This window comes from Neolamprologus brichardi, chromosome 23 (assembly GCF_056152115.1).
Source record: "Neolamprologus brichardi isolate AB-2024 chromosome 23, ASM5615211v1, whole genome shotgun sequence".
NCBI classification, from domain to species: domain Eukaryota; kingdom Metazoa; phylum Chordata; class Actinopteri; order Cichliformes; family Cichlidae; genus Neolamprologus; species Neolamprologus brichardi.
In genome coordinates this window covers 23976517-24264874 of record NC_142125.1, presented here as the reverse complement: position 1 = coordinate 24264874, position 288358 = coordinate 23976517, and the positions used below count along the sequence as shown (strand labels likewise).

The window sequence follows — 288358 nt, the reverse complement described above, 5'->3', positions numbered from 1 at the left end:
TATAGACCCAAAGTTACCTTCTTCTGCACGTGGTCCCAAACAGTTGTATTGTGGCTGAGGTACTGTGACTGAACCACAACAGCCACGTATATGCAGGGCTCGAGACTATCCAGCTGTACCTGCACTGTATCCTTGTATATGTAAGCATTAGGGATTGGTGTATAAGGCCCTTCTTTAAAATCACTACGAACACAAACCACTTCAGCAGTGTGACAGCTCTCTCTCTTCACAGTTACTGATACCTTCATCTCCAGTGTGATGAAAGACTTGGTCTCCATGTTGCTGAGCTTGAGTTCCACCACAGGGCTTATGGTAGAGCAGTGGTCATTATTTAGTTCCAGAGGAGGGTCTAGTAAGGCTTTCAAGGAGATCTGCTGGTGGTCTCCATGGCTAACGTGTCCCTCTGGAATGTGCACGCTTATGTGGGTGTCTGGAAGCTGAACAACTCCTCCATTACAGTCCAACCTGCACACTATGTTGGTCTCCACCGGCTGTGTCTGCCCCCATCCTGGACTGTGACCCAGAGAGTCAAGGTCATGGCAAGACCTGGCTAGCTTTCTGTGGTTTAGCCATGCAGTCCTGAAGTCCTCCCTGCTCTGAAACTGCTCCGGTGATGGAGCCTTAAGGCCCGTGAAGAATCCAGAAGAAGGTAAGGTTGCATTTGATTGTGCTTGTAGCACGGACAGTTCAGACAGACTGTGGGAACGCTTACTCCTGAAAAATGGATTATCCCTGTGGAGGTTAGGTGTAATCTCTTGGATGGGGCTGATGGGGTTAGTACTGTTAAAATTATAGCTGTGAAACCCATTGTTCACGATTGTACTAGTACTAAAGCTGGAGCATGTCGATGGTGATGCCAGAGCATCAAAGAAATTGAGATCTGCTGAGTGTCTCACATCTGCCTCTTTGCAGTTTTGATCTAAGGGACAGATAAAGGGGTTTGCAGAAAAGTGGCTGTTGTTGTAAATTGGAGAGGGCCTTAGGCTCACTGCTGTCCACTCTCCGAGACCTCCAGATTCCTTTAGTCCATCCTCATACCCCTCCCCAGCACTGTCAATCATCCCACTGTCGCTCAGCGAAGAGTTCCTGAAGCTGACCGGCTGGACATATGCGGCTGGGATGTATCCCATTTCTGTGTTGTTGTGGGCATACCACCATTCTCCCCCTGACGTGTCCAGCACATACAGACGATCACCTTTGGAGAATTTGAGAGTGGTAAAGCTGCTTGGGCAATAATCCTTTATGGCAACAACTTCCTGTGCAGCTCCATAGGAGGCTGAAGTGTCCAGCCTTAAGGCACTCGGAGAAGGCACTGAAAAGGAAAAGAGATTACAATGTAGTTGTCCTGATTGCAAAGAGTTTTGTAACTGGTTTGGCCCTACTTTAGGTAAGTGCACTTAATCACTGTGCTGTAGTTAACAGTGCTTGTCTCATAATCAGAGACAGATATAATGAACCAGTTGAGCTAATTAGGTAGTCGTACTTTGGATCTCCCTGAGAGACTTGTATCCAAATGGGTCAGTGGTTTAGTAAAAACAAATCATAAGATAGCCACAGTACCAGCAGAACAACCAAAAGCTTGTCTCTAATAATCTGAATCCAACTATATTTTCTCAGGTGTGTATGATCAGATGAAGCGCATAATTTACTGCAGAATTTACTATATTTAGGTCACCTCATTAGCGTATATGGAGCATGTAAACAAAGCTGTAATGAGATGAAACCAGTGAAGTGAAAGAACTCGGAAATGAATAAGCCTATTTTTAGCTGAATAATTTAACTGCAAAAAGATGAAAAGCATAAAAATGAAAACAAATTATTTAAATTACAGATTTCAAGTGAAATTTAATGAAACTGCTTTTAAACAAATCACGGGTTTGGACCTCAAAGGGCAACAAACGCGTTGCAACTGCACAAAAGTGGCGTGACTGCAGTTGAACACTGACCTTTGACATCACTGAGACTGGCCCCAGACACCCCTTCACTGAGGTCGATGAGCGTCCCCTCAGACTTACATCGAGGCAGGATGTGGTTGTTGTTAGTCACTCTGATGATTCGATGGGCAGCCATGGCCGGTACTTAAAAAAAAATGTTGGCTCATCGGCAGCTTTTCAACTGAATGGGAAACAAACATAAAGGATTTAGGGACTGGATGGGAGCACCCAGCCAATTATAAATATTCAAGAACACTCACTTAGGCATTCAAGCAAATCTGGTGCAACTTCCAGAAGCAATGCTAATTTTCTACATCAGTAGCATAGTCAAAGGTCAAAGCTGCAGGAGCAGAAAATAAGGCTGGCAAAGAAATGAGCCCCAGCATGAACAGGGAGCGTTTTTCTGAATCAATGCAAAGAGCAAGTGTGTTGAAGTCGGAGAGAAACAGATGTGATTCATGAGAACAATTGAAAAGCAATAAAGAAATAAATCCAAAACAGATTTAAGTTCTGAGTCACAGTGGCAGTGAGGAAGGTCAAGAACATATTGTAAAGAACAAGGGAAGCTCACTTTTATTGCTTTGCAGGAATAACAGAGTGTAGAAAACTCTTTGCATACTCTGTCTTTGGATTTGTGTTCTTTTTGTAGTTTGACTCGCTTTTTAGAAATATCTACTGTTTCATGTTGCAAAGTATTGAGGATTGCCACCTCTATCGCTTCCAAATCCTCAAAACTTTACAACATGAAACAGTAGATATTTCTAAAAAGCGAGTCAAACTACAAAAAGAACACAAATCCAAAGACAAAGAGTATTTAGATATCCTTTATGTGATAGCTGATTGCTCAAAACCATGGATGTAAACACCTTTTCCAACCCAGATTTAAATCTAGACCCTTTACAAGACACAAACAGATGGCGCAACATTTTGAATAAACACTGCAAACTTATTGTCCCCTTAGCAACTAACTCAACAGGCTCACTGACTAGCTTGGAGATATGTTTCCCCTGCCCATCTTTATTAAATGAAATGAGACACAATCCTCAAAAGCTAAGAAGGAAACAACAAGGTTTCAGAGTTGGAGCTGTTCCAGCGATCATCATGCGGAATGGGAGGTGTTTGGACAATAACATGGATGAGCTCAGTGAGCTGGTAAAAGAGGAAACTTAGTGTGGACTGACTGAAGTGCTTCATGAAGCGTTGTAGTGTTGTAACATATTCATTTAACAGAGAGTTAAATACATTTAAAGAAATAAGGAGTCTCTTAAAAATAACACACACACACACACACACACACACACACACACACACACACACACAAAAAGAACAAGTAATCTAAAAAATTGAAATGGTGTAATGCACATTTATACAATTGAAATGACTATAGAGAATACTAATACCAAGTGTGCATGTGTATAATTTGATCTGGAGTCCTTTAGACGTAGGATTTAAGGAAAAAGTAAATCGATCTGTTACTGTATATTAGGAGTTTTTCTGACCAGTCATACAGCCACAACCAAAAGAATGTGATCACCGATACTTCACAGATATAAGTGGCAATATTAGCTTCCTTCGAGCTTTCTCTCAGAGATACGGTGAGGAGCTCAACCGTTTGAGAGGGCTCAGAGTAGAGTCCTTACTCCAATACACTAAAAAGTGTATTGGAGTCGGTTTGAGTATCTGACTAAATGAATCCTGAGTGCTTCCTGAGTTGAGGTGAGCCCTTGGCCAGCTTGGGATTGCCTCAATTTCCCTTCAGAAGAACTAAGGGAGGCCAGGGAGAGGAAAGGCTGGGCCTCTTTGCTTAGACAGCTACCCACGTGACCTGGACATCGTTAAGTGGTAGAATACGGATGGAAGAGTTTCACAACTAGCTAGTACTCAGCGTCCAAGAAACCGTAGTCATCACACTAGCCAGAAACTACAGCTTATGTTGTGTGCGTGGGCTAAAGGTAGTGGTTGAGTTTTTCTACACCAAACTAATGCAGCTTCAGGTCCATATTCACATTGTAATCTAACATTACAAAACCTCTGATTAAATCGATGCGACCCCCTCCCCCGCGACCTTTAAATGCATAAGCGGTACAGAATGGATGGATGGATGATAATAAAACAAAATTGTAAACTGAAGGGTCTGTTATGTACTGGTGGCATCATTTAGTACTGTGAATGTCTAAAATATACCTGCATTCAATCCTGTTCTGAGACAAAACCACAGAAATGCAGAAAAACTACAAAGACTGATTTAATTATCAAATATTTGGACAGTTCTGTTCACATACTTCAGGACATGTAGCATTTTTGAACATACACATACAGAAATGTAAAAAATTGCGTGCCAATCTCAGAGGCTGTTTGCACTCAGTCCACTGATTACAGTGCTTATTTTATATCTCAGACCATATCAAGCAAGTTACCAATTTCCTTGTCAGAAATGAGCTGTGATTAAATTTGAAAAACACACACAGGCAACAGAGGACTATAATCTGATTAGAGAGGCGGCAAGAAATTGTTTTGCAGCAAAAACGTCCCACGAGACTTTATTATTCCGGCAGGACGTGGCGAGCGGCGACAGTGGGGACATTTGCATTTGCACACTAATGATGCCATTTTAATCTGATTAAAGCAACACAGACTGCAGGAGGCGCCATGAAAATGCCTTTCACTGATTGTCATTATTAGAGCTGTAATGTGTGCAGGTGGATTCCCATGCAGCTCATTTTCATAAAATAATGCTTTGCAGCTTTCACGCACAACTAAAGACAACACAGCAAATTAGCTGCAGTATTATTAGTAGCTACTGACATGCATTATTGAGAGTACACCAGCTTTTTGCTTCCTCTGAGCAGCTGCTCAACCAAAAAGACTTTTGGAAGAGGTTCCTGAGAGGGCTCAATACTAGTTTTGGAGGACAAAAATTGTTGGTTTAAAACATAAAACTTCTTCTAAAAACTGTCTTCCCTCTTATCACGCAGCATCAAAGCTTGCAAACTAAAAAAAACAAAAGCAAAGCATCAAAAACTGAGCTTCATCTGGGTTGGAGGTTAATCCTCAGTGTAAAATTGTGATATTCAGAACTTCAGTGTATCTGTGCACACTGAATACTTTTGTCTAAGGTCCCTACTCCTTTTGAAATGATTGTATTTTCAACTATGTGAAAATCTCAGCTCTCTTTGAACATGTCTGGCATTGACGATTGTTACATGCCATTATTGTATAACCTTCCACTGAGGAAGTATTCAGATGAAGCTGAGGTGAATTTGATGGACTCATCAGGGGCTTGTTCGACTAAATCAACCTACAGCCATTGTTCACCTGTCAGAAACATGGCTGTGTGTCAGTTTGTCGCTGAACACCGCTGACTAAGCAGTAATTTGATAGCAGGAAGCATCAGAATTAAGAGAATGAGTCAGAATTCAGAATATTATTCTAAGCAAAGAGGGGTGTTTTCAGCGTCAGATTATGACTAGTTTCTAAATCAGGGACTGTGAGGCGCTCTAAAGCACAAGGGGGGAACCAGCCATTACCAACTACACCCTATGATGTGCTTTGAGCCAAATACAGCTGTGCCAGAGTGTCCTGCCTCAACCAATGTTGATATAACACTGCAAAAAAAAGGCAAGGAATTAACCAGTTTCTAGTATTTTAAAAATCCTTTCAAGGGGAAGTCCAGCTAAACCCAGACTGTTTGCAGTTACAGCATGGTAGGACTTATTAAAGTGTGACACATCAATGGCGCTGATTGACAGTGAGGAGTAATGAACACTTCTGTGGAGTAAACCAAGACTAACCACCAGTGCACAAGTCCCACCACCTAAAGCAAGGAGAAAAACTGGTAGCAGATGGCGATGCATCCTCTGTCTCGTGACATCAGCAGCTCTCAGACCATGGAGGAAGTTGCCAAACAAGCTGAAAAGGCACTTGCAAAGTAAAAATCCCCGTGTGGAAAAACGTATTTTAAAGAGAGCTAGATCCCACTCCAGAGGCAGATATGCCATTTGTGAACAGTGTGAAAGTGTTGGATAAGGTGATGGAGGCAAGGTAAATGCTAGTAGACTGGCGACAAGGCGTCTTGCTGGATCCAGATCTGGCAAAAGGGCAGTCAAAGATGCCTTCGTAAGACAACAGAAGATCCAGGCTCAAAAGCAGAGGTGACAGAGGTTTTACAGGTGCGGCTCCTAATGTTTTGAACAACCTACCTTTCTCACATAGGATCTGCCCAGACTCTCAATCCTTTTCAAACATCTTTTTTCATTTTTTCTCTCTTGCTTTCAGTTTTAGTTGAGCAAAATACCCTGGCTTTTATTATAAAAAAACAGTCTTGCATTTAGTTTGTTTTAATTGTTGATTTAGTGACTGAATGTAGAGTGTATACTTCAAAACACTTATGAAGCACTTTGGTCAACTGAGGCTGCCAAAATAAACATGCGGAGGTATCCGCTGTGGCAACCCCTTATGGCAAGGGAGCAGCCGACAGTAGCATACTACAGCTCATTGCGACTTGGTTTTGAGTTTTCCATTAGGTGATAGTACCTGGTACCAGGTCCTTTTTTAGTGAGTTATGACATAGACTCCTTCACAAAAATCAAACCCACCAATTTTGAAACCTGGTAACAAGGGAAATGGCTACACAAAAGCCAACATCGTGGTCTCAGTCTGACGAAAAACCAAACACCTAGCAGGAGGTTTACTATCACCTCGACAGCCTCCATTTATTACATATAAATGACGTCATTAGACTTTTGGTGTTGTTATAACAATCCTGTGCATATTTAGATGGCACACAATTGTAATGGAAAACGACTGAAACCAAGTCGAGTTGAGCCGAACTGAATAGGTTCCAGTGAAAAAGAGGCTCTAGTATTCTCCCTAAAGCCTGATCTGATCTGAGGCTATTTTGTGCAGATATGAATACAAGCAAGTCTTGAAATTGTGAAAATGGGCCTTAGACACAAAAAAGTTTTAAAAACTCTGCACTAAGACAGAAAAGCAAAACTATAACAAGAAGAAGACTGCCTAATAATCTCAGAGGATAAAAAAGCATCTCTAGCTTGATTCTCAGGAGAGAAAACAAATCTAAACTCTTGGGGTGGGCTAAGACACGCCAGCATTTCACTGGGAATAAGGGACAAAAATCCAATTGAATACTAGAGTACAGTATAAACTGATGAAACCAAGTCAGTGATTAGTGACAGTAAGAAGGATAAATGTAAGGAGAGGAACAAGCGAACAAAAGATATTGCTGTGTAGGGTTGGGGGATTTCAATAGTCTGATGGTCCTATTGTATTCTTTGAGGCTGCCAATACCCACCATGGTTTCTGAAGGTGGTGATGGAGGGAGGGGGTGCATATTGTCTCCTATCTATCTGGGCAGTAGCATAATGAGCAGCAGGGCTTCTTGCATCCTCGCCACTGTGAAGGTTGAAATGTTCTCTGGTTATTCTTTTTGTGCTCAGCTCTACTACAGTGGCTCAAACACTAAGTACTCTACCTTAATGAGCAATCATTTTATCTCTATTAAACCTGAAAAAAGCCCCCAAAACTTCCTCTAGTCTTTTGGTTCATGCATGTGTTTATTATCCTTGAGTTTTTCAGCTGCTCCGTTGCAAACCTGCTGATATTTTCACATCTGCATCTCTGGAGATTAAACAAAACTGCAGCGGAGGTGGACTCTCAGATGTGGGGTGTGCAGGGAAGAGAAAGTGGGGGAATTGCTTAATGGCTGCAAATGTTCACCTGGGAGCTCCCGCTGAAAGCCGGTCAAACTCCTTTGAGGTGACATTTAATTTTCCTGAGCGTGCAGCTCATCGATAAACCCCTCCTTCCTGTTCAAAAATGAGCACTCAGCGAGCCGGCTCGGCTGCTATCAATAACAAGCCGGCAGACAAAAATACCGTGTCCTCTCTTTGATATAATACCACGACAATCAGTGCTAAATGCAGCGGGAGGTGAGGATGGCTCTGACAGATACAGGTGAGGGAGGGGGAGTTCACTGCAGGAGGTTCAGCTCTGAGAAAAATGGAGTGCTGAAAGCTCAAACTTTTGTCAGGGAAGAAAAACCCCCATCTAGGATCTGATGAGGAAAATGACACAAGTCATTAAAAGGACAAGAGAGAAACAAGCTTGTTTGATCGCCTCTGAGAACCGAGGAGATACAGAAATAATAACTCCAACTACAGAGAGCAAAATGATCTCTCCCACTTGTGTTCTACTTCATGTTTGCAGATAAATTTCCAATTCAGAGGGAGTAAAAATGCCAAAACAGCATCTTTTAGAGGCTTTGCAGTGAGCTGCCGGCGCGCTTCTTGGCCAGCCTTTGCATTGCATTCACTTGCGAGTTGTCAAAATGTTTACGAGTTATCCACACATTTCAGTCAGGCTGATGGAGCGCAGGAGCCGCAAGCACATCGGGGAGTCGAAAGTTTAATTAGCCGAGAGTGGGCCGGTCCTAATCCCTGTGGATGAATGTAACTGTAATGACTATTTCCAGCAGCCATATGCTCATGGAGACTTTATCATTTTTCCATCATGGCTGTTTCTGATGGGAAGCACACATCTGCTGGCAGGAAGACAAAGCCTTAAACTTAACCTACAATATCTATTGTAGGCAGCAATGTCAGATCAAAGCAGGAGTAAAAGTCTCCTAAATCAAGATCAAGCACCCCAAAGTAAGCTCCTCACTTCCTCTTGTGCTGTAATTCTCGGAGATCAGTTTAGTAAGATGAAATAAAAACACCTTTATAGGCTTGTTAGCTAAATCTTCAAACAGTAAACATGAGATAAAACCTCCACATTCCATTAATGTGAAAAATAAACACTTCTTTCGGCAAAAGAGTGAAGCTGGAGCCATCAAAAAGCCAGTCTGATTTGACTTTAAGCTCCACTAAATGTCAGCTCTTTCATCTGTTCTGCAGGAAACTGAGAACAGGCTCTTGGGTTTAATTCAGTGCCAACCTCGAGACGCAAACACATTAGGTCGAGTTGAGTCAAGTGGCGACCAGGCCTGCCCGAGGCGATGCAGCTTTGCCCCCAGCATGCACCAGGGGACGTGTGTTTACACCTGCGATGTGGTTGAAATGAAGCAGCAGGAGAAATGAAGCAAGAACTCCGGGGCAAAGATGTCCTTGGAAGTTTGCATGCTGCCAAATGAAATTAAAAATGAATGAGGATAACGGTCACCACTAATTAGTGGTTTCACCTTCTCTTTCAGTTGGTTTGATTGGACAGGAGTTTAATGATTGGTCTCTGTGGGCCACCGTAGATGTTTCTAGGAGCCTGAAAGGACAGGGAATTAAACCGCCCCCAAAAATGCTGATCGTAAAGACTGTATAAAGTGAAGCCAATGTGGAAGTGAATCACACTTGCAAGACATCCATTTATTTCCTGTTTTTACTGATTCTGATTCTATTACTGGGAATAATTAAGATACTCTGGATGCTGAGTTGTTGATCCACCAGTGTAGGTGGAAATGTCCCTGTCAGTCCATTTACAGTAATGCCTCCATCCTGTATATATATATATATGCAACTAATTGTATTTTTAAACTGTTTACTTTTTATGGTATGTGTGTGATTTTTCTACCTACCTACCTATATGCAAACCTATCTGTATGTTCATCTGTCTACCTAACTGCCTAGTTACCTGTTTATCACTCTTTCTGCATACCTACCTGCCTATCCATCTGACTATCTACCCACCTATCGGTCTATCAGCCTGTCTGTCAAACCGTCTTCTTACCTACCTGTCCATCTACCTGAGTCACTTCTAACCACCTGTTTAAGAGTAGGATTATCTTGTAATTTAACCACATTTTAAATAATCAAATTTTTCCAAACATGACAATGCTAAATCTACCCCTAACCCTAGATGGATCAAGGGGCATCCACACAGGAAAAGAAGCCAATGATCTTCAGCAACCTTAAGCAAAGTGGGCGGATCCTAATGTAAGCTTTTCTGAACTTCAAGGCGAGTGATTGAACTACCAATGAGACCGAAGGCTACTGTTGATGTTATATCACGGTGTGCTGAATACATTAAAGGGATCTTTTATTTATCTAAATTAATCTTCTCTTAGCTTAAAATGAGCCAGCACAACATCAATGATCAAATTAAAGGCTCAACTCTTTATTGAAAAATCTCCAAATAATATGATGACGAGGCAAATAAAGGAGTATTATGGGCAACCATAATACTGGGACTTTTTCTATTTTGTAGAATACATTTAAAACGTCTTTTCTGTTTAAGTCTGCACACAGAGAAGCACCACGTTCCGCCGACCTGCTCATTTCTGCCCTGCAGAAATAAAGTAATAAATAAAAAAGCCTTCCTCTTGGCATGTGGTCAAGTACATTAATCTGCAGAAACGCTCTGCCCTCAAATGCTGCCGTTCATCACCGGATAAATTCATCCGTAAAATATTACAATCGCCACTCTCTCGCCCCCTCGGGATGAATTTCCAGGTAAACGAGGCCCGCTAAGTGCTCAGTTTTAGTGTCACTTCCTCCTCCGCGCTAAAGGAGGTTCTTCAGCAAACGGCTGTTTAAGAAGAAGTGGCACTTTGCACATGTCAACCGGTCAGCTTCAGGGCAGCAAATCGCTTAAATTTGTGTTTTGATTGCTATAACTCACTTCCGATGTCTCGATTTCCAGCAGGAAAACAGCCAAGCGGTGCTTTACAAAACCAAGTTGAGTGATGGGGGGAAAGTTATTATTCAGGGAAAATGCAAAAGGAGCTACTGGTGACATTAGCAGCATTTATAATTCCATGAAAGGAGTTAAGCCCATTTTAAAATAATAATAGAGGATGTGCTAATGTGACAGAGCTCCATTTTTAAAAGGAAGGAGATAATGAGAATATAATTGGTTGCTTTTGGACTTTTTTCCTCACCAACCCAGAGAGCTTCAGGTGTAAAAACGTGATTATCTAACTTCAAGGCAGCAACCTGTTCCACGAGGTCATGATGACCAATTTGCAGACTATAAAAACTAAGTATGCCGTGTTTTATGGTGTGGGAAGCATGAACGTGACGTCAGTTTGATGGTGATTGGTTCGTGTGGCAAGGTGTGTTAACTGAGATTCAGTGGAGGAGACTGGGAAGAGGAGGAAAATGAGAGGGAGGAAAAGACAGGAAATAATGAAGGAAAGGAAAAGGACAGAGGAGGAGGATACAAAGGGGGAGTGAAGGTTTATAAGACAGAGGTGAATAAAAGGACAAAAGAGGACAGGGAGGAGAAGAGAAAGAGGACTTGAGGGAGTAAAGAGATGGATGAAGAGTAGGCAGTCAAAATCAAGTGGGAGAAGAGAGCGGGGGAAAATGGATGCAGCAGGGCTGGGAAGGAACAGGAGGGGGAGAATACCAGAGGGAAAAGAAAGGGGGAAAAGGGAGAATGCAGCAAGAGAAGAGTCAGGAAAAAAGTGCAAAAGGAGGAAGATGTGTCAAGAGGATGCTGAGGCAAAAGGAGAGGAGGAGGAGGACAAGCAGATGAAGATGAATAGGTGAAAACAGGACAAAAGGTCTGTGTTTAACATGGAAAACACTCCTGTTAAACCTTGAAGCTGAGAGGGAGAGGATTTTGAGCTTATCAGATGACCTTACTTGCAGGGCTAAAGAGGCGCTGGAGAGGGCCGTGCACGCGCATAACAGCGTGTGCACGCGTGACAATAAGCTCTAATTGCCAAATTGCCATTTCCAGTCACTTTTTACTATGCTGCTGCTGAACTTCTCCTTTTGAACCACCGCTTTAAAGATAGTATATAAAATAATAACACAAAAAGGTCACGAAGGAAAACATGAAAATGTTGGGGGAAATAAAATAACAATATACACTACACACCATTAAAACAACCTATCAGACAAAATGCTATTAAATATTAGTAAAACACTATAGAAAGTCATTATGGGGGATAAGTGTAAGTAAAAAAGTCAGTGTGAAGCAGCGCAACTGAATAAATATATATAACGTGTATAATCATGTGAGTAAAGCCGAATTTGTCTCCATGCACAGTTCTGCTGAGGTAACCACTAACCTGAGAGGTTAAGTACTTTGAAACAGAGTCAGAGGCTGTAATTCTAAAATTGGTTGTAACGTGAACTGACCTCCCGGCTGGCTGGAATTCCCGTGCGCTCAGAGAACGGTCCGAGTGAAGGTGAAGAGTGTAGCTGATGGAGAGCCGCGCGACGCTTCTTCTTCTGCTTTTCCCCGTTTTTTCCAGCGACATTTGCCTTAAACAAACAATTTTTTTGTTTTTAAAAACGGGAAATTAGTGAGAAGAAAAAGTAAGAGCTTGTTTCTAGTCCGAGAAGTTTTTAACGATGACAGACGAGCTCAACTCCCTTGAACCGTCCGTCTCTGCTCTGCTCTGCCGGAGGACTGGAGACAGACGCTGGAGAGGAGTAGTGACGTCAGGACGAGGGGCGGGGCCATAACACATGCACATACATGCGCACATTGGATGGTTACACTAAAGTAATCTATTACTTTACCGAAGCAGTCTTAGAAAAATTGTTTTCGTCTGATTTGTCACATATTCAAACAGAAATGTAAAATTCACAACTAAAATGAAATTAAAAATGGAATAAAAAATACAAGGTAAAAGTTTGAAACAAAAATTAAGAAACTGAATTAAAAAAATAGATTATGAAAATAACAACTGTCAAACAATAGTAGAAGAAATAGAATAAAGTAATCAAAGTATCAATAATAGTTAAAAATAAGAAAGTAAAATAATAAAATATAAAGTAAAAACTTAAATATAATCATGAAATGAATCAGAATTATTAAATATAAATATATAAATAAATGTGGCATGCCACTTGCCTAACCCTTACCATGTCCATGATACATGTGACATAAAAGGAAGCCAAGTTTCATCTATTTAGTTCCAACACATGTTTCAATTTTCAGTAAACAGAATGAACCTGTTGTTATTTCCATAAATAGAGAATAAAATGTCAATAAACACAATAAAACTGTCCCAGGAGTCAGCAATGATCAGCACTGACTGGGCCTGTCTATAAATAAAGCTGAAGGGTTAATGACTTGTAGAGCAGAATGGTCCTCTGCTAATGATTCATAGATGGTTTGGTGACTGAATATTGTCAGCGAGCTAAAGTCCCTCTGTGGCTGCTGGGGTCTGGGTGACATTGCTAACAACATTCAGAAAAGTCAGAAAAAAATTAACTGTGCTTTAGTTAGTTCAGAATAAATGCTATATAGTGATATAGCATTTGTTCTGTCTCCCAAACCTCAGTAATGTGAATCTAGTAGAGTTGAGATACTATCAGCTAGTCAGTCAGCAGGCACATTAACCAGTCATAAATTAAACTATTCCAAGGCCCACTGACTGACTACTTTTAAGACTAAGTCCACCATCACACACAAAAGATCAAATCAAGCACCTTTACCAGTCTGAATATAAAGTGGACTGAGGAAAAAAACACAAAGAGATCTGACTTTGATCAAAAAGCTGAGCAAACTGGACTCTCAAAGCTCTTTATGAACAGAGGAGATGAGTGGAAGAGATAAACGCCCACATGCTGCAGTGAGGTATCCTGTTGCCTCTCTGCTCCCCCTGCAGTCATGCCTGAGGGAGCTTTTAAAGGCAGCACCCAAAGTCTCCAACAAGCCCGCTAATTAGATCAACAGCTGGAGAAGTAGAAAGGGAGGAAATTAAAATGCAATGCCCCAATTAATCTCATAAAAAAACCCATCAGATTTGTATCCACTGCCTTCAGTTTATCACTCAAAGCTCGAAGCGTCATATTTGTACCTTTGCACGCCATGCTAATTGTGGGAATCCATTTCACATGTGAACACGAAGGTAGAATGAATCATTGCGTTTTATTCATGAGTTCTTTATCTTATTCAGTTCTCGCATTCACGTCTTATTTCACAGTTTGGTCACATCCCCCAAAAAAAGAAAAAGAAACAACCGGCAGGACTTTAGAAAGCATCGCTCTGTGCATGATGAATGCTGCAGCAGCTTCAGAAACATGAAAGCGCTGTGATTTATCTGACCAAACATCGCATGCTTTCTCACTCTGCTCTGTCAGGGGCCGACGGGGGTGCGATGGATATCTGTAAGGCGAGCTATGAAGTGACTGGAGATCAATGCAAGGCTGATATCCATAAAGCAGGCTGAAGTCACCTTGGACCCTCACATTTCAAAAAGCATTTCTAAAAAACATTTTCAGTGTCTCAGACTGTGAATAACTGCCGTTAAATCATACAGGCTGAAGTTTTAATTTTTTTTTCACATGACAAAACACATGATGCACTACAGGAAACTGAATCTGAACTGTTTTTTGAACAATTCACATTTATCTTTGTTTGTGTGTGTGTGTTTTCTTTTTTATTTACATGTATGCTCCAAAAGATTTAGAAAGTGAGAAATTTGCATTGGAAGATGACCTTGAATTTAGAGTTGTGTTTCTGTTGTGTTTCTGTTTATGTACTAGTTTTGACATTGACCAGACAAACTTTCTCCATCTAAGAGTGCATCACCTTGGGAAACACTTTAAATGGCGGCACAGATCTATCTATTTCAAAGCAAACACACTTCAGCTATTTATATGGAATAAATCAGATCAACTCTGATCTTATTTTGGTTGGTTGTTTCTTTTGGGTCCTAACATACATAGAAGTTGAACTACACAGAGTTTTGTACAATAAGAGATGTTGGATTGGATTCCTAAAATTTTCGCTGTGACTTGGACAAACTCCTTGGCCAATCATAGCTTTTGGTGTTTCATTTAATTGAACAATGTCATCAAGGAAGCACCAAGGACCATCCATCCACCAGGCCATGTGGTGGTAATGGAGCTTGTTCCAGCAAGAGGGGAGAGGGTACCCCCTGCAGACAGTCTCTGTTGCAGGGCTAAAACAAAGAGAGAGAAAGACAGCAACCATTCAGACCTATGGCCGTTTTACCAACATGCACGTGCTGTAATTCATTGCTGTAAAAATCACATTGTGTTGGTTGTATATTCTTTGCAAGTTCTTTTAACAGCAATTTATTCTGGGAGACCACATCAGCTTATATGATAATTAGATCAAATGTACTATAGTGTAAATGTCAAATTTACCATTGCATTGTAGGATTTCAGCTAATTAGAACTTTAAAAGTGTTTTGTGCAATTGGCAGTCATCTCTTAGATATGATGAAGTATTTTTCTTCACAAAATAAACTATGCAAATTACTGGTTATATAGAGGAAAATTGCACTATTACTGTAAAAGCACTGTAAAAAAAAAAACCCAGCATCATGAGATTTTTACAGTATTTTCCTGGGGAAAAATTACAGTAGAAAAACTTAAAAATTAAAAAAAAAAATGATAGTAATTTGCTTCACTTAAGTAGAAGTCTCTACCAATAAAACACTGTAATCTGGGTTTGAATACTGACTGGGACCTTTCTGTGTGGCATTCTGTGTTCTCCCTGTGTCTATGTGGGTTCTCTCCGGGTACTGCTTCCTGCTATCATCCAAACCATTCATGTTAGGTCAAATGGTGATTTTAAATTGGTTGTAGAGCTTAATGATTTTCTTTCTCTCTGTTTTAGCCCTGTGATAGACTTTTGACCTGCCAAAGGTAGATGTCGCCTCTCACCCTGTGAAAACTGGGAGATGCTCTGGGGAACTCCAGGCGTCAAGGGCCAGTTTCCTGCAGGTTATAGATATAACCATGGGTCAACACACTTGAATCAAATGATTAGTTCATTACCAGGCCTCTGGAGAACCTCAAGACATGTTGAGGAGGTAATTTAGCCATTTAAATCAGCTGTGTTGGTTCAAGGACACATCTAAAACCTGCAGGGACACCGCCCCTCGAGGCCTGGAGTTCCCCACCCTTGCACTAGAGGATCCGTGACCCTGAACTCTATAAGAATAGATGGATGGATGGATGGATGGGTGGATGGATAATCTACCTTTGCAATCATTGTAGTCATGACTAGAAGCAAATTTTTCCAGCAGGGATGTTAAATATAGATAAAGGTAAAACACCTCAGCAAAAATAAAAAGCAAAACAAAAAACAACAGGCAATCATGAGGTCTGCTGATGTCTATCCTTTAATTTGTATAAATATATTGCAGCAGGGTAAATATTTCTCTTGAAGATTGTTTTCTATCTTGGGAGGCAGTAAAAGCACCTCGAGTTTTTTTGCAGAGGTTGCTGATTGCAGTGCAAGATATTATTTAATGGAATTTTAAAAGCGCAGTTTGTTTTGCACATTTCAAGAACATTAAAGGCAAAAATTAAACACTGAGGGGTTTTTTTCCCCACACAGGAGACGACCCCTGAGAAATCTGGCCCTGAACGCTGGGAGTTGCATGAAGAGGTAAATGTTTTCTGGACACGACACGCTCACAGCAGCCGTTGCTGCCCTGTAGTTCAGCACTTATTAGAGACCGAGGCTGGATTGGACGCGTCTATTCATGTGGGTTGAATGGGAACTGTGGGACGTGAAAAGGAGGCTTCTATTCATGGCTTTATCGAGGAGCTTCACTATCAGCATGGCTCACTTTGCATCAGAATAACTGAGCGTTTGCTTGTCAGACAGGTTGGTTATGGGAAGGAACACCAGGAATTTGGTTTTTTCACATGCCACATGCAAAAACAGGAATGCCTGGAAAAAAATGTAGTAAGCAGGAGCTTAAAGTAGAAAAAGAAAAGGCAGCAGAGCTTCTCTTAAGATTAGTTGTGTTCCCAAATAGTCAGAGCTCTTGTAATTCTGTATGTATAAATATACAAAAATATATATATTTTTTAAATTACTGAAAAATTTTAAAATGTAAAATGGACTGGTTCTTATATAGCTGGTTCTTTCCTACTCTGAGCACTCAAAGCACTTTATACATTCACGCCAGCACTTTTTTTTTCTACATGCTTCCTATCTAACATTCAAATTTATTCATACTCTGATGGATGCATCAGAGAGCATTGAAAAAATACTACAAAATTAGAATCATAGGAAAATATACCTAGCTAATTTTATGAATGAATGAGCATATATAAAGTCATGAAACTGAATGGATTGTGGAAAACCCCTGGACACAGGCTTACTTTTCCCATAGCATGACAAATAACAATCACTGAAGTAGTGATTAAATCAAACTACAGAAGCTCGTGGAAAAGAGTACATGCAAGATGTTGTTCCACGACTTTAGCTCTCTTTATTGGACATCCAGCTAAAATACTTTTTTGCATTTCCTTTACACAATTACATAATTGCTAAGTTCAACATCTATGAACTGCATCGGACTTGGTGGTCGGGGTCGATGGAGGGCTCACAGAACCAAGCTCCTGCTTGTGTTTTAGGCAGCAAGCACTGCTTTGGTTATTGTAACGGAGTCTTGTGGTTTGGTTAAATGTAAATGGAGTGTCTGGACTCACTTTGTGTCGACAGTTTGTGTGACTCAACAGTTCCCGGTGCGCGAATAAACTACATAATAAACATAAAACCACAAAACAGTCTGCGGTGGATGTTTATTAGTTATTCAGGTAGTTGTTATAAAAATGTTTTCATCTTTGTGCTTTTGCACTGCAGGTCATTTTGGTACAAAACTAATGAATTTGTGACTTTCCATCATGGACCTCTTTACGTCCCCCTTTCTCTTTCACTGTTCTCAGGAGGTCATGTGTTTGAGCCTTTTCTATGACATCTTCTCATCGGTTCCTTGTGTCTATGAGGACCAGTCCATTCGCTGACCTATCATCAGCTGGTAAATCATCAGCTGGTAAATCATCAGCCTCGAGTTCAATAAGGATGTCTTGGAAGAATCTGAACATGATTTAATGAGATAGAGAAACTAATGTATTTGGTGATTAGACTCTGATGACCCTTTTTGGCTGAATGGAACCGGAGGTGATAGGATTTAGGACAGGAACCCCCCCCCTCCAGAATCTAGACACTGGTGGTGGTAAAGATGTAGCTCTGACTGAGGTGTCTGTGAGGTGGAGATGGGGAGGAGGTGGGTTGCACAAAGGAGAGTCTGAAAGGGAGAGAGACCACAGATTCAAATGATGCAAAGTGGAGGCTGATTTGTCCAAAGAAGGCGGGCAAGAAGATAGTTGGACTAGAGTAATGAAGACAGTATTGAGATTGACAGCGTGAGGAAAAGGTAGCGAGGAAGAGAACAGAAAAACAGGCAGATGACTGATTACTGGTTTTCTTTTTTGAACTTGCACATTAGCTACATTTTAGCTAGGTTATAGCTCTTGGCCGGAGTCACGTCTTTGTGTTCCTCACTTCCTCTCTTAGCTCTCCACTGAGTGTTGGCTGGGTTTCCTCAGATTGTGCAGATCTCTGTGCTCCCTATACTCAGATCTCTGAATGGAAAAGACTCAACATCTCTTGGAGGAGATCTTGGTTGATAGATTGGTCTGCAAAATTCATAGTTTTTATATGAAATATTCAATTCCAACTAATTTCCCTTCATGATAAAGTTAACTATTACCATTTGAAAAAATAAGGTCTGGAGGTCAGTTAAGCTTCCTTGTTTAGTTTGTAGAAGTTGTTTAATTATTCCTGAGAGAAGGCGATAGTAGACACACGGTACAATAAAGACAAAGTAAACTCTATTATCTATGCAAACAGATGCCTTGTAAATGCACTGGAATTCTTTACAGCTGTATAAAACATTTTGCAGAGACATCAAGATAATTCATCTTCAGGCTGTCTTCGTTCTATTACGTTCCTTCCTTTCTTCTTTTTCACAACCCATTTCTGTGTCTCTTGCTTCCAGCTGTCCGTTTACGATGACTCCACACTTGAGGCTGCACAACCTGTTCACAGGAAATTACTTATTCATCATTTCCTCCGTCGAAGCTGTGGAAAGGCCAAGGATTAAAGGCCTGTATCTTCAGGCAAACACACAAATACACACCTGAAATGTGGATGTAGCTTCTTCTGTCCTTAGGCAGCATTTTTCAGGATTTACTAATAATTCCTCGGTAGTAAATTTGCATTTAAGCAAACCATAAAGCATTTCAACAATCCCTTTGAGGTTTGGACACTACCCAGATTTGGACCCCTCCCCCCCGCCCCCCCACAAATATCTATTGTTTTTCAGTTTTTTTAAGCGCTCCTGCTTTTGATTACAAACTGAAAGCTCCATCTGCAATTTTAAATACAGACAAAACCCACTCTGTCAACATGATGAAATGATGCCACGTTGAAAGGGAAGCCTTTGAATCTTTAAATCCACAAATCCCTGGTTAGTAAATGATTACCATTTCTCTCCCTAGATCCTCTGCATCAACCACGTTTCACATTTTGTGTTGCTGTTATGCAGAGGAACTTACAAAGAGAGCGAGCAGGAAGGGATTTGGATTTTCGCTCAAGGACACTCAGTCAAGATGGAACATGAGCAACAGAGGGTAATGATGTTTTTCCCACATAAATGGATGCATACTCCTTTGGCAGCAGCTTCAAGAGATGCAGATTCATCTCGGAAAATGAAAATGAGGGATGGTTGTTATTGAATGTGTCAGATCATTTGCAGCTTGCTCAGTTCAAGCTAAAGCTCACCATTCATTTTGAAGCATCCCCTGTAAATAGATAGAATAACCTTGTAAATGCCCATTTATAAGAGAGAGCTATGTTTAAGTATTTGTTTGACAGATTTATCAATGTTCCTGCAGTCGAGTGAAGATTCAGATTAATTACTGTTTGTCTCATTTAAAGGTTAAGAGGCTGTAAGAAAGGCTTACTAAAGTTGTTTGGGCTCAAGAAACATCTTTCTTTGTATCAGCTGACCGACAAAATAACACTAGCAGATTTCTGTAAAACCGAAGAAAACGTGTCAATTTTGATATTTTAAAGTTTGAATAGGTCTGAATAGAGTCTGTGTGTGAGTGTCCTGAGTGATGAGGCTTACTCAGACTGTGGCTCAGACTGGTGAGGTGCTATTTATGCTTTATAAACAACCTTTTCAATGTTTCAAGGATAAAAACTGTTCCTGTCTTTCATTTTAATCAGTTCATTAGGTGCTGCTGATTGTTTGGACGCTAAATCAACCTTTACGTGTCCTATCACTTTAGCTCAGAAAGGCCATGACTTTATAAGTACATGCACTTAGACTAGACTAGCGTATTTCCTACTTTCTTTTTCCTTTGCCAGTGCTACATGTTCCTAACAAGTTCCAATAAATGCATTTATTTTTATAATCTAATCTTAAAGACACATGGGACTGAATCTCATCACAGAGAGTAAGGACTGCATGGATATAACTGATTCCATTAATAGAAAAATACTTTCATATTGACTACTTGTGTTATATGCTTACTCTATAATTACATGAAATATAAGTATATTATAACTGTTCCTCAGTTTCCGATCTCAAACAAACGCTGCGGCATCACTGAGAGTTAAAAACTCTCTAACTTCTTTCATCTTTAGTAAACTGATCAGTGTGGCTGCACTACCAGGTGTAACAGTAAAGTTTAACTTCCAGGCTTTAATGAAAAACAGGATTTATGAAGTTTAACAGCATTAGAAGTTAGCTTGGGGAGTTAGCTTGCAAGTTTCCATCTAAAGATGAAACACCATGTTCTAACTGAGGAATTCTGAAAAATTAAAACATACAGCTCTGCTATCACTTCAGACATAAATGAAGACAGAAAACTAAACAGCAGCAACATTTATGGGGTTACTGAAGTTGGGCTAGCTAGCATAAAATGATGTGCTACCTGGTGGTTAGCTACAGAGCTATGGTTAGGATAATAGAAACACATTAGCATAGTAAAGTTGGAGGATGAATACTAACTTTTTCCACCTGCAATAAAAGTTAACGTGAGGGTTCCAATGGTCAGGGACACATGCAATTGCGTGGCAGAAAACAAACATAACTTCAGTGAGGAGAACACCTGAGATAACCCATCCCCAATATGAGGTTAGTCATTAATATACTGTATATATAGTGTATATGTAGTAAAATATACTATTTTTAGGGGCTTGTTCAAATCAAAGCATTAAACATGTTAAAAAGGCAACATCGTTAATGAACACAGTGTAATTTGGAACCAGATGCATGGTTTATATGTCATCACTTAACAAGTGGATAGTCAATGAACCTCATTTTATAACTGCTAACATTTTATATTTATTTGTATGAATTAAACTTGGCTGATTCAAGAGTTCATTCCAAGTGTTGAATATGCATTTTATAGTTTTTCACTGGAACTCTCACATGTTGGTGCAAAATGAGGGACAGTCCGGAGAAGAAACCTAAAGTTGATGATGACAGAATTATCTCCATGATTGAGAACTTTACATCTAAGCAAGCCACTCTGGACGAGAAAAGAGTATCATTGCCAAGGTCTACAAGAGATGGCTTCATGAATAGAAATATAGAGGGTTAATAGCAACTGAAGGCAGCTGTGGTAAAGGAATGGATGAGGATCTAAAGGGAGGAAGAAGAATGTGGTGATATTCATGGGTTCTCGACTTCAGGCAATCAAGGACTTAATCCAAGTATTAAACAGTTACCCAACTATTCAGATCAAAATAAAAACCCAGCAAATATTTCTGCTTTTAGCTTCCAAAGATGAAATACATGTTTAACTTAATACAGACATAAAACTCTCTTTACCAGCAGCCGCCAAATGAAGTTTCAAATTGATTTGTGAGTCTTTATGTGAAGATTCTGGGCTGAAAAATGTCAAAGGGAAAATGACTGCAGCTTTAAAGATTGCATTTCTTTTTAAAAGGTAATATTTGTCTTCAACTGTGTGCTCCTCTGTGGTCTGAGGTGCTTACCTCAGTGCAAAAGCAGACACTTTACAGCTGGGGGCTAAATCTCATGTGGGGCTTCACTCTGCGATCAATCAATAGAGAGCTTGGCCAGAGAGTCCACCTCGGTAATGTAAATCAGCACTATAGAGCTGGACCCGCTCACATCTCCTCTCTGTGGGGCCTCCTTTGTAAACTCATTATCTCCGAAACCTCAGCGGTGTCCACTTGAGTTCAACACCAATTACCCACAACCCTCTCTGTCCACAGGCTTCCCATGGCAACCAAAGCTTTCCAACTGGATCACTTGAGAGTTTAAGAGGCCGGGAAGAAGTAAAGATAAAAGAGTTAATGCGGGAGTGATGAGCTCCTAATTGTAATCCATAATTTATGTTCATAGCCACACAGTTCTTTACTCCATTAGTGTAAGGTGGGCATTAAACTGAGTCAGCCAAGCTTATGAGCTCTGTAGCAGCTAATTTTAGATCAGTTCAGCCGTTCAAACTGCACAGAAAGTAAATGTGATTTGAATGCTTTAATACCTGATAGTTTACAGCTAAATGTGAGACAGGAACGTACGTCAGTGACCTCTGTTGGTTTCAGCACCTGCGACATTTTAATTCTGTTGATATTGTGCAGGTATAAATCACAGCTGGCATTAAAATCCTGTTTATACGCGTCTGCAGCAGATGTTTGAACTTGTTTCTGTAAATATCACTGACTACGTTAAAATGCCACGGATGTATTAAGGACAAGAGGCCCCGTGGATGTTGATTTACATGTTGGCACCTGATTCGAACGCTGCTCAACATATGCCGAGAAAGTTTTCCAAACTTGTACCATGAGCTACCCTGACAAAGTCCCAGAAGTTGATAAAGGTCATGAAATTTAATGTTCACATGAAATAGTGCTTCCACCTTGGAAGAGAGACAAAAGTTTTCAAGCCACTCGGGATCAAATCGTATGCTAGAGCAGGTTTGGACGGTTCACAGTTTAAAATGACCCTTTTAAAAAAATCTTATACTGGGCCTTTACCCTCAGTCATAAGTAGGGATGGGTACCAGTATCCGGTGCCATGATGGCACCGGTTCTGGCATAAACGGTAGTAACCAGACCGAAAAGCAGCGCACATTTCGGTGCTTTATTTTCCTGAGATGTGATACACTTTGAATTCTAGCCAATCATTTTACGTTTCCGAGGATAGTAGGCGGGTCCAGGTACGTACGTTCTTTTAGAGCAGAGCTACAGATTAAAAATGTCCAAGGCAAGCGGTCAAAAGTCTGGCTGTACTCCACAGCAAAATATGCAAACTCAGCAGCCTGCAACAAGTGCTTTAAGTTGATACTGTGATACTGTCAAGGGAGGTAACACCTCAAATCTGATGAAACACCTGGCGACGCATAGCATTTTTTTTAAAAGCCGAGAAATGCGCCATATTTGATAGCTTGCTGCGAGACCTCACACCGAGCACATCTACTGTGGGTGTGGTGCCTGTTATCCGACCCGGAGTTAGCAACATCCCCCAAAAACCCAAAGAGTAGAGTCCTGGCCCCTAGCCCTGCCAGTGTAGCAGAAATGATGATGGATGATGATGGCAGCAGCAGCGTTCTTCTCTGCGTGAGTAGCTTAATGTTGTTCGTGTATAATTTACGTTGAGTAGGCTAACCACGTTATTACATTAATGTATGTAAGGTGAACTAGCAAACATCATCATAGCTACATGCAGCTGTCTTCTTGTTTGATGGCAGATACTCCCTTCACCCTGGCCAAAAAGGCTAAAATGACCAAAGAAAAAGTGGAAAACAGTTAAACATGAGAGGTTTTTGGACAAAGTTTGTGTTTTTTCCATTGTTTAAGCACTGCTTCCAGCTAAGAGTGATACCATATATGCCCTATAGCTGCAGAAAAGGCTAACATTTACAAAAAAAACAGCTGAACATGAGAGGTTTTTGGACCAATTTTGTTTTCTCCATTCTTTAAGCACCGGTTTGAGCACTGTTTAAGCACCGGCACCGTTTCAAAAGTACCTGTTTGGCACCGGTATCGGATAAAACCTAAACGATACCCATCCCTAGTCATAAGTCATCTACTGTCTATTTAAAATCATTGTAGCTCATCCCCCTACAAACCCACAGAAGTCAACTTTCTTCTGATTGGTTGCATCTCTAAAGGTTGGAACACTAAGCCTGTGAAGGTTCTCAGTCATCCAGGTCATCGTAGTCAAAGGAGCTTGCAAAGAAAAGCGTCTGGACTTCTTTAAGAAGTCCAGACGCTTTTCTTTGCAAGCTCCGTTGGAACACTAAGTGGGTGGGGCTTCTGTGCTCAGAGCCAGAGCTTCTGTGCCTGAGATCATCATGTAATCAACATCTGCTCTCACACTACAATGTTAGTTCAGTCAGGCTGTGAAGTCCAGCTCAAGACAGTCGTGGTAGATCATCTTATCTGAAAGCTCCACTGACACCCTTCTACACATCCAATGTGCAGGTCTAATTTAAGACTGGTTATTTAGGCTGCTTTAGTCTCCCCATGATTGCTGCTGCCTCTGCAAGCCACTTTGCAATGAAATGAATGTTGACTGTAGTGGTCCAGACTAAAATTAATTCATTTGTAGTTGAGGAAATTTTGCAACAAGAACAATATCACGGAACAATGAAAACAGTATTTAAAATCATTTAAAGTAAAAAGAACAAAACCAAAACACTAAAATATGGTACAATTGTTTTTCTCAATGGTATGAAGCAGTGTCTACAAGCATCTCCCTGTTACCCCAGAAGTGCTAAATTGCCTGTCAAACCATCCCTTTTCAGATTTATGAACTTAAACAGTGGAAAGAGATGCTGTTATGAAAGAGGCAGAGGGTCAAAACAGAGAGAAGAAGATTCATGGATTACCCGGATTAGTACGAACATGGTTTAAATCCCAGTGACAGTCCGACTTGAAAGCTGTCAGTTGGTGACTCAGCAGTGGGAGTTTGATGCAGTAGAAGAGCTGACTTTAACAATGTGACTGCAGGAAGGGCACAAACTAATCACAAAAGAAGCCAAGAAGGAGCTAAAAAAAACACTCAAAAGTTCCTGAACCACATTAAAACTGTGAGTTAAATGAACTCTTACGACTTCTGCAAACTTTATTAATTAACTGGATTAATTTGAACAAATTGTTTAGATGGTCTCAGTTAAAAAAAAAAAAAAGCTGCTTACTTATGTTGGTGATACCAAAATTTAATACATATTTATCAGTGGTACTGGCACTTTGGTTTTAATCAGTATTTTGCTAAGTTCTTCTCTTCAAGTTCTATTGTAATTCATGCCATCATCAAAACATCTCATTTAGTCTTGGTAACCAAAGTATTCTGAAAGTTTGAGTTTTCATTGAACAACACGATGGTGTTGCCAAAGCCAACTTCAGTGTTCTTGTGACACGAAAAAAAACATTGTCCAATCTGCTCCAACCTCTATTTGATAACCGTCCTGGTCTGAAGACACAATTGTTTAGCAAGTGATCGGTAAGAGTTTGCAAAAACCTGGTGCTTTCTATAGAAATTACGGTCAACTATGACCCACTCTGCTAGTGACCGAATCACTTGCAAGGATGTTTTTGGTGCAGCACTATATGTTTCTTTGTAACCAGTTTCAAATATCCACAGCAAGCAACTTTCTACAACTACTTTTACAACCAGCACCTGAAAACACATTTGTCACCAACCAGATTCTAGACCTGTGTGAACTCCTCACATACTGGAGCAGCTGGAATTACTCTAAGTGCAGGATCTTCTCAACATATTTCCATTTGTTGGGAATTTTACGTTAAGATTGTGCCTTAAAGCTAGCTGGACAAGCTGAAATTTAAACTCTTAACCTGCAATTACAACTGGCTATCTAAAACCTTTAAAAGATAGTGGCTGTTATGCATTGGGACACCCCAGGTGGGACTCGAACCCACAATCCCTGGCTTAGAAGGCCAGTGCCTTATCCATTAGGCCACTGGGGCTGCATTTGAGGAGCTCTGTAGGCAAAATGATCTGTTTTCACCGGCCATGTCCATTCCTTTATGACCACAGTGTACCAATATCTGATGGCATTATCTGATGGCCGCTTGCAGCAGGATAACTCACCATTTGGTGGAACAGATGGATGTGCAGCGTACAAATCTGCAACATTTGTGTGATGTGTCACATCAGCATGGACCAAAATCTCTAAGGAATGTTTCCAACACTAGTTGAATCTGTGTCATAAAGAATTAAAGCAGATCTGATGGAAAGAGGGGGTCCAACCTGGTACTACCAAGGTGCACCTAATTAAACATCTGTAAGTGTTGATATAAAGTTATGTTACAGTTACCTTTTTATGAGTCTGGATCCTAATGGATGATTCTGGAATATTTAAAAGTTATTCACTGTTGTTATTTCTCTGAAGAAAACTAAAAGATCTACAGAAACAAATAATCATGATGTCATGTTTTTTTTTCTAATTAACCAATATTATCAAATTAATCCTTTTAAAACTCCCAGTAATGAGCGCACAGGTTGCCACAAATTTGGACATTAAATAATTTCATTTACTAACTTCTTGTTAACATCTCCTGATTGAATCACTTCTTTTTGCAATCATGAGCAACTAAAACATAATTAGAAAAAGAGACATTTGCTCTAAGGGATCCTTACTTATTTTTTAATAGTAGAAAGTCTTAAACATCCAGCTGTGTATGTTCCTGAGCAACATTATTCTTTTTTATATTTATTACTCTGAAAATAACCAACAGGTTTCCCTTTGAATCCAGCCCAGAAAAAGATGGAAAGCAGGGGCAGCAGAGGCCGACAGGCTGCTTGTTTGTTTACAGTACTTACATCGACATCTCTGCATTAATGTGCCAATGATTTACTGGTGTTAAAATGCCGCGCGGTGCACCTTCACCCTCGCTCAGTCACTTTTATCACCATTAATCTCACTCCTCCCGGCTGCACTTGGCTAAATGTTTTCTGGCCTTCATTTGCCCGAGCTCCTCCCCCATCAATCACAATTATCAGCCATGATTGATGAAGCCGTCAAGGAAGCGAGACGTAGCGCTTTACAAGGTCGATGACTTTGAGCATAACTGTCAGAACTTGGCTTTAATTTCATCAGAAGTTTGTGTTTGTGTGTTAAAGCATGAGTTTGGACTGGTGTAAATCTCATTTAATTGGCTAAGCTGGTGAACCACAGAAAACGACGGGAAGGCCAAGTGAGAATTAAAGCTCAATATAAAGGTTAAATGGCTGTTTCACCTCTGGGCCAAACGCCGCATACTCGGGCAGAGCGAGCAGCACGACATGATTTATGAGTCTGAATGCAGGAGTTATAGCTAATGAACTGATAGCACTCACACTGTCAAGGTTGCTGGTTTGAATCCCATTGCGTAGAACAAAGTGGGATAGCAGTGTGTTTGAAGAGGAAGGATCTCCTCACAGAGAACGTTTCTCAACTGTGTTTATCTCATATTTTATCCAAAGGCCCATCAAAGAGATTTAAAATCACGTTCATCAACATTGCTGTGGTTTGAATGTGATCATCTGCACTCATTCTTGGCAATTTAGCAATTCAATCCAGGCACAACCCTTCCCTTTTATCTTGGCTTGGCACCAACAGTAGGAGTACATTGGTTTGAGACCCTCCCACCTATGGCTGTGTTACCATTTCAGGCCAGCACGGATTCAAACTTGCCATGCACTGTAGGTGCACATCTAACGTGGTGTGTTTTTGTTGAAAATTACCTCTCAAAGACGCACCATGAACAAAATGAAGTCAAAATCAAGCGATGATGAGCTTATCCTGATGTTTCTAAACAAAAAAAAAAGAAGAAACTGAGATTCTGGTTCATCCAATTCTCAGTAGAAACCAGTAGCGGGGAAAATTTGATGGGTTGATCCCGGTGTTGAAGCTTTATCGTGATTGATTTTCAGGATGTCAGTGGGGCAGTTTGACGTGTGTTGGCAGAGTTGGAATCACATCTGAGGAGGCAGAGAAATAATTTCAGAGATGCATCTAGCTGTGTTTCTGAGGTAATGTAGTAATTTTACTATTTCCATATCATTGTATATTTAAGATAGTGCGCATTTTGTGGTACAAATGCTTTGATCTGATTGGTCAGATCTGTTTATTTGGATCTAAAAAAATAATCAAGCTTGGTAATCACATGGGCATTTCCTTTGAAAAAATGAGCAAAAAAATAAATTTAATCAAATCCTGTAAATATGGGCTTCAGTTATCCAGCTTATTATGCTATGCAGACCAAACGGCACCAAGCAAATTGCGTGTTTCTCCTCACATCCGGTGTGCGTGGCGGGCGATGACTGGACACAAGCACTCGTCTGATATAGTTGCGGTCAAATCAGATTTGGTATTTGTAAGAGTGTTGGTCAGAAAGTAGCATTGCAGGTAACATTCAAATAGAGGGACTTTTAAGGTAGAATAAAGGACGAACCAATTTTGCGCTGCAGCGCTCTGCCTGTCACTCACGATCTTCATGTGTACTATTTGCACATGCTCTCATCTAGTATGTGTAACAGCTCAGGCTGGTGCTGGCAGTGCAGTGGTGTAGAAGGTGTTTTCTTTGCCTGCTTTTGGGGCCTTAACACCAACTGAGCATCATTTAAACACCATAGTCTACCTGAGTGTTTTTGCTGACCATGTTCATCCCTTTATGACCACAGTGTACCATCTTCTGGTAACACACCATGTCGCAAAGCTCAGAGTTCACTGTACTCAAACGGCCTCCCCAGTCACGAGCTCTAAATCCAAACCTTTAGGATTTGGTGAAATTAAGGGAGATTTGAAGGCTAAAAGGAACCCAAGCAGGTATTAGCAATGACATGTACAGTGAGTGTATATATGAACAATTTCCATTCCAACCAGAACAGAAAGCAGGCTAAAGGTCCTAGGAGAGAGTGGCTCCATTGGCCACTGGATCATGGTCTCAGCCTGCTTCTGACCATCTTTGAAATCACCCCAGGTGGGAATCGAACCCACAATCCCTGACTCAGAAGGCCAGTGCCCTATCCATTAGGCCACTGGGGCTGCACTTAAACTCTGCAGGTTACAGTCAACAGTCAATAAGTCTGATTATGATTGGTTTCTTGAACATGACACTGACTTCACTGTACTCAAATGGCCTCCTCAGTCACTAGAACTTAATCCAACACAGCACATTTGGGATTTGGTGGAACAGGAGATTCACATCATAGATGTTCAGCAGACAAATCTGCAACAAGTGTGTGATGCTGTCATGTCAACAGGGACAATACCTGTTGATTCTGTGCCAAGAAGGGTTAAAGGAGTCTTGAAGGGAAAGGAGGTCCAAATGGACACTAGCAAAGTAACTGGGTAAGGTACATGTCCACATACCCCGTTTTCTGCAGTCGTAGCCCCCAGGTTACTTGAACCACTGGGTCTAAGCCTCAGTAAAAAGCACAAAGAAATCAATACAGGAGCTAATTTCCTTATTTCTAATTTCCTTGTTCCATTGGAGCAAAGTTTAATGTTCCACTTTGAGTCAAAACACCTAAATTAATTGTGCCATATTGCTAACAACTTTCCAGCCTTATTAAAAAAGCCCCTTCTTGAATGTCTTAGCTTCACTGAGCTGAGAGAAGCACGTTTATAGGGTCGATTCCTTCTGTGCACTCACACCATCTGCGGATTTCAGCAAGTTGGATTAATTAGTTTTTATGCTAGTGTGGGTAATTGAGGACTCGTTTCACATCAAAACAGATAAAAATGTACGATAAAGAGGATCATTTGAGTTAAAGTATGTCTTTAATGGTTATTTGTGACCATTTATGTGAATTCACATTGGCACACATCGGCTTTCTGCACCTCATTTAAACAGAAATCTCGAACACTTGGATAAAACATTCAAATGGTGTTTGTCATTGTTGTGACAGGTTTAAGTCATGTTATATTTTCTCACCTGTACACTGTTACCTGCAGATCTCCTCAATGTAACAAACCTGAAGACTTTAAATACAAACTCACTGCAAACAGCCAAAAACGCTGTCAGATTCACTGATTTGAAGCTGAAATTAAAATTTGATTAGCAGCCTGCAGCAGCAACTGTTTTCCCCAGATTGACCCTGTGGCCTTTCAGCGACAGGAAGTGCTCTCCATCCCTCGCTGCGCCGATGTGAACGCTCGAACAGCTGCCGCAGTGAGGACTTGAGACAAACACGAGAGCTCATTATGATAATAGGAAAAGGCCGGGGAGATTTTCAGCAAGATTAAAAACAACTTGATTAACCCGCCTGTCAGTCACACAGCATCTGCTGTAAGCTACTCTGAGCGAAACTCGAGTCAAAGTATCTGCGGATAAAAACACGATGAACAAAACTCCTCCTGGATATGATGAGAGGTGTTTAACATTAACAGCTTTAAAACGCTGCACTGTTCCAAAAAATAGTTATGTCAAAGTATCTTACTGTATATTTTACAGTTTTGTACTGTCTTTCTAGAATACCATAAAACATTTACATAAGTAGACTGTGATTTTACATGTCAAAGGTAAAATAACATAACATCACTGTAAATATATTTTTTTGTACATATGCATATTTAGATTGTAAAAATACATTCAGAAATGTATCATAATTTCACAAATATTTGTCTGTTATGTGAGAGAATGATCTGTTAAATCCAAATGTAATACTATGGAAAAATATATGAAATGATCGAAAATTAATGAGAATAATCAATATTTAAAGGAGTATTTGAATTATGATTGTGCTGAAAATTTCATGTCATCCAGGTCTGATTCAATAATTCAAAGGTAACAAGTGAAAATATAATTAATAGGAATAAAAACTAAAAAAAACATATAAAACATTGCACGGCCATGCTGTGCTAATTATATATTTTAAAAAATAAATGTAGAAGTAGGAATTGCAATTAATATAAATCTCAAAGTATTCATAACATTCCTGAACAGAAACAGGCCTCTGCACCTGGGGTGAGGGTGCGGCCATGAAAACAATGTGACATGCCATTGGATGTTGGGACACATAATAACATGACGCTAAGCATCGGCCAATGAATGTGAACTAACAACCACAAGGTTGCGGGTATGGCTGCACTGTAGGAAAAAATGCTAATATAAAAGTATTTCACTGTGCATTTTACAGTTTTGTTCTGTTCTTCTAGAATATCATTAAAGTTACGTAAATAGACTGTGATAGACATTTCAAATGTAAATTGAAATGTTAAATCACTGTAATGCAATAAAACATAATTTTCATGATTATTAAATGTATCTGTCTGTACATATGCATATTTAAATACATTCACAAATGTATCATGATTTCACAAATATCTGTCCGTTATTTGAAAGATTGAACTGTTGAATTCAAATGTAATGCTTTGGATTTGATTTGATTTGATTTGATATACCTTTATTAGTCCCACAAGGGGAAATTTCATAAGGCTGCGACCTATTGCACGCAATGGCAGCGCCATCTTACCCTCCGACCATACATACATTACACAAAATGTCACATGGGGAAGACAGGTCAGAGAGGTATAACAATGGAAAAATGCACCACATGAGGAAAGATAAGGAGAAAAAATAACTCCCCCCAGACTGAGCTCCAACAGGGAGGTCAGTTTGAGAACAGAAAAAAACACCTCTGCACACAGCACATGAAAAAACTCTTAATACACCAAAGAAACACATGACAAGCAACAGGGGTGGATAAAGGGTGAGAGACAGCCGAATTAGACAGTACATCCGGGCCTGCAGCCTGTGCGCTGGTCTCCTTGATCCACCGTCAGCATCGGAAGGGAATAAGCGTCGAAGGTGTTTGGAAAGGGAGGGGGGATGAGTGTGTGGAAAAGTATATAACATGATTCCTATGTGTTGCATCACATAAGTATTATTATCATTGCTGTTTAGGGCGATCGTGGCTCAAGAGTTGGCAGTTCGCCTTGTGATCAGAAGGTTGCGGTTCGAGCCCCGGCTCGGACACTCTTGGTATTGTGTCCATGGTCAAGACTCTTTGCCTACTGGTGATGGCCAGAGGGGCCGATGGTGCGATATGGCAGCCTCGCCTCTGTCAGTCTGTCCCAGGGCGTGCAATCCATTATTATTTAAGTTAACTGTATATTTCTGTACATTTACGTATTATGATTCATATTACCACATTCATTGACCTTGTTTATAGGTAATTTCATTGTTTGATCACGTTAAAATGTTCCTAATTTGATGTCTAAAAGCACTTGGAAAAGGCAGAATCCCATGTAAAATTAGCGCAACAAACTCTATTTTCATTACTGAAAATAGCTGTATTTTCATGAAAAAGTTCTTTTCTGTTATTTTACGGTAGTATTTTGGCGCCCAAACTACAGGAATATTACAGTTTTTTTAGGATTTGTTTTTTTCCCCCTCTTTATAGATAATTTCATTGTTTAATCACATTAACATGTTCCTAATTTAATGTTTAAAATCACTTGAAAAGGCAAGATCTCATGTAAAATTAGCGCAACAAACTGTATTGTCATTACTGGAAATAACCATATTTTTATGAGGAAGTTATTTTCTGTTATTTTATGGTAGTATTTTGGCGCCCCAGCTGCCGTAATATTACAGTTTTTTTTAAGATGTTTTTTTTAACAGTGTGGCTGTTCTTCTACATGCTGACTTAACAGACACTAAAAGTCACTCTACAATCTATCACAAATACATCTTTTTTTTAGATCCATTAAGACTCTTTATTCTACTTCTACTATTACATGTTTGTTGGTATGACTTACCACCACAAAACATAGATATAGAAGAAGTGTGAAAAGAAGCACTTCTCTGCATCCTCAAACAGTAGCTTGCAAAGTACAAAAATCTCCTAACATATGTTTGTGCTTAATTGCAATGGACACTTCTGTATCCCTTATATGAAGACTGTCAGCAAACATGCATGTTGCACAGGTGTAGTTGGTCATACTTCATGTTTATAATGTTTGTGGGCCCTTAAGAATGCTATGACTGCTATTCATTGTCAGGCCCAGTGGCACTGGCATCTGCAACACATGTGCTGGAACCTGAACATGTGGAGGAACTTCTGCCTACAGCAGATCGTAGGGTCAAAGTGCAGTAAAGATGCGGAAAGCTTTTGGTGGAGGCAGTATGATGGTGTTTGCCACATCTACCTCACTGGAAAACCAATGCTTGCCATCACTGGAGACAATCTCAGTGCAGACAGAATAGAATAGAATAGAATAGAATAGAATATCTCTTTATTGTCATTGCACATATACAAGTAAATGCTGTGTGCTCCACCCGACTACTGTCCAAAAAATATAAATAACCACACGGATTAAAGGTACACAGTAAAACAAAGCAGCACAGTGGCTTGAGTTTTGGGCAAAAGACTTCATCGAATATCGAGATGAGATTCTGCAACCAGTAGCAATTCCATATTTCCATAGTCGTATCTGAAATGGTCTCAGTGGGACGGATGGCTGTCAAGAAGCCATTATTAACAAACATCCTTTGTAAAGAAGTTAGGGGATAACAGGCAGTGGACCAAACCACTCGGTGCATTTTCTTTCGTTTCTTTTCCTTCTTTTTTCTTGTTCTTTTAGCACAAAATTGTTTCTGTACCTATGAATATATTATTTAGCTGTATATAGCTATATTTACACTGGCAACACAGTTTTTACTACAGGGGATCAGGACGACGTCATTTCTGTCCGTTGTTGCATGGACATGAAAATAAAGCTGAGGGAGGTCCCTGTGGTCACTCAGCCAGCATTCACTGTTTCCAGCTTCTCCAGAGGGTGAAATTGTTGCTTTCTCTCTATTCAGTCAAAATGTGCTCAGCTGCTGGAAGCATGAAGAGATTCATTGAACTTCAAACTTATTCCAGACAAAGTTTTGGCTTTGACCTCAAACTGCTTAAAATGTCTTTCCTTCAAAGGTTGCAATATACAGTTTCTTAAGCCTCCTATTTTTCAAACCAGCCACGTAAGAGCACCCGCAAACCTTCCAAAAACAGGATTACTTCTTTGCATTGTGTCAGTCATTGTATTGACTTATAAGTCTCAGCTCGATGAAGTGCAGCTCCTCGGTAATCCCCTCTGACGGCCGCAGAGAACCCGGGGCAGCGACGTATGCGCCGCTCTCAGAGTTTCGAGCTCTGCTGTTGTGACCCGACGGCAGCTTAGCGCTCACCATATGTTGTTGTGGTTGTCAGGAGCTGTTTTTGTGTGTGCGCAGAAGAGGGAAGATTAGCTGCGTGTGGCCGTTGTCACTCCGCAGATATCTGCACTGAGAGGGCAACGAAAAGGAAACAGACAATGCAGGTTTATATTCATTAGAATGACAGCGGAGATTCCACCTCAGACTGATTAAACTCCGATCTCATTAAGCTGTTTGTGTTTTATGTCTTTTAAGGAAGTTCCCTGTGGCTTCTTATTTGCTTTATCTACCAACACAGTTCAAATTACCCCTCAGCTCCCAACTATTCAGGTTCTTGAAGACTTTTCACTCACCCGGTTACAAAACCTGACTGGGAGCCCTGGGCTAGAGTTTAAATACATGAGACTTCCCATCAGCTTCTCATCAACTATCTTAAAGAAACTAAAAGAAATTCAGTTGACTGACTACCATCACTTGACATGTTCCATTTTTCCTAAAAATTCAGCAAAACTGAAAGTTAAAGTTCATCCAATTCTCTCTTTTAGTTCTTCCAAACTTAACCCAGAATTGAAAGGTCATGCTTTTGATCCAGTTTATTACATCCTGCTAATGATATACTGTGATAAAAAAAAAAAAATAGAAATTGTTAAACAGAAAAATTTTGGACTGTTTGACCTCCAAATTTGAAAAGGGAAAACCAATGTGTTTATAATGCAGGATTTATGGACTATCTCACATAAATTTGAGCTAGTCCATATCTATTCACTATTTATATCTATCTCACACACACACACACACACACACACACACACACACACACACACACACACACACACACGCATAAAACATATTAAGATATTAAGGATTGTAACATAACATAAAACTGTTGTCAGAACCATACTGAATTTCACCAGAGAAACACACACACACACACACACACACACGAAGAGAGAGAGAGTATGCATTGTATGCAAACAGCTACCAAACAGCCATCATAATTCGTCATACAATGAGAACAGGACTAATTAATATTGTGCTGAACACAGTCCAAAAGATTCAGTAAGCTACATCAGTGTCTACTGTTTACTATCATAGCCAAACATAGACAAACGTAAACAGAAGTTTTCACTATCTCTACCATTGACGGTAGAAAAGATTTTGCAACCAGTAGCAATCCCATATTTCCATAATCTGGGATCGAGCTCTCTGACACACGACCAACCCAGGATTCAAATCATGAATACATAATGAGCTTGGATTTACATTATAAATGAAATGTGCTCTATTTGGGAGCAGCCGCACCCCCCACCCCTTTCGACGGGTTGTGTGTGAGACTTTAAATCATCAAACTGTAAATTGTAAATTTAAAATTTTTATTGATCCCTTTACCCCCGAGTCCTAAAGTTATATTTTCTTACTCTTCTTATATTTATTGTTTGTTTATTTGCACTGCTGTAACTGGAGGCTCGTGGTGCTGGTGACAGTAAATGGATTGTTACTCAAGTACTCATAGTGCTTTTTTTCACTTTGACGTGCACTCATCCTCCACTCACACATTCATATTTACTATCCTGCACACACTCACGCTCCAAAAGATGCATCTTTGGCAATTATGGGTTCAGTACTTGTCCAATGACTCTTCAGCCCACCTTACTGCAAGGTTAGTAGATGACGAACTCTACCTCCAGATTCACAGCTTATGTTTATGCCCTAGATTTCATTTCCAACATCGTGGATACATCCTTTTGAATAAAGTTAACTCTAGGTACATCAAAGCTGCAAAACCATCTGAAACCCTGTGCCGTAACCTGATGTGAACCCCCTCAGAAATGTAACTACCCATCACACTGAGGCAGCCCATTGCCACTACTCCTTCTGCCACCATTTATTTCACTGAGTGGATGAAAGTGGATCAACTGAAGAGTGAAACCCCACCAAATGTGTGTTATTGTGGAGAAATTGCAGATTATTGCATGGACACCATGCACAAGCATAATTGTTGGACTCTTGCATAGGGTACATCGTAGGCTCTACATAGATTCAAGGCAAAAGAGTGAATTAAGCTCTAAGCGCCGAACAACTTGAGCATCTAAATCTAATGTGGAGCAGAGAAAGGGAACCAATCAGTATACACCTATAGCATGTAAACATGACACCTACACTCTGAGGCAGTATCCAACATACAGTGTTGGGGAGTAATGGAGTATTTAAAATACAAAATATGAGTAACTGTATTCCGTTACAGTTACCGTTTAAAAAGGTGGTATTCAGAATACAGTTACTTTGTTAAAATAAATGGATTACACGGCGGTCTTTTCCTGTTTCATATGTTAGGCTATGGTCTCTCTATTTTGGGTATCCACGCCAGAGGAAACCCAAACAAAACATGCATTAAGAGGCTCAAATGTCTGTGTCTCAATCTCATGGCCCATGTCACCCCTACTTGCGGCCTGCATAATGACGTGAAGAAATATTTAAAAAAATTATTGTTCAAAAAAATTATCTAATATGAAGGCAACAGGCAGAGTGTTACAGGCATAGCCCTACAGAATGTAGCCTCATGGGCAGTGTAGTCCGTGCTGCAGGGAGAATGGAGGGAGGGAGAAAAAGTAGAGTGGAAAAGTATGAGCTGTCACGGAGCAGAAACGGGAGCTGGAAGCATGTAAATATAATAATAATAACAACCACTGCAGCCACAAAGAGTGCCTGATGAGCCCAGCTGTAAGTAAGCTATTAAGACTCGACTGTACACTGTGTTTGTGTTTTCCTCTGAAACAATAAGTCCCATTGGAGCAGCCTTTCACCGCCTCTCTCTGTCTCTCGCTAGCAAAGTTGACCCAGACAACAAAGTAAAGCTAGTTTTCAGCTACGAGCCCGACACGAACCCGACGTATTAGCCAGAGGTCCCTTTACTACGGTTCGGAGCTGCGGACCTGCTTTATATACGCGCGGAATAGTTTTCTATACGAGATCGCTGCAAAAAGTGCAGCCTTACCTAATGTCCACCTACTGTTACTCGTTTTATATTAAGATTTAAAATCCTAGTTGATATTGGTATAGTAAGTAACCTTCAGTAATAGTAATAAATCACATTCATGTAGTTGTAAAAAGCATGATAATATATTAAGTAATCCAAAGTATTCAGATTACGTTACTCTCATTGAGTAACGTAACGGAATACGTTACAGAATACATTTTGGAGCATGTATTCTGTAATCTGTAGTGGAATACATTTTAAAAGTAACCTTCCCAACACTGAATATACATTAGACACTGCCTCCAACTTCAGCTGATCTGTGGGTTACTCTTGTTCATGCTGTTGTTGGTTCATCCGTCAGTGAAGCCAGAGAAGAGCTGAAGTGAAACAGTGTTAGAGACTGAAAAGTGATATTTTTTCACCATTCTTCCATTCCTGCTGAACGCCGCTTTTGCTTCATACCCTGTTCCAGCCCACGAGTCAACCAATTGACAGCAAGTCTACGTACTTGCTGTTGGGCTTTTGTATGCCAGCATGGGAGTGTGCTTGCATATATTAAAATCCATTCTCAGTAGGCTCTCTGCAGGCTAAATACCTACATAAATGGATATAACCCCATTACAATAAAATGGTAAAAATGGTAAATGGCCTGCATTTGTATAGCACTTTACTTAGTCCCTATGGACCTTAAAGCGCTTTACACTACATTCAGTCATCCACCCAATCACACACACATTCACACACTGGTGATGGCAAGCTACATTGTAGCCACAGCTGCTTAAGAAAAGCTTAAGTGCCATAAACATGTGTTTCTTCTAATGCCCTCTTTGGATTACTAAACGTCCATGAGAAAATGACCCCTCTTGCTTGATTTTTGAACTCAGTAAACACTTTTCTGCAGAGGTTGTGATATCACTAGTCTTTCTAATTACAAAACACCACATTAATTTAGCAAATTGTGACACCGTCAGAGTGAAACAGAAAATAAGGCAGGCTATGCTTTAGGGAAACCCCACCTTGTGACTGACATGTCACTTGTCTTTGTCTGTGTCAGTCAAACAGCAGATGTATCCCCCAGTACAAGTAAATCTGAAAAACCCCAGCAGAAAATAGATTTTACCTCCATCTAATCGAAAATGTAAAGTGAATGCTACAACGAGTCTGTGAGAACAATGTTTTTGAATATATTCTATAAACTCATAACTTCAAATATATCAAATTTCATGCAAAAGAAGCAAAGCACAATAATGCTGCATCCATTTTAGTCACAGCAGCGTAATGTGCCACGCTCCGAAGCTTCCCAAAAGCAGAACTATATCAGATACAGCCTTGTCCCAGTACAGGGATCTGTTTCATTATATTGATGTTTTCAGGGAAGGTTGAATAAAAACCCAAAAATTTAGAGAATAGCTAAAGGTCGAGAAGGTAGAAAACACTCATTAGAGAAATAACCACGTGAGTTTCATGAGGTTGTTCTTTTTGACACAGTTGTCTGGGTCAGAAACCTTGTCTGGAACTCAGACGGGAAAACCAGGCCGGGGAGGGCGAACCTTTTCTCCAGAGTGCGGCAGGACTTCCACCAGCTGTGTGACCTGATTCAGTTAATTAACTAACGAGCTAAAAATGGCTCTGATGACCCCGCCAGGGTTCAACAGAAGTTCTTTTCTTTTACATCAGTTAAACCCATATCCTTCATCGGTTTGTTTATTTAAATTATATCCTTTTAGTTGTCTTTGTAAAAAGGAAAGGTTTTCCAAAAACGCAAAACAAATTGTAGAACGTGCACGGTGCTTTTAAGTGGGGTGGGACCGGGGCCTGCGTGGCAACATTTTGCCCCCGGTCCTCAAAGTATGTTAATCCAGCCATGTATCATTTTCTAAACAACAAATGACCAGTGATGAAAGAAAAAAATATCAACAGGACAGATTTAAATAAACAACCTTTGGCATCATTTTCTGTCTTTTTCTGAAGGGTTGTGGGATGACTCGACTTCTTGGAGTTCTTGGAGCCATAGAATAAGTTACTAAGTGACTTAAGTGACTGACTGGAGCCTACTAAGCAAAATGAAACAACACTTCATAAAATGTAGCTTAATTAATAAATGTATTCAAGAAAAAAAGCCAGCGTTTAATTTAATTTAATTTGCCTGACATCTCCATCTGTTCATCTATAGCCTTGAGCTCTGGCAAACTATTCTAGTTGAAGTAAACCAATTATATCAATCCTCCCCCTAAATAACTCTGATATACTATGATATATAGAGGTTTACCTGGCAATATAAGCATTAAAATTAAGGGGAGATTTAGCTTTAAATTAATGTCTATTTACCATGATGTCACCAACTGGTTTATTATTACCCGTTTGTAGGTTCATTGTTAGCATTTTGGCCACTGCTGTGTAAAGAAGAAGCTACGTTATACGAATCAAGTGGAGTGCAAATTATCACTTAATACTAGCAACCCTTGTTAGCAAACTTAGTTCGTAAACTCTACAGGTACAATGCACAGATATAGAGAGCGGTGATTTAGTACAAAGTAATGGACTAATAAATAATCTGACGCCTGTTTGATTGCTCAGGGACTGCAGATAGAAATTAGCTAGTACCTAAATCTGGTACAGTGGATTTCCGCTCTTAGGAGATTAATGTTCTTGTACAGGTGATAAATAAATATGATAAAGTACAACAATGCCAAAGTCTGTAAGAAACTCCAAAATACCTCCTTATATGTGATTTAGTGTCAGATATTTAGTACAAACAAATTGAACAGCACTCATTTGACATTTTTAAACCAGAACACTTTATGGTCCACTATCAGGCTTTTTTTTAAGCTTTTTTGGACTTAGTAATGAAGATATGATCTTGGGGATGATAACAGTGCTTCCTTTCGTCAGATTTTCTGAGAAAAATACGATTTAACGGATCACTGTGAGACTAAACAGCTTACAGTGGATGTGCTGCTGCTCCCAACTGCACTTCTATTCAGTCCACAGTCTGCCATGTTCGGCTTGGAAGCCTGTTTATTGTTGTCAACTGCTCAATTATCCCAAACGGGAAGGAAGTAAATATGTAGGCCATCAGGTAGGTGTGTGTGTGTGTGTGTGTGTGTGTGTGTGTGTGTGTGTGTGTGTGTGTGTGTGTGTGTGTGTGTGTGTTGGATGCACCACTCTGATCCAGGAGCCTCTAATCCGATCGGGGTTTGGGGGGGGGGGGGGATTATGGGATTAGAGAGGAGAAGATGCGACATGAGATGGCCACTCTGCAGCTGCACCCCAGCAGGCTGGCGCGTTTGAAGTCACCATGGTGGCAAAAAGGGTTCAAGTCCTGCATATTGTCTCACAGCAAAGAAAAAAAAAAGACCTTCAGTCAGCTGAGGTGATTCTAATGAACTACAAATGTGTGTTTTTCACTTATGTGTAATATAATCAATTGTGGCAATCATGGCTGAGTTGCCAAGAGGGCTCAAAATTTTTGCACGGTACTGTAAATACCAAAGACAACATTAAAAAAGGGATGTAGCCACTGTGATACCCACTGATCTTAGACTCTGCATTTTAAAACTTGAACAGCAGTATCTTGGCAACCATGTTGGTTTGTCAAGCCAGAAGTTAGTTTGAATAGATGAAACAGTTTAGTGGTGAATGGATCGGTACTCATACTGCATTTCTCTTCAGTTGTCCACTCAAAGTGCAGCAACTTTCATCCACTTAATCACACTCATACTCATTCAGCACGTTTTTTTTTTTTATACCTATGCACTTTTTAACATTTGCACATACACACTGATTCACTGGGGGCAACTTGGGATTCAGTGCCTTGACCAAGGATACTTTGACCTACAGACTGGAGGAGTCGGGGATTGAGCCACCAACCTTTTAGTCGGTAGTCGACACAGTCTACCACAGCCGTATATAGAACTAATTTATCTGAAACTAAAGTTCTTTGGTACTGCTATAGGTGTCCTCAGTAGGTTTGTCCCACTGTTCTGGTTGCCATTGGAAACACTTCTATTATGCAAATTCACATCAGTTCAATTCACTGCATGGACTTGGTGTGATTACTTTCCATGTGAACACCTCAGTTCACTTTGGTGACTTTTCCAAAAAGATGTCGAGTTTCACTGAATGAAATTTCTGGAAATCAAAATTTTCCTGTAAACACCCATTTTTCATCAAGTAATCCAGATAGACAAAAAACAGTTAGTTGCTCTTAGTTTTTCTCTGTAAGAAATACCAAATAGCTTTTTTCCCTAGAAATATAAAACAAAGAACCAAAGAAGGGGGACCGGAGGGTGTGTTCCAACTACAGGGGGATCACACTCCTCAGCCTCCCCGGGAAAGTCTATGCCAGGGTGCTGGAAAGGAGAGTTCGTCCGCTAGTCGAACCTCGGATACAGGAGGAACAATGCGGTTTTCGTCCTGGTCGCGGAACACTGGACCAGCTTTTTATCCTCTCAAGGATACTTGAGGGTACATGGGAGTTTGCCCAACCAGTCTACATGTGTTTTGTGGACTTGGAGAAGGCATTCGACCGTGTCCCTCGGGGTGTCCTGTGGGAGGTGCTACGGGAGTATGGGGTGTCTGGCCCATTGCTACGGCCATTCGATCCCTATACAACCGTTGCAAGAGCGTGGTTCGCATTGCCGGCAATAAGTCGGACTCATTCCGGTGGGTGATGGGCTCCACCAGGGCTGCCCTTTGTCACCGATTCTGTTCATAGCTTTTATGGACAGGATTTCTAGGCGCAGCCAAGTGGTGGAGGGCTTTCACTTCGGTGGCCTCAGAATCTCATCTCTGCTTTTCGCGGATGATGTGGTTCTGTTGGCTTCATCGGGTGTTGGCTTCAGAGTCTTTCTTCACATCTGATTCAAATGATTAACTGACATTTAAAGTAGCACAGCATTAGGTGATTATAATTGCACACATTCAATTCAATTCAATTCAATTTTATTTATATAACGCCAAATCACAACAAAAGTTGCCTCAAGGCGCTTCATAGATACAGAGAAAAACCCAACAATCATATGACCCCCTATGAGCAAGCACTTTGGCGACAGTGGGAAGGAAAAACTCCCTTTTAACAGGAAGAAACCTCCAGCAGAACCAGGCTCAGGGAGGGGTGGCCATCTGCTGCGACCGGTTGGGGTGAGAGAAGGAAGACAGGATAAAAGACATGCTGTGGAAGAGAGACAGAGGTTAATAACAGATATGATTCAATGCAGAGAGGTCTATTAATGTCATGGTCCTGGGTCGGTGACCCAGTGCTTTAAGTTGATTATTATCATTTTTCTAGTTTGTTCTGATTTTGTATTTGTTCTTAGGGTTTGAGTTGTGTGTTCTATCATCCCTACCTGTGTCTCTCCTCTGCGTTCTGATCGTGTCCCCAGTTGGTTGTGTAAAACAGTCTGTGTGTTTCCTGTTTTACTTTGTAGGTTTGTCTCGTTATGTCCATTAGTTCCAGCTGTGTCCCCGCCTGTCTGCTATTACCTGATTACCTTGTGTGTGTATTTATAGTGCGTGTCTGCCTGTGCTCCTCGTCGGCTCGTCTGTGTTTCATGGTGTCCTGTTCCTCGTCTGCGTCTCTGCCTCCCACCCCGTTCGTATGATCTCCGGTTTGTTATTTAGCTATCCCAGTTTAGGTTTGTTCTGTAAATTCTCTTCCCTCACTGCCTGTTTTTGCCACTCCACCACCTGTAAATAAACTCTCACTCATATCATCAGTCGGCTGTTTGCATTTTGGGTCCTTCTTTTCCTCCACACCACACGGCTCACCCCGCCAGCCGTGACAATTAATACATAGTGAGTGAGAAACGTGACTGGAAAGGAAAAACTCAATGCATCATGGGAATCCCCCGGCAGCCTACGTCTATTGCAGCATAACTAAGGGAGGATTCAGGGTCACCTGGTCCAGCCCTAATTATATGCTTTAGCAAAAAGGAAAGTTTTAAGCCTAATCTTAAAAGTAGAGATAGTGTCTGTCTCCCGAATCCAAACTGGAAAGCTGGTTCCACAGAAGAGGGGCCTGAAAACTGAAGGCTCTGCCTCCCATTCTACTTTTAAATACTCTAGGAACAACAAGTAGGCCTGCAGAGCGAGAGCGAAGTGCTCTAATAGGGTGATATGGTACTACAAGGTCATTAAGATAAGATGGGGCCTGATTATTTAAGACCTTGTATGTGAGGAGCAGGATTTTGAATTCAATTCTGGATTTAACAGGAAGCCAATGAAGGGAAGCCAAAACAGGAGAAATATGCTCTCTCTTTCTAGTCCCTGTCAGTACTCTTGCTGCACCATTTTGGATTAGCTGAAGGCTTTTCAGTGAGTTTTTTGGACATCCTGATAATAATGAATTGCAGTAGTCCAGCCTGGAAGTAATAAATGCATGAACTAGTTTTTCAGCGTCACTCTGAGACAGGATATTTCTAATTTTAGAGATGTTGCGCAAATGGAAGAACGCAGTCTTACATATTTGTTTAATATGTGCGTTGAAGGACATATCCTGGTCAAAAATGACTCCAAGGTTCCTCACAGTGTTACTGGAGGCCAAGGTAATGCCATCCAGAGTAAGAATCTGGTTAGATACCATATTTCTAAGCTTTTCATCGCCGAGTACAATAACCTCAGTTTTATCTGAATTAAGAAGCAGAAAGTTAGCAGCCATCCAGGTCTTTATGTCTTTAAGACATTCCTGCAGTTTAACTAATTGGTGTGTGTTATCTGGCTTCATGGACAGATACAGTGGGGCAAAAAAGTATTTAGTCAGCCACCGATTGTGCAAGTTCCCCCACTTAAAATGATGACAGAGGTCAGTAATTTGCACCAGAGGTACACTTCAACTGTGAGAGACAGAATGTGAAAAAAAAATCCATGAATTCACATGGTAGGATTTGTAAAGAATTTATTCGTAAATCAGGGTGGAAAATAAGTATTTGGTCAATAACAAAAATACAACTCAATACTTTGTAACATAACCTTTGTTGGCAATAACAGAGGTCAAACGTTTACTATAGGTCTTTACCAGGTTTGCACACACAGTAGCTGGTATTTTGGCCCATTCCTCCATGCAGATCTTCTCAAGAGCAGTGATGTTTTGGGGCTGTCGCCGAGCAACACGGACTTTCAACTCCCGCCACAGATTTTCTATGGGGTTGAGGTCTGGAGACTGGCTAGGCCACTCCAGGACTTTCAAATGCTTCTTACGGAGCCACTCCTTTGTTGCCCGGGCGGTGTGTTTTGGATCATTGTCATGTTGGAAGACCCAGCCTCGTTTCATCTTCAAAGTTCTCACTGATGGAAGGAGGTTTTGGCTCAAAATCTCACGATACTTGGCCCCATTCATTCTGTCCTTAACACGGATCAGTCGTCCCGTCCCCTTGGCAGAAAAACAGCCCCATAGCATGATGTTTCCACCCCCATGCTTCACAGTAGGTATGGTGTTCTTGGGATGCAACTCAGTATTCTTCTTCCTCCAAACACGACGAGTTGAGTTTATACCAAAAAGTTCTACTTTGGTTTCATCTGACCACATGAGATTCTCCCAATCCTCTGCTGTATCATCCATGTGCTCTCTGGCAAACTTCAGACGGGCCTGGACATGCACTGGCTTCAGCAGCGGAACACGTCTGGCACTGCGGGATTTGATTCCCTGCCGTTGTAGTGTGTTACTGATGGTGACCTTTGTTACTTTGGTCCCAGCTCTCTGCAGGTCATTCACCAGGTCCCCCCGTGTGGTTCTGGGATCTTTGCTCACCGTTCTCATGATCATTTTGACCCCACGGCATGAGATCTTGCGTGGAGCCCCAGATCGAGGGAGATTATCAGTGGTCTTGTATGTCTTCCATTTTCTGATGATTGCTCCCACAGTTGATTTTTTCACACCAAGCTGCTTGCCTATTGTAGATTCACTCTTCCCAGTCTGGTGCAGGTCTACAATTCTTTTCCTGGTGTCCTTCGAAAGCTCTTTGGTCTTGGCCATGGCGGAGTTTGGAGTCTGACCGGTTGAGGCTGTGGACAGGTGTCTTTTATACAGATGATGAGGTCAAACAGGTGCCATTCATACAGGTAACGAGTGGGGGACAGAAAAGCTTCTTACAGAAGACGTTACAGGTCTGTGAGAGCCAGGGATTTTCCTTGTTTGAGGTGACCAAATACTTATTTTCCACCCTGATTTACGAATAAATTCTTTACAAATCCTACCATGTGAATTCATGGATTTTTTTTTCACATTCTGTCTCTCACAGTTGAAGTGTACCTCTGGTGCAAATTACTGACCTCTGTCATCATTTTAAGTGGGGGAACTTGCACAATCGGTGGCTGACTAAATACTTTTTTGCCCCACTGTAGAGCTGGGTGTCATCTGCATAGCAGTGAAAATGTATGCTATGTCTTCTAATGATGCTGCCTAAGGGAAGCATGTATAATGTAAACAGAATTGGTCCTAGCACTGAACCCTGTGGAACTCCATAATTAACCTCAGTGTGTGAAGAGGACTCTCCATTTACATGTACAAACTGGAGTCTATTAGATAGATATGATACAAACCACTGCAGTGCAGTACCTGTAATACCTACAGCATGTTCTAATCGCTCTAATAGGATATTATGGTCAACAGTATCGAATGCTGCACTAAGGTCAAGAAGGACGAGCACAGAGATGAGTCCACTGTCAGAGGCCATAAGAAGATCATTTGTAACCTTCACTAAAGCTGTTTCTGTGCTGTGATGAACTCTGAAACCTGACTGAAACTCTTCAAATAAACCATTCCTCTGCAGATAATCTGTTAGCTGTTTGACAACTACTCTTTCAAGGATTTTTGATATGAAAGGAAGGTTGGAGATTGGCCTATAATTAGCTTAGACTGCTGGGTCTAGAGATGGCTTTTTGAGTATAGGTTTAACTACAGCCAGCTTGAAGGCCTGTGGTACATAGCCGATTATTAGAGATAGGTTGATCAGATTTAAGATCGAAGAATTAATTAATGGCAGGACTTCTTTGAGCAGTTTTGTAGGAATGGCGTCTAAAAGACACGTTGATGGTTTGGAGGAAGTAATTATTGAAGTTAACTCAGAAAGATCAAGACACATGAGCAAAATATTATTAAATTTCCATAATAAAAATGTTTCAATAGGCATGACTTCCACAGCTTCTGTATTAGTTAAATGACAGGGGTTTTTTATGAGTGGAAGTTTACATCATATAGGTCTGCACTAAAAGCATAGATGGATTACTAAATAAGTTGACCAGGGACGGCCACAGGAAGAATTAGGCAGAATTAGGGAGCCTCTGGAGAAAGTGAAGTAAAGCCTTGTGTTTCTAAGGGAGAGCTCAGTTGAAAGAGACATCATAACAGTGCCTTTAAGAACTTTGGTCCTAAAGACAAATATTTGTCTGGCATTACGAGCCATGTGAAAAATTAAGTTTTCATAGGAATCTTTGCTTTGGATTGCAGGCGTGATCACCTCACTTTAGAGGACCCTGATCTTACTGTTATAATGTCTGGAGCCTGAAAAGGTTGGCCTTTATATGTTACTAAATGTTTTTCAATGAATTATGAATTTCACAAGAAGCCAGTGAAGGGAATTATGAATAGGCATGACGTGTCAGCACTGGCACTTGGAGCTTCTGCATTCTGCCAAGCAAATTTGAGAGATGAGATGAGATATTCAAACTTCAAATGCTACTCAGTTATAATTTCAATTTGCTGTGGAGGGAGCTGATGTAATGACTGACCTAAGTAGAGAGGTTTTCAGAGTGGAACGCCAGAATTTCACTTTTGCCAGTGCTGAGAGGAAGAAAACTGGAAGACAACCAATCAATTATTGTTGGTAGTGAATCATTCACTCAGGTGGAAGAGGTGGATGTTTTTAGTAGATGAACCAAGAGTGGCATGTATAATGAAAACTGAAGAGGACCAAGGAATGAGGCCTGAGAAACTCCACATACGAGGGGCATGTAAATTATATACAATGATTATCTATAATTGGTTGAATTGAATTATTCTGGAAATCAGATTAAACAAAGACAAACAGAAGTGGATGAGAGACTTGGTCAGGTTGAAAGAACCTGATAAAATTGTCTGCAAAGGGTGTGTGGACAGAAAGAAGAGGAACCATGGGACAAGCTTAATGGCAGATTTAGTTTGCTATCCACCACCAGTTGAACCCAGGTACCACATCATCCCCTAGAGACTAGTGGGTCTCAACAATAACTCTCGGCAACAACCACGAAGGGAATCGAACCCTCAATCTTCTAATCCGAAGTCAGACGCCTTATCCGTTAGGCCACGTGGTCTCACACCTGAAGATCTTTCACTGCAGCTGACTGAATATCCAAAATCAACCCGCCATTATTCGCTCAGCATGGAGAGTTCACAACAACTAATCAGAGGTAAATTCTTCTTTACCTCATCCACCTGGGTACTGGTGGCTTTGTCTAACAGGTGTCCCCACTTAGCCTCACTTCCACTAATATGAGTCATAAAAATGAACTCCTCTGCTATTTGTGCTGTTGGTGCCTTTTGGAGCCACTTTAATGACTAAAATTACAGCTTGCTGTATGGTACAGAGGATCCAAGTTGTTTGTGCTGCACTTTCACTGAGTAAAATTATATTAACCTTGTTTTGTAGCTAATTAGACAATATGCATGAGGTTTTGGTTTCAGCTAAAAATTCAGGTGTTTAGTTTGTGTTTTTCACGTGAGTTTACTTAAAGGTGCAAGGAGATACAGACGTTGACTTTGAATGTGAAAAATGACAGTTTACATAAAGATATCTAGTTGGCACAATGTTAATTCATCTGCTGTTTTCCAGCCAGTAGAAGCAATCCTATAGCTGCTACATATGGACTAGAAGTTTCTTTAATAACAGTTTATTCAAGTAGTTTATTCAAATGTTATGGCTGTATCTCTAATTCTGACTTTGACGTAAAACATTTGCCATATTTGAATTGTACGTGACTGAAAGAAAACCAGATCAAACCAAATGTGTCTGCTATCTTGAAATTAGTGCAATAGACCTCAAGGTGATGTATAGTTTGCACACAGAGTCAGAAAAATTACTACAAAGAGAAAAATGGCTACGGTGAGACTTGAAGTGTCTTTAATATGGATGGTGCTTCTTATAACAACATTTTTCAGATCAGATGTAGAAACTGGATGTAAAGCTGACTTGTTTTTGTGAAATGTCATTTTGTGTTGCAGAGACATGAAGGAAAAATCATTTCCTCTGCGCTCCAGGCGACCTTCACAAATCACCTGAGTGGCTTGATTGCAGCCATAACTCAGCGTAATGCCAGCACTCGCAGTAATGCTCCCAGCAGCCCTGACCCTCACAAAACATTTTCCTCCCAGCCTTATCTGTGTTTATGACACTTTGCCCGCCGCTGTGTGAACAACAAAATGAGCCAGATGGGACTGACTGAGGATCTGTCCAGATTACCACGCCACCTCAACACAGCGGCAGCCAGAAAACAGGATCAGCATGGACAGGATGGCTTTCCATGAAGAGCTGGACAAACCTCAGCGTGCAACAAGCTGTCTCTATAGCTTATTATAGATACACAATGATACACGTTTGATACACAATGTGTTTGTTTGATACACAGTGTGTCTATTCCATCAGTTATTGTAGTTTATTTAAATCATCTCTGGGTGTTTTTGCTACTACAAATCCATCATGCATGTCATGTTAAAGCTTTAAACCTCCTATAACCTTTTTTAAACCTATCAGCAATTTATCAACAAAATGTTCACAAGAAAGACATTTTCATGAGGACGTATGATGAATGACTGTCTTCTAGCCCCACCTTAAGGCCACAACTTTTACCTGTTCTACCGTCACAAGTTTCCTCACTTCCAATTTCATAGCCAGAAATCCATAAAACAGCCACAAAATAAAAACAGACAAATGCACACCAAGAAGCTAACAACAGCCAGGGAAAATTATACGTGACCGATGGTGCACAATGACCTCCACAAGAATCCAAAAACTCCACAAAAAAAGATTAGTAACAAACCTCAAATGTGTATAATGATCCTTCAGCAATGCAAAATGACTCCACAAAGGGCCAAACTAATGATAGCTTGCTACAAAATGATCCCTAAATGATGCAAAACAACCACGAAAACATAGCAATCATGCTTAACATTTACAAAAAAGACACATAATGACCACAAAGAGATGCAAAACAATTACAGAGGAATAAAAAAGCCATGAAAAGACCCGAAAACACACAGTGGCACAAGCGAATCCCCAAAGGACATAAAATAACTCAAAAAGATACAACAAAGGGATAAAGAACAACAACAAACGCGACACTAAAGAACGAAAACAGACCGAAAATGATCTGGAAGAATTTCAAAAAGAAAGATGACAACCACAAAGAGAAGATTATGCCAAAATTATCAAAAAATTATGCAAACACACCACAAAGAGAAAAAACAAATCCATCACAAAAGCCACAAAAAGCTCAAAAACAAATCTCAAGAAAACTCCCCAAAAATGATGGCAAAGATTTACAATGTGAAAGAACAGATACAAAATCACTTCAAAGGATCAGACTGATGCTAAAATGATAGAAAAAGAAACCAGAATTACATCAAAAAGATGGAAAAGGATCTCAGTCTGCAAAGATATCAAAAGGTAACATAAAAACATACCACAAAAAGCAACTGTAAAAAAATGTTACACCACAGTTACAAAAAAAAATCCACACAAAAAGACTCAGACAAAAATAAAACTAGCCACAAAAAGCTGCAAAACAACTGCTGAAAGACCCTTAATGTTAGAAAATGACTACAGCAAGTTATCAAATAATCACAAAAAATGAAACAGTCAACCCAGAGAAATAGAAAACAATCGCCAAAAGGAGACACAATCAATCCCAAAGACATAAAATGACCACAAAAAGTGCAAAACAACAGCCATATATTCCAAAATAAAACTTTTAATGAACATAAAAAAGACTTAAAACAGTCACATGGAGATGGAGAAAAGATGCAGAGTCCCAACAAACAAAAATAAAATAAGAATACCAGGGGCACAAAAAATAAACCCAAGAAAGAGTAAGTAAGTAAAAGTAAGATTTATTTAAATAGCACGTTTTAAGACAGGAATCTGTTACAAAGTGCTATACAGGAATAATATAAAAACATAAAGACACAAAACAATCTGAAATGAATCTAAAATGGAAAAAAGAGACGTAGCCACAAACAACCACAAAACACAGAAGAAAATAAAAAGTAAAACTGCTTTTAAAAAACTGTAAAGTGTCAGAAAACATCGCTGAACTGATTGAAAAAAGCCACATAGTGACTTATAAATGATGCAGAGTTTACTGTGAAAAAGTGAAAAACATTAGGGTTTTTTTTTTTTTAACTTCCTTACTTATTTACTCATTTATTTATTTTTAGGAAAAACTTTCAACATAAAGTCATCTAAAGTGTGGGGAAAACTACATACAGCTGACAGACTGAGAGCTGACTGCCTGCTGCTTGGATTGCTTGTCAAAGAAACTGATGTTTGTGGCTCACACTGCCCTCCAGAGGTGACAACCGGGAATTACAGCCTTTACTTTAAGTTTGTACTAGAGCAAAAGATGTCATTTACTGAACATTATAATCAGATGCATTTCACTTTAAAAGATGAGCTAATGCCTTAAAACCACTTAAATTTAGATCATTTGAATGAGCTGGTGGATTTATGGTGACTCTACAGTTCATTATGAAGCCTTTTAGTCTGATTTGAGTGTAGCTATCAGTGACCAGCATTCTTTAAGATTTTATTCTTTTATGCTCGAGCGTATCTCAGCTTGTTGTTTGCAGGCATTTGAGCTCAGATGTCAGAGGCTGTCTGCTGTAAACATATCAGACCCCAGAAAGTAAAAACTAATTTAAAAACTACAAATAACTGATATCCTTCAGGGAAAAACTTAAACCTTTATCTTAATTGTGTGTTAATCCCACATTCTGGTTGGCTGCCAGGCTGTGACTCAGCGGCCTGATGAAGCCCAGCGGGAGGTGCTGACCATAGACTCCTCAGCTTTTTACACAACGCCGTCTCCTGGGAGGAAAAATGCTACTAAACACTGGAGAGAGACAGAGAGAAAGAGGCTGATCTGCTGAGGATTTGCTCTCATTCTATAGATCAGACACTGGGATGAAAACAGTGTCAGCAGCCGAAGAATGCATTACAGTATCTGACATACCCATGTGTAAATCATCACAGGGACACGCTGAGGACGTTTAACGCCTGGATTTAATGTCTTAGATCATAAATAAATGTAGAATAAAACATATAAAACTACCAAATGACGGATTATCTGGGCACGCATATGACTGAATAAAGGCTAACTCTTTGCTTTAACTCTAGTGGGCGAGGACCCCTATATGAGAACCTACATGGACATCTAACTTGGTGTCCCCATGCCTCACTGTGATGTTGTAGATTTAAGGTCATAAAACTGATTAGTAGTTTTTATAATACTTAAATTGCATATACTGCATATATAAAGTTGTAAAATGATTTAGCAGAGGCAGGGACGAGTAGACAAGAGACAAACTATTTGCAAGGAGGTTAAGGTAATGAAGGAGGACATGGAGAAGACAAGAGGAAGGAAATTAAAAAAATTTCCAAAGTTTAATAATAAAATCTTATTTTATTAGTGTTGAATTATATATTTTTTTATATCCAATTTACAAAACCTGTTTGGCCCTCATTTAACTCCGTACAAGTCAAGGTAAGTATTAACAACATTCGTCCCAGACTGCTTTTACAGACTGTTGTTAAAAGAAGAGGGGATGCTACACAGTGGGGAACATGACCTCGACATGTTGCTGTCATTACATTTAATATGAGTAAAATTAGTTTTAAAACAGCACATTTTCTCAGTTCAAAAATTATAGTTTTCATATTTTCTTGTGAATAAAATATGAATTTGTGAGATTTAAATATTTTTTCATTCAATTTTTTTTGAAAAGGGTTGTAAATAAAAGCAATGACATGAACACTGTGGCTTGAAAAACTATGATTCTGTTAGTAGCCTATTACTAATAGAGAGGATTATTGATTATTGATACAGTTTCTAGCCAGTTTCTAACCAGCTGAGCTAACTGGCCTACAAAAGCAAGCAAACAGCAACACTTTCAACAAATAAGTGACCCATCGTGGATGAGTGTAGGGTAAGGTGATTTTTAGCTTGTAGCTAAATTGGGAAGCCTTGGGTTGACTTGTCGAGTTCCACCTTCTTGCGGATTATTAATGATATTGTATGTAAAGCTAGAAGAGTGAACAATAGCTGATCTTGCTTAGTAGTTGTTCCCAAGACATGACTGGAAAGGTAATCATTGTTCAGGAAATGAACCACACTCATGCTCAGCTGCTTCTCCTCAAACACAAAGACACACTTAGCATCTGAATGATTCACAGCCACCACGGGACAACCCCAAAGTCAGACACCTTATATATTAGTTTACTTACTAGCACCTTTGGACTAACCAACAAAACCAGACAAGGCTTCAGAAGTTGGCTGTTGTTGGTGCACGACTACTGGGACACTCTATGAAGAAGCCTCTTGGATGAGACGTGGAACGTCATCAGCAAATTTAAAGAAGGCCAGTCGCTTTCTTTCCAAGCTAATGAACCTACCGTGACTTCGAGTACTGTGAATCTGCATAGACGTAACCTTCTACTCCCTGAAATAACTGAGCCCAAGTATTTCAGAAAAATATCCAGTGAGTGGGATGAAAACAGGCTAGCATTTTGATTTTCTTGATCTGAAGTATGAGTCAAAACCACAGATTGCTCAACATTATGACTTGGTAGGTCTCAGGAGGACGTCTCACTCTGACAGCAAAAGGCAGACAGATTTTTTTAAAAAAATGGAGACAGAGAGAGACATGATTGATGGTGCTCCCTCGCCAGACCCTGTGAGTCCGGTTTCCAGCATGTTTGGCCGATTCTCGGCTAGCTTCTTTGCACAGAGTTTCAGTGTTTGAAGCGAACAATGAAACAGTCTGTAGACGTCCGCGTGAGGAGTGTATTTATCATCAAACAAAGACACGGTTTATCATGTAATAAACGGCTCTGTTCTCCATTACTGGAAACACAAAGAGTGAAGGGAGGTCAGAGGTCAGATTGGGCGCTGGAGGAAGTCATCTGGGGAATTCAGCACATTGTAGAGATGTCTGCCTCATAATATCATCTACACAAATCACACCTGTTTTTTCATGGTGATTACAAACGCCTGTGTGAAGGTTTGTTTTACAGCTAAACGGAGAAAAATGTGACTCAGCCTACTCCATCCAGTGACCTTGAATACCACGCCGTAATCTCACAGGACTATTCAAACCATTAAAAGTGTGAACTGAAGGATGTTACATATTTTATTTTGTTGCTTTCCTTTACAATTTCTGAATCTTGTTTTCTTTAAATTGAGGAAATATTCCTGTAGGAGCAATTTTTTGGTTTGAATTCAAGGACCACCCTTTAATAGTTAATCCTGACTCTAAAGCAAGAGCTCCAGATGTGATTGACCATGTGCTCTAATGTAGAAGGATTCTAACTTTGGTTGAACAGACAAAAGCCCCCATTGCACATGGCTGCAGACACAGAAATAGACAGCTGGAGACTCTCCACCTGTGGTGCATGTGTAGTTGTTGCTACATCAGCGACATGGAAGTCCGTACTTGAAAACTTTATTGAATGCAGAAGTGCTTAACTGACTTACAAGGGGGCACAAAACAATGTTTGTACTTAGGCAGTGTAGCCCACACAAGCAGAAACTACAAGATGTTAGTTAGTTAAATGCTAGCACTTATTATTTAATTATCTATGCAATCATTTTGTCTCTAAGGGAGAGGCCAGCCACCCTTCGGAGGAAGCTCATTTCTGCCGCTTGTATCCACAATCTTGTTCTTTCGGTCACTACCCACAGCTCGTGGCCATAGGTGAGGGTAGGGACGTAGATCGACCGGTAAATTGAGAGCTTCGCTTTTACACTCAGCTCCCTCTTCACCACGACGGACCGGTGCAGCGTCTGCATTACTGCAGCTGCAGCCCAATCTGTCTGTCGATCTCCGGCTCCCTTCTCCCATCACTCGCGAACAAGACCCCGAGATACTTGAACTCCTCCACTTGGGGCAGGAACTCATCCCCGACCTGGAGTGGGCACTCCACCCTTGTCCGGCTGAGAACCATGGCCTCAGATTTGGAGGTGCTGATCCTCATTCCCGCTGCTTCAGACTCGGCTGCGAACCGCTCCAATGCGAGCTGGAGGCCCTCACCCGATGAAGCCAACAGAACCACATCATCCGCGAAAAGCAGAGATGAGATTCTGAGGCCACCAAAGCGAAAGCCCTCCGCCACTTGGCTGCGCCTAGAAATCCTGTCCATAAAAATTATGAACAGAACCGGTGACAAAGGGCAGCCCTGGCGGAGCCCATCACCCACCGGGAACAAGTCCGACTTATTGCCGGCAATGCGAACCAAGCTCTTGCAACGGTTGTATAGGGATCGAATGGCCGTAGCAATGGGCCAGACACCCCATACTCCCGCAACACCTCCCACAGGACACCCCGAGGGACACGGTCGAATGTCTTCTCCAAGTCCACAAAACACATGTGGACTGGTTGGGCAAACTCCCATGCACCCCCCATTATCCTCCAGAGGATAAAGAGCTGGTCCAGTGTTCCGCGACCAGGACGAAAACCGCATTGTTCCTCCTGTATCCGAGGTTCGACTAGCGGACAAACTCTCCTTTCCAGCACCCTGGCATAGACTTTCCCAGGGAGGCTGAGGAGTGTGATCCCCTTGTAGTTGGAACACACCCTCCGGTCCCCCTTCTTAAAGATGGGGACCACCACCCCGGTCTGCCAGTCCAGGGGTACTGCCCCTGATCTCCACGCAACATTGCAGAGGCGTGTCAACCAGGACAGCCCTACAACGTCCAGAGCCTTCAGGAACTCGGGGCGGACCTCATCAACACCAGGGGCTCTGCCACCAAGGAGTTGTTTAACTGCCTCAGTGACCTCGCCCCCGGAAATTGGCGGGTCATTCCCCTCATCCCCAGACTCTGCTCCCTCCTCAGAAGACGTGTCAGTGGGATTAAGGAGGTCCTCGAAGTATTCCTTCAACCGCCTGACAATTTTCTCAGTCGACGTCAGCAGCGCTCCGCCAGCACTATACACAGTGCAGGTAGAGCACCGCTTTCCCCTCCTGAGACGCCTGACGGTTTGCCAGAATCTCTTCGAGGCAGTCCGAAAGTCTTTTTCCATGGCCTAGCCAAACTCCTCCCACACCCGAGTTTTTGCTTCAGCCACTGCCCGAGCCACATTTTGCTTGGCCTGTCGATACCTGTTGGCTGCCTCTTGCTAACCAAGCCCGATAGGACTCCTTCTTCAGCCTGGTGGCTCCCTTCACCTCTGGTGTCCACCATTTGGTTTGGGGATTACCACCACCGCAGCTCAATGCAGCAGCTTCGGCAATGGAGACGCTGAACATGGTCCATTCGGACTCAATGTCCCCAGTCTCCCTCGGAATGCTGTTGAAGCTCTGCCGGAGGTGTGCGTTGAAGATCTCGCAGACTGGGGCCTCTGCTAGTCGTTCCCAGCACACCCTCACTACGCATTTAGGTGCTCCAGGTCTGTCCTGCGTCCTCCCCCGCCACCTGATCCAACTCACCACCAGGTGGTGATCAGTTGACAGCTCACCCCCTCTCTTTACCCGAGTGTCCAGAACATATGGTCGCAGGTCTAGTGATACGATTACAAAATCAATCATCGACCTACGGCCTAGAGCGTCCTGGTGCCACATGCACTTATGGACACTCTTATGTTCGAACAAGGTGTTCGTTATGACCAAACTGTGATTAGCACAGAAGTCCAATAACAAAGCACCGCTCGGGTTCAGATCAGGGAGGCCGTTCCTCCCAATCACGCCCCTCCAGGTCTCGCTGTCGTTACCCACGTGAGCATTGAAGTCTCCCAGCAGGACAACAGAGTCTCCAGGTGGAGCACCTTCCAGAACCCCCCCCCCCCCCCCCCCCCCCCCCCCCCCACAGGGAAGGCTGGGTGCTCCGAACTGCCACTCGGCGCATAAGCGCAGATGACAGTCAGGACCCGTTCCCCGACCCTAAGGCGCAGGGAGCAAACCCTTTCATCCACCGGGAAAAACCCCAACGTACCGGCAGCAAGCCGAGGGTATATTTGAATACCCACCCCAGCCCGCCGCCTCTCACCAGGGGCAACTCCAGACTGAGACAGAGTCCAGCCCCTCTCCAGGAGACTGGTTCCAGAGCCCAAGCCATGCGTAGAGGTGAGCCCGACTATATCTAGCCGGTACCTCTCAACCTCACGCACTAACTCAGGCTCCTTCCCCACCAGAGAGTTGACATTCCATGTCCCTATTGCCAGTCTTGGCAGCCGGGGGTCAGTCCGCCAGGGCCTCCGCTCCTGGCCGCCACCCGGCACACAATGCACCCGACCCCTATGGCGCCTCCTGCGGGTGGTGGGCCTGCGGGAGGATGGGCCCATGTCTCCTCTTTTGGCCCCATGGACTAAGGCCCGGCCACCAGACGCTTGCCCTCGGGCACCCTCCCCGGGCCTGGCTCCAGGGCGGGGCCCTGGTAACCCTATCCCGGGCAGGGTAAACTGTTCCCTCGATGTTCTTTTCATAAGGGTCTTCTGAATCGCTCTTTGTCTGGTCCCTCACCCAGGACCAATTTGCCATGGGAGACCCTACCAGGGGGCAAAAGCCCCCAGACAACATAGCCCCTGGGATCCCTGGGTCACACAAACCCCTCCACCACGATAAGGTTGCGATTCACGGAGGAGTGAAGGGTGAGAAGTTCGGCCATCCGGGAGGGGCTCAGAGTAGAGCCGCTGCTGCTCCACATCGAAAGGAGCCAGCTGAGGTGGTTCGGGCATCTGACAAGGATGCCCCCTGGGCGCCTCCTGGGTGAGGTGTTCCAGGCATGTCCCACCGGGAGGAGGCCCCGGGGCAGACCCAGGACACGCTGGAGAGATTATATCTCTCGGCTGGCCTGGGAACGCCTTGGTGTTCCCCCGGATAAGCTGGAGGAGGTGGCTGGGGAGAGGGAGGTCTGGGCCTCTTTGCTTAGGCTGCTGCCCCCGCGACCCGGCCTTGTGGATGAAGATGGATAGTTTTTCCAGCATTAACCACCAAAATCAGTGTGCACGTTTTGATTTAATGCAGGTAAACTACCTGTTGAGGGATCAAAAACAGGACTGAAGTGCTGGAATACATCTTTGAAGAACTGCTGCTGGCTTTGAACCCACAGCGAGCTATTAAAAAGGTTATTTCACACTTTAATCCACATAACCAGAAACAAGAGATTACAATTTATTTCAAATTTAATCCTGGCTAAAACAAAATACCAACAGTCAAAACTATCCTTTTGTCAAGCAACTGTCAAAAACATACATTTCTGTGGTAGATAGTAATTTCATTTTTTATCTATTACTTTTGGCCATTGGTGAGGTCTTCAGGAGAAAAGCTTCAAAACTTAAAATATAACTAAATGAGAGTTAATCTAGAACATTACCTGACCTGAAGCAGGTTAGCTCTATAGCACAAGTTACCATAGCAATATACCCCAGTGAGAAGGAACACATCTGGATAGTACTCAAAACCTTGGTTGACCTTGAATTGACCTGGACAGGATAAGATGAAACCCTGCTTTGCTTTACAGGTATTAGAGGCTTTCATAGTTTGGTGTTGTAATCTGTCTGGTTTGTCTGAGCTTTGGTTCCTTGTAGCACCAACAATCTGTTGTTGCTGGGAGATCATTGTAGGAACGTAACCTTAGAAATGGTTACCCATTGTTTGGAGCTGTTGGCCTAACTGCCAGAACACAAAACTACTATCAGTTACACATCTAATGTTCTGGACTGTTTTGCACTTCTGACATATCTTCATATAAAGATGTGTAGGCATGGTGCAAGTTTTGTTGGCACTATAAGCTTTCTGTTTTAAGCTTGCTATCCAAGTGCTATCCAACTAATCATGCTTGGTTGGAGGCAGCTAAGCAATTTTTGCAGAGATCATTGCTGGAATATAATGAAATTATGACCTTGATATGAAGATATGGGACAAGCCTGTTGGTACCATAAGCTTTGTGGTTTTCACTTGTAGTCTGAGTGCTATGGACCAATCACTGTTGGTTGCAAGAAATCAAGTAATGTTCCAGAACAAAATTATTAACAGAAGATTTATATATTTGTTACGTCCCCACAATGAAGGTCGAGGGGTGTGTGTGGGGACTGGTAACAAATGGGTCCAGAACGGAATCAAAGGAAAACAGACAGGTTTTTAGTAAATAAATTAGTTTTTATTATAGAAAATCTTAACATAAAGAGCTAGCAACGCCGTTTTACCAATAACGCTACAAAAAAAGAAAAAAGGTCACAACAACAAAGAACCCAACAACCTAAAAAAAACAAACTCCACACCATGAAGAGGCACTTCCGGGGGCCCACAAGCCCACCCTGTCACTAGCAGCAGCTAGCTTTACTGCTGCTGAGGCCCACAAGCTCACACTACTCCCATGAAGCAGCTATACTTCCCACTGCTTCCACAACTATACACCATAGGATCTCTTCCAACACCTAGGACACAATCTGGAGACACCAGAGAAAACCACCCTCCCAGTTCATCCCCAGTTTATATGACCTCAGAGAGGTGATTGCTGACTGGGCCCAGGTGGTAAATGAGGCCAATCAACAGCAGCTGTGTCCTGGGGAGAGAGAAGAGTGAGAGAGAGAGACAGAGGGGTGGAGCAAGAGAAGAGGAGGCGGAAAGAGACCACACCCCCACAAGGGCAATTTCAAAAAGACTAGTTGCACGTGATGGGACTTAAACCCTCAACCACCAGATCCAAACGCAGACACCTAGACAACTTGGAGCCATTTAGAGGTTTTAGATTTCTAGTCTAGATGACTGAACTGATCTTTTAACTAATTACTATAAAAAGATGTTGCAGCAGGAATGCACCACAAGGCAAGGTTTTCAGTACTAAATCGCCATAGTAATGTGTGCTGCAGTCCTAACCTACTCAAGACTATGGTTTGCTGTTGAACCTTCTGCTCTCATAGTGTACTATGTGTAACCTCTTTGTGTATTTCTAATATTATAGTTTTATGCTGCAAACACACATGTTCATATTTGTAACTGCTCAGACACCATCAGCACCACCTCTGTCATCTGAACACAGTCATAGCTAGATTGGGAGACCACGGGTAACTTGCAGTCACAAGTGCAATGGTGGGAAAATTAATCTACTTTAATACATGTGCTTCTGTGGGCCAGTTAGCTCACATGGTTAGAGCATGGTACTGATGATGCCAAGGTCATGTGGTCTACCCCCATACTGGCAACAACTTAACTACCTTAGCTGTAAGGCAGTTAAGTTAGCATTAAATTAATGACAAGTAGTTTCTTACCAGCTTAGAATAAAAATGATAGTGTTTATTTCTAACACTGCAACTCTGTGGACAGTTTTCCCTGCACTGCAAATAGTTACTGTATGTTATTGAAACAATCACCATTTTAATAAGAATTAGCTTTTGACACAGAACACTGACCAATGATCGATTATTGACTGTGTTGTAAATCTGAAAAATGTCTGTCACAGCTGGATCTTGGAGAAAATGTGAATACTTGAATGAATATGAGGCTGAAATAACTTTAAGAACCTAAAACTTTACTAAAAATATTTTTAAACGAGTTTTTATATGCAGCTTCAGATTCCCTTACCCTAATATTGGCAATCAGGACAGGTGGTCACACGAAGGTGGTTATCAAATCAATAAGTTAACCCAAGGTTTCCCAATCTACCTTTGAGCACAATCACAGCAGCTGATTTTGCAAAGTAAGATAACAGTATAATATTAGACAATGTAAAATGGTTATATACAGGGTATATAGCCAAAACAGCGGTGCGAGTGGAGAGGAAAAGCACTGTATTGATGTATGACAGCCTTAAAAGTGTCGAGAAGGAGGAAGCGCTAGTGGATGTGTAAGAAGATACCAACAAGATCTGTTGTGGAAATGAGATCTGAATGAACTGGATGAGACACCATGGGATGGTATTAAAATATATAATGTTTTCCAGCATTACACTAAGCACTTCACACTGAGTAGCCTTGAACACAAACACTTCTCACTTAGTGGTAAAAGAAATGATCTTGATATGAAGACATGTAGGTATAGGATAAGGGAATTTGACAACAATTTTATTAATGAGGAAAAGAACTGGATTGTCATTCAAATGGTTCAGTTGCAGGAGGAGAGGAGTCAGAGAGAAACTCAATTTATTGAAGAGAACCTCCAAGCACCAGCAAGCAAGGTAAGTTCGCAATATTGTGTTAGCCTGATAAGTGACTCACAGCCGGTTTTTTGGTAACTTAGGTTGTTTGAGTTACCAAAAAACAATCTTCTGATCTGAAGTGAGATGCCTTGTCTCACATGAAAACTAGTTAGACTTTGTTATTTTAATTTTAAACCTTAATTGGATGATCGAGATGGAGGTATGCTCTAAACAAGTGATGTTCAAAAATGTCACTTGTTTAGAGATAAGCCAGAAGAGGCCTCCAAGTCCTCTTTTAAAGTAACTTCTTTATTTAGTTATCTGATATTACATGCAGGGCTATGCCCTCCCATGTAGCTTTGGAAGAACAAGTTGCCTCATATTCGCCTTACAGTGAGCTGTGGATGTGTAGGCGTTCATGAAGCAGGATTTAACCAAAGTGCTGGAGTTTTATTGAATGAAATTCTAGGTAATAAGACAACATGTATGACATACACTTTTTGGAAACAACATAGCATAATAAGGAGGAGAGTTCAGTCCTTATTATCTCAACCGGAACTTACTTCTCCTTACAGCCAGGATGGGGTTTGAACCCATGACGTTGATGTGATTAGTACCAAGCCTTAACCAACTCAGCCAACTGGCTTACAAGAAAACAGCTTAAAATATGAATTTTTGTAGGCATTCTAAACCACGTGTGAGAAAAGGCACTAAAACATCAAAATGCAATTGACTGTTGAAACTGAGAAATCATGTTTGTCCTTGTAGAAATTTATACGGGAGTCAATTTAGAAACCAGCAATTGCTTCAGTCTGATGCTCAGCTCGACGTCCTTCCAGCTGCACAACAAGCCACGGTCAGAAATTAGCTGATTGTCAGAAGAGAAGGAAGAAGAAGGAAGCTGATCCAAAAACCTGCTTTGGTTATTAGAATTTTGACCTGATACAATTAATGAAATTTGTCACAGCTATCAGAAACATTTCATGATGGCAGGGCAATAAAAGCATACTGAGCAGGACTAGTAAAGCAGTCAACTTAATAAGATTAAGCTATCTTATGATTAAAGCAATTACCGCCAACAGCTGTAATTATAAGTGACTAGTATGAGGGTTGAACCTATGACCTTAGTGGTAATAGCACCATGCTCTAAGCATTTGAGCTATCCAGCCATTAGACCCAGGGGGAATACTTTTTTCCCCACGTTACATTCAGCAAGTATGTAGGCCTCGAGAATCTACAAAGTTTTTGTTATTTTATTTGTAAACCAATTAAATAACCAAAAGGTCTTCATGCATTCTCAGTCATCCTGGTAAGGAGAAGAGAGGAATGAATGTCAATACAAGCCAGAAAGAATACATCTTTGTGAATGAGAGAGAGGTGGAACGGTGAAAGTAGATCAATTTAAGTACCTTGCATCAACTATCTGAAACAACTTGTAGAAGAGACTAGAGGAAGAGCTGAAGGTGACGGAGTTGAAGAGATGGACAAGATCAGAAATTCTTCACAGTGTTCGGAAGACATGGCAGGGAAAAGCAGAGTGAACACAGCAGGTACAGCTAACTTAAGCCATCATCAATATGGTTAATTTCATGCTAACTTAACTGCTTTATCACTAAGGCAGTTAAGTTATTGCCAGTATTTGAGGTGAACCCATGAACTTAGTCTTTTGGACACCATTTACTAACCATCTGAGCTAACTGACCTGAAAACCTGCAGGGCACGCAGCCAATTACTTCGAAGGAAAGAGTCAAAACTTATCATGTAGAGAAATACAATGCTTGAGGTCGTTACAGTTAAGCAAGTGGGTTGCATACACCGTCATAAGTTAATTTTAACTTAAGGCAATTAAGTTAGTGTTAACCCAACTACCTTATTGCCAGTATGGGGGTTGATCCCATGACCTTGGTCTTTTAGCACCATGCTCTAACCACCTGAGCTAACTGGCCCAGTGACACACAGCAAAAATTCAGATTTAGATAAGCTTTATTGTGTCTTTGCAATGTTTTTGTGAGTGAGGTCTCAGGTAACTCTCTGATCTTAAATGACAGCAAAACTGAAATCCTTGTGTTTGACAGTAATATCCCTCGTGGCCAACTCCGTGACGCCTTTGGTTCCTTTGCCAGTTTCCTTACCGACACTGTTAGTGACCTGGGTGTGTTACTGGACAGCTCTTTTAAATTTGACAAACCAGTGTCTCCTGTTGTCAAATCTTGCTTTCATCAATTGCGTCTTATTTGCAAGGCCAGACATTATGTCCCACACAGGGACCTGGAAAAGCCTATCCACACCTTCGTGACATCTAGGTTGGATTATTGCAACTCCGTTTACTTTGGTCTTAACTCTACTCTTCTCCATAGAAATTGCAAATTGTTCAGAACGGGGCGGCTCGTCTCCTTACTGGTACCGGGCGGCGTGCCTCTATTTCCCCTGTCCTTGCCGACCTGCATTGGCTTCCTGTTAAGTATCACATTCAATTCAAAATCCTGCTGCTCACCTTTAGAATTATTAACAATTTAGCGCCAAGTTACCTCATTGATTACTTAGATTATACACCCCTGCTACAGCACTAAGATAATCTTCCCAGTCACTTTTGGTACAGCCGAGATCCCGGCTGAAGACTTGAGGTGACCGCGCGTTTGCCTTGGCTGCACCCGATTTATGGAATAACCTCCCCATTGCCATCCGTGAGTCTGATTCCATTCAATCCTTTAAATTGCGGTTAAAAACCTGTTTATTTAACCTCGCCTTCTCTACCAGTTAATGCTTGTTAGTTAGTTAGTTAAATGCTTGTTGCTACTTTTGTTCTATTCTTAACCTCTTTTAATTATTTTTAATTTTTTCTTGACTCTTTTGTCTTTTTCCCATAATGTTCTATTATGCTTTTATATGTATTTCTGTTGTTTCTGTTTTTAATGCCATTAACCTGCTAGCATGTTTGGTACTTTGCCATGGCCTTCATCTTTCTCTTTTACTCATATCTGACCCTCTCCTATGTCAAGCACTTTGGTATACCACTGGTTTTTAAATGTGCTATATAAATAAAGTTTGTTGTTGTTTATTAATCCCAGAAAAAGGGCAAGTTGTTCACCGCTACTCCCACACAACATGTCAAGGCCGAGTTCATCAACAATGAGGTTACAGAATAAATAATAACAAAGTAAGATAAAACACAGAATAACAAAGATAAATGTCTAAAAATGAACAACCACAGAAAGATTAAGCTAACTGAGCCCTGTGAGCATTAAGTGATCAAATAAACAAGGTAATGAAGCATTTTAATCTGTTTGTTCTACACTGATGCAAAGAGGAAAGGATACCTGTTTGCCATAAAAAGTAAAAAAAAAAAAAAAAACACATTTAAAAAAATATTAAGCAAGAGTATATTAAATAAGTATACATGTTACAGGACAGTCAAACATATGGTTTTACATTTAACCCAACGTTTCTGGGATGGATTTTAAGGAAAAGCTTGCATACACAAACAAGTTGTTTCAAACAAACTATTGATTCAGCCATCCTGATAGGCTGAAGCAGATTGTTCAAAAGTTTGGGTGCTGAAGGTGGCATGGTTTGGACATGGACAGAGGAATATTGGATACGGAGCAGTCAGTCAGCGGAAAAAAGCAGAAGAACCATACAGCGGTGGTCAAGTACCATCAGGAGAACAAAGAAGCAGCAGACCCACCAATAACAAGACAAACACAAGGACATAACAGCAGGCAAGACAGCAGCTCCTCAAGGAGGAATTGTCACAAAAATTTAGTGGGCACCGGTGGAGTGTAACCACAACGGTGACCCCCAATGGACACACCACCATGACAGCAAAGCCCAAAGGGAAAAAGGATGCTGTTTTCAATTGCAGGTGATACGTGCCCTCACTACAAAGTAATCACTGTAAATGCCATGAGCCTACTGTGGCTTCTAACCAAGCTGAACATCTTTATGTTAAAGGAAAGCAACTAATGCAACCATGGAGGGACTGGAACCCTTAATCTTCTGAGCCGAAGTCAGACGCCTTCGGCCACGTGGTCACACACAGTGACAGCTACAATTATCCCTGAACCTGTGCACTGTATACTTATGCTACTGGTGCCTTTCAAGCCAATTAAATAACAAAAAAGTCTTCATGCATTCTCAGTCATCCTGGTAAGGAAATCCCAGAAAGCTGATGCAGTTCATGTAAACACAACGTTTCGTCACTGATGCAAATGACTTCTTCAGTCTTAGCTGACTGCAGGTTTCCCCCAACCTTATAAACAGTACATTGGCATAATGGCCAAGACTAGTACCACTGACAGACAATGGGCTGTGACTTCAGTTTCATTATCCTTAATATGCAAAATGGCACTACCATTGGTCAATGGTTATAAGTAGCATTCACAAAGAGTGGCTGCACTCACAGCATTGTAAGATGGTGAAAGACGTACCCTTTTTCCTTTACATTCCCTCCTTAAATCCCCGCTCAAACCAGCATTCCGCCATGTCCAGGATGTGCACATCCTCATCACTGAAAGAGTACGTTTGACTAGTTTTCTACAACTGCAATGAAAAATTATGCAAGAGTCAAATGCTAACTTTATTGTCATATGTAGGCTCTGGACAAAGTTGCTGCTACTGTAAGCTTTCTGGTTTCTGCTTAGGAATCAAAAGCCAAAGTGCTAGTGATTGCTGATACTGACCGACATGTTTGGTTGCATGCAAATAAAGAATCTGCCGAGAGATCCAAGTCAATCTTGAAACCAATGGCCATTACTCGAGAACTATTTAGATTTGTGTTGTTTTATTTGTAAACCTTAATCGAACGGTGGAGGTCAAGTTATGCTCTGGAGAGGAGAAGATGTTGGGGCTGCAAACTGAGCACGAGTGGTAAGGTAGTCAACCTAATAAGACTAAGACTTAATAAGACTTAATAAGATAACTATGTGATCATTAAGGCAATTATGGCTCTGACAGCCTTAATCATAAGTGGCCAGTATGTGGCTTGAGCCCATGCCCATTACATTGGCATTAGTAGCACCAGGTTCTAACCATCTGAATTATCCAGCCCAAGCATGCAGTGAGAAAAACAGATTTTTTTCTAATTTGACCAAATATGGAAGATGCCAGAATCACCAGGTCATTTTGAAACACTTAAGCACCACAAAGGGCGTCAAAAGGTTACTTTAAAGTCCCCTCGCCAGACACCTTGTCCATTAAGCCATATGCTCATACAGTTCAGCTGCACCTTATTTATAATGGGGCATAGTCCTACCTGACAACATCCAAAATCAATCTGCCATTCCTTGCTCAGCATAGACAGTTTCCCCTTCAAAAAAAACTGTATGAGAGGTTTTGGGTTTTTTTGTTTTATGTTTTATGTTTTAGAGTGGTGGGTTTGTCTAGCGTAGAACTGAAGTCATCATTAAAAATCAGATGCATCAACCACAAAGGGACATAAACCATCAGACTTTTGAGCTGAAGTCAAACTCCCTGTCCATTAGGCCACATGGAGATACTCTAAGCTGTGGTATTAAACCTTATTTATTACCAGGCAAAGTCCCACCTGGCTGAACATCCAAAATCAATGCACTGAAAGTGTAGATGCTGACTAATTATTTGTTTTCTGTACACCCCTGAAATGTTTGTTTATAGCATTTAGGGGTAAAATGTTGGCACCGAGACTTCAGCGTCAACTTCAGCTTATTTGGCTGGAGCAGATGTGCTGTTTGTGAGCCCTCATTGGGCTGCAGAGGGCACACGTCTGGCCAACTTAAGCAGTGAAAAGAGCGTCTTCATTAACATGCACAGCCAGCCGCTTCCTGTGAAACAGGCCTTTGTCAGCCAGCAGATGCCCAAACACAGCGAAAAGAGGCAGAAAGAAGAACATAGATGGATGCTATACGAGCCATTATGAACAGAGAGAGGGCCACAGAGGGAGAGGTTTGGCACTTTGTCTGTTTATCTCAGTTAATCTTAATTAGTCCTGAGGTGTTTGGTAAATAAATTTCAGTTTTACGCTCCTCGGTTTAACCAACATGTCATATTAATAACTCAAATAATTAAATTTGTTTAACCATTTAACCACATATAAACACCAGGACTGGACCAGGTCACAGAGATGTCACCTGTTGGTTTCTGGCATTTTGAGGCTTCAACAGTTGAGGCTAGCCACCGCCATGCTGTTTTGTTTGGAGCCAGAGTTGCCATGTTTAGAAGATAGAGTGCTACATTATCAGCAAACTCTAGCAAGCGTAGCTAGCTAAGTAATTAACAAATTAGTGCTAAGCGATGGGCTACTTTCACTCACCAAAACTGAAGCACAAACTTCTTGGATGTACACTTAACCGCACAATACCACATGTTCTTCCTTCTCACTAGGGCAGTCGTGGCTCAAGAGTTGGCAGTTTGTCTTGTAATCAAAGGTTGCCAGTTCGAGCCCCAGCTTGCACAGTCTCAGTTGTTGTGTCCTTGGGCAAGACACTTCACCTACCGCCTACTGGTGATGGGCCGATGGCGCGATATGGTAGCCTTGCTTTTGTCAGTCTGCCCCAGTGCAGCTGTGGCTACAACTATAGCTTGCCTCCACCAGTGTGTGGTGGAATGCAATCCATTATTATTATTATTATTAGCCAGTATGAGGTTTGGACCTTGGAGTTAACCAGCTGAGCTAACCGGCTGCCGTGTACAAACCTTGAAGCAGTTTTATTCTCCATCAAACAATATTCAGTGACTGAGTTTCATGACAAATTTATGAGAATTAATTTTTATTACTTATTCGTTTGAATTCTGTCAAGGCTTAAAGTTGACTGTTGAGCCATAACAGTGGGTGTAGCTGCTAGCTGTCAGCCAGTCTTCATGTCAGCTAATTAGAGTCACTGAAACTCTCCACCACATCTGTGCTGGTGGTGAAATCATTATCTGACAATCCCAAAAAGTTGATTCTGTTCATCTGGATGTAGCATTTTCTGTGGGAGAAACGTTCCTTCGCCAGTTGACTTCTTTAGTCAACTAAAGACGTCACTCGGATGAAAAGGCTACGTCCAGATGAACAGAAACAACTTTTTGGGATTTAGTTACCTGGATGATTGAGAATGCATCAAGATATCTGACAATGAATATGCAAAACCTAAGTATAATGCCTGTTGCGTTAAATATGATACAGGCTTTGCAACTATCCATTTTATGGCCAGCATAGGAATTGAACCTATGATCTCAGTGTTAGTAACACCGCACTATAGTCCTGAGATAACACCAAGGTCACGGGGAAAAGGCAATGCATTCGGCATCTTCAATCAGGTGGGAATACTTTACAAATATGCATTGATGTTTACAGATGACACTGCGATCTGTAGTCAAGGGGTCGAAGCAGGTCGAAGTGATCTTGGACAGGTGGAGGTATGCTCTGAAGAGAAGATCAATAAAAATTTTAATCATGTAAAGGGAAAGCCGAAAGGAGCAGAGGTAGTGCACATGGATGAGTTTAAATACCTCAACCATCCAAAACCACAGACAGTGCAGAAGAGAGTGCGGGCAGGTTGGAGTGGGTGGCGACAGGTGTCAGCGATGATTTGAGACAGAAGGTTTGCAGCGAGAGTGAAAGGCAAAGTTTACAAGATGGTAGTGAGACCAGCTATGATGCATGGTTATGAGATAGTGGCACTGGAAAAAAAAAACAGGAAATGTTAATATTTAATTGGAAGTGACCAGGATGGACAGGATTAGAAATGAGTACATCAGAGAGACAGCTCAGGTTGAGCAGTTTGGACACAAAGTTAGAGAGGCAAGGCGGCGATGGTTTGGACATGTTAGAGGAGGGATAGTGGATGTACTGGATAAAGGAAGTTGAAGGTAAAGTATGAAAAAAAAAGAGGAAGACCCCAGACAAGGAGGACATACAGAAGGGCAGTGTGGAGATTACTGAGTGACGACATCAGAAGTCATGAAAAAAGGCCACGAAATTAATCTGCTCTCTTATTTTAAAGTTTGCAGAGTCAGTGCTGGTTCCTGCAGGGCTGCAGTGGAGTGAGGAGAGGTGGACACTTGGGATTGGTCAGCACTTTGAATGACAGGCTGGCTGACCTCAGACCTGCACCTCCTCACACCCCCACCCACATACTGGTCCAGTATAAAGACTGCAGCCCATCCTCAGCCTCTGCTCTCTGGACTTCTGCCTGCACTCGCACAACAGTAAGTCTTTGTTTTTTTGTATTTTATGTCGCAGCAAAGAGACAAAAGCTATTTCTAGTAAGTTTCATGACTTTTTTTAAAGGACTTGTTAAACACAAAAAGAAAATCTGCATTTAAAGCAGCAAAATTAAGAAGGATTTGTTACCGTATCAATGCTGCCTGGCATTTAAGGCTAAAGCGGGGCATTTTTTTCTCTGTAATGCTGGTAAAACTAATTAATTTAAGTCTCTCTGTTAATTATGGAGTCAGAGTTTTTATATCTGCAAAGGAAAATCATCAGCACGTGAGTAAAGTGTTAACTGTGTTGTTTTGTTAACTGTGATTAAGTGCTTAAAATGAAGGCAAGTTGACTTCTTTTTGATTCATCAAGACATTTCACCCTTCATCCCAAACCCTAAACTGAAGTTCATCTGCCTTCATTTCAAGCACTTACGGCTACCATGAACCTGCACAACTGAGGACCTGCACAGGCTTTAACTGTGGTCCATTTACTCAAGCATAATGGCCACCTTTCTTTGCTAAATGGTCAGAAAAAATCATAAATCAATACTTTTAAGTTCATCAGAATATATCAGAATATAATTCAGCGACTTCATATTTTGATTGAATTTCAAAAAAACTATACAATTTCAAAAAAAATTAAATTAAAAAAAACTTTCTTTGAATCTCCCAAAATGGTCTTAAGATTAACGCTTTTATTTACTTTACTTTTCAAGGTTTAACAGACAGGTGACGATGACTGACCTGGAGACCTCGATGGCCACCATCCTCGCTGTGTTTCAGAAGTATTCGGAGAGAGAAGGAGACAAACATAAACTGAAGAAGAGCGAGCTGAAGGACCTGCTTCATGACGAGCTCCCAGATCTGATGGCGGTAAGATGGGAAAAAATAAAAAATAAATAAATAAATAAATAAATATAGATAGATAGATAGATAGATAGATAGATAGATAGATAGATAGATAGATAGATAGATAGATAGATAGATAGATAGATAGATATATTGTGAGATTTAAAAGCATATGATATAAACTGTTAAGCACCAGTTTGGAGTTTTGTTGTTCCGAGCTGAACCCGTCCTCCCTCCCTGCAGCATGTGAACGACCAGGCTGCGCTGGACAGCCTGATGGACAGCCTGGACACCGACGGCGACGCCGAGTGCAACTTTCAGGAGTTCATGACATTCATCTCCGTAGTTACCGTCTGTTGCCACGAGTTCTTCAAGGACGAGCACGACTAAGGAGGTGGCAGCGGGCGGGAAGACAAAGGGGAGCCACAGTACATTATAAAGAAGCAGAAGCCTAGCAACGCACAAACTGTCGATGCCCTCACAGCAGCGCAGGGTGGAGGAAACACAATCCAGCCACCAGCCACCATTACGTGGCTGGTGGCTGGTAAAAAGCTCCAGTCTAGTGTCTGAAATCAGCCTCGTTTGTGTTTTCATTTCTAGATGGCATGTAAAGTCTTCAAAATGGCGGCAAAGATTGGTACAAAAGCAGGAACTAAAGTAGCTCAAGCAGAACAAATCTTAGAAGTGTTTCACTATATGTTTGGCCACCAAAGCCAACCATTTATCAATCAATACATGTTACACCTTTATTCCCGTACTCTTTATCATTTCCCATCACTTTGAATAAGTAAAGGCTTTGTATATGTTACAGGTTTTGGAGAATGGCTGCTACATTTGGCTGCTGTTCTAGCAGTGAAATTATAAAAGTTGTTTATATACTACATCGTGGACTGCTAAATCAATCTTACAGCCACAAACCGTCAGTTTGGGACTTTGCATGTAAAACCCTGAATGACCATATCAAGTTAACAGCTTTAGGAGTCAAATAACTAACTAAAGAGCCCCCTTTAGGCAGTTATTTGACTAAATGAAATATTGACTATCAAATATTGAAAGCAACTTTAAGGTTTGATGTCATATAATAAATTAACTAACTGGCTAGTAAAAGTTTCAAAATGACTTGTGGGTCCTTTGTTAAACCGAAATTGATCATTAGGGGCATTAAATAAGTAACAGTATTTGGTTGCTTTAGTAGTAGTATAAGTAGTATGTCTTCAATATGGCTTTTAAAAGAATGTTTTTCAAACTACAAACTGCCTGAAGGGCTTCGTTTTGATAGTGGCTTGCAGCTCAGTACTTCAAAGTATCATATGTTGGAAATATATGTTGTAAGCTGAGCTTTATATTAAAAGCACCTCAATAGCTAGTGAATAGGTTTGTTCAAACAGCGATGAATCTTAAAAATCTTTAGAGAATACTTAACTAAGAAAGTAGCTAATAAGTTAGTTCAGTCTAGCAGCCACAAGAATGCATCCACGGTTTAAAAAATCTATCTGAATATCACATTTTGAAAATATTTGCAGTTTGCATTGTGGGCTAGTCAGTTACTAAGACACTAACAGTCATTTAAGATTTTGCATGTGAGATTCTGGATAGTCAGTAAGTTGAGAAAGTTTACTTAAAGTTAGCTAACTCAGCTATTTTAGGAGTCAAATAATCGTGTAAAGGGGGGAAATATTGCAGATACTGAAACTTCAAAAGTGGGAAGTGAGGCATGAGTGGGAGAAAAGTTAGCTAGTAAAAGTTTTAAAAATGGCTTGTGAGTATGAGCTATTCTAACACCTCGTTTGTTAACTTTAACTGTATAGCAGTTGGGGGGAAAGTACCTGGTAAGTTGGGCTTCATTTTAAAAGCACTTAAACAACAGATGGGTTTGGGATTTGTTTGCCGAGCTCAATCCATTCCTGAAAATTGAATAATTTTTCGCTGAAACTGAAAAAGTTTTGTAGCTTTAGGAATCAATCAAGAATCTGAAGAACACTATTGGTTTGTTTTTAATCTTACATACTATCATAGTTTGAATTTGTTTGGCTTGTTAAAATTCACAGCGTAGTGATTTGGAGATAAATATAAAATATCAAATACTGAATGCAACAATTTAGGCACACAAAAAATATTACATTGGCTTGTAAAAGGTTCAGTTTGGCTAGAGAGTTTAAAGTATTCTAGCTCCTCCGTTGTTAAACTCAAATTAATTAGCGACTTCACAGGTGTTGAAAAGCACCTAAAAAGGATTTTATCGTCAAGTTCTTTTAATATTTGTCTTCTGAATCATTCCTTACATTTTTAAAATTTGACAAAGCCACTAAACTGAAAAAGTGGCTAGCAAGTTAAAATGAAGTAAAAAATAAGTATCAAATTTTAAAAGTAAATTTTAGGTTTGTCTAAAGTTGCTATAGTCATCTTTTGGAGACACTTTAATGAGTTTTTTAGCTTAGTAGCTGCTACTTTGCTAAACCCCTGATATTGTCGATTTGTTTTTTCTTGTTAGAAAAAAAATGCTGGTAGTTTCTGTCAAATTATTCTTTTTTTCATTTGCTCTCAAAATCTCTAAATCTGAAAAATGGCTATTAAGATAATGAAATTCAAATATCCTTCTTAAAGGTCTAAACGGCTATCAAATTTTAAAACTCAACTTTTAATTGGCTCATAAAGACATTAAAAAATGGCTTGTGATTTTTAATTTAGACGTCACATTGGAAACCTCTTTCAATAGTTTGAAGTCAGAGTGTTTAATAAAACTGTAGATTTTACATGTTTTACGTGTTATTTACATCTACGTTTATTTGGTGTTTTGGTAAAAATTACATCGAGGTCAAAATGGTTAAAATGACTAATACGTATCTTAAAATAGTTGCTGGTAGGCAAGTAATTAAAATTACTTTTAACTGACTTTAAATGTTAGCTTGTAGTTGCTGTAGCTGTTTGTAGGTTTACATGTATTCAGCATAAGAAGCAAATCTAAATCATTATAGATGTAGAAATGATCAGTTAAACAGTGCAACAGAAGAGTTTATCTGATGTGCATCATGACATGTTGAATGTTGGGTTGTTTGGACGTTGGTGATACGAATTTAATTAAATGGTCAGTTTGTGACTGAGTCAGTCAATATTTCTGTAGCGAGGGAACAAAGAAGGCTGTTTATTCTTATCTTGGGTGGCTGTCAGAAGAATTCAGAGACGCACTGCAGTAATATTTACATAGCAGTTCTGCAGAGTTGCTCAACCATTAAAGGCTCATATGTTGTTTTTCTCTGTGGTTTTACTCCTAGTATATCTGTGTAATGCCAAAGTGAGCACGGTGACAATAACAAAAAAGTATTCAGAGAGCCCTGACAACGAAATACTTGTAGTTTAACAGTGCTCTTTTAGTGTTTCGAATGTCACTGGCCTGCAGGTCTTTCCTGTTTAGCAAAGAGGCTATTCAGGAAAAACTGAAGTTCAGTTTGTCCTTTTAGCACTTTTTTTAGAAGATGTTTTTTTAAGGAAATGTGAGAAGCCTTTTTAAGACTTATTGAGACCAATACTGAACTAAAACATAGTGAAATTAAAATAAATACACTAAATGGTCCAGTGGTTAGTCTTTTCTGAGGCACAGAAATGTTTAGTATTTTATTCCTGTAACTTCACATTTGCAGCACAAATATGACTCAGTGTGAGTCATAAAAATTAAGTGGCATCAGTGGATATTTCTCTTTAGAGTGCACCTTGATCAGCACGTTTAATCTTTATGACAGTTTTTTAAAGCATCCATTCATTTTCTTAATGGCTCATCTATTTACGGTCTCTTAGGTGATGGAGTCTATTCATGTTGATTTTGGGATGATGATGAGGTACATGACAGGTCATCAGAACATGAATGGATCGCTAAACAACTCCAACATTTCTTAAAGTTTAATGGCAATACTTCAAATAATAAAATAAGATACAAATATGAAGGAGAGTCAGGTGAAGTCCACAACCTCTTTTGATCAGGAGTTCACAGTTATAACAGTCCAAGAAATTCTGGTGATCTGTACGTGCTCCTTCAAGAACAGCCATCAAAACTCATTCATCACAAGTGTGAGCATAAAAGAAAAATACATCAAACTAATCATTCCCTTTATTATCCTCTAGACATCGACGGATGCTGTTTTGTATTACTAGAGTAAAAATCGGATAGCATCATCCTTGGTTCCAAGAAAAACACGGTGGAATAGGGGATTTGGTTGCCAACTGGTTGTATTCTGGGTATATTCGAATAAAAAAAATAGAATTGTGAATGCCTATGTCACGTTGCAGTTAAATAACTGTCCTGCAGAAACTATGCAAGAATTTCTGTTTCGGATTTTTTAGGTTGTGGCTGGACTGTAGATGTAAGTAGTTAATTTCTGTATATGCAGACAGCGACAGAGTTTATCACAGTTAATCGCTGCATTACCACAAACCGATGGCAACTTGACCCCATTCAATCACAAACTGACAACAGACTGACTTCATGTTATTGCTGTTTCATCACAGTGTTGGCACACCAAAGTCTCTTTGAAGATGGCAACTAACTGTGAGTGGTTCTCTTTAAAGCAACCACTTCAAAGGCAACAAGTTCCCAAATTCATTGTGTTCAGTAATAATATTGGTCATGCTATCCCAGCAACTGTTTTCCCAAGTGTGACTGTAGCATAACAGCCACTATTAGGTGTCATTTTTGATGTTGGGTTGTGGCATTAGCAAGATGGCAAGATTTCTGTTAAAGATTAATGGTCTAAGGGTGTATTTTAATACCAAACAGACCTAACCAAGTACTTTTTAGTGTCTAAACCTCACCGACAAGTGAACATAAATGAAGGCCAGAGGTACTAACGGCTGAAATGCCTTTTAACTCCACCACTCCTTCAACCTCCTAACAAAGATTTTTTGATGGTCAATACTGACAGGGATAGTTATACACCTTGAATAGCATTGGTGGCATTATGTGACACAGCAGGATGAAAGTGTGCTGTGCAAGTCTATTACAGTGCAGATGGAGACAACCATCAATTCCTGCACTGAATCCATAATTAATTCAATATGCATGTATTTGGACTATGGGAAGAAATCCATGCAGGCACAGGGAAAACATGCAAACTCCACAAAAGAAAAATGTAATGAAACACATAACAAAAAAGTGCTAGATATATAGTTTAGTATAAGAACTGAAGGCAACCAAGAAAGACAAACTCCAAAAGTACAAAACAAGACCACAAGTAAAGAACACAGGAAGGCAACAAAACAATCTGACATACACAAAGGAGGGAAAAGAACAAAAGCAGGAAGTCAAACCAAAGCAACACTAACTTTCAAAGTAAAACAGGAAGGCAAAAAACTAACATGAGAGATGAAGACAAACCATGAAAATTTTAAATATGAGAAGCTAAGAAACAGTGTAACCAGGACCATCAAGGAATCATTTTCTTATCCTAGTTTTTGATGCATGTGGATTTAAGATAATCTTTCTGTGATGTTGAAATCTTACCTCGGCTCGCTAAGGAAGAGTAAAATGAATACCCCATTTCTTCTTTTATCTGGCTGAATACAAATATTCACCCTTGTATTGGAGATTTAGAACATACAGGTACCTTTTTTCACATTTGAAAAGGTAAATGTACCTTTAGGTCCATTAATTAGCTATAAGGAGGACATTCCACGTAGATTGTACATGGACTTTTACTCTAGCCCCGTTTCTGAGGCTGTGCACCCTTTTCTTGTTAAGAAACCATCTTTATTTGTCTAAAAGAAGACGGTTCACATTAATAACCAGGCTGAAGGTAAGGATTATTCAGCACAGGACGTGCACAAGGGCCAAACAACAAAAACACACATACACACACACACTGAAGTGCTCCTCTGTGTGTTAACAGATGATGCAAGAGGCGTTGTCAGCTGCATGCACTCAGACATCTGCAGGCTGTTTAGGATCAGAGAGGTGGAGTCAGCTCCGCTATTGGCCAGAGGGGGAACAGATCTCGACCCTGGGGACTGACACCACACCCATCCGTATGTGTGTTTGTGAGTGTGTTTTGAATTGTGTGTGTTGTCCAACGTACACTCTGTCGGTGTAAGAAGAGTTGCCTGCTGACTCTCAGAAACTGGTGAGCTTCTTTTTGTCTTTATGTCAAAATCCTTGTTGTGGTTTTGTGTTGCTTTGAGCAGAATGAGCTGCTCTGCAAACAAACTGCTGGGCACTTTGTTTTCAGGTTATAGTCAGTGGTCAACAATCTGTTCTCACTTATTTTAAAAGTTGCATGTGTGAAGCTAAAGTACTGCTTTAGTGGAAACAAATAAAAACCTTAGGCACCTCAGTTAGGGATGTTTAAAGAGCATTAAACTCAAATAACCTGGTGATTAAAGTGTCATATTTGTGCATTACACTTTAATGCTCTGCAGCTGTTTACCCGAAGCATGACTCTTGTTACGGAGGCAAATGTCGATGCTTTGGATGCATTTTAGTGCGACACCTCGAGTTCATGAGTCAGGAAAAAATGTATTTTCCTTGAAAGGCTCTATTGTGTGGTGAAATGTGCTAAAATGGGGCATTTTGCAAATGAAATGTTCACGGGGTCAGAAAAACCCTGATACAATTGGAGATGCTGACTGGATTTCTCACTTGCAGACACAAACTTAGTTCACTGCTGTCAAAACATCTGGCACAGGATTCAAATCTGGCTCTGAGAAAAAGGTTCCTGAGGGGATCACGATACAATAAGTTAACACTAATCACTTTAAAAGGAAGGGTTATACAACTGTTGGTTTGGGTTTCCAGCTTATTTCCTGGATATGCTCCTCATAACAATTTCTTTAAAAATTTCGTGATCGTAAGCCTCAAGGATTCACATGAGGTAATGGGATAAAATAAAAACTGAACATTATTTCAGGCACCTTTGTGTATTGAGTTTCTAATATGTTAGGATCCAAGTTAGGGTGTTGTTTGTGGTGGGAAAAGCTTAATGTGTGCACTGACAAGACTGTAAAGATGTCAGGCTAGAAAATGAAAGTCTGAACTGGTACCAATGTTGCTTTTTTGGTGTCAGGGAAACAAACAAGCACAAGGTAAGTTGAACAAAAACAGATGAACACTGGTCACTGGATTTGCAGTCAACAAAATCAATACCCATGTTCAGAGGATGCTGAGGCATCTCTAAACCTGAACTCTTGATTCAACAACCTGAGTCACTTTTTTTAATAGACAGAAATTTGTTGATCATCATCATTATACCAAACTTATTAAGGTTGAGGAGGAGCTATGGCTCAGGAGGTAGAGTGGGCCATCCATCCATCCATCCATCCATCCATCCATCCATCCATCCATCCATCAGGTAGTCAGTGATTGGATACCAAGCTCCTACAGCATATGTGTCAAAGTGTCCTTAAGCAAGACACTGAACCCCCAGTTCATCCCAATGCATCTATCAGAGTGTTTGAGTACCCGTGATAGTTAGAAAAGCGCAGAATAAAGTACTGGATGAAGGTGTTTGGATGGTGAATGGGGTTGGTAGTAAAACACTCCTTTCCAAGTATCAGTCCGTTAAGCAGCCGCTACATCCATCATCATCACAAAGTTCTAGCCAATAATTACTGAGCTTATAAAAATTCCCAGACTGCACTGCATCTTCAAACTTGATCTTGATTACAAGTGCACATCTGTAAAGTGTCATTAGAGTCAGACTCAATGGGTGGAAGCAACACAAAGTATTATGTAAGGCCTGTAGCCATTTCTCTCATGCTCGTCTCAACAATTTCTAGTTTATATTTGCTGGAAACACATATCTATGTCAATGTTCAGAAGGACAGAGCATTTAAATCCCTGACAAGACATTAAAATGCACAAATATAGGAAGCGGTAAATGCATTAGCGTCTATTATGGCTAATATGACTGGTTGATACACTACTCATTAAAACCAGCTTACCATCATTAAACTTGGGATTTTACCAGCTGTGACTGCATAAACTTAAGTCCCTGATCACAGCAAGGATTGACCAGGGATTAGCCACAGGCCTGGACAATCCAGGGGGCCATATAAACTGTATCCATGATGTTTACCCATGTTTATGTCATTTTTCTTTCTTGACAGTCAGCAAAATTTTAAAACTACTTCTTACCTCCTGAACAAGTAGTTTTTAACGCCTAAGCCTAACAGAATTGTTTCTGTGGCCTTTATTGCTTAAAGCTAAATAAATAGATTTTAATGAGAATTAATAACACAATAAACCACTCAAACCAATATCACCAATCATCACGAGCTGTGGGTTGTGACCTAAAGAATGAGATCCCACATACAAGCAGCTGAAATGACATTCCTCCAAAGTGTGGCTGGGATCAACTTTAGAGAGACGGTGAGGAGCTCGGTCTTTAATAAAGGGCTCAGAGTAGAGTGGGAACGTCCTACGTGAGGAGGCCCCAGGCCAGAGCCAGGACATGCTGGAGAGATTATATCAGCAGATGGTCCAGTGTAAAATAACTAAAATATTAGAGCGAAAATGCAGCTAATTAAGAGGAAAATTTGTAGGAAATTAGCTGCACTAGCTGTAAATTAAATTATCATCAGTTTAACTGCAAGAAGAATTTTATTCAGAAATCATGCTGTTTTTTCACAGGTGACTTCAGCATGAACGCTCACGCAACAGTGCCCCCTTTGTCAGGAACAAGCCCCTCTCCTTTTTCAGACCTTGTGACCAAGATAGGACCCAAAGGTATGTGCCTGGAAAATGTGTGAATTGTCTTTTATTTTATTTCACCATAACATTTGTTCATTAAACATGAAAATAGCATAAGTAGACCACAGGGAAACATCACTCATCTATCTGCTGTCTGTTGATGCTGCTTAAATATTTTTGTACACTTTTATTATTATTTTAATTTGTTTGATAAGTTTGTATATGTGTTTATTCAAAATCTTAACAGTGTTCATAAAGAGATTAGTTGATTTATATTTTATATTAATCTAATTCTGCTACACAGGATTACAGTTATAATAAAATATTCACATTTGTATAGTTATTTTCTTATGAATAAATCAAAAACAAATACAGAGAGTTGGTGCGCTACAGGATTTGTTGACATCTTGAAAGAGCAATTTGCCGGTTTAGCTACAGCTGTTATTTCTCCTGTGCACTGGTGGGTGTATTGATTTATCACAGATGACAAAGATGACCTACAGGAGGATCCAGAGTGTTATGACAAAGTGCTGATTTTTTTATTTTCAGTTTAATGTCAGGTACTGTAGAGATTATCGTGTATTTGTAAATGTGATGGTTACATTTCACACAGTGCATTCCATAATGATTCAAGACTATTCTGTATATGAGCACTGTACATGTCTGTGTCCGATGTCTGATTATCGACGAAGACCACTAAAATCACGGTGATTGATGCCCATCAAAGATTTTTTTCATTAGGATCTGTATTGGTCATGATCTCAGCACAGACTGGAGCTGGAGTCCATGTGCAGAACTCAATGGGACACTGGAAAAGCAGCTGATTGCCCCACTAATCACAAAATAATTGCCTTATAAATTGTATAATTGCACCATTATTTTTGCTTGAATAACAAATTTAAACCAGCACCAAAAATCTTATCACATGCATAAGCATTTTTTTAATAGATTTAGATTATAGGACACTAAAATTCAACATCCAGTTTGTGGGACAAACACCCTGCAAACACAGTGAACCAGCCGAGGTGTTTGTGTGCGTTAGCAGGGAGTGTCTTATCAGCCCGATGTCAGAGTGGAGCATGGGAAGGAGCAAGCGTGACGCCTCGGGGGGTCTGTCGCTGTGGAGATAAGGGCCTAAAACGCTCGTACCTGTCCTCGTTTCCACAGCAGGGCCTGGCAGGACCAACGCAGCCTAGAAATAACTTTTATATTGAACTGCAGCAGCCAAAGGGTCATTTCTTAAGTGTTGTTAAACACTTAGTGTTCTCTGCTTCTTTTTAGAAGATGCAAGAATGCTTGATTAATATTAGACACATCAGATATACAAATTTAACACATATGAACAACAAATTGCTGTATTCTGCTGTTAATAAGTCTATGTCATCGTGTACACAGGTATCTTTCAAAAAAACTGTGATTTTCAATTTCAGCTTGAAAGGTCTATCGACGTGAAATGCAAAAAAAAATTATGTTAAGCATTGTCAAGATGCCATAGCAACAGGTGGCGATACAGAAACACTGGCCAATCAGAAGCCTACAAATAGAAACAAACTGTAACATGCCATTGCAAAATAACCTGCAGTGCAAAAAGTCTTGAGAAACATTTCTTTATATTTTTGCTTCCAAGGAGCCAGAATTTCCAATAATGTTATAAAGTTCTCTTGAGGAACAGATCTTTAGACCTTCTGAAGTTTTTTCTGTGGATATTGGCTGCTTTTTCACTCATTTTCAGCCCAGTCCTTGCACCATTTTCAGAGGAATGATTGCTTGTTTGAGCCACTTAACACGGACCTATGAACCATTCAAGCACAAAAAAGGCACTTAACTCAAGGGATGGTCCAGTGTTGTGTCTACAAATATCAGACAACTTAGCAAAGAATGAATTTCAAATAGCATCTTTAGGCACTTTGTTACAAGCAGCCTGTCACAAAAATACATAATTTGTTCAAATTTCTTTAATTTATTAAACACCAAAGTTAACCAAAGACATAAAATAATATTTTTGCACCAACAAGGTGATTCCCAAAGAGCTTTAGTTGAAAATGTGGCATATCTCAGCATGGTGTGCAGTGTGTCCTTAAAAAATTTGAGGAACTAAACGAGTGGAGGACAAAAGAAAAGATGCATCAGCTCTTAAAACTATCTATAGCAGATCAACAGTATCTGGAAGTTATGTTCTTAAGATATTGGCTTGTGTTTCTGAACAGTAATTTGACTTTTTATTAGGTGCCTCAAAAGCATTATTGTTTATCGATTAAAGGTTAGTTTTTGAAGCGGATACTGTTACCTGTTGAAATATGTTACAAATTTATGCATAGTGACAAGGAAAAAAGTGGCTATTTGTGTACATGAATCTATACACAACAGTTGTATTGGTATTAATGAGTTAAAATGCTTTTCTAGGAATTTACAGCAAGCTTTTTTTTCTTGGTAAATCTTTGGAAAGTTGCATAAACAGTTATTTTTATTATCAGCAAACTTAAAACAACAACTTCTCATCAAATTTCATCATTATTATCCTTTAAATTTGGCTTTGGTTTTCTTAAACTATGAAACTTTTAGGTACCATAAACCTCATAAACATTGATATATATATATATATATATATATTTATTTATTTTTTTTTTTTTTCTTGATTTTGCTAATTTTCTAAAATATGGTGTGTAACGTTTCTTTTTGGCCTTGCAGTCATGTTGCTTCTACACTCACTGATGCTCTTAAATAGACGGCCGTTGTTTGAATGCCACGCATGGCTGGACTCTGAGGGAAAATGTAAACACAAACAGCTGTTTGTGTCCCCCAGATAACTTAATATTGTGAGCTGCTGCTTGTGACAGTACATGAGCGAGGAGGCTGTAGATTGAGAGAATGATTCAAAGTTTCACTTTGCCTTTGTCACTGACTTTTATCTGGAGCTCTGTAGCTTTTCTACTGGTGGTGGTCAGAGGGCCCGGTGGCGCCAGTGTCCGGCAGCCTCGCCTCTGTCAGTGCGCCCCAGAGTGGCTGTGGCTACAATGTAGCTTACCATCACCAGTGTGTGAATGTGTGTGTGAATGGGTGGATGACTGGATGTGTAAAGCACTTTGGGGTCCTTAGGGACTAGTAAAGTACTATACAAATACAGGCCATTTACCATTTTTCTACAAGATGAATCTGACACGGAGGTTCGTATTTTAACCTCTACTGTATGTCATTTGATTTAGATATAAAACTTCACCCAAGTTTGACTTAATTTTCATGTCTTTACAGAAACCTATGACACTGGAGATTTTGCCGCTTTGATTGGTGGTGAGAAGTGACTTCTTTTCTTATGATGTTCAACAATTTGTGTGAATCTGCTGAATTTTATTTCAGTTAACATGAATGAAAAAGATGTTCTGTTTAATAACTTGTTCTGTACGGATAAAGGATTTTATTTAAATTAAATTCTTAAATCTAAGGGATAAATAAGGAAATAGAAGAACATATTTGAAAATGTAATTACCTCTTTAATCTATAATTTTAGTAATTGATTCAATTTGGTTCTAATTTGTTAAAAGAAAAATTTTTGCAGGTCTGGTATTCTCCAGAAATTTTTGTTTCAGTTAATGAAGTTTTTACTAATAGTGGGATATAAAATAGAAGTATTCTTTAATGTGTTAAAGTTTCTAAATTTGGATTTTTAAAATAAGTTTTTATTTTATTAGTTTTTCTTTCTTGTTATAATTGTTACTCCGGCAGAAATGTTCACTAAATGCAAATGTCAGTTAATAATATATATCAGGTTTTTATTTCAGTTCATTAAAGATATCAGTTCATGAAATACATGAACCTCACTTTATAAGTGAAAAGTAAAAATAGAGACACAGCAGACTCCATAGGCAGGATGTTGAATTCTATGTTGAACTGCAATGAAAGTGATGCTTTAAATGCATAGTTGGGGGCTCTGTGATGATATTTCCCTCTGCCGTCACAGGAATCGTAAGTGTAGTGCTGTTGTTAATGATCTGCGTCATCGGCGTGCTGATGTGGTGCCTGTCCAGACATAAAGGCGAATACGTGACCAACGAGATGGAGGACAAAGACGAGGACGCCGACAGCGGTGACGGCGACTCCGTTGGCTCTGATGAAGCGCTCCAATCTGAGGAACCTCTGACAGCCAAAGAGGAGAAATAAAGGGGGGGAAATAGTGACAAAAGTGTCACTCACGTTGCAGACTTGAGAGCTTTGTAGCTTTGTTGCGCTCATCAAACAACAAATATGTGAGAAGGGAAGTTTAACGTTTTTAGAAGTAGCCGATTTTAAAAATTGCACTGAGCACCTTTGCACGTTGGCACCACTAAATGTGAGCAAAGCACGACTGTCTGAAATGTGAGCCCTTCTCAGGAATGTGAACAACCAAAAGAAACTAAGATGTGGTTTGTGTTCGGTAGACCTGTGTTTACATTGTTCCCTCATTAAAAGCTCCACTTTAATGCAGCGACGTTGCATAAATTACAAGCAGGCATCTTCATGCTATGACTGACTGTGGTATCCTGAAGCTATGTTGGCCCCAAGGTGCCAAACAGAAAAAAGCAGAAAACACAAAACTTAAAGTAATGAAAAAAAAAAAAACAAGATGAGCTCAACTACAATAAAAAAGAGAGGGAAGATGAAACAGAAAGAACAGGAAAAAAACTGCAAAAAGAACAAAAACAGTTTTAAAAGCAGCAGAAAACAAACTAAAAAAACAGAAAAGTTATTCAAAAGCAATACATCTTTTCTAAAATATTGTTTTTCCATTTTTCATGTTGTTTTTCCATTTGTTTTTTCAAGGTTTCATATGAGTATATGTTTTGTTGATGATGTTTTATATATTACCTATAATATATCTTTTAATCCCCTAACAAAAAGAGTCACACACTCGGATGTTTTGTTGCTCGACCTTTACCTTTGATTCTGGCATGCAATCGCTGAGGCATCATTTTTGATAAGCTTGTGCATTGTTACACTTATTTCCCTCCAGATTGGCCTTCATTTTTCTCCATGGCTGTGTATTGATCGTGAGTGCGGTCAGATGGCTGTATAAATGGTTCTTCAGCACATCTCAAAGATGGGGTTACGGTCTGGACTCTGTTGTGACCAATCCATGTGTGAAAATGATGCCTCATGCTGCCATTGTCATCGGGTAAGATGCCTGCACCATCAGGGCAGGCAGAACCTGGTCATTCAGCACATTCAGGCAGTCAGCTGGCCTCACCGTTTGAACATAAATCATTGATAAATGTAGACCTGACCAACTGAACCGAACCTCACATCATAAGACTCCCCTCACAGGTCTCTACTGTTGGCTACTTCATCCCATCCATCCATCCATTCGCTTCCGCTTCTCCTTTTCAGGGTCGCGGGGGGCGCTGGAGCCTATCCCAGCTGTCATAGGGCGAGAGGCGGGGTACACCCTGGACAGGTCGCCAGTCTGTCGCAGGGCTAACACACAGGGACAGACAACCATTCGCACTGTCATTCACTCGCACATTCACACCTAGTGGCAATTTGGATTATCCAATTAACCTATCCCCACAAGCTGCATGTCTTAGGACGGTGGGAGGAAGCCGGAGTACCCGGAGGGAACCCACGCAAACACGGGGAGAACATGCAAACTCCACACAGAAAGACCCCGGCCTGATGGTGGAATTGAACTCAGGACCTTCTTGCTGTGCGGCAACAGTGCTAACCACCGTGCCACCGTGCTGCCCTGAGGTTGTATTAATCATCCCACTGATGATTAATACAACCTCAAAATTTAATTTTTAAAGGACATTAGTGATAATGATATTTGTGTCTGAATAACATTTGATCTCAGACAGCAGCATTTATGAGTGCAAACAAAACAAAGGGCATTTTCCTTCTTTCCCATTGAGCTACTGTTACTGATGGTTGATTAGTTAATGTGCCAGCACCAAGCTGCAGTGGCATTATAGTCCAATAGTAGCCTTACATACTGTGCCACAACCTTAGCCAGATCTAGGTACAAAAGTAGCCCAGGCAGGGAAATAGCTTGGAAATAGCTTAAATAATTAGCTTAACAGTGCTAACATAACTGAACCTTGTAAATCTTCAGGAGCTGAACAATAAAATAAAATTGAAAAACAATTTCAACCTGGCCCTGCTTTTCCATCGTGTAACCACATTAGAAATTTCCATCTGCTTCTTGCTCTTCCAATCTTATAGAGTGGAGCTAGCTCCAGCCATGCTAGCTTGACTTTGTTTCCTTTTGATTGCTAGCATCTGCTCCTCACGTGCCTTCAACCATGTATTTTTTGCCTCAACTTTTCCTCCATATTTTGCAGCATACTGTATTTTGTTGGTGGTTGTTGAAGTAGCTTTCTTTTTTACTCAGAGGCTTCTCTCACTGTGAGACGTGCCTGTGTTGTGCCTCTAGTGTGAATATGGCACAACCCTAGCACCCATCCCTCTGGAGCTAAGTATGCGCTCGCCAGATAACATGACCTTTTCCCATTGCTCCTGAGCCCAGTCTGTTTGCTTCCTGTCCTTTTGTTTTCTCAGTTAGCATCACTGATCGGTGGTTTCCTTAAGGCTGTACAGCCTTTTAATGCCAATCCCCTGATTTTCTCTTCACACTGCCTGTGGAAGCGCTCTTAACTTGGTTATTAAACTTTGCCATGAGCTCTACCTTCATTTTTTGTGATTTGATTTCACTAAATATTTACATGATTTTTCTCTGGTTACATTTCATGATTTTTATCATTGTCCAGTTTTTGCAGTTTCAGAAATGGCCTTTGTTGTTAAAAAAAAAGTGTAACATCTTCTCCACATCCCTTCGATACATCCTCCAACATGGTTGTCTAAAAAAAGAAAGAAGTTCTCACAGCATCTGTTAGCATTAAATAAGCTTTTGCCAGCAGAAATATATTAATGATTGCAGTAGTAATCCAGTGGAAAGCTCTTAAATCCAGGCAGACTTTTTTTCTTGGCAGAGCAGTGTACATCTTGTGTTTTCCATTCTCTCGCTGTGTTGTGCACCTTGGGGCCAGCATAAAGATTCTCGTGCAGAAACAGCTCGCTGAGTCCATATTATTAACAATTCTCGTGATTGACGAACAAAATAAATGGCAACACATTTAAATAACCTTTATTTTAACGTTGGTAACATTTTGTTCCTGAGTACTGAGTTGTTTTTCTCAGTGTTTCAAGAATTTGGCCTCAGATCTCACATTCTTCACAAACTTCTTATTTCTAAAACTTTTACAGCTGTTGCGAGTCTCTATGTTGTCAGGCAGTTTTTGCATCATCCTGCCAAAGAAGCTGAAAGTTCAAATGAGCCTAGCAGATGAAGATAAACATCTACCGGAGTGCTTACTGCTGGTGATTTTCCATTGTGTTTGTTGTCATATTTTGAGGTCAAAGTAATAAACAACTACAGGTTGGAGTCTGACTAACATGTGACAGTTATGAATCAGCAGGGAGGAAAAAAATCTTTGTAAATTTCCAGCCCAGAGTGGTGCATTTCTGTCTGTTTTCCCATCATCAAAGCTCCAGTTTTCTGCTCCAGCAGACTTTATTGATTTTATCTTGTTTTAGTAAAATCTCTTTTATTTGCTGATGTTTTTCTAAAAGTACATTAATAAACTTGATACTTTCTGACACTTTCTGGTGCGTCAATGTGCTGAAGATAAACTCCCTCTGGTGGCTGAAATCTGAAACTGCACTCCTGACCTTCAGCCCAGCCCAAACTTTTCTTTCTTTCTAAAGATAAAGAAATTACAAACGAAGACCGAGTCCACTCACACAAAGTGCTGTACTGCAGTACTGTGTTGGGGCTTATGCGTGACTGCATGTGACAAAGTGGCTAGGACAGAATTCATTTGCCATTTGTCACTTGCATATATTGTTATTTTGTGTTCTGTTATTTTACAGTCAGCCATAACGCTTTAACTTAGACATTGCTGGTGTAACTTCTCTTAACACACACTATCCCGGGTTTTGTTTGTGGTAGCAGTAGTTACATCCTTTACATCCATGCATGTGTTTTAAAGCAAACACTACTAACCATCAGATCATCTGAATTTTCTTCTGTTTACAGGCACATGTCTGGTAAATTATGTTTCTTTATGTTGCTTTGGTTATACTCACCATGGTGTCCATGTTGTGTATTCAGGTCCTATATGTGAGACAGGTGTATGGGAAGGGCCACCCACTACTTCCTGTTTATATAGGGTCATGAGGTCAATGAGTGCATCACTGGGTGTAACCAAATGGAGGGTTTTTCATTTTGTATAGTATTGTTTGTTTTCTTTAAAGTAGCCTTTTGAGTTATATTGTATGCAGTGTTTTACTTTACAAACCATTTAGTTGAGTAAATGAGTTTGTCAGTTTCATGCATGACCTTATTCCTGTTCTTTGTTTAGAATTGTATTATTTGGTTTGACCTATTTGTTTCAATGGTAGGGACTAACGAGGTCGGGTGTGGGCAAAGTCCTGTATAAAGTCAGTGGGATTTTTGCATGCCTGATTGATTGTTTTATGGTAAAATGGAGATGCCAGCAACAAAACATGCTTAAAAGAACTTCAATCGTCTGCTAATGCTATTTACTTATCACCTTCCGTGCTGCTTAAGTTATGCTACATCACACTGCAACTTATCAACAGTCTCTTCTAAAAATGTGCTTTTTTCCAAACAAAACATAGGAAACATTTTCTACACATTAACTAAACTGTGTTTATGTTTAACCCAAACCTTAAGGATGCAGTCTTTTCACTGACGAAATCTACACACATTATTTATAATAAATAAAAGCTTACATATAGTTATATTTAAAAGATATAATTTAGAGAAAACAGCGTTTCAGGGCCTGTTTTTTTTTTTGGATGAACCTCAGATTAATTTAAAACACAAAATTAAAGATTTTTTATCCCGTTTGCAACATAAATATCAGTTTAATGATCACCACATGAAACTAGAGGCTGGTCCAAACGGCGTGACAGTAGCATGGCAAAGATATCCTGCAAGAAGAAATCAGCTCCCTGGTGGCCGTGAGGCTCTAAAAGCAGCTTGAGCCCAACAGCCACCGAAGCCTTGATGTGGCAAAGCTGCTGTTTTGTGTCTGACCAGCAGCAGCAGGATGCGTCAGAGTGGAAGAACTTCAGTATGTTTGTTTTTACTTCGATCTGTCGTCCATGATGACTCATGCTTTCGGGTAACAGCCATCAGCTCCATCCAAAGCTTGACTTGGACTCGCTGCAGGAAGGAGCTGAGGGTGTGTGTGTGTGTGTGTGTGGTCCGGCCGGTTTCACTTTCAGCTCCGACCCACAATGCCAGATTATTGTTGTTATTCCTCTAAGCTGCTGATGGTTTGAATACAAATGTCTGGCCTTCGTTTTTAGATTTGAGTCACCACGGACTTCTGGTAACTTCTGGTAACCGGGTAGACGTTTTGGTGAGTTGAAAGATGAGGAAAATAAAATAAACAAAAAGCCCAAATCCAAACAAGTTCTTACCACATGTACAGCGACCTGGTTTCTTTAGGTTTGCAGCATCCTACTTGTAAACAACAGCAATAAAGGTTCATAAATGATCAAAACTACAACAACTCAGAATAAATATCTAAAATTTTAATTATATGATCTGTGATAGACTGGCACAGGGTCCAGGGTGACTCTGCCTCCTGCCTCTCAGCTGGGATAATCATATCCATCCATCCATCCATTCGCTTCCGCTTATCCTTTTTCAGGGTTGCGGGGGGCGCTGGAGCCTATCCCAGCCGTGGATAATGATATCACTTCACTTAATTTGTTCGGTTTTCTCCTCCAGTGACTCTTTTTTCCCAGCATCACTTGCTCTTGAATCAAACACCTATTAAATATGAAATGTCTAAAACATAATATTTGAGTTTAAATTACTTTAATTCTCGGCTTTTAAAGGCCTGACAACAAGAAAACTGACAGATAATGAACCCTTTTGGGGTGTGATGCCAACACTGGCCTGCAGTGTGTGCTGTTACACTGAAACAGAGTCGGAGTGCGCGATCACATTCAAGTCAGTTTAGTTATGATCAATAACACTGAATTTAAAGAAGAGGGGAAAATGCAGAGGGAGAGAGCGGAAGAAAAAGCAAAAGATCAGAGATGAAGAAAGAGATGCGAGCAGTCAAATGAGGGAATTTAAATACAGGAAAAGTAATCTGATCTTATTATCTTTATAGAAACAGGAGTGTGCTCATGTTACACTGTTAAATATCTAAACACACACACACAGCCTGAGTGTCAGAGTAAATTTATCACATCTGCGTGTTTATCAGCCAATAAAAGCTGCAAATTGAAACCATGTGACCCTTGTTAACTGAAATGAACTGCCTTCAGACAAAACACACACACAAGCACACCTAAGCCACCTTGTAACAGAAACACTGAATGTGTCTTATTAAATCATCAAATTACTGCTAATTTGATTAATACTTTGCTTTGAATTTCCATCCATCCATCGGGTCACATGGACAATCTAAGCACAGAACCTCAGACCCTCCTCTAGTTCTCAAGTCAAACCAACAGATGTTATTCCTCCTGTTTCTCCTGGGTATGCTCCATCGCTTCCTCCCAGATTGACATGCCTGGAACACCTGAAGTAGGAGGCATCCTGGAGGCATCCTGACCAGATGCTTTAGACCACCTCCACTCTGAGCTCGTCTTAAATGACCACTCCCTTTCTCCAATTTAGAACCAAGACCCTCTTCAGAGGAAGCTCATTTACACTGCTTGTATCCCCAATCCCAGTGTTTCACTCCGCCCTTTTCCTGCTGAAAACCAGGGCCTCAGACTTGGAGGTCCGACTTCTCGTTCCCAAGTGTGAGCTAAAGGTCACCAACTGATAAAACCAGAATAACCACATTGTCCACAAAAAGCAGAGGTGATGCTGAGGTCACCAAAAAGGTGTGCCAAGAAATCCTGAAAGTTATGAACAGAACTGGTGATAAAGGGCAGTCCTGACAGAGTCACCCGCGGGGAACAGGTCTGACTACTGCCGGCAATGCAAAACCAAACTCTGACTGCAGCTGTTCAGCAACCGAATGGTCATTTTTACTGACAGCTGCTTTGAGACTGATGAGGCCTGAAGCCAAACTCTCATCTGAAAATCATCTTTAAAGCATTTTTCAGAATCACAACATGAAAATCACAGACATGCAGAGGCAGGGTTTATTCAGAAGAGGACACAAATGTATGTGGAGAACCAAAAAGAAAACCCCTCGAAAATGCTACCAAATAAGTCTCTGTTGATAATGAAATGTTAAATCAATAGACAGATGCAAGTCAATAAAAAATAATAATTTGAAAACATTAAATACCGATAAAAACAACAAAAGGCAACCTTAAATAGGACAGTAGTCCATGCATAAAAACTAATGAAAGCAGTAAAAGCATAATGAAAAGATAATTAATTCTTACAGTAGTCCAGTAAAATTAATCAAACCTACAAATTGATATCCACTAACAAACTCAGAAGGTGAAAAGGATCCTAAAGATCAGGAATTCAACTGCTGAAAGGCTAAACAGGAATCTTTTCAGTTGGTTTAAACTCTGATTGAGACAGTATGTTCTTTGGAGCATAAAAGGTGGAGGTGGAGATGGAGTCGAAGATAAGCTAGTTCATTGTTGACTAGTATGTCCCCAGTATGTAACATTAAAATCAGTACTAGTGTAACAACCTCAGCACAGTCAGATTCTTTATCTATGTGACATTTTTAGGACAGTTTAGAGTTTTTCCAGACTTTCAGTTTTAGCTCCAACGATCAGGAGTTCCATCTTATCAGGATGTGACTGCAGAAAGGCATTAGCCATCCAGTTATCACATGTCATCAGCATACTTATCATAACAGTCATTCTGCTTCTGATAACAGCTGACCTTGTGGTAACTTGTTGAAGTTAATCGGTAAACAGTAATGGTTCAAAAATGGATCCCTGTGGAACACCATGTAAGACAAACTATATCTTGAAGCTAAAATTCTCAAGGGTAACATTTATTCAAGATTAACCAGGAAGCACAGTAACACAGGGTGATGGACAGATGGACAAAGAGAAAGAGAAAGAAATGGCTAGATATACAGCACACTGAGGGCTGCATGGGAAAAGTGACACAAGTGGGAACAACAAAGGAATGGCAGTTAATGCAGAAAGGAGGGAAAATGCACAATAAGACACATGAAAAAAACTTATGTCAAAGGTAACTAAATAACAACTGAAAGAGTCAGAAAAACATGGAAACAGAAACATGAAGAAGTACAACAAAACAAACAAATTAGACAGATTATACTGCCATCTTCTGCTGGGAAATGCTGTGAATCTGGATGGCTTTTTGACACCCAGCAAAACTTATTACATCGTTCTTTGCATGCTGCTAATTAAGTGATCTGTAGTGAGAGTAGGGAGCAGGTGAAGGAGAGCCTAGAGAGGTAGAAGTATTGAAAGTCAGTAGAGGCAAAACAGACTACATTTGTGTGAATGAGAGAGAGAGAGGTGTAACAGTGAAGGTGGATGAGTTTAAATACCTGGGGTCAGCCATCCAAAGCCACGGACAGTGCACGAGAGAGGTGAAGAAGAGAGCGCAGGCAGGGTGGAGTGGGCGAAGACGAGTCTCAGGGGTGATTTTTGACAGCAGAAAGGGTAAAGATTTACAAGGCATTAGCAAGACCTGCTATGTTTGCACTGACAAAAAGATAAGAGACTGAGCTGAAGATGATCAGATATTCACTGGGAGAATAGGCAAAATTAGAAATGAGTACATCAGAGGGACAGCTCAGCCTGGGATGGTGTGGACATGTGCGGAAGAGGGATAGTGGATGCATTGGAAAAAAAAGGCTGATGAACACAAAAATGCCGGGCGGAGGGGAAAGAGGAAGACCACAGGGAAGGTTCATGGATGCAGTGATGGAAGAAATGCGAAAGGTTGGTGTGACACATGAGGATGCTGGGATAGGGTGAAATGGAGGCAGCTGGTCAGCTGTGGCGACCCCCTAAAGCACAGGTGTCGAACTCCAGGCCTCGAGGGCCGGTGTCCTGCAGGTTTTAGATGTGTCCTTGATCCAACACAGCTGATTTAAATCACTAAATTACCTCCTCAACATGTCTTGAAGTTCTCCAGAGGCCTGGTAATGAACTAATCATTTGTTTCAGGTGTGTTGACCCAGGGTGAGATCTAAAACCTGCAGGACACCGGCCCTCGAGGCCTGGAGTTTGACACCCCTGCCCTAAAGGAAGCAGCTGACAAAAAAGAGGAAGAAGATGCTCATAATAAAAGCTTCATGCAGGACAGCTTCCTGATGGTTTACTTCCTGGTTCACGCTGAAGAAATCGATCATTGTTGTTGTTTTCAGCGCACAGGCTAATCAGAAAGTCAAATGTTTATTCTTTAAGACTTAACCTGATAATTTTACATTACATTTTATAATTTGTAAGGATCTAGATATTTTATGTACTGATACAGGGAGTTATCCATCTCCTTGTACTGGTTTTAAAATTGCACGCAATATTCAAATAGTTAAATTCTGCGTGAGGTTCTTTGAATGAATAGTTGAACTGAAGGACGTGTTGTTTATTTTGTTTGTGCCTGCTCAAATATCCACCTCCGCAGGCACCCATTTGAATAACTGAAAACAAACCTGAGCAGGTGTTTGCGTAGTTTTCATACAGTGATCCGAATGTATTTTTTTTAACAGTTTTTTAGATTAAAAAATGTCTCAGGCATCTCTAATCCCTTTGCTCTCTTATACCCCTGAAGGAAGCTTCCACCTGCATCATACAATTGTGACACTAAGCAGCTGCCGATGCTTGTTTTAGCTAAAACTAACAGACCTGACTCACACCAGCAGAGGAGGAGAGAGTTCACAGGGCGGCTTTGAACTGCACAATGTGATGGTTCATTAACTCTTAGCTTTATGAGCCTGTGATGAGACAGCATCTGCATAATTCTCCTGTACACGCTAAGAATCAAGCAGGTGAGGATGTAACAAAAAGGTCTGGACTTTGTCAGGTTTTTTCCCCTACAAAAAAATACCATTAAGGCCCAAACTGTTGAGTGACTGGAGCTCCGCCAAAGTGGGAAATTTTATGTATGATTCACAAACACATTGTTCATCAAATGACTTTGGGCTAACAGAGCTCTCGGTAACAACAGTGGTGCGGCAGCCAAGGAAAGAATGAGCTGGAACTTTTTTTGTAGTTTTTTTAGCAGGGAAAGGAATAAAAAAAGATAAAAGGCAATATGAATTTCCCCAGAAAGACGGCTAATTTCTCGGCACTCGTGCTGCCTTTTTCAGAGAAGTAGAGAGGAAGTTTGGCAGAGTCCCGTCCACCAGTCCCACAAAGATCATTACAGAAATGTGACACATATATCATATTTAACAAGACAGATTTTTTTGACCTGGTGCTGAGTGTCAAAGTACGTATCCGGTGTGGTCGGTCGGAGCTTGTAGAAATGCTGAGCCGCTCTCTCTTTAGGACCGAATCCTTTAACCCCTGAAAGTTGACCAGGAGTAACCCTTGAAATCGTCTCTAAGCTGAGAGGTTTCTTTCATATTTCAAGCCAGCTTATAGAACAAAGTGACTGGGTTTGCATCAGACGTTAGTGAGGGTGGGCTCTGCCTATGCAGCTACCATTGGAAAACCCCAGAATCCATTCTTATCATCTTCAAACCACAACTTTGTTGACACGTACCAAAGTGTGAAAAATTGTCATTATTGAGGGAACAGGGGAGGTCATTAAGGGCAAAAGACAGAAACAATTTGATCTATTTAAAAAGCCTCTTTTGTTTCATTCGTTGCATTTGTTTCTACTAGAACTGTTGAAATGTGTTGTTTGGTTAATATCGTCCAGGATATCTTGGAAGAAACAATGTTGTGCACAACAATTGATGCATTTGTCACTTTAACTGATTGAAATGACATTGTTAGTATCTGTAGTTCTTCTACGGCTTGTCAGAGGTTTCAGATTACTAAATATTCTTAAATTGCAGTTTAACAAGCCACACCGGGAAAGTCCTGAAAAGGTTTTGGCCTCCAAAAAAGCAAGAAAACAAGAGACAGAGTCCCAAAGCCAGCTTTTATTTTGAAGGGGTGATCGAGTTCATGGGATGCCGCTGTCACATGACTCTTTGTTTGGTGTGTGTGTGCACATATGTGTGTGTTATGTGTGTATATCCCAACCCAATTTACTCAGTAACAGACCACAACTCATGTTTCTGTGAGTGTGTGTGTGTGTGTGTGTGTGGGGTAACGTTAATCAATGCCAGATGAGCGAAGAGGCTAGACGAGCCGAGTCACTGTGTGTGTGTGTGTGTGTGTGTGTGTGTGTGTGTAGGTGTGTGTGTGTGTGTGTGTAGGTGTGTGTGTGTGTGTGTGTGTGTAATAACAGTCTGGACTGTCGGCCCCCCAAAACTCGAGGGGCGGCCGCACACACGCCCACACGCTCGCTCTGAATTCACCACCTGAGAATGTCGGGACGAGAGGGCCGGAGCGGCACCTTCGCGTGCGAAAGAAGCTCTCTGAGGGTTTTTCGGATGGGGAGGGTTTGTTTGAGTGCGTCCTTCACTGACAGGCCCCGGTTACCAAACTTTTCTCCATTCACTTCAGCTGTGAGTCAGGCTGCATTAAGGGTCAAAGCGGGACAGTGTTGTTTTGAATCTGTAGCCAGGGTTTGTGGACTCTTTTCCAACACAAGAAAGCCAGCATATTTACGCATTCTTTGCATATTTATGACATGATAATATAACAACTTATAGAGCTGTAACATCGGAGGAGGGGTTTTTTTTAAATTGCAAAACAATAGGGCTTTATCCCAGAAGGTTTTCCTAAAAACATGCATGTGCGCAAGGGAGAGGGTGACTGACTGGGAGTTTGACCTGATCCCATGCCTCTAAGGCTAAACCTGTGTGTTGTTTCCAATTATTTAGAAATGAAATCAACAAAAAACTGTTATGTTTTGGCCATTTTGCAGGATAACCCAAAGTAATGTAACAAGCAGTACAACAACTTAAACACTGGACCCAAATGAAACAGTTTATTTATGCTGGATTCCCGAATAAGTTGGAAGTCAGAATTTCCAAGTTCCCAGCTGGAGTTTGAATCTGGAACGCCCACTCAACTCAAATTTGCCACTGGCAAAGTGGTTAACACTCCAAGATGGCGGTACTGAACATAAACAGTAGTGAAACTGTAAAACTAATCTGTAATCTGTACTGCCATTGTTGCATATTTGTGACTCACTAAATAAACCACACACAGAGCACTGATCAGGCTCTATCCATGAATGTGCTACAGTGGTGGTTTTAAGCTCTAAAAGCAAGTATTGTGCTGTATTGCTAGTGATACCTGAATGGCTTTACCTTGTTAAGAGCAAAACAAATACTTTTTTTCCTTGCTTTTTCCAGAACACCCTAACTCGTTTCTACATCTGAGCTCCAAGGTATCTGGAATGCAGCATTACAAAAGGGCTCAAGTGGGGAAACGAGGAATTCTGAGGTCCAGATTTCTTCAGAAGACAGATCAGCTAATCTGTTTTTTGCAACAGAGGGTAATCCAGAGAAAGGGAGGAGATCTGGATGTGAGGATAGAAAGCATGGAATTCCTACAAAGAGAACTATTGAAACTATTGAAGCAGATTTCTCCTGTTTTGGCTTCCCTTCATTGGCTTCCTGTTAAATCCAGAATTGAATTCAAAATCCTGCTCCTCACATACAAGGTCTTAAATAATCAGGCCCCATCTTATCTTAATGACCTTGTAGTACCATATCACCTTATTAGAGCACTTCGCTCTCGCTCTGCAGGCCTACTTGTTGTTCCTAGAGTATTTAAAAGTAGAATGGGAGGCAGAGCCTTCAGTTTTCAGGCCCCTCTTCTGTGGAACCAGCTTCCAGTTTGGATTCGGGAGACAGACACTATCTCTACTTTTAAGATTAGGCTTAAAACTTTCCTTTTTGCTAAAGCATATAGTTAGGGCTGGACCAGGTGACCCTGAATCCTCCCTTAGTTATGCTGCAATAGACGTAGGCTGCCGGGGAATTCCCATGATGCATTGAGTATTTCTTCTTCAGTCACTGTTCTCAGTCATGTGTTAATAGACCTCTCTGCACTGAAACTTGTTATTAACCTCTGTCTCTCTTCCACAGCATGTCTTTTATCCTGTCTTCCTTCTTTCACCCCAACCGGTTGCAGCAGATGGCCCCGCCCCTCCCTGAGCCTGGTTCTGCCGGAGGTTTCTTCCTGTTAAAAGAGAGTTTTTCCTTCCTACTGTCGCTTGCTCATAGGGGTCATATGATTTTGGGGGTTTTCTCTGTATGTATTATTGTAGGGTCTACCTTATAAAGGCAACTATTTTTGTGATTTGGCACTGTATAAATAAAACTGAATTGAATTGAACTAAAGGCAACTAGAAAAAAACACTAGCATATCTAAGGGAATCTACCAATTTACCGGTGAGTAACTGCCAATGAATGGCGAATAGACTGGTTTACTGCTTTTTTGCTTTGAGGTCTTAAAATACTTTATTTGACTTGCCTCATTCACAAAAACACTTTTTTTGTGTAAGTTCTTTCAATGTGACATTCAATGGATGCATTGGAGAGCAACTTGGGGTTAGTATCTAAGGATATTTGGCATGCAGCCGAGAGCAGTCAGGGATCGATGCACCAACCTTGTGATTAGTAAGTGACCTGCTCTACTTCCCGAGCTACAGCAACAATGAGCCACAAATCAGCCAGCAGGGGAAAGACCTGGGAGAGGTGGATAGAAACAGCACGTCAGCACTGGAAGCCAAGGGAACCTTGACACAAATTACTCTGTAATTTACAGGGAGCACTACTTTTTTTGTATATGCAAAAATATACAAAGGTTGCAAGAAACCGTTATTAGCCATGTCTGGGCCCAAACTCCGCTGCAGGTCCCAAAGTCAAATGATCACTGCAGCATTACTGAGAGCTGAAAAACTGTTTAAATTTGTTCATCTGTAATAAAATGATCAGTGTGGCTGCTCTACCACCAACAATTAAGTTTAACATCCAGGCATCCATGAAAATGGAATTTATGACATTTAACTGAGTTAGAAGTTAGCAGGGCGTTAGCTCGCTAGCTTCCATCTAAATATAATATACCATGTTCTGACTGAGGGATTTATGAAACAAATTAAAACGTACAGCTCTGCTATCACTTCCAACATAAATGAAGACAGGAAAGTAAACAGCAGCAACGTTTGTAGGGTTACTGAAGTTGGGCTAGCTGGTAAATGGTAAATGGCCTGTATTTAAGGGATTAAAAACTGAGCTTTAAAATGATTAGCGATAATAAAAACCGAGACAGGCCGACAGTGATCACTGACTGTTTTTAGGGGCTTGTTGAGATTAAATAGAACAAGATTCAAAGCATTAAAACAATGCAGACTACTTTGGGCTCGGAAGCAGGATTCATCACGTTATCACTTAAAGACCGGATACCGGTCATGGAGGCTAACAAGGGCTGCCCAAAGAACATCTGGATTAAGACATACGGCTTCAAAGTTTTGGTGCTTTACAACAAACGCTCTCAGTCTCCGTTGCCATTGGCAAGCAGTAGCCGCATAGACACCAGTAGTTTTCCCTCGCTCTGGCGTCTTTGTGTGTCGGATTGTTTTCATCTTCATCTAAACTAAGTGCTGGTTGAGTATTTTCATCCTCTCTCTCGGTTTGCTCTGGTTCAAACTGGAGAGGTTGAACTGAAACCATTTCCAGTGCGCTGCTAACTGTGAACTGGATCCAGTGCAACCGTATAACGTCACTACCACCGAATTTCCCAGAGGAACCCACCCGAGGGATTAATAAAGTTTTATCCTATCTTATCTTACCTAGAGTGCATTGAGATATAAATAACAATGGCGGCCTACTGGTAAATCGTTTTATATAAAATGTGCTTAAAAGGACAACATTTGGCATATTTTAATACCACATATATGTTATTGAAAGCACAGTACATATTTTAGTGCAAACATGTCTTAATAGCCGGGGTTCCCTTTAAGTCTTTTTTACATACACCAGTGGCTGTATCGGAGAGCAACTCAGGGACTGTATTTCGCCCAAGCACATTTGGCATACAGACTGGAGCAGCCAGGGATGAAACTATCAACCGTTCAACCAATAGATGACCTGCTCTACTTCCTGAGCTAAAGACACCCATACTCACCTGTGACCATAGGTGAGCAGGGCCACAGGTTCTCCAAGGGTGAGGAGTTTGGTCACTTTGGAGGAACTCAGAGTTGAGGTGCTAACCCTCCCGAAGGTGGTTGAGGCAACTAATTAGGATGCTCCAGGTGAGGCGTTTCAAGCATGTCCTTCTGGGAGGAGACTCTCATGCAGACCCAGGAGACAATTTCTTGGCGAGCCTGGGAAAGCCTCGCTGTGTCCGGGAAGAGTTAGAAGAGATGGTTGGTAAGAGGGAGGCATCTGGGCATCTTTTCTTAGACTGCTGCCCTCATGACCCAGACCCGGATAAACAGCAGAAAATGGATGGGTGGATGAATGGATGGAAATACAAATACTTTTGGTATTACTACCATAATTCCAAACACGGTTTTTCTTGCAACTGCATTCAGAAACTAAAACAAATGCAGGAGGTTGTAACCACACAAGTGTCCCAGTGTTTTGGAAAGTGTCACATTAAAAGTCTTATTTGTATGAACTTTCTCACAGGAAACAAGAAAAATAATGATGCACTGGTGGCTGCAACGTGAGCTTTGTTTACACCCTATATTTCTCTACACTTTGGAAAATATTGGATGGACTGACAACTTTCGGCAAAATGCTTTGATAGTGAAGACGTATGATTACTGGCAAATTGCTGCTCTACTAGTCTGTTTTACTTTGGATGCGCTGCTCTTCTGTAACATATATAATTTATTTTAAAAGCATCAGATGTCACATTCGGATCGCCCTGACAGTAAATCTAACCACTGCAGAAACAATAGCTTCTTTGTGACCAAGACGTCTTAACGAATAGAGCGATCATTAATCTCAATTTGAAATCAGGGGAAATTTACCCCTGTTTTTCCTGGATACACTAACAAAACTTTGTTTAAATCCTGCAAGCGATTTCAACAATGACGTTAGTGAGTCATTTATCAAAATCAACAGGAACGATAACCAAAACTACCAAAACAGTGTAGGTTTCCATGTTGGATGCGTCATTTCCCACCATCGCAAATAAATAGTTATAGCTTTCATATCCGTTAGTCACTGCTGTAAAATCTCTGACGTTTTCACTGTGCGCTGACAGGAGGCAAAAAAAAAAGTTGAACCTGACGAGGTTTAGGCCTGCAGCACTGAAAGTGACGTTGGTTTTACTGTGCCCAGTCTAATAAAATCCAAGTCTGACAGACACAAAGGAGCAGAGTTCAGTGGAAATGGAATTTTTGGAGCTGAGAAGCACCTTGGTGTGTTTTCATTCTGTCCTCTGAAGTCATAAAAAGACACTCATTTCATCGCTTACCAAAAATCTCTGGATTCATTTTCCAGATGGTTTTATGTTGGCTGGGAATGAGTCATCAAAACTTCAAGGTTTGGGAAGCAGTTGGAAAAGTAGACCTGCTGACGAAAACATTTCCCAGCATGCTCAGTTAGTCACACAAGAGGATGATGGACTGAAGCTCATCTGAATAAATACATGAAAACAAATCTTCCACTTCCCTGGTCGGCGACGAGGTTTTTATCCAACCAGTTATTTATCCAGGGTACATTCACTCTCTCTCTCTCAACAATGCCGTGATTAAGTACCATAAAGCTGCGCACAATATCATCTGGGAGCTACCCAGCGCAACCACAGACTCCCACTGTCAGCTACTGGGAGCTGCCTGGTTTACAACCACAGCCTGCTACAGCCTCAGAGCTAATTGGAAGTTAAGTACCTCATTCAAGGGCGCAACTGTGGCATCAGAGGCTGGGTCTAATTCTGACCTGCTTCTTCCTGTATACTTTGTGTGATAAATGTAGTGTAACGATTCTTTTTGGAATAATCTAAGGATGACAAAGTGCTTTGAATCTGATTTCCAAGAACTATTTTTCATGTTGAGGCCCAATTTTGTCCTGAACAGTCCTGAAAACCTTGTAAATTGATTGACAATGAGCTGGATAATTTATATATTCCATGGGAGATTATTTCTATTAGCACTATTAGTGTTTATCCAACCAATAACAATATTAGACTGCCAACTGCTTCCCAATCCACAAAGCACCTTACCTCCTTTCCTTCGTATAGGGGTCCCACATGTAGCCCTTTTTAAATTCAGCCCACTCTCTAGGTGAGGGTAGAGAAACTAATCCACATCAAAATAAGCCAGTTCAGTTAGCTTGGACATCTTGGAAGCCTTGTGGATGTCTCTTAGGTGAGGTGTTTAAAGCAAGCTGTATGGAGAGGAGGCCCCGATGTAGACCTAGGATACACTGGAGAGATTAGGGCTCTTGGATGGCTGGGAACAACACAGAGGTGTAAAATCTGAAAATATATCATAAAAAAATACATATAAATGGTGTAAAAAGGCTAAACATCAGTCATGTATCTCTTTCCTGACAGATATGGGAAGTTATTCACATAATAAAATTACTTACACAGTAATTAGTTACTTAATGTAAATGCACTAAGTTACTAATTAAAATTACTTGCTGTGTAATTTCTTGAATTTTTCTTTAGTTGAATTATGCCTCTTGTTGTATTGCCAGACTTTAGGATTATCAACAATTGAGTTTTTACTTTGGGTCAGCTGGGACATTAATTGATGGGTGGAGGGAATTCTATCTCAGTTTCAGAAATCCTAAACAGGCAATGGGAATGTAACTACAAAGGATCACTGTCCAGCAAAAAATAAAAGACAATAAGGTTTCATTTCACAGGTAATATGGTCCTGTATCTTTAAAATGTGAATCTTTGTAATGAAGAGATTTCTTTTATTGGTGCTTCTTGTTTAAATGCCTTATATTAACGAAGATGTACATCTGCTGTAAGACAAAGCGTTTAGCATAAGCACCATGCTGCTCTTTTTCTAAGTCCTTACTCGTCCTTCACACCTTTCTTTCACTTCATTATGTTTTCCAGTGAGGTCAAGGAAAAGTGGTTAGGAAAATTAGATAGGTGGTAATTGTTTGGACTGTTTGACCACACCCAAGTCTATTTATACACCGAGGGCTGACTGGGAACAAGACACAGAAGAAAGTAATCAAGACGATCAGAGAGCAAAGAATTTAAAACAGGAACAAGACACTAGAGAAAACATTTTATCAAAGTAAAAGAGGAAACAACCCCAAGAGACAAACGCAAAACATAAGACAGAGGACAATGTTATAAGCACAGAAAGACGAGAAAGGGGGGGAACTGATGCTGGGACAGTGTGGTCATCCAAACTATACATCAAATACAAAAGGATCTAATGCTCAAACATAATGAAAACAAAAAAGGAATCAAAATCTCAGCCCAAATATAAGAAGAAACTTCAAAGAGACTTAACAATTATAGGTCACATTTTCTTTACAGTTTTATTCCACTGTGCACTCTTTGCGTTGTTTGTTTCTAACCACCTTGTTACTCATCCCTCTGACATTCCTTCTGGCTTTATTTCCACATACGGACAAACCCCGAAGAGTTACTCCCATGAATTGCTCAGCACTGATGGTGATGGGCAGTGAAGCGTTAGATATCTGAGGAATGAAGTGGGAGAAGAAAAATAAGACACTCTCCATCATATTACTCATAAATTTACTTCCTTCTTTTTGTCAGAGCTGGCTGGAGAAGAGACGCTCACAGACCGCTGGCTGTTTGATATCGCTGCACGGGCGTCCAGGCTCATGCAGAGATGGGCTTAGGCTGCTCAGGCCTGGTTTTATTCTCCATCTTGAAACTGTGAACATTTTTTCTGGGAGCTATCTCTGGTATCTCAAACATGGCATCAAAAATTCCACAAGTCCATCGGATGCCACGATCAGCAAACAGAGATACAAGCGATTTTCTCACAGTAGTCTTGAAGAGCAATGCCACTTAAGGAATCCCAAATAGGAAGACTGCAGTCTTCCTATTTGGGATTCCGTGCATATGCCATGACACTGTATTATGGCTATTTTATGAATAAACAATTTAGAATTTGGAGCGAGCCCTTTGTGGAAGGCGCAGTTTCAGATGAAACACTTGAGGGGAGGAAAGAAAACACAGATATCCTCTGAGTTTTAAAAAACATCTCTTTGCTGTACTTCCTTCCAGTTTACAGCCTGTCTTTTCAACTCTTTCAAAGCTTTTGATAATGGGCTAAAACCAGAAGTGCTTCCTGATTATTAAAGCTCATTGCAAAGTCTAATTTGATTATGTGAAGTGGAAATTGCTATGATATGATCAAGTTTATCCAACTTTGCAAAACAAGCCAATTCTCCCAGGTTTTTTTTTGTTTGTTTGTTTGTTTTCAGGTTTACTTGTAATGATCTGATTATGTTGAAGGTTTTTGTAAATTTAAAGAATTCATTCTTTTAAACTCCAAAATTCTGAGTGATTTTTCCCCCTCTGAGTAATAACCTCTCTCAGGCCTCTGGAGAAATCTCTATATGCATGGGACAATGTCAGAAATCAGCAGTGAATGCTGGTGATCTTTATCGGGAAAACCACCGTCAGTGAGCACAGTTCACTGCTGCATCAACGAAAACTCAAACATCAAAGGACTGAACAGGTACAAACAAGATCCAGACACAAGACAGACATAGGTGAAGTAGAAAACTGTCAAAAATTTAAACTGCTTTTGGAAAACCTGAAATGTTACCTCCAGGCTAAAAGAAGACAAGGGGGGACCATCCAGTATTGAAGCCAGCATCTCTGATGGTATTAGGGAGCACATGGCAAGTAACACATGAAGCCATCCTGGCAACATCTTTCATATAAATCCGCCTTCAGCACATACAGTAGATGTGAGCAGATACACAGCATGTCTCTGTAGTAGGAGTCCGGGTGCTAAACTGGCCAGTATACATGGGGGGTAAATTATCAGTGTTGTTTTCACACAGTTAGTTTCTGTTATAAATGTTAAACTTGTACTTGTGGTAACTGGTATGAATATAAATAATAATCTCATCTTCATTGGAACCATGATATATCTACAGCAGGGTTGGGCAACTCCAGCCCTCGAGGGCTGGTGTCCTGCAGGTTTTAGATCTCACCCTGGGTCAACACATCTGAATCACATGATTAGTTCGTTACCAGGCCTCTGGAGAACTTCAAGACGTGTTGAGGAGGTCATTTCGCCATTTGAATCAGCTGTGTTGGATCAAGGACACATCTAAAACCTGTAGGACACCGGCCCTCGAGGCCTAGAGTTGCCCACCCTGTTCTACAGTGTAACATAAAAAGTATAAAACAGATATTCCACTTACACAACTGCAGATGAGTCATTCAGTTTCTTCTCCTCCGTGTCCTCTTACTTCTTATCTTTTGAAACAAATTAATTCATATTTTCTTCCAATGAGCCACACTTTGGTAGCAACAGCTTCATTTTTCACCATGACAATGATCCCAAACACACTGCCAATGTAGTAAAATCATAACTCGATAGAAAAACACACAGTGGAGCACTATCAGTCATGGATTGGCCTCCCCAGAGCCCAGACCTCAACATTATTGAAGCAGTGTGGGATCATGTTGACAGAGAACAGAACAAAAGGCAGAAACATCCAAAGAAGAGCTTTGAATGTCCTTCAAGAAGCCTGGAGAACTATTCCTGAAGACGACTTAAAGACATGACAAGAAAGCTGCCTAAGAGAGTTCAGACTGTGCTGAAGAATAAAGGTGGTCACACCAAATATTGACTTTCAAACTCAGCAATATTTCCGTGTATGCTTGCCATTTTCCTAGCAACATAAAAAGGAATGGGGGGACTCAAAACCTTTATTCACTGCTCTATAATCCTTATTTGCTGAATTAGATGTTAATGTTGTGAAATAAAAAAAAATATAATGACTGACAGTATCGTTGCTCAAAAACTGGTCAAATTATTCTGTTGGTAGGTGGTTCTTTGGCAACTTGATGAGATCATAATATGTGATATGGAGGGAAACCTTCAGGGGTCTAAGATGGGCTCGTGTGCCACGTTATTGAGTTTTTCAGAACTACTTAAAACAATAAAACCTACCTGATCGGACACTTCCGACTGGTTATTTTCACATCTTAGTTACACTTTAATCAAAATAGTATACTTTTTAAATTCTACATGATATAAATTAACATTAGCCTGATTTGGTGTCTTGGCAGTCATTTAATATTAACACAGCTTAAAAGGAGGATTAGTTACTGTGCTGTATCAAATGACACACATTTTGGTGAATTTTTTCATAAAACAACTTCTCTTGGTTGGACAGTTATTTCCCATTGCGAGTTCGGGAATTTCTTCCTTTAGAGCATCAAAAAGCAGCACAAAAGGTTTGTGTTTTCTCAAGAAAAATGTTTAAACCCCTTGTCAGAGCCTCTGAGTATGATGGCAGCAGCAGAAATGCTTCTCACAAGTCCAGATGTGGCATCTACGTGTATATATCCATGTCAGTCCAGATCTGTCACCCACAAATATGAAATACAAAAATGGAGGCCACAAACTGCTGACCAGATAAAATGTTATATCTTCTACAAAATTCTCAGTCTCTAACTCTTACAGAGATAATGCAACACACTCGTCCTTGAATTGTGTTGCTGGCATTAAAATCAAAATGAGCAGATCTTTTTTTAAAATTTCATATAATTCAGAAATGATTGCTTTATTTTATTCAGATTTGCAAAACATCCCCAGTTTTGGAGGAACAGCATTATAGAATCATAAGAGTTAATACTCTATGTAATGAATAGTGACTGTTTTACATTTGAGGGGGGATTTTTTTCTCTATTTTGAGGCTGAAATTATTATATAGTGTGTTTCTTGTTCTTCCAGACTATGCCAAAGCGATGACAGGCATCAAGCACAAGGCAGCATATGAACCACAATAACTGTTTTCATAACTATACAGTAAATTCTGCAAACAATACAGATGTCCTAGAGTGGGAAACAGATGAGTTCCATGAGCTCAGTGGCAGGTCAGTTCCCCCTCCAACGCTGAGGGTTTGTGGATATTTTTACTGTGATGTTGCAGTTTGTTCAGCTGCAGAGTTGAGTAGTCGCTGTTGTTGATGAAACCTCAGAATTTTTGTGGACGATCTCAGCGAGCGTTCTTGTGGGTTGTAGTGAGCTAAAGGGCTTTTGTCTTTCTGCTGATGTTGTGGAAACATCAACAAAGATTGATTTCAAGAGTTTCTATGAATTTTTATGTGTATCACAGAAAAAATGAATGGTTACTGTGTTTTACTACACAAAATCTCTGCTTGCAAACTTTTCGAACAAAGGTTTTGAGTCCCCCCCATTTCTTTTTATGTTGCTAGGAAAATGGCAAACATACATAGAAATACAGCATATGAAGCAAACAGAGTTTGTACAGGCTGAACTCTCTTAGGCAGCTTTCTTGTCATGTCTTTAAGTCGTCTTCAGGAATAGTTCTCCAGGCTTCTTGAAGGACAATCAGAGCTCTTCTTTGGATGTTTCTGCCTTTTGTTCTGTTCTCTGTCAACATGATCCCACACTGCTTCAATAAAGTTGAGGTCCGGGCTCTGGGGAGGCCGATCCATGACTGATAGTGCTCCACTGTGTGTTTTTCTATCGAGTTATGATTTTACTACATTGGCAGTGTGTTTGGGATCATTGTCATGGTGAAAAATGAAGCTGTTGCTACCAAAGTGTGGCTCATTGGAAGAAAATATGAATTAATTTGTTTCAAAAGATAAGAAGTAAGAGGACACGGAGGAGAAGAAACTGAATGACTCATCTGCAGTTGTGTAAGTGGAATATCTGTTTTATACTTTTTATGTTACACTGTAGAACAGGGTGGGCAACTCTAGGCCTCAAGGCCTGGTGTCCTACAGGTTTTAGATGTGTCCTTGATCCAACACAGCTTATTCAAATGGCGAAATGACCTCCTCAACATGTCTTGAAGTTCTCCAGAGGCCTGGTAACGAACTAATCATGTGATTCAGGTCCAGGTATTATTTCACTGCACTGGCAGTAAAATAGAAGCCGTTCCCAATCAGATGTTTTTCAGATGTTATTCCACGGTGGATCAAAATCTGATCTCCATTCATAATTGATCAATTTTAACAAGATTTTCAACACCACTGACTCAATGCAGCCCAAACCATGACTGAGCCTCTACCGTGTTTACAGGTGGCACTCTTGTACCTTTGTCCTTACCTCCTCCATATGTATCAATGATGATTTGAACCAGGTACAAGGACTGGACTGAAAATGATTGAAAAATACTCAATTTTTCAATCATCTTCCAGAAATATTCTGGAAGACGTTCAGAAAGCCTGGAGAACTATTGCTCAAAATTGAAAGAACTGAGCAGGGGTTGAAGACTTTGCTTAGAATATCAATTACATTAAATCATTAGTTTAAGGGCTACATCAAAAGCTTAATATTAGAAAACTAAGTACATAAATGTTTTAATGCAAAATCAGCTTTTTTCCAGCATGTACAGTCCACCATTAAAGCATCCACAGGAATTATGAAGGTGCTGCTAATCAAACACTCTTGATTAATTGATCATTAGTTTGAGCAAGCTTGAGCACCTCTATAAAAGCAGATGTTTTGGCAGTTTGCAGGTCTGGAGTATTCACGTGTTTCTTGGAGGGGACGTCCCAACAAATTCAGCACAGGGTCAGACCATACAATGCTCAGAAAACTGCAAAAAATGTCTGTCTGTTTTTTTTTCAATTCACATTAATAAATACAGTTCACTTTTACACCGTGATAATCTCACTTACCTTCAAGATCTTCCACTTTAACAAACTTACTTCATCTCTTCTGCAGCTGAAGCTCATACAATGAGGAGGTTTTATTTATTTTTCCTTTGATTTGTGATCTCTCTAGGCATGCTGCCGCTTACGGGACGGCAGAAAAATGCTCCTACTTCAAATAGCTGGGAGGCTGTGTGGGCCACAAATCATTTCTCTAACCAGCCAGCATCCTTCCTTCCAGGAGTTTCATTCCAACCTGATAAAAGTCCAACACCTGCTTTTCCTTAAATTAGACACTTTAATTTCAATCATTGGAGGAAATGGTTCTTAACTAACAAGCCAAGTAAGTGTCAGTATAATCGACCTACATGCTTTAAATAATTCTAACATATTGTGTGGTAACATGTCGTTATTTGGTTAGATCTCCAATCTGTATCAGAATGAGCTGTTTTATTGGAAATCAGGTCAGTATTCATGAGACGCACGCTCAGATGCAAACAGTTAAAACGCTGATGCTTCAACACTGAGCTCTCTGTACTGTAAAGATCTTCCACAAGGATTTGAATATCTTCTGATTATGATTTACATGCAGCGAAGATCAAAAGGGCTTCCAAATTTATGTGCAGCTTGCAGCCTGATAACTCCTCCACCAAACAAATTGCTAACAAGCTGGCTGTGCACCACAGGAGTGCCTTTAACAAGCACTAATGTTCAGCTGTGTGAGCCGGCAGTATAAATAAGTGCAGAGGTTTTTCAGAGGCTGCTGGGTTAAAGTACAGGGTAGGAGGTAGTTAGGTCAGAGGTCCAGACAATTTCATGAGAAGCGTCTGGCAGTCTATTTGTCGGCTTTGTGGGAGGCCGAATGCAAAACTTCTCTTTATTTAGTCTGACGCAGACAAACAAATCTGTCAATAAGGTGTTTTTTCTGTTTCCATAAATTTAGGATCACATGACTTCTGGGAAATGGGTTCTGAATGGAGCTTTCCTGAACTGAGTAATATGAATGAAATTGTGGGGCTTTTTTAATCACTGGATCCTTTTGAGTGTTAAATTCCACGATACAATCATGGGATTTTTTTTTTTCTATTACAAGTAGCAAGTTCTCCACAAAGACCACAATAAGACTGCAGGGAGAAATAAGCAAGCATGACCAGGTCTTCCTAGAAATTTTATTTACAGGCTGCAGGTGTGGCAACATTCACATGCAGCACTCTTAGGGAGGGATTCTCGTAAGCCTCTTGCCTTTTTAAGAGGTGTCCAACCCAAATATTTGGTCTAATGTACAACCTCAGTTTCAGTAAACTTAGCATGCTGTGTAAAATGTAAAAATAAATACAGAATTCAATGATTTGTGAGAAAATGTACCAGTCTAAGAAAAATATGATCTCATACTGAATTTCAAAAGTTGGGACAAAGGCTGGAAAAGTAAGTGGTACTTAGCAGAAACAGCTGGAGGAACATTTTGTAGCTAGTTGGGCTAATTGGCAGGAGTAGTTTCTCATAAGTAGAGATGTAAAATTTCTCAGAAGTAAAATTGGGGAGGCTTTGAATATCTCATCTGGAGAAGTCTGTGTGTAAGAGGTAAAGCTCAAAATCAGTATTTATCTTGACGTTTTCTGCTTTAAAATTAGTGATGATTCTGTCATGGAAGACAATTCTAGGACTCAGGAACACTTCTATCAATCATTGTTTGTGTCACCCTTTGCCCTGCCATCCACAAAAACAGGTTAAAGCTCTATCATGCAAAGAAGCCATGTGCAAACATGATCCTGAAAGGCTTCTCTCCTCTCTGGGCCAAAGCTCATTTAAAATGCACTGAGACAAAGTGGAAAACTGTTCTGAGTCAAGTTAATATAGATACGAAATTGTCGTTGGAAAAAATGGACGCCACAGCCTATCAAATTGAAAGCTTATACATCTGGAAGCTGCCTCGTCTCTGCCAGTGCGCCCCAGAGCAGCTGTGGCTACAATGTAGCTTGCCATCACCAGTGTGTGAATGTGTGTGTGAATGGGTGTGTGAATGACTGAATGTAGTGTAAAGCGCTTTGGGGTCCATAGGGACTAAGTCAAGCGCTATACAAATACAGGCCATTTACCATTTTACCATTTAAAAGGTATAAACAGGTTTTGAAGCAACATATACTCCCATCCAGGCAACTTCTTTTTCAGGGAAGGCCTTGCATATTTCACCAGGACCAAGGCATGCTGCATCTATTACAGCAGCATGGCTTCATAGTAGAAACGTCTGGGTGCTGAACTGTCCCGCCTGCAGTCCAGACCTTTCACCTACTGAAATAATGTGGAGCAGCGTGAAATAAACAAAGACTCACCAGGACTGTTGAGCAGCTGGACTCCTATATCAGGCAAGAATGGACCAACATTCATCTGCCAAAAGTCTAGCAACTGGTCTCCTCAGTTCCCAGATGTTTACAAAATAATTATGAACTTCCACTAAAAAAGTTCAGAACTTAAGCATATAACCACAGCATTTAAGAATACTGTGTGACAATACAACTTGTGCAATATTCTCAACCTCACTTTTGTTTCACTCTCTCTCTCTCTTCAGATACAAGTGATCCAGTCATGCATAACAATACAAACAGTTTAACATTTAAGTTCACCTTTCACTATGAAATAATATCAAATTTCATAATAATAATAATAATAATAATAATAATAATAATAATAATAATAATAATAATAATAATAATAAATGTCTGTCATAAATTCCCTAACTGCAGCATGTCACCAAGATCATTCCTGATGAAAAACTGTGATTTTACAAGTTGAAATAAGAAAATAAGAAGTTGCAGATCTCACCTTGTGTAGGTGGGCTCAAAGGCACCAACAGCACAAACATGGTCAAAAGGTCCAGTTCAAGGACTATAGCTCCTTATTTTAGCACAAATCGAAGCAGCCATGCCCACAATAAAGACAGATTGATGCTATATTTTAAAAATGGACCATACATTGCTACATTTATAATGAAGGGTGAAACTATTCATAGAGGCCAAACAAGGATGTAAACAAGTTAAACATTTTTACATGGGACTCTGTGGGGACTCGCTCCCTTTGGAGCCAGCCTCAAGTGGCCACTAGAGGAACCACCGTTTTTGGCACTTTGACATATGCTTTTTTTCATCTGCTTGATAAAAAAGAAACTATTCCAAACTATTTCTTGAAAGAAATTAATAGTTTTGCTCAGTTAGACAATGGTGCCTGCCACACTGCTTTTGTAGCAGTGGATGTTTTGATTGGAAAAATAAGCTACTACCACATTAGAGTGTTGCTTTTTACAAAGGGTATTACCATCACAAATTACTGGAACACTTAATGGTCACATGTTTGAGTGTTATAAGAACATTAAACAGGGGTTTCAAATATAAATTCTTGATATAACAAAGTTCTTATAGTGGTCATGTTACCAAGACGACTAGTTTGAGTCCCATATGGATATGGAACTTCTTCTTTTTTTTCTTTTTTCTTTTTTTACTGCTTTTCCTATTGTATATGGATTTCAACTTTTACTGGATGTTTGGATAGATGGAGCTTCCAGACCACAACACGACTCTGAAATTGGTTATTTCCAGTGGTTTGCACCAAACCATGACATCGTGTCAAAATACACAAGCTTTGGAACACCAACCATCCAAGTAGGCATATCATGTGTGTTTTAAAAGTGATGGCAATTGTTGTGGGTTGGCAATATGCATACATATGACTAAGGGATTATTATGTGCTCTCTCTCAATAGCCCAAATCAAGGTTCTTAATCGAGGTAATGTGGTAAAGAGGTTTTGTTTCCATGCAGAAAAATGTACTGTTGCTTGTTTTGAAAAACTTTCCTGAAGTCAGTAGTGTCTAAAAACACCACTAGGTTGGGTAAAGAAAAGATTGTGGCTGGTGTCCCAGGCAGGAATTTTAAGTTGGCGTGCTAATCAGTGAAAACGAGCTCATTGTATTACTTGTATTTCATTACTGGTCACAATTAATGATAACAGATTAGGCCTTCTAGTAAAATCGTGCAGTGATTACAGCAAACTAAATAAATTTAAAGTGGGCGGACATGATAATTCTTACTTAAAATATTAAGCAATTGTTATTGTATTAAGCAATTTTTAAACCATGAAATCTCCATTTCATTATTAATTCTTTCTATCTCCAGCTTACTTGAACGGTAAACTACTGTGCAAAAGTCTTGAGCCACCATTCATTTCTTTCTACGTTGTCTTCAAGGAGACAGACTTTCTCGTCATTGTCAGGGTCTTGAGCAATAGTTTTCCAGGCTTTCTGATGGTCTTTCAAAGTTATTTCTTTGACACTGACTGCTTTTTCACTCATTTGACAGTCCAGCTTCTTTAGTTGAGTCTATGAAAACTGCCAAAGATAACAGTTTGACAGACATAAAATTATATTCTTGTAACAACAATGTGATTCCCAAGAGCTATTGGCTAGAAATTTGGCCAATTTCAACATGGGGTACAGTGTTTTCTTAAAAAGGTGAAGAAACTGAAAATGTGGAGAAAAAAGGAAGAAATGGCAGGCCTAGAAAAACATCTACATCAGATTAACAGTATCTGAAAGTAATAACCTTAAGAAACAGGGACATTTTTCAGAAAAAAAAAAACCCCAAAACGATACAGGACCTAAAACATGCATCTGGAATTTCAACAGATCCGTCATTAATCAAAAATGATCTCAGTGGAAGGGTAGCTGTTAAGAAGCCAATCTTAACAGGGAGAGGAAACAGAGAAAAGGCTGAGGTCTGCCAATGGCAACAGGCCTGTTATCTCCTGACCTCTCCATACAGAGGTCAGGACAGAGCTACAACAGTGAGTGTTTACAGGCATTTGTAAATCACGGTGGAGCCTCTGTCATGGTTTGGGGCTGCATTTCAACCTGTGGTGTTGGAAAACTTGGAAACGTACCATCAGATTTTGATCCACAATTTGAAACCTGGATAGAAAAACACACAGCAGAACACCATCAGTCATGGATTGGCCTCCCCAGAGTCCAGACCTCAACTTTATTGAAGCAGTGTGGGATCATGTTGACAGAGAACAGAACAAAAGGCAGAAACATCCAAAGAAGAGCTTTGAATGTCCTTCAAGAAGCCTGCAGAACTATTTCTGAAGACTCGGTAGTATTGTACAAACTCAGTGTTTGCTTAATAAGCTGTATTTCTATGTATGTTTGTACATATTTCAACATATCTTCCATTTTCCTTTCAAACATACTGTATGAGCGGTGTTTCAAGGCTTTGACACAGTACTATGTGTCAGAAAAACTGAAACCAAAATCCAACCCTTTCACTTTCAGACCCATTTGGCTGACTTTTCACAATCACCCAGGTGTCTTGTTAGTGGCTTAGGGTTATAGCAATGAAAGCGTTTTGGTTAATGTTAGAGGAAGGCTGTGGTTTTATCACTGTGAATATCGCCTTCTTTCTCCAACCTCACACAACAGCTGCCAATGAGTGAACATAACCAGTGAAACCAGATGACATGATGCAATCAGATGTTTTACCAGAAAACAAATGAGACCAGACCATATCTGTATCATAGCAAGCACTTTTTTACTGGAAGGCTGCAAAGCCTTGCACAGATGAAGATTTCACCTGCTATATGGTGTATGACGAACCTGTTGGGCCGTTTCTGCTGCGTAAACATTTTGTGCATAAAAAAATGCTCAAAAATTCTCCAATTAATCATTTGGAAGTCTCAATCTGGACAGGTGGTGTGGATAATTCTCTCAAGTGTCTCCAATCCAGAGAGCCCCAGGTGGTTCATTTTGTCATTGTGATTTTGCCTCTGTTGCTAAGATGTTTTTCAGTGGAAATTTGAAAATATAGCCTAGGGCTTACTGTCTCAGGTTTAGGTCTGAGGTCATTAGTAAACTGAAAGCTGTGGTTTTGTCATTAAAGTCTCCGTTAACCAGAATGTTTTTCCTCTAACCTCAACTAATAGCAGCCAATGTACAAATGGAACCATAAAAAATGGCTATGATCCTCCAAGATGGCCCATCTGGCAGGATCGTATTCACTTCCCTTTGTACGCCTGAACACAAATCACTGGATATGAGACTGGTCTGATGAAATATTGTGGTCATGTAAATGAAAATGTCCATCAACGCATAATGTTTGTGAATCAGTGTATTTGTCATGGAACATTTTTTATATCTACATTCCCGTAGTCCCAGGCTTTGTGCTGTCTCTGAGTTGTTGAAGTTGAATGATGTAAATCTCCCGAAATCTCTCCTGAATTGACGTCTGGTCACTGTGGAGGCCATTTGTGTACAGTGAACTCATTGTCACCTGTCGTGGTCTTCTGCCGCTGTAGCCCATCTGTTTCAAGGTTCAACGCGTTGTGTTCAGACATGCTTTTCTGCATACCTTGGTTATTAGCAGAAGTAGTCTGGCCTCCTCTGACCTCTGACATCAACAAGGCATTTTCACTGGATATTTTCTCTTTTTCAGACCATTCTTTGTAAACTCTGAAATACTCAGACCAACAACTGTGCCACATCTGTCTTCCTCAGTCCCATGCTCAGTTTGAACATAGGCAGGACTTCTATTTGGATTTCTATTTGTTCACATTTTGCATCCAATCTAATAAAGGTTTGTGTTTTGTTTGCTTACTTTCTGCACTCGGGTTCTTGTTTTTGTAACCCCGGCAATCTTGAGGCAACGCTTAGTTACATTTGAAATGTACTTTAGTAAATTGTGAAAAAGTAAAAATTTCAAGAATTTCAGACACAAACACTGATCATGATTCACTTAGTTTTTACTATTCAGCAGTTGAGCAGCCTCGGGGATCATCATTCCTTCAGATAGCTCACTATTTAAAACAAGCGCATGTATTTATCTTCCCAGAGGGCATTTCCTCAATGACAATAGTTGAACTATTTTAACATCATGTCTGTTTTTAATACCTGATCTTGTCAATTTAACATACCTGTTCCTTTAAAACCACTGGTATTTCTTCAAAGATTATCAGACTTTTTTTTTTTCTTTTTTCCTCATGCAGCTGTCAACCTCTCATCCCGCAAAAACAATGACTATCAGCTTAGAGTGACTCATCAGCCCACAGATATCTGACACCGAGCTGCAAAATAAAACATATCAGACTGCATCATTAGAGTGCTGAAATATTGTTGTGTGAGTTTATTCTTCTAAACTCAAAACATTACTTCACCCGCGATGTAAATCCACTCTGTAATCTGTTAGAAATTCATTAAAGTCTTCTTGATTCAAATTCCCAGCACTGTTTCTGCAGGCAGGAGTTTCCAGTGGTAAAAGCATGTTATAAAGACAATAAAATCCACAGTGAATGAGCTATAAAAGCACAATAAACAAGCCACAAACTACCAGACGATGCAGACATGGCTTGCAGACACCAGCTAAAACACCAGCTGATAAGAATAGGGAATCCAAAGACCACTTTCCAGAGAGAAAGACTAATAAAGGTGTGGGGTGCCTCTTCATTTTATGTGCAGATTATTCTGTCTAATTGCAGTAAATACAGTGAGAAAGAGCCTGTTTCCTGGCTCCTAATTATATTCTCTCTGGAGGTCAAATCAGGGCAAAGAAAAGAGGTAATTTTCTCATTTGGTGAAGCGCTGGAGACTAAACTGTTATGAATAAAGACAGAGCAGCTGTTATTTATGAAAAAAGTGCTGTCACTGTTGATTGAAAACCTCTTGACGCCAGTTCCAGTAATCTTCTCCACTTAAATTAAAGTAAAGCGGTCAATGACGCACTCCTCTCGGGGTTCAGAACATTTTACCCCATTCGAAGTAACAGAGCCATTTTTCGGGCCTGCTGCAGAAACAAACTGTCAGGGTCTCTGGTCTGGTTCCATGGCTTTTCTGTTGCTTCTGAGTTTTTTTTTTTGGTTCTTGTTTATTACTCAGGCATTTTTGATTCATTTTCACTGTTGTAGCAGTGCTTTGAGTGATTTTGAGCATTATTTGTTGTAAGCAACCTTTAAGCAACCTTTTTCACATTTAGTTTTGGATGCCTTATTGCTGTTCTCACATAGGTTTAGCCCCATGTTTTTTATTGTAAGTTTGTCATAGTTCCCTCTGTGTTTCCTATGTGCTCCTTCCTCCGTCTCAACTTTACATGTTCCCCTTCCCAATCTACTTCCTGTCTGTTGATATTGACTATGTTCAGCTGTGCTCTGTCGCCTCTTCCTCCACCACACCACCCAGTCACTTTCCTTGTTCCTGTGTTCTTTCTGGCATCTCCATTTATAGTATTCCTGTTCCTCCTGACCTTAAATGCTCCATTTGTTGGTCTGCTTTTTGAGCTGATTCATGAGGAAAAACTCATTCAGAGGGGCGATTTCCACTTCAGACTTTTGGACCCTATTGAGCCTTCAGTCCTTCGTGATTTATTTGTATTATATCCAAAGTTTCAAAGAATTAAGTCTGAAGCAAAATTTCAGACTTAATCTTTCTTTAAAAACTAATTAGCATAAGTAATTACTGTATTGAATTCAATTTATTTATATAGTACTAAATCATAACAAGAGCACCTAAAGGCAATCTATATATTGTAAGGTAAAAATCCCGCAATAAGAGAGAGAAAACCCCAACAATTAGATGATCTATGAGCAAGCTCTTGGCGAAAGTGGTACAGAAAAACTCCCTTTTAACAGGATGAAACCTCTGGCAGAACCAGGCTCAGGGAGGGGCAGCAATCCAGCTCAACTGGAGGGGAGGGGAGGACAAATGACACACTATGATTACCAATGAAAAGCATATATTTCAGGTTTCTAACATAAAATATTTATTACTTACAAATTATTAGCCCTTTACATGAGAAAATGTAAGTGTGAGTGCCCATGAGTAATGAAGAATGCATGGTTTTATTCTGTTTTTTGTGACTTTTTGTCATGACTAAGCTGTCTGTATATATTAGCCTATTAAGAGATAACCGGCACTCCCCAATGTTTAAAACTGAGCTAAAACAAAGCTGCATTAAATAATCAGGAAGGGATTATTATTATGTTGAAATGAGGCTTAAAGGTCAACAGAGGCTCTTTGGGATTTTAAGTTATTCAGAATTGAAACTGAAATCATCCAAAAATGGCAGTCTGATTGACTTTTTCTCCGAAATAATTATATCCTCAGCAGGTATCTTCAAGATGGCTTCGTATGGCCTTGATTCTTCAAATGCCACAGGCTTTATAAAAGCAGGGCACATAAGGGAGTTTATATGTCAGCTTTAATACTTGTATCTACTTCTGAAAGATTACCCTGCGGTAATAAAGCATCTGCTGTGTTGTAAAAGAGGCTGTTTCTCTTTTATCCAGAGTTAGACCATAGTTCAACTTCATAGGCGGGTGTAAAAGTGAGGAAGGAAAAAAAAGCTGTCTTTGGCTCAAAGAATCTATGTTTCCATTTGTTTGACTCATTATTTGAAATACCGGTGATGCTCATTGTTAACAGGCAACAATGTAACCTTATCAATGGCTAAATATGTTCCTCTTAAGATCCTGCAGTCAGAAGGAATGAGTTAAAGTTAGTTAGTGGCGGAAATAGGTACAAGTGCAAACACAAAGAGCTTCTGCTGCTTTCCTGTAAATGAAAAGCTGTTTTAATTCCTCACTTCCATGATGGAAACCAACGCTGCATCCAAACTTGCCAACATCTGCCACTAATTTACCAGAGCATCCGCTCCCGGATACAGCTATTAACCAGAGCTGCTGCTCGCCTTGTCCCCTTCGACTGCACGGCTTTCACCACTAACCAGCCACTCATCCTCGAGCCGCTGGTGCTAGTGACTGGCCTGACATGGAAAATAACATGACTCCAGCAGGCCTGTAATTTCCAATGGCTGTGACCTTTAATCATATCTTGATCTACATCCTTTATCCTTCTGTCTGTCGGTGGCCCGATGTTAATTTGAGACCTCATATGTCTGAAAGAGTCGACTGGATTCTGTGTTTCATATTTTGGAGACGTGTCAAAGCACGAGGATGGGCAAAAGGAAGCAGATGTTTACGCATTCTGACATCTGCGAAACCAAACAACATTCGAGCTGAGTTGAATAATATTGTTTCATTGCAGGTTTGCTCTTAATGGAGACCAGATCGGAGATGTTCATTATCATCACACGTGGTTTAAAGAGACAAGGCTTTAGAAACAAAGGTAACCTCGTGTTCTCATTCTGCCACAACATTAGGGAGTTTCCAACCTGGTGAGGAGTTCTGGCTCATTTCCATTCATCCTCAAGGTGCTGGCGATGAGCTGAGATCGAGGCTCTGCCAGATTCTTTCTTCTTCTGTTTCTTTACTCTCATAAACAAGGCAAACAGTCCATCTCTGTCCCTGCAGGTACAACAGACTCAGACTCAACTCACAGGGCTAATTATTGGACGATACGGTAATGATATAAACTGCTCAAACACTCTGAAAACACATCAAATCTCAGTGGGAAATGAAATTGTGCATGATATCTATACTGATATGGACAGGGTGGGTAAGGTGTTAGGAATGAATCCTATAGAGCCTGAATTCAAAGACATCTGAAAATCAATGTGAAAAAAATTAGGAGAGTCCATTTTGCCAAAATTTTATTGAAGCATCTCAGAATGGTACTCGGTAGTTTGTATGCACGCCTGACAAGACTGGGGCATGCTCCTAATGAGCCAACAGATGGTGTCCTGGAATCTCCCAGATCTGGACCAGGCCATCACTGAGCTCTTGTACAGTCTTTGGTGCAACCTGGCAGTGTCAGATAGACCAAAACGTAATGTCCCAGAGGTCGTCTACTGGATTTAGTTTACGCGAGTGTGACGCCCAGTCAGTGGTATCAGTTGCTTAATCCTTCAGGAACTGCCGGCATACTCTCGCCGCATCAGGTCGGGCATGGTTGTGAGGAATCCAGGACCCACTGCGCCAGTGTAGGGTCAGACATTGAGCCCAGGACTCCATCCTGATACCTAATGGCAGTCAGGGTGTTGTTGCCCAGCCTGTAGAAGTCTGTGTGTCCCTCCATGGATATGCCTCCCCAGACCATCACTGACCCACCACCAAACCAGTCATGTTGAGCAATGTTACAGGCAGCACAATGAACTCCACAGCTGACTGTGCTTTTGAGACTGTGCTGGTAGATACAGCAAACCTTCTGGCAATGACCAGTGTAGGGACTAACGCGTTATTAAGTAACGCGTTACAGTAACTACGTTATTATTGTGGTAACGAGCACGGTAACTAGTTATTATGCCAAAATCAGGAACGCGTTAGTCGTTACTGGGATTTAGATAGGGTCGTTACTCGTTACTTCGTGTGGTGGCTATCGCAGAGCTTCCACAGATTCAGTAGCATTAGCAAGTGGTGGAGGCCAGCAGGTGGATGAGGGAAAGGGGACGCAGAAGGAAAAGAGACCCGAGGCGGCCGCCGGTCCAAGTGTGAACTGAACTTCAGGTAAGAAGTTATGACCTGCAGTCTATCTGGGTCAGATATAAACCAAGTTTAGGTGGAGTTTATTTTCGTTATTCTGACTTTTTCTGTACTGCGTACTAGCTAGCATGACGGAGTTTCTATACAGCTGGGTGGGTGCTATGAAGTTAATGTTGAACTTTATTTTGTTCATAAGTTATTAGAGTTGCCAACCGTCCCGTCTGGTATTCAGAGAAAATATTACGCGTTTCTTATTGAGGTGAAAAGGAACAGTTTGTCCCGGACTTCAGCTACAATGAAAAAGGCACAAAGCTGGAGTTATTCTGTGTCTTTGCTGCACAGCTGCCTCTTCTTCTTTCATTCTCCCCCTCCCTCTCCCGTTTCTACTTCAATCATGAAAACTCATCAATGATCAGCTGATCGGCTCTCTTGTTTGTTTATCACTTTGCGCCAGAAAGAGGAAACCATGTCGCGGTAAACAACAGCAGCACGTTTAAGCTTGATCAGCTGTTGTTAGAATTTATTTAATATTAATTTCTAGTATCAGCTGATGTTTGCTGGAGCCACAGCTGTAAAGCTGCTGGTCATGGTGTCGGTTTGGTTATCTGGTGAGAGGGAAACATGAAGATGAAACCAGGAGATGTCCTTACTGAATCAGAGCTGAACAGGTGATGGAGAAACAGGTTTACCTTTTAGGTGACATGAATGAGTTGAGGGGAAGTTATGAACTGTTTCTGAGAGACAAATAACACCAGGATCCTTTTTAGGTAGCTGACAGCTGGTAACTGTGCAGGTGCGGATCTAGGAAAGTTTTGCCAGGGGGGCAGGTAGGGCATTAACAGGGAGAGGTGGGCACAAAGAAATACTTTTCTTTCTTAATCTCATTTAAAATGTCTAGCTTTTAAAAAATAATTATCTGAATCTTACAACAAACGATTGATAGATTGATACATATATACCATCAAAACAGTGTACATCACTGTCACAACAGTGTTTGTTTTCATTCAAAGGCTTTATGATTTTTCCTATAATGGTGGGCCGGTCTCTAGTCAAAATACCCGGGCCAATTTTTTGTCCCAGTCCAGCCCTGTATGCAGCTCCTCTGCAGTCTGGTGTTACCTACATCTTCCTATTCAGAAGGCAGAATTTCCGAGTTCTGAGTACAATCAAAGCACCACGACTGCAGTTTTTGTGTTGGATGTAAAAGGCGCACATGACGCTGTGACGTAGGCTAGAATCATGGCAGCAGTCAATGACGGTCCAGGCGTGGGATTTCTCTTGTGGAAATATGCACATTATCTTTCTATTGGTAGGTGGCACAGAGCACTTGTGGCAAGTGAGCAAGCTAGAAGACTGGCAAAGTTACGGAAGCAACACATTAACAAGAGAATTCTGAGTAAAACCAAAGTTACTTTCCCTAGTAACTAGTTACTTTGAAAGTAACGAGTAACTTGAAGTAACTGAGTTACTTTTGATAGAAGTAACTAGTAATGTAACTAAGTTACTATTTTAAAGTAACTTACCCAACACTGGCAATGACACATATTGATGTGCCATCATGGAGGAGTTGGACTACCTGTGCAAGCTCTTTAGGGTCCATGTATCTCCAGGTAGTGACAGTGAGATCAGGCAAATATAAAATAAGTGAAATATAACAGATGAGGAGGGAAAATCTGTGACTGGCCTCCACCTGCAAAACCTTTCCTGTGTTGGGGGTTGTCTCATTGTTGTCCCTCTAGTACACCTGTTATTAATTTCATGAACACCAAAGCAGCTGAAACTGATTAACAAGCCCCTCTGTGATTTAACCAACAAGATCAATATCTCAGAGGTTTAACTGACTTGATGCTATGCTCTCATTAAAAAGTGTGGGTTTGAGTCCAGTTAAGTCAGGACAAATGTTGATTATCTGTTGCAAAAAAGCCCAAGGGATCTTTAAATATATATTAAGCTGGACTATGGTGTGAAAAATGTTAATCCTGTGAAATCTAACGACTGCAGCTGTGATTGGATTATTCTGCCGTTCAAAGGAAGGACAGGATAAACATCACAAAGCAATAAACTGAAGTTTTTACTAAATCGGCGATGATTTGCTGTCTTTTCGCTGTGCGGGGCTGGGAGCTGACAGAGGACATCAGCTTTAAAATCCAGCTTTTAAATCGGAGAAAGTTCACAAGTTGTCGTCAGACTTTGGGAGCGTGTTTACTGCTGTGTAAATGCCACCTCTGCGTGTCGCAATAAAAAAAGCTGCAGCAGCCTGCGGTGGCACAGTGGAAAGTTACCCAGGCTTTCTCTGGGCCTGTTTTGGTGCTGCCAAATGTTTAAACCGGTGGAGTTGAGTCATGAAGAACGCTAATAATGAGGCACAACGGCTGCTGGCTCGCTGATCCCCTCTGTTCTCTGTAGCATTAATCCCAGCAACAGAAGGCAGAAGCTGGACTTTAATTTTAAAACAAGACGTGATCAGAGAAAAAGCTACAAAAGAAACTGTAGATTCATAAGCACGCTGTCAGCCAAGGACCTATAATCCTTTACAAAGGACTATCATTTGCTTTAATTACCTGCTGTAAATCAATTTGTGGATGTCTCAATTAGCCTCTCTACATCACAAAGCCATTAAATCCAAGCTCTGCAGGCACAAATCAAGCCGTCATCGTCTTCAAAATGCTACAACTTCACAGGAAAAAAACAAAACCAACAGAGCTCCAGAAACAGAAACGCTGTAACTCTTAAAAATCTCCTCATAAAGACGAGAAGGTTGCAGCTCAGCTGCCAGGCCCTCGGGGTCCGAGCCAAGCAGCTTTAAAACCTGGTGTGTTTTAAAAACAAAGCTTACTTTAAAAACCAGCCCTAGAGGTGGCACATCCCGGGTAAATGCTCACATGTAACTGCCATGTTTGAGGCAACACCCTGCCATGGCAACGTAGCGGCCAAAAAGTACCCCCTCGGCTTTGCCAGCAAGCCAGCCAACCTGTAGCGATTTTGTATGTAAAGTAAACGAGAAGTGCTTTTTAATCACAGGGAAGAAAAACAGAGGCTTCACAAACGATCGTTTATATACTGTAAGTGTCTCAGATCAGTCTGCACAGGTTTCACCAGCGCTGCTCTAACAAAAAAGCAACAGGTTGCCTACAGGTTAGAGCCGTATCCTGATATCACTACTATCGATACCGAAGCTGGTATCAATAGTAGAGATATTTGGATCAATATCAAAGTGCTGTAGAGATATTCCCCAGTCATATTTTAAAAAGCTGTATTCTATTGTATCCTCCTTTGGGTGGTTGGGTAAGGTTCCAAGAATTTCCCAAAAAACCCATCTTGTTAAACATAAGACTTGTGGTGGCCTTGGACTCCCAAATTTTAGATTATATTATATGGCTGCACACTTAAATATTTTTTCATTTTGGCTGTCCTTCCAAATCAGCGCCTTTATGGTTGATGATGGAACACCTGTCTTGTAGACAAACGTGTGTTCCAGCCCTGCTTAATAGCCCGATAAAAGTGAAGAATACACTATGTGGCAGAAATCCTGTAATTCAAAATTCAATTAAGGTCTGGAACCAACTATTGGGCACAGTAAAGGCTCCTAAAATGTCTCTGGATGCTCCAATATGTAACAATCATGCCTTCAGACCTGGGCTGGAGGACATCACGTTTGTGACATGGCAAGGAAGAGGGATTTGTTCTCTCAAAGATATTTACATTGATGGACATTTTCCATCTTTTCAGCCATTGAGGGTGAAATTTAATCTTCCAAATTCACATTTTTTCAGATTTTTACTGTTGAGACATTTCATCAAAGCATCTATTCCACAATATGATTTGATTCCTCGAAACTCAGTGCTTGACAGCTTTGTGTCAGTCAAGCCCTACACTGGTGCTGTGTCTCGCTTTTACAGGGCCTTACAGTCCTTCATCTGATACTTTTAGGGAGCAGTGGCAGGAAGAACTGGGGGTGGATGTTACTGATGATGTTTGGCAAGAGCGCATTAAGAATATATATTGTAGTTCTATAAATGCTAGACATAATCTGATCCAATTCAAAGTTGTGTATAGGTTGCATTATATAAGAACGTTTCAGCCCTCTGTGTTAAGTGTTCAAGTGATCGAGGAACTTTATCTCACCTTTTCTTTCAATGCCAAAAACTACAGCTTTTTTGGAATCATCTGTTTGATTTTCTGACCAAAGCCATAGGCAGGGAGGTCCCATGTACCCCCTTTGCAGCATTGTTCGGGGTGTCTGAACCGGGATGGTCTTTTTTTCTTTTTCTTCTTTAAGGAAAAAGAAACACAGCATTTGGGGAAAAATCGTCCTCACCACAGTCCTGCTAAAAATATCAAATTTACATATTTTTCCCTCTGGCCTGCAACCATCTAGACTGTTTTGGTGTGAGTTACCCTGTTTTGCAGATATCTGCCTTTGAGAACCACAAGGCAAGTTCCATTAGGTTCAAGCACAAAAACACATTAAAAAAACGCTTTTCCATAAATCATGACCTAGTTATTCCAAAAAAAAAAAAACCCCAAAAAGCTGCAGCGCTGCTCACATAGGAATACAAACTGAAAGTGCCTCGAATCTGCATTCTTTCAAATGGCCAGGAGGGGGCCACTCCTGTCAGATTGCATAGAAGTCTATGGGGAAAAATAACCTTATTTTTCAGTTGATCTGTGACTTCAGTAAATACTTTCCTGATGGGTTTGTGGTCTTAATTGCAGATTTAAACTCTTCAGCTCAAGTCACTTTATTTTACATCTTTAACAAACATGAAAAATATAGTAAAAATTAAAAAAGGGGACTTAGCGCACAATATTCTTGTCATATTTCCATTTGTTTTCCCATATTTTAGTTGCTTGAAATGCTTTAAAACCAGCTGCACAAGCTGAAGAATGAGTTTTTAGTTTCAAAGACACATAAGGTTTACTTCTACCTGCACAGTCCCAGCCGCTCAGTGAATTCCTCAGTCATGCTGCAGAAGCACTAAACTCCTGTGCACCAAGCAATTAAACTGAGCTTGTACTACAACTTATCTGCGATGTGGGTGTGGTCATACCTAATTGTACGAATTTGTGTAACCCCTTGTTTTTCAGGACATAGTAAAATATCTCAGTTCAACTATCTTCTTCTGTGTTTTCTGTGTTCTATTGTGAATATAATATGGGTTTATGAGGTTTTCAGATCACTGCATTCTGTTTTTATTTACATTTTTACACAGCATCCCAACCAATAGGGTTGTACGTCAGGGTTTTTAAAGTGCCTTGAGACTGCTTCTGTGGTGTATGAGTGCTATACGAATGAAAGTGACCGCACATCAGGCACATTTCCCAGTGGCCTGAGGGGCCTATTTAGCCTCCCATGAACAGTCAACTTAATTTTATAGCAAACAGTCTGACCTCAATCAAAGCTGTCACAATATTTCCCCCTCGCTCAAAGTCCCATGATTTGCAGTAAACATCCATGCACACTGTAATGTCTTAATATTATGAGTGATGCACATACTAACAAAACGTGGCAACAGGTAATAAATCCATTATCTGGGATGTTTATCATTGTGTTGCTGAACTTCACAAAAGTGACATTTCACAGAACTAGTTTGCCGTCTGAGCTGATTAAAGGGCCAGTTCATGCATTTTCCAAAGCTGACTACACACACAAGTGGCTGACTACTGTGACTAACATGACACTATGGACTAGTGTCCAAATAACGTTAAAAGTATCAAAGCCACAATCAAGTCTTATGGCTACAATAATAATTTAGTTAACAGATTATTGTTACAGTTTCTGTACTCAGGGGCTGTCCATCTTTCATAGACGGTTTATATCTAGGGACTCTTTCCTTTTACTGAGCTGCATCCTTCATCCACTGGCTATTGCCATCTTTCATATACAGTCTATATATAGAGGGACTATTTTACTTCTACTGAGCTCGAGCAATCAACTATCACCATCTTTCATATACAGCCTATGTATAGTGACTATTTGCCATCTACTGAGCTTTATTCAGTTTCTCAATTCAATTAAATTTCATTTATAGTTATAGTTTAAAGCAGCGGTCTCCAACCTTTTTTGCGCCACGGACCGGTTTATGCCCGACAATATTTTCACGGACCAGCCTTTAAGGTGTCGCGGATGAATACAACAAAATAAAACTAGTACCGGTACCGAAAAAAAGAAGATTTGTTCATAACACACATGAAAAGACCCAGGAAAACCGAGTTAACGATAAAAACGATAACAAAATAACGCTGAAAACCGATAAAAACCCTGAAAACTATACATTTCACACCTGAGCCTCTACTTTCGCGGCCCGGTACCAAACGACTCACGGACCGGTACTGGTCCGAGGCCCGGGGGTTGGGGACCGCTGGTTTAAAGCATGTATTTATTTCTGTCACCATCTATCATATACAGTCTATGTCTAAGGACTATTTTTCCTTCTACTCAGCTTTTTCCAGTTTTCATCACCATCTTTCATATACAGTCTATACGTCACGACCATTTTCCTTCTACTGAGCTTCATCGAGCAGCTATCACCATCTTCCATATACAATCTACGTGTAGGGACAATTTTCCTTCCGTTGACCTGCATCCTTCATCTAGGACTAGAGTGCAGCAGTGACCACAGGATCACCATCGACATCTGCAAGAGCCTCTTGTCGGGGGGTGGATGCACACTTCCTTCTGGTCAGCATTACGGTTTGTGGATTTTCTTTTTGAGTAAGTGAGTCATGAGACTCTGCTGCTGAGTTTTTCAAATGTCCTTTGAACAGCACAGGGTGTGGGAACATAAGGCAGACAACTAACACCAAACCAATCTCAGTGGTACTACGGAACAGTGGTTTTTATATGTGTGTGTTTTTTAACACTTATGTGTTGCCCCACTCTGCCATTTTAGTCACTAAATAGATCAGCTGCTTGCGAGTTAAAGCAAAATAACTTGGTGTCCAAAGTGAGTCCTTTTGGTTTCTTTCCAGACAGTTTCAGTTCCACTCTGAGGTTCCCACATCATCAGAGGCTCCTGTAACCAACAACACCAGCCACCAGCAGAGCGGCTTCTGTGAAGACGTCCTACATTACAGGCTGCAAAACGGGTAATGAAAGCTTCAGTTCCAGGATCAGTTCATTGACAAAACAGCATGCAAGAGAAAGCAGCTCATTGTTAAAAGTGAGATATTAGTAACCAGCACCTGGCCTGAGAGGGCTCATTAACACCCTATGTGGTGACAAACATCTGAAAAAATCTGCCTTAAATAAGTTTGTCTCTCCATGAAGTGAGGGAAATAAAGTTAGGTGCGTGCTTTGGCTAATTCTTGCACATAAAGTTGCACCACGTTTGTCTGTCAATGCACATTCTGTGTGTTTGTCTCTGCATAAGTATGAATCAGGCTTTTCTTGCTGGGGTTTTGCTTTAAATAAATTACGTGTATTAGGCCTGAGGTGCATTTTCTGCAGCACAAAGCGGCGCTGAGCTTCGAGCTCTAAATAAAAACCTCGCCTTTTGTTTGGTGCTGCTTTTTGTCATTGTTTCCATCCAGCAGAATCTCGATGCGTGACAGTTCATATTTACAACTGCAGTCTTGGAAGTCAGCGGTGTGTTGCACAACCTGAACCATCGTGATGAGAAGTCACAAATAAAAAATCGACCCCAAAAGTTCCAGTTTACTTTATACCAGACAGATGTTGTGATTGAACCAGTGGAGCTTCTGAGCTTCTTATTTTCAGGCAAAAAGTTCACAAGGAGTGGATTTGGTGTGCCGAAACTAGCCCCTCGCTTAGCACAAAACATCATGATATATCATGCTGACAGTGGTTACACCGAAACGATAAACAATACACGAATCGTTCACTTTCACAATCCTGTAACGCCTGGATCACCTACCTCTGACAGACCGTAGGAGGACACGGGCTGTCAAATGACCCAAACACTGAGTAAATATGTACACGCACCTTGTTCTAACTGCAAACTTCTGTCAGTACAGGCAGAGTTCAGCCACATGGCAAAGAAACCAGCCTTCAACTTCAAATAACACCCAGTTAGTGACTTGTGCTGCCAAATCTTTCATTTTTACGTAAAACCCGAGTGATTTTTAAACATTTCAAATTGCACGGCCCTGGGAAAATCTCCCAAATGTCATGTTTTTAGTTTGAGCTCGACCACTAGCTATTTTAAGGCTGTGTAAACAAACTTGATGTTTTATAAGCTGGGCTGCACTTCAGGGTCTGGATACTCTGAAGAGCACAAAAAATGTCCTCAGATGACCTGAAGGACAGGCCAAACCAGCATGTCATGTCCAAACTGAGCCAGTGTGGCCTTCAAAAGTTTGTGTAGCTTGAGTAAGCCTCTGGTGATTGATGGAGTAAGTGAAACCACTGGATAAAAAAGGAAGGGGATGAAAAAATAAATCCTAAGTGCAGAATCAACATCAGCTTAGTGATGATAAAGGTAAAGATGTCCAAAAGTATGCAGTCCCCTTTAAACCAGTATTTTTAAATCTAAACATTGTTTTTCTAAAAATAAATAAGTAAGTAAGTAAAAACAGCCTGTGTGTGGTCCTGGGTCGGTTGTCCCAGTGTTTGAGTTTTTTGACTTTCTAATCTTCATTCGATTATTCCTTGCTTGCTGAATATTCGTGTATTTCGTGCACTGAGTATTCATTTATCTCAGAGTTTTGTCTCCTGTGTTTAGTAAATCGTGTCCCCTGTGTGTAGTCAGTCTTGTCTCTACGTTTTGTTTCCCTTTTTGTGTGTGTGTGTCAGTTTCCAGTCTGTGTTTCTGTTCTTGTTTAGTTTCTTCCTGTTTTATTTTGGTATCCCGTGTTCCCTTTGTCTCATTAGTTATTATTCAGTTCAGCTGTGTTCCCATTTGTCACCACTTTCTAATACAGATGTTTTAAAACTACATTGAGTTTTTTGTGATTTCTTTTGCTGCTGATGTGCTAAATCTTTCATTAGGTGTGTTTTGGCTGCAATTTTATTTAAAGTTGCAAGACTGTGAAATCTTTGGAAATATGTGTATTTTTGTACTGTTTACTCATGACATGCAGTCTGCTCTTCATTTGCATAAACCTGTAAAGATACAAGCATTTGTACTTCTCACATCCTTATTGGTCACTTAATTCTTGAATTTAGTAACTTGGTGATTCTCTGTTAGCAGCCTTACTGACATTTATCAAATCTTTTCTGCTCGAGAGAGATTTTTGTGGGAGGAATTTTGGACCAGTCTGTGAACAGATACTGACGTAGCAAATCAGCCTGAACTGATGTTCCCTCCTGGGATTTAAATATATCATTTCTAGTCTCACTGACCGCTCAAAGCTCTTCAAGACTAAAAGACAAGGGGACAAGTGTTGGTGTGTTTTTTGTTATGGTTGTTTTTCATGTTTCTGATCTAATGTTTTTTTCCAATAAAATCTAAAAAATATTTTGAAATTTTTAATAGAATAGACAGATAGACATAAAATTTGGTTATTTAATTCAGCTTTTGTGCTTTTGAAGATTTAGTGGAGTCTATAAATTTCATTGTGGATGAAATATTCTTTCAGAACATTTTGTACTAGTAATCATCTTTTGAATGGTTCATACATTTCAGAATAGTACATGCTTACAATTAAAAAAGGATGGAAGTCAAACAATGTGGAAAAAAATGACATCTTCATAGGATTCTTCACAGTCCTATGAAAAATGCCACAGTCTTCCCAGAGTGGATGTGCCAGCAAATTCACCCCAAGGTCCAGACCAATCGTGCAATGCTCAGAAACTGCAAAAAATCCAAGAGCTATATCTCAGACTCAATAGTCCTCGGGTAGCAGGGTAAATGTTACAGTCACATGACGCTTTCATTACTTCCAGGAGAAAGCTGCTTCTTTGTAAAACAAACACAACCGCACAGCTTAGGTTGATGCAAAGCTGTGCTACAAACCACAAGACTTCAGGAACAATGTGCTTTGGACAGATGACACCAAAGTGGAGATGTGTGGCCACAATGCACAAAGCCAAACACAGTATATCAGCACAAACACTTCATGCCCGCTGTCAGCATGGTGGTGGAGGGGCTTGTTTTGCAGTCACACAACCTGGGCACCTTGCAGTCACCGAGTCGACCATGAACTCCTCTGTATACCAAAATATTCTAGAGTCAAATGTGATGCCGCCTGTCTGACAGCTAAAGTTTGGCTGAAACTGGGTTCCAGACACTGCAATAACATCTACAACTAAATGTCTGAAAAAGAAACAAGGTGCTGCAATGGCAGAGTCAAAGTCTAAAGACCTTAAGAGAGGTGTAATTAAACAAACGCCCACAAACATCAATGAACTGATGCAACATTGTAAAGAGGAGTGGGCCAAAATTCCCCCACAGTGATGTGAGAGACTGATAGTCATACAGAAAACAACTGCTTCAAGTTGTTTCTGCTAAAGGTGGTTTTACGAGCTACTGAATTATGAGGTGTACTTAGTTTTCCATAAGACTGTACTGAGTCCTGTGGAAACACTCTTTCTCTGAAGACTGAATGTGGACCTATGGTTCATATTTGTTCGGCCCACTGGTGATCAAAATAGGTTTTACATCCTTGTTATGAAGCTTATCTGTATGTTCAATGAAACAGATATGCATTCATTCATATACCTGCATTCCTGGGTGTTTGGGACACCAGTCTGTCCTTTACACCACTTACACTTTGCCACACTGTCAGATTCTGACCTAATCCTTTTCTTGCCCACTTTCTGCAAGCCAATCAGTCACTTCTGTGCTCTTTATATATCAGCTATCTTCTGTTATCCTGCCATTCAGACTCCGAACTCCACTTCATCCTGGCCAGATGGAGATCGTCGTCCAAGTCTCCACTTGCTCCATCTCTGCCCCCACCAGCGTCTAGTATCTGAAGGGTCCTGTCCTACTTCTGCCATCAATGGACTCCACTATAGGAAATGTTGTACATGCCAGAAATAAGAAATAAACAAAAAATACATGACTAAATGTAAAGTATAATAGTTGTTTAATTTTTTAAAATTAATTTGTATTTAATTTTTTGTACGTTTTAAGATTTATAATCCATTGATATTTTTAATTTAATTTGTGTTTACATTGATTGAATTTTTAAATATGACTTTCTTTATGAAATTATGTTAGACATTAGAGTAATGAGTTCAAATAATTTTAGAACTTTTAAATTCTGTTTATTTAACGAATATGATCATTATAAATATACTAGTGCCTATAGGAAAAATTTAAATAAATTTATAACTAGTTGTAATGCTTATAGGCAAAACAAATGCCATATATGTTGCCATGTATTTGTATTTTTCTCAGTAATATTACTGTTTGATGTAATTTTAAGTTATTTATTTACTGGAATGTATGGAGCATTTGCAATACTGAACAATTTATTAAAATTTAATGTAAGTATACATTTAAGTCTACAAATTATAAGCATAATGGAAGAATATGCTATAGTATTAATTTAGATGTATTCCTTTATAATCTTACATACATTTATATAATGTAAGTGTACTTTTAAGTAAACATAATGTAAGTGTAAAGTAAGTATAGATTATAGTATCAACTTTTAAGTATTACATCATAAGTTTACATAATATAAGTAAATATTAAATTTTATTTTGTCTGTTGGGCTTCATAAAAATGTTAACAGTATTGAAGAATTTGTACATAAATGCAAATATCAGAACATATTTCTCTCTCTCTCTCTCTCTCTCTCTCTCTTTATATATATATATATATATATATATATATATTAGGGGTGCAACAATACTCATATGATATTGAACCGTTAGATATAGTGCTTTCTGTTCGGTATGCATATGTATCGAACAATACAAAATTTTTAATTTATTTGATCAACTTTTCTTCTGATGGTGTATCTGCGTTCGACTACTTCGCCTAGGCAGCACTGTCGAGCGCAGATCCACTGAGCGCAGCACAAGCTAGCAAGACAGAAACTAAGCTTGTTGCAACATGGCAAATTCAACCTCCCCCACCCTCATTCAGATCTGGCCTTTGGAACTATCTTGGTTTTCATGTGAGGTATGACCCTGAAGGTAAGCTCGTCATGGACAAAAGTAAAACAGTATGTCGGATGTGCCACGCAATGCGCAGTTACATTGGTGGGAACTACTGCGTTTGCTCGTTAACGTGCTGACGCCGTCCAGCCCCCGGAGATCCACGGTAGCTCGTTAACGGAGATTTGCCAATATGGCGTTAATGTCATTTTAACGAGATTAACGCTGACAGCACTAGTGGGAACAAAATGAATATGACTGCACATTTGCCAACATCATCCTAGTGCAAAGACAAGTGGAAGCAGACAAAAACAACAAGCACGCATGCTACAAACTTTACCGGAGTCATTTAGACAGCCGTTAGCACATGATTCTCCTTATGGGGACCTGATATGTGTAATATGCTGCTGAGAATATAGCCCAGAAGAAGCATATAGTATAGCTTTTATTTTGGAAAGAGCCATTTCTCTGTAATAAACTCTCTTTTCCAAAGATGAGCGATTTCTCTATCAGATAGATTTATTATTTTATCCCTTTGTTGTTTCAGCAACATTAAATTAAAAAATTGTACGTTTGAGTTAAAATATATTTATAATTTTGATAAAAGACAAATTAAAAAAGCATGAACATATTTTTTGTATGAAAAAATATCAAACTGTGACACCAAAGTATCGAACCAAACCGAACCGTGAATTTTGTGTATAGTTGCACCCCTAAAATATATATATATATATATATATATATATATATATATATATATATATATATATGAGAGAGAGAGAGAAATATTGTGTGTGTATATATATATATATATATATATATATATATATATATATCTTCAATAACTGTAATTGTAATTATGAGCATAAATATTATTTAAAGACTAACTTTTATTTATTTATTTAGTTAGTAAACGCTTATACAAGCATTACAATGAAAAAAAAAACAGTCCTTAAGGTCTTCCCGGTTGGAATGCGGTTTCCTAACCATTCCTCGGCTGCGGTGTGTATTTCAGTTGGCCCACATTTGGACCACCTTAAATATTCTGCTCTCTCTCATTACAGTGACACACACACACACACACATTCACACTCACCGCCACGGGAGCGCGCGGCGGCTGAGCGGCCCCGTCAAATCACTACGGAGGTGACGCGCAGCCCGAGGACTTACATAAAACTACTCCGAGGACTTTTCGCTCTTTTAACACCTAAAAGTCGCTTTACTCGCCCGTATCTCGGACGAGGAGGCCTACACGTCGTGGAAATAAAAAGTTGTGGTAGTTTTTAACTTCTACCAGAGGCTTGTTTCGATTAAAGACAACAAAAAGTTTTTTTTTCGGCTGAGAGGCACTCGGGACGCGAAGCAGTCGAGGACCGAGAGGAGGGGGGGATTTCTAAACATCTCCTTTTCAGTTTTTTCGAGGGCATGCGAGTCTTCTGAACACGCCTGGACCTGTTAACGCGCACATAAAGCCGGGAGAAAGCCACTTGTTGCTCACTTTGTTTCTTCTGAATTCAACATGCTGCCGAATACGGCGCTTTACGCCGCGAAGAAACGGAAGAAGCCCGTCCAGAAAATGTAAGTCAACTCCCCAAACACCGCAAAGCAAAACCCCCGAGCACTCTGAGGTGTCTGAGGTGACCGGAGAGCTAAAGACAGACGTTTTATTGCACTTTATGAGCTCCGTGGTGTAGTTTATACCAGCTTTATAACGCGTTTTACTGTTTACTAATGTAATACTACAGTTGTGCCAGTACGGGCAGTCCCTTTGACCTTCAATAGAAGCTAGGACGTGTAATCCTGTTAAAACACATCGCTTTGGTGGCTTTTAATGTTTATATTGAGCAACAATCTGTGTGTTTTTCTCCCCAAAGCATGCATACATGTCACAGTGAAGCTTTCTAACACCAGGGATCTCTTTTTCCTTTTTTTTAGGTGCAGCTGTGCAAACATCCCTGCACTACTCCTGTATTATAGCCTGCGTTACATTGTAATAAGCGTGTTTGTGCCCTCTATGTGTGTGTGTGTGCAATAGTAGCTGGATTGTTGAATCCATAGGGCTATAAAGTCTATTTTTCCCTGCAGTGGTTATGCAATACTGGCCAGCCACCCCGAGGTAATGTGAAGTGCTGAGGTCCAGCAGCACTGCGTGGAGAATAAAGTTAACTGTTGCTTCAGTATCATTTAAATCTAATTTTACCATCTGGGACAGCTGGCCTTCCCAGACTGATCTGTGGCCTTTAAAAACTCCTTAAAGGACTCCTCAGAAGTGGATGGTGCTGAACTGGAATTTATCTTTTGAGTTTTTGTTTGAGTGTGCCCTGTAGGCGGGGAGGTTGACACTGTAAAGACTGAAACCCCACATCAGAAATCTCATCGTACCACCTTCCTGTGATTCTACTTATGATTTTAATATATGTATAGTATCTTTGTTTCCCTCTTGATTCCCCAGTCGGGACGCCTCAGAAACCCCCCCAACGGTGCAATTTGAAAACTACCTCTGCATAGAGAAGGAACCGTTTTTGGACGGAGTTTTGCTCATTTCATTATCCCGTTTTTGTAGGGAAGCCAAGCACAGTGAATCTTTGTTCTTCTGTGCTTTGTCAGAGATGAAGTTTCAGGACTTGTTAGAAGCCCTTCGAGTGCCGCTGCATGTCCCCGAGGTCTTCACTTTGGGAACCACAAAGTTATTCTTTGCACAAAAACAGAAGAACAGAGCCCTCAGATTGCCCAGCCCTATAAAGTGAAAAAAATAGAGATATTACTAATGATAGGCTTAGTTGCTCATGAATTTTGCTGTGAATAAACCACTAGAAGTGGACTTTTCTCTTTCACTGAACTAGAATGTTCTTAAAGAAACAACAATTCAAACTGGATGTAAACTAGTGGAAAAAAAAATCTCTTCATTGACACTTAAACCAACTGGTGCTCATGTGATTTCTGTAGACTGGAGGAGCCTGAACTCTAACCATCGACCTTCCGATTGTAGATGACCCGCTCTAATGTCACCAGCCTAGAATGAACTTTATAGCCCTTAAAACAGCATATACTGGTTCCAGTGCATATTTAAAGGTTCTCTAAAGCATAATTTTACAATAGTTCCTTCTGTGAGATCATAAAGAAAAACTTAGATTGGGTCTCTAATCCAGTACTCTGGTACGCAATGGCCACATAGTTTAAAAAACATTAATAAATCTGCTTCAAAGATCCTTTAAAGGCCCCCTGTGGTGTTGATGGATGGAAGATACTGTATAGGAGTGAGGATGTCTAAAGGATCAAGTAGATGGTGTTGCTGTTTCCAAAGGCACCACAAGTATGTAAGTCTATTTTAGACCCTTTGGGAAAGAACCCTTTAGAGGTTATATAAAGCACCAGGCTCTAATTGTTCTACTTATATTATTCAAGGTGCTTTTCTAGAGGTTCTCCAAAGCACCATCCTGAAGTGTCCTCATCAGACCTCTCATTGGGGTGTAAATAACTTTGGAGAGTTTTTATAAAGCACTGTATTTGAGTCTTGGACACATTACGCTGCTCTGCAGGCTCTCCAGAGAACTATGCTCAGTAAGTTAATAATAGACCCTTAACCATACTGTTAAGACCATGGGCCACTGTATGGGACTTCTCTAAGGCATCATGGGGCACCATAACATCCTGTTGCATTTCAGCTGATATCCTTAGTTGTGTTGAGCCTTTGTAGAGGATCTTGTATAACCTTCTATCACCATATTTAAAGTGCTGTAAAGAGCCTTTAAAGAAGTTCTGTATAGCACCATGGTTCCGTTTAAACAACTCCCACGAAGAACTTTCAGAGGGATTCTCCAGGGGGGACATAGTTAATTCGAAACACTGAAAATCGAGGAAAGAACTTTAGATTGGTTCTCTATAGAACCAGTGTTAATTTTCAACACTTAAACATGCAGGAGAGAACCTTTAGAGGGTTCTTTGTAGATTCTATATAGCCCCGTTGATCATTTACACCCTTAAAAGTGCTTTAAGGACCTTGTAGAAGGGTTCTCTGTATCAAAGTGCTTGTTTTAAACTCTTGAAAGTGCAGCACAGAACCTTTAGAAAGGTTCTCCATAACAGCATGGACATTTCAATCCATTAAAAGTGCTATAAAGAACTTTTAGAAGGGTTCTCTAAAGCGTCCTGGGGATATATATTGTTTGAGACCCTTCGCTGTGCCATAAAGATCCCTCTGCTCTCAGCCACGCTGGCCTCCTCACTGTGATTTTTACCAGTTTGTGATTTTTAGCTTTAACAAGCCAGACGGAGTGTTAACTGCCCCGTACAGAACCACAGGCTTGAGCAGGGACCCACGGCAGAACCCAGCCAGAACCGCGGTTTCAGTGTATGTGTGCGTATGTGTGTGTGTGGCACTACCTGCATTAATCATAATCAGGACGTAGAGCGCTCTCACGCAATGTTTCCACGAGGGAGGAGGGAGGGAGGGAGGATGGCGTAATCTGAGACTCGCTCTGTTTTTTCTCCTCCTCCGACTGCCACAACATACTTTTTTCCTGTCTTTTTCCTTCTCTCTCTATGTGTTTTAGGGGAGTTTGTTTTTTCCCTCCCTCCCTCCACTCAAATTAACATAGTTCAGTGTCACGCAAAGGGTTACGTAAGTCTGCCATGTTCAGTTTTTAGGAAAAGTTTGTCTTTCTTTTCTTTTTTCTTTCAGGAAACAGTGTTGAGTGAGGGAGTTGTGAGTGTGAGAGTCAGTTAAGCCCACAGAGAGGTCTGGAGGCGGCGTTACAGCCGCCTGCCCTGCGGCAGTGCACCTTTATGTTTACACTGTATTGTACAAGGGAAGCATTTAAATTTATGGTAATGTCCATGTGTGACAGAGACAAAGAGACGGCAGATGGATTGTACAAAGTTGTAAAACAATAACGAGAAGGTTGAATTGCACAACGAGTAGCCAGAAGTATTTGGACATCTGCATGAGAAATGCTTGCAGGCGTTCTTGACGTATCAGCCTCCACATTTTGGACCCGGCTGCAGAAACTTGCAGTGATGTTAGGAAACGAGGGCCTGCCCCGTTTTGGGGTTAAACTCCGTCCCAGAGGTGTTGGAGGAGGCTACTTGACTCCTTCCCACAGATGTTTTATAGCAGCTGGATACTGGACTTCAAAGTGGTGCCAATTCAGTTGAATAACGGTTACTTTTTAGGTGCGTCAAAGCAAAAAAAAAAACCCCAAACTTTCCTGGACTTTACAAATTGCCTTGTGAATGTAAAACTAAGGCATTCCAAATTCAGCATAATAACTTCACTTGGGAATTTCTTTCATTGCAGTACCGCTGGCTGCCACTGGAACATACTAGTGTCACATCCGGCTCTCTCGCTCCAGGACGGGAAAACACCAAAGCATTCTTGAGGGGTTCTCCAATGAACGATGACCCATTTTAAACTCTTTAAAGAGCAATGAAGAACCTTCAAGAGGTTCTCTGTAGCACCGTGGGTCATTAAAAACCTTTAAAAAGGTTTTTTCTGTAGCATTTCAGTCCCTTAATACCCTGAAATATCCAGTAAAGAACCTATTATTTATGGCATGGTAATGTTATTCTCATAGTAGTACAATAATGAAACTTTAGGAGGTAGCACCATGGTTCAATTTAAACCCTTAAAAATCCTTTAGATTGGTTCTCTATAGCACCACTGTTGATTTTAGATTGTCAAAAGTGCACTAAGATAATTCAGACCGGTCCTCTTTAGCACCGTGGTTCCTTTTAAACCCTGACAGTCCAGGAAAGAACCTTTAGAAGGGGGTCTTTGGATTACAGCCATACCACCCTGAACCTGCCGATTTCTAAGCAGAGTCGGACCTGGTTAGTAGTGGACGGGGTGTAAAGTTTTGGGTGGCTGTGACTCAAGAGGTGGAGTGGGTCATTTTCCAATCAGAACGTTGCTGGTTTGATCCGTGGCTCCTCTAGCCTGCACGTTGAAGTATGTTTGGGTAAAATACTGATCCCTGAGCTGCCTGTGATGCATCCATTTGAGTACGAGTGTGTGAATTTAAGTTAAAAAGCACTTGTGTGAAAGAGGCATGTGAGAGAGTGCTTTGAGCACTAAAAATTAAGTAGGAGAGCACAATGTAAATACCAGTCTGTTTACCTTCTCTACAGCAGCATGGTTTGTGGTTCAAGTCGTAAAAAAAAAAAAACAGTGTAAACAAGCTAAGGATATTAAGGATTCTGCTAACAGCTCTGAGACTGAACTCACATGGGAATAAAATGGTTAGATGTTGCTGCTAAGGTTTTGTTGTTGTGTTTTGGTGCTCTATGCGATGGGCCAGCTTTCAGCAGAGGCACTGTTTCTTCTTAGGACTAACATGTGACGAACATGAGCGTCCCAACTTTCACTTCCTGGTTGTCATATCAAGGTCAAAACATCATGATGCCACTGAGTCCTTGGAGTAAAAGCATATAAAAAGACATATTTATGTTGGCTAATAAAGCCAACATTTGGATTAATGGGACTTTTGGAGCAGGTAATTTGAGAAAGTCCCACTTCATTTCTTATGAGTATGCGATGTGTTGTGTTGCTTTAAATAAGTGTTAAAAACAGTGGGATGAGTGTGATGAAGAACTGAAAGTCTCTAAAGCAGTTCCAGATTTTTATTTTTTATTTTTCCTGGAACAGTGGGAAAATATCCTTAACAGCTGTAGCTTGTGCCTAACAAAAAGTCTTACAAATGCCAAATTATCCCGTGCTTAAGCCTGTCGGGATGTCAGTTTAGGCCTGGAATAATTGAAAAACAACTGTGTGGTTATAATGGCATACGTTTATAAAGTACTTTTCTTAAAGTTACAAGCCGCTTCATAGAGATAAACTAGAAAAACCTATTTCAATTTTAAAAAAAGTTACAGCCCAATTTAAGTTTTTTAAGACCAATATCGATATTTGATTATCATAAAAACCTGATATGTCGGCCGATATTTTTTTTTTGATATTTCAACTTTGCTCTCGTCAGCTGGTTGTTTGTAGCGTTCCAAACACGTGCGCCCAACAGGGAAGTTGTGCAATGCCAAAACTACATAACATGAACATTCATAACATGCCTAAAGGATGTTTCTCTTGTCTTTTTTTGCCCTTTAAGTTTTCATTTAATTTCCGTTATAAATGCTGATACAGGTACGTCGTTAATAACTAATATGGGCTTACATATCGGCCCTGCTAGTATATCGATCAGTTTCTAAAAAATCCCTGGGAAGAACGAAAAAGAGCAGAATATCTAAAATAAATAAGGCTATTAGTGACAAACCAAGGGCTAAAACTATCGTAAACAATCATAACAGCCTTTCACTAAATTAATGTTTCACAGTTAAAGTCACAGTTCTGGTCTCAGTGTGGAGACTGTCAACCAGCAAAGGCGAGCTGAGACATCAGCGTAACCAACAGTGCCCATGGGGGTTAATAAATCCTGCACGTAGTTAAGAACAAGGCCATCTTTATGTTGACGATTTTCCTAAATTTTAACTGCAGTAGTAGGAACAAAGACAAGGAGAGGTTGGGGCAGATAGGGAAGATGCTGGAAAAGTACTAAGAAACACAAGAAATGACCCCAAAAGAAAACTATGAACAGACACTAAACTTGGCAAACAACTCCAGATCAACTCGGGTGCTTCTTTCACTGAGCTCTTTCATACTTGGGTTGTGAAACAGGTGTTAAATTGCAGGTATGATATTGGCTCTGGTGTCTTAATTCCAGCAGGGAACAGGCGCCAAAATCATCTTTAGTTTCTATTGTTCTGAAAAGGTGTCGTTGGCGCGTCTGAGACAAAAGTGCCTTTGTGTGAATGCAGGGGAGTGTTTCTCTGAGTCCAACACACCCCCTCCTGACCCCCCTGCTCTCTCTCTCTCTCAGACACAAACACACGTAACACACACTCATATTTACAGTCCACGCCCCTTCCAGGACAGATCTGGCAGATAAAGCGAGCGGCAACAACACTGGCCGCTCATTGTTCTTGCAGGGAGCTGTGCTGTGAGGAATGCAGCGATAGCCATCTCGCCTCGATTTCAGATATGTCGTGTTTTGGAGTATTATTGGAAGCAGATGTATTATTTACAGCAGGGTTAGCCAAGCAGGGCTTCATCAGGGGCCGTGCTTTACACATACGTGTTACACTTACAGCTCATCCATTCAGCCTACAGCCATTCACACAGAGGCTGCAGGCTTTTAATAGTTACAGCAAAGTCACTTTTCCTGCACCCCCTTGCTGTATTTCACATTTTAGACTGCAAGCGTGTTTACAAAATTAACGTCTAAGATCACAGCAAAGTTTAGAGATGCAGACTGTTTGGTTCCTAATGTCATTTCTAGATATAGATAGTTGTTTTTTTTTAAACAGTAACACAGTGAAGTCATGCTGCACTCAGTTTAAGGTCAGTCCACATGAAATCAGTCATAGCTGAGCAAAGCTGCAGCTTGACTTTCTCATAATCAGCTGATTTTTTTGTTTTTGTTTAAAAAAGCACAATATCCATGTTAAATTTTAGCTTCACGCTATGAATATTTTCCAAGTTGAAGGTCCTGAGAGTTTGAAAGGATGGGGCCAGGTTTTCTCAACTTTGTTGGGGGAAAAAAAGGGAGTTTTGAGACCTCATATCCATATTCAGGGCTAAAAGACAAGCACCTTTACCCTGGACGTTTGAACAGTTTTCTCATAAGTCACTGGAGAAAAATACAAAAGCTATAGTTTGGGTAAACATGTGGGATAGGTGGTGGCTCAAAACAAGTTACAGCATATGAAAGGTCTCCCTTTTACCTACATTTTGATACCACACTCATCTTGCTGCAGTTCCTTCTGGGTCACAGTGGTTTTCTAACATAGTCAGATTTGAGCTCTGTGTAATGTTTCAAAGGTTAAAATCAGCTGATTGTGAAGGGTCAGGTGGGAGCTGCTGACTGATTTTTCTTGAAATGACCATGACTTGTGATTAATATTTGATGTCATGTTTTCTTTTATATTGCTAAAGGAAATTTGTCAACTTTAATCTTGAGTCCAGCCTCTAGCAAGCAAATATGCAGTCTTTATTTATTTATAACGCTGTATAGACGGCAATCACACAGCAATTCAACTCCACCTTATTTAACTTGTTTAAAACACACAATAAACAAATCTATGGTTAAAAGCCTACGAGATGAAATTATTGCATAAAAGCAGAACTGGTGCAAACATGATGTAACTCAGACATAAACAGACACTAAAGCCTCGTCTCAGCACAGTTTCATTGAGTCTGAATTTAGCATAATTCATAGTAGCCTGCTCTTATTGTTGAAATGCAGTTTTAGTCTTTTATAAGTAAACATGTAAAAAGAACGCTATGTGGAAAAAAACATTCACTTATGTGCACATTACACCTGTAGGGGCTGCTTGGTAAAAGAAAGCCGTGCTCCTGGTGCACAGACTTTGCGCTGATGTTAATGCCAGAGGAGGTTTTGGAGAGCTTTTATGCACGATGCAGCTCAGCACTCGCCCACTCTGCTCTATAATGGCATGTGGTCTAAGTGGCTGTGGTTCTAAAAACTTCTGCTTTGCAATAACGTTGATGGTGGGTTTAATAATAAGTAGGGAAATATTTCATAAACTAATTTGTAGCAACACTGGCATGCTGTTACAGCATCGCACTCAAATTCATTGAGCTCTTTAGAATGATCCTTTCTTTCACAAATGTTTGTAAAGGCAGACTGCATGGCTAGCTGCTTGGTTTTCTACACCTGTGCAGTGTAATACTTTTGTACTTGTAATGAATTTCAGTCATGACTTTGTCATTTTGATCTGTTTTTGACTCAAGAGCAAGAAGAAAACTTTCTAGCTGCTATGCTGTAGTTAAAGCACTGGGTCAGTTGGGATGTGATGGTTTGTTAGTATAATTAGTGGACCATGTCGATCTGTTGATGCATGCTCAGTTATCCAGATAAGGAAATCACAGAAAGTTGATCCTGTTCATCAGTGAGAGAAATGTTCCATCACTCATCTAAATAACTTCTTCACTGCGGGTTTCCTTGTAAACAGTACATGACTACAAACTAGCACCATTGCTGCGAGCTCAGTATCTGTTTCAGTTTTCTGGGACTTTGTTGTTGTTTTCAAACGGCCTCGGTCTAAAACATTTTATCGTGGGTTAAGATGCGCCCAGAGTTTGGGGAGTTTTGGGCAAGGTAATCTCCAATTAACCTGTCATGACATGTGAAGTGCAAACCTGCTGTGGGACTTTGGTGCGCATGTTTGTGTAGATGAGCTGTTAATGAGAGGGTTTTGCAATTCCACACATTGGTAAACTTTAACAACAGCCAATCAGAGCCTGCAAGGAGACAGATGACAAAGAGAGTTTTCAGCCTCTCGGTTTTTGGAGTGCGCTGTCATGTAGCTTTTCTGGAGCCAGAAGTGACCATATTTGGATGAGTGGCTGAAATACTGAGCTAATTCTTGTTAGCTTGTTAGCTTTATAGATATCTGTTAATAAGTAAGGTTTAAGACTAACCAAAAACTAAAATTTCACTCATCAACACTCATGCACAGACTTCATGCATGATCTGTTAGTGCATATAGCCTCACAGGAACCAGGTTATCAATCTGGTAATTGCATTAAAATGCTTTAAGGCACGATTGAGCGGTCCAGCTCACCGACTCCAGCTCCTTTAGCACACCTAGATTTAAATTGAATCAGAGTGACCCTTACCTTTGAGCCTTAACAAAAGCCACATGAGTAAGTTTAAGAAAGCAAAAGAAAAAATAGGAAGTAACGAAATTAAAACGATGTAACAGAAGGAGAGAAAAATAGAAGACGACGGTTTGAAAGTAAAAGGGAGAAAGAGAAACCACAGCAACGACCAAAATATGCATAAATAACAGTGACAATGTTACTAAACATCAAACAGTGCTAATAATATGAAATATTTTTAGAGGCAGAGGCAGCCCAAGATACTGTGTGTCTGTGGGAACCTGCTTGTATTCATAAGGTTTCCATGTAGTGTCTAATAGTGGGTGTGGGGAGCCACAGCCCCACCCCCAGGAACAGAAGCAGGCAGGGAGGAGGCCCGGGCCCCAGTTATCCAGCGAGCCAGTGCATATGGCGCAGAAGAACCTCTGCCAGACAATATCGGGCGTCAGCTCCTCCCCAGAACCCTCAATGTCTACACGCAATTTAAATCTAAAAAGGGGGCACTGGCACTGGAGGTGAGGCTGAAGATGTGCATCGTGTCTATCCCCAAGGCCCTATATGTGCCAAAGTTAAAATAACTCACCTCCCTACTGGTGTTAAGGAGGGAGAACTCAGCTAAAGAGACCAAAGCTGTTCATTAGAGTCAACCTGTAAACATAAAGTTAGACTTCTTAACACGAGAGGTTATCGAGGGACTGCCCTGGAGGTCAACTCCTTACTACGGGAGCTGATTGAAGGGCTGAGATAGAGAGAGAGAGAGAGAGAGAGAACGTAGATGTGTGACAAGATCACAACAAAGTAATCACACTGACAGTTTTCTGAGTTACAGATGAGTATCTTTAGCATGTACCCAGTCTGTATTTTCTTCAAGTCTATGTATGTTTGAGATGTGAGAGCAGGAAGTCCAGGAATAACTGCTCTGCAGGTTTTGCTATTTTTAGTCACGTTTGTCATTTTTTTGTTACACTTCATCTCATCAATCACACTCACAGATATCAGAGATGGCTTCGCTCAGTCTGTGTTTGAGCGTATGTGCCCTGTAATTATATGTTTAGAACTGCAAAACCAGGCTTATAAGGCTTTATAGAAAAGAAATACTCTCTTGAAACTCGTGGGCTGATCTGTGGTATATTTTTGGCTTGTTTTTGCTTTTTAGTCCTTTAACCTGTTGTTGCTTTTTCCGATAAGAACATAAAAGTTAACCCCACCAGGCAAACTGAGAGTCTAGCAAATAACCCCATCAATTTACATTTAATTTACATTTCAGACACCAAGCTAGCAGTTCCCTAGAGATGTTTAAAAGAAGCCGAAGCTGAAAATGCAAAGCAAAGTGAGTAGCGAACAGGGGAAGAGAGATTTCTGTCCTTTCATCTCATAATTTGAATCAAATTTTTCTGTGTGACAGGTGGTTTTATTCTACTACTTTTTGCATATGAGATATCAGCTAATAACCAGTCCACGAACTTCCTGCTTGGTACTTTGTGTTTCTACGCGGTTTGTGTTGGCTTGTGTTTTTCTGCAACCTCAGACCAGAAATCAGGAGGTTAAAGGGTCAAAAGCCACAGTTTTAACACATAGAGCACGCTCAGTGTCATTCAGGTGCACCCACACTCTGCAGGCGGCTTCTCAAGTGGCCTCGCATGACCTGAAATCCTCGGCGGAGTCATCGGCAGGAACATCTGAACCAGATTTAAATCTGAGCAGCAGCAGAAGCGCAGCTGGTCTGTGTGAGATCAACCTTTGAGTGGGAGGTCGCAGGTTTGTTTTCCCACAACAACCAGATGCTCTCTTCGAGTGTCCCCGGGCAAAACGCCAGCGCCTCTCCCAGTGCTCACTTGAAGGTCAGAGCTGCTGTCACTGACCTGCTTTGAAACTTGTTTTCACTGAGTGCCACACTGGGAAATGAGAATCACATCAGGGGCCAGCATGGATGTAAAGAGGGCTTGCAGGGATTTCCTTTGGCGGCTTCATTCAGGATACTTTGAATATGTATTGCATTATTTGTCAGATACCTGCATCTCTGGCCTCTCTGAATGGTTTCCACAAAATGCCTACCTGACAAAGACAAGTAAAGACCATCAGTATTATACAGTGTGTCAGGTGTGGAGCTGAGTTTTAAAATAGAAGATCATCTAAATTCCCCTCAGGGAGGCTTTTTAGCAGGTGGCATTTAGCGAATTGTCCGTTTAATGTTTAAAAAAACCTCAAAAAAACCTCAAATCACATCTGTCATTTAGCTTTTCACAGCATGTACATCATGTGCAATACTTGGAGTTTACTTAAATTCCCTCTCCTTGTATAGTGAACATTCTTAATTTCAACCCATTTAGCAGATCCGTTAACAGAAGATTGTGCCTGCTGGATGCACAAGCTGTAGGGCATCACATTGAAAAAATACAAAGGTGTGTTGTACAGCTCTCTCCATGCCCTTTCATATGATATATTACTCAATATATCAGTTTTTGACTGCCATTGTTAGGGCCCAAGGTCAACTTTGACCTTGGGTCCTAACAATGGCAGTCAAGGTCAAATGCTTAGCTAACCTAGGTACTTATGTCCCCTGAGGCCTGGTATATTGCTGTGAAGTTTTAAGACGATCCATAAAAATTGTGGGTTCATATAAAGTTTTTACTTATTTTAAGATTTGGTGTGACTTTCACCAAAATTACCATCACACAAAACTTGAACACAATTTCTTGAAAACTGGATGTTAGATCACTAACAAACAGAACTGATTACATACTCCCTCTGTTCGGGAGGACAGTGATAGCTTGAAGTTTTACTTTGCTGCATAGCACTTGTGTCCTTTTAAACAGTCTTCTTGATTTCTTATTGCTGAATGAGATTCATCTTTGCCAGATATGACTGTTTGCAAGTCTCCTTGACGCCTCAGTGGGCACATAACTTTATTTCTGTACATCACCAAAGACAGGGTGGCTGTAGCTCAGGAGGTAGAGCAGGTCACCTACTGATCGGAAGGTCGGTGGTTCGATCCCCGGCTCCTCCAGTCTGCATGTCAAGTGAAGTGTCCTTGGGCAAGATACTAACCCCAACTTGCTCTCCGATGCATCCATCGGAGTATGAATGTGTATGAATGTCGTTAGAAAGCACTAAGTGTAGATAAAGTGCTTGTGAGAATGGGTGTGATTGGGTGAATGAGGCATGTTGTATAGAGCGCTTTGAGTACTCCGTGAGAGTAGAAAAGCGCTATATAAGAATCAGTCCATTTACCATTTACCATTTACAGCAACCTGTGAACTGTGACAGATCATGAGTTGGATGAGCTTATACTGAACATTTCTGCAGGACCTCCTTTCATCTTCTATCTGAAATCTTCCGCTTTAGATTCTGTTTCTCAGAAAGTCTGAGTGAAAAAAACAAGGCAGTGTTGGTTACATATGTAACCACTGACCGCTGAAGAAGGATCAGTATGTCCATTAGCAGTTGTGAATTCGGTTGAGCTGAAATACAGATGATGTGTGCAAAAATAGCTCCTTGTGCTAAACATATATCAGTTTCTCTAGTGCTGTAGAGACATTTCCAGTTGATTAACTTTTATTTCTTATAACAATGTGCAGCACTCCACCCAATTTATCAAAAATTGTAATGTCTGGCTCCAAAAATCCAACAGCAGTGGCCAAAAAGGTAACTTTGGGTAAAGAGGTCTGGCGCGAACCTGTCTCAAGTTTGCTAAAAATACAGCTCTTTTTAGATGTGCTTTTTCATGTAGAAAGCAGAAGTTAAACAGACAGACGCATGTCTCAGTTTTAAAAAGTGAGATGTATCTAATCGCAGAACATGTCTGACTTTAGGGAAGTCTGTGGTTGGCGTCTGTGCTGCATTATACTTAAATGAGTATGAATATTGAAGTTTGCCTATTTGGGCTGTAAAAACCGACTTAAAAAAGTCACTCAGAAAACTCAAAAGCGACCACAGTGAACCAAAAGAATCTCCAGGGACAGTTTTAAGGTGCTCCACAGTGTCACACCTTCTCAGGGAAAGAGAAAAGCCCCTCTGTGCTCTGGACGTCTGGTTCGAGTTATAGACGAGATGCCGGGTGGGTTTGCTGCTGGAGTTCAGTTACAGATACCTGCTTTCAATGGCGCTGACCTGCAGCCGTCAAGGTTTATTTACCATTTTGCACAAGTCCCTACCAAGCCAGCGTGAGCAACAGGACTGATGGGTTTATTGTAAATTAAACACCACGCATTCTGATCGGCTCCGGAATACAGAAGTGAACACGTGTCTCACAAGGGAAGAAGATTATCTCACACCCAGAGACAATCACCAGACACAACAGCAGCTGGAGCAACAGGTTAAACAGCTATTTAAGTAGAAAAACAACCTTAAAAAACAACTTTAACATTAATGAAGTCGGGAAGCTTTATCACACAAGGTTACATATCAGATACTCAGAGAAGCTCTCAGCATTAGCCCTACGTTGTTCTCACACAGTCATCCTCTTTGTCCTACTTTCAGTTAAAACATTAGACCATTAGATGTACAGCTGAGTGATATGGATACCCAAGATCATGTCTTGATATTTGCAGGCTGAATGGTGACAGAAGATAATTATCTGCCTTTTCTATGAAAGCGATATGTGAGATATCACAGCTACTTAGCTGGCATGATAAAAAAAGCGAGGCTTCCTCTTCAGAAACATCAGTATGTCCGCTAACAGGAGCGTTAGCTATTAAAAATACAATCAGTTGGAAATTCATGAACTTATATCTATATCTATATATATGCTGCTACAGTTTTACAAAATCAGAAACAGGAGCACCAACCATAACAGAAAGTAAAGCCTTATTCTGCTGTGGCCTTTTCACTGCTTTACCTGCAGCCGTACAGCTTTATCTAATGAGGAACTGAAACTGTTACACTCCATCAGACTCCACTGAAAGAAACTGCAATTTTACCTCAGAGAATACACACAATATTTGTCCGCCACAGCCTTGTTGTTAGATGCACAAAGTGACCAGAAACTGTGGTTTTGTGTCATGTGTTTCTGTTGGTGGAGGCTTTCAAAAGACACAACACATAATTGCACAAGGGGTGCAGTTATGTGTTAGGTAAGTTTTTTTGTTAGGTGACATTTTTTCATTTAAATGCTTTTTATTGCTAATGTCCGATCAGATTGTAAAATAACTTAGTGAGATCTCGCCTGGCTCTATCTGTTGCTTCTAACAGCCTGTATGCTGATTTCTGTGTACAGGACTCAGGTTGGATTTTTAGTTGTTCTCTTCAGGGGTCATTGTCAGTAATTAGTCAACATTAGCTTAGAAAAGCTTGGAAATTAAATTGATGCTTTTGTAGCCTGAAGAACTGCTGATGGCTAAATTGCCCCCCTTTGTAAGTTGCCTCAGGCCTCACTCAGGCCTAGAGACTGATCGGCAACCACACGGCAATTTACAGTTGCTGGGGAGAAGCGTGCATTCCCTGAATGTTTGAGCGAGTGCTTAGTGGGTGTTTCTAGGTGAAATCAAACAAAGAGGATGATGTAGCAAAACCCCCATTGTGACTGCGTGGAAGACTTGTCTGTAAACATTTGCAGTTTGCTCTCAGGTCTGCCGTGAAAGTTGAAAAAGTTCAAGGTAACCTGGAAATATGGATTATTCACCTTAGAAGTAAAAGTTGCACCTTTTGTCTGTAAAGAGTTGACAAATTCTTACTCAGTGAGAAACCGGAAACGGGGAATGTTCTCCTTCAAAGTAAAAGTTGTGCCTTCTTGCTGCAGAAGAGCATCTGTTTGTGCTGCATATTAAGTGCCTTGAGTGCCAAAATTAATTAAATAAATAGATCACTGAATAATAAATTAAATATCCCATTAATTAATTAAAACGGGAAATAATTCATTAAATATATAGGTAATCATAAAATGTCACTTCATTTCATTTAAAACATTTTCACAGTTCTTTATTTCCCGTTATAATTCATTAACACATTTAATTTATTATTTGATTGTGTATTTAGTTAATTCATTTTGGCACTCAAGGCCCTCCACTGTCACACTTTTCACGGTTTCATTACCACTCGGCAAGTAGTTAGCAACTTCCAGCAACCTTCAGCAGCCACTTGCCATCTCACCACAGAATACACACTGTTCCCTAGCAACTGGTGGTTACCAGGGAGTCACTGGCCATCTTCTAGGCCTATTTCTCAACAACTGGAATCAACTTCCAGGAACCACTCACAACTGATCTTTGAACACACATTTTCTTGTGACCGATGGTTGCTGAGTAGTCTCGAGACCTGTGACTGAAACTCAGGCTCACATGATTCAGCTAAATCTTTTTTCCCGCTCTCAAAAGAAAGCAGTAAAGACTAATACCTCTGTTCACGCCTTTCAGTTTCAAAATTCAGACGGCGTCTCTTAAGTAAATACAGACAGCAGCTTTTCAATGCCGAAAGAACTTTCTGCACTGATGCAGACAGTAGTTAAGTGATCCGAAACATCGGTTAAACCTTCAGCTTGTGTTTATTGGCTCTCTTGCATGTTATGCTTTCGTAGTGACGACTGAGTGAGCAGCCACCGACACCTATGGCGGTGAAGGTGATCGTCACTTCCAGCACTTTATTTGTCAACAGCTGGGGTTGCCTTTGCTAATTTGCACATTTTAACCCAAACCGCAGTCCTTCTCCAACCATAACCAAACAACCTTTGGTCCCAAAATTTAAGCAGTAACCAGAAGTGAAAAATGAAACTAGTTGCAAATAAAAAAAAAAGATCCAAATGGGAAGTGAAACAGGGTCCCTGGGCTGTTCGCCCTTTAACAAGTAACCACTGTCCATTGTACCTCCAATATGTCCATAATTCACGAGTACTGGTAAATCACGTGATGGCAGTGATGGGGGCAGTTGCATCATTAAAAGGAGTTTGTTATAGTAGATACACTGCCCAGCTTTAGACTGAAGCTGCTAATGTCTGTGTATGGATGTGCAGCCAAAGAGGAGTGTGGTCAGTCTAGATTTCAGCTGTGCGGTCTTGGATTTGTGCAGATCTGATTTAAAATCTTCCCCCTATCATAATAGATAAGTCTGATGAAGCCCTGTATTAGGCAAACATCTTTATACAGAGTTACACCTGCTTTTCATGGCCTGATGCTGTAGTTTATTCAGAGTGTGTAAAGTCTGCACCTTTTAGTTTCATGTTTTCTGTAAATAAAATTGACCTTTTGAAATGGAAGAAACCTCATTTGGGAAGGAAGCTCTCCATTCCCTGTCACATTGAAAGTATATAAACCTCCTCAGCCTCTAAACTCTCACACTTGCACTAAAGTGGATCATCTTTGATCGCTGTCGCTGTCCCAAAGCAAGTGAGCTTACTGAACAGGGCTGAGCACACACGCTTGGTAAACAAGTCTGGCAACAGGTTACATCACTCTTCGGCTCACCTGGTTCCCATGGCAAGAGTGGATGGAGCAGATTAGACTCTGGAGAGCAGAGGTGGTCGGGGCTTTGTTATTTTTCCACTCAACTGTCAGCAGCTCTGAAGGAAAACAACCGCGCTGAACTGATCAGTGTGTGATACCTGACCCATAATCCAGCACGCAAACTCAGTTTCAGCTCATGGATTTCTTCCATTTGATAGAATAGCTGCCCTTTTGAATCACCTCTTCTCTATTCAAATGATGTAAAATGTGTTTTCTTTCTTAATGTGGATTTTGTTGATCTATGAGTTGATCAGTTGAGTGCTTGTTTAGTCGATTTTATTTGATGTGAGTAAAAGAATTCACAAATCCATTGTGAGGTTTGATTTTTAGTGGATTTCAGCTCGCTGTGAGGTCTTCACCGTGTCTTCACTTCATTGTGTTGGTCCAGGTTCATATTGCTATGATGTCATAGTTTAGTTATGTGGAAAAAAATCTGCCAATGTCCACTTAGGGAAAAAAAAAATCCCCAAAAAGGGGGTGGTTAGGGTTGGGGTTGGAGTTGGGGGTTAGGATGTGGATCATGGTTAGGGTTATGGGGTTTGGGTTTGGTGTTGCGTGGTGCAGATAGAGTGCTGAATCAATTCAACCAAACAGCTTGTTATTGGAGTTTTTTGTGATGGTTGACTCTTTGAATATCAGTTTGAGGTTGAGTCAGCTATTATAGCATACAGAAAAAACAGGTAGTGTAGCAGGTATTAAACAACTTCAAATTGCTGACCCTGCCATAGCTTCCTCCATTCCTGTATCTTAATTGCCCCTTGGGGATAAATAAAGTCTCTCTGACTCTGTGTCATAGCACAGTAAACACAGAACTCACAATCCACATTATTACACCTTTTCTGGGTGGGATCCACTTTTTGCCTTCAGAACAGTCTTAGTTCTTCATGTCACAGATTCAAAAAGGTGATGGAAACATTCCTCACAGATTTATGTCCATATTGACATGACAGCACCACACTGTTACACATGATGTGAATGTGCTTTTCCACAATGTCCCAAAGGTGCTCTATTGGACTGAGATCTGGTAACTGTGGAGGCCGTTTGAGTGCAGTGAACTTTTGAGTTCTGTGACATGGTGCGTTATCCTGCTGCTATCCTGCTTGAACTATTAATACAAGGCAGGATGTATCCATGATTATTTAAGTTGTTTATGCCAAAGTCTGACCCTGCAATCTGAAACTGAAACTCATCACCAGGCAGCATATTGCTGCTTTCTGTTGTTCGGTTTGGTAAGCCTGTCTGAATTGTAGCCTCAGTTTCCTGTTCTAAGCTGACACACCCACTGTGCTCTTCAGTTTCAAGGTTCAGTGTGTTTTGTGCGTTCAGAGATGCTCTTCTGCATACTTTTGTTGTAACGAGCGGTTATTTGAGTGGCCGTTGCCTTCCTGCCTTCCCAGTCATGCTTCATTTGGTCCCTAATGTAGACATAGAGGGAGCCATGGTTTACTCAAGGATGTCTGATGCTTGTTCGGCAGTGTCTTTTCTATCTGCATGTCATCTCAGTTTATCCCAGCTGCTCTTATACTGACGCACACACACGTCAGTATACAGAACACATGCAGCTCCCAACTTTGTTTGTTGGGCTTCTCATGACCTCTCTCATTCTCAAACCAACGTTTTGACTCTGAAGAGAAACCGACCTTTTTCAAGAGTCACTTGAGATGTGGAAAAGTTTCTCGGTCGTCAACCTGTCCTTTTAAAATAACCCCCTTTGTCTCTTTTTGTATGCACAGGCCCAAACCTCCACCTCCCGAGGGCGCCAAGTCCAACCCGTCCAAACGCCATCGCGACAGGCTCAACGGCGAGCTGGACAAGCTCACCAGCCTGCTGCCCTTCACAGAGGAGGTGCGGTCCCGGCTGGACAAGCTGTCCGTCCTCCGCCTCAGCGTTGGATACCTGAAGGTCAAGGGCTACTTCAACGGTAAGTCTTTGATCAACTCCCACGTCTGACAAATGCAATCCTTCAAATCAGAGTTTGTAGGATTTGTTTCAGATATGACAGGATATATATTACAAGTCTTTGCGCAATGTTTGGCACCTAGTGAGTGAAAGGATGCTGTGTCACTGCTTCAGACACGTAACAATATATGAGTATGTGATGGTTTTAAAAAAAAAACCAACTTTTTTTCCCCAGATGCGCTATTTTGAAATGCCACGAGATGCTTCAGGCTTTTATGCTAATGCGATGGCATCAGATTTGTGCTGTGTTGAAATGTTTAATGGTGTATGTCTTTACCATGGAGTCAGCTGTTCAATGAGACTTAATCCAGAAACTAATCGAGCTGCAAGATGAAGCAAGTCAGCATCATTTTGAATCCGACATTTATGTTTAATAGCAGCAATGTTGGGAAAGCTGTGCTTATCCGAGCTTGATGTAAAGTCAGTGCAATACTGAGCTGGCTAATTAGATGTAATTATTAGATGTGGTCATATGTAACTCTGGAGATTACACTTGTTTTGTTGGGTTGGGATGTTTCAGTGGGTGTACAAATATAGTGGCTGAAAATCAGCAAATAAGTCAGCATTTATTGATGGATGTGTCACAGCGATTTTGTGCCAGATCAGTGTTCAGACACGTTGTGATGAAGAGCCAGAAAAGGCCAGAATAGGACACAAAAGGAAAAATTTCTGGGGGCCCTGGAACAGTGGAAATAATTAACATCCATCCATATATACAAGAGAGGAAGACATCATTGTGAAGCACTAAGATATCGTCCATGGTACCGGTTTGGTACAATAAATGGCTAAATCTACTAACAAAGTAGGGCCTGATTACGGCAACAAGTCATAACCACAGTTATTTAATTGACTGTAGAAAATCTTGAGTCACTGAACCCAAAAACTCCTCTTTTAACAGCAGACCATGAACTTGAAGTTGGACCGAAGTCCGATGATGTTTGCAAGTCTTCTTCTACCGCTCTTCAGTCATTTTCACCACTCTTGATACGTTTTTCCAAACAGTTAATGAATAAAAACATCTCACCACCATTTCAAGACCTGAACAACAAATGCTTGTACTCTTCCATTGAAACCTCACTGACTCTGAAAAAGTGCTGCAAGAACCTGTGGGCGTGATTTAGGGTAAAGAGTGTTCAGACACAAAAATGAAATGGGAAGGGTTCGTTTGACGCTCGGTACGATGTGACTGCTGGAACTGAGAAAATCAAGATGATAAATGTGAAACCAAAGGCATCAGGAAACAAAGAAAAAATACACAAACTTTGCAGCAACTACTGCATATTACAGCAAAATTACACTACATAGATTGACAGCACATGGTCGTGCGTAAGAAGCAGTGCAATGCTGGATTGTGGGCTTGTGACTTTTGCTCTTCGACACCTGTTTGAATGAAAGTCTGACGTGGTTTGATTGAAAACAGTCACTCGGTGCTGCACAGCGTTATGGAAAGTGAGAGATCCGTTCTCTTATGAGGAGCTGTGAGATTCAGATGAGAAATGATAAAATGTTGAGGGGTGAGGTGCGCGTAGCAACAATAACAGCGTGTACACAAACACGACGAGTAAGGATAATGTGGGTGGGGAAATTCGCTCCTGATGTGAGAACTGCATCAAAGCAACCGAGAAAGACTGAAACTAAATAAATAATATGTAGATAGGGATGGGCTTTTCAAGCAGGAACAATTTCAGGATTCACCGGCAACCATTGAGCTATTCTTCGACGATCGCTCCCCCACCTGAACTGCCCTCACCCGACTTAGATGTGGCAGACTTACGACATGTTCGGATTACCTGGAGTGGCTTGCACACAAGACTTGTTGACAGCTGTAGTCTTTGGCCATCTGTGTTTCTCTTATTTGTGCAGGCCTACTTAATCTCACTGCACCACACATATTCTTGACTGGCAAAAAGCCTGGATACGCACAGCCACCACCTCCTGGCTAAAGTTACATCTTTACCGAGTGCTGGTAACAAATATGTTAGTAGCTAATAAATTGGTAAAGCAGTGTCAGGTTAATGTCCACACACCTTTGCGTGGGGGTAGACCACACTGGGCTCTGACACAGCCTGCATATAGCAGCTTACTTCGGTTTACTGATAGATGCTGGACACTTAGCTAGTGCTGTGCCTTGATGAAATATGAATAATTTATTTAAGCAGTCTAATATTTTTGCAGCTGTAGAGTCCCACAAAACTCACAATGAGGCCTCAGTGTTTCTCTGATATAAAATCTGATATTTTATGGATCTTATGTTGTATTTACCCTCGTGGCGATGAATTAGAGCAGTTTGAGAGTTACAGCTAGATAGATTTATTTGTTCTCTGCAGTGTTCTGTGATTCTGCAGTATACCTGCATTTTGTTTCCTACTATATATGAAAGGGTTTTTTTTTACCTCCTCTGTTGGTTTCCTGTGTGGAAACTCCACTAAAACACACTCCACTAGTCAGACACACTTCGGGTTCATGAAAACTGTTTATTCTGAACCTTTTTAGACCAGCTTTATTTCCATTTCAGGCCCCAAATAAGGCAGCAGCATGCAGACAAACAGCGGTTTGAAACATCCTGCTGGGTGTGCATTCAGCTGAGATACACCAGGCTCACCTCAGTCTCACTTTTGTGGCTGATACTGGAAGAAGATAAGTTTAAGAATGGTTAAAGGGCAACTGTCTAGACAGTGATCCAAATCGTTGTTTTAAACAACAGGACAAATACGACAGTGTTTGTTCAGTATGCGCACAGCAAGCCACGAGAAAGGAAAGACGTCTCGGGCTAGCATGAAAGTCTGCCAAAGCTAAAAGTAATGTTGCAGTGGAGACTTCCTTTGCTTGAGCTCCACGTCTTCACCAGGTTTCTTTAAGTTCAGCATGGTACTTCTTGAATAATCCAGGTAAAAAGACCATGAATACATACCCCAGCATTGCCTCTAGTTTGTGTGCATGGTTTCTGACAAAGAAACTGAACAACTGTAGCTCAGGTGGTAGAGCAGGTCATCTACTGATCGGAAGGTTGGTGGTTCGATTCCTGGCTTCGCCTAGTCTGCATGCCAAATATCCTTGGGCAAGATACTAACCCCAAATTGCTCTCCGATGCATCCATCGGAGTATGAATGTGTGTGAATGTTAGCTATAAAGCACTTAGAGAGATGTGCTTGTGCGAATGGGTCTGAATGGGTGAATGCACAAGTTGTGTAAAGCGCTTTGAGTGCTCAGATGAGTAGAAAAGCGCTATATAAGAACCAGTCCATTTACCATTACCAACAAGCTGGTGCTCAGTCCTTGTGTTTGCAAAGGGAAGACAATCAGGAGGATGGATTTAAAGGGGGAGGAGTGAAGATGGATGGTTTCAGGCAAAGGGTGAACTGAGGGGATGCACCATAGGGTAAAGAAGGATTATTCAATTCAATTCAGTTGAGTTTTATTTATATAGTGCAAAATCACAACAACATTCTCCTAAAGCTGATTTATTTTGAAAGGTAAAGACCCTGCAATAATACAGAGAAAACCCCACCAATCAAACAACCCCATATGAGTGAGCACTTGGCGGCAGTGGGAAGGAAAAACTCCCTTTTAACAGGAAGAAACCTCCAGCGGCACCAGTTCAGCGAGCGGCAACCAGTTGAGGGTGATTATTATGAACTGTGAATTATGCAAAGCTACTGTAGCAGAATAAAAATATGATGGTGGAAATCAGCTGCAGTTAATTAGTGTATAAAATATACTGCCTACAGAGTTAGTCTTAGGCCCAAAGAAAGTCACAAAAGCCCAACATTTGTGTACACTTGTTATTTTCTCTGCGCATGGTACAGAACATACATGATCATATCAGCATTTCAGGCCACAGCACAGAACAGGTGCATGCCTCATCGGCCTGCAGCATTTATGCAGAAATGCTCGCCTCTTCTCACTCCTCTTCGCACCTCCTGTTGCCGAGGAGGACTGATCCAAATACACGGCAAGGGCCACATTTCACAGTCATGCACTGATATAGCCTCTCAGCTGGTGGCTACCACACCCCCGCTTATCATTTACTGTAAATAGGAAGCTTGTCTTTCAGGCAGCCTGGATCTAATCATTGCTATTTTCACAAGAGGCAGCAGAACAAAGCGAGGAAGCTCGCTGGAAACTCAAATAACCTCAGTGATCGTCTGCGCCATGTTGACAGAAATAGGGGCAGAATTCACTTTTAGATAAATAATCTTCTTGAGCCCCAGAGGAGAGGATTGTTATTTTCCAAGAGGTCAGAGACCATCGGTGCATCGGTCAGCGTTATAAAACAAACCCGTCCACTGCTATCCTTAAAGCTAGGTTGGAAAAAAAAAATTCTAGCTCCATTTTTTTAATACTTTGATTTGTAGGTCAAGACATTATTTAGCTTATAATTGGCCCTGTGCAGCCCCTCAATGCATCATCTGTTTGAAATACCATATTTTCCGCACTATAAGGCGCACTTAAAATCCTTTAATTTTCTCAAAAATCGACAGTGTGCCTTATAATCTGGTGCGCCTTATGTATGAACTCTGGTTGTGCTTACTGACCTTGAACCAATTTTATGTGGTACACGGTGCTCAAAAATCTGTCCAAAATGTTTTAGTACAACTTAGGTAAGCTACGAAGCCGCACCGCTTGATGGATTGTCAGAGCATTATGTCTATTGTAGCCAGGAGCCTCGCGGAGTAATCTGCCTCCAGAACTCTGTCTGCTTCAGGTCTCAAAGTCAAACGAACATTGCAGCATCACTGAGAGTTAAAAACTGTCTAAAGTCTTTCATTTTTAATAAAATGATCAGTGTTGCTGCTTTACCAGGTGTAACAATTAAGTTTAACATCCATGCATCCATGAAAACAGAATTTATTAAATTTAATGGAGTTAGAAGTTAGCAGGAAGTTAGCTCGCTAGTTTACGCCTAAACATGATATAGCATGTTCTGACTGAGAGATTTATGAAAAATTAAAACGTACAGCTCTGCTATCACTTCCAACATAAATGAAGACAGAAAACTAAAAAGTAGTTACGTTTGTAGGGTTACTGAAGTTGGGCTAGCTGGTATATAATGATGTGGTACATGATTGATAGCGACACAGCTATGTTAGCATAACAAACAGTGAAGCTGAAAGATGAACCCTAACCTTTTTCCACTCGATAAAAGTTAACATGAGGGTTCCTGATGGTTAGCGACAAATGCAATCGCATGGCAGGATGCTGTAAACGGACCAAACTTCAGTCAGGAGAACAACTGAGATAATCCTTCCACAATACGAGGTTAGTTATTAATATACTGCAACAACATGGGAATAGAGCAGCTGTGATAGAATACAGCATTAATGAATCAATGGTACAGAAGTGGAGGAAGCAAAAAGAATTTGTTGAGTAAAGTTTGACTTATCTGACTGTTTTGTTTCGCTTAATGCACCTTATGTATGAAAAATACTGTAAGCTAGTTTCGCTCCACCCTCATTATATCAACTCTCCTCTCCTAAATAGAAGGCTTGAGAAGCTAGTGGGTGGGACTTCTGTACTTGAGAGGACCATATTAGGGATATCCTCTCTCTGATATCATACAGAGTAGAAGAGTAGGAAAAACTGGGTGAGACATGAACGTTTGACTCCCCACGTTAGATCTGAACATTCAGCAGTGAGCTGGACAGGAAATAATCAAAACATAAATGGCTCATTTCCAAAGTAACAACTTGAAAAAGTGGTTACGTTGTCTTTTAAAAAGGCCACATAGAAGCATTTTAAACCCGCATTCTTATTGCTGGCCAGCAGGGGGCGCCTCCTTTTGTGCACAAAGACTGGCGGTTCTATAGACGTTTGTGATAAAACTGCACTTACATTACCTCAGTCTGTGACCTCAGCAAACACCTTTCTGTTGACTTTATGATCTCAGTTCTTTGTTTTGAGTCTTAAAGCACAATTTTTATTTTGTATATTTTGATCCGATTTAACATCAACTAAATGATAAAGCCAGGTGTGATTTAAGGTGGGTCTAGATTATAATTGACAAAGTCCTCCTGTGTGAGGGTGCGGTGTCCTTCAGCTTGAGTACACCATTGGTTTGGCTTCACGAGCCAGTGTGTGATGCCACACAGACTACGTCCTTCTTTAAAGTACAGTCTATGTAAACCTAACACAAGGTTAAAGACAGTTTAAAAGAGAGAGTGAATCATGTCTAAAATGTGGACGATAGCACAATTGGCTACTGTGAACATCCTTGTCTTTGTGTTTAGAAATATTAAACTGTAGAGGAATAAAGAAAAGGTTGAATGAAGCCAAAAGCTCCAGCCAAGAAAAGATGATTAAGCATTCAGTGCGCTAAAGGCGTGGTCAGTTTATTTTTATCAGATTGCATTTTCAGTCATATGGTAAGTGGATTTCTGAGTGGAGCTGACAGAAGGAGCTGAAACTGAAACGAGCAGAGATGTTGTTTATATAGTGGGGCATATTTAATGCATACGGGTTAGACGCTAAACTTTTATTAAGCACGTGTTTACTGCTGTGTTTGTATCTCATCGTCATCTCTTGGAAGCCCACGGTAAATTCTCTCAGCTCAAAAAGGTTTACATAAGGTAATCAGAAGACAGATCAGAAGGGAGGTGATATATGGCCAAATACTGGAATAATAAAACTGCTTCAGTGTTCAATTTATTAGCTTTGTGCTGGAACTGACAAGAACTTTTCTCCTGGAACAGCGAGTAAACTGAGCCAGAAGTCTCAGGCGCTGGCAAGTGATCAGTGAATCACTGGCATTGACTAACAACCCTATCAACCCCCTGCAGTCGTTGGTCTATTTATGCTCTGAGACACGGTATTAAAACACAAAAAGAAAAAGAGAAAACGGAGATACTGGCTCTTTAATGCGAGCGTGTAGTCGCTCTCATCAAAGCAGAGGAGCCCCGACTGCCTGCTGCCAAAGGAAACAAGACAGCAGAGCTGTTTCGCTTTGGTCTCATCAATTATTTGGCCGTGCGGGTCACTTAGTGTCAGCTGAACAAATGTGTTTGGAGGCGGCGCTGGCAGTCTGGTTTCCTTCAAACCCCGCTGTCGCTGCAGCAGCTTCCCTCCTCACCGCTCTTATTTTGAAATATCAAATTGAGAACAGCTTGATCCAGAAGTTAGACGGTTTGCCTGCGAACGTAGCATGTCGGATCCAAGATTTCTTCACTCATCCCCACCCGTTTCTTGGCCACCCTCCCTTTTCCACCCACCGATCTCCACCCATTTCCTGTGGCGCCCCCTGCAGCCCCTCGGTGGGCCCCCTTTTCCTTCAACTGTTCAGCTTCTTCCTCCTTTTCTGAAGTTCACAGCTCCCCCGACCCCCGCCACCCTCCACTTCCACCTCAAACAAACTGCAGGACTCCGGTTTGTTGTTACAGCAGGGAGGCCTGTTCGTGCAGCAGACCTACGTCTGCACAACTCGAGACTTTATGCATTCATAAAACCCTCCAATTTTACCTTTTCTGCGCTCCTTCAAAGACTTCTTTAAAAAGCTGCCTTTTTAGTGCATGAAGACTTTTGAAGTGCTTTGTTTGTGCTTGCTTGGGGCTTTTCTTAAGTATTAAAAAGTCCTCATTACGCTGGCTTTCTCATTATGTAATGACAGGTCCACCTTAAGATAACTCCAAAGTGCAGTCTGCTTCTCTGAAACAAGCCGTGCCTCATCAGTCTGACGGATTTTGTTGGCTTTTATCTGAAGAAAATTTGAAGGTATTGTCGATGAGACTTGCCAGGGTTTCCAGCATAAATTTCTCTAGCCTCTCTTTTGTTTCTACTCACTCTTAATTGTGATAAGCCCAAACTTATTTGCATAGCCGGCTTTAAAAGCAATAAAAGAAAACAAAGTACTTCAACCAGGGAAATAAAAGCAGGCATTAAAGTCAGGAAATTAAGATTAAAGGACAGAGGAGGGTAAAAATAACAGTGAAAACAATAAAAACAAAGGACACCGAGCAGCAAAAAGCAAGGCTGTAAAATTAAGTTTACAAGGTGATTTTAAAAGGCAGTGATACACTACAGCTGCTCGGTTTGAGGGTTTTTTAGGTCTCGGTACCGTTTCCTGTAACTTGACATGTTCGGTTTCTCTTCGTTACGTTTAAGCAACATGTTTGAATGTGGGGAAATTAAACTGATGCAATACACTGCATGCAGAAACACGTCATGGACAGGGTCAAATATGATCTTGTTGTGACGCTAACCCTGTAAAAACCCTGTTTTTTTTAACTAGAGTATTTATTGAACCTTCTGACAAATCTAAAAAAGAAATTTTAAAAAATCGTCACATATGAGTTTTAATTTGCATAATTTTTGCTATATCCAGGATTTTGTGCGATTTATTGCTCACAGCTTTTATCTTAAACAAAGAAAACATTTATTGGCATTAGGGTTTAAACAAAACACACTGGTGATGTAGAGGTCTTAAAAACTCATCAAATATGATAAACTTTGTGTTTACAGGGATAAACATTGACGCAAACCCAGGATTTGTATCATCCAAACACTAAAGTTATCATTTCTTTTAATGCGCTGAGGTAGCATTTTAACCTAAAAAAAAGTTGAACGCAAACTTCAGACATGCATAACACACATACATTTGCCAGTTCAATTGTTAATAAATATTGCCATTGATAAATAAATTAAAAGAGGACTTTTTTGGGACGGTAACCAATTAATCCAAAAAGTCTTTACCAGTGTTCACACTGATGAATGATTCCAACCAATTTCACCAGTGACTGCCAGCAACCACTTGCCACTCAGTTGGGGAACACACTTTTTGCTCTAGCAACCATTGGTTGCTACGGTTTGCCTACCAGTCTCTAGGCCTGCGTGACTGAGACCTCAAGCTTTGAAACATATTTCTGAATACATTAAAAACACAGTTCAGGTGTCATAATGTTTTCAAACCAGGTGGTTCAGGATGAACCAGGGACATAAAATCAATAAAACAAATACCAGTGATCCAGCGATGAGTGTAGATAACACGGACACAGCTGCACATGTGGTCGCAACTCTTAAATCAACATTTTCCTTTGCATGTTATCAAAAACATTCAAGTGACATCTCTTAAACCTCTGCTTAATTGAATCCAGTATCAGTCCATTTATTTTGCTAACTACCACTCTTAATTTGATACATTTTTTACGACTCACTTACTTTCATTTTTTGTGTAGATGAAGTTTTTAAATGATAAAAATTGTTCAAAATCGACACAACACAATCTAAACTTTTCGTCCAGCACTGGGAGCATTGATAAATAAACAGAATCATAAATCTGACCAGACATTTGTCCTAAAATATCCCCAAAATGCCACAAAGACACTGAAACATTTTAACATTTTTAGCTCGTCAATTACCAGCTTTGTCGACCGCTTGGTCACCAGACTGAAGATGTAAATCAAAAGCTCACTGGGTGTCTGCGGCCGTGTTGAATCACTCGTTGTGATTGTGCTGTTACCAAACACACACTCACACACACACACACACCACTGAGAGTCTGTCTGCTGATGAATTTCCCAGCATGCCTCTCAGTGAACAAAGGCGACCCGGGAGTGTAAAGGCTCACGGGGAGGCCAGCGTGGTGCAGTGGTTTAGCAGGATGTGGCTCAGAAAGGACCGCTCTGTGTCCGTCCTCTGGGCCTCGTCTCTCCCACAGGGCTGAGACGCAGGACGGCGACGATGGGCTGCTGGGAAACGCCCGAGGGTTCGATCCCATTTCCAATGCTCACAACACGGGCATTGTTCGACACTGTGAGCATTTTCTGAAGCAGACCTCCCTCGTGTTCAGACACGGCTTTGCTTTTATCCTCAGCTTGTCTGTCTGAGTCTGTCTCTTCTCTTTCCCTTCTTTCCCTTATCAGAGACAAAGCTTGTTACTATCTCGCCGAAACACTGAGTGAACATTTTCCAAATTTTTTATATTTTCAGCTATATGTCAATCTTTGCTTAACTGCTTTACAAGCTCACATGTGGCTCAAACACTTTCTCTAACATTTTTCACATGAAAACATAGCAAGGACATGCATGGTTTCCTGCACAGGGCTAAAAGAGTCTGAGACCACTTGACCAGATTCTGCACAACAACATAAGTAGATGCAAAAGGGACCAAAAGAGATAGAGGCATAAATATCAGTAAAATAATCAGTAAAATCCAAAATGTCCACAAAAAGTCATAAATGGATATAAAATGTCGACATAGAGACATGAAATAGATGTAAAATGTCCACAAAAATGAATAGATAGATTTAATATGTCCACGCTGAGACATAAATAGATCTTTTTGAAAAGACACAGAAAGAGGTCCAAAATGTTCACAATCTTGCTGAAAAACACCATAAAGCCATAAAAAATAAAGCCATGAAAAGTGAAACGCAAACACAAAATCACCACAGAATGAAAAGAAAAACAAAACAAAGCAGCCACAGAGTGGTGAATAAACAGCGCAAAACACCCAAAGCAAGTGTAAAAAACCCCCAAACAAAGCAAAGCAAAATCACCATGATATAAGACAAAACGAACACAATGACTTCCAAAAGAGGCACACAGAAAAAAACCCACACACATTAAAATAATCCAAGACACCTTCAAAATGTGTAATATGTCCATGAAGACACAAAAAAACCACAGAGAGATGGAACCAGCCACAAAAGTAACACAAATGGGGTTTTCAATGAGTACAAAATATCTTCAAAAAGTTGCAAAGAAATGCAAAACTGCAGAGTCAAATGAGCGTGACCACAGAGAGACTGCACGTACCACAGGTAGATTTTAACGTGCGACACCAAAATCAATACCACTTTCTTTTCTGCCTTCTTTCATTTTTGCATTGTGCCGTTTGTGTAGGAGGACGTTTGAGTCAGCTGATTTATCACACCTGAGAGGCGGTGCCAGCGTAAACAGTGAAAGTAAGCCTCCACTGCTGCCTGCGCTAGCACATCGAGAAATGATAGATAGTCTCTTTTAAGAGGCTCTTATTGAGACAAAGAAGTCTGCTGGGGATTCAGGCTTTCTCTTTGTGAGCCTTAATGAATAGCTGTCCCTGATGAAGCTCCCCTGTTTCCCCTCGTGGAGGAGGTGGAGGAGGAGATTTCTGGCTGTTTGAGAGTCATAATTTGTGGTCTTATAATAGCTCGGCTGAACTTCCCTCCTTCGCTGGGCCTCAGGAAACACACACACATGCACGCGCACGCATGTGTACACGCTATATTTTTTCTGTGTTACACATTCATTTTTTTCCCCTCTCTCGACATGCACGCACCCTGCCCGACCCTCTTCCTTTATGCGTTTTCCAGATGTGGACAGATTCAGGCCCTCGGTTTGTGTTCCCAGCTGATTAATGCTGCTGCTTTACAACATCAGGCTTCCTCTTTGTGAACCCCGTGAACCCCTCTGATCTTGAGCATGACCTCCAACTAGTCTCAAGGTGAAGGCTGGAGAGCATGGGGTATACTGTAGGTTGTAGGTTTCAGGTACAGGATTACAGATGGTTTATGCTAATTTGGATGAATCACAGTTCAAAATGAACCTTTTATTATTCACTTATTCTGGAGCTCTTCACCACATTAAACAATCAAACATGGGTTGTACCAAGTGCCAGTTGTTTTGTACTTCCTGTCGCAAAACCAAAGGGGATTTGTGTCCCCGGTCGGAAACAAACTAGCGACCTTTAGCTTACCAAGCAAACATATTTGCATTTTTGCTGTTTGAGCCCATGATCTCCAGCGATCAGTCCATACGTGGTAAAGACACTGGATCTTTTTTCTGCTTGCAAAAAAATAAAAAAATTTTGGCGTCCCACCAACCAAAGAGGTTTGGCCTCCCTCCAGAAGAAAATTACCGGGATTGTGATAAAAATATTTTTAAGTATTCAGTCTTGTGGTTCATTTACTGAAGCATAAAACACGTGTTTATCAAATGGCCAGAAAAAGCACTTACAGCCTCATTTTTAGTTCTCTTACTTGGCAGAAATCTGTCTTTTTTTCTGCTAAATTGGCCATTTGTTGAACAAAAATGAAAGTTTTACTTCAAGGAAATGCTGTGAGGTTTGCAGCCGAGCTTTGTCAGTAGCTTTAAGACCAGTGTCACGTGAATCCTGGAAGTTTGAACACTCTGTCCTTCCACTTCTTCTCACTTCTGCCTTTTCCTGCTGTGTGACTGACGGGCCGATACGAGGCATCGACAGACAAGCTCTGCCCTTGGTGCTGGCTCTCGGGTGTCATGTAAAAAAAAAAAAAAAAAGCAATAAGGAATAACACACAGTGTCAGCTCCAGAACACAAGCCAGTCCTGCTGTAGATTCTCAGTTTGGCAGGCCTCCTGAGCTGGGTAACCGCTGTCAGGAAACAGATGGCTGCTTTAACGGTGTTTGGTGGGACCTGCCTGTGTCCTGGGGCAAAATGTGGCTAACTGAAGTGCTCCTGCAGAACTAAGTTAGAGCATTAGGGCTGGAATATGTGGGACTTTTGCAGATCTTATCAGAGGTCAGGGGGTAATTTCCCTGATAGAGTTGGGAAAGTTTTGGACAATTGCCATTTCTTTAAGGGGAGTTGTTGTGTTCTCAATTACCCCTTCCTCTCATATCTGAGTGAACGAAGTGCTCACTGGACATTTATCTTTGATCTTTTGACTTTGGGACTGCTCACAGATTTTAATTTGTTTGGAAAAGAGTCAGCATATACAACAAAAACAAACTGAACACTGATGTTTGCAGCCCTAACTCATCGTTTTGAGACACTGAGATTTTTGTACTTTCTTGGGTCTTTTCTGTATTGTTTTCAGGTGGGATTTGTTTTCACCGTTCATTATTTTTTGTGTCATTCATTCTTTGTTTGCTGCTGAAACAACTTCATCTATTGTTCAATGAAGAGGAAGAGGAAGAGGATTAAGAAAAGAGAGAAAGCAAGAGAGAAAGAGAACTGGTTAGAGGCCTAGCATCGATGTTTGTGTTGGCAGGAGAGTCAAAGTCCAATGCAGAGGCCTTTAAAACGCTCAAACAAACCGGTTCTGTTAACACAGAGCAGAGAAGAAGAAAAGGGAGGGTATGTGAAGGGACAATTACTCATTCGCTTAAATGCATGAAAGTCAATCGTGGGGCCAGGTCAAGAGTAAAAAGACAGTTATTACCTGTTTTTTAGAGCTATCATAGTTTGGAAATGCCCATGCAGGCTAAGTTGTGGAATATGACCTGGAATGATCCTGCAAAAGCGTCTCCGGCGTGTCCAGTGTGATAGCATCGGCCCTGCAGACCCTCTGCTTGGAGGATCACAGTCAAAACACCGCAGATGAGCCGTCGTGTAGAAACCTGCCCAGGCATCTGTTTGTGTGTGTGTGCTTGTGTAGAGCTGGGTTTGAAATTCATCTCTCTTCCTTCTGGAGGTAAAGACTATGTGTTTTTAAAACTCGGGATAACAGCTAGGATGATATTCTTTTCCCTTTTTGCTTCGTTCGGAGATGCCAGGCTCATTTTCGTTCATGGGCAGCTCAAGGAAACACCCCTACAGATTTTCCACTTTGTTTAAGGAAACCTTAACCTAGCCAAACATAGCCAAGATTGTAAAAAGCTGAAACCTGAAGCCTAAGTGAAACGGACCTCCTCACAACACTGGCTTAACAACTTGCCAGGCAGCAGAATTTTTTTTTCCCCATTAAATTATTTTTGTTCTTTAATGAGTGATTCATTCACAGAACAGATGATAAACAGCTGGACATTTAAAGATAAATTTGTCAAAATTTTGAATATATCTCATTTTTTTCAGTGGCTTTACTGGCCGTGCATGAACATTGTTATTCAAATAGCTTGTTTAAATCTAAAAGTACTGTCATATAATTTTCAATTCAGTTCAATTCAATTCAGCTTTATTTATATAACACCAAACCACAACTGCCGCCTTAAAGTGTGTTATATTGTAAAGTAGAGACCCTACAGTAACACAGAGAAAACCCCAACAGTCATATGACCCCCTATGAGCAAGCGCTTTGGCAACAGTGGGAAGGAAAAACTCCCTTTTAACAGAAAGAAACCTCCAGCCGAACCAGACTTAGGGAGGTACGGCCTCCTACCGTGACTAGTTTGTGGTGAGGTGATGAAGACAGGACAAAAATGCATTAACACAACAGGAGCCTTCTGATTAGTCGTTTACTCTGCGAGATCCCAGTCATCGTCACGGTGACTTACTGTGAGTTATTGTGGTTTCCAAACTGGGTTAAGGGGGCCACAAGATGAACTGGAGGGGTTGGCTATAGTTTGCAACTATGCATGCATGTGTGTATGTTGGAGTGAATGTCTGTTGGTATGGCTGATTTTTGAAAAGTGATATATAAATAAAGTTATTATTGTTATTATTATTATTGTTGTTGTTGTTGTTGTTGTTAAACTGAGGCAGACAGAAGTACAGTGACACTTTTTTCTTACAAATGTTATTACACTGTTTATTACACAGTTATTTCCCCTTTTAAAATCCTGTGTAATACTCCTGTTGAAGCAGGTGCTGGATTTGGTTGTGAGATGGTTGTGAGAGCGTGACACATCAAAGCCCCTGGTTAACAGTGGAAAGATTAACAAGTGGTTTGAAAAGATCACTTTCTTTTTAAACCACAACTAACAAGCTAGATGCACAACTTGACAATTAAACAAAAGAGAAGAAGTATCTCGAATGCTGCCTCTGGTATCACTTTAGATGTCAGTAGAAGTTGCTACTGACATTTAGTTTCCAGTTGCTCCTTCAGCTTCACGCTATCACCGTGAAGCTGAAGGAGCAACTGGAAACTAAATGTCTCTTCTGAGAAAACTTTACCTCCCTGAAAAGATCTGGAGCAGAAGCAGAACGCATGGATTGTGTCAAAGTGACTGATGAGGCGACAGAGCCGAGGTAAATGCTAGTGGAGAGGTGGCACTCTCGTAAGGGATATTGCAGGTGTGAGGCAAATGGGGCATCAGACGGGCCTCACCGTCTGCTGCAGTCAAAAGGAAAACTGAGGACATGTCAGATGTCCGATGGGAGGGGGGTTGCACAGATCTGAATACAGGTGCACCTTGAATGTTTCCTTGCCTTCGGCGCTGACAGTTTCTGTTACAGGTGAACTGAAGAAGGTCAGGACTTTAACAGCGTTATCCGACTACTGAAACGGTATACAACTTTCTAAACACTCACCTGCTTTCTGTTACCCGTTTCTCTGATAACATCTGTGTCTGAAGTAGGCGGCGCTCACTCGGTCCATTTTGTGCAGAAGAGGAGTGATGCGACGTCTCAGAGGCTTCCTTTCATGTGAGCAAGCACAGAGCTGAAGCAGGAAGCCTGAGTTAAAACTTAAAGTTCATATTTGTTTAGTAATTAGGCGAAGCGTGTTTAGTCTTGCTGGGGTCCACATTAAAAACATGCACCAGCACTTTTTCAGCTTCACTGTAGTGCTATAAAAGCATCTAAATAGTTACCTTAGCAACAGGTATTGTTTTAGAGATTTCTTGAATCAACCTCTGGTTTTCCTCTGCTTAGCCAGCTAAATAAAATCAGATAAAAGCACCATGCTGTATTAATTCTTTGCTGCAGGAATATGTTTATATATACAGCCTGTCTATCTGTATCTTATCTTATCTTATCATGAAATTATGCTCAAACTGTGTGGGTCACATTGGCACTATACTTTTTTGATGATGAACTAAAAAGCATGGATGTTTTTGTGCTGCCGAGACATTTTACACTGCTGTAATTGAAGTGAACACAACACAAAGGTATAGATTTTCTTTCATCAGTTTATCAGTAAAAATATAGTCTATGGAGCAGAGTCAGGCCTGAACACTTTCAGGGGACTACAATATATAAATAACCATGTTTAAATGACACCTTTCATGTTAGTGTGCAGCACAAAACCCAGGTAAACTAAGAAAGTTGATAACCACCACCATAAAACTTTATCTTTGACTGTTGAGTCAGCTAATGCAAAGAACACCAGGCTCTGTTGTACTTATGGGTCCTATAGTTACAGTGACACAAACTGGTGTGTATGCATTCATCACAAAACGTGTGGCTTGTCTGTCAGTGTAGCAGTGTGCATGCAGACATATCTATTACCTCTGACTGGGGTTTGAGGTTTTGTCAAGTTAGCTAACTCAAAGAACTCAAACCAGGCTATGTTGCGCCTATTAGTTTTATAGTTATGACATAAACCAGTGTGTATGAAGTTATCAGAAAAAAGCTTGATCTTGTTACTAACTGTAACATTGTGCATGTTGTTAACCACCACTAATATTGTTATTAGCTCTGACCAGAGTTTAAGGTTTTGTTAAGCTAGCTAACTAATAGAACGCCAAGCTATGCTAAACTTGCATGTCCTATAGTTATGACAAAAATGACTAAACTTTCTTTGTAGTCTACATAAACAAACTAATACTTGTTTCCGCAAACAGTCATCCACATCCTTCACATTCTGGATTTTTCTGGAAAAGCACCAGACTAATCAATCACACCTGTCCGCCTCTTCTCCCGTCCTATCAGTGACATCACCTCTGACAGGTGGGCGTGCTTTGTTTTCGTGCCACGCTCTTGTTTTCTGTGCCGAGCTCTATTCCTCACACAGAGAACGATCATAAAGCTGGCAAGCAAACAAACAGCCCCGACTCTTTGATCTGTCCAGCCACCGCCACTGACTCAACCATTACTCAACTTTCATTTTACCCAGCATTCTCAGCCGTAAACGCACCACGCGTTTCAGTGTCCAAACACCTCAGCGGCCTGTGCTTATTAAGTGGTTAATTACTACAGGAGTATTAGTAGGACTTTTATCTCCATTATGCAAAGGGGCGATTTGTATTGGCGGCTCACTCAGCTGTTCTCACAAACAGCCGCACAGCGAACGCATCATAATAGAAATATGTTTCACCTGAGAGGAAATGGCGAACACACCCTCAGCAAGAGAATGAAAACACGATGAAAAGAAAACAATCTTTGTCTCTTTGCTCTCTACAGCTCACGGTATGGTTGTTATGTAATTAAATGTGTCCATAAAGGAGGGGGGAAAAAAGAAGAAGGAGCTTCTCTGCAGCTTTGGAGCAAAGACCTTTCATTTACTGCTGTGCAAATTCTGAACAGAGGTCACTGCACAGCTAGCAGACAATAAAACGGTGTTTTTAGCCATTTACCTTTGTAACACAGACAGTTTTCAGTTGTCTTTGAAAGTAACAGCCCTCAAAACCACAGAGCACCTCTCGCTGTAAGCCTCGCAGCAACCAGACTTTATTTTTCTAGCACATTGTGTACACAGGGTATCCAATGGAGCCTGGTACAAAACAGTGAGGCTTAAGCTTCATCGGGAATGACATAAAATGGCAGAATTACAAGAATAATCTAATAAAGAAAGCGGGGAAAATAAAACAGCAAGAAAGGCAGAAAAGTTGAGAAGAAAAGCTGTCCAGAGTTTAATGAGTAGCAGCGGAGGGCAGATGAGTTCAGGTGGATGTGAGCTGCAAGCTGACATGTTGCTTTATCTGCAGCTCCACGTGCTTGTCAGTTAATCGGGGGAAACCTGTAAAACACGTTGACTAATCTCTCCTCTATGTCTTACAGGAAGTAATGTTTGTCAGAGGAAGTTAGGGCGGGAGGAAGCGCCTGGGGCAGACAAAGGTGTCTGCTAACCTCTAGCCACAGCTGGGGCCAAACAGGGCTAAATGGGGTTAGAAGCAGCCATAAAGAAGCATGAGGGGTGGTGGTGGTGGAGGACGTGCTGCTCCAGGCTTGTGGTTTTGCATTTGTACAGAGCTGTGACTTAAATTTAAAGCCAAAGATCAGACAGAAGTTGCCAGAACACCAACAGCAAAACTGAACAGTAAGTGTCGGTCTGCTTTTCTGAGAGCCAAGAGCCTGCAGGATTTCTCTCCAATCAGAGGCGACAGCAGCTGATTTCAATCTTCAGCCTGAGTGCAGCAGCTAATTAATAAAATGAGCTGCTGTGGCGATTCGCTGGAGTAAAAACCAGCAGTCTGGGCCAGATGCTGCACACGAGCAGAGTGAGCGTCTCTCTGCAGCAGCCGCTTTCAATCAGCGGTCCATCTGACGTTTTCTGATTTGAATGGTTTATTGTGTTTTCTGTTGCTGTTGTGGTTCGACACAAACAGGGAGGTTTTTGCACTTATCAGCTACTTTTATGGTGTGAAAGTTTTAACAAAAAAAAAAGAAGAAAAGCGTTCTGTAAACGGTTGTTTTGTGGTTCAGTTCACAAGGAGTGGACCAGATGCAAGGCAAAGGTGCTGCAAAAAACAACTGTTCCAAATGGGAACAGAGATGAGATACAAGAGAACAATCAATAAGAAGAGGAGGAGGATGAATTCACAGGACTGTAAAACAGCGTCGGTGTGAAGCTGGTCGCTGCGAAGTCAAGTTCAACATATCCAGGATATCTTTCTCTTATCTGGCTTCATTTACTCTAACATCAGCAATCAGGCTAAGTGGTCACATGAAGGTGGTTATCAACTCGATAAGTCAACCCAGCGTGTGTGTGTGAAACAGGAAAAGAGCTGTGTGCACACTGAAAACTCAGTGTGGCTTTTTGTGGGTGTGAATCGCCTGAAATGGTTAATAAGACGAAAACAGTATCATATTAATACAGGCGGGAAGGAAGGCAGGCTGCCAGTTAACATCCTTATCAGCATCACTTTTTTATCATGAAGACACAGGAAGCTAAGACTATGATTACACTTATGTGTTCGGTTGTTCATGGAGTTATAAATAAATGTGTTGCTGAGGTAAAAGTTTCACCCTTATTCTTTTAGCTGCAGGCATTCAATGATCGCCGAGTAGGTAACGAACAAATGTAAGAACAAAATTCAAACCACTAAGTAGGCTGGCTTGCACTTGCAAATTTTATATAAGGGTAGCAAGTACTAGGATCATAATACTAAATTAAAGCTTATAAAAATAAAATGAGTTTAAACTTGGAAGGATGTAATCATTATAGTGGGATCTGTATGTTGTAGTTGTAGAGTAGGTGAGTATGCTACACTCTGCAGAAATCCTAAATCATGTAGTGAGCGTGAGCCTGAGAAAAACTACAGGAGTAACTTCTGGTTTATGATGTCTACAGGTATCTGTACCTGAGCTAGCCCAGGGGTGTCAAACTCATTTCACATTGTGGCCCATGCACAAGCTTAGCTGACTAATGCTACAGTCACACTGGTAAAAACAGCAGTTGGAGACTGCAGTCTGCAGTCAGTCTGCAACTGAATGGGGTCAAGTTGACGTCTCTGCTAAATCAGCGTAAATTGCAAAGAAACCAGATATGTAACCAGTTGTGTCAAGTCTCCTATTGCATAGAGATATGTCACAGATTGATTGGCAGATGGTCTGCATTTGTAAATTAGATGCCAGTTTTTTGAAAACCTTTGTGAGAGTGATTGCAGTCAATATGAGCTGACTGGAAATGTTTGCAGATAGATTTCTTCCACTGGGTGAGTATTCGCCTTGTGGTTCATCCAGTTGTAACTACTCTAAACTACTAATTTGAAGAAACTGTGAAAAAAATCAGCACAAACCAGTTTTTTTTAGTCATAAGACTTAAATCCTGCTGCAGAATTCATGCCTCTAGGAGTTCTCTGCGGCATGCTGGATATCTGCTGCTAAGCTCTGATTGATGGTGAACCATTCGTGCCTTATCAGACCTCGAAGCTGAGATTTTGTGGACTTCTTATTTTTGTCCACCCACATAGATTCTCAGTCAGATTGAGACTTGGGGAGTTTTCTATTCATGGATCCAAAACAATAACTCCAAGAACCTTTGTTTTCACTTTTCCCTTGTGTCCTGGTAGATCATGCTGGAAAATGCACAAATTGGAAGAAGTCTGTCTACTAGGATGTTTGTAATATGGCCAATACTACAAACTAAAAGGCTAGGGGTAGGTGGGGTAGTTGAAGATGGCAAATGGAAAAACTCTCCTTTTTTGTTTCTGTGCTGAAAAAAAATGCAGTGAAAGTGAATAAAGATGGGAAAAACTTCTCTTAGTTTCAACATCCCGTCACAACATCATATGTTAAAGTTTGGTGAGTCATGTGTCAGTCATCTTTGCCGAATATCTCGTGGGATGTCGGCAGGTTTGATGCTCCGCTCAAGGGATTTTCCAGAGTTGAAGGAAAAAAGTCTTTACAGTTTCATCCGCTCTTCAAAGCCTATTAAAGGTCTTTTTTATAATCAGTTTTTCAGGGGAGACGCTTCTAGAGTCAGGATACAGTTACTAAGCAGTCATGGCCTCATTTTCCTCAGAGGAACAAGCTGCTTCCTGACTCCACTTCCTCCTTATCGACCCAGATGTGTCGGTCAAAGTTAGCATCTCCTTTCATTAGATAAACTGTAGATAGATGAGCCTTATATAACAAGAAGCTCCAGCCAAGCGCTGTGATTGGTCAGAGACGCCTTCCAGCAGTAACTCATGTAATGACAGCTGAGCTTGTTATCAATCTCAATTATTTTCTCCTTCTTTTGGACATTTTTAATGCTGCTCGCGCTGCTCTGTGGGGAAATCTCCTCAGCCTGTACACATGCTGGTTATGTTGTTGATGTCGGAATACCTCTGAGGATGGTTTTAATTAAAAAGACAGCTTTTTTGATGTGGTGGGATTAAGCTCAGCCACAAATCACTGACATAATAGCAGTTTTGATGTATTTCTTTTATTTCCTCGCTGCATCTTGAAGCCATTTCAGTGATTTCACGTCACGTGATGCACAAACTCTGCCACATGTTAGCTTTTATAGATTTTGCATGAGTGTTTTGATTCAATAAGCAAACACATTTCCACCTGTTACCAGAGAAAAACTGTTACTCAAATAATGAATATAATACAGCTGACTAAATGAATGTACAAATAAACCACAAACTCACAGTCCCAAAGCCTCCTCCTTCTTGAGGGTTTCTCCACACAGCCTTTGTCCACTGTGTGAGGTCTTTAACTGGAATTAGAATTAAATTAGATCAGTTGTTCCCAACGCAGGAGTCCCGCGATAAATCTGAGGGAGTCAAAGTTTGTTTACTTCGTCAGACTTATAGCTAGTTTTTGTTCATCTTGTGAAATACTGAAAACTTTCATCACAGACGGCCTCTAAAAATAATCTGAATTAAACAGCCTTTAACTTGAAAATCCCACTTTAATTGAACACACCCAGGTTATGTCATGTCACAAGTACAGAGCGCCTGAATAGGAGGGAAAAGGGGCCAAAAGATGATGGGGAGTCACTAACAGTAAAGGCTTGTCTACAGAGCCAGGATATCCCTTATCCACCATCCGGATATCTGCTGTCTACACCGGAAGCACTGAAATACTGGCTGGTGTCTTGAGGGAATCACCGATATTTGGATGGAATATTTGTCCCATCTGACTCAGAAAGCTGGATCAGTACCCAGTACCGGTACTGCTACACCAGCTGATTTTCTTTGAACCCTTTTGGACAGTGCTTTACCTGTCAGTTTCTCTCTCTTGTTATCTTTGGTTTGACGCTTGGGAAACTCTCAATGCACTTAAGACAATGGTCCCAAACCCCCGGGAGTCGTTTAGTACCGGGCCGCGAGAGTTAAGGCTCGAGTGTGAAATTTATGGTTTTCAGGATTTTTATCGTTACTTTTTCTTTAAATCGTTTTTATCGTTAACTCGGTTTCCCTTGGTCTTTTTCCGTGTGTTATGAATAAATCTTTTTTTTGGTACCGGTACTGGTTTTATTTTGTTGTATTTATCCGCGACACCTTAAAGGCTGGTCTGTGAAAATATTGTTGGACAAAAACCATGGCGCCAAAAAGGTTGGGGACCACTGACTTAAGGTATCGTTAATGTCATGCCACCTCTCCTGTGTCTGTCTTCTCCACTCTGTGTGGTGAGGTACACTCACACTGAGACACTCGCAGGAAAGCTGAGCTGAAAAGGTGGGAAAGTGCAGGAGAGACTCTGATCTTTTAATAAAGTTCAGCCTAAATAGCTAATATCTATATACGGTCATTTCTGGCTTCAAAAAAGCAATGTTGAAGTTTTATAATGTGGAGTGATGTCACTTTGGTCACACTTGCAGTGAGACTGTGAAACCTTAATAACAGCAACCTGCAGGAAAGAGTCTCACACTAAGCTGAAATGACACTAGTGCAAATATGAGTGTATATTCTTGGGTTTTTTTTTTATTTTGTGAGGTTTTATTTTACAAAGTTTTAAGTGCAACCTGATGTTGACTTATCTCTTCCTCCTCTTGGATGGCTACCAGGGGCAACCCTTGTTTCTCTTTTCTGGACTGAGCAGTTATTGCCATATTTCAGACCTGCTTCCAGAACAAAATAACTGGGTTTGCATCAGAAGTTAGTGAGTCTGATCTCTGCCTACACAGCTTACCAGGGCAACCCTTGGAAAAACCTGGAATCTGATCTATCTCGACGTGTCATGATTAAGGGTAAAGGGGAGGTCAGATGTTGTCTTTATGTGGAAAAGAGTTAAAGGTAAAGGAATGATTCCCAGTGTATCACACATTCACACTCTGATGAACACATAAGAGGGCTTGGGGTTCAGGATCTTGACACAGCTAGGGGGGTGAACCACTAATATTCTTACCTGCCTGGTTGTCCCAGAGGCTCCTTCTGTTTGTTTTTTATGGATGAAATATTGAACAGGGCTTTCTGAGTTGTCTGCATAATCTTGCTGACATGATAAACTTTAGTGAAATAAAATAAAAGAGTCAAATCCCTCAAGATATCAGAACGGGGGAAACAACAGCATAGATTTTGACATTTTAAAAAGGAATTTTAAGGCTTTGGAAAGATTTTTTTGCTTTAAAAGTTGCCAATTTTGTGAATTTAATGTGCTAACTTGAACACGAGTCGTCTTTTTTCTGTATTTGCTTCTTGCTGGTAGATGTGACATGTTATTCGTGGCTTTCAAACATATAAGAAGCTAAAATTCCCCTTCTTCTAGAATCTTCTTCACACAGAGAAAGAAATCTGCAGCTGTCTTGAGTTTTCCCCCCCCCCTCTCCGCAGCTGTAAATCCCACCGCAGCATGTGTGAAAGCCAAAGGCTGCTCCCCGGTCATCCACCTGTTGCACCTTCTGCTTGTTGCTCGCAAGCATTAATCAGCCAATCAGCATTCATAAAACAGGAGCGATAAATAAACACGTGGTATTGACAGTGGGAATGTGCGGATGCTGCCGTAGAGGTTTGGGACTTCCCTGCATCTGCTGCATGCCCGGAGCCGCAGCAGTGGCGGCAGCGGCGCTGGCGTTTTAATGACAGGGAAGTGAGTTTGGTTGGATTTTTATGGTGGAAAATTACTGCCAGCCTCTCGGCCCCGCCCCTCTCCTTATGAATGAGAGTTTACACAGGCAGCGAGGCAAGTATGTGGAGGTCATTAAGGAAACGCGAAGCTGCCAGACGGCTCGACACAACGTGATATCTTCAGCTTATCTTCAATTACACGTTTAAGTCAGTCTGTCTCACTTTCAGCTGAATGAAATCTTTCAAGGTTCTTCTCAGACTCGCCGTGCTTTGCACGTTCAGCTCAGTGCAGGCCGATACAGCTTACCAAAAGCGCGTCTTTTTGTGCTCGAACCAGCTGATGATCTCCGCCAGAGTAATCTACAGTTTACATCTGTTATTGTCTCTCACTGTTTTCCTCAGAGCCTGTCGGAGCAAACCCCCTCCATCTTTCCCAGCTGCCCCCAGGGCCATTTCTGGGAATATTTTTAATCTCTGAAATCAAAGTAGGGTAATTGATAGGGATGTGTGGCACAAAGGGGAAAGCAGTTTAGTTTGAAGTTAAAATTTTTTCTTTTTAAAAAAAAAAAAAACATTAAAAATGGCCCAGCCTGCGTCACCCTCTTTTTTGTTTTGTTTTGTTTTCTCGTGTTTTTGTGATCGGATGCCAGAAAAAGAAAAAAAAAAAGCGGGAACAAAAAGAGAAAAGAGGAATAACCGTCCCCCAGAGCAGAAAAGGTGTGAGAAGCTTTTATCTTAATAACCCAAAGGAAGCTGTTTAGTTTCACAACATGCACCCTGCAGCACTGAGCTTAATCTGTTTTCACTTCTTTCTGTGTTTGAGATGTCTTTGCAGTTTCTCGTGAACAGAAAGCACTCTAACTCATCCTGAACAGTTGATCTTTTTCAGCCACAGCATCACCGCTCTGGCTGAAGTGAATGGGAGTCATTGTAATCCCTAAATGATTGGTGCGAGATGGCTCAAAGTAATGACTCTTTTCAGGGTTCCCAGGGTTTGAGATAGATTTTTTAAAAGTTTTAAAAAAACAAACAAACAATGAAGAGTCAAATTATAATTCGTCCTTTCCCCTTTAGTTTAGCTCGACACAGTGAGGGCCACATCTTACATTGATCTTAAGTGTAGAGAAGTTTTAACTACACCTTAAATTTCTGATATATCTTAATATAAGAAAAGGAAGTGCAACTTCAAGAATATGTCTCGGTTTTCCACATAGTAAAGAAATGCAACTGTAGTAAATGAAAGAAATTCGTCAGCATCAATCTTTGGGCTTAAACTGTAAGAAATAAATGTGTATAACTTGAGACTAATGGAAAAAGTTCTGATATTCTGAAATAATGTTTCTGTTCTTCGTTTATCTGTTACTTATTTACTTTGGCGTTGTATGAATGACCTTGTGGGAGGTCTTTAACAGCGGTAAAAGCTGCAAAACTTATTAAAATACATCCAATATTTATACCCTCCTTTACATTTTTCAAAGCTGTCCATTGGAGTCTTTGCTGGGCCGATTCAATAATAGAACACAGTTTAAGAATCAATCTCTGTCCATCTACACCAACACGACCACTGTAAACCAAATGCAGAGGCGAGGGCTGCAGAAGAACAACAGCAATATCAATGACTAGGTACCAGCGATTTCTTTCCTCTGAGTGTTGACGAAACTTAGTATTGGCGGTTGGTGTAAAGTAAATCCACAACATGCTGGAGTGGTGCCAGGAGCATTGCTGCCAGGAAGGAAGTTGTGGTTTTGGGTCCAAAAAACTTCCGTGAATTTTCAAAAGGTAGTTGAAGTTCAGGACTAGTGTTCAGTAAAAGCTAGGAATAAACATGAGGTAAGTTCCTGATGAATAATTAACTTTTCTTTTAGAAAAACAAAAACACAAAAACACCAGTCAACAAGTCTGTGTGTTCATACCAAACACGACGCAAAGTTTTGCCAACAGTTGCAGCAGATAGCCATGAATATTTGTCCTTAACAGCCAACAGAACGAGGAAGAGTACAACAGATCGCTGGACTCAAGGTGCACAAACAAATTTCAACTACTCACCTGCCTATTGAGTCAAACCACAGCATCTCCAGCTGCCCTCAGACAGCCTCAGCGAGCTTGTCTCTCTGTAGAGGTTCATCATTGGCGTCGCAGCATGCAGTGGATTGTTTACCTCTATCTGCTTGGCCCACTGCAAACTCGTATCAATCAGTTTCTTAACATTCTCGCAAAACCTTAAGTCTTTGACATCCCACAACCACCTTCCAAACCACCTTCACACATTAAGGTAATAGTTAACAACATGCCAACGATTAGCAAAGACCTGCTGCCATCCGACACATTAAACCCACCCTGTCTCGATCCACCGATGCCACCGTCACTCCCTGTGATTTTTAAAACACGTGCTTCTTAATGTTAGATCTCTAGAAAATAAAACTCGTGTTATGTATGACACCATACAGCTGGATTTTATGCTTCTAAATGAAACCTAGCTTGGTGGTAGTGGTAGGTTGGGTTGGTAGGATCAGTGATGTATAGAGAAACATTTTTTGTTATAAATCTCTTACATTTAAATATTTGAATTTTCAGGTTTAGTCTCTTTTTTTTTCTCTTTTTATTGCCAGGTTAGCTAGTTGGTTTGCATCCGATGAACTTTTCAATACAACAGCGTGTGTATCGTCTGCTAACAAATTGACTGTACATGGCGCCGATCTCTTGAATGTCTTTTTTAATGGCTCAAATGAGTAATGAGATGTAGTTTGATAGTAAAGTCTATGTGAGGGAAATGCTGGAACGAATCATTCCAGGAAGGCTCCGCTTCTCAAAAACACCATCACTGCGGACCTCTTCCAAATGTGTGTGTTGTTTAAATTCAGGAAACTAAACGCTCACACAGAATGTGGGTATTGTATTAATGAATCAGCTATAGAGGTGTGTTTGTGTGTGAGAGATGGTTTACAGTAGGTAATCCCAGCTGTCTATCCTGCTGCATGTTCCAGCAGGATCGACCATGACTCTTTATATCAACATGAAGCATCAGCAGATTATCAGAGTTTTACTAATGTGAGGAGCTCAGAAACAGATCAATATCTGACCATAAATCCACACTAAGATTTGAAGTTGAATGAGTCAGTTTGAGTCATTCCTTCCTCCAGTGCAGTCAAGAGAAGTGACTCAAAATAAAACTTCAATCACATAAAAACTAGTATTCTTACACCTGAAGCTATGTGTTTAAGTGCAGCAAAGAACATAAAATCTCAAAAGAAATTTTGCTGGGAAAATGGGAAATAGTTGCAGCAATTTATTGAAGCAGTCAACAGAGTATGTACAATTCTAACAAGCTTGAAAGTCAATATTTGGTGTGACCATCTTTATTCTCCAGTACAGTCTGAACTCTCTTAGGCAGCTTTCTTGTCATTTCTTTAAGTAGTCAGGAATAGTTCTCCAGGCTTCTTGACGGACATTCAAAGCTGCCTTTTGTTCTGTTCTCTGTCAACATGATCCCATGCTTCAGTAATGTTGAGGTCCGGGGTGTGGACAGGCCAATCCATGACTGAGTGCTCCACTGTTGTTTCACCTGATGTCATGATTCAAGTCAGTGTTAAAGTGGCTTAAAAAACAAACAAACAAAAAACCTCCCAAAATGGTCAGGTTCAAGGACTGGACTGGGAATGAATGAAAAAATAGCCAGTGTCCAGAGAAAATCTTTGGAAGTCCCTTGGAAAGCATGGAGAACTTTTACTCAAGAGCACTTTAAAAAAAGATGACAAGAAAGTCTGTCTGCTTGGAATCAAAATGCATAGAAAGTAAGGAGTGGTTCGTGATTTTTGCAAACAGTACCGCATCTCAACTACAATCAGCAGGTTGATCAAAGGAAAACATCGGACTTTGAGCAGCTAAATGAGTTCAAGGCTCATTTACCTGCTAAATTTAATGCCAGTCTCTGTCTGACTCAGACCAGGCCTTTAACATGTGGCTGTGAAAAGTCTATGCCCACTTAAAAGAAAAAGTCTGGTTAAAGTATTTTAACTCCAGTGCTGGAGATTTTCTTTTGAGGGAAATACCAGATTTTGTCCTCTGTATGTCAGATTTTATTGTGTTTATCACTTCATTATTACACCAGCTCCACCATCTTTCTGCCTCCACGGAGAAAGTTTTTGCCCCACATAAATGGCAGTAGTTGTATAAATTTTGGAAAACCCACAAATATTCATCATGTAACAGCCAACAGCAGGAGGAGGAAGAGAAGTAACCAAGTTACAGAAACTTGAAGGCTGGCTATTCGGCTCACTTTTTTTGTTCCAGCTGCTCACAAATAGCGACAGTTGAATTATTTTCAACTTGTTTTTGAATCAGTTTCTGTATGCAAAACTTTGCTCTCAAAGATTCACATCAGCAGCTGCAGGTGAAGCTGGTGGAGTTGGGGTTCACTCAGTCAGTCTCTTTGGACCAGAGTGGGAATTGGATCAACTTTGAACTCTTGGAGTTGATTGGAAAATACTGCAAACTAATCCAAATCCAGATGTTCTTTTGCATCGAGTGATTCCATTCATTAATTCATTCAATCATATTGCAGTGGAGTAACTTAGAAATGCTGTTATTATTTAGCAACTTACACATGTAAACACGTCAGACTGTAAAGTCTGAATCTGAACCGATTCACTGTCAGCAGAGATTTTAAAGGTATTGTTAGCGACTTGTCAATCCAGATTATTTAAAACAAAAGGACGATTAGCTTCCAAAAATGTGCAGTGTTGCTTTCATTGCTTCCTGTAATAGTCTGGAACAAAACACGGCATTTAGAGAAATATAAAGAAAATCATTAAGAGACCAAACTCCAACTGAGAGGATCTAAACATCCATCAGGATTCAGCTGTGAAGTGGAGTCCATTTGTTTGGGACTCCAGAGAAATGAGCTCATGTCTCGTGCTCTCAAAGCAAGTTCTCCGGCCCAGTTTTAACCGCCACTCGGGTGATCCTTCGCAGCGCTGCTCCTTGTGTTTACATACTTGAGTTCCTGCAGATGAAAGCGGAGCCGGCGCCTCCTTCCAGCTGGTTCAGACATGTCGGTACACTGGCCGTCCTCGCCGCTGGGTCCAAACACCAAAACAATGGCTCTTGGTTGTGTAATCTCCCTGCACGCTTTAACCCTTTCGTGCGCTGACTGTGCACAACAGGTGAAACTAATTTGGTGTCAGGGAGCATGGTACTCCAGAAAAATGATTGAAAACATTCCCCGGTGTGCATTTCTAAAGCAGGCGCACCTGTTTTTGCAGATAAATTTAAACAACCGCAGGAGTGTAATGCAGTTATCCCTTTGACTCATGTTTTCCTTATTTTTTTAAAAAAAATTGCTGATGTCAAAACAGATTTCCACATTTTGAGAAAAATAACAGCATTTTCTCCACATCTACCTGCATGTGACTCAAATGTTGCTTTATTAGGAACAACTGGGAGAAAATGTTTGGACTTTCTGATGCTGATGTTATTTCAAGACAGAATTGGATATTTTTTGCGAAAAAAAGACCACCTCCTCGCCTGTTTCACATGGAGGTCAAAGATCTTGATTTATTGTCTTATTTGAGTTAAAATGAGTGTAAGACTGAACCTCAGGTTTTCAATCATTCTCTTGTAAATATTTCTGAAGATGAAGTCACATACAGCTTAAATCAGTTTAAATCAAACATTTAAAACCAACTGTAGATTTCTTAGTTTGTAGAAACAAAGCCTTCAATCTTTGAGCTGCCGTTGTTGTTTACATCGCTGGGCAGTCTGGGTAGCGATGTCAAATGGACCCTACAGCAGGATAAACATCATTCCATGTTTTCTTCATCCTGTGTTAGTCGAACCCGAGTGAAACATAACCGAAGAAGAAAACATAGTGGACATTACTCAAGCTGCACATCAACATGAAGACAATCACAGAGGCCGCTTGGCGAGTTTCTTGATTGGTGTCTGCCTCCATCATACAGTCCTCCTTTACTTTTTTATCATGTCCTTTTGTTTTTCATGTGTCAACTTGGTCTGTAGTTAGCGGCTCAAGAGCATCTGTTCTCTGAGTAGCTGCGTTGGTCTGAGGAGGAACCACTGGCTGCAGAGCTGGTTGACTGGAGGGGCAGATTTTCACAGCCTGTTGTGATCAAGGCTTTGGTTTGTACCCAGCAGGAGAACATGTCATATTTCCCATCTTAACTTGCTACCCTGTCGTTTAAGCTCAGGACAGAAATGCAAATAGCACACAAGTCTTTAGGTCTTTGCATTTTCCCGTCTTTCTCATCTTCTTATCTTAAGCCTCAGTCAAAGAGACCTAGAGGCCAGCTGGCAATCCCCTGGCAAGCTCCTGTCGCTGGAAAAAAGTGTATTTGGCAAGTGGTTGTGGCAGGTTGCTGGCAGTCGCTAGCATGAAATCGGTCACAAAGAAGTATACGTTGCTACGCTGAAAACCTTTCTGCAGGTGCTTTAATCGCTAGCAGATTGCGCGGTGACCTGCAGTATGCACGGAAGACTTGTCTGCAAGCATCTGCAAACTACTCACCAGGCGGGAATGAAACTGTGGAGCGTGTAATGCAAACTGGAAATGGAGACACTTAGGCTTCTTGAAATATGCTGGCTGCAGCGGTTGCAGGAGAACGTTTACTGTTTGCTCTTGTGTCACAACCAGCAACTTCCAACAGCCGCTCGCCGAACGGTTGGGGAATACACCCCTTTTCTCATCTGGGACCGCAAGCACAGAGCCCTCTAAGCTGTGAATATCACTTGACTTTTTTCTTTCTGAGTGGAAATTAAAACCAAAAGTAACATACTGTTGACTTTTTAGGATTGTGAGCTTGTGTGTTCAATCTTGTCATAATATGTCCTAAACAATGAAAGTAGGTCTGGGGTTAAGTTAATACCCACCTCTTTTTAAAGAAAGCTTCTTTGAAATGGTACTGCTAAAACTTAATTTGAAAGGTAAAGGTAGTGAAACAAAACTAATCTTTAGCCTAGACATGCTGGTGGTGAGCTGGTGGATGTTAAGAGGCCTACAAGTTGAAATAAGAATCAGAATCAGAAAGACTTCATTTATCCCCAAGGGGCAATTAAGATACAGAGCAGCACGACGTTGAAGGTAAGGACAGGGCATAAACAGGCAATAATAATAATGGTGAAGCTGAATTGTTTCTAAATGCTTCATTATGTATTAAATAAGAATAAAATAAACATTTTAGGCACCAAACTGGTTTAGATGCTTAAAACCTTGGAGTGATTAACAAATTCAAGCAAAGTGACACAAAACACAAACCCCCCCACCACCCCCTCCAGCTGTTTGAAGGTAGCACATCATGTGCTTCCTATTGAGCTGCAGCAGCTGACGGAGGTCTTGAAGTGATCCATGTGTGCAGCAGTTCTCCAGTGAAATATTTTTAGACGTGTGCTGTTTATTTTTAGGAGCCGCTTTGGATTTGGCAAATAAAACCTGTCGCCCGCCCGTCCCCCTGCGCGACGAAAGGAAGGGAAGGCGAGAGATTCCTGGTCTCAGACGGACAGATCTATAGCGCTCGTGTTTGGTTTTTGGCACATTTGCCCAGAGATAACAGCCAGGAACGAAACTCCAGAGCTATATATTTACTTTTGGTAACGCTAACAGGAAAAAGATGCAGGTCTATCTGCTTCCCTCTGTTTCATTTGTAACTCAGAGTACAAGAATTAAATCCAATATGGTGTATGTTAAATGTAAAACTGGAGGTACAGATTGTAGTGCCTCGTATCTGAAGATTCAGCCTATTGCTTTCCAGAAAGTAAATAACAAGAACAGCTTATAATTAATAGTTTGAATTCTACAGGATTTAGTGCTTTTCTCTGTTTAATCTCAGATGGAGGGTGTTTGGGTTTTGGACTCTTTGATACATTAAAGATGCTGATTTTGAGGCTCTGGGAAGTCGCACCATTCAATTTGAATATTTTTCTGACATTTCAAAGAGGAAAAAAAATTGTTAGCTGTAGCTCTTGTAATGATTATGAAGGAGTTTACTTTACAAATCGCTGCGTCTTGGAAGGCCACACGCTGGCATCTGTCCAGTTTTCTGTTGATATATCGAAATGACAGCTTTAATAAAGCACCAGTGCAAATGAAGCCCCACAGGACGCCACAGCGAGATCCCACGGACTAGTTTCCATTGCGGTCGGCTTGACGTAAAGAGGGGACGCTGGTTTGGACGAGCGTTTGTACTTATGGGTTATGCCCTGTCAAGCTTCGACGACTGACGGAAAACAAGCTTTTCTGCAGCGTTCCCAGAACTCTTTTCTTCCCAACCAGCAGTGTTTACTGACACAAAGTCACGCTCGGTTGATGATTTCCTAATCCCGATTCTGTGACGATGCCATCCAGAGGCTCTGTCACTCTGTCTGGGGACAAGCAGCTCCCCTCTGGTCCCATTTTGGACCGTTTAGTCCAAAGTCTCTTTGTTGAGGCCGAGCCAGAGTTTACATTGGACGGTTTCATTCCAAAACACTATAAATCTATTTAGGAAAGAAAATGGATGCCTCATGTCTGCTGCTCAGCGTTAATTAAGAAAAACATCTTGTTTTGTCGTCTGAGTATTGCCGGTCGGAGCTGCAGGGTATTAACATCTGATTTTGATGTCAGTTTGGCAGAAAAGGTGTCTTTGCTCTTTCAGAAGTTTGGTAAGGATTCCAGTCTCGGTTCAGAGAGTTCGCATTTATCTGAGATTTGTTTAGTGACCTGATGTGGAGGTCCTGCTTGGTTTCACAAAGAGATGGAAAACACCTGGGTGGTGAGTTTGCCTCAGGCAGACACTCAATTTTCTTTGTATGAAATGTCAGCCAAAGCCTGCAAACATGTTTTCATTTCTTGTTGAGATAGTAAAGTTTCTAAAGGACAGTTGGGTTTCGGGTAAAAGTGTGAACAGGTCCAGAATATTTCCAGTATTTATTGGGATAAAATGCGTATTGGGTTTAAATTGGAGCTGTTGGTCTTCTTCTTTATTCTCTGTCATAAAGAGACAGAGAATAAAGCGTCCATCACTAGAACAGTGATGGACGCTGATATTAATCCTGGACGAATTTCATACCTTGTACATACCTTGACCTCTATCAGACCAAGGTATGTACGAGTAATACTTCAGACTTCACACTGCTCTGAACGCTGAGTTTCACAGGTTTGTTTCTGCTCTCAGTTCTGTTTGATGTCACAGAGAAGTATAGAAGCCCCGCCCACCTGCTGTTAATAATAATAATAATAATAATGAATTGCATTTATATAGCGCTTTTCAAGGCACCCAAAGCGCTTTACAATACCACTATTCATTCACTCTCACATTCACACACTGGTGGAGGCAGCTACAGCTGTAGCCACAGCTGCCCTGGGGCAGACTGACAGAAGCGAGGCTGCCATATCGCGCCACTGGCCCTTACTGGCCAACACCAGTAGGCGGTAGGTGAAGTGTCTTGCCCAAGGACACAACGACCAGGACAGAGAGCTCGGGGATCGAACCGGCGACCTTCCGGTTACAGATACGGTTCCCAACCCCCTGAGCCACGGTCGCCCCATTACTTTTCCGAAAAGGCCAAATTCTCTCCCCTTTGGGCTGCGGCCAAGCTACCGTCCAAAATTAAAAATCTGGAGCTGGAAATGACTGGAATTGGTCCACTCGGGCACCCAGGAACAAGAATATAGACCTTTAAAGAACATTAAAGTTACTACCAAACGGTGAAAACTCTTTCTCTCAAGTCAAGGTCGGAATAGGTTTCTGAGAACAGGAAGTGCATCATGTCAGCAGAGGAGGCTGCTCAGGAAGTAATCTGTCGTATGAGTTTGATAAAACAAAGAAAGAAGCATAAATAATGATTTCTGACCTGCTGCACTTACTGTAAACACGCTGAAGTAAGCAGGTTATGGCCGTGCACGGAGACGTGCCGTCTGACTACCTGCATAACCTGATCTGTGCATGTGTTGTGAAATGTGAGCTTCATGTGTCACTAATGATGCATATTTTTCTTTTGCTTTCTCTTTCATGTCCCTCGGCCCTCCTCTCGCTGCCCTCCCCTGGTACAGGTAAGACCCTCATGAGTGTGTTTAGCTCCAGTAGTCGTTGACCTGCTTAGCTGAGAAGCTGCACCCTACATTTCATTGTGTTCATTGTGTAGCTCAGCATCATCAGCAGTTGTGGTAGTAGGAGTACTTGTAGTACTAGAGTTTGGCTGCAGTCGTGCAGCCGTGCATAAACAAACCCAACCGGCCGGTTTGACTGCATTCACCCCTGACACAGAGACACTGTGCGAGCGTCCTCACATGTTCTAGCTTTTTAAAGCGTGTGTGTTATACCTGAGGTTCTGCACATTGAAAGGATAACTTCTTCTTCTTCTCCGTATTTTCTCTGTGCCTGAAACCTCCGCAGTCCTTTTTGTAGAAAAACTGACTGAAATCCTTCTGCTCACTTTGGAACCTTCTCATAATTACATGATCGGATGCTGCGTTTACTGCTTTTTTAATGATGGGAATGACTAGCTGTCCTTGTCCGCAGCTGGAGTGTAATCTGGGTTTAATGCTACAGTTGCATTTACAGTTTAGGAAAACAGTGGCTGGAGACCGCGGCATGACCAAAATTGTTCTGATAGTTTAGAATGAACCTGCGATTACGCTGCTTTTGAGACAGTCGCTTCGAAGACGGCGACGTCTAGTCATTTTCCATCGTCAGAACGACTTTATTTCATGAAGACAGTAATAAAAGTGCAATAAGACAGACCCAGTCATGAATAGGGTCAAGTTGTTATCTGTTTGTGATTTGTGGGGATTAAATGTGATAAATCATCAAAAATTGCAAGTCTTTTCCCATCTAGATGGACATAAATTCATATGAACTGCTTCCTTTCACAGTCCAGCCAAAGCCTCATAGATTTGAAACTGAAAAATTCCTCTGCAAATAGTGACGTAGTTGCTCGAGCACTGTGATTTTACTGTTAAATTACATGGGCGTTTGTCAACCTTGCTTTTAAACAGAAATATAAGCAGAGTACACGAGCTGGCACCCCGATGAGCTGTCTGCATTTATTTAGTTCTTTGCAAACCTTCATCACTCTGTCTGAGAGTGTCAGACAGTAATTCTTTGGAGGCAGGATGCCTCCTTTCAGGCAAACTCGACAATCACCAGTGCAGTTACTAGGCAGACACAGATTTTTCGAGAGCTGATTCTTTAGTAGTGGTAGTCTAATTCTTTGGAGTTGTTAGCCTGCTTGTCTATCGATACTGTTTATCAGTTTCACTTGCACTTGTGCTATATTCCGCTGATTTCAGTGCGTGTCCTGGACGAGGAAAATAGTGTCACATTACGTTACATTACTTGTGCAAAATGCATCCAGGACAAAAAAGCACAACTTTGGCTCTTTTTGAACACTTGCACAGACAGCATGCTAACGCTAACCTAGCCAAGAACCCAGAGTGACTTTAGTGAATGCTGACCCCAGCCCAGCAGCCAGACCCCGAACTTCAACAGGTAACAAACTGATGAGCAGTCAGACTGCATCCTCTGTTTCTACCTGCTCATGTTTCTAAAGGAGAATCACCATGGCGATTGCTTTGAAGTCTCGTTGAGCTAGTTTCAGCTTTGCTTTGTGCTTTCGGCTTTGTGTTCATATCTAAATACTAAGAGAAAGGTCCTATGTGTGTCCTTATTAGGATAGGGATTTCCATTTGTACGTGGGCTGTAGCCTGTAGGTTTATATTGTTAACTAGTATTTATGTGACAGTGTATTTCAGTGAATAGTGTAGTCATTTACTTTAACCTGGGAGTAATTAAGTACAGCAATATGTGTCATATGTGTAACAAAATAATTACTTTTTTTGAGTACCACCCCCCACAGTGATCACAACAAAGAGCAGAAATACCCCCAACATGCACAAACATTTGACTGAACAGCATGCAATTAATTTAAATGAATGCAATGTCTTTGATATCCTGCTTAGAGATCATAGTGACTTATAGGAGAACCAATGAGAACCCAATGAGAATCGATAAGGAATCAGAATTGCTAAATTCTTATCAATTCCCACGTCTACTTCCCCTTTGCCTTGCCAGCGGAGCATTTTTGCACCTTACACAAAAGCCAAAACTTAGTCAGAGTTTAGAGCAGCTTGAGCCAAGCTAACTGATAGCGAGAATCAACAGGATCTACAGTATGTAGAGGAAGTAAAACTTTCAAGGTTTCTGTGGGTGAACCTGTAAAAGGATTATAAAGTCGCCTTTGTCTCGAGATCGCTCACAGCCTCTTACCTGGTTAGCTTCAGTTCACTCTCACAGTTCCTGTGCAGGGCTGTGCAGGTTTGCAGAGGCATGGGAACGTCCTGCCGCCTGCTCCTGTCTTCGCCCCGTCCACACCTGCAGACATCCTGTGGTGGAGACAGGCTGGCGGGACACCATTGTGAGCCAGGCTTTACAATCAGAAACACTGTTGAGTCAGCGCCTGTTACGTTCAATAGCTGATTTTTAAGTTAACGAATTGCTGACCAGAATAATAACGATTGCAATATCTGCTATTATTGAGCTGCCTTGAGCTTATGAGCCTTTGAAAGTTGTGACATTGTGGTTACAATAAGACGATAGAGCAACACTTTACAAAGTGCGCCACATACGGCTGACCTGTGAAACTCACTTTTCTGATGTGGTAAAGAAGTTAAGTTGCAGATTCAGATCTCTAATCCTAACATTTTCTACATAAAGATTTTCTGCATCTGTCATCACTCACTCTTTGCGTAGAAAATGTAACAAATAAATGTGTAAACTTACAGAAAAGGTTCTGGTACCTCACAGGCCAGACTTTCCTGTAATTATAAAGCAGACACTTTCTGTTTAGTCACACAAAATGTCATGAGTGTGGATCTTTTTTTCAAGATAATAAAAAGCTTTAAAACTTATAAAGACACAATTAAAGTCTAAAACTGATGCCCTCCTTATGTTTGACACTTCTGTAATAGAGGCTGTCTTAAAGAGGAGTCCACACTCTGTTCATTGTTCACTTATTTCCTCATTATCCTTGTTTATCAGAGCCCATCCCTTCTACTGCTGAGTTTAATGTCCTCGCCTCAACCTGTTGGCCCGTTACTCAGAAAAAAGTCAGCAAATCTTCCTAGAAAACATGGCTGAAATGCATATTTGGATGCATCAAGGGTTTGGTAATGTCTCTCTAGTGTTTTTCTTATGTATACACTTTGGGTTTTCCTCTTGGTTCACCTTCTGCCACCAGTTCAGCTCCGCCCACAAACATATAGAGTCAAAATGCAAGAATTAATGGAGAGAAACAACTCCAGCAGGCTTCACTGACACCTTCGATCAGTATTTCCTCGCAGAAATTCAAACCAAACCCTTTGCTTAATCCAAAGAGAATGATTAGAAAATGGCCTCTTAAGAAGATCAGGTGCCTCGGCTCCAGACGCTTTGTCTGCAGCTGTGATCAGAGGTGGACAATATGTAATATTTAATAAATATTGACTCTGTGTATTAGATTTCCATGTTATTCACAGCTGTGCAGATGTGCGGTCTGGATTTGATTCTGCCTGAAGAGCAGAACCAAAACACTGATGTTAGAGCACTCTGCTGCCTGGTGGTTAAAGTATTCCTGCCTAATTCGGTTTTTACATCCAAGCTGTTCATTTAGTTCTGAAATAGTCAGTTATTGTGAATATATTATGGAAAAGATTCAAACTTCAGAGCAGGTTCCTTCTCTGAGCAAGCTTAAAATAGAGAATAAGGAAGTTTTATCAGATCTTAAAGCCCCTCAACCCCCACAAAGTTTCTGATCTGATTCACGATGATAGCCAAATATAGTTCTGATTCATGTGTGCTTTTCTAAGGAGCTCAACCTGAGTCATTTCAGTAATTTAGTGAGAAATACTCACTCACTTTTTCCTGCTCAGAGCGCTTCACTTCTGTCAAAGGTGAAAACTGCTCGTGCGCATCTGCAGCAGTGTATCTGTAACCCACGTCTGCCCAAAAGCCGCCCAGCTTCGATGGAAATAATGAACCAGTGCTGGCACTTACGTTAGAGAGAGTGTTTCACCACAGTGGCAGCTCAGAGCCACCACTTCCGCCTCGTGGCGCCCGCAGCAAGTGGCATCACCCGAAAAAGAAAAAAGAAGAAGAAGAAACGCAGCTCGTTTGAGGGATTTAAAGACGCAGTGTTAAATTTAAAAATATTATGTTTGGAGTTTTATTTTTCTTTTTAACATTTTAAATGTGGTTATTTTTCCATGTTTTCTATGAGTTTTTATTTTTTTCTTTGAATTTTATTTTTTAATTTCATTTATTTTTTTTGTATTTTTTATGTATTATTTTATTTTTGTAATTAAAATTTAAAAAAAAAAAAAGAAGGATATTAGAATGTAATAGGTATATTTTTAAGTGTTATAGGGCTCAACAGCTCGTCTAACATGTTAAGGATCCCTGGTTCAAGAAAGAAACAGGAGTCCATGAGAGGTTTACTTCAGGAAGGGCACCTGGTGTAAAAATGCTGCCAAATGGTGGACTTATCTGCTTTGGGGACTCTGTACAAATAAGGAAGCAGCTGAAAAGAGACATTTTCCAGTGTAGAGAGCAAAAGGGCAACATAACCATCAAGAGAGAAAAATAAAGGACATTTTATGTCATTAACATAACCGTTAACCTCTTCCTTAAGCTAAAATGTCATCAGAAGGTCAAATGAAAAACCTTTCCACTTCTGGAAGGAGTGCCTGAACTTTTCAGTCCACCTTAAAGATTTCTGACTGACACTCACAGGTAAACGCTGCGGGGAAGAGGGCGTTAATGATGTCACTTTGCGGAAGCTCCTCGGGGTTTCACCGCCCACCACCGGGCTGAGACAGGAAGCTGCTGAGGTCTGCTGGGTTTTCCTCTGATTCACTCGACTTTAAAATGACGCGGCAGCAGCTCAGAGAAGGCCTGGCAGTACCGGGAAAGCGATCTTCACCTCATTTGGCTTGCAAATGCGGCAGACAGTCGGCGAACGGACGGTCAGGCTCGAGTGGCCTCTGATGTTTGTCGGGTTTTATCTCTGTGGGGAAAGGCTGATGAGGAGTGCAGTTGAGTGGGCGGACTGTGGCATGTGTGTATTTAATTTAGTCTTCAATAACTCTGATAAAAGAAGCACGTGCATCAAAGACAGACCATCAAATAATCCGTGTTTTTACACGAAAAGTAGCATAAACGGTCCACAGTTTGTTGTAGCCTAACGTGATGATCCTAGCTACTTTCCAGCATTTCCTGGCTGCACCATGCTATGCTTTCACTGCACTCACAGTGAAAGCATAAATCTGAAGGTGGGCAATGCTTTTAATGTGGAAATTATGGGGAAAGTGTTTATTTGTGGCAGTGTGAAGAGTGGAAACCCGGGCTGATAATCCTGGAGTAAATTAAATAAATATAATGTCAAAATTGACCACAAATGCTATTCTGTTATTACAGTATATTTTATTTATAGAAGTATTTTTCAAGTTAATTAAAACATTTCCTTTTACACTTTTTTTGTATTTTTTGGGATAGTATTTTTTGTAATTGCATTTATTTATTTTTTTATTATCCTTTTAAAAAAAATGTTTTTATTTTGGAATATTTATTTTTCTTATTATATTTGCTTTTTAAGTGAAAGGTTGCTGGTTTAATTCCTGCCGGCTATACAAATCCCGTTGGTGTTGCGTAATGAAGCTACTCACTGTAGCGACCTCTAGTGGCAAGAGAGCAGCTCAACGTAGCTATAAGTAATAATTTTTTTATTTTCACATTTTTGTATTTTTGTGTGTGTATTTGATTTTTTTTAATATGCACTATTTTATTGTATATATTTTTGTTATGTAATTGCAGACATTTAAATTTTTTCTTTTATTTTCGGATTTGTTTTGCATTTCTATAGTATTTTTATGTTAGTTTTTAACATTTAGTATTTCATGTATTGTAATATTTTTATTGCTAATATATTTTTTTAATTTTCAAAAAGTTGTTTTACATTTTAATTTTTTGGTTTTTACAGGTTTAGTTTTGGGGTTTTTTAACATTTAATTTTTAAATTATTTTTGTTTGATATTTCTATTACATGTAATTTAAACATTTTTGTTACACGTTTTTGCATCACTATTATTATTATTAATATTATTATTGCTATTATTATTATTGGTCATCCAGTCAAGAGCAGTTTCCTCGCGTTTCTGTGTTGCTGTGAAACTGATCAAAGAAACTGTCTGAGAACACGAAAAAATGAGGATGATGTCGAGAACGAGATAAAATGGGTGAAAGAGAGAATATCTGGCAGAGGAAACGTATCACTCCGACATGATCAGACACACACACTGCAGAGAGCAGATTAAATCCAGCCAAGTCCTCTGATCCAACTGATAGAGTTTCCATGTAAAGAACACACACACACACACACACACACACACACACACACACACACACACACACACACACACACACACACACACACACACACTGCCAGCAGCAGTCGTGTTTCTGGGTGTGTGTACTTGCATACTTTTCACTTTTCTGTGTGTTCTTAGTTTTTCTCACATGTTGCATTGCATCTCTGTACGCGTGCACGCACAAGCCCAGCAGCCCACACCTCCTGTGCTCGGTTCGGTTCTAACCTGTCGGTCGGGTTCTTGTCAGGAGTGAGACCTCCTTCTGTTCAGTCCAGGACAAAACAGCGGAGAAAATCCCCACTCCTCCTCCTCCCCCTCTCCCCTGCTCCTCTTTCCCTCTCGCTCTCTTGTCTAAATAAACTCTTTACACGCAACTCTACTGGCTGCCTGCCGAGCCCGCCTGTCAGTCATCACTTGGGGTTGAAGCCAGACTCCAGGCGCAGATACTCTGTGACATGTTTACTGACTCGATTGCTGACTGAGTAACAGGTTTACTGCCTAACAGGCTCGCTTGTTTAGCGACTGGTTGACACAAAAGCATCCATTTTGCTCCGCTTCAGCCTGGAAAGGCATCCAAGTCAGACGGGATCAGAGTCCGAGCTGGAGTTTTCAGCTCACCGGTTGAACGGGTCATTCTAACGAGGCTTTACCGGATTAAAATTATAGCTGCCACCGGCAATAATAACAATTACACAGTCTCCGCCGCTAACACTTGAGGTTGTCACCATGTTTCTGCATCAAGACAAATTTCTGCAGTGAGAAGGGGGCGAATAAAGTGAGATCTGAAATGTGCCCCATGTAAGCTCATTATTTCTGCCAAATTCCTGACACTCTTTTTCTGGGGTTTGATCCTCCTTTGAGACCCGGCTAGAAGTCATTTAGGTGTTTTTTTCCCCCCTCCGAGCTGTGGTGTACAGTTTGGTCTGGTGCACGGAGGAGAGTGGAAAACATAGAGAAGCAAATTAACCCTGATAGTGAGTGTTCTCTTAAATTTGACTATTTTTGAACTAGGTTTGGTGCAGACAGAGAAGCTTTACCCCAACTTCCAGCTCGGTTACTCAGCGGTGGAGGAGTAAGATGTGTGTACGTGTGTGTGTGTGTGTGTGTGTGTGTGTGTGTGTCAGAGGGAGAGGTGGGAGGAAGGGGGGGGTGGGTGGGTTTCCTGTCCTCAATGAGTCCATGGCACGACAGCGATAAGAGCACCGGAGCTACATTATGCTTCAAACTCCATTACAGATTACAGTGTTTTGCCCCCACCCCCCTCCCTGCTCCTCCTTCTCCCCCTCTTCCTCCCACCTCCCACCTCTCACCTCACCCTCCACCTCCCATCTCCTTTCCAAAATCTGTACCTTTAGCCTCCCTCTTGTATCCACTTCCTGCCCTCTTCTTTTTCCCGTCTAGCTTTGCCCTTCATCTTAGACCTCCCTCTTTCACCTCCCTTTAACTCCTTGCTCTCTCTGTCTCACTTCCTACCTTTCTTTACACCCCCCCTACTTTTTCCCAGCAGCACCTCCTCAATCCCCAAATTCATTCCTCCACTATTTTGCAACTCTCGATCTCCATCTTTCACCTCCCTTTACCATCCTCTTCCTCCACCTCTGCTTCTCACTTTTCACTCTTTTCACTCCGTCCTCCTTCTCCTCCTCTTACACCTCTTTTTACATCTCTATCCTCTTCCTCACCCCTTATTTCCTACCTTATAGTTTCTCCTTTATTCTCACAGTGTCTCTTCCTCCTCTTCTCCCTTTTACAAAACTTGTACCTTTAGCCTAGGTGCTGTTTCAGCCTACCTCTACCCCCACCCTCCTCCTCATCTTTCTTCATCCAGCTCGCCTCCTTCATTCTTGCACACCTTTACATTTTTACTCCTATTTACTGACCACCTTTGTACCCCCTCCTCCTCTCTTTGTACCTCCTGTTTTCTTACATGTCCTCCTGCTTGGTTCACCTGCAGTTCTTCCACCATCCCCTTACTGCGCTGTCCTCTATCTTCTTTCTCCTCCTCTTCCTCCCTCCTGATTCCCAAGGCCTATACCTTTGACCTGCCTCCTGCTTCCTCCACTTGTCCTTCACCATACTCCTTACTCCTACTATGTTGGTGCCCCTTCCACTTCCATCCACCCCAACCCCAAACCTTCTTCGTCCTTCTTAAACCCCATATCTCCCTCTTTCTCATCCTTCCTACTTCTCAGTCAACCCCCCCCTCTACATTTTCTTATGTTGTTCTCCTCCTCCACCCATTCCTCATCTCCTCATCAGAGTCTTCTGTATAATAGCATTTAGCAGCTCCCTCTTGGACAACATGCAATCTTGCAAACCATTCAAAACACAGTGGAGGCATATCACACTCTTTGGCAGCTGTTTCTATTGTGTGTGTGTGTGTGCGCACACTCACACAATAATCATGCTAAATGCGCCCCCCCCCCCCCATCTTTTCCTCCACCAGCCTCCTTCCTTTCCTTTCTCGGCTCAGGATGCTGGAGGTTGAAAGTTCGCACGCGAGGCTGAGTGTGTGTGTGTGTGTGTGTGTGTGGTGTTTGAAAATAAGCAGCAAGTATGGCAAATTAGCCGTATTTCCATGAGCTGTGCTGAAGTGAGTTTTCTCTTTTTCTTTCTTTCATGACTCTACATTCTCTGTAATCTCTGTAAGTTTCATCAGTGTCTTTTATTTTAATGTCAGCTGTCACTTTGTGAGAATAAAAAGTGGTTCTGTCTCTTTAGCTTGATAAGCTTGCATAGATTTATTTTAATTGTGGCTTAAACCCCGTACCTCGAAACGTTCATTGTTACTCAGAACAAAGTGACGGATGCGACAGTGAGGTCAGTTATTCTCGTCGTGTTCTCCGCTGTTGAGCTCCCGCTTTCTGCTCTGATATATAAACCTGCCTGGAGGCCATTAAGACCTCATATTTTGACTTGGGTGTTTTTTTTTCTTCTGTGCAGTCATGTTGAGCTGCAGTAAATGAGGAGTTATGAGTGAATATTTTGGTCTTCAGATGTGGGAAACCTGCAGATTTAAGTTACCTGGTTCCAACTGATACCAGTGGCAGGAATAATCCAATGTACATTTATTTAAACACTTTCAAAGGATCAAATGTTAAAATGCATGGCAGAAAGAATCATCTGTTAATTTCGTGACAGCTCTTTGGCACCACCGTCAGACTTTCTTTGGTGTAAATGTGTTGAAACGCACTATATGGACAAAGGTATTGGGCCACAGAGTCTCTTAGTCTTTGAATCAAGCACCTAGTCGTGCAGTCTGCGTTTACAAACATTTTTGAAGGAAGGGCTCGCTCTGAAGAGCTCACTGAAGCTAAACGTGGAGCTGTAACAGGATGCCAGTGCTGCAAGTCGGCTCATGAAATTTCTTCCCTCCTCAATGTTACACCATCAACTGCAAGCAGTACTATTTCAAAGTGGAAGTGTTACAGATACAGAATGCCGAGGTAGGCCAGGAGCTTCATGATGTGGGTTTCTATGGATGAGCAGCTGCTGTAGCTGTAATTTAACTAGCCTGGTACTTTAGTCCATATAGTGTAGGCACAAGAACCAACACAAAACAGTGGAAAAGAGTTCTTCAACTGGCTTACAGTCTTGAACATGAAGAAAATCAGTCCCGTCAGGAGCTCTGTAGTCCAAAGAAGATTGTTACATTCTATCTGTACCAGTTTATATTTTGCTTTGTTCTTGGAGACGATCAGCAGAGAGCAGAGGTGTCATTGGCAGCAGATGTGACATTAATTAAGCCAGAAACAGGATGAAAAGGAGGAAGTGGAGGGTAGGGGGGGTTGCAAAGTGGCTTGCAGAAACGAAAGTAGCTTAAAATAGTGGACCCTGTGTGAAATTAAGCAGGTTTTAATCAAGTTGGTATAGTTGTTGTTGTTGTTGTTGGAGTATTTCTTAGTTACACTGCAGCATGTGATAATCTAAAACTACACTTCAGCTATTAGCAGTGGCTCATGGTCAAAATAACCATTTGTTTTACCTGAATCTTTGAATCTCTCCCTTCCTTATTATGTCCCTGCTAGGGCTGGGCCATATCATACCATTCACGGTAATACCGGTACAATGTTGGGCAACGATAAGAAAATGAAATATCACGATAGAATGGGTAAAACGCGCATGCGCAGTGCCTTTGTTTTCATATGGACATGGCGGCGACGGAGAATGACAGGGGCGAAAGCGGATCGTTGAATGAAACAGATGAACCAGAATTGGTTTGTAAAAATGCTGCAGCTTCAGTGGTGTGGAACTGGTTTAGCTTTCGTCTGTCAGATACACAACAAAGCACTATTTTTGGTAGAGCATGCTAGCGGGCCGTCGTTATTACCGTGTTTTTTGGAAAATATGGCACACTTAAAATTAATTTTCGGAAAATCGACAGTGCCCCTTATAATCCCGTGTGCCTTATGTATGAATTCTGGTTGTGTTTACTGACCTCGAAACGATCTTATGTGGTACACTGTGCTCGAAAATCTGTCAATGTTTTCTGTCAATGCTAAGCTACGAACCCGCACCGCTTGATGGATTGTCGGAGCATTACGGCTATCGTAGGCAGGAGCCTCGTGGAGTGATACGTACTGTGCTTCAACATAATATTACCGTATTGCGTGTGTATAAGCTCTTTTTAAGTTTTGTGGATATTATACACAGAACCATCAAAAAATAGCAAGATGAGACTTTTAAGGGTTAAAGTTACACACAGCCTCAGTGAAAGACCGTTTAGTCCAGTCATCATTCTGCTTATCTGTCCTTATTTGCCTTTCTGTCTTGTTGTTTCTTCACCCTGTAAACCTTGACCCGCTTCTCTTCGAGATAAAGCTTAACCTGAACCCGACCCTAACCTCGGGGAGCGACACGTACCTGCGGTGCGAAGCTCTTCCCAGGCTCAAGTGAGGAATTCAAGCCCTGATCTGACTGACTGAGCCTCGTTTCAGAGCCGCTGAGTGATGAACTTGTCTCCACTGAGTAAATATGTGCTGCTTGGGAGATGAACTCCAGAACTCCTCCTGCCCCAACTTTAATGAGTGATTGGTATGATCCCTGTATGCGCGCGTGAGAGGGTGTGGTGTGCAGTATCAGCGGAGGCACCCGGGGTTGACCCGCTGTTCAGACACAGGAATGTAAACGTTGAGATTTCTTCTCCAGAAGCAGCCTTATCGTAGCGTGAACGAGGTCAGGGGTTTTAGGAAGAGCAGGTTCAGGGCTAGAGGAGTGTGTGTATGTGTCTGTGTGTGGTTTCTGAATCCATCACGTCTGCCTGCTCGTATGCATGCGTGATGTAGCGCCACACTTTGTAGGACTGATCCAGAACGCGACCAAACGGCGGGAATCATTTGTCAGTGTCATTCCTGCAGCTCACTGGAAGATATTATAAAACACAGCTTTCAGAAACCTCTGACATGCGTTACCAAAGATGCCTGCTCTGTTTCTCGTGCACTGTTGACCTTTTCCTCTGCACATAGTCATGCAAAAAAAAGAAAGTAGATGCTTTTTCACTTCTGACTTTTCATGTATAAGGACATAATGAAAATAATCTGGTCCTGAGCACACTCAGATGAACAACACATGACAGATTACACTGTGTCATTATTTATTTAATTAAAGCTAAGCCAGAAATGCAGAAAAACTAAGCGCAAACCATGACTCAGTAGCTTGTAGAACCACAGAGTAATTGTTTTCTGTTTGACTTTATCGGTCTCTCAGATCATTGTGTAGGAGCTTTTGGCCCACTCTTCTTTACAAGAAGAGTTCATCGAGGTTTGCTCCTGAACTGAACGGTTGTATTTGCCTAATTTTAAGACATGTGGAGGTTGAGATTACTTTTTTTCCTGATATGTAAAACCTTAGAACTAAAAGAGACCACTATGACTGTATAGTTTCAATAACAAAACTGCACCAATTAAATGTCTGTAACGTATAGTAGCAGAAACAACTGTTGGTACTGCAGGTGTTTGATCTATTTTCAGATGATTCATTGGAGAAAACTTCACCAAGTGCATCTGGGGTAAACTTTCAAGGGTCATATCGTTGTACGAGGCATTGAGACGAGGCTCGTCTTCTATGTTAGAGTCAGATTTGGTTGATTTAAGTTTGATTTAAATATTTGAAATTCAGGACTCAAATAAAAACCGGCCAATAAAGCTACTGCTTCAGTAGAAGCATGCAGGTATGCAGGTGTCCTTAAAGATTTTAATTTGATGAGACATATTGAAAAAAAGATTCTACTCTGTGTATAAACCATTAAAGTAACGATGAGTAAACAGCGCCTGTTTCAGTCTGGTTTGCATGTAATTGGGCTTTTCTGTTCTTTCATGGTTGCGACGTCGGCTTGTTTACCATTTTTCTGTGGGTGCGGCCATCAGTGAAATAGCTGTGGTTATCATGCTGAAACTTTAAACCACAAAGCAGGAAGTCACCATAACGACAGTGGAGGAGGGGGCAGGAAGAGAAGCAGTTAGAAAACAATATGAACATTAGTGTCAAAATCGGCTATCAAAGCGTTGAGGGCGCCTCAGTGGCAAACAGCTGTTAATCAAAATGATTGGCAGGTTGACACAATCAGTTCTAGAGGTGGAAAGGAAGGTAAAACTTCAGTGAAAAGAAAATAGCATTTCCATTTGTGGTGATTTATATTTACAGCAGTAAGACAGAATAGAGCAGGCATCAATCAACCAACAGAGCCGGTGAAAGTGGGTTGCAAAGCTGCTTGCAGATGCACCCAAAACTCTGGGCAGGCTGTAGCATATTAAGTTGCATGGCCTTCATGATATTTGCCAAAAGGAAGCGCAGAAGGTTATCCAGGTGAGCAATTAGCTTTTTTTTTTAACTAGAAAGTAACAATAAACAAGAAAGAACAAAAAGGGTCTTATGAAATGAATTTACGATTTAAAAAAAAGAAAATGTAATTAATAGCATGAAGACTGAAGCAAGCTTGGACTGCAGACGCTGTATTGGTTAATCTTTAAATGGAATCAGTGATGTTTTTCGTTAGGTTAATCATGCAAAGCTTTTCTAGTGGAGTCCAAGAGTAATGAAAACTGTAAATGAGCACAGGAGCACAATCTCTTTTCTTGGCTCGGACTTTGAAGTTAATATTTATATTTGGTTTATAGAGGACCTTTCAGATTATTAGAACCTCCAGTATTTACCATTTGATAGGGGAATCCATAGTTCCAAAAGCACTGACTCTCTAAAGAAGATATTTAAATGTGTCAAATTATATTGGAAAAGGTCTGAAATATGTCTCCTGGAGTTAATAATATGACTTATAAAATGTTTTTGCACACACACACACACACACACACACACACACACACACACACACACACACACACACACACACACACACACACACACACACACACAAACAGATTCCTCTGGAAAGTCCTCAGAACTCTAGACCCTAAACTGATTACTAGAGGATTTAAGTGTCTTATTCATCTGTCCAGCTGCTCTCCAGTTCCTTGTCCAAATCCAAGTTATTTCATGACATTACAAATCCATCAAAAGTGATTAAATGCCTTATTTTGTCCAACTGAGAGTCCAAAACTTACAAAATATTTAAAATATTGTCATGCAAGAAGCAAAAAGCAACATATTCTTGTATTTAAGAAGGTGGAACAATCAGATACTGACATTTTTCTTCAAACTGAGTAATGAGTAAATTACTTAAAAATAATAAAATATTTGTACATTAGCTAGTGAATTAAAGAAGATCTTTAACTTTTATACATGTATTATATAACTCTCAGTGAAATTCTTGCATATGGTCAGTAGGCCTTATTGTTCGAGATGGTTTTCATTGATGCATTTCATCCTGTGAATATGGGTACTTAACAAATTAAACACGTTTATTTTAATGCAATGAACCCAAAGGTAAAAAAAAAAAGCTTAAGGAAAACAATTCCATCATTGGGAATTTCTCAAAAGAGTCTGTACATTTTTTCTGCTTTCCGTAGTTTCAATCACATCTTCGGTCACGTGTTTCCAGAAAACAGCATTCAAGATGAAAAAGATGATTAAAAGTTTGTTCTTCTTCTGGCTTCTGTTTCAGGCTGCTTTTTCAAGCTAATCGCAACCTTTTTGGGGGGAAGTACAGACAATCTGTTGAAAAACATGAATGTATATTTTAGGCTCCACAAGTCTGCATGAAATTAGCCCCCAAACAATGACAGTTTGTGCCAAATTTAAGCAAATGTCACTGATTAATCAGATAGTGACTCATTTTAAAAACACAAAGTGTTGATTTAAAGCCAAACGCCAAATGCAAAAGCACTCACAGTGGAGCTTTGAATCTAAACCCCTTCTCGATTTCCTAACCAGACAAGCCCTACTTTTGCAAAGTTCTCAACATTCATGCCCAAACCTGCACAGAGAGGATCAGAAAGTGAGAGAGAGAGAGAGCATGAGTGTTGGAGATCCCGATTCCCTGTCTCACACACACACAAACCCCGCTCCATTCTGCAGTGTAAAGAGATGGAGAACAATGACTCCATTTAGTTCTTGGGTTTCAAAGTCGAACGGAAAAACCACAAAGTGCTTGAGAGCGGGTGTTGCGAGATTGGAGAATGGAGGGGGTGGGCTTGTGGAGATGTAGAGAAAAGAGAGATGAGGAGGTTAGGGGGGAGTTTCAAGGTTTGTGCCAGCCTAAAATGATTTCATGTACTGTGGGTTTGATTAGGAGGTCAACAAGTGCAGAGATTCAGCGCTGAAAGCTTGAACTCATACGAAAGATGGTTTTAAAGGATCCACAGATGGAGTGTCTCGAAGTGAGAATGATCTCTTACATTACAGTGACAGATGTGAAAACTCATAAGAATTGTTTTAATACTTCTCTACCTTATATGTGGATGTTTTAAATGTATTATGCTCAGCTGCAAATTTTCTTAGTATGCATTGACTAAGTATTTTAGTAAGATTTACTAAGCGCAGTTTCCTCTTAGATTACATAATATCAAAATTTTTATAAGCTATATTAGAACCAACAGTAATTTGCAAAGTCCATCAAAAGCGCAACAGACCTGAATTTTTTTTTTAAAAAAAATTTATAATAACAAATGGAATATCTTTCAATTTGGACTGAAGATTAAAAAAAATGTGTGCTCACTTTCAGATAAAATTCTTTAGATATGAACTATATTTAAGGAAAAAGGGTCTGCGCATTATTTAATTCTTAATTAATTTTTAATCCTTAAAACATTTTCATGCCAGTGTTTCAACCCATCCTTCTGTAGATAACATTTGAATTTGCTACTTCAAATAAGTAATGGGGAGAGAAATGGGTTTTGTGCTCATACTAACCTTCATTTGACATCTAATAAAATTATATTAACCAACGTTTTTAGTTTAGTTTAGCTTTTTTCCCCTTCAGTTTATACTTCTGCCACAGTTTTGCTGTTGAAATTTTACTTACTGAAAAATATGAGCATGGGAACGGCATAGTAGGAGCGCCAGAGTTCTTTTTTAAAAGTTTACACTAAAACTGTAGCGGGGTCTTGTTGCCATTAAAAAAGCCATAGAAGAAGAATAAGTGGAGGGGTGAGGGTGCTATTGAGGGGCTTGTCCTGTTTTACTAGGGCTGTGGAAGTTGGTAGGAGTCAGCTGTTCCTTGTTAAATGTAACCTTTTTTGAGGAAGAGGGGTGAATGAAGTGGGGTTTTTACCACATCACAAACAGAGCTGGGAGTTCCTCAGGGCACCTGCATAGGTCGTCTAGAGTTTATTTTTGTTTCTGTTTTCTTTTTGTTTTAAATCAACTTATTTTTATCTCACATTTTTAAAGGGAGCTATTTTACTGCTTTCCAGCTCCATAACTTGATTCTCATTTCTCTGCTAGAGTGAAAAAAATCTGCATACACTGATACTCATTATTTGAACAGGATGTATGTACAGGGCTCGCAAAATTTCAAAATCCCTGGTAGCCCTTCGGGCAGGGACTCTTCAGTTTTTGGTAGCCCAAAATAAATTTAAGTAGCCCGAATAAAAAAGAGCAATTTTTTGATTGATGTTTTGTTTCCTTTACAATATTATACATTAAAGTATAATATTGTAACAGAAACAAAACATTAATCAAAAAATTGTTGAAACACAAATTACAACATTGTATAAAAATTACAATCATCAACTCAAATACTTGGTTCTAATTGAACAGAAATTTCTATGAACTTGTAAGAACTGTGTAGAACATGAATCAGTCTGTGTCAGATCCTGAATTTGAAATTTCCACTGAAGTCACGGGTAAGAGGCAAGTGGAACCAAGATCTAGGCCATTTGCTTTTTGAAGTTTGCAAAGACTGCTAAATTGTGCCAGTGGTAGTTCACTCTCTGCAACATAGTACGCTGTTCTAAACAGATTTTTCAGGTTTATTTTTAGTATGTTATTTGCAATTGGTGTTTGTTCTGGGAAAGATATTGCAGACTGAGCAATAATGCATTTCTTGCATTTCTCATGGGTTCTAATGGGGGGCCTTTCTTAAAATGACTGGTCCCAGTAACAAAGGCGCTTGTCGACTCAGAAATCGAGGGAAAACCAACAACACACCCGGCAGAACATTATGTTATTTACACGGGTGCACATAAGTGGTCCGCATGTGCGCATTCGCCGTCAAAATAAAAGACGCGCACCAGATAAGAAGTTGCAACGTGCGTTTGCGTCCATATAAAAGGCTGTTTTTGTCCACTAGAGTGGGATTTTCACGGCACATTCTGCACCACATATCTGTGCGTTCATCATTTGTTTGAAGCCAGCTCACCTCCTGCAACCACTTTTCCGAGAATACGTGCTTCTTTTGTGGTTCGGACTCCTTCTGACATTTCTTTGGAGGTGGAGGAAAAAGGAGCTTCTTCGACATCTTTATGAGTTCTAAACAAATGTCTGTCCTCCTCCAGAAAATCTTATGTACGCAAACGTGCGTTGCAACTTCTTACCTTGTGCACGTTTTTTATTTTGACAGCGAATGCGCACCTGCGGACCACTTATGTGTAGACCTGGTTGCGCGATCAACCTCTCACATGTTTAAGCTGCGGGAGATTTCACTTGTCATGTTTGCAAAGTAAGCTAACAATTGATAAGACGATGTCAGAGGAATTGGTGCGCAAATTATCGTCACTCACCAATCAGTGCTGTCGCTTTCTATACACAGTTCGCGCGATTGCAAAGTGAAAGCAAAAAACAAGCGCAAATTCTGGCTCACCGATGCCAATGACATAATTACCCAGCTACATTTCCGAAAGAATGCAAAAGCATTGACATATATTTTTCCTTCCTATGATAGGCCGACGGGCAGGGCAGAGTTAGATTTTGGTAGCCCGACTGGAAAAATCGCTAGCCCTGGGACATCGGGCTAGCGATTTTGCGAGCCCTGATGTATATGACAGAATATAATGAAAAGCAGAATGGGTTAAATTTAAATATTAGTATATGGGTAGCGGGATGAAAGAAGTAGTTTTTTACCAGAGTAGGGAGTTCCCCAGGGCACCTGTGTCGGTCCTCTCTTTTTTTTTTCTTTTCTTTTTTTAAATTTAATGTAGTTCTTATCGTATTGTAACACTTGTTTTTGCAGTAAGAATTTTCCAATTCTTTGTGTGGCTTATTTTGTTTTTTATTCTTTGATTTTTGGCAATTATCACTTTGGCACTTTCTCTATTTATACCTCACAACCTTCTTTTATGTTTTCTTCTTCCTCATGTTAATCACACGTCTGTCTTCTTCTTTTCGTGACTAAAATAGCTCATTGTTGCCGTACTTAGATGCTGAACCACTAAACCAGATGCCTCTAGCTATGACTGTGTTACAGGCTCTCTCTGGGCATGCCCAGACAAACAGCTCAACCCCCCCCCCACCCCACGCCCCACACCCCACACACGCACTCAAACCACACTGAGCCAACGGTGAAATCGAAGACAAGGACGCACACTTCAAGAATTCTTGTGATTAGTTTTGGCTGGTATACAGCTTAACTCGATATTTGTTCACACATACAACACATATTGTTTGTGTTATTGAAAGCTGCTTGGCATTTACACCTCTAATCATCAATCAGTTCAGTAAAGTGTGTCTCACTAAGACAACAAGTCCCATCCTGTCCAGTTTCTGTTTAAATTGCAGTACATTTCGTTACCGTAAGTGTCACTTTTCTTCACATGGTGGATGACTAAATTTAGAGTAATCTGTTGAGAAATTAATATCTGGCATTCCTACTTCATGAAGCAATGTTTGTATTACAGAAAGGAAGTCAAACTAGGTGTTATGAAAGCGAGTAGGTGCACCTGGATGCTAGGTTATTTCATAACAAAGGTTATTTCTTATATTTACTGTATATAAGATGATTATGATTCTAAGATTGATTGAAGTTTCTTCTCTTCTTCTTTAGTAACAAATGAAAGAAATTAAAGAATGGCATAAATCCCACATGTGTGGATCACGTGCTTCAGCCACAGACTCCTCTGTAAAGCTCTTGAAGCACGAGGATTATTTACTAACAGTGTTTTTCTGAGCTCAGCATGAGCTGCAGGGGCTGTACTTTTTGGATGTTATCGACTGTTTTGTTGCAGTTGTTTTATTTCCTGCGTCTTCAATTCCAGCCACTTATCTTCTTCCGCTTATGCAGATCAAGGTTGTGGTTGGGCTGGACCTTATCCCAGCTGTCACTGGGAAAGAGGCATGCTACACCCTGGACAGGTTGTCACTCCATCACAGGTCTAATGCAAAGAAACTGTCTTTAATTTATCAAGTTCAGCAAGCTGGATACTTTTAACATGTGCTGAAAAGCCTGACGAGCATAGCAGCATTAATTGTTTTCTCTATTGTCCATTGTATCTTTAATATAGCCAAAAGTGTGAAACTATAACTATATACTATATAACTATATATAAACTATAAGTCCCAGCTCATAAAGTGTGTGGCCACCCATCTTTCACATCATGGGTGCTTGGGGAATATGGTTTGAGTAGCACGCTCAGGAGGAGCGATATAAATTATTTTTGCTGTAAAATATGCATTGATTATTTAAATTTCCTTATATGATTGTGACAATCGCAAATAAGATAAACATTTGTTACAGGAAGAATATACTGTATACATACACATGGGTACAGAGCTTATAAACTCTGGTAATGAAACTGTGCTGACACTATACCATGCAGGGACTCACTTTTTAGTGCTGTGCACACCTACGCTGTTATTTAAGAGCAAAAACCAACAGTGATCTGATAACAAGCAAGTGCATAAACATACAGCAGCTATGCGCTGGCTGTTTTGAAAGCCAGTTTTACAAACCATCTTGATGACCATTGTTGTATTCACAGGCAAAGTAAAGCCACCCAATCTTTACCTAACAGCTGGTAACAGGCTAATGTGCACTTATATATAGATAGATAGATATATTCGCTGTCAAAATAAAAGACGCGCAACAGATGAGAAGTTGCAACGCGCGTTTGCATACATATAAAAGACACTGGTTTTGTCCGCTAGAGTGGGATTTTCACGGCATCTCTGTGCGTTCATCATTTGTTTGAAGCCAGCTCACGTCCTGCAACCACTTTTCCGAGAATATGCGCTTCTTTTGTGGTCCGGACTTCTGACATTTCTTTGGAGGTGGAGGAACACCAAAGTAATTGCTTAAAGGAGCTTCTTCGACATCTTTAAGAGTTCTAAACAAATGTCTCTCCTCCTCCAGAAAATTTTATGTACCCAAACGTGCGTTGCAACTTCTTATCTTGTGCACGTCTTTTATTTTGACAGCAAATGCGCACCTGCGGACCACTTATGTGCACCCCTGCATACACACATATATATATATATATATATATATATATATATGTGCTGTGATTAAGTGCTGTCAGCGTTAATCCCATTAAAATGACATTAACGTCATAACCGCATTAACACGGCAAATCTATTCAATTCAATTCAATTCAATTTTATTTATATAGCGCCAAATCACAACAAATGTCGCCTCAAGGCGCTTCATAGATACAGAGAAAAGCCCAACAATCATATGACCCCCTATGAGCAAGCACTTTGGCGACAGTGGGAAGGAAAAACTCCCTTTTAACAGGAAGAAACCTCCGGCAGAACCAGGCTCAGGGAGGGGCGGCCATCTGCTGCGACCGGTTGGGGTGAGAGAAGGAAGACAGGATAAAAGACATGCTGTGGAAGAGAGACAGAGATTAATAATTAACTATTAACACATAGTGAGTGAGAAAGGTGACTGGAAAGGAAAAACTCAATGCATCATGGGAATCCCCCGGCAGCCTACATCTATTGCAGCATAACTAAGGAAGGATTCAGGGTCACCTGGTCCAGCCCTAACTATATGCTTTAGCAAAAAGGAAAGTTTTAAGCCTAATCTTAAAAGTAGAGATAGTGTCTGTCTCCCGAATCCAAACTGGAAGCTGGTTCCACAGAAGAGGGGCCTGAAAACTGAAGGCTCTCCCTCCCATTCTACTTTTAAATACTCTAGGAACAACAAGTAGGCCTGCAGAGCGAGAGCAAAGTGCTCTAATAGGGTGATATGGTACTACAAGGTCATTAAGATAAGATGGGGCCTGATTATTTAAGACCTTGTATGTGAGGAGCAGGATTTTGAATTCAATTCTGGATTTAACAGGAAGCCAATGAAGGGAAGCCAAAACAGGAGAAATATGCTCTCTCTTTCTAGTCCCTGTCAGTACTCTTGCTGCAGCATTTTGGATTAACTGAAGGCTTTTCAGTGAGTTTTTTGGACATCCTGATAATAATGAATTGCAGTAGTCCAGCCTGGAAGTAATAAATGCATGAACTAGTTTTTCAGCGTCACTCTGAGACAGGATATTTCTAATTTTAGAGATGTTGCGCAAATGGAAGAACGCAGTCTTACATATTTGTTTAATATGTGCGTTGAAGGACATATCCTGGTCAAAAATGACTCCAAGGTTCCTCACAGTGTTACTGGAGGCCAAGGTAATGCCATCCAGAGTAAGAATCTGGTTAGATACCATATTTCTAAGCTTTTCAGCGCCGATTACAATGACCTCAGTTTTATCTGAGTTAAGAAGCAGAAAGTTAGTGGCCATCCAAGTCTTTATGTCTTTAAGACATTCCTGCAGTTTAACTAATTGGTGTGTGTTATCTGGCTTCATGGACAGATAGAGCTGGGTGTCATCTGCATAGCAGTGGAAATGTATGCTATGTCTTCTAATGATGCTGCCTAGGGGAAGCATGTATAATGTAAACAGAATTGGTCCTAGCACTGAACCCTGTGGAACTCCATGATTAACCTCAGTGTGTGAAGAGGACTCTCCATTTACATGCACAAATTGGAGTCTATTAGATAGATATGATACAAACCACTGCAGTGCAATACCTGTAATACCTACAGCATGTTCTAATCGCTCTAATAGGATATTATGGTCAACAGTATCGAATGCTGCACTAAGGTCAAGAAGGACAAGCACAGAGATGAGTCCACTGTCAGAGGCCATAAGAAGATCATTTGTAACCTTCACTAAAGCTGTTTCTGTGCTGTGATGAACTCTGAAACCTGACTGAAACTCTTCAAATAAACCATTCCTCTGCAGATGATCTGTTAGCTGTTTGACAACTACTCTTTCAAGGATTTTTGATATGAAAGGAAGGTTGGAGATTGGCCTATAATTAGCTAAGACTGCTGGGTCTAGAGATGGCTTTTTGAGTAAAGGTTTAACTGCAGCCACCTTGAAGGCCTGTGGTACATAGCCGATTATTAGAGATAGGTTGATCATATATAAGATCGAAGAATTAATCAATGGCAGGACTTCTTTGAGCAGTTTTGTAGGAATGGGGTCTAAAAGACACGTTGATGGTTTGGAGGAAGTAATTACTGAAGTTAACTCAGAAAGATTAATTGGAGAAAAAGAGTCTAACTTAACATCAATGGTACTAAGAGTAGCTATAGATAATATTACATCTGTGGGATGATTATTGGTAATTTTTTCTCTAATGATAAAAATTTTATTTGTGAAGAAGTTCATGAAGTCATCACTAGTTAACGTTAAAGGGATGGTTGGCTCAAAAGAGCTCTGACTTTTTGTCAGCCTGGCTACAGTGCTGAAGAGAAACCTGGGGTTGTTCTTATTTTCTTCAATCAGTGATGAGTAGTAAGCTGTTCTGGCTTTGCGGAGGGCTTTCTTATAAAGCAACAAACTATTTCTCCAGGCTAAATGATGATCCTCTAAATTTGTGACACGCCATTTCCTCTCCAGATTACGAGTCATCTGCTTTAGGGTACGTGTTTGAGAATTATACCACGGGGTCAGGTACTTCTGATTAGAGACCTTAGTTTTCACTGGAGCTACAGTATCCAGAGTCGTACGTAGTGAGGAGGTGAAATTATTAACAAGATAATCGACCTCTGTTGGGGTAGCGTTCAGATAGCTGCTCTGCTCTGTGTTGGTACAGGGCATTGACGATGATAACAGTGGCTGGATTATATTCTTAAACTTAGTTACAGCGCTTTCAGAAAGACATCTACTTTGATAAAGTCCACTCTCCACTGCTGCGTAATCAATTATTGTAAATGTAAATGTTATCAAGAAATGATCAGACAGGAGAGGGTTTTCAGGAAACACTGTTAAATGTTCAGTTTCTATGCCATATGTTAAAACAAGATCTAGAGTGTGATTAAAGTGGTGGGTGGGTTCTGTTACATTTTGAGAGAAACCAATTGAGTCTAACAACAGATTAAATGCCATGTTGAGGCTGTCATTTTTAGCATCAACATGGATGTTAAAATCACCCACAATAATTATTTTATCTGAGCTCAGAACTAAATTAGATATAAAGTCTGAGAAATCAGACAGAAACTCTGTGTAAGGCCCAGGTGGACGATAGATGATAACAAGTAAGACTGGTTTCTGAGTTTCACAGCTGGGGTGGACAATGTTAAGCATCAGGCTTTCAAATGAATTAAAAGTCTGTCTTGGTCTTTCATTAATTAATAGACTGGTGTGAAAAATTGCTGCCACACCGCCCCCTCGACCTGTGCTTCGAGATTTCTGGTAGTTAGAATGACTCGGGGGTGTTGATTCATTTAAACTAACATAATCATCCTGCTGCAACCAGGTTTCTGTAAGGCAGAGTAAATCAATTTGTTGATCAATTATTAAGTCATGTACTAACAGAGACTTGGAGGAGAGAGACCTAATATTTAATAATCCACACTTCACTGTTTTACTCTTTGGTTCAGATGTGGATACTGTATTGTTCTTTCTTTGTAAATGTTTAAGTTGTTTGTTGCTGGTTTTTAGTTTGTTTTTTGTCTTTTTGGAAGCAGACACAGTCTCTATGGAGATGGGTTTTTTTTCTCTCCGTCAACGAGTTAGCGCGGTTAGCTCGTTAGCGCGTTGACGCATTGATATATATTCCCTGCTCCCTGCTAACAAATAAGCTACTTTGGCTACAATAATCCTGTAGCCACAGACTGTAGATGAGGCTTGTGTGTCTGGTGATCGACTGGGTTTTGCTCATTTCAGTTGATTCCCTGAGACAAATGACTTCACAGTCATTTTACAGAGCTGTGGTTTCTTTGCATTTTTCCAGTGTCTCTTTTTGTCTCTGGTTTTACTTCCTGTCTTATTTTGGTAGTTGGCTTTCTGTGGCACCTTTTGTTGTATTACTTCATGTCTTTGTCTTTTCCCCCTCCTTAGAAGCTCTATGCATTTTTATAATCCCTGTTTGTCACCAAGCACTCCCCATATGTCCCAACACATTTTGATTCCTGATTTGAATCTTTTTGTTGTTGGACCTGACTTTAGCTTCTGCGATTGTGTGGCAAACACTTTTTGGAGAGATCTTACGTTTTTAAATCTCCTATCAGTGTAGTGATGTTATGCAAGCATACAATGCAGTTATTTAAAATAATTCCATGTTAAACATCAAATGGGTACATGAAATGTGGCATTAAAAATGGAGGAAAAAATCATCTATTCTTTATGAGCCTTGAGGCGACTTTTGTTGTGATTTGGTGCTATATAAATAAAATTGAATTGAATTGAATTATTAAGCCTATGTAACCAAAATATCAAAAACAAATGGAAGAATTTATTTTCTCTTCTTCTTTAAAATAAAATACTGGTGAAATATCTTTGGTGATGGGAACTGATGATGAGATATAGCAGACAACGTCAAATTGGACTCCTGGGAATGTGGCAAATCAGCATTTTTTCACTGCTGAATGACTGAAATCAGCCATGTCAGAAGTTCTTGTACAGTTTTTATTAGCATTACCTATAGCTGTCAACAACTGCCCTCATAGAGTTGCTAAATACCCCAACCTAAATGCCTATGGTTGTGCCGGGACACTTCCCTGTGGGAATCTAAACCCATTAAGCAGGTAAATATTTCCCAGCTCGATAAACACAGTCAAAATAAAATCATGTCTGTACATAACTCCTCAGACTGATCCTGTAAATGCTGCTGTAGGCCTGCGAGAAAAAAGGATTCAGTATTCAAATTCATGACTTGCGAGAAGGCGTGAAATCGATTGGTGCTGTTATGTTTTCCCATAAATCATGTTAAATGCTGTGCAAAGCGTGCCGTGGGAGCAGTAAAACATTTGGCATGGTACCGGGGGGAAAACTTCCTGAGATGGGGGAGAAAGCAAAGAAGCATGGGATTAAAAATGAGTCTGTTATTGAAGTATGCATGTTGACACACCCCACAGTGCTCGATGGGAACTTACTAAAAGAAGCCAATATGCTACCCACAGGTAAACAGTAATCATCTTTGAGCTGAGCTTTAAGCTTCATCCTGCATTTCATCATGCGATCATATAAAAAAAAACGGAGCATTGTAATGCAACTTTTTGTAATGTGGTTTAGCATGTTGTTATTTGTGCTCTGTGGATTTATACAATGAAGCTTTGCATGATGAAAATCACACAGAATCAAATGGTCACTGTAAATTTTCCATGAACAGTCTCCAGACTGTTAACTTACAGATGCTTTTGTTGTTATTTAGAGTCCAGCCATTATCTTATTGTTGTTTGTGCATTTGTTAGTACAGTTGCTTATATAATCTTGTGCTATGTATGAGCAGGTTTGGGCGTGAATTTTGCTGTTAATGTTTGCTTCCTCACCAAAGGTGGCATTTAACTTAAAATCAATGTCATGCTGTATCGTATCTTAACTTATTGTATTGTAAAATATCGTATGATATCACTGTATCATACAGTATTGTGTCATTATCCTAAACTGTTTTCTCTTACCGTGTCAAGATGACTTACCCTTTTATAGCTTATCGTATTTTACGATATCATATCTCACATATCGTACAATATTCTGTCATAATGTATCATGACGTATCTTGACATATGCATTATCCACTTGTAGTGACTTTCACATATTTGATGTCATTTTTATAGTTTTTTTTAATTAATTACTTTTGTCCCAATTAAATAATACTATATCAGAGCTTGGAAGCACCCCAGCATTTTGTAAATTCCAGTGTTAAGTCCATGCAGCATTAATTACAACATTTAAAGAAGAAACTGATTTATATCTTTTACCAAGCTAAAGATGTAGCCGTCTCTGCAGGGTATGTTTCTTTGGCTTTTTGGTGTATTTTAATATTTGTACCAAGCGTTCCATACCTCAGATTATTATGTGTACCAGATCGTTTGTGTGGTCAAGAATGTGTCTTTTGATATAAACTCTGAAATGTAATGCTGCCTCTCTCTCTCTCAGGAAACTCACGCACTGACGCTGATGTGCCCAGTTTAGCCCACACTGGTACATTTCCTCTCCGTGTGCTTTAGTGTGTTTAACCAACCCATCTGGTTTGCTTTTCCTCCGGCATGTTCCTGTCTTTGTACCAGGCAAATATCAGATTATCTGGCTCTGGTGGTATTTTTATGGCTCCAAGCAAACTGAAGTCTTTCTCTTGGAAGATCCCAGTAGTTGGGAAAATGTTCCTGATATTCTCCGTGCTTGTTTTATTTAACCACATATTTGACTTTAAAGCAACTTAAACCAAACAGAGCATATCAAAACTGAATTATTTAACTTTGTGTCAAAAATTCAATAAAAGATCGAGTCGTTCGAATTCTGGCTTGAGTGCTCAAATCTGGTACTTTTGTTGCTTTTCTGACCATAGAGCATCACTAATTTACCTATACTTGTTACAGTGAGTTGATAAATTAGGGAGCTATGTGTCTCCAATGACTATAATTAGAGATATCCACTCTCTATGACATCATTAAGATCCAAGAGTAGAAAAAACCCACCTCTTAAGGACTTCTTGTACTTAAACTGACTTTATTATTCAAAACTTTTCCAATGTTTAATCCACATTGGAGTTGCATTTTTTCCACAGCCTCTAGTTTTGTGCCTTTAATCATTTAGAAGACTTTGCTGAAGGCCCCATTTCAGAGCAAAGTTTGAGCTTGTCAAACATAATCATTGCAGGGAAGAGTTTCTTTCCTAAAAAAGCTCTGTGTGATTTTTGTTTTCAGGCAGTTATAATCCGAGGGTTTTTATCCAGTATCTCTAAATTATACACGAAATGCCTTTATGATTGTTTTGTTGGAGAAGAGGCTGCAACGCAACTCCTCTCGTGCTCTTAGAAAACCAGATCGATCCAAGCCTCTCCGGCAGCTCCCAGGGCCTCTGTCAACCACTTCACATGAGCTCTGTCGTCCAAAATGGCTGCCTCCCCGCTGCGTTTGGTCCATGGGGGGAAACGCCGAGGCCAACGGGTAATTTTGTGGCTCCGTCTGTTATCCTCATTCAGCCTGGACTTTTAACAAGGACGGGGGCTGAGCAAGCCTCCAGGAATTGAATTTCAAAACCCAGTGCTTGGGCTGGGACAGAAGCATTGTCAGTACTCTAAACCAGCAGTCTGCACAGAGTGAAGGCTGCCACTATTATTTTTGGATTAATCAACTCATTTTTCATCTTTAAATCTGTTTCCCCTCCCCCTAAAACCAAAACAATTTCAATTTGCTATATAAAACTTGAAGAATAACAACAAATCAAGAAGGTGAACCTGTGAGATATTAGTAATTTTTGATGTTTAGAGTAGACATGTTGGAGCTAAGGATGTTTTTATAGTTTCAAGATTTAGTATTTTGGAGTTTTAAAGGCGTTCCAGTGCTTGATTCTGTCAAATCACTGTGCTTTTTTAGTGTTGCTCTATATAAAAGCAAATTTGCACAGACCTTTTATGCCCTGTGAGAAAAAAAAACACAAGAGCACCACTAAAAAAACTTTACAACGAGCTCTACAAGACAAGGAAAAGCAAAATACTGTGACGGTAAAACACCAAGGCCGAAGAAAAGAAAAAATATCCAGAAGTGTAAAATGCATATCTCAATATCAGTGCGAGACAAACAGTAAAAACCAACAAACCAACCGAGTGTAGTAAAAACACTCCAGACTCCTTCAGTCCTTCTATCGCCCTTTAAGACCGGCTTCCATCTTCAAAAACCACCTGCTTCCTCCCTGAGGGGGTGTGCTAAGCTGCTTTGGGGCAGTTATTTTTTTCTCTTGTTTTTCTTTGCGATAAAAGCTGATCGATTAGTGCCAGAAAGGGAAGAGAAGGGAGAGCAGAGTTACGATGTTGTAAGATGACAGGAAGCAGGAGGCAGCTCCACCCTGATGGAAAGAGACAGTGATGTTCCGCTTTTGGTGTTTTTCTCACTTCATATTTCATCAGAGATTCTTGAGAAATTTGACAGTTTTGTAATAAGACAGCCAGCTGTTTCAAGATGAGGTCAGAGTCATGTTTGCATCACTTTTTATTTGTTTAGCACGTCTCAAACTGCATTCGGTTTGGCCCTGTGGGGTCTTCTGTGTTAAAACAAAATCAAAAGTGGAAAATAAATCCAACAACAAAGCAAAATAGTCTTTTTTTTTTACCCCCCAAGCAATCCTCGTTGGTGTTTTAAATGTCATACACGTTTTAAAGCTTCAGCAAATTAACCGTTCATCTTCATCACCTGCAGCCACCATGAAGATGGGCCAGAACAACAACTCCAGCTACACCAGCGAGCGGAGCATCATGTTTGGAGGAAACAGCCAGAGCTCGGCGCTGCAGCCATCCTCCGCAACCTCCACTGCCCCCTCCTCCTTCACGACTTCCACAGTGACCTCCATCGATGGGGTGAACTTCTCTGAGGGAGACCTGCTGCTTCAGGTAACGCCTTTCACGTGCTTGTGGCTTATTTCAGACATTCTGATAGAACGAAGATGGTAAAGCTTGTTTTCGATCTCCAGGCGTTGAGCGGCTTCGTGTTGGTGGTGACAGCTGAAGGCTACGTCTTCTACACGTCCCCCACCATTCAGGACTTCCTCGGCTTCCATCAGGTATAAGAGAAACATTATGATCAGTACTTCAGATCCTTGCACCACATAAAAAGTGGAATAAAAATGTCAAAAATGTTCATTGTTATAGTTATATTTGATTTTTTTTTGCATGTGAAAAGTGGTAGGATCTATCATGAAGAATTCAAATGTATTTCCACCTAGCAGCATTGGGAAAAAAAAGCTTTGAAACAGTCTGAAAAGTGGCAGCAAACCAACAAAACGACCGTTTGGACTAATCTAGCTTGAAATTTCACCTTCCATGACCCATCATCCAATAATTCAGGTGGAAAAAACATATGATGAACAGATGGTCAGTAACAGTTTAGTAACATAAAACTGTTTATACACAGAGCTCCTCATCAGGAAGTCAAGAATAGAAATCATAGCAGAAGAAAATAGATACCAAGTAAGAACTCCTTTAACCTTCTCAACCCTATCCCTACCCAACCCTGTATGTTGTTGCTGTTCCCTCATTGCCAAAATTTAACAAAAACAAACACAAATTTCATGTTCCGATTGCCTAAGAGTAGGTTTGGCATCAACCTCAAAGGTTTAATAAACATCTTTAAAAACTCGTGCACACAATAATGATAGGAATTTTTAATAAAATGGAATTCTTGCAGTAGATTTTTCACTAGATCTCTCACAATGGGGTCTAATCTGTTTTTTTATTTGAGTAATAGCCTGAAATTTTATGTTATGGATAAACTTCCAGCAACCTTTTTGTCATTTATGGTCCAGTTTCTGATCATCCCGTCAGGCAACACTCAAAATCACAGAACAAAGGAAAAATCAAATATGTTTAATAATTAATCCCCATCAAAAGAAACCATCAACAACAACCAAGTTGCAGCTGGAGAAGCTGTGTAGTCTTGCTTGCTTGAGGCTGGTGGCTGATAAAGGGGAGATCATAGGTACTGTTGTATGACAAACCAAGAAATAAACACGGGTTTTGTTTATTCAAAGAATCGAAGCTAAAATGTGTGTAACTTCAACCAGGAGAGTATGAAAGGAGCTAACAAGAAGTGGTAGTCTCTCCTATGCCAACCCTAGGCATGCCTCTGTGCACACTTGAGGTGTAGGCAGTTAGCATGCACAACTCAAACATTCTTAAATCAATACCACAAAGCCAGTAATGATTGCCAAGAGTGTAACGCTGATGTGCCAAGCTAAAATCAAACCGTAGCCCAGGGGTGTCTCGCTCATTTTAGCAGCCCGGGGCACATACGCTCCAATTTGGTCTCAGCTGGCCTCAACCTGTGTAACCCTTCACTGTGCAGGTTTGATTTATTTTTACAAGGCAAACATGGGAAAAAAATCAAGTTTTAGAATAAAAAGCTGCACTTTTAAAACTTTAAAGAGACTTTAGTTTGAGTTTATTTTGAAATTAAATCTTATTCTAGCAAGAGGAACAAATACATTTGTATTAATGTCTTGATGAATTGATTCTCATCCAGGTAATGAAATCCCAGAAAGGGATATTTGCATTAAATAACAAGTGATATCGAGATGCTCAGGATTGTCCAGTTGTTTGAGTCGTCTCTGTTGAAAGTGTAACTTTTAAACGTGCCACCGATGTGTTGTTTGCTCGTCCAGCAGCAGTTAGTTTAGTTATTACTTAATGGGTCGTTACCCATACAGTGCTCAAGATCAAGGACCTATTTGTCATTTTACAGCCACATTTCCCTTTTCACAAGAATTACTGTTCCTTCCAAAGTATTTCAGTGAAATGAGATCAAATCATCCTTAATATGACAGTTTGCAAGTCTCCTTGGGATTCTCAGTGTACTTAAACTGGTCCACCCGAGACCCAAGGAAAAACAGTATCTTTCAATGGGCTGGGGCTCAGGAGGATATAGCCAACCAGTAACCTGTGAACTGCGACAGATTCTGATTCTGAAATTGAAGGTTTTTTTAAACGACCTAAAGGCCTGACAGTGAGGCTAAACCTTTGCACATAACTTGTCTTTGTATTTTAGAGTAAGTCTGTCCTAAATCCGAAGGCGGGCCGTGTTTTTCCTTTGATGGAGCAACAACGGTCAGTTTCCAGAAATGATCAAATCAGCTGGTAAAAAGAGAAGACTGCATGCAGAAATAAGTTTTTACTGCACAAGAACCTGTTTCCACTTCAGTGACCTCCTGAACTCTGATGTTCCTCTTAAAAACATCCTTTAACAGTACACCGCCACAGTTTTTTAGCCTTTCATCTAACAAGCAGTGGGTTTCAGTTCACATTTGTTGTCCATGAAAGTCAGGTCACACAGATTTCAATCTATTGCCTTCTTTTTTTCCTCACAAACAAGGACTGCTTGTAAATCCTAGAACAATCTTTTGACTTTTAATAGCTGATCAAAAACACAACAAAAACCTAACAAGGAGTATTTGACTTAGGATTTAAAATCAATCAGGGACTCACATTTAGAGATGTTGAAATGTTTCACACATGACCAATTGATGTAACAGGATCAAAAATAGTATTTTTCCAATTTTCAAAGTAAATCAAACAATTTTGCATTTTGTTCACAGTCACTTGTGATGCTTTGACTTGAATAAATACCTGCAGCCCCACATGGCATGCATGGATTGGTCCAATTGAGTATCAGGACCAGCCAGGGTCTGGCTGTGAATCATGTTTTCTGCTGTTCTTCTACACGTCCTGCAGTTCAGTCGTTGACACAGATCTTAGGCGTAACATATACGTTGGACTCGGTTAAATCCTTTTGAATCCATTCAAAGATTACAGCTACTTCAACCTCCATGTTCCCACACAGCCTTGACCAGTTTATAATAGACAACTCCACCTTCATAAGTCGGTCTCAAGTCAGTCTTTTTCTCATTTTGACATTTAGGTTTTTTTTGTACTTTGCTTGTTCAGCGAGTGAAATTCAGTCGCGTTAACATCAGCAGCAGCCAGTAAAGACATATTACTGGTGGGTACACCACACTTCTTTAAATAAAGCAGGAGAAATCATGGACTCCACCTAAGATTTGGCCATAAAATCCAGTGACAAGGCTTCAGTGAGTCTTTTTCTCAGCTTTAGGTTCCGATAAAATAAAAACATTTACCATTATAGGTTTTTTGTCTTTGCTCATATAGATAGTGCGTTTCAGTCACACAAACGCTTAATCTAAATTGGGATTTTGGAGAAACCCACAGCTGGTTGTGATTCGGATTCTTTCCTTTGACTTTAATAAATACCTGCAGCTTAATCAAGGTCTCCAGGTTGTAATGTTTTGTGCTCCTTTTCTGCACACCCTACAGGTCAGCTGATATAGATGGATTTCATGAGTCTAAAGTGGGCTTTTTTTGTAATGAAGCAGCTTTTGTCTGACTAAACCCTGTACTCCACCTAAGCTCTCAGATTTAGAACGGCTCAGGACGGTCAGGCAGGGTATAGTTAATGTGTGTAAACTGGCCCTATGGTTACCAAGCCTTAGAAACAAGCCACGACTCAGCAGTAGGGACATGACATTGTTGTAGTTAGACAAACAGCACTACAGGTTTTTACCCGACTTGTTTCAGTACATCCTAAAAGTTACATCAGAAACATTAACATTTAAAATGTGACTTTTGAAAAATAAAAAAGTTGCTTCATCACTTCTTAAGAAAGATTTATTTTTTAAAGTTTCGGTATTTCGAATGACTAAGTAGTCGAGTTGTGTGTGAGTGATGTGTCTGCGTTTGTTTCTGTGAGTATGCGTGCGTGCATGACAACTGCTTTGTGAGCGGTGAACTCTTGACTTATAAACAAATCCGTTTGAACCGGGGTTAAAGATGTAGTCTGTAGTCTGGGAAGAAAAAGCACAAGCAAAAGAAAAAAAAAACCCTAAAAAATGTTGCCTGGAGAGAGTGCACGTGGTAAACAGCCCTCACACACACACACACACACACACACACACACATTTGAACACTCGTTCATATGCATGACATGGTCTGAAGTGGGGCTGCAGATCAGGGCAGGAAACGTTTTGTTTTGGAGGCTGCAGTGACTTTTAAAACCCCAACTCACCAGCTGCTTCAACTGTTTATGACTTTATAAAGTGTATTTATAGAGCAGCTCTGAGTACAGTCATGGAGGAGACAAAAGAGGAAACAGACGTGAAGAAAACATGGAGATTACTGTAAAAATCAAGGGGCTGAGTATTTCTCTAGAAAAAGCCACAAATCCTCACTTTAGGACTGCTTTGTGCACAGCGAATCCTCATGAGAAGTTCGAGGCCATTTTTCAGCGTCTCTCACAAAGGAGGGTTTTTTGTTGGGCTTTGTTTGCTGAGGTGTGGCTCTCTCAGCACCTTGCTCCTTTAGCAACAACAACAGCGCCTCTGTTTCCAGCCCCGTCCATCAGCTCTGACTGCTGGGAGCATTATTCGCTCCACGTGTGTTTACACCTGCATCATCGCTCTTGAACGCACCTCGGCAGGACAAACACTGGAAAGGTGGGAAGGCGTAGGACCGAGTCTGTGGAACCATTATTTAATATTTGTCGTTCTCAGAAAGTGACGTCCTTTACACCTTTTGTTAGTGCAGTTTGTGAGCCTGATGCTCACGAAAACCAGGATGGAGGTCAACATTGTTTACGTTTACTCAAAAAGCTTTAAAATAAAGGCAAGCCCACCTCTGCTTTCTGTCTCACAGTAGCCACAATGGTAATGTAATAAGTCACACTCTACAAAAATAAAATGTCAATATCACTATATATAAATTCAAATCAGGTGTATGCATTTAATTTAAAAAGTTTTAAACTAGCTTTGGGTGGTTGTTTAAGTGTATTTAGTCAGATAAACATGCAAACACATTTGCACAGAAGAAGTGTCTAAATTTCCTCCACACTGCTGGAGGTACTTTTACGATGTGATTAAGAGTCTTTTCACAAGTTAATTTTAATGTTATTGCGGTTTTGTATCGCTTGTTATTTCACACCTTTATTTAAGACATGTGAGGGTCATTTTCCTGTGTTGTATTAACAAAACGGGGTTGGGGACTTTTTTTTTTTTTTTAAGGTAACTTTAACTTATGGTAACTTCATTCTATGGGAGAAATATTTTCAGTCAAATGTAAATATGTACTGTGCAAAAATATTGCACCACCCTTCGTTTCTTTCTGTTTTGCTTCCAAGGAGCCAGACTGTTTTTTAAGGTGGCCTTGAGCAATAGTTTATCCAGACTTCCTGAAAGCAGAAGTCAGAACAAAAGGCAAAAAACATCCAAATAAGATTCCATCAAGGAGCCTGGAGAACTATTCCTGAAGACTACTTTTACTTTTTTTTAATTAAGAGTTTTTGATTACCTTTCTGGTGTTTTCCATGGTGATTTTCCCTGCGTTGCATTTGCAATTTAACATATCATAATATTATAGTTTTTTTTTTTTACCAATTTTTTTGTTATTTAATGAGAGAACAGAAAAACATAAAAATGACAATAAATTCATGCAAAAGAGATAAACAGTTAAAAAACAAAACCAACTACAAAACCAACCAAAGAAGAAGAAAAGAGACTGCATAGAGATAAAGAACTAGTAAAACTGTTCTCACAGTGATGTGAAATCATAAAGGAAATGGGTGAAACTAGTAAAGAAGACACAAAGCAACTGCAAAAATATCATGAAATGATGTAAAGTGAGTGGAAAAAATAAACAAAACAAGCAAAGTGAAAAAATCAAAGACATAAAAGCACTGTAGGAAAACTAGATGGAACAAGCAAAGGAGAAATAGGACATTGGACCAAGAAGAAAGATGATGGATTGTAAGCGCAATTGATAAAATGAAGAAATAAGCTTAACTGAAAATATTTTAAAAGGTTAAAAAAGACAAAGCACTAGATGTGAAAAGCAACCGCTTGTGTCAGAGGAAAGTTTTGAGGGTGATTCGTGTCGTTAAAAATATGTTTCTGCTTCCTGCTTCCAGTCGGACGTCGTCCATCAGAGCGTGTTTGAGCTGATCCACACAGACGACCGAGCTTTCTTCAGACAGCAGCTCCACTTCTCTCTCAACCCAAACACAGAGGGCGCCGACGGCCCCAGTAAGTCTGCCCACACTTCACAGTGATCACACCTGTCCAGGTGACCTGCAGAGGAGGAGCCAGAAACATGGCCACGTCTCTTTGCTGCTGCAGTCTACATTTTCCAGTGTGATTTTGTGTATCTGCGGTGCTCGTTTTAATTCTTTTGCGTCTTATTGCTTCGTGTAATAATCTAAAGATGAATGTTTCCTCATCGCTCCAGGTGACCAGAGCAACCCTGAGATCAGCAGCAACATAGTGAGCTACAACCCGCATGCCATCCCTCCAGAGAACTCGTCCTTCCTGGAGAGGAACTTCTGCTGCCGCCTGCGCTGCCTGCTCGACAACTCGTCTGGCTTCCTGGTAAACACGCACACCAACACGCCTCACTGCACCGGGATCCACAAGATGTTCCTGGCCTAAAGGGAGGTCTTTATTCTTAAAACTGTGTGCTTGTCTTTAGGCTTTGAACTTCCACGGCCGCCTCAAGTTTCTCCACAATCAGAACCACGTGTCGGAGGACGGGTCACTGGTTCCTCCGCAGCTTGCTCTGTTTGCCATCGCAACGCCGATGCAGCAGCCATCCATCCTGGAGATCCGCACCAAGACTCTCATGTTCCAGACCAAACACAAGATGGACTTCACACCCATAGGCGTCGACGCAAGGTAAGGCACAGAGAGCTGTTTGAATCTCTCACTGAATGTCTGAATGAAGCTGTGGCGCTCAAGTGAAGTCTGGCGTGTGTTTCGTCCACAGAGCGAAGCTGGTTCTGGGCTACTCCGAGATAGAGATCAGTAGTAAAGGCTCGGGCTACAACTTCATCCATGCTGCCGACATGTTGTACTGCGCAGAAAACCATGTCAGAAGTAAGTCTGAAGCTCCGCTCGGTTTACAAAAGGCGAAAAATGCCAAAATAGGCACAACCGGTTTTAAATTCTGTGTGCATCGCTTGGGTTCCATAACTGAAGAAATCTGTTGCTATCTGCCAGCTGCTGTGCAGCAAAATCTAAAAATGACACGTCTTCTTGCAGTGATGAAAACTGGAGAGAGTGGCATAACCGTCTTCAGGCTGCTGTCCAAGGCCGGCCGGTGGGTCTGGGTCCAGGCTAACGCCCGGCTCATCATAAAAAACGGGAAACCCGAGTTCATCGTGGCCCAGCAGAGAGCTTTGACGTAAGTCTGCTGACTTGTTTCCTCCAGCAGGAACATGAAGAAGAATTCATTAAAGCCGCAGTCAGATGTTTATCTGCTGCTTCACAATCAGTTTGCTTTGCTTTCTTTCTTTTCTTCTAGTTCACTTTTATTTTTTGGTTCAACTCTTCCTGTTGGTTCCTTTCCCTTGTTCCTTGTTTCCTTTCCTCTCTGCGTTTTTTCACTTCTCGTTTCATCCCCTCATCGTGTACTTTATGCTTTCGCTACTTGGTTCCTTTATTGTTTCCTCCCTTTCCTCTGTTTCTGACCTTTTCTCTTAATTCTTCCCTTTTTCTTGTGTCCTTAATCTTTCCTCCCCTCGTTTTCTTCATCATTTCTTCTCCTCTTCTTGTTCCCTTCGTTATTTGCTCTCTTGTCCTCGTTTCCAACTTTGTTTCCTCTCCTCTTGTTACTAATTGCTCCCACTCCTCTCCTCGTTTCCTTTGTTTTTTCCTGTATTTTCTTGTTTGTTCTCCTTGTTTACTGTCTTTGCTTCCCTTGCTTCCTGTCATTTAATCTTTTTTCTAGTGTGTGATTTTCTCTTGTTTCATCTCCTTGTTGTGTACTTTATTTTCTCTCCTCTTCTTAACTCTTTCACTGTTTCCACTCCTCTCCTCATTTCCTTTGTTTTTTCTCCCATTTGCTTGTTACTTATCTTTGTTTACATATTTTTTCCTCTCCTTGTTTACTTTGTTTTCTCTTCTCCATTCTTGTATCTGTTTTTTTTTCTTGTTTCATCTTGTGGTTTCTTTCATTGTTTCCTTCCCTCTCTTGGTTTTTCCTCTTATTTCCTTATTTCATTATGTCTTTTTGACTCCTGTTTCCTGTTTTGTTTCTTTTCCTCTTCCTATTTTCTTCACTGCTTCCACTCCTCTCTTCCATCCCTTTCTTTGCTTTTTTCCTCACATTTCCTTGTTTCTCATCTTTGTTTACATTGTTTGTTTCCTCTCAATATTTCCTGTCCTTTTTTCCTTGTTTCCTCTACTCCTCTTTCATTATTTCCTTTGCTCCTTTTGTTTCCTTTGTTATTTATTTTCCTGTACTTGTTACTTTCATTATTTCCTCTCCTTTGTTTCCTCTCCTCTCATCTGATCTCATTTCCCTGTGTCCTTGGTATGTCATTTCTTCTCTTATTTCCTCTCTGTGTATTCCCTTTGTTATCTCTCCTCCTTTCCTTAAATGTTCCTCTCCTCTCCTCAGTTTCTCTTCTTCCCTGAGTCCTTCATGTTTCCTCTCCTTATTTCCTGTGCTGTTTCCTCACTCTCATAAAGACAGAGGTGTTTGGCTCAGGAAATGGAAAGCTTGTTTTGGACCCAGTGGAAAACTCACTCATGTGTTCACCTGCAGAAATGAAGAAGGAGAAGAGCAGCTTCGCCTCAGACGTCTGCAGGTGCCATTTAACTATGCCACAGGAGAGGCGCTGCTGTATGATGTCACCCCCAACATTGAGCCCCGTGACCCGTGCTCCGCCCCCAAGCAGGGGAAGTTTGACAGTGACGCCATCAGTCGCGACTCCTTGCTGGGCTGCATGCTGAATCAGGACCATTCGCTCTATTGCGATCAGAACAGCGCCAACACCCTCAGCAACCTCAACGACATGGTCTTCGGGGATACCAACGCCACACTCAATGTCCCCGGAGACACGGAGCCCAGCCCGGCAGTGGGAAACGTAGTGAAAGCAGAAGCCACAGTTCAGGAAATCATGGAGTCCCTGCAGCAGATCTTTGGGGACGGTGAGCTCATCGAAAGCCTGCACGTTGAGCCTGATGAGCTCAAGAGCTGGGAGAGCACGCTGTTGCAGATGAGCTGCCACGGTGGGTTCGGCGACGACCTCAGCGACATTCTCAACAATGACATCCTGTCTTACGTGGAGGAGCAGCTGCAGAAGGATGTCGGACTCAACCTGCCGCAACAGATTGACGGCATCCCAGCCTGCCTCTCTGGTTTGGACCAACTTCAAAACCAGGATCCAGATCAAGGCGGGGAGCTGAACTTTGACTGGGCTCTCGAGACGCAGACCCAGCTGATACCCAACGGAGTGCAGATGGCAGCGGTCCAGCAGACGATGAAACTGAGCCACATGGACTTTCCTCAGCCTAATTCTTCTGGTCCCAATGGACTGACCTTTAACAACGTCCTGCCAAACAGCTTTCCTCAAACACAAAGTCAGCTAAAGGCCAGCAGCATGGACAACAACCTCGGAGCGTTCCCGCTCAGGCAGCCTTCAACCAACCCAGTGCCTCTTCACATGATCCCAGCCAACCAAACATTTGGCCTCCAGGACCAAAACAAGGAAGGACAGTTAAATAATGTCTTTACCTTCCAGGGCACCAAGTGCAGCAAATCAATGTCACACCAAGCAGACAGCTGTGGAGAAACATTTGCCTCCAATATTTCAAACAAGGCTGTTTTCTCTTCATCACTCAGCTGCATGCAGAGCCACTTCCCTGTACAGACCCCAAACGGCAACAGTCAGAGGCAGGTGTGGCCTCAGCAGCAGCAGCTGATCACGGGTCAGCAGATGGGCTCTTTCCAGAGGAACCCCACAGACATCGGCTCTCTCAACAAGTTCATGACTCCAGAGACTTCTAATCCACTTCCTGTTCAGCAGATCTTGGAGCAGTCGCCGGCTTCTACAAGCTGTATGTACAGAAATGCCGCCCCAGGACTGCCTGTGAACGGCGTGCACCACAGTCAGCCGAGGTTGAACCCGGCCCCCAGTCAAATTCCCTCCAATCCCTCCTGCTTTTACCAGGTCGGAGAAAGAGCCATATCAGGAATGGCTTCGATCCCAAATTTGGATGAGGCCTCACTGTCCTGTCAGATGCCCACTGGTCTGAAACCGAACGGCCTGCTGGGGCAGCAGAAGCAATATCTGAACTTCAGTGAGCAGACGCAGGTAAAGAGCCAATTCAGCAACATTAATCTTTGTAGAGCTGTGAAGTTGAATGGTTTGAGGTTTTAATACTGATGCCGATATTTGGTTATTAATCTGGCAGTATCTTTTTTGTCTTTTAGACACACGAAACACAAACAGACTTCCCTAAAATTTGTTGTGGGGCATTATTTATGAGTCCTTACTAAGATAATAATTCAGTTTAAATCCAATTCAATTCAATTTTATTCATATAGCACCAAATCACATCAACATCATCACTCAGTTGAAGGGTGTTTCTCCCGTCTCTTCTTTAGTCTGCATTTAAAAATGTCAATTATCAGTGGTTATAAATGCTGTGTATCTACAAACAGCTAATATTGGCCGATATATCCTGATATATTGGCACCACTGATATATCGGTCTGGCTCTAGTAAGATGAATTTGGATCATAGATGCTGTCAGATTGTGTTCAGATGCATTTCCATTTTCAAATTAAGTACAAATGTAAACAAATCCTAACATCAGAAGATTGTACTGTGAAGGAGGACTTGGAACTTTGACAGCTAGTTTTTGGTTTATCTCTGCGTTTTCAGGGTTATGAAGGGGGTTGAGTTCCAGTTAACATGTGCCACCTACTAATCAGTCAACAGATGTGCAGTTCATAGTTGTTTACTGGTGGATCTCATGGCACGTCCACACCAAGTTCTACCTCATGATACTCGTGTACATGAAGACCTGTAAATATTCACCCCTGGCAACCGACTGATAAGGACATTATAGATCATATTTTTGCAGTTTACCGTGAAGTCATATCAGTCAGCTCACTTTGCTCCAAATAAAACTTGAAGCATTTAGCTCCAGGAGCCCTCACACACTGTCAGTGAGCTTAGGCTCCAGGTCTGGATGCCGGTGGTCTCAGGCGAATGTCAGCTGATGGATTTTTGTGAGTCAGAAGTTGAATTATTTTAACTCACGTGAATGTGGTTTCGCCGCTGTTCACATCACCTGGTGTTAGTTTGTTTCAGTTTGTCTTTATCACAAACTCATTGTATGTAATTGCAGCACGAGATGACCTTTCAAACAGTTTTTTAACAACTTAGCCAGTCCCAGCTGTCACAGGGCGGCAGGTGAGGGGCACCAGCTCAGAAAGACACACACAGCTGTTCACACTCATGTTCACACTTACGACCAATTTAAAGTCATCACTTAACTCAGCAAGCACATCTTTGTGGTGTGTTTCTCAACACAGGGGCAACTACAGTAACACTTTCTGGTAAAACACTGCCCCCTCGTGGGGAAAACTTTGCAGCCTCTAATTACCATGTGCTATACTTTTCTCCTTTAGAATCTACAACTGTTGTCTTATGTGATGTATTTTTATACACATGACTTTGGTGTATCTGCTATAGCTTATAATTGCTCACAGAGGGGTCGATCAGATGTGTTCTTGACACAGCTAGAAATTTAATGTCAGTGTTTTTCATCCGCATACAGTGGCACTCCAAGTCCTTTCATGTCTGGGTGATTTTGGTCTAGAAACAGTTGTTTTTTTAATGTTTAAAAAACTAAATTCAGCTGAATTTTAACAGTTCCACTATTAGTCGAACTGTTGGATCAGTTTGTGTTGGTAGGTTGCATTTGCATCCTTTCTGTGGTGTCTGAAGAAATTAGTCCTTCTCACTTGTCGTTTGTCTTCACACAGATGAACAACCGTCCAGTTGTCGGGAACGGAGTTTTCCCCTTCCCTTCGCTGCCCAATGGGAACATGTGCTACTCAGAGAACAAATAGGAATCAGTCGCTGTGACTTCTGGACGGCAGAGGATCTCAACTTGAACTGAAAGGAAAAGACTGAAGAATAAGAAAGTGCCAGAAAATGGACGAGAAGACAATCAAAGGCACCCCTCCCTCCCTCTTTTTATTTCTTTTCTTTTCTTTCTCTTATGACGAAACAGTGATGAAAGCTGTTAGAGTTCATGTTTGGTTCAGGGTGGCTCAACAGGACGAAAAATCAGGATAAAAGCTTGGATTCCTCTTTCGGATGCGGTTGGATTGTACCAATGCAAAACGACTGCTTGGCGAGAATATTTGGATGTATGGGAACCAAAATGAGTCCAGTCTGACTGAGTTGATCCCTCTGATGGAAACAAGTTAAAGGGCGCTGCTTTTTAACAGAGGTAGGTGAAGCTGACATGACCAACCAATCAGACCTCAGCCACCAAAACCCAGTTAACCGACTCAAATTGTTTTAATATATTTGAAATGAGTTTTTAAACCAAAAAATGCCCCAAATTTTGAAAACAGGTTTTCCAACAGCTGGCAGAAACTCAGCAAAAAAAGGAAGGAGGCTCCACCTGGTGGTGCTATCCAGCAATTGCACTTTAAAAACCAATTAATTAAGAGGAAGATCACTATATTAGTAAGGTCATTTATATATTCTGCCACAGATGAGGACTGGCTGGTTGGTTTAGCGTCCCCCTGTTGTAATAAAAAGCAGATGATTTCCCTTCTCCTTTATTTTTTATTCTTTTTAAAAATCCCCTTACTGTGTGGATGGGACGTTTCTGGGTGGGACAGATGGACCTGGAAGTTAAAGGAAACATCACTGAGGCAACCGCCTGTCAATCCTCTGCCGTCTGCAATGTACACAATTTCGACACCTTTGCTAATTTGAACGCTCAGAAGGATAGCATATACCAACCTTTTTTTTAAAACATTGCTGTTTTATGTCCCTTTGAACAGGCATCCTGATTCAGTTCATTTCAAGTCTTTACTGTCCCAGTGAGGGAGATTTGCTTTGCAGACAGGGTAGAAAATTATTGTAGTTTAAAAAGAAAAGAAACGCACAACCAGACATCGGCATCATCCTACTAACAGACCATATGTAAGATTTAATTCAGTGAAAACAGCTGCTTGTTGATATATTTTAAGAGCTTTGTCACTGAGCCAGTTTTCTTTCCTTCCTTTTCCTTTTGTGTTGTTGCTTTATTTTTATTGTACCAGGAAAAAAATTGCAGTGCCTTAAACTGACAGGAACTTTAAAGGGACAGTCAGTAGAGATTAATTAGAAGACCAAAGTTGCCCTTGCCTTAACTAAGTCACGCAGGCCCAAATAACCTCCAGTCACTAGGGAGAAGCATGCATTCTCCAAACAAGCAGTGCTCGAGGTTGCAGTCAATCACAAAAAACTTCTTTGTGGTTGTTTAAATTGTTACCAGATTGCTGCGGTCACCTATTTGTTTCCATGAATGACAACTTTTTTTTACAGTTTCACTACCACTAAAATAGTTTGCAGACAAGTGAGCGTCAACTGCGTCAATCTGCTAGCGACCAACGCACTTGCAAGGAGATTTTTGGCGCAAATGATTCACCCAGCAACTGCAAGCAACCATTGTTTGCCTGTGTGACTGAAGCTTTAGCCATTATTTGAGATTTTTTTTTTTTTGCACTACGCCTTTAAATTGTTTGACTTGCCAAAGCACAGTGAGAAGTCCGAGACTTACTATTGCTAGACAAAAAACTGAGAACAATTTAGACAACTTTAGTACTTAGTTGTTGTTGTTTTTTAATTATGTCATTTAAAGGTTATATCGAAATGTTTTAATGATAAAATCAAACAAATTAAAATAAAACTTAAACTGAGTCAAAGTCCAGATTTTTTAAAAAACTTTTATTGTTATTTTTTTTTTAAATCCAAACAACTAAATCTTAAAAAAAAAACAAAACCTGAAGCTGAGGATGTTTTTCAAAACCAGATTTCTTGTTACCCACAACAAACCTCCATCCTTTGTGTCTTTTCTTCTCCTTTTACTCATTTCTTGCTATCGGAGTAACATTGAAACACAGAAGTAAAACACTCAGAGGCAGCTATTGTATATTTTACATGAGAGAAAAATGGAAAAAAGAATTCACACTTTATAGTGTCTTTTAAATTGACCTATTTTTGACTGTCTGTTTAAAACAGTTTAGGAAACAAAGCAACCTGTTCTGAGCTGTGAATTTTTGTTCACACGACTAAACCAGTGGCATCAAGGTTATAAACTAGTGCTGTCAGGGTTAATCTCGTTAAAATGACGTTAACACCATAACCGCATTATCGCGGCAAATCTCCGTTAGTGAGTTAATGCGGGTCGCCCCGCATTAGAGCGTTAACACATTAGTGCCGTCCAACCCCACGCACTACAATACATGTGTGGAACCCCACAAAACAACAGTTGGTCAGAGAATAAGTGAATAACTACACATAATAATGTTAGGAAAATCTCTTGATGTTTAATGTGTCTGAAAGAAAAAAAAATCTGCCAGTATATCATAATATTGGATTTTTAGATTACCAATATCGGTATTGGTATCGTTCTTCAAAACCCTATATCGGTCATGCGCTGGTTATCTGAAAGTGTTTTTTAGTTTTTTACAGCTTGATCTAAAGCACCAGAATTTGACCTCATGCAGCTCCAAGTTTATGCCTGTGTAAACGTCGTTGTGAACTTTTGCAGCAGTTTCACCAAAAGCCATGAAAGCAAAACTAAATATCAGCACTTACGGGTGGAGATGGAGACTCAGTGCAGAAATAGTTCTTCACAGCACTTCTCCTCCTCCTCCTCTTCTTTTAATCAGAGCTTTTCTTCTTAAAGTATTCTCTCAGTGGAAATATAAATATCTCCTGTTGCTTTATCTACATTATACTGACTTTGTACTTTTACTCTACTTTCATTTTCAATCCGTCGGAGGCCAAGACTCCAAATGCAGTATCTTTGTGTAACTGTATATAAATATATATATTTGTCCTTTTATGCTTTTTTTTCTCCAAAGTATGTATTGTCATATATTGTGTATTTTAATATTGTATTGCCTTAACATGACCCACGCTTATCATTTTTTTTGTACATTTTCTGCACATTGCATATGTATGTAACCTCCTGTTATGATGTTTTTTTATTATATCTTGTGGCTTTACCGTCAATATTTGGCTTTAATTGTGTATGAGTGTTTGACTCTTTACATGCTCACCATATAAATTAAATGTGATCTGATCACACAATGACTTTATTTTATTTTATTTTTTTGTGAAAACAAAGTTTTTCTAAACCTCCTTTAGGAAAATTTGGGATTAAAAATAAAACAGTGGATTGAAATTCATAAATACATATTAATTAATAATTAATAACGAATAAAGTGATTAATAATACACTATAATATAATATTACTGGTTTGGATTGTTGTGATGATTTCCACAGTGGCCACTAGATGACAGTGTAACTATTTTGGTAAGTTTGACTTTTTCCTTGAAGTTAAACTTTAAGTTGATTTCTGCAAATAGGGCTAGAAAATATATTTATAAAAAAAATAAATACATACGTAGTTGTATGCTTTATGGACAGATAGATGTTTTGACTGTGATATACAATTGAAATTGTGACAACAAATGTATTTAAAATTGCTCAAAAAGCTAAAGTTTTTCCAGTATATATGCTAACATGAGGCAATCGACCTTTAATGCAGCAATAGCACAAAATAAGTTGCTGGTAAATACATTTTTTTTTAAACTTGACATCGTAGAAGCCTAATTTAAGAGTGAATCCTTCTAAAATTGATGACATTTTTCTGCTTTTGAAACATTTAAGATTGCCCTTGAAACACAATTAAAGAACTCATATAGTATATATAGAGTCCGCTGTACAAATCCATAAGCACAATAAATTGCAGCTTGCAAGCTTTAAAAAAGTGCTGGTTGGAATTCCGATTAAAACACTGCTATTTTAAATTCAACTGATCATTATTGTTTTCCTTACAAACAAACAAAACCTTTCCTGCAATTTTTAAACATACAAAAAATGTATAAAAATGTATTTAAACAATGTATAATAATAATAATAATAATCCAGAAAAACTTTGTGGTTCATATTTTGTTATATTATGTAAAACAAAAAAACATAAACAAGGAAATGAATTTTAACATCAGAAAACAACAACATGTACATTTATGATGTTGAAAAATGTTGTTTTTTACATTTTAAATGAAAACTCGGCGACGTTTTTTTTTGTTTGTTTTTCTTCTCTTACGTCACCTCTGACCCGAAGCGCGCTCTCGGCTTCAAATCAGTGCCCAGAAAGGTGCCCGGGAAGCGCGCGCCGGTCAGAGAGCAGAGTAGAGAGACAGCAAACAGGGAGGAGCGCTTTGAGGACGACAACTGAAATTTATCGACGATTCTTACAGTTTTTGGATGTGTCAGGATGTGAAGCTCAAACTGTTTGTTTTTAAATGCTGGATTTGAGCCGCCGGCGGGGCGCCATGGACGGGATAAACCGGTGACGGTACCGTTACTACTTTGACATTCCTCACCGGGAGCTTCGGTGCCTTAGCTTCACTGTGAGTTTATCTATGGCGTCTGTTTCAGCCCTTTGAATTAGCGCTGTAGTTATCACGGTTCTGGCTAACGGTGACGGCCCGGGATGTTGCACATTAGTCGGTGAGAACAGGTGTTGGTGATCCGTGGTTTCTGGACCAGTTTGATGGATTTCCTCCAGCTTCACTGTGAATAAATCAGCGAGATGTATGCCGGGCGGAAAAGAAGAAAACCGGCCCAGAAAGGGTACGTTATGAAAAACTATATTTGTTATCGTGAACGCCATGTAAGTAGCAATGAAGTGGGTCTGTTGTAAGCTTTATTTTTATACACAAATATTATATTATTATTTAAATATGAAATATATATATATATATATATATATATATATATATATATATATATATATAGTGATGTTATGAAGACAGGCACAAAAAAATCTTTTTTAAATGTTTATGTAAAACACTACAAATTTATAGTGTCACTAGCATGTTACAGATCGATGGATACAAATAAAAAGGCAACAATTGTTTAATAGTAACAAATATTAGCTTTTGATACTGACAGCAATGTTCCATGTTATTTTTGTTATCATTATTATTATTATTTGTAGTAGTAGTAGTAAACGTGCACTTTTACTAGTGGTGGTTTGTTATCTGCTGTAATAAAAAAATGTATTTCTTAGATTATGAGATGACCAGAAAGACTTCTCTTTTTCCTGTATTTGGGAAACTCTTTTTTGCTACAGCAGTTACTATATTAATATTATTGCTAACAGGGGATGGATGGATAGTAATCCAGCCATTAATATTGTTATTATTTTTATTATTATTAAATAACAATTATAATGGATGGATGAATTACTATGCTGATGCCCAAATAGAGGTGTGGTAGTACCCCCGTGTCTTGCCCTAAGAAAGCTGGGACAGACTCTCATAGGACACCAGTGCCAGGCTCCTCGACCCTGAATTACAGAAGCAAAAGAAAATAATATCTGACATATGCCTCTCATCCGGACAGATGTATTGCATTTCACATGTGGCTTTGAGCCCCACACCAAAACAAACACAGTGAAAAATGCAGTGAGTGCCATCTGTAGAATTCACAGAGCATTCCTATGTCCATAAGTGCCAAACTATATAGGATTTGGGATTTTTAAGACTGATACCAATACCGATATTTGGCCGTTTAAAATTCTGATATGAAAGTTGATATTTTTTTGTCTTTCAAAATCAAAACACAAATAGATTTCTCTTAGTATTTGCTACATGTAGGAATTTATGACTCCTTACTATGATAACATGACAGTGCAGTTGAAAATAATCATGTCTAATTTTCACAACATTTTGACTCTGCTCCCTTTAGTTAGTTGTTGCAAACAGGGTAGTTGCAGAGCACCGTCTGGTGGACAAACTATGCAACGAAATTCTCCAATCTCTTCTTCGCTTTTTTACTTTTCAGTTATCAGCCATTATAAATGTTGATACCAATATATTGGCAAACAACTAATATATATATAATTTTATTTATATATTGGCAGTCAGAATTATGATCTGAATGCATTGTTGTGCCAAACACATTTTGCTTTTCCAAGGTTAGCTCTATAATTTATCTTGTTCAGGGTTTGTCGGTTTATTGCTTCATTTCTCTTCATGTTATTTAAAGTTGTTACATTATATGTGGTATACAGGGACTAGGGTAAGATGTAATAAAAGGACAGAACAAAATAGAAATGTGTAATGTATCACCAACTGCCGCACCTGTAAGAAAAACAAACATACAACACCTGTAACTCAAACATTCGAAAATGCACAGGTACATAAATCAGCAATCTTCTTGTGGGATCTGTGTCTGTGTGTGTGAGAGCGAAAGAGAGAGAGTGTAGAGTGTGTGTGTGTGTGTCTATGTTATGAAATGTAAAATGAAAAAGAGGGTGGGAAGCCTCAATAATGCTCCCATAAGCCAGAGAGAGACAGAGATGGATCCAGGAAAACTGTAAAAGTGTCTTGATTTCCAGAGTCAAACCGCCCCCCATCGAAGGCGCCAAATCCAACCCATCCAAACGCCACCGTGACCGCCTGAACTCGGAGTTGGACCAGCTCGCCAGCCTCTTGCCCTTTCCCGAAGATGTCATATCGAGCCTGGACAAGCTGTCCATCCTGAGGCTCAGCGTCAGCTACCTGCGCACCAAGAGCTTCTTCTCAGGTAGGAAACACTGCACAGGCTCACCTTTAGAAACACTGAGCTTTACTTTTACCCGTTGTTCAAGGGCTGTCTTTAAGTTACCTTTGTTCAAGGTGGACTAAATGGCGGAACAAGAACACTGTAAAAGAAAGGGGTGTGCTTGATTTATAAGTCCAGAAAGTCAGCTGTGGGATTTCTTTGTGGTCCAAGACATCATCTAGTTTAGGCCTAAGTCCTGTTTCCTTCACAACCACCTCTTTTTCCAATTTTATTTGTTCATTTATTTATCGTTTCTATTATATTTTAAGTTCAAGGAAGTCCAATTTAAAAACCATACTTTTTAAAGAATTCAATCACTGTGTGGTGTTTGTCAGGTTATTGAATAATCATGTTGAATACACTTATTATGGGTTTTGCCATAAAAGAGCATCTCTGCTGTAGCTGCCAGTAGCTCCTCACAGGAAGTTGACTGCATCTTTGCAGAGTGAAGTGATCTCGACTTAAAAAAGTGCAAAAGATGCATCTTGAACTTGAGAGAGATGCAGAAAGAAAGAGAAGGTGGCAAGTGACAGCTTTGCCCTTTTCCTTCCTCGCCTCCTGAAGTAGCTTTTCACACCTCACAAAGAACCTGCAGACACTGAGGCAGAAAGCATGCAGACAGAGATGGGGCCGAGAGGGTTTTAAGTACACAGAAAGGAGGTCAGAGAGACGGTCTGCCGGCCAGAGCAGACGGGAGAGTCAGGAAGGTTTTTACTGTTGTAAGGCAAAGAAATGATTCATCAGATGGAACATCAGTCACTTTAACACAGCTGTTTATGATGTAGCTGAACCAAATTTTATATAAGTGAGGCTCTGATGCAAGGTAGCTGGGACTAAGTTGGGTGATTACAGTTCCTCCTGTGGCCTCCTCTCTCCTTTGTCCTTCAGTTGCATTTTAGGAATTAAAACCTTCAGTGTGTTGTAGTAAGACTAATGTCCAGGTCACAGGTAGGAGGACAGAGGAGACGAGCGGTTTTTTTTTTTTTTTTTTTTTGGGGGGGGGGGGGGGGGGGGGGGTGTCCGTGTAGTTTCCATGTTTTGAGTGCAGACTTTGCTGCTTGCCTTTCTGTCCTCTTTGGGACTCTGTCATTGGTTAAATAAAATCCTGCTTCCTCCATTACAACCCACACCTTGCCAAACAGTGCAGACTAGATCTGACCAGATGCAATATATACACTCACCAGACACTTTTTTCAGTCCACCTGTTTAGCTACTCGTTAATCAGCCAATCACATGGCAGCAACTTAGTGGGTTTAGCAGCGTGATCAAGACCACCTGCTGAAGTTCAAACCGAATATCAGAATAATAAAGAAAGGTGATTTAAGTAAATTTTAACATGTTGTTGTTGTTGTTGGTGTTTCACAAACTGCTGATGTAGTGGAATTTTCCCACACAACCATCTCTAGAGTGTACAGCGAATGGTGTGAAAAAGAGCCACAGTTCTCTGGTTGAAAATGCCTCGGTGATGTCAGAGGTCAAAGGAGAATGGTCAGACTGCTGTGAGCTGATAGGAAGGAAACTTAATCAACACTTGTCAAAACCAAGGTATACAGAAGAGCATCTCAACAGTAGCAGAAGACCGCATCGGTTGCCACTCGTGTCAGCTAAAAACAGGAAACTGAGGCTACACAGGTTCACCAAAACTGAACAAAACACACGTTGGGTCCCTTAGTACTAACTGACATCATTTAAACACCACAGCCTACCTGAGTATTGTACCACAGTGTACCATCTTCTGATGGCTGCTTCCAGCAAGATAACGCACCATGTCACAAAGCTCAGATCATCTCAAACTGGTTTCTTTAACATGACAATGAGTTCACTGTACTCAAATGGGCTCCACAGTCACCAGATCTAAGTCCAGATAGGACCTTTGCGATGTGAAGCCAACAAATCTGCAACAACTGTGTGATGCTATCATGTCTATATAGACCAGACTGAGGAATGTTTCCAGCACCTTGTTGAAGTGATTTTCAAAAATGTAATTTGGCTTCTCTGGCAGGTTAAAACAATACAGTTCTAACTTCTAGCTATTACCTTTAAAATAGTGACTTAAAAGCATCACTTTTGCCGTTTTAACCTCCTAGGTCCTGGCATTCACATATGTGGCCATCACATTTTGGATTGACTAGATCAAAATACTAAATTTTGCTCCACAAGGGTCTGATATCCATTTACGAGGACATTATACTGCCTCTGTTTTATCAAAATTTAAAACAAATGTACAAATCGGGTTAAAAAAAAAAATCCGGTGATTCTTTGTTTTTACATTCATCGGGTCCCAATATCCCCAAATATCAAAGATAAATTAAAAATGCATGCCATGGAAGAGTTCAGGTCTTAGGAGGTTAAAGCTGTGCAGGAACTCTGTAGCAAGGACACAGAAACATATCCTGTTCTTGTTTAAGGAGTTTATATTTGGGTCCTCACAGAAAGTAACTTAGGAGCTGCCTGCAGTTAATAATTCAACCACGTTGAGCCTGAAGAGTTTATACAACAGAGCGAGGCTCAATGCTTGATTATGAAGGCAATGGTGTTTGTAAGGGTGTCAGTGATCGTGGTTGGTGGTGCTCTTTTTAACTTCAGTGGATATTATACATGGTTATGCTCAGGATATGTCAGCCCATTTCTACTGGAAATACCTTTTGGTTAAACCTTCAGCAAGGAATTTGCATTTGCACTGTTACATTTTTATATAACTTTAATGCACATAAAAAACAGCTGCTTGTTTAAGTGAAAATAAATGGATGGGGTTTTTTTGCACTGGTAAAGTTGTGGAGTTGTATTTTGCCTCGCATCAATTATATCGTCAGTTATAGCGTTATCGCAAATTTTCAAATATATATCGTGATAAATATTTTTGGCCATATCGCCCTGCTCTAGAAGTAAATATATAATTAATTGCCCAACATTGGTCATTATTTACTATATTTTGCAGACAGAGTTACAGACTCTCTCCCAGACCACAGACTCATACTCATAATACAAGTCAGAGCTTTATTTATTTTATTTTTTTTAAAAAAAAAGAAAGTTGTGTTTTAAAAATTGGTGTTCATGTTATTTTTACTTCCACTAGTGTTCACATACTACACAGGTCACGAACAAGATTTTTTAAAATTTTCATTGTAAGTGGGCTAAAGCACTTAATTAAAAGTAGTCTAACATAAATGTAAATGCTGTAATTTGATTATTTTAATAAACCATGTAACTTGGATGGATTCGATGCTGGCGTGACCTCAGTGCACACGTCTAAAGGACCGCTCAGGGAGTTTGTGTGTTTGCTCAGACACATGGAAACTTAGAGGGAACATTGGTGGTGACCCTTGCATCTGTGATTCAGACTCTGTTTAAGAAGTGCAAAAGTGCAGGAGGATCAGCTTTGTCGAGGAGTTAGTGGGCTTACAGGCATAGCAGATGGATTTTACTCTGTGTGTGTGTGCGTGCGCGCATGGGTGTGTGTGCGGCAGCGCTGAATGTTTTCACAGATTATCCATTAAAAGCAGATTGTACATCTGTCCAAAAACAACAAACAGCCCTCAGAAATCTGCTCAGCCTGAAAAATCCTCCAGCATCAGTCAGCGTGAGGGAGAACGCGACTTTGCCAGTTTATGCAAGATTATTTTGTGTGTTCAGTTAGATTTACTCTCCTGTTGTGTGAAATCTGATTGATATAAACTTAATCTAAGTAATGAGACTAACCAAAAAGGATTTACATATGGCCATCAGAGTACACAGACGTAGCTCCTAAAAATAATAACCTTTATTGCTTTATGCTTTATTTTCTGATTTAATTTCATTATTCATTCAACATATTGAGGATGCATTAAATCGCGTGTTGAACCATTAATAGTGGCTTTTTGTTTTCTCACAAATCTGTGTGTTGTAGACTTATTTTGGTTTTTAAAACCTGCATTTTTGTCCATTTTAGAGATATTTAGAGCAACATTTTAAAAGAGTAACTGATAAATATAAAGCCACAAACTGCTTGGATATCCTGGATAATTCTCTTTTCTCACACTTACAATGAGCAACATTTACAAAATAGGCTTTGAGTTTTTTAGAGCATGACCCAAAATAGAGCGACTGACTGTAAAACAAGGAGCCTGTGTCCATAATTACTTTTAATGGTGAAGGAACCACTCGTTCCAAACTGCGCTGCAAATCCCAGATAACACAGGGAATGACTTCCAGCCTTCTTTAATTTCATCCTTTTTCATTATCACAGTGTTGCATAACAATAGTTTGACTATATGTTGTAGTTTGTGAGTTGTGTGTGTGTGTGTGTGTGTGTGTGTGTGTGTGTGTGTGTGTGTGTAGTTATTAGGGACGTGCATTATGACAAAGAGGACACAAAAGTGCTGTTTCAGCGTTTCGTACATTCACACATTTCATCGTGGTCTTGCAAAACACACTGTTCACAGCAGGAGTATTCAGTTAAAATTTAGGGAGGTCTAGTAAGAGAACATTTCCTCAAGCAAAGCTCCAGAATGACGTAAATTTTACCTGCATTATGATTCAGTGCATCATATATCTTAAAGTAGCAGTTGTAAGTTGTAAATATAACAAATACAGATACAATTCAACAGTATTTCAGCCATTTTTGTTTATTACTAACTTTCACGGTGATCTGGGGATATTCTGAAAATAAAATAATAATAATAAAATTTTCCTTTCTTTCAGGTAAAATGCACTTTTATTCATAAATGAGAACCTTTTATGATATATTTTGCTTCGTGTTCTGGGACAAAGCTTATGGCCCCCAACCCTGACCTCACAGCCCATTGTTCATTCAGTGGGCTGGTTTCAGTTTCTGTGCAAATGTACTGTATAAGGTTGGGGAATCCTGCAGTCAGCTGAGACTGAAGAAGTCACTTGGATGAGTGACGAAACGTTTCTCCCACTGAAAACGTTACGTCCAGATGAACAGAATCAACCTTTTGGGACTTACTTACCTGGATTAATGAGTATGCATCAAAACATTGGTTTGTAGTGTTAGCTAGTTATCAGATAAGCATGAGTTTGGATGATTTAGCTCACCTGATCCACTCTACACAGTGTATTGCTACGCCACTGTCTCCTGGGGAACTTGCTGAGTTATTAACTCTTCCACTCAAATCCTCTGTAGAGCTAAAAATGCACAACAGAAGCTTCAAAAACAGCCTGCAGAAGCATCTCGATACAAGTGCGTGAACCCTGAGTGACCCCCCTGTCCTCACGCTGTAGCACAGCACAAACATATTGTAGGTCATCTCCCCGTGCCTGTGGTCATGAGATGACCCTTACACCTGAGTTTCAGCCACACAGTAATGTAGGTCTAAGCAAACTGAGCACTACAGTTAACAGAGATGAGATGAAAGCGCCAGAGAATGAAAACACAGCGGGATAATCCACTCATGGATGCTTTACAGAGCCTTTGAAGAGGAAAGGGGGCAGCTGATTGAACAAAGCAGAATCTGCAGTGCTGTGATGTCACAAATTCACTCCTAGGGATGCATCAAGAAATTATCAACTGATTCCGATATGTGATATAAACAGTTTAGGTCACAGTCAATGTTCCTGACATTTTTCCAATTACTTTAGGTTTCATTCATATAACACCAGTTCACAACAGGAGTTGTCTCAGATCCTGCAAATTAGAGAGAAAACCCCATGGATGCAGTTTCTGGAAATGAAAGCCAATGCGTAACAGCCTTAAACCTGCAAGAATATCAAATTTTGAGTCGTCTCACCACATTTTCCACTTTGCCTCCGTCTGTTTTCAATGAGCTTTAGTCCAGAGAAAACGGCAGCATTTCTGGATCGTGTTCATATACGTCTTCTTCTTGATAGATGATAGAGCCTGAAGTATTCCTGAGCACATGCGGTTATTTCCACAACAGAATCAGCCGGAAGGTCAGGGCAATCTAAAAGTGATGTCGGGCTTGTTGCTTGCGCACAGAGATTTTCTGAATATTTTAATATAATTTTGTACTGTGATGTTGTTTTAAGTGAGCTATAAATAAAGTTGGGATTTGATTCAGTTTTATGTTGAGGAACATTATTCTGAAATTGTTCCACGGTTTGTAAATGCAGTTTTTTGCAGAACCCCTGCCCATCTTTACTTCTGAGAAACCCTGCCTCTCTAAGATGTTTCTTTCATACCCTGTCACGTTACTGCCCTGTTGATAGTTAGCTTAATTAGTTCCAAAATGTGCCTCCAGCTGTTTCTTTTTATGCCACTTTCTTTGCCCGTCCTTTGTTGCCCATGTTCCAACTTCTTTGAGATGTGTTGCTACTACAGAATTAAAAAAGGGCCAACATCATTCTTAGAATAGTCCATTTTTGGGGGTTTAACCATTAGATTTGTTACATTTGAGGGTAGGGCTGTTCGATATAACGATGTATATCGGATGACGCAGCTTATTGTGAAGTCTCCAGTACACCGATACCAACCAAAAATCTGTAAGCCCATCACAAACACTGAGAACATTTCAAGTGAACTTTCAACTCTCCCTTCAACCTCTGTGATTATGTCTTTGTGCATCAGATTTCATTCCGCCTCATGAAGCCGCAAATGAAGGAGAAGAAAATGTCACATCAGACTTCGATGCTGCGTTCATGACATCTGGCAAAACTCATGAACTTGAAAGACGCTTGTCAGCAAATTTACTATCAAAGAAGAAAATACAGCTGCTGCACTACACAGCTGTTTCATGTTGATATGATTTTATTCATATTTATTCTCATCAAATTGTTCCACATTCACATCCATGCAGAGCTGTCCTTAAAGTAGGAGTATTTCCTTTGAGTTTTACCTGCATTTTCTTAGGACACGAAACTGATGCAGGGGTCCTGCAGGTCATTAAAACAGGTGAAATTGAAATCAAGGACTTCAAGCAACCTTTTCAGGTTGTTTATTTATATGTGTGAACAGATTCACACCCCAATTGTGCAAGCTTTACACCAGGGGCGTCAAACTCAATTGCACAGGGGGCCAAACCTCAAGGCACACTTTAGGTCGCGGGCAAGATAAACATTTATTGAACACACTAAAACAATGTTTTTTAAACATAAATATGAATTAAAAACAGACAGCAATATTAGTCCAGATTAAATAAACTTAAAAAAATAAACTTTAACTTCATAAAAATATATCCTGTCAAAATTATGCAGGTTAGAAATATGAACATGCTGCCAAAAACCCCAGAAAAAATAAAGCACACACAAGGTTGGAGCCGCATGTAGACGGAGCTGGGCGTTGCTTCAGGAATGGAACTAATAAACTGTGTGGGCCATTCAGTGTCGTACTTTTCCTCGAGTGTATCATTACACTGCAGCTCAGCAAAGTGTGCCGACTTGGTTCAACATTACTTGGCAACAGGGAAAGTGAGGCAAGTTGCACTGGTGCATTTGTGACTGCTTCACTTGAAATGCCTTCACTGCATCATACATGCCATGTCCATGAACTGACAGATTTCCTTGCTGAGCTCAAAAACTCTATTGAGAACTTTTCCCCAACTCAGCCAATGGACCTCTGTATGATAAGGAATGTCGGCAAATCTATTTCCCGCATAAAAGACTGAAATTGAAGATGATTTAAACTTTTAGCTCAGATAAAATTTACGGTTTGCGTTACGGTGATCATTACATGCTCCGTTTTTAGGATTTTACCACACAGCCTTTCCTGGTGTGTGATGCAGTGAGTGATATGCTGTTAACTCACCGGTACAGTTCTCCTGCATCTTTACTCGCATCCTGCTGACTAGTCCGCTTTTTTCACCGCACAACACCGGCGCTCCATCTGTTGTCAGTCCAACAAGTTTGTCCCAGGGCAGTTTCACGTTGGTTATACTTTGACATACGTTTTAAAAAATATCTTTTCCTGTCGTTGTCCCATGCATTGATTTGATGTCCAATATTTCCACTCCACGAATGAAGCGTGTTTTGTCTGGACACAAGACATTGCACACCTTCATCATGCAGCTCTTCAGAGTGGTACCGGGCTGATTTGGCTCCTCTGCTACAATAAAACTTGCTTTCACAACAGCTTCACTTTGTGATTTTGCTCTGGTCTGCTGAAATGTTAGATTCTTCTTTAGCTCTTCTACCTTCTGTAGTTTCTGCTCTGCATTTAGGTTTTTCAGCTTATCCTGATGTTTTGTCTCATAGTGTTGTCTTAAATTAAATTCCTTAATTACAGCAACATTAGCTCCACAAATAAGACACACGGATTTACCAGCAATATCTGTAAACATATATTCAGTCACCCACCTGTGCTGAAAGGCTCTGTTTACAGAATCAACTTTTCTCTTCGCCATTGTGAGGGGCTAGCTTCGCAATAACAGAAGTTTGACTTGATTGACGCGGGAATGTTCCCAAGTAGCCTAGCATTTGGCAAGGAGGCTGCAGCGCTGCGTTATGGGATCTGTTGTTTGTGTGTTATTAGCACCTCATATCGCCGGGCCATGCATAACAATAATAATAAATCTATATAAAATGATCTCGTTGGACGGATGTAAATGTATGCCGGGCCGGATGTGGCCCGCGGGCCTTTAAGTCTGTCTTTAAGTCGTCTTCAGGAATAGTTCTCCAGGCTTCTTGAAGGACATTCAAAGCTCTTCTTTGGATTTTTATGCCTTTTCTTCTTTTCTCTGCCAATCCATGACTGATAGTGTTCCACTTAGGGGTGGGCGGTATAAACGTTGTACCGTAAAAATGATATGAATTTGACCAACGGTAGAGATTTTGACTATACCGCTCTACCGCGATAGCGCATGTTGATGATGTCATCAAGCTGCACCTGTTTTGGTCGAACGTATCTCAGCGGCTGCAAGCAATATCATCTGCAAAATCTAACGGTACTTTTCTGAGTTTTTTGACAAGATCTCCAGCAACAGTGACTGAAATCCAGCTTAAACCATGACAGAGCCTCCACCGTGTTTTACAGATGGCTGTAGGCGCTGTTGTACCTCTCTCCTGACCTTCTTTGTACATACTGATGAGAATACTAAGACCAGATCCATCACTCCATCAGACCTGTTTCCACTGATTTTCAGTCCAGTTCTTCTGTAATTTTTATACCTCAGCCTTTTCTCTCTGTTTCCCTTCCTTATGAATGGCCTCTTGACAGCCAGCCTTCCACTGAGACAATTTCTGATGAGGCTTCAGTGAACAGTAGATGATCAGCTGAAGGTCCAGATGGATCTCTTAGGTCCTGTGTCAGGTCTTTAATGGATTTGTTCCTGTTTCTTTAGGACATGACTTTCACATACTGTTTATCTGCTGCCGATAGGTCATGGTCACTGTTAAGTGGCTTAACACCTGAGTAACATTTTAATAATAAAAACTTGTTATAATAAAATAATAAAACTTGTTTATAAAATTTATAAAACTGGTGCTTCTGAATGTATGGAACAAGATCTGGTCTTTAGATTGCGACATTTGGGACGAGTGTAAAATTGATTTATTTGCAGTTTTTAGAGAAGGCAGAGGTCCGTCATAAAAATTTAACACCCACACCCACAAACACATTGTAGTTTGCAGACAGTGCTCTCTGTTTTGCTTCTGTTGTCTCCAGGGAGGTGCTCTCCTCTGCACTCGTCTGAACCTTTGAAAAATTCATTTCCATCGCTCGCTCTGTGAATGTGGGCCTGCAGGAGGATGAGATTAGATGGGGTCACCATTTGCGTCGTCATCCCTCTGTTGTCAGCTGGTCGTCTTAGCTGCAGATCGACCTCACAGTTGTTGTGTTTGCTTGTTGTTGAGTGCTGGACCTGGAAGCACGATTGCGACTTTGCCTGGATTAAAGTCAGAAACAAATCCACTGACTCTCAGATATTCAGGCTCACATACAGCTTTGTGAACTGATGCCGAAGCTCTGTGCAAGTCTTCTAACAAAGTTTTCTGGATCAGGTGAAGGAGCTGATGTTCTGAAGTCAATAGTAGACTGGTTTATAGCTTACTTTGACAGAAAGCTTTAAAAGTACTGTGTATTTTGTCTGTCAGAGCTTGGACCTCCAAGCACATGGTTGCTATCATTGAATAAGCATCCAAGAAGATGGCTGTATGTCCAAAAACCAGCTGTTAAGTCATCATAAATGGTAGAAACAATACAATAAAAAGGATCTTTTAGTCATTTATCAATACACTTTAATGTGACAGGTCTTTACAACTGAAAACTATAGGCTGTATGCAGTGTTGGGGAGTAACGGAATACATGTACCGCCGTTACGTATTTAAAATACAAAATATGAGTAACTGTATTCCGTTACAGTTACCGTTTAAAAAGGTGGTATTTAGAATACAGTTACTTTGTTGAAATAAATGGATTACACGGCGGTACTTTCCTGTTTCATATTGTGGCGGGTCAGGCCTGTTTGGGTTTTGTTTGACAGCTACGTTCTGTTGTTCCAGGCGGCAGCGTTACGGTTGCCATGGTTACAGGGTGACGCTCTCTCTCTGCGTGTTTCCTGGGTGAGAGAGCGCCTGTTGTTGTTGTGCTAAGCTAATAGGCAGAATGCTACCGGTATAGCTCTAAAGAATGTAGCATCATGGGCAGTGTAGTCCGTGCTGCAGGGAGAATGGACTGCCATACACGTTATGTGTCTGTGAGCGAGGGAGGGAGAAAAAGGAAAAGTACGAGCTGTCATCGAGCAAAAACGGGAGCTGGAAGCATGTAAATATAATAATAACCACTGCAGCCAAGAAGAGAGCCTGACGAGCCCAGTTGTAAGTAAGCTATTAAGACTCGACTGTTCGTGTTTTCATCCAAAAACAATAAGTTCCGTTGGAGCAGCCTTTCAACGCCTCTCTCTGTCTCTCGCTAGCAAAGTTGACCCAGACAACAAAGTAAAGCTAGTTTTCGGCTACGAGCCCGACACAGAACCCACCGTATTAGCCAGAGGTCCCTTTACTACGGTTCGGAGCCGCGGACCTTCAGTAACAGTAATAAATCACAGCAATAGTACATTCATGTAGTTGTAAACAGCATGATAATATATTAAGTAATCCAAAGTATTCAGAATACGTTACTCTCATTGAGTAACGTAACGGAATACGTTACAGAATACATTTTGGGGCATGTATTCTGTATTCTGTAATGGAATACATTTTAAAAGTAACCTTCCCAACACTGGCTGTATGTAAAAGATGGACATGGCCACTGTGATGTCACCCGTGGGATTCTTGAATTTTTATGTGTCAGTGTTACCATTTTATGTCCTGGTTATTTCTGCCTATAAAAATATCAGTGTTTTTTACTGAACTTTATCGATATTTTGTAAATATCCATGGAAATTAAAACACATGGAAAAACATCCATAAAACATAATGTGGAAAAATCCTTCATTTTCAAACAGTACTTGTTGTACTTTCAGTACTTTTAAAGATGAAAATAAAAGATTAAAACTAAATACAAATAAAAAGTAATTAGCTTGGTAAGCAGCTAAACCAAAACCAGTACCAGTGTGTGGAATTTGGTACTGTTTCCGGTGCTTTGCTTCATTTGAAATAGTAAATTCAAAGTTTTCTCAAACAAAATAAGTCCATACTTCTCTGTGTTTTATTATTTATTTACAACATTTTGCTGTCAGACGATGTAAATGATGTAAGCATCAGTCTCCTGGTGTTTGTGTACTAAAATATTAAATAGTAAAAGTTATAAGAACTAGTCCATTTACCATTTACCTGCTAACATTTCAGACATATCGTCCGACATAACATATTTGTTTACCATAAATAGTATGCTGATAAGAAATGTCAGCGTAACCATCATAAAACTTATAAAACTGCTTATCCAGCTACTTTACTAATACCTATAAGTGATTTTCTACTTTATTTTGAGATTTGTTCGTACAAGACTCATTCACACAGACATTCTTTGAAGGGCCTAGTGTTGCCTGCATCGAGTTTTTGTTCAGGTTTGAGTCATCACATGGTCTCACTCTTTTTCTTCTTCTAACCCAGATGTGCTCGGGTACCAAAATTTAATTTAGTGCAAATTGGTACTCAGTATTTTGGTACCGTAAAAGGGACAGAGTACTGCCTTCAACCCTACTGATACCTGATAGTATTATAATAAAATACTACAATTTCACACAGTAAAATGCAACATTCTTGGGTGTTTTTCTAGTTTAATAAACATTTTGCCACTGCAAGCCAAATTATTCATCAGATGAGTCAATGATTCGAGCGTTTATTGAACCTTCTGACGAGTTAAACAAAAAACATTAAATCTTAGCTTTCATCGTATTTGCTACATAACTTATCTCTACAATTTTGGGAGAGTATTTATTGTTTAACAATGTATTGTGCAATGTATTTAGGTTTTGGGGGGGACATCACACTGATTATAAAGAAATCTTAAAATCTGTATGTATCAGTTATGACACACTAAAGGGATATACTCTTGACATGCCTGGTAGTATGAAACACTGTAATACAATGAGAAGAGTGGGGTAAAGCGGCTACAAAATGTTTTAGAGCCAATATTTAGCAGCACAAGTTGAACTAACTTGCTAACTGACTGAAAGGCATTGGAGCAGTAAAGTGAGTGTAGATGCTACTGTATAAACAGCAGAAACAAGCAGTTACTCACTTATGACCCTTGTCTTTTGTAGTCTTGTTTGGAAACTGAGGTGCAGGTAGAGCCAAGTGAACTCCCTCAGTTACTGATGTGTTACTATGATAATATCGCATTCCTGTTTACTGTAACTTTTCTGTGCACATACTGCAGTGTCTATTCGAGTGAGGACCTCTGTGAATCTTCATCAACCTCTGTTTGCAAACACATGTCGCTTCTCCTCCTCCTCATGGTTGCCTCGGGGTGTTTTTTGTCCAATGGCTCCAAGTCATGACGTCAGGGTCCAAAAACGCCCTTCCACCCTGTCTCGCTCTTAATAATTGATGGTCGACAGGCTTTATTTTGTGTGTTAGTCATCAGCAGACAAAGGTTTGGCTATAGCTCCCTGAGAAGTCGCTGTTTGAATTAAAGGCCCAAAGCACAATGTTGTCATACTAATTTAATCTAAGCAACTCTTTGCTGACAATACTAGAAGTATGTTAAAGGTTTAAAGTGGCTCCTATCCCTGTGAAGTGATCCTGGAAATGTAACTGGATCAGATAATAACCAAGAGGATCTCATTCAGCAGAGACTGCTGTTGTTTCCATCCAAAATCATAACTTTCTAATGGCTCTATGCCGAGGTTTGTGTTTGGTCATCATGCTGCGCATTACCACCGAGGGCTGGTCACTCCATTTGTGATATTAAAGAGGTACAATGGAGCATTATTAAATCTCGCGAGGCGTCTGGCCTCTATATTGTCAGAGACTTCCTCCTCTGTTAAGGTTTCCACTGGTGCTTCAGAAAAGCTCTTTGTTTCCTTCAGACTTGACCTGCTACAGATTTTCTCCTCAGGGGTGCGCGCACACACACACACACACACACACACACACACACACACACACACACACACACTCATAATACACCATCTTCCATGGTTGGTCTCAGGACTCTGAAGTTGTTACTACCAAGGGTGGCACAACCAGTTATTAGGTTTTTCACCCAGGACCAGGTAAATTAGGATATCCTTTCCCTGAATAAATGAAATCATCATTTAAAAATTGCATTTTGTATTTTGTATTCAGTCAGGTTATTTTTGTCTAATATTAAAAATTTGTTGCAAAAACTAAGAAATCAGCCATCATTGCTTTGGTTTATTCTCTAGCTAAAATTAGGCAACATTCACATACCTCATATGTGTTTTTCACAACAGCAGTCCTGCCTCCTCCACCCTCTATAATGGCAGTTCCTTCATGTAAAGTTCACACACTATTTGCAGTTCTGAGAATGTCTTTGAAGCAGACATTTTCCTGCTCTGTGCTGCATCTGAGGAAGTACAACTGTGTTATGACACACTAAGCACTATCCCAGCCTGATTCTCCCAAAATGATCCAAAGTTCATGTGTAAAAACAGTCTTTCCTTAAGGTGTTGCTCCCTCCCTCTTCACACCTTCATTTAAGGTGTTACTCCCTCTATGCTGTGTCCTGAAATCCCCCTCTGTCATTCTGTCTCTTTCTGTAAAGCTGTTATTCCCACTGGCCTTCCTGTAAAAATATCTTAAAACAAAGCTCCTGAAAACCCTCCGGCTTCTTCACTACGGGATGCAGCTGCAAAGGATAAATTTAAACGCAATTTTTGTTCCTAAATTACTCGACCTGGTTTACCCGGACCTTTGCTGGTCATCACTAACTTGTCCCCTTTGTTTCTGCAGTGGCATTGAAGAACCGACTATCCAGTGGCACGAACAAGAGCAGCGATCACAACAATGCCAGCAAGACGACGGGAGCTGCAGAGATCCAGATACCCGAGGGGGAGCTGCTTCTTCAGGTGGGTGAGAGCCAGACATGTTTTACCTGCTGACATCCATCTGTTTTATTGCACTTTGCTCCAAAGAAGCCCAGTTCAGGTTGTGGTATTTTCTTGAGAACGTGAAGACAATAACTCCCAATTTTACCAGTCTTGTAATGTTATAGAATTCTTCCAAAAAAAATCCAGAAGCCTGGATTGTTGGGTTTTTCTCTGTACATATTATTGTTGGGTCTACAATATAAAGCGCCTTGAGGCGACTGTTGTTGTGATTTGGCGCTATATAAATAAAATTGAATTGAATTGAATTGAAACCTGCACTCAGACTTCAGGTTTAAGCCTGAGTTCTCAGGCACACTTCTGAAGCTGCAGACCTAACCTGCTCTAGAGAAGATTATTTTAAAGATAAGATATCAAAACAGACAAAATAGCACCATTCCCAGAAAACCCCTCAGACTTGGGTGCTCAGATGGCCTGAAGTTTTTAGAGATCATGTGAAGTTTATGTCTTTACAACATAGATTCTCCTTCATCGCGGAATTAAAAGCAAAACCAGTGTTATGGCCAACCTATCAGATGGAAAACAGCTGTTCCAAACTTTAGGAGCTACTGCTTAAAAGGTGGTCGCCTGTGGATATGAAATTTAAAGGTGTGGAACAGCTAAATAGCCCCAGTCACATGGAGTAAGTTCTCAGCAAATCAGCTACTTAAGCAGGAGCCATGCAGAGTTCACAATGAATTCTAAATTTCAGTGGAATCAAATAAAAGGAAGAAAGAAAAGCATGACTGATGATAAGGGAACTTTTAAGGGTCACTTTTAAGTTGAGTCAAACCCTCTTTTCACCTAAATTTATTTATAACCATATCGATTCAGTACCAATACCATTGTTGGTATCGATGTTTGGATCAATCCGGCCAACCTCTAAAACCATCTAATAACTGTAGAAGAAATAGATGTGTTTCTCAACATGGTTTTTAAAGCTCGACTAGTCTTTTTCACCGGTGCCACTGCTAACTGTGTGCCTCTGAGGCTCTCAGTTTGTGGCTTTTTTCGCTGCATCATGCAGAGAATGTCCACACTTGGTGTTTATAAGGTCAGTGGAAACCTTGTGGTGGAGGAGAGACTGCTCTGCACAGCAGGACGTGGAGACAAATGGCTTGTTTTCCTTGATTACAGCGGTGACATCTCCCCTTTGGATGTGCACTCAAGAGTTTCACTTTGCCACAGTAAGCTGTTGTTTAACCGAACATGACTTCCATCTCACACTTTTGCTGTTATTACTCCCTACACTTGGTAAAGTTATTTAAAAATATATATATATATATAAAAATAATTGAATAACGGGCTCAGGATACTTAAGGTGAACACAGACACTGAAAATTAATAATACTGCTCCATAACATCAGCTTACCTCAGTGTTTCGGGAAAATTCGTTTTCACACTGGATATTTCCAGGTCCAAAGGTTCCTTCACTTCCCAAAAGTAAACAAACACTCAGACACCACTAATAGCTAAAAATGGTCCAGGTATTTTTAGCTCCAATAAAATGGTCAGTGTTAAAGTTTAACATCCAGACATCAATGAAAGAGAGGATGTACGAGATAGAACTTAGCACTAAAACAAAACACATCATTTCTATAATGTTGGGTGTAAAGAAAGACAGAAAACTAAATAGCAGCAACGTTTGGAAAGTTAGTGAAATTGGGCTAGTTTATATATAGTAGTGTGCTAGCTGGTGGCTAGCTACAGTGCTATGGTTAGGCTAACACAAGCACATTAGCACAGGAAAGATGGAGGATGAGGGTTAAATTATTCTCAATAAAGGCTTTTGTTGAATGGCAGAATGGGCAGAGACAAATGCCACCATTGGGCGGGAAGAAGATGCCGAAAACAAAATAAAATAAAATAAAAAACAAAATAAACACTGACTCACTGCACTGTCTTCTGGTCAAATTTGGTATTGCACGACAGCACAGTCCAGGCCTAGTGTGACTTGAACAGGATATCTTGTCAACACAACAAAGGATATAAAGTCATAGAAGTTGTTTCTTTACAATCTCTTTATAGATTTAGTTCATTTTGGGAAGTTTTACACTATTTTAAATAATTAATGATAAAATTAAAATACAGGAAAACATGTCTGGATGTTTTCAGTCATCCAAATCCTGGTGGTCTAAAGTGCTGGAGTTGAAGGCATCTGGACTTCGTTAAGTTTTAAAGATGTTTCTTTTTAGTTCTGAAAGCTCAAGGGTATAGAGATCGACAGACCACGTGACATGTGCGCGTTCCATTGTAGGTACGAGCAGCAGCAAAATCAAAACACTGCATCAAGCGCTAGCATTTCCAGCACCGGTAACCATTCATTCTGCTGTTTTAATCCCTACTTGCATTTTATTTGCCCCCTGTTTATCTCTGTGTGACTGTTGTCTTGTAATAGCCCGTGCACGCTAGCCACTTTTACCTACAATCCTTTGTGGTTGTATCCTGGAAATAAGGTCACATTTTCGAACTCAATTCCCTATCCCAAGGACTGTCGCCTTGACGGTGGCCCAGACACTCTAGGACACGTCAGAGGATGTTTGTGAGTTGTTGCCCCACCCTGTAATCCCATGAATCATTAAGGTTACTTAGATTGAGGTGTGAATGTTTATTAAATGGTCTTTTCTGGGCTCTCAGGACTGTGTTACAGGTGACTGATAGCTGGCTGATAGTTGTGGACTATAACCTGTGGTCATTCCAGATGACTTCCTGTACTCTACTCTTTCCTCAAACTATCCGCTTTCTTGTTCCAAAAAGCGTTATTCCGAGTGTTTGTCATAGTGAGAATCCTGCTTTATGATGGCAAAGACTAAACTGTTGTTAAACACTTGTTAGTCCATCATGCCTGTCTTTTTGAATGCAAAAACAATTGATCAGATTATTGCAGAGAAGAAATTAAATGCACATTTAGCTGTTTTTCCTAATCCAAAGACATTTGATTGACTTCTCATTTATTGCATGCCAATCTTGACCATCCGGGACGGTGTCGCCTTATAAACCTATGAACTGTATTACAGTACCGTTATGTGGCTCCATAGAGTTGTCGTTAACATATTCACCTAAAAAGATCATCAGTTTTAGAGCAGGAGGAGACACAAATTACTGTGAGAGCTGTGTAATCCCATCTGTTGTGGCGATTCTTTGCAAATAAGCAACTGAAAGGTGTTTAATGGTAAATACAGTAGTGTAGGTGTGGGGGTGGGCGGTATAAATGGTATACGGTAGAAACGATATGAATTTGGCCAACGGTAGAGATTTTGACTATACCGCTCTACCGCGATAGCGCATGTTGATGATGTCATCAAGCTGTGCCTGTTTTGGTCGAAAGCATTGCAGCGGCTGCAAGCAATATCATCTGCAAATTATGCCGGGCGACAGTAATAGCAAATAGATGAAGTACGTTTTGAAATATGAGGAAAGCCAAAAACTGCGCTTCTTCCACTTCCGTACCATTGATTCATTAATGTCAAATTCTCTCGCAGCTGCTCTATTCCCTTGTTGTTGCAGTATATTAATGACTAACCTCGTATTGTGGATGGATTATCTCAGTTGTTCTCCTGACTGAAATTTGATCCATTTACAGCATCCTGCCATGCGATTTGTCCCTAACCATCAGGAACCCTTGCGTTAACTTTTATCAAGTGGAAAAAAGTTAGCATTCATCCTCCAGCTTCACTGCGTTAATGTTATGCTAACATAGCTGTGTCGCTAGCGATCACATAGCACATCATTATATACCAGCTAGTCCAACTTCAGCAACTCTATAAAAGTCACTGCTGTGTAGTTTTCTGTCTTCATTTATGTTGGAAGCGATGGCAGAGCTGTACGTTTTAATTTTTCATATATCTCTCAGTCAGAACATGCTATATGATGTTTGGGTGGAAACTAGCGAGCTAACTTCCTGCTAGCTTCTAAATTCTGTTTCCATGGATAAATTCTGTTTCCATGGAAGCCTGATGTTAAACTTGATTGTTACACCTGATAAAGCAGGACTCTGCTCATTTTATTAAAGATGAAAGTATTTAGACAGTTTTTAACTCTCAGTGATGCCGCAGTGTTCGTTTGACTTTGGGAGTGTTGAGGACAGAGTTTTGGACCCAGATTACTCTGCGAGGCTCCTGACTACGGTAGCCGTAATGCTCCGACAATCTATCAAGCGGTGTGGCTTCGTAGCTTACGAAAGTCATACTTAAGCATTTTTTGACAGATTTTTGAGCGCTGTGTACCACATAAAATCAGTTCGAGGTCAGTAAGCACAACCAGAATTCATACATAAGGCGCACCAGATTATAGGATTTTAAGTGCGCCTTATAGTGCAGAAGATACGGTATACAGAAGAAAAGAATATATCGCGATGTATATCGTTACCGCACACGCTTAAAATTTAACCGCAATATGGATTTTAGGCCATATCGCCCAGCCCTTGGTAGGTGTCAACATGGCTCTTCTTTCCATTTTATTTGTTTCATTTTGTTCCAGTCGATTAAAGGATGATGTGAAACATAAACCTTCTGCTGCTAGCAAGACATACCTGAAATGTACCTCTTCAGCGTCAGCAAAACTTTTGATTCAGCAAAACAGCCGAAACTAGACTTCAAGAAAAGACAATGTTTGGAGGTCATTCTGGTAGATGGCTGACATTTTTATTCAGTGTCTTTGGTACTGGTATATAACCCATAGAGAGCACTCAGAATAAAAGTCTGAATTGACCAGTTATAAAATGCAGATAATTTTAGAGACAGACTTTAACACAGAGTTCACCGACCTCAATCTGTTTATTGATAAATGCATTGATCCCAAGGGCTCGGTGAGCAGCAGCAATGAAGAGGAGGAGGAAGGCTGAACCTTCCTGTCTTCAACTGCTCTCTTCCATTACAGACAGCAGTCCATGAATTATACAGATCCGGTGAGGGCATCTATTATTGAGGTGAAGACGAACAAAGTGTGTTGGTGGAAATAAACTAAAAGCATTTAAAGTATTCTTGGATGTTTCACAGTATAGCCCTGAATCTAACACACACACAGCCCAGTGCTGATTGTGTGTGTGGGAGCAGAGATAAAGAGGACTGACAGCCGACTCAGAGCACTCTGCACAAAACAGGAAGAGGAGAGGGTCGGATTAGACAAGGCGAAGCTTTAAATTCGTCTTTGAGGCTGGAGTTGACACACACACACACTCCCACACTCACACACAGTTCTCCTGTGTTTTGTTGGCACTGCTTGCTGCCACTGGGTTGTCGTCTTTCAGGGAACGCGCAAACATTTATAACACGAACACACACGCAAACACACTTAGTCTCAGTCTCTGGAGACAGAGACCGACCTGCAGACAGAAGAAGCTACTGTAAATATTTATACACAGAACACGTGTGCCACTCCACTGTGTACTGTGCGTGTGTGTGTGTTTGCACACTTTGCACAGATACAGATTTTATTCTGTTTAATATTTTAACATCTGTTTTTTAACAGGTGTATTCTCCTCATTTCTCCTCATTCACAGCTCAAAATGATCCTTATTATTTGTAGCCTTTCAGTTCCTCTTCTGAAGTGAGCTTTTTTAGCTCCTCCCCTTTAAGCAAGTTTTCTTCTGATTGGCTGTCCCTCACAAACAGGCCCTTTTGAACAGCAGGTGCATGGGACTTCTGTACCTGAGATGACGATATTAGGGATATCATATTAGGGACATGATCAAAAGTGGGTCAACGACCTTCTTGACTCCCACCAGGCCTCAGATACCTGATTAAAGAAGTCCAGTCACTTTTCTTTCCAAGCTCCTTAGATCACCATGACCTGGATGACTGAGAACCTCCATAGCCAGTAGGGAAATCTGCTCCCTATGACATCATAAAGAACCAAGATTAGAAAAACTAGGGGAGACTGAGGGTTTAGAGCATTCTGAATCCCGAGTTTTTGTCTTAGGGGGATTATTTGTGCATATACTGACCTCATCATTTGAATTCTGAGCAGCTCTGGAACATGTGATACATGACAGAAAATAAGTAAAAACTGTAGATCCATATGATAAAAGTGAATAGTTAAAACTACACTTACTGGTTTCCCACACTTAAGCTGGACTCAGGTTTGTAATCCAATTATGTTTGGCAGCTGCTGTACTATTATTATTATTATTATTTATTGCTCGTGGGAAATATCTTTGCTCTTAGTTTGAAAGGGGAATTTTTACACATTCTTGGTAAAAATTGCAGCCGTCCCTCTTTATCTGTCGCTAATATACCTGCAGCTGATCGTTGTGAGTCTAAACTGTAGACAAGTGCATTTATTTTAAACCTGTAGTTAGCAATACATTCACAGTTTGTATAATACAATGTAATGTATCCTACAAATGTAGAATACATTATTTAAAAGGATTAGGGCTCTTGGTATTTGTAAAAATGTAAAGGGGGCAGTATAATTAAAAGGACAACAACTGTGAGCTGATTACAGTGATTACAGGGAAGCAGAACTGACAGTTGGGTGGATGAAGGTTTTATTAGAAGAAATCAGAGTTTGGGTTGCTGGCAGCCCCCCCCCCTCAAGTGAGACCCCCACTCCCCGCTTGCCTCCACAGTGTGAATTATTCAGCAGCTGAGAGACCCTGTCTCGTTCAGGGCCTGATGCTAATGCATTTTTGACATCTTGCAATGGATTTTCAAAGAGGTTTCAAAAGCAAACATTGAGTTTTGGCCCAGCAGCAGTGATCCGAGTCTTAGAAACCCATCCGGGGACTCGTGCGGAAAGCGGGGACGTCTGCTGCATGCGTGTCCGTTCATATAAAGACTTTGTGTCTACGGAGGTCGCAAGCATCTTGGTCCTCATCGGAGAGGTGTGGGCGGATGCTGGCAGCATGCCGCTGTGACTCTCGGCAGCGTCGGGACACCGTGTCATCACCTCCTCATGGTGCCCTGGGGCTCTGAGGAGGGAGAGGAGGAGCAATGATGGAGGTGTTAGTCATTCAGTAGTGACCTCCTTCTCCTCCAACCTCCTCCTCCGCCACATGACTTCTTTTTGAACTGACATCCTCTCCTATCCAGCCTCTCTCTAGGCCCCGGGGAGAAGTCTCATCCCTGCTTGTTTCCTCTCTGCTCGCTCTTGTTTTGCAGCCTTTACTCTTCTTGGTCCTCTATGAACTAATCAGAGCTGGAGTTTGAGATTCAGAAGTCTTAATTTGCTCTGTCTTTTACCTCCAGCTAAATGACATTGTAAATGTAATTTATGAAATTTCTAGAAAGCAGCTTTTCTGCTGAGATTATTCCATATAATTACAGAACAAAAGGGAGGTCGTTCTTAGTCTCAGAGTGCAAAATGAAGCACTTTTGTAAAAGCTATTGGAGTGTCTCAGTTCCACACACCTTGGGCGATGGTGGGTTAGACCATGAGCGAGACGAGTGTGGGACTCTCAGTTAATCTTTTTTACACTAAGGGTAGCACATGTGAAGGCGAAAGATTTAAATAAGCTGCAGCGTCTGTACCTAAAACTGCATTTCTTCTAGTGGCCACTAGAGGCTGCCTCCAAAAGTGACTGTCGCATTTAAAATGTCCAACTTTGAACTCTGTGGTTTGACTGCACTACATGGAGTCGGGGGTGGTGGGGTTGTTGTTTGTAACTCATTCATATATTTAGTTATACTGTTGAACACTGTTGGCTGAGATCATGTTGGAATATCAGATGCTGGATGAAAGTTGTTTTGTGCAATATTTTTCAGTGGCTTCATAAGAATGTCAGCATCTTGAGTATGTTAAACTTATCCAAAACTTACCTCGCTGACCCATTCCTGTTTTATCAGGTCACATCACAAACGTGATCACCATCAGTGAGATGATACAATCGTCAGGTTTTCTCTCCACAGGCCCTTAACGGCTTCGTTCTGGTGGTCACGGCTGAGGGGATCATCTTCTTCTGCTCTCACACCATCCAGGATTACCTCGGCTTCCATCAGGTAACGAATTCCTACAACTGATGATTAAACCGAGGTCAGACTTTGGATTACATGATGTTGTTATGGTTACAGCAAGAAGACAGAGTGTTGTATCTCCTTGTTTCTAGCTAATGGTATCAGTCAACAAATCTGTTAACTCTTAAGAACGTGATGGCAAAGTACAAAAAAGTAAACCTCAAGAGGTTTGTATGTCTTTATTTTGCTTTTTATGTGGACGCTGGGTTTTTCAGCATTGTATACAAAGATACTACAGAACCTTATAAAACACATCCTCAAATTCAAAAAACTGAATTTTATTTATCAAAGCACAGATTTGAAGAATGAACCATTTGGAGCTTCGACTCAGATAAAGGTACACAGCAAAGCAGAATCCCAGCAAGAAGTAGGACAGGCCCTGGAGTGAAGATGCTGAAGTTTGGTGGAAATTTGGAAATTTTCTGAGTGACCCTTGTTGTCCACTCGTTTGGTCATTCCTGCTCTTTTTGCCTTTGGTTATTTTCTTGAGATGAAGTAGATTGCGAGAGCAGCAAGAGGATTGAAGGAAGCGCACATATGGAACGGGAGGTTTAATCCAATTGGCTTCACGACGAGGCGACACTGCGTCCAGTCTAATCTCATTCTGGACAACGCGATTATCAAATTATCCAAAGTCTTTCTATCTGTGTCTAAATCTGGCCTGCAGGTTTAGATATTCACGCAGTGTATGTGAGCATACTGTAAAAAAACACACATGGATCGGGGTGTGAACGTGACCTTTCACCCCTCACTTCCCCATCCACCTGAGGCCCGTCACTTTGCGTTTACCAAACAAGCTCAAATCCGGGGTGAAGCTGCCGTTCCTGCTCACGTGCAGTGTTTGGAAACAAGCCAACGTAGGGCGACACCCAGGAGACCCCAATCGCACGATTAAGCAACACAGCTGAGGGACATGAGGAAGATTTGTTTTCCTACATAACATGCACAACACAATGTGACAGGACAACCATTGGGCTTAATAAAACCAGCGACACAAGTTATGAAGGAGTGCAGACAATTGAGGTTTAATTAGCAGAGAGAATGAAATATCTCGCTCCAGGGCCTGCCAAAGTTAACCCCCATGTGCTCAGGAGCAGTCTTAGGTTCAGGTTACTTTATTTGTACTTATAAGTAGATTTGGTTCACAGTCGGTGAGTCATCAACAGATAAGCATGATACAACAAATGGAGAAGGAAATCCATACCCCATCCTGTGAGATATAAAACCACAAAGCTACAGGACTGTACTCCCACGTCCTGAAGGAAGAAACCGAAGCTCACTTCACAGAGGGTGTTAGACAAGTTTCTGCTCTTATAAAATAAAAGCAAAATAAAAAGAGGATCCTCTGACTTATCAGATAGAATCAGTCCTGAGGTTTTTATCATGTGTTTGTGGAGTTTTGTTTTGTAAGTTGTTTTTTTTAAATTTTGGTTTCTAATTTTGTTCTGGTGTTGTTAATATTCTTTGTGCCTGATCTCCTCACTGTTTGTTTCTACTTCCTGGTCTAACATGCTATTGCTATTTCTTGTTTTTTAGCTATTTACCTGTTCAAGAAGTATGGGTGGTCTCAGTATTGTGATGGGTGTACTACAAAGTAACGTTAATGGGTTAATGTTCCTAGTTTCTGTTAATAATGCTTTATTTCCTTCTTTTTATCAGTTTAATCCCTGGTACTGGTTCCCTATTTTGTCTTTAGTTTAAATCACTTTAGGTTGATTAGCTCTTGTTTAGTTTTGTCAAATTGTATATTCGATCTTATCTGGATGTATAGTTATTTGCTGTTTTATTTTGGTAGTCTCTCGTCTCATGTGCCCTGTATTGATTTTAACTTCCTTTGTTTCATTCCCGACCGGTTTTCCCCGGGCTTCGTTCCCCTGTGTGCTTATTGTCCGAGTCTCCACTTGTCCTTTGTTGTTGTCCTTCCTGGTTTCAGCCCTGCAGAGGTTTTGGTCTTTTTTGTTGTTCCTGTGAACAATCAGCATTAAAGCTGGATTTTGAGTTTACTTTTTGTCTGCTGAGTCCATCTCTTACCTCCCATGCAGCCATACCCTGACACATGATGCGTGAAAGGCCGGAAGCAGAAAGTCTGGCTTAACAGAGAAAGTCGATAAACACCACCATGATACTCGTTATCTCCGACTGACAGGCTAACGCAAGGAAATACAATAACAGTCATCTTCATATCCTCTCAGGTTATTCCAGAAAGATCAGTTCCTCCCATCTGACTCCTTCTGAATTATCACTTGCTTTGTTTTTTGTAACTTCACTCATTTTTAATGATGCTATGCAGAATTTTATCCTCATACTCTAAATATTTTTGCACACAGGCATGTTATTCCTCGTGACTTCCAAAGACAAAATTTAGTTTCTGTAACTAACTATCATGGGAAGTGTCATAATTACACTCTAGCTGGGAAATCTTTGGGTCAAAGTAATTATATTTTGAATGTGAATGTAGTTCATTGCTGTAAACTAGAGAAACAACGTTGGTTTTTCTCTGGTGTTATTATTTCTTTTAGCTGCTTTCTCACATATTTGTCTACAGGATAAATAATAAGAGTGAAGGTAACATCCATTCATCAGCTGCAGTATTGGCTGTAGGATATGAACTCCTTCTCTTGGTTTGATGTTTGAAACGCATTTCATGTCACACTTCGACCTGTCAACATTCCTCTCTGTGACCCCGCACTGACCCCTCCCACAGTGGGAGGAGGGTGGAGTGTTGTTTCACTGGGGTCCAAAGCCAGGTTGTGGCGGGTCTGGACAACAGATATCGGAGTCGCAGCAGGTCTCTGGCTCAGATTCAGCTCTTTGAAGCAAAGTCGCAGTGACACTTGATTTCTCTTGGCTCCACTTCAAGGCAAACGGAATCAAGCGCACCCCTCAGGGTACCTCCTGATAGTGCCTGCTCCACCAAAACATCCACCTTTACTCATGGGGTCTTTGGTCTGCATTACTGTATAAAATAAAAAAGTTAATTAGGCTTAAAATTTGACTTGTGTTCCACCTGACCTTTAAATTCTTCTTCTCTGTCCTTTTAGACTGATGTGATGCACCAGAGTGTGTTTGAGCTGATCCACACTGATGACCAGCAGGAATTCAAGAGGAACCTGCACTGGGCCCTCAACCCCCCTGTGAGCCTCGAACCCCCAACAGATCCTCCAGGTCTGCTTCACAGAGACAGTCTGGTTCACTAAACTAGAGTAGAGAGGGTAAAATAAAACCGAAGTCTAGGCCAGAGTAATGAGAGTGTTCTTGTTAGCAAGGCAGTAAACCTGATCCGGAAAGACTTCTCTGAGCAGCCGTCACAAGATAAGAGATAAGAGAAACTTTATTTATTAAGTTTTGAAATTCTTGTGTGACCCAAATTAAAACAGCATGGATTAAATAAACAACAACTTTATTTATATAGCACACTTAAAGACCAAGGGTACACCAAAGTGCTTCACAATAGTACAGCAGATTAAAACATGAATAATAAAAGACCATTAATAATGTCCCGAATATGCTAGCAGGTCAATAGCATTAATTACGCAAGAATAAAAGTTAAATAAGGTATAAATATCAAATCATAATCAATAGAAACACATGGATATTAAGTGAAGGGATAAATACAATGAATGGTAACTAAGTAAAATGAAGATAGTATTGGAGTGAGGTATAGGATGCATGCATTAACTAACCGGAAAAGCAAGGTTAAATAAGTGAGTTTTTAGTCATGATTTAAATGTTTGGATGGAGTCGGATGTGCAAATAGCAATGGGAAGGTTGTTCCACAAATTAGATGCAACCAAGGAAAATGCATGGTCACCTATGGTCTTACGGCGAGATTTAGGCTGTACGAAGAGTAATTGGGCTGATGATCTGAGGGCTCTCCGAGGGGTGTATGGTCTAAGGAGTTCAACCAGATAGCTAGGCGCAGTATTGTTTAGGATTTTAAAGGTAAGTAGCAATATTTTAAATTCAATATGGTATTTGATAGGGAGCCAGTGCAAATCATTAAGGACAGGGGTGATAGAGGCAAACCTTCTGGTTCCAGTCAAAAGGCGTGCCGCAGCATTTTAGACAAGCTGCAATCTATGGAGAAGGGCAGATTGGAGACCGAAGTAGAGGGAATTACAGTAGTCCAATCTAGAGGTCACAAAGGCATGAATAACCTTTTAAGATCCTTGTGCGGTATATAATGCTTAGCCTTAGAAATAAGACACAGTTGGTAAAAGCTAGATTTTACTACAGAGGACAGTTGTTTATCAAATTTGAAAGAGCTATCCATCAGAACACCTAGATTGCTAACAGTGTCAGAGAAGAAAGTGGCAAGGGATCCACCTAGTTGGCCCCGGGGGGATATGACTGTCAAACACCACAATCTCCGTTTTCTTTACGTTTAATATAAGGGAGTTGCTCAAAAGCCATTCTTTGACTTCTCTCATGCACTCTAGGAAGCAGTGCAGTGACAGTGCGACACCATCAGTTAGCTGGAAGTAAATTTGTATATCATCAGCATAACAATGAAATGAGATGTTGTATTTTTCAAAGATAGAGCCTAGAGGTAGCATATACAGTGAGAACAATATGGGGCCCAACACAGAGCCTTGAGGCACACCACAGCAGGAAGATGCAACAGAAGAAGAACAGGTACCCAGAGTGACAGAGAAGGACCTGTTTGAAAGGTACGATTTAAACCAGTTAAGGGCGTTACCTCTAATGCCCACTGTATGTTCTAGCCTCGTTGGTAGAATATTATGGTCCACCATGTCAAAGGCTGAGGACAAGTCCAATAAGACTAAGACCGCGGAGCGTCCTGAGTCGGCAATTAGGAGAAGATCATTAAGGACTCTCAGCAGAGCTGTTTCAGTGCTATGACGTGGTTGAAAGATAGACTGAAATGTATCACTGATGTTATTTGCGTCCAGATAGGCCTTCAGTTGAGATAGAACTATCTTCTTTGAGATTTTGGACAGAGACGAGAGAAAACAATGATGAATTCATTAAAGATAGAATACTAGGCCCAATTGCATTAAAACCATCCTTGCTAATGTGAGATGGGAGGATATCGTGTACAGAATTGGTATTTTTCAGTTGTTCAACTATAGACCCTGTGCACGAGAAAACTCTTAACTTCCTGTTTTAAGACCGGATTTAGGGTTGTATATTTCCGGTAGCTTTACTTTGCAGTCAATCGCTACTGCGAAGATGTACTCCAAAATCATGTCCAAAACACGAAAACAGAAAGATCGCGTTAAGTTACAAAGAGCAGAAGGTGGGAACACTCACCATTACTGTGTCATAAAACAATCAAATTATCAATTTTGACGCTTAAAGAGTTTAGATCGATCGGTTGTTTACATCACTCAACACAAGCAGAACTGCATTACAAAATGCAAAAGAAGACACATCGTTCGCATTAAGAAGCACATCTCTCTATAGTGACAGTTCTTATGATTTAAAAAGGCAAATGTTCAGCATTCAAACTACAGGTGAACAATAGTCAAAGCCAGATGTTTCCCCCGTTATGTCGATATCAGCTAGTCAAGTACACACCTACACAGCATGTCAACAAACCGTGAAAAAAAGCCACAAAAAAATAAATGAATGATTGCTGGTAAGGGTTTCTATACGTTAGTATTTACGAAGGTTATGTTGTGACTTACCTTCAAAATTACAGTGGTCCCTCGCAGGTTCACTTTTCGCGGCCTCGCTTTTTTACAGATTTTTTTAGAGCAAGTTTGCATGCTTTGTTTTTTGGGGTTTTTTTTTTCTACACATTACATTGTGTTCTGCGTCCTGATTGGCTGCAGACCATTGTCGATCTCCTCCGTGCCGTCTCTCCTGTACAGTACAGAATCGCTGCATCGATCGCTAGCAGTGTGACTCTGAAGTGCTGTACTGTATGTTTTTTCCCCAACAAACAACAATGTAGACGAAACATCTTACACTGTCAAAGGCACGTGCGGTAGCACCCAAAAGGCAGAGGAAGATAACCATCGCTCAAAAAATTGGACTTCTGATTCATTGATTCATTAATGATTCATTAATGTTGAATTCTCTCACAGCTGCTCTATTCCCATGCTCTGGACCTGAAAACAGGGTTTGATCTTTGGTTTCATTCTATAATACTGGACTTATTTTTCTACAAAGGTTTGAACTTTGAGTGTTTAAACAAGAAAGAAAAGTGTGAAACTGTTCATGCCTGTATGAGAAAAGTGTATAAAGTGTGTAGTGAGGGGTTTTACAGCCTTAAAATATCTATAATAATTGTAAAAAATAAAGCTGGCCACTTCGCGGATTTCATCTATTGCGGGTTATTTTAAATCAGACGTGGAGACAGATTTACTGATGTTTATGACATACAGTTTACTAATTGTTTTATTTTTTGCACTTGCTAATGAAATTAACTGACTGTGCCTGTGTTTAGAAAACAGCGTAACTTTTGTTAATCACCCATAAAACTAACCACACCTATCAGCATTATTTGAGTATTGTGCTCACATGATATTTTTCTCAGTTTACTATATATGCCTCATAATATCAGGACTCTCACTTAACATTAAGTCGGATCAAATGAGGGATTTCTGATTGGGATATTTCAAATTAAAGACTCATAGAACAACTTCTCCCCTGTGGATAGTCCCTTTTTCTTAGTTTCGTTAATTAAAGTATAACAAAAGCTTGGCATTGAGCATAGCTCATAATCAGGCCAAGTTAGTGGCAACAGAAACACATGACACACTCCAAATGTGGCTTCTTCAGTAATATATCTATTGGCTTAACACTGGATTACAAATGGCTCCAATTACATTTGGTAATTGTGGTCCAATTAGAATTATAAATCTCCCGGCAAGCATAAATAACATATATATAGAAAGACTTTCGTGTAAATGTTATTACAGCTGTGGATGTACTGGCTAAGTGTGGTGTTGTTATGAAGCACTGAAAGGCCGAAGATGGTTTATTTCTGTAAAAACTGTAGAGCTGAAAGATCAAATCCAGTCGAGAGAGAGAGGAGATGTGCTGGTTTCTGCTGAACCAAGGTCACGGAGAGGCCAGAAGAGGTGACCTTTGACTAAACCCTCTCGAGAGTTGGTCTAAATGTTATAGTGCATGCACACGAAGGAAAACACACAGAAGACTGCACATCAGCCACTAAACCACAACTCACAGTTGATTTCACAGCACACATCCATGGAGGTACATCAGTCTTAGTTGAACAGTCACTCAGTGTAGATTGATGGACTTGAAATCGCTTGGAAACGACAGAGCATAGTGGTGGTGGGGTGATGATTTGGGCTTGTTTTACAGCTGCACAGTTAAGAGCTGTGCATAAACAAAAGCCTGCAAACCTCAATGAACAAGTACTGAATGGAGACTGGGCCATAATGGATCCACTGAGAGACTGATAAAGTCATACGGAAAAGATGATTTGATTATGTCCTGATAAAAACCTTAGAACAGACAGAGGGTGTACGTTCTTGTTACAGTGAATGTATATGTATATATATATATATATACACCCACACGGTAAAAATATCATTTAAAAATATCGTTCTCAGATGGGAAATCGTTGTCGACCTCTTCCTGCCTGGTGAGCTACAATCCCGAACAGCTTCCCCCTGAAAACTCGTCCTTCCTGGAGCGAAGTTTCGTCTGCCGCTTCCGCTGTTTGTTGGACAATTCCTTCGGCTTCCTGGTGAGACGCTTTTTGCGTTATTCTTTAGATTTTAACAATTTAACAAGGAAACAGATCAAAGTTAACATCTTCGATTTTATTTTCCCACATTCCAGTGTTAGATGTTTATATTAAATGTGAACAAAAGTCTGTTTCAGATAACTGGAAAACACTCACTTTCAGGCATTTTTTTCTATTCATGGATAAGTGTAACCTCATAGAGTGCTCCACCCTCCTGGTGCAAAAAGGATTTTTAAATAAACATGTTAAAAATGTGTTTTGAGGCCTGTTACTTAAGGGTGTACATAAAAACAGTTTTTGTGCTTTAATTGTTAATTTCGTCATGCGAATGATGCAGATTTGTCTTTGCAGAATTTTCCTTTTATTTTTTTCTATAACTGCAAGCAGACAGCCCACAGAGTCTTATTATGCAGTATTCTGCATCTTCACAAAAATAATTATATACAGTTTTGGGGTTTTGTCTGCTGGTTCTTAAAAACAAGCTGTGAGGGTCACACCGAGCTGTGACTTTTGCGCACCGCTACACCCTACTGTACTGCCGGCGGTATGGCGTGCCACCTCGGCGATCACCATCGGCGATCAGAAGCTACCATTTACTCCCATAATCCTCCTTAGGTGAACCTCGGGGTCGTGGGGAAAAAAAAATGCCCTTAATCCTCGCCACCACCCACAGTAGGTGAGAGCAGCTCTGGGGGAAAACTTGCTCAGTCAGAGTGGACGCTTCAGACAGGCCACTGCCGCTCCCACCAAGAAAAGCATAATGTGGTTGAGGGGTGGAGATTTTTAGGGCTTTTAAGTTAAAAGTTACAAAAATAATATTTTAATAAATAAATAAAAAATATAGATTGGAGCGGAGGTGAGGGCAGCTTCTTCTATTTGATTAAAAAATGTATTATTGTTCTACGAAACACCTGAAGGCTTGCACATGCAGGAGAGAGTTAAAGGTGTTGGTTGTCTTGCTCCAAGGTACTTCAGCAGGACTTGTGGTGGGTTTTGAACCAGCTTCTCTCAGTTCTCCCTCTCACACGTGCATTTGCGTGAGCAGTAAGCCAGGTTTCTGCCGCGGTCTACCGGTTGCTATGGCTTTGTTTTCTGTAATCCCTCCTGCTATTCGGGGCTAGATTCCTGACATCACGGCCGCAGGCTCTGAAACCCACCAAGGTCAATTAACCAGAGCTAACAGAGGAGGAGGACAGGGAGGAGGGGTCTTCACATGAGATGCAGCAGGGTGAGAAAAGGACAGCAGACAGGAGAAAGTGTTTTTAGGTTTTTGTGAGGCTGTAAAAACCTCCCTGCGGGCTGCTGATCCAACCATTCTGCTCTGTTACAGCCTCCCTGAGGCTTCTGTGATATTTACTGAACTTCCATTATCAGAAACCTTTAGCTATGAAGGATGGAGGTGGATCCAGGTGACAACAAAACATGTTAACAACACGTTAAAGTTTACATCATCAACTTATTGCTGGGTGTTGCTTTAAAAACCTCATCCTTTAGGGCCTGTTCCTAATATTTTGATATTAGGGATTAGCTCTAAGGTGCCCCCACCCACCTGCTGTTCAAACCTTCTGTTTCCAAGGCATAACCAATGAAAAGACACTAAAGAGCTAAATCCTCTCCATATCTCACCAACAGATTTGACACTGACCACGGTTGCTGCTCTTCAAGCTGCTTTGCAACCTTTTTTCACTCCAGCTCCACCCCTTTATGTTGTTTTTATCGTATCTGTTATTCTTTTAAGTTAGAGAGTCTTTCTGCTGCTCTTTCCATTTCTCAATTGCAAAGTTTCACTTTGCATTTATTGCGTGAATACAGTTGCATTGTGAACTGACAGATATTTGTCCCGATGGCTAACTGAGAAATGGGGGCAGGGCAGTATACGGATAGTGTGGAGATTGCATAAGGCCCATGGTTCCCAGTGAATCAGATTTACTAACATACTCATGGTTTTGAGAAGAAAGTCAGCACATACATTTCATGAATTCAACCATAATTTTGCGTGGGAACTAATTTTGGGAACATTCATTGCTCCTGGGTTTGATTGCTCCCCGTGTTTCCTCCCCAGCTCACAGAGCTCTCTAATCACCTGACACCCCTGTTTGTGGATACACGCCTGTCTTTCCTTTTTCTTTGTCTCTTACCCTATGTTATTCCTCATGTTCCTAGTTTGTTTACCTTTCTGACATTGTGTTTCAGTGCCTTTTTAACCAGCCAATAAAGGATTATTTTGTGGTCTACCTCTGCAATAACCCCCATTACACATGGATGGGCCTTTAAATAACTTCAGATCAAAAGTCCTGGCTGAAGTTTAATATTACAGAACATTCACTTCTGTTTTCTACTGGTTAGTTTAAGAGTCCTGCTGTCCTGCTGAAAGAATGACAAGAAAGAGTCTTATTTTCCCAACAAGACCTCTAAAAACTGTAACATTCACTTCAGTACTGCTCAGAGTCATGTTACTGTGTTTACAGTGTTTCCTGAAGTGGTTTCTACTCTCTATATCACCCAGCAGTGTAAATAAGACTGATGTTGCTTGACAGGGAGAGAGGAAGCAGCACTTATGTGTCTGCTGAGAAGCTCGATCTGAGCAGGAACCACTCTGGGCTCTCTCATTTGTCTCACTGCCTTCACAGAGATGAAGTTAATGCCTCGGATTTAATGACTTAACACCGCGATTTTAACGCTGTCAAACCTTCTCAGGCACTGAACATCCAGGGTCGGCTGAAGTTCCTTCACGGCCAGAGCCAGCAGCAGTGCGATAGCGACCGAACCACGCCGCCCCAGCTGGCACTCTTTGCCATCGCCACGCCCCTCCAGCCTCCAGCCATCCTGGAAATCAGGACGCGGAACATGATCTTCAGGACCAAACACAAGCTGGACTTCACGCCCATGGCGTGCGATGCAAAGTATATCATAGCACTGGCAAACATGATTATTTATTCTGATTATTTAATAATTTTGTTTACACTTGTTGTTTTGGGTTTGTTTTTTTTTTAGGGGTAAGATAGTTCTGGGATACACCGAGGCAGAGCTGAGAGTGCGAGGTTCAGGATACCAATTCATCCACGCTGCTGATATGCTGTACTGCGCCGAAAATCACGTCCGTAGTAAGTCACAACTGTTCTACATTCTGTATGCTTCTCTGCAGCATTCAGCCTGAAAGGTTACTGGTGCAAACGACTGGAAGTACTGGAATTAAATATAGATAGAGGCCTGACTTAAAGTAAGCAAAGGACCACAACTACATTGAAAGGTGTAGGTCAAGACTGTAAAAATACACAAGTCTGACTGAACAATAATACACAGGGGAGAGCAGAGCTCTGCAGCAGCGAGGACGGGGCTGACGATCTGAAAGGAGGGAAAATATCAGGAAGTAAAAACAAAATAAATGCAAAACAGGAAATAATTAAAAGAAGAGTATCAGTGAAACATGGAAAGAAAACAAAGACATTACAGTGAAGAGGCAGAAGGAGGCAAAAACTTGAACAAAAACTCAGTAAAAACTCAAGAATCCAAAACTCAACTCAGCACAAAAACTCCAGGAACATAACACCAGCCTTCATGGCAACAAGAAAGTACAAAAACTAAACCGAAATTCAGAAACTATGTTAAAAGCTGAGTACACCCCATGGTTCAGCAGCTTGTAGAACCACCTTTAGCAGCAATAAGTTGAAGTAATTGTTTCTGTATGACTTTATCAGTTTCTCACAATTATGTGGAGGAATATTAGCCCACTCTTCTTTACAGTGTTACGTCAGTTCATTGAGGTTCATGTACAGCTCTTTTAAGGTCCCACCGCAGCATTTCAGTCAGGTTGAGGTCTGGACCATTTCATCACCTTCATTCTTTTCTTTTTCAGTCCTTCTGTTGTAGATTTGCTGCTGTGCTTGCATGACCCAGTTTGGTCCAAGCTTTAGCTGTCAGACAGATGTCCTCAGACTTAGACTGTAGAATACTTTGGTACACAGAGAAGTTCATGGTTGACTCAGTGACTGCAAGCTGTCCAGGTCCTGTGGCTGCAAGGCAAGCCCGAATCAACACCCCACTGCTCTGACAGATGGTATGAGGTGTTTGTACTGATAAGCTGAGTTTGGTTTTGTCTGTTATGCTCAAACATCTTCACTGGGCTGGTATAATCTGTCCAAAGGACATTGTTCCAGAAGTCTTGTGGTTTGTTCAGATGCAGCTTTGCAGACTTAAGCTGTGCTGCCGTGTTCTTTTTAGAAAGAAGAGGCTCTCCTGGGTAATAATGGAACCATCATGAACTTCAACATTTAACATGCTAACTGAGGCCTGTGGAGTCTGAGATGTAGCTCTTGGGTTTTTTAAAGTTCCTCTTAGCATTGCACGGTCTGACTGTGGAGTGAATTTACTGGGACTTCCACTGCTCAGAGAATTGTCACTATGTTAACACACCTGAATGCTCCAGACCAGCACACATCCCCAACTTCTTCTATAGAGGTGCACATATGTGCAGATTTGATTAGCAGTACCTGGCTAGTACTTAATTGTTATGGAGGGACTAAGGGTGCACTTAGTGAGGAGGCAGCTGATCTTTGATCTGTTATGTGTTATCACACAGAAGATATATAATGTTTAATGAATGTATACAAGAACGTGATAGATTAGAGTTTCTTTCTGGTACAAACTGGGTCTTTGGAGGAGGCCTGAGTTCATTTCAAGATTAATTTTAAGATTAAGAAGTTCTGACCTTCCACAAAAGGAAGGTCAGAACTTCTTTTGTGGGCACTCAGGTCTGTTGTATGCAGGAAAATCCATAGTTTTGTTTTTGTTTTTACAGATGTTGTAGGTCGGGTTGAGATTTGTCCTATGGCGAAATAGTTGCCCATATGTGACTCAGAGGATGAGTGTTCTTGTGATTATTTTCCAACCTATAAATAACCTTTTAAATTGCTGTGGGTCAAGTTTGATGCACATCACATCTGGCCATTTCTGAGGAATCCGTTGTAGGCACACAGGAAACATATAGGACAGAAAATGTCCCATTAGATTCAGTGCATAATGGTAAATGGTAAATGGACTGGTTCTTATATAGCGCTTTTCTACTCTTTCTGAGCACTCAAAGCGCTGTACACAACTTGTACATTCACCCATTCACACCCATTCGCACAAGTGCTTTCTAAGAAGCATTCACACGCACATTCATACTCCGATGGATGCATCGGAGAGCAATTTGGGGTTAGTATCTTGCCCAAGGATATTTGGCATGCAGACTGGGGAAGCCAGGGATCGAACCACCAACCTTCCGATCAGTAGATGACCTGCTCTACTACCTGAGCTACAGCCACCCTACAATCTCCTCTATGATCTATAATCTGTAATCTGAGTCAGTTTACTGACCTCACGTGTGGCTCATCATTACATGTCAAACACATGTAGCTCACAAACAGGCGCTCATGGATGAGGAGCCAGAGTCAAGTGTCCTACTTACCTCGTGTACCGAATGACCCGGTTATGTGTAACCATGGCGCCGAGCAACGCCCGCACCACCGCCACCAGGCACATCTCACACACGTACATACACATACATGCTGTGTGCATTTACTCATGCATACAGAATGGGAGATGTATGCATAGAAACACAGAGATGCACATTCAGCATGCTCTGATGAACACAGATGGGAGGCAAGGTTCACATAAATCACTTCTATATCATAGACCCCGTGTAATAAAACCAGAACACAAAAATTCACTCATAATGACAATAAGAGCAGATAAACTGTGTAGGATGATTTCATGTTTTTGGTGATTTTGGTGAAGTGTTTTTTTAAACACAAGACTGCTAATCCAGTTCAGGATTTCTTAAAACACCTGTACATCTGCAAAGTTCAGGGTTTCTGTTGGTATAGTACAAACTGATGCCTGACCGATACAGTGGTTTAAGACCAAAACCAGTACAGATACCATCACCGATATTTGGTGATTTAAAACTATGATATATGAGTTGATATTTTTCTTTCAGATGCACAAAACATAAACAGATTTCTCCAACTTTTTTATGTGCAGTTTTTTTATTTGCTTGTTTACACTCTGCCCGACTCTGCTCAGATCAGATGGTTGCTTGCAGCGTTCTAGTTGGAACGCTGACACTCATAATATACTTAAAGGATGTTTCTCCTGTCTCTTCTTTACTTTTTTGTTTATCACACCTTCAAAATGTCAATACCAATATATCAGCTAGTGTCTTATATCGATATATCGGCGGGGCAGATTGTAATCATCCTAGGTCTGATTATGGGTTTTTGAACATTTGAACACTGATGAATTCTTTGTTTGGTGTTTTAGTTTTGTTTATTCATTTTTATCTTTTCTGGAGTGTTTGGGGGGGTTTTGGTTTCTATTATAATTTACTTGTAATTTTAGAGTGTGAATGTTAATTTTTGAGTGTTCCCTCTGTTTCCTGTCTTGTCATCTTTTGTGTGCAGTTCCCTAATCAGTTATAGCTCTGACTTCCTGTTTTATTTTGATAGCTTCTCATCTCTAGCATCTAGTGTTTAATTTTACTTCCTCCCCAGACACATTGTCTTTCATTAGCTTCACCTGTGTCTCATAATCCAGCTGTGTCCACTCCCCATTAGGGATGGGTATCGTTTAGGTTTTATCTGATACCGGTGCCAAAACGGTACTTTTGAAACGGTGCCGGTGCACAAACTTCGTCCAAAAACCTCTTGTGTTTTTATTTTTCCCAGTAATTTTTTTTAAGCAAAATTATAACAAAGTTAGCCCTTTCTGTCAATAAAACATAACGTCTTTGGTTGGAACCAGTGCTTAAATAATTGAAAACAAACTTTGTCATGAAACCTGTGATGTTTAGCAGTTTTTTTGCAAGAAGATAATCATATTAGCCTTTTCTGGAGCTATACGGCATCGCTCTTGGCTGATGGCATGCTCAGCACAAGAGAAAACTCTTTCAGAAGGCGTTGATGAGGCTGGGACACACAAGTATTTTTCTGATAGGGCAGATAAATTGGGGAGTGTATCCCTCTTACTCCACCACCAGGCCACAGGGTCTTGTCCAGAGGTAATTCCTGGCAGTCTTTTGTATATTTGAAGCTCCTTCTGTACCTGCTCTGTGATTGAGGGGACTCTACCCGCTTGAGAAGCAGCCTGTTGAAGCTCTCTGTCTTCATCCTCAAACAGCTTTTCTAAGGGTGACTTCTGGACCTTACTTAGCTGAAAAACAACAAAAAAAGATGTGTGAGGTTTGCAAAATAAATAAAGATCACTTTTAGATTGTAGTGGTTGTGTTAGAAAAAATCTGAAATTACATATTTTTCTGGCTTGTCCATGTCAGCATCATCCACCTCGCTGTGTGCTTTGGGGTCCTCAGTGGGAGGCTATGGACACACAGATAGTAAAAGAGCATTCCTTCAACATAGAAACTACATCATGATGCAAAAGGACAAGATTGTACACACACAATGAAAATACCTGCGCAACTGCTGCTGTGGCATTTGCAACTGCTGCCTTCTCCAACCTGTCCCAGATGTCAGTAGCTGCCTCACCACCTAGCCTGCCTTTAAAACGTGGGTCCATCATCGTGGCCTCCTTCAGAAATTTCTGAAGGTTTTCATCCTTTAAGTAAAACAAGATATAACATAGGAGCTGATAAAAAGCTGAAAAAAGGTACCCCTATTTTTCATGCGCATTGACATTGTCTGCAAATACCTGATATCTTTTCTGCAGACTACCCCAGACTTTCTCTTTTATTGAAGAGGTGAAAACACTGTCTTCATCACATCATCTGAAATGTTGTTCCAGCTTGGCCAGGATGGGGATGATTTGGCTGCATGTGGGTGACTTGTCACTTGAGACACACATGGTTGACGTGTACAGGACTTGCATGCACTTAATAAACTCCTCTGCCTTGATTAAATCAGTGTGCGTGAACCTTTCTAGCCTGTTGAAAAATATTCACAATGTTAAAGGTAACTGACGTAATTTAGCTCTTGCAAGTGATGCTCATGTCATTCACTTACTTGTCCTTCTCCATAGGCTTTCTCAGCCGTTGATCCAGAGCAGCTGCCTGGATTGCATCAAATTGCTCCATAAATCTCTCCACCATTCGGAAGAGAGAATTCCAGCGTGTCTTAACGTCAAGAATTACATTATGCTCCGGCAAATCTAAAGCACAGATAGACACAAACATATTTTAAATTACTATAAAAAAGGTAATATGAATAACAATACTTCTTGATATGTAACTGCATGTGCTACTTACTCAGGATTCGCTGCTTTTCTCTGAGCACAGTTTTGCTCAAGGATGAACGTTTGAGCCACACCACAACTGAACGGATTTTAGTACACCAGCTGGAAACTACAGGAATGTCATACACCTTTTGTGCGGCCAGGTTGAGGGTATGAGCAAAGCATCCCACTTTTAAAAAGTCCAATTTTTTCAAAGCAACATCCATGTTGCAGGCATTGTCTACAGTGGCAGCAATTATTTTCCCTCCCAAGTGAAATTGCTCCACAACGCTTGATATTTCTTTAGTGACAACTGGACCTGTTTGTTACTCATAAACTGCTTCAGTGCTAAGCACATTCTGCTTCATTTTGCCTTTGTAGATGTAGTGAACAGTCACTGTGAGGAAATGGTCCTGAGCAATACTGGTCCATCCATCACAGGTGATAGCGACCTTGTTAACCTGTGCCAAATTCTGGATGAGGTTGCTTTTCTCCACGCAATACCAAGCAGGTATAAGTGTGTTGGATAGATCATCCCTGGATGGGGGCTGATACCTCGGATTAAGCGCAGAGGACATCTCCCTGAATTAAAAAAAAAAACAACAACAACAAAAAGAAACAAAAAAAAAAAACTGATTTTTTTTTTCCAGATACAATAAATAAAACATATAAACCAGCTCCCAGAATAAACAGAAAATACATTTGAATTTTTATTAATTTTTTTCTTCCAGATAAAAAATAAAAACATATAGCTCACCTTTTATTCAAATATAGTTTACTTATAATATTTAAAGACTTACAAAGCTAAGCAGCTATGAACATATTAACCTTTACAGTATTATACAGTCTATTTTTTTATGTCAGAGTAATACAACATTTTTCACCCGAATGATGGTGACTCCACCGTTGAAAATGGATGGAGATCTTTGACTATAAATTTTGTCACTGCCCTATGAATTTCGTCCACTTTTTCTTTCGTCATTTTAGCCTTTTTGGCCAGGGTAAAGGGAGTATCTGCCATCAAACAAGAAGACAGCCGCATGTAGCTATGACGGTGTTTGCTAGTTCACCTTACATGCATTAATTTAATAACGTGGTTAGCTTACTCAACTTAAATTACACACGAACAACATTAAGCTACTCACGCAGAGAAGAACGGGTGCTGCTGCATCATCATCATCAGTTATCATTTCTGCTACACTGGCAGGGCTAGGGGCCGAACTCTCCTCTTCGGGTTCTTGGATGTTGCTAACTCCGAGAACAGGCACCACACCCGCAGCAGATGTGCTAGGTGTGATGTCTTGCTGCAAGTTATCAAATGCGGTGCATTTCTCGGCTTTTAAAAAAACGCTATGCGACGCCATGTGTTTCATTAGATTTGAGGAGTTACCTCCTTTGCACATTATTACCTTTAAGCACTTGTTGCAGGCTGCTGAGTTTATATCTTTTGCTGTGAAGTACAGCCACACTGTCGAGCGCTTCGCCTTAGGCATTTTAGCTCTGCTCTAAAAAAAAACCCCGTACGTACCTGGGCCCGCCTACTATCCTGGGAAAGTGATTGGCTAGATTTCTCAGGGAAAAAAAGCACCGAATTGTGCGCTGCTTTTCGGTCTGGTTACTACCGTTTATGACAGAACCGGTTCCACAATGGCACCGGACACCGGTACCCATCCCTACTCCCCATGATACTTTTTTTTAAAAACCAGAGCAATCAGATGTTCAGGGATCTATAAACCTAACAGCTGTATCTCTTTCCTATTGTCACATTTTACCTGTATGTATTTGAGGACAACAAAGGGACAAAGAGGGGCATGTATTACTTTAGTTGAAGTTTCATAGATATCACCCTCGAATTTATCCAACCAGCACTGTGTGAGCAACACAGGGGATAATTATTTCTTTTTTCCCCAAGTAATATTTTTTTTATTTTTCTTTCTTTTCCACAGTGTATGTTTGAGTGGTGATCCTTTTCTCTGTACCCCTTGGGAAAATGCCAGTGTTTACATCACACATGTTGGTATTTGTGCAGCAAGTCTGCTTTGAAGAAAATTTACAGACCTACAGTTCAATCTTAAATGTTACTTTACAGATCCATCCCTTTGTTATTTAATTAAAATAAATTATCCATCTCTCTCTTCTGTTTATTGACTTCCTGAAGCTTCTCTGTGTGGGTTCAAGCTTAAAAATATTTTTCATAAACAGCAATTGTTTCAGAGCAAGTTTTCAAAAAAGTATTTAAAAAAATCTTTTGCTGGCTTTGTAGTCTCGCCCTTGTTTTTGACATTAGAAAGTTCAGAAACACGAGCACAGGCCGTGGAAGATGAGGAACTCATGAAAATGAAGCTTTGGCGTCGCATCGCTGTGTGCAAACAGCACGTGTAACATGTACATGTAGCCAAAGCCAGCATCGGCAGCATTTTTTTTTTACCCTATGCGACCCATATCCGATCATGGTGTGACAGTGTGAACGGCACAAATCCGATATTTTCAAATCCGATCTGGGTCACTTTCGTATGTGGTATTAAATCCGATACATATCCGATGTTTCAGAAAGCGACTGCTGTGTGAACGGTCAAGTCGCATTAAATCCGTCTTTTACGTCACTGACACAAGACAGACCCCAATTATCAGCGCCGGAGAAGACATCGCGAACGCTTCCTGGCCATCCAGTGAAACTGCTGGGAAGACAACATTGCAGAAAGTGAACATTTTATTTGTTCTGCATAATCTGCAGATTCTGACAGAAATCTGCAACTATCCTTTGAAGCACTGCTCCTCTCTAAAACAGCAATAAGGATCATTATTAGGTTATCTACATTATTATGTAAATAACAGAATAACTTGAAGCAAAAATTGGGAAACGTGAAGTCCGAAGTCTTTATATTAACGGCCATCAGTCAAACAATCCTGTTTGCTCTGGGTCTAAACAGAGCGCGTTGTGTGTGACATCTTCTTTTGCACATGCAGGCCGCTTTGAGCGTTCACACTAGAGCGCGTTAGCTGTCGCATTTTATTTGTAGTGTGAACGAGCAGACAAAAAAATCGGATTTGATCAAAAAATCGGAATTGAGCATTAAGACCTGCAGTGTGAACGTAGCCTTAGTGAGTGAGTGTGTGCACACAGCAGAGGCTCTAACGTGTCCTCTGTCTTTCCAGTGATAAAGACGGGTGAGAGCGGCCTCACCGTCTTTAGGCTGCTCACCAAGGACAACAGGTGGAAGTGGGTCCAGGCCAACGCCCGGCTCATTTACAAGAACGGCAAGCCGGACTACATCATCGCCACTCAGAGGCCTTTGGCGTGAGTGTTTCTTGATTCCAGTGTGATTTTTTTTTTTCTTCTTCTTCTTTATTTAATTTCTCCTCTCTAATGGATTCATTCACAGGGACGAAGAAGGAGGGGAACACCTGAGGAAGAGATCTATGCATCTCCCCTTCACCTTTGCCACCGGTGAGGCTTTGCTCTACCAAACTGGATATCCGCTGCACGGCTTCTCCGACCCGCTCCAGGGCAAAGCCAGAGGCAGCAAGTCCAAGAAAAGCAAAGGAGAGGAGGCTTCTTCAGATGAGCTGGACCCAAAGTCCCTACTGGGGGCGCTGATGAGTCAGGATGAGTCCGTATACGTATGCCAGCCAGATACGGAGCCTAAAGTGTCCTACCACAGCACCCTTTTCAGTGAGCAGCAGAGCAGGGCTGATGGTCTGGGTGCTTTGTTCAGTGGTGACAGCTGGTATGTCGTCTCTAGCGAGGAGTCGCCAGGGGATCGCAACGGCAAAACCTCCAGTTTTGACCCCCTTCTGACCACATTGGACTCTCTGTCTCTCGACGGAGAGGAAACGTGCTCCAACAGCGAACTGTTCAGCGCCCTGGAGAATCTGGGCCTAAATGCCGAGGACCTGGAGCGGCTGCTGCTGGACGAGAGGATGATGCATGTGGAACTGGACCCAGATCACATCCCAACTCTCAGTGACCTTCTCACCAACAACGAAATCCTCTCCTACATTCACGACTCTCTGGAGGGTGCGAGCGAGAGGCAGGAACAGGTGAACACAGGCAGATTTGGGTCCTCAAACCACCAGTCAAACTCAGATTCTGCCCAAAGTGTCTCCCAGCAGGCGTGCTTGACTGCTGGACCAGTGACGGGGGGACCTGACAGTCACTGGGTGGTACGGACGGGGAATCACCACAACCGTCATCACACCAACCATAACAAAGCCACGGAGCTGGACAGCAAACATGCGAACGCTCCACAGTGGCAGCTGCAACAGGAACAGCTCTCTGCCCCCCTCCAGTACCTGCAGGTAAGCAGTGAGAGCACTCTGTTGTCTGGCTTCCAGAATAATCCGCTTGGACCGACTTTAAACGGGTCTTGCATCCCAAATGGACTCTCAGCTTTTCCCCCAAGCGTGGCTGCTGGACACCAACATTACAGCGTCAGTGGCACAGACGGCGCAGTGTTAAATGACTCTACGTTACAGGAGGTCTGTCAAAGTTTGGTGAGCACTGTGCAGCCCTACCAGCTGCTGGGACACCATAAGCAGGAACAGACTGAGGAGCTGGAGCAGTTACTGGTCCTGACACAGCCACCGCACAGTGTACCATCCTTAGAGACCTACGGTGTGTTTTCTGCCACCCAAGACTCAACTCACAGCAAGGTGAGAGACTGTGGAAATATAGGTTCAACCTGAAACTGAATTAGCCAGAAGGTTAATCGCATGACCCAAATAGGTCATAATCATAGATGTGTGTGTGTGTGTATGTATGTATGTATGTATGTATGTATATATGCATATATATGTATGTGTGTGTGTGTGTGTGTGTGTGTATATATATATATATATATATATATTAGGGGTGCAACGATACACAAAATTCACGGTTCGGTTCGGTTCGATACTTTGGTGTCACGGTTTGATATTTTTTCGATACAAAAAATGTTCATGCCTTTTTAATTTGTCATTTATTAAAATTATAAATATATATTTTAACTCGAAAGTACAGTTTTTAAATTTAATGTTGCTGAAACAACAAAATAATAAAAAAAAAATCTATCTGATCGAGAAATCACTCATCTTTGGAAAAGAGAGTTTATTACAGAGAAATGGCTCTTTCCAAAATAAAAGCTATACTATACGCTTCTTCTGGGCTATATTCTCAGCAGCATATTAAACATATCAGGTCCCCATAAGGAGAATCATGTGCTAACGGCTGTCTAAATGACTCGGGTAAAGTTTGTAGCATGCGTGCTTGTTGTTTTTGTCTGCTTCCACTTGTCTTTGCACTAGGATGGTGTTGGCGTAAATGTGCAGTCATATTCATTTTGTTCCCACTAGTGCTGTCAGCGTTAATCTCGTTAAAATGACATTAACGCCGTAACGCGGCAAATCTCCGTTAACGAGTTACCGCGGATCGCCCCGTGCGTGGGGCTGGACGGCGTCAACACGTTAACAAGCTAACTGTGCTAACGCACTAGTTCCCACCAATTGAGCATTGCGTGGCACATCCGACATACTGTTTTACTTTTGTCCATGACGCGCTTACCATCAGGGTCATGCTTCACATGAAAACCAAGATAGTTCCAAACGCCAGATCTGAATGAGGGTGGGGGAGGTTCAATTTCGGGTAGCGTTGAGGCAGTTGCCATGTTGCAACGAGCTTAGCTTCAGTCTTGCTAGCTTGCGCTGCGCTCAGTGGATCTGCACTCGACAGTGGAGCCTAGGCGGAGTAGTCAAACGCAGATCCACTGAGCGCTCAACACAGACAGCATCGTCAGAAGAAAAGTTGATAAAATAAATAAAAAAATTTGTATTGTTCAATACATGTGCGTATTGTTGCACCCCTAATACACACGCCGTATTTGGACGAGGTGATGGTGTACTGAGTTATCAGCTAACACTAGCTAGCTTGGTTAGCATCCAAAATTAGAAAAAAACTAACAGGATAAAAACGGATATCTGTTAGTTAATGCCAAGTAACAGACTAATAAACTACAAGGCTTACACTCAGCCTAACTGGAGAATCGACATCTTGGATGGTCTGTTAGTACAATTAAGCCATATTAACTGTCAGATAATGAAAATACTGTGAAAGATTGCTAGTGGGTACCTTTCATTAGTTAGCCTCAGATGTCCATAGTGGCTACTTCTCCTCAGACCTGTTTGCTGTGAGAGTTAGGTTTGTGACTCCAGCCAGCTCACAAGGCCTGAAGATGCTCTCAAATATCATTGACCATCAACAAATCCAGGGCCGCAGGATCTAGAAACTCCAACCCTTTAGCCTTGTGCTGCTCTCTTTCACTGTCATGACCATGGATTTTTTTTTCCAAGTCAACGCACAAAGGCTGCGGGCTGGCATGGAGCTCAGAGTACACTGTGATGATGTGATCAGACATCCCATGTAAATAAGACAAGGGATAGATGGGTCAGAGCAGCACTGCCTAAGAAAACAGTCACTGGGAGTTGGGATAAGTGAAAGGTTAGAGTCAGGGCTAGTTTACCAGGAAGGTTATTTTTATTTGTGATGAATGTGTTTGAAGGGCTTGGTGTTAACGCTGGATTACAGTGTTTGCTTTTACTGCAGGCACTATTCAGACCTGAAGGATAAACCCTTTGTCTGTCTGACTTTGTACAGATCTTACTTTGTTTGTGGGATTTTGATGATTCCAACACAAACAGGAAACAAAGCTAGCTAAGGTTAGCTAGCTAGTTGTTCCAGATCAAACGCAAATTTATTTTCAGAACCAGTTTCTGGTTCTGGTTCCTGGTTCTGTTTCCTTCACACAGTCCCCATTTATAAAGTACCTTACAAACTCTAACATTACGGGTAACATGTGGATTTTCCTGTTTTAGTGCAACTAGCCAGGCAAACTGCTTACTGCTTAAGACACAGAGAGTGAAAGATCTTTCATAAAAGTCTTTTGGTTTTTAATGTAAAAGTCATTGCTGCAGCCAGAGGAAGTACAAAAGTTTGCCTGCCAAGACTTAATTTTAGACTCTTTGTTTTCCACAAGGAGTTCAGTCACTAGTTAACCAACACTGACTCTGAAGACAGTCTTGTCTGAAAACATGAGAACATTTGCCATCAAACTAAAGTTGTGTTGCTTTAATTGTGTTGCTTAAGGCACAATTAAGATGGTAAGACGCAACTTTTACTGAAGGGTTGCAGTCAAAGTTTGGCAACCTGTTAGCAACCAAAGTAATCACAATTGACCTCTTTCTTGCTAGTGACTGTTAGCAACCACTAGCGAAAGGTGGTTACCAAGCAGTCTCTAGGCCTGTGTGAACGGGGCTTTAGCAATCACAGGGACTGCCAGCAACCACGTGCAACAAGTTGAGGAATATATATTTTTCCAGCACAACTGGTGGTTGCCAGATGGTTGCCAACGTGCCTGAAGGCCTGTGTGTCTGAGGCCTGAGCAACTGGCCATTTTTAAACTACTTTATCAACTAATGATATGAACTGGCTGTCACCAGATTCACTCAGAGTGGCCACGCTGGTCTCTCAGGTATTTTAGCTGATGCTACATGAGAGTTAGGGTTAATGAGAGTTTGAGTCTTAAGTTAAGTTAAATCTTGAAATGTAAGTGTGTTGTTAAGAGCTTAGAAACAGTTCACCACTTTCACCTATGGTGTGAAGGTAGAAACATGACACCTTACTGTCACGTGTTGCAGAGAAAAGCCTTAAACTGAGTTTCAAGACTGTTTGTACTGTTCACGAGTTATATCCAGCTAGTAGTTATAAAAGCCTGAATAAAATCCATTATTTTGAGGTGTTTTATTTGAGATGTTGGTATTTAAAACAGTGCAGGCATTCTGATGTTTGGATCCTGTTAGACTCACAACAGCCAATTCTAAACTCAACTCCCCATAACATCATTTAAATTGCCTAATGAGACCCAAAAATGTTCAGGAGAAACGGGAACTTGTCTTTAAAGTCCAACCAAACCTTTTTCCTGTAATAACTAAGCAGAGCAGAGAAAGGTCCTAAAAACACTGATCTATTGGAGTACAAGTTGGAGGTCTAGAGAAATTCCCATTGTAAAACATAATGAGGGAATGAGACCTCGCCAGTTGGCGCTGCCAGATTTAGGCTTGAAGGTTTATAACAAGTCTGCATTGTTAACTTGGCAATAAAAGCCCAACGTGAAGCTTGTGTGACAGAAAAAGGGCTCACGTAGCATGTTGCTCCAGTGCTAAGGATTTTGTGACATACTGCATTGTTGAAATTTGCTCAGTAGTTGTCATAGTAGCTTTTTGCTGGTGTTTGGAGCCAAAAAACAAACTGAGACATGACAAAAGAGATGTGATGAAACAGGAGCACAGAGCAGCAAAGTGACGGCAGTGAGAAGGAGTACAATAATGAATAGAATAAGGTCGGGATGCCCCAGAGATGGACGACCCCAGCAGGCATCCATTCATCCCCTCCCCATTCAGCCTCTGCTGTTATTCTTCAGGGTCAGTGGCTGTCGCTGAAAGAAAAATACTGGCAGGCTGACCAGTCAAGCATGAGCAGCACTGACCTACAATTTGACTGTCATCATTACCTAATGCTGCGAATGCAGTGAGGAGGGGGGAGGGAGGAGGAGGCAGCCAGAGAGAGGCACAGCTCTGCTGTGAACAGATTACATGTTTTACAGCACGTTTGGACCACTGAAGAAAAGAAATAATTAACATAAACAATAATGAATGAGGTTAAAGCCTTCTACAACTCATAAGAAAAGTGAGTAGAACACCAACAACACTTCTTTTCATTAATGTGAGTAAAGCAGGCAACAAATTAGTTTTCATTAGAACGACTCATCCTTCCAGCAGAGGTTTCTATATGTAGCTAGCTGTGTAATTCACTAAACTGCAGCACTTTCACACAGACAACTGCTATTGTCCATTTTTACTTACATTTCTTTTCAACTTAACCTTGAAAAGTGAATCGATATCTTTCTGTTATGGAGTTGTACAACTAAAAAAATTTGACTCCTTTTTTATTAATTATATATTTCTATTTGCCAATTTTTTTATGTTTTCTTTTTTAATAAATTTGCACATTTTTCTGTACATTTGACATTTTTTGATGTATTTCAAATATTTATTTGATATTGTTGATGTGGGGGAGTGTATCGTTCCTAAATGTGTTTAAAAAATTGCAATAAGCAAAATTAATTTGCTAATGTTTTTATGCATTTTCTTTTTTCATCAATAAACATTTTTTTTATTTTATTTAAGAATTTTCTATTTTTGCTATTTTTCTTGGATACATTTTTTTCTTGGACATCTGCCAGATCTAGAAATTACTTTTTATTTTTATTTTTTTGTTTTGTTATTGGTTGTTTGGGGAGAGATTCCTTTTTTTCTAAAACTGTGCCCTTTTTCTCAGAAATTAGTGTGTTTTTCTTACAGTGTGACCCTGTTGTGTTGTTTCTCAGCTGGAGAATGGCTGCCTCCTTGGAGCCGCAAGCACGGCGTACGTCAGAACGTGTCTGATGTCCAAGGGGAACGCAGTGGCCACAGGTGACATCCCAGTCCCATGCCCAGATGTACTTCCTGCCCTCCAAGACTCCCAGAAATCTGGATTTTTCCTCTGAGAAGGTAGAACAGAAAAGAGAAGAGGAAAAACAGACTGTGTCTGTATGTGACAATCATGATTTTATATGGATGCAAACAAAAATGACTTAAGATCAGGTTCTCTTTAATAGCATTTGTTTCATCTCACCTGTGCTGCTCAGAAAACCTCAGATCTCCTCTGGTAGAGGAAGAGGACGAGCTCTCTCTGAAAGTGTCCACATCTGGTTCAAACATGTGGTCCTGACAATCTGACCACAACTGGGTTTTTGCTGTCAAGCCAAAACTCATCACTTTGTGACCGGTGTATAAACAGTTAATCGAACAGAAAATAAGTGGAAGACGCAATTACACTCAATTACTGCACTTTTTTATCTTTATTATCTCTCTTTGGTGCTCAAAATAACAAACGTCAACAAAAAGGCCGGTTTTAGTGGCACATAATGTGAAAACTGAACTATTCAAGTACTGTCGGCTATGTTTTTTAACTATAGGCACACCCAGCTGTTGGTTTAGGTTCAGCCGGAAATGATCTTCAAGTTTAAAAGACTTGAAAAGGGGGTTTATTAATTACACTCATTTCAGTTCATTTTTTTATGTTAAGAACTCTGTTATAATATGTCGGAGCTTCAGTTACACTAATTAGAGATGCTTTAGAAACATAACAGCTAATTACACACACACACGTTTATAGTTATAATAATTTACTGTACCCATTAACCTAACTTCCATTAACTTGAGTGTGATAGAATCTATCCTGCTTGTTCCTATGAAAACCTTTTTGATCACCACTTTATATTCATGCAAATATCTTGAAAAATATAGAAATAAATACAAATATTCAAGTAATAAAATAAATACAGGCAAACACTTTGAGCATGAGCTTTGACAAGTGATCTCTATGGTAGTTGAGAAGGACCAAAACTTACACGCTGAGTATTAATAAAAATAAAATATCACATATGCTGCATCAAGCAACAGCAATGAGTCAGCGAATCTTTATTTGTATAGCAGCTCAGTGCAGTTTAATGTACTTGATTGATGAATGACGAGCTGGTAATAAGACATTAGCTTGCAATGTTAGCCAATTTTAAAATAAAATAAAAAGGCAGCAGATGAAGTAAAACAGAAATTTTAAATGGTCTTTGGACATGATGAAAGTAAAACAGAAACATGAAATAATAAATAAAGATATATAAAATAAGGTCAGATAAAATACAATAAAAAGCAAAAAATAAAAAATAAATAGAATAAAATGTTTATTAATGAAAAGGGTCTAATGAGCAAGTAAAATTAAAATAATTTAATTCAGTAACAATCCTGAAGAACTTTTTATCAATGATTTGCAGATTGCATGTAATTGCCAACTTGACCCCATTCAGTTGCAGACTGATTGCAGACTGATTGCAGACTCTGTCTTATTGCAACAAAGTTGCTTTTAAGTCAGTGTATTTTGTGGAGAAACACTCAAAATATTTCTCATGACTGAAATGTCTCAAAAATGGTTTTCAAAACAGAGAAGATCAGATCAAATCAAAGCATCAGATTCAAACATAGAACAAATCATGCTTTCCACTATCTTTGCCACACTAGTGAATAATTCCTGTCAAAACTATGAAACTTTGTAGGAAAATAGACTGATGAATCCAGGAAACATTTTTGTGGTGTTGGGTAACGTGAAGGTTAAAGTCTTTAAATCCTCTGAGAGCTAATTCACAACAACCTTGATGATGTGTTGACCAAAAAAACCCAAAAAACAAATCTCCTGTAAAGCCTTGAGTCTGCAGCTCGACTTAAACTGCATTTTCTCAGCAAACTCAAACCAACAGCTGCCTTTAAAGTAGGAAACATTTTAGCTTAAAGCTCATGGTGTGGTGTGCTTCGAAAACTGGTCACAAGGAGTCATTTGAAACATTTAAAACCACTGGTGAAGACTTTAATCATATACAATCTGCAGTATATTTGAATGCAAACATTTTGAGCCATTCATTTATGGAAAACGCTGTGATGTCAGATCAGAGAAACAAACAGATTATTTAAACATCAGTGTTCGTTTTGTCACCTAGATGTAGATCAACTGTGGGGTTCGTAGTTTTTTTTTTTCCTGGTGCTACATATTGGAAAATAAGCATTTCTTTCCTATTGATGTTGTTTTAAATGAGATTTTCTTTGTCTTTTAAAATATGTTGAGAAAGGTTAAAAGGAACCCCGACTATTTCAGCTTATTGGCCTTAATGTCCTCTGCTGATCAAGCAAATCCTAAATCTTTCAGGTATATTTTGACCTACAAAAGCTGCCGTTAGTTTACATGTGCAATGCATTCAGCTCAAAATTACACAAAGGATGAACTACTGTGATATCATTTACAGTGCTTTGGTCCAAATAAAGTTGATTCAATTTAATGGCACCAAATCACAACAGCAGTTGCCTCAAGGTGCTTTATATTGTAAGGTAGAGACCCTACAATAATACACGGAAAACTCAACAGTCAGACGAGCCTCTGTGAGCAAGCACTTGATGACAGTGGGAAGGAAGAACTCCCTTTTAGGAGGAAGAAATGTCCAGCAGTCGGGCTCAGCCATGATCAGTAAGGGGAGAGGGGTTTAGACACATGGACGTGATATAAGAAACATAGAGGATTATTACAGTGGTCATCTTCATGTTGTACAGCTCGAGTACGGCCGACCAGAAAAAGTGTCTGTCTTGCTGTAGGGACCATTAGATGTCTCTACCCAGAGTGCACTGCAACTTTAAACAACATGGCAGCCTATTAGTGAAAGGACTTTTCCAGTTTTCATAAAACAAAGGCACAAGATGACATCACAAGCTCTACACGATTTCATAATCTGGGTTCCTTTTAAGATTAGAGAGGACTAGCAGACGTTTTTTATCGGTTCACCCTAATGCTGCATTTTTGCCTTTTTGAAGTTTACACCAATGTCGTGCACCGGCTTGGGCGGTCTGATTTGTCGATCAGCGGCGCAAACATCAAAGAGCATTTTTTGGTTTGTTTCCTGACCGGAGACAGTGTGAAAATCTCCCGTTAATGCCTTTCAGCCTGTCAGACTCCCGACCGTTTATTCCTTCAAAGTGTGAATAACTTAAAAAAAATATTTTATTCTCATATCTAAAGTGAGAACTTGTAGTTGGTTTAGCACTGACTGACTTCCACACTTTAATCCCTGGTGCACATTAATTAGCAGTATTAGAGCTCACCTGGCTGGGCTTTCTTCACGTGAAGCCCCTGTTGACCCTGCTGGTTGTGTAATGTTTGAAAATGTCTCGCTCACTGAGACTGCGATCCAGCTGTTCTGAAGGCAGTTTACGTCAAAGCTTACAGCCCACTGCGTTCATGTCATGTCAGATTAACTGGAACTGAAGAAGTTATTAAAGTGATAGTAATCAATATGTCTGCATGATCAGAGGGTTAAACTGGGGCTGTATGTGTTTTATGTTAAACAACACACAGTAATAAACAAAATGTGCTTGCATCACAAAAATATTGTTATTGGAAATTGTGACAGCCCTAGTTTAAATCCAGAAACTTCACAGACAGTAGCATTTTTTTACCGTTCCTCTCATCCCTCTTTGCAAAATTTGCAAAGCATGAATTTTGAAGTGTGATTTCAAATTATGAAGCAAAAGGAAAATGAAAACTAAAGCCAAAGTTTTTGTCTCACACGATATAAAGTGTCTGTGAAACCATCAGGATTTTTGGTTGGTGCCTCAGCGTTTTATCACAGGGCTGATATTAGCTGGTATCAGTATTTAAGACAACCTGTAAATGAAAAATAAATAAGAAACACCCTTCAACCATGCTATGAGTGTTAAGCTTGCACAGTTTGTCCACCAGAGGGCACTCTGCAACATTCTTGTTTGTAATTCGAGTTTGGAAGACCCTAAAACTGAATTTTTACGGTCTACAAAACTGATTTTGGCTGTTTGATTAAAAAATGGCCTGAACTTAAAATAAGTCTATTTTAAGTTTAGGCCAATTAAAACATACTTTAAAAAAATATTTTCGTGTGGTGGTAGGACAAAACACCCTTGGTGGGCACTCAGTATGGACAATGCACAATACAAATATTGCAGCATAGCTAAAAACTTACTTTTATCTGTAACAGTGTAAGAATAAAAACCTCAATTCAGTTGTAAGAAATGTAATTGTGACGTGCCAATTTCATGCTTCTGATACGAGGGTAAAATTAATACACTTTAATAGCTGTAATCCTCACAGAGAGGCATGACAAGGATCTTTAATCTATAAAGCTATGATTATGTTTTAGTTCTCTGCATGTGAGTAGCTGTTGTATTATAATGTAAAGAAGTCACAAAAAACTCTTGGGTAGAGCCTCACACTCACTATTTGATGATGAAATTAACCCAAGTGGACCCTACAGGAATCACGGACACGTAAAGTGTAGCGCCTGACTTAAACATTGCTTTCCCAGATTTGTAAAATTAAAATATAAATGTACTAAATCGGTGAAATGTTAAAAACAACAAGATAAATACAATCAATAAAAACATTGTCCTGGAGTTACTCACCTGTTTCAGTTGCCCTAGTTTCCTTTCAGCTCAGTGTGAGAGTCTTTGCCGCTGTTAATCAGCGCCTCTTTAGTTTCTCCTTTCTTCACTCACTCACTGTGAGTGAACCTCCTCACCCACACAGTGGAGTACAACGTTAACACGTTATGTTACTGTAAGCGTAATAAAAGCTTCCCCAGAAATGTTAAATCAAGCATAAAGTGGAGGAGGCAGCAAGGAAAGCTTTTCTGTCGTGTTGACTCACATCGACGAAAGTTTGTCATGAAATAAAAATGTGGAAAAGTTGTGGAAAAAATGATTCTTTGACCTCATAAACACAAAGCATTAATTTTTAACGGAATGCAACTGAAATATGTAAAATAAAAGGTTTATTTGCTTCATTGAGGAGTGTGCTTGGTATAAACTGAATGTATACTAATCGCATAAATTTCTTTTGAGTAGATTCCATTGAATTGAACATTTTACGTCGTATTATTTAACAAAACTACAGAACATTTACTTAAAGTCAGCATTTTGGGCATAAATAGCCTTTTGCTGTTTGTTTTCTCCATGCAGTTTTAGCATTCTTTGTGCAGCTTTTTAAATCAAGATCAGTCCACATATTTAATTATGTATAATTATAAAAACTTAGTTTAGACATCAGTTGAACTGGTTTTGGCTTCACTTGAGGCTGTGGACTTCCTTTGGCTGCTCACTAACTAGCTGAAAGGCATTGTTGGACCTTAAGAGAGCCGTTTCAAGACACACTGGCAGGTTTTGTCTCGGTGCGTATAATGTGGCAGGGAACAACATCATTATTTTAGCTTTGTGTTTTGACATACATTAGCTCAGCGGTGACATGACATGAACGGAGATATTAAGAGCAGCTGGAGGGCAGACGGGACAGCATATAGCATTTAGCACTGACTAAACTGACTCAGAAACCAAAAGAGGCGCTCTGTTGTTGAATGTCTCGTGTGAACCACGAAGCTTTGAACTCGCCACAGAAAGTTGCTTAGAAGCGATTTTTTTGCTCACGTCAGCCGACGACAATCGAAACGCATTTATAGATTTGCCTCTTTGTTTTTGTTTTTTTTCCTTTTCTTACTGACTTTTTCTTACGATCAGATGATGATCAGATTTTTCTTAAAACAGATCATTTAAAATCAGTAGTGGAAGAAAAAAAAACTTTATGAAATCTCAAGGCTATTTACAACCTGAAAAACTAATTGTGTGTGTATAAGATGTGTTTATAATGGTGTTGTTCAAGCACTGCTTTGTAATCACAGCTCTGACAAGCTCTTGCACTGAAAGTAGTTTTTAAGAAAAGCATTTTATGATTCCTTGTTATATGAATATTGTCCCTAAGAGTCTCAGTGTGTTTTATCTATATGTCATGTTTGAAGACACGTTAGCTCAAAGCAGTATGGTGCCATAACGATGAGCAAAGACCTGCTCTGCTCTCAGCATTTGGAGACTTTAAAATCACTCGTTTCACTTGCTAAAACCCACTTCGCCCACAGATTTAATCTTTCTTTTTTTAAAATTTGAGTTTAAATTAAACCAAACTGTCCCTGTGCTGTTTTTAATGCACGCAGACTTTATTTTGCTGTTTGTTTGTTTTGTTTTTTTTAATCACTGGAAGTTGTAGTTGTGCGCTAACATGTGTTTAAAAAACAAAAAAATGCAGTCTGCCATGTGTTGAAATGTGCTCTTGGATCCTTGAAATAAAGGATTTTGTGTAATCACACTGTAGCGGGGTCTCTTTTGTCGTGTTGTTTAAGCTATTTGATTGTTTGTGCTAACTGCTGTCTTTTGCCCACCGGGTGTCAGTGTAGTCCCCAATTTTGATGTCACCTGATGTCCTCAGATTTTTACTAGACGTGTACAAATAGCCACTCCAGATGCATGACATCATTAAAGGAAAGTCGGGTAAGAAGTAAAGAAGAGTTAAGGATTTAAAAAGCACAATAACGCCCACTAAGAGTCCATGTTATATCACTAAGATAATAATCAGCTGCCGACATATCCCAGCGCAGCACTGCCACCATGTGTCAGGACTCAAAACATCCAAGATAGTCAAAATTATCTGTGGAAAATTTGAAGTGACTTTGAACGCAGCATGGTTCTTGATGCCAGACTGGCTGATGTGAATTTTCACAAGCTGCCAATCTACCGAAGAGCACCTCGGCAGCAGCAGAAGACCACACCAGGTTCAACTTCTGCCAACTAAGAACTGGAAACTGTAGCTATTTATTGTAGCCTCAATGTTAATTGATGGTGGTATAACATTTTGTTACATAATGTTACACATGCTGATACTATGAGTTTATATTGTCCTTGTTGATTTAGCTGTTAATTCTTGATCAACATAACTACATTTATCTCTCCAGGAATACCTAAACCAGTGGCAACAGAAAGCACCAGAAGGGCAGAAAGTGGCATGTGTGAAACTTAGACACACTCCTTACAGTTGCATTAGAAACCTCTCAGACTTTAAATGCTGAAGTGAAACACGGTACCAACAAGAGGTTGAGGAGGCTTTTAGCTGCACATGTCCTTACTCGCGCTTTTTACACCAACAGACGTGTGAACTCCTGCCCAAAAGAAAGCAAACAAACACACAATAATACCAGGGAGTGTAAAGTGACCAACAGCAAAGACTTACAGACATAGCTGGACTGGCCCGATGGGGATTTTTTGTCTTTATGGGCCGATGATTTTTTTTTTTGTAACAGTATAAACAATGGAAGATGGTGGATTGGCCAGATGCTAGTCAATGTGTAAAAATAACTCAGTTGTTTGGTGGTGGCTGTGGCGAAGCTTCCACAGAAGCCAGCAGGTGGATGAGGGAAAGGTGAGGCAGGAGAAGCAGACCCGAGTTGGCCGCCGGTCCAAGTGTCAGGTGAACTGAACTTCAGGTAAGAAGTTATGACCTGCAGTCTATCTGGGTCAGATATAAACCAAGTTTAGGTGGAGTTGTGTGGATGCCCACTATTGAGTTCCTGTTTCTCTTTATTCTTTATTATTCTAGTTGCTTCCGTACGTTTTTCGCCGTGGAACTAGTCCCAACAGTTTTTATCAGGTTTTCGCCGTTCAAATCTTTAAAAATTCTGCTATTTCTGCTAATGCCGGCTGTATCTTTTGGTGCTCATAACTTCTATTCTTTTTGAGATATTGAATTTTTTTTGCAATATTTTTGCCCATTGAAATGAATGGAACACATTATCAATGTGGTCACTTATTTCTGCTCGCCGAGCTGAGCTGTGTTTTAGCTCAGTGAGATGAGCAGCCGTTCTCAGACTGAGAGGCCTGGGTTCAAATCCCGCTTATGGCAACAATTTTTTCAGTTCACAGTTAAACTTTTTTAACTGTTTTCAACACAAATTTTAGCTTCTTCACCCCCTTTCAGCAGAATTTTTAGTTTTTTCACCCCTTTTCAGCACAAATCTCAGCTTTTTCAGCTGTTTTCAGAAAAAAACTTGTCAGCAGAAATTCTGCTGATGAGAATCTTCAGAATTTTCACCTCTTTTCAGGCCAAATTCTGCTTATTCACCTCTTCTGCAAAATTTTCAGCCTTTTCACCTCTTATCAGCACAAATCTCAGCTGTTTTCAGAAAAAAAACCTCTTTTGAGCAGAAGTTCTGCTGATTCTTCTCTTTTCTGCAGAATTTTAAGCCTTTTCACCTTTTATCAGCACAATTCTCAACAGCTTCTGCTCATTTCAGCAGAATTGTCAGTCTCTCCACCTCTTCTTTGTGAGAATGAGTTTGGCTCAGTAAGATGAGGAGCCGCCTTGAGACCAGGAGGGCCAGGTTCGAATCCTGCTCACAGCAACAGTTTTTTTTCACCACTTTTCAGCAAAAATTTCTCCGTCTTTACCCCTTTCAGTAGAATTTTTGGCTTTTCACCACTTTTCAGCAAAAATTCCTGCTTCTTCACCTGTTTTCAGCAAAATTTTCAGTTTCTTCACCGCCATACAATTTTTTGCAACTTTTCATCTTTTTCAGCTATTTTCAGCAGACAGCTTCAGCGTTACGGCATCCACACAGCATTTTCGCAGGAAATGCAAATTTTTCTAGTTTATTTTGTTGTGCTGACTTTTTACAGTCAGTTACAATAACTCCTACTGCGTACTAGCTAGCAGAAAGAAAGAGGAAACCAGCAGATGTCGCGCTAAACAACAGCAGCACGTTTAAGCTCGATCAGCTGTTGTTAGAATTTATTTAATATTAATTTCTCGTATCAGCTGAGGTTTGCTGGAGCCACAGCTGTAAAAGCTGCTGGTCATGACGTCGGTTTGGTTATCTGGTGAGAGGGAAACATGAAGATGAAACCAGGAGATGTCCTTACTGAATCATCAGAGCTGAACAGGTGATGGAGAAACAGGTTTACCTTTTAGGTCACATGAATGAGTTGAAGGGAAGTTATGAACTGTTTCTGAGAGACGAATAACACCAGGATCCTTTTCTAAGTAGCTCAAAGTTTTGCCAGAGGGGCAAGTGGGGCATTAACAGGGAGAGGGGGGGCACAAAGAAATACTTTTCTTTCTTATTCTCATTTAAGATTTTCTGGCTTTTATTAAATAATTATGTGGATCTTACAACCAAAGTTTTTATGTGACGTAAAATGTATAGAAATCATACATATACCAACAAGACAGTGTACATCACTGTCACAACAGCGTTTGTTCTCATTCAAAGGCTTTATGGCTTTTCCTATAATACCTGCTGGTCTCTAGTCAAAATGCCCGGGCTGATTTTTTTGTCCCAGTTCAGCCCTGCTTACAGACTAAAATACTAAATATTTGTCTTAGCTTATTTGTCTACAGCTCTGCACCCACATCTCAATCACCACATTGGATAATTCACAGTGCAGCCAGAAACTCTGGGATGTACCATGTTATGAACCAAGCCTCCCTTGGTATTGTGGACTGGGAGCAAAAAGAGGTCTGACAACTTTGTTTTTTTTTACTTGTGCTTTGAGCTGTTTTTCATCATTAAGATTACTTCATTCAAAAAAATGCAAACAGAAGCCTGACTGTGAAGTTAAAACAAACTAACTAACCGAAAAATAAAGACATGACTAAAAGAAGGTAGCTAAAAGGAGGCTTCCTCAAAAGGCTTCCTCTCCAAGTGCAGAACGCTGTCTGCTGCTGACTTTACATCTTTAATTCATGAGAGTTTTCCTTCTCCTGCAGCCTGCTGACAGTTAACTTTGCCTACTTGTGACGTGATCAAACATCCAAGCAAGATGTTTTGTGTCCCACTTGAACCTCCTCAGACCGATGCCTCACGCAGCCCGTTGCCACAGGCCACCCAGCGAGGCAGCGGGGAGAGCTCAAATATTACAGAACAGCCACCCAGAGCAAATATGCTACTGGTGTTGTTTTTGTTCTTTTCCCACTGAGATAATTCACCACAGTGCAAACACTAGAAACCACATGAAAAACATCCAACCAAAAGAAAATGATAAAAGCGTCACTGTTTCCTTTGTTGTCTCCAACAATGATACCTGCTGAGGCAACACAACTGTATTCATACTTTTTTTTTGTTACACTTTATGTAAATTCTCAAAGTTACAGTGTGCAAAATTGTCACCACAGATTGTAGACTGCATTTAGTGTACTACTGTTTATGTAAAAATATATTTTGTACGCACTATATTTTAAAACACATGAATATCAACACTTAGCAATAAGTAAAGAAATAAGATACGAATACGTCAATTAATATTCTGCAGCAATTTATGTTTTAGTCTCTGAGTCAACTCTGGCTGTTTACCTCAGCTGTCAATGCCGAGAAGCGTCCGTGTCACGGCTGGGGCAGCAGTCGTGTGGTGGAGTTAAATGAGGACCCAAGATACGGCTACATGCAGGTGAGTGTTTTATTTACAAATGGTGAAATATACACAGAAACGAGGGTGGCGAGGACTGCACAAAGACACAAAGCTAAACTGGGAAAAACTAATAGAGATGGAACATGAGATGGAACATGAGATGGAGCAGAGCGAGACCAACTAACGCAGAGAAACACAGGCGATGCGACGAGGAGCACAGGCAGACACACACTATAAATACACACACCAGGTAATCAGAAAATGGCACACAGGAGGGGACACAGCTGGAACTAATGGGCATAACGAGACACAGACCTACAAAGTAAAACAGGAAACACACAGACTGTTTTACAACACAAAACTCAGGGACCTGAACAGAGCACAGAGGACAGACACAGGTAGGGCTGATAAAACACTCAAGCACTAAACACAAGAACCAAACCCTAAGAACTAATACCAGGATCAGAATAAACACAAAACACAAGGTGAAACCAAAAGGAAACACAGAACGCTGGGTCAAAATGACCCAGGATCATGACAGTCCACCTTTATTTACTC

General features: G+C 40.6%; 5 protein-coding genes and 3 non-coding genes across 13 annotated transcripts in view; 4 read left to right on the top strand and 4 right to left on the bottom strand.

Annotated features, from left to right (window-relative positions):
- The window catches only part of LOC102783406 (SH3 domain-binding protein 4-A), a 42344-nt gene extending 30054 nt beyond the window's left edge, over positions 1 to 12290 (bottom strand). The window contains exons 1-3 of the mRNA XM_035908652.2: positions 12032 to 12290; positions 1947 to 2115; positions 1 to 1312 (exon numbers count right to left, since the gene is read on the bottom strand). The exon at positions 1 to 1312 is cut by the window's left edge and continues 1042 nt beyond it. Coding sequence (XP_035764545.2) covers positions 1 to 1312; positions 1947 to 2070 — 1436 coding nt within the window. The 5' untranslated portion in view covers positions 2071 to 2115; positions 12032 to 12290. The remainder of the gene's footprint in view (positions 1313 to 1946; positions 2116 to 12031) is intronic.
- A 13292-nt stretch (positions 12291 to 25582) lies between these two features.
- trnar-ucu (transfer RNA arginine (anticodon UCU)) lies at positions 25583 to 25655 on the bottom strand. The gene has a single exon. It is a non-coding gene; the product is annotated as a tRNA-Arg (tRNA).
- Positions 25656 to 28644: 2989 nt separating this feature from the next.
- trnar-ucu (transfer RNA arginine (anticodon UCU)) lies at positions 28645 to 28717 on the bottom strand. The gene has a single exon. It is a non-coding gene; the product is annotated as a tRNA-Arg (tRNA).
- An 18292-nt stretch (positions 28718 to 47009) lies between these two features.
- On the bottom strand, positions 47010 to 47082 carry trnar-ucg (transfer RNA arginine (anticodon UCG)). Its single transcript has one exon. It is a non-coding gene; the product is annotated as a tRNA-Arg (tRNA).
- A 21055-nt stretch (positions 47083 to 68137) lies between these two features.
- s100b (S100 calcium binding protein, beta (neural)) lies at positions 68138 to 72697 on the top strand. The gene is made up of 3 exons (XM_006792854.3): positions 68138 to 68277; positions 68994 to 69150; positions 69370 to 72697. The coding sequence occupies exons 1-3, from the start codon at positions 68153 to 68155 to the stop codon at positions 69514 to 69516; spliced, it is 429 nt and encodes a 142-aa protein (XP_006792917.3). The 5' UTR covers positions 68138 to 68152; the 3' UTR covers positions 69517 to 72697.
- A 2272-nt stretch (positions 72698 to 74969) lies between these two features.
- gypc (glycophorin C (Gerbich blood group)) lies at positions 74970 to 83113 on the top strand. 2 transcript variants are annotated; one of them, XM_087836061.1, is made up of 4 exons: positions 74970 to 75138; positions 77738 to 77833; positions 81047 to 81085; positions 81753 to 83113. In XM_087836061.1, the coding sequence occupies exons 1-4, from the start codon at positions 75003 to 75005 to the stop codon at positions 81950 to 81952; spliced, it is 471 nt and encodes a 156-aa protein (XP_087692187.1). In that variant the 5' UTR covers positions 74970 to 75002; the 3' UTR covers positions 81953 to 83113. The 2 variants fall into 2 exon arrangements, with proteins under 2 accessions (XP_087692187.1, XP_006792918.1); XM_006792855.3 differs by lacking the exon at positions 74970 to 75138 and adding an exon at positions 75143 to 75233.
- A 47042-nt stretch (positions 83114 to 130155) lies between these two features.
- ahr2 (aryl hydrocarbon receptor 2) lies at positions 130156 to 224992 on the top strand. Its single transcript, XM_006792856.3, has 11 exons — positions 130156 to 130614; positions 148875 to 149062; positions 210660 to 210850; positions 210931 to 211020; positions 216924 to 217038; positions 217241 to 217380; positions 217481 to 217683; positions 217775 to 217884; positions 218050 to 218191; positions 219557 to 221108; positions 222790 to 224992. Exons 1-11 carry the CDS (start codon positions 130556 to 130558, stop codon positions 222874 to 222876), a joined length of 2877 nt encoding a protein of 958 aa, XP_006792919.2. The 5' UTR covers positions 130156 to 130555; the 3' UTR covers positions 222877 to 224992.
- A 2220-nt stretch (positions 224993 to 227212) lies between these two features.
- ahr1b (aryl hydrocarbon receptor 1b) lies at positions 227213 to 283710 on the top strand. 5 transcript variants are annotated; one of them, XM_006792859.2, is made up of 12 exons: positions 227213 to 227678; positions 229450 to 229637; positions 243906 to 244021; positions 251887 to 251976; positions 255033 to 255156; positions 259542 to 259678; positions 262376 to 262581; positions 262673 to 262782; positions 271040 to 271181; positions 271267 to 272182; positions 272360 to 272536; positions 277300 to 283710. In XM_006792859.2, the coding sequence occupies exons 1-12, from the start codon at positions 227638 to 227640 to the stop codon at positions 277456 to 277458; spliced, it is 2406 nt and encodes an 801-aa protein (XP_006792922.2). In that variant the 5' UTR covers positions 227213 to 227637; the 3' UTR covers positions 277459 to 283710. The 5 variants fall into 5 exon arrangements, with proteins under 5 accessions (XP_006792922.2, XP_006792921.2, XP_006792920.2 ...); XM_006792858.2 differs by having other exon boundaries at positions 271267 to 272536; positions 277300 to 277462; positions 277600 to 283710; XM_006792857.2 differs by having other exon boundaries at positions 271267 to 272536.
- Positions 283711 to 288358: the final 4648 nt, after the last annotated feature.

Excerpts from the sequence above, each read along its gene's own strand:
- gypc (XM_087836061.1), top strand. The coding sequence starts at position 75,003 with ATGATGCAAGAGGCGTTGTCAGCTGCATGCACTCAGACATCTGCAGGC. Across the intron at positions 77,834-81,046 it reads GACCAAGATAGGACCCAAAG|AAACCTATGACACTGGAGAT; the intron begins GTATGTGCCTGG and ends ATGTCTTTACAG. Across the intron at positions 81,086-81,752 it reads TTTTGCCGCTTTGATTGGTG|GAATCGTAAGTGTAGTGCTG; the intron begins GTGAGAAGTGAC and ends CTGCCGTCACAG.
- ahr1b (XM_006792858.2), top strand. The coding sequence starts at position 227,638 with ATGTATGCCGGGCGGAAAAGAAGAAAACCGGCCCAGAAAGG. Across the intron at positions 227,679-229,449 it reads AGAAAACCGGCCCAGAAAGG|AGTCAAACCGCCCCCCATCG; the intron begins GTACGTTATGAA and ends CTTGATTTCCAG. Across the intron at positions 255,157-259,541 it reads ACCCCCAACAGATCCTCCAG|ATGGGAAATCGTTGTCGACC; the intron begins GTCTGCTTCACA and ends TATCGTTCTCAG.
- ahr2 (XM_006792856.3), top strand. The coding sequence starts at position 130,556 with ATGCTGCCGAATACGGCGCTTTACGCCGCGAAGAAACGGAAGAAGCCC. Across the intron at positions 217,885-218,049 it reads CGCAGAAAACCATGTCAGAA|TGATGAAAACTGGAGAGAGT; the intron begins GTAAGTCTGAAG and ends GTCTTCTTGCAG. Across the intron at positions 221,109-222,789 it reads ACTTCAGTGAGCAGACGCAG|ATGAACAACCGTCCAGTTGT; the intron begins GTAAAGAGCCAA and ends GTCTTCACACAG.
- s100b (XM_006792854.3), top strand. The coding sequence starts at position 68,153 with ATGACAGGCTGGCTGACCTCAGACCTGCACCTCCTCACACCCCCACCC. Across the intron at positions 68,278-68,993 it reads CTGCCTGCACTCGCACAACA|GTTTAACAGACAGGTGACGA; the intron begins GTAAGTCTTTGT and ends TTACTTTTCAAG. Across the intron at positions 69,151-69,369 it reads AGCTCCCAGATCTGATGGCG|CATGTGAACGACCAGGCTGC; the intron begins GTAAGATGGGAA and ends CCCTCCCTGCAG.